This window comes from Emys orbicularis, chromosome 4 (genome assembly GCF_028017835.1).
Source record: "Emys orbicularis isolate rEmyOrb1 chromosome 4, rEmyOrb1.hap1, whole genome shotgun sequence".
NCBI classification, from domain to species: domain Eukaryota; kingdom Metazoa; phylum Chordata; order Testudines; family Emydidae; genus Emys; species Emys orbicularis.
Genome location: NC_088686.1, coordinates 106,999,881 through 107,288,238, shown reverse-complemented (window position 1 = coordinate 107,288,238; position 288,358 = coordinate 106,999,881). Strand labels below are relative to the sequence as shown.

The window sequence follows — 288,358 nt, the reverse complement described above, 5'->3', positions numbered from 1 at the left end:
TTTGTATCGAGATCAATTGTAGCAAATTGCCTGTGAACAGGAGGGTCCCTTTAATTAATCTGTGAAAAGATTCCAGACGTGTGTTCTCAAACTAGCTTACTGAATAACATAACGTGAGGTTCTGACATGAAGATATTCTGTCTTTAGAGTGCACTAAAAGCCACCACATTATCCAACTTTGTAACTAGTAAACTAGAAGTTGACATCGGCACAGCAGTGGGAGAAGAACGAGAGCCAGTTTTGGGATTGGGACATGGACAGTAACACTGTGATTCTAATAAAAATCGCTTAATCATGACATGGAGGACTTGTCTTCACAGGACTTTAGTGTGCGGCAAGCAAGGGCATGAATCTAAAGCACAAGAGCTTCCATGCAGTAACATCCCATGTGGACACTGCTACAGTGCACTAAAGGTTCCATGGTGCGCTTTGACATAGTCCTTTGTTGATAGGCCCTAAGTTAACAGACACGAATTAAAGGGACCCAGCTGTCATTTACCCCAATTTCTTCAGTTTGGATGTTTCAGTCCCCCACACAGCAGCTGCACTTCAGAATATTTCAGCTTTTCCATCAGCAGGTTCAGTTCTGTCAGGGTCTGGCTGGTGCTGAGAGCAAGGAGAGCTCCCTGCAACAAGCAGCCGTGAGATAGCAATAACTCAGTCTGCAGGAGCTAGAGAAAAAGACTAAATAACTGTTTATTGTTGCCCCATTCACGGATGTCAGAGGTGTCTATTAGAAGATTCTTTACCCGGACATGCAAAGTTAAATCACAATGCTCCCATTGGCATGACAGGCCCCTGACGGATTTCCTTTCCATGTGTGCCTGTTGTGTCGGTGTGACCGAAAGAACCCCTTTATCTGCACCCTACACACTACTGTAAAATAATCTTTGTACAAAATTTGCCGTGTGAGGTATCGTTTGAGAATAACTTGCTGGTCAATATCATCATAGTGAAATGTGTGTAGCTACATTACAGGTGAAGTTATGAATTCAAGCTGTATGATGATGTTAGCAAATGTTCAAACCCACACAGACCTGCCTAGGCAAGAGTTGTTAACCACACCTGTTCTAAACAAAGGAATGCACGATTATTTTAGTTTACATATAAGTAGTAAACGGGAGCCTTGAGACAGCAAGGGGGGAAATGGCAGGAGAGAAGGCACATTGGCATTTCAGCATATAAGGGGAGAAGTAAATGCATAAAGTCACCTTCAGCATCCGACTCCACTGTTTGAATAAACTTTGCACTAAGGGGTAATGCTCAGAAGAATCCACTTCAAAGGATGACTGGACTCCAAAAGTAAGGGGCAAAAACATCCCAAGGCATCTCTCTCTCTTTCACCTAAGATGACAAAGGAACAAGCCCTTTGACTTTGCGGGAGAGAACTTGACCTGAGAATTTGGTCAGCCATGTTGCTGGGAACCTATGGTAAGGATTTTACCTTGTGTTAAGTTTAGCTACTGGAAAACATTTTATCTTTATTTCTCTTGTTCATTTCTGACTTTAACACCTTTCGCTTATACTCACTTAAAACCTCTCTATTTGTTGTTAGATGAACTTGGTTTTTTTTAATCTAAACTAATCCAGTGCTGTGTTTAAACTGAACTGTTTGGTAACACTGGTTAAAGTAGCAAACTATTGAATACTGACCCTTTACAGAGGCAACAGACCTCTAAGGCTTGGTCTACACTAACCCCCCAATTCGAACTAAGGTACGCAACTTCAGCTACGTGAATAACGTAGCTGAAGTTCGAAGTACCTTAGTTCGAACTTACCTCGGTCCACACGCAGCAGGCAGGCTCCCCCGTCGACGCCGCGGTTCCCCCGTCGACGCCGCGGTACTCCTCTCGTCTAGCTGGAGTACCGCAGTCTACGGCGATCACTTCCTGGTTCGACTTATCGCGTCCAGACAAGACGCGATAAGTCGAACCCAGAACTTCGATTCCCAGCTGCCGAACTAGCGGCTGGGTGTAGACATACCCTAATATGTGAACTGTCCAGGAGAGACCTGGACAGTGCAGAATACACAATTTTTGAGAAAATCCAGGACTGGAGTTTGTTGGAGTCACCCTGCAAGTAGTAACCAAGGCTGGTGGAAGCTAGAATGGGGCTGAGGTGTTGCTGACAGGCTGCTGGGGTCAGAGTTGCTGGACCAGGGCTGCAGCTATACACAGACACTCAGGGTGTGACTTGTATGCTGTTTGGCGGTTTGTGAGTAACCCAAGTTGGGATCTACAACAGCAAAGCATTGTGAGCAGGGCCGGCTCTAGGCACAACAAGCTGGTGCTTGGGGCGGCACATTTTTAGGGGCGGCATGGCCGGCGCCAGAATGCCGCCCCTAAAAATGTGCCCCGGCTGCCCTAGCTCACCTCCGCTGCTGCTGCTGCTGCTGCCGCTAGCGCGCCATGGCACGCGAAACAGCTGATCCGCGCGCCGCTACTCGCCCTCCCTCCCAGACTCTCAAGCCTGGGAGGGAGGGGGAGCAGCGGTGTGCGAATCAGCTGTTTCGCGCGCCGCGGCCGCTCGGGGTCTCCCCCTCCCTCCCAGGCTCTCAAACCTGGGAGGGAGGGAGGGGGAGATCCCGAGCGGCCGTTTTGCTTGCCGCTGCTCCCCCTCCCTCCCAGGCTTGAGAGCCTGGGAGGGAGGGGGAGAAGCAGCGCCCGCGCCGCGGCCACTCGGAGTCTCCCCCTCCCTCCCAGGCTCTCAAACCTGGGAGGGAGGGAGGGAGGGGGAGATCCCGAGTGGCCGTTTCACGCGCCGCTGCTCCCCCTCCCTCCCAGGCTTGAGAGCCTGGGAGGGAGGGGGAAAAGAGGCACCCGCGCCACGGCCACTCGGAGACTCCCCCTCCCTCCCAGGCTCTCAAACCTGGGAGGGAGGGAGGGAGGGAGGGGGAGATCCCAAGCGGCCATTTCGCGTGCCGCTGCTCCCCCTCACTCCCAGGCTTGAGAGTCTGGGAGGGAGGAGGAGACTCCGAGTGGCCGCGGCGTGGGCGCCGCTTCTCCCCCTCCCTCCCTCCCTCCTAGGCTTGAGAGCCTGGGGGGAGGAGGCAGGGCTGGGGATTTGGGGAAGGGGCGGAGTTGAGGCGGGGCCGGGGGTGGGGTAATTAAAAAATGGTGGGGGGGCGGCCAAAATTGTTTTTGCTTTGGGCGGCAAAAATCCTAGAGCCGGCCCTGATTGTGAGGCACTGAGGTTGCAAGGCAGGGGTAACACAACCTGTCACTTGAATGTGACAGTCAGTTATTGTGTATTGCATAAGACTTGACTTGTCCCCTTTCTTAAAAATGGTCACAATATTGGCATTCTTTAGGTCAGGTGGAATTTCCTCATTAACCCAAATTCTAACAAGAAGTGGATGAAGTTTTTGCACAACTGCTAATCCACCAGCTTTGAACACCTCCACGGGGATGTCATCTGGGCCTGGCGCCTTGTTGTTCCTAGTCTGACTGACAGCACGCCAAACTTCCTCAGATGATGGGGAATCAGCAAGAGGTTCTATTACTGGATGTTAAGAAATGGACGTGATGGTGGCAGATGAAACTTCAGATCCGTGATTCAATAGAGTCTCAGAGGCTCCTTCCAGTGCGTAAGAGAATGGCTGGCTGAGTTGAAGGGAAAGTGAGGTTGAGGCGCCTTTTCTAATGAATGGGGGAGTCCTAACAATAGGATGTAATGGGCTGTCCCATCTAGCAGAGAAAGGTATAACATGATCCGATGGCTAGAAGATGAAGCTAAACAAATTCAGACAGGAAATATGGTGTTATTCTTTAAGCCTAAAAGTAATTAACCATTGGAACAATTTACCAAGGGTCGGGGTGAATGCTCCATCACTGGCAATTTTCAACTCAAGATTGGATGTTTTTTCTAAAAGAGAGGCTCCAGGAATGATTTTTTTTTAATGGAGATATCCTATCTCCTAGAACTGGAAGGGATCTTGAAAGGTCATCAAGTCCAGCCCCCATCTTCACTAGCAGGACCAAGTACTGATTTTGCCCCAGATCCCTAAGTGGCCCCCTCAAGAATTGAACTCATAACCCTGGGTTTAAGCAGGCCAATGCTCAAACCACGGAGCTATCCCTCCCTCAAGGAAGTTCTGTAGCACAGGCCACAGGAGGTCAAGGTACATGGTTACACTGGTCCTTTTTGGCCTTAGAATTGATGAATCTATGAAGGAACTGATTCCCTACTGGGTACCCCACCCACCTAGAACGAGCTGGAGAGTAAGGATTGGGCCCCAGGTAATTGTGGGAGAGGCTGGCACCCAGATCAACATCTAGCCAGTAGAAGGCTCTGTGAAAACCAGAAGAATCAGGGAAGAGATGTGACATCCTGGGGGCAGGGAGTTATCAGGCAGAGATAGAGATGGCCAGCGAGTTTGAAGGTGAGGTACAGGCTGCAGGCAGCAGGAAGGGAAGGCTGGGAAGCACCATCCTGAGAGCCAAGGAAAGGAGGTGGGAAAGTGAGAGATGAACACAGAAGCAGCATGGGGCTGGAGTGGCAGCAGGGCACATAGGGAACAGCCTGCAAACAAGAGGGGAGACGCAATTGCTATGTCGAAGGGCTCCAAGGAAAGCAGAGATGTCAAGCCTGAGCTCTGGCCAGTGGGGCCATAGACCAGCACTTAATTATCTGCCATGAGAAGGATGGACCTGAAAGGGCATGAGGGGCCAGCCCACAGCCGGCTCTCAGTGACACACTTGCTGACTGAGCTGCATTATCAGCAGCTGGGGTGATGTTGCAGATTTGGCCTGAAATGGTGGGCAAGGAGTGTGGGGGGGAGTCCTAGCCCCTTCGTGGAAAACACATTAATGTTGATGTTATTTATTCACATTAATTTTTTGCAGCCTGTTTGGGAGAACACACAAGGATTACCCTGTGTCAGGGGGATCCTTGGCAGCCCCTTTAGGGGAGCTGTCCAGCTAATTTGCCTGCTGAACAGGGCCTAGGGATTGAGCCAGCTATATTGTTCAATTATTTAATTAGTAAAATGCAGCCAGTGAACACCTCAGTGAGTCTGTTCTTTGCCTTTGGAACAGAGTGGGGCTGGTCCTTGGCTGGGTTCTATGCACTGTAGGATATTGTGATCCTGGCAAAAAGAGTGTAACCCACAACACCACACTGTTAACAGGAACAGACTAAAGAGAACCACTCGTTTCTTACCTCAGTTTCTGTAGTTTGCAGTTGGGATGTTTCAGCCTTTCCCACAGCAGCTGCACTCCTGAATCCCCCATCATGTTCCCCTCCAGTCCTAGCTCTTTTAGGGGCTAGCTGGTATTTAGGACAGAGAAGAGATTCCCCACAACACTTTCAGAAAAGGACAACAAAAATGATTAGGGGTATGGAATGGCTTCTGTATGAGGAGAGATTAATAAGACTGGGGCTTTTCAACTTTGAAAAGAGATGGCTAAGGGGCGATATGATTGAGGTCTATAAAATCATGACTGGTGTAGAGAAAGTAGATAAGGAAGTGTTGTTTACTACTTCTCATAACACAGGAACTAGGGGTCACCCAATGAAATTAATAGGCAGCAGGTTTAAAACAAATAAAAGGAAGTATTTCTTCACACAATGCACAGTCAACCTGTGGAACTCCTTGCCAGAGGATGGTGTGAAGGCCAAGACTATAATAGGGTTCAAAAAAGAACTATTTAAATTCATGAAGGATAAGTCCATCAATGGCTATTAGCCAGGATGAGCAGGGATGGTGTCCCTAGCCTCTGTTTGCCAGAAGCTGGGAATGAGCAACAGGGGATGGATCACTTGATGATTACCTGTTCTGTTCATTCCCTCTGGGGCACCTGGCACTGGCCACTGTCGGAAGACGGGATACTGGTCTAGATGGACCTTCGGTCTGACCCAGTATGACCATTCTTATGTCCTTATGTAACACAGAACTGTGGATCACAAATCCACAACCTGAAGGTGACGGATATACACAAACAACCAAATCTGAGGTTTGGTACACAGAGACCTCTACCTGCTTAGCACCAGGGCAAACCACCATTAAACACCCTTTTAACCTTTTATTTTTACAGAAAAGAAGGGAAAACAGTTAAAGCATTTGAAATGTAAAGTACTAAGGAGGGCTCTCATTTTAACATCCCTGGCTCCCTTTCCTGGTAGCTAAAGAGCATTTTAGAAGGGAAAATCCCCTTGTTTGACAGTTTCTTAGATAGTATCAAAAATGGCAATAACTGTTCTCTGGAGAAAAGAGAAGAAGTTAGTCGGGATAGGATGGAACTGTTGGTGCTGTCATTAAAGTCTGATCCCATTTCATCTCAGGTGATGTTTGGGACTGGTAGGTCTGGGAATGTCATCCCTCTCTGGCCTGGTATGATTAGGACATCTCTCAGGATCAGGATAACAAAGGCCCAGGGGCGCAGGAGACAACAGAACTGGCAGTCATGATGGTGAAGCTAGCTCCAGTAGCCTCCAGCTGTTCTTCCTCTCGGTCTGTTCTTCCGTATTTCCCCCTGCAAATGTCTCTTTCTTTGAGGACCCACAAAGGGAATGGTGAGTGGAATAACCCATTCTCTCATTATTTTGCCCAACAATTAGGCGTAATACAGACACACCAATTTAAGTGTATTAATTTCCAGTTCCACATCTTCTGTTTTTACCAAGCGTGATTTTAACACAGGCCGTGAGTTTGTTTAGACTAATTCAATTTTTCTGTCTCTTTTTAATTCCTTTTCCCATGAACATTTGTCGTTGTAGATTACTGTGACATCTTATGAACTTTCACATACTTTTTTTACAGTTGAGCTGACAACTAGGGTAAATTTGTCAGCGCAATTGTCACAACACTCCACAAGATACTTTTTATACAATGCAAAATTATTTCTTTCACCTCTCCACCCAATCTCAAATCTTTTGCATTTCAGTTTAATTGAATGTCTCCTTGTTCTTGCATTATGAGACAAGGTTAATAGAAGTGTCCGACTTACATTAAGAACATAAGAACATAAGAATGGCTGTACTGGGTCAGACCAAAGGTCCATCCAGCCCAGCATCCTGTCTATCGACAGTGGCCAATGCCAGGTGCCCCAGAGAGAGTGAACCTAACAGGTAATGATCTAGTGATCTCTCTCCTGCCATCCATCACCACCCTTGACAAACAGAGGCTAGGGACATCATTCCTTACCCATACTGGCTAATAGCCATTAATGGACTTAACCTCCATGAATTTATCCAGTTTTCTTTTAAACCCTGTTATAGTCCTAGCCTTCACAACCTCCTCAGGCAAGGAGTTCCACAAGTTGACTGTGTGCTGTGTGAAGAAGAACTTCCTTTTATTTATTTTAAACCTGCTGCCCATTAATTTCATTTGGTGGCCCCTAGTTCTTGTATTATGGGAACAAGTAAATAACTTTTCCTTATTCACTTTCTCCACATCACTCATGATTTTATATACCTCTATCATATCACCCCTTAGTCTCCTCTTTTCCAAGCTAAGAAGCCTAGCCTCTTTAATCTCTCCTCATATGGGACCCGTTCCAAACCCCTAATCATTTTAGTTGCCCTTCTCTGAACCTTTTCTAATGCCAGTATATCTTTTTTGAGATGAGGAGACCACATCTGTACGCAGTATTCCAGATGTGGGTGTACCATGGATTTATATAAGGGCAATAAGATATTCTCCATCTTATTCTCTAGCCCCTTTATAATGATTCCTAACATCCTGTTTGTTTTTTTGACCACCGCTGCACACTGCGTGGACGTCTTCAGAGAACTATCCATGATGACTCCAAGATCTTTTTCCTGATTAGTTGTAGATAAATTAGCGCCCAACATATTGTACGTATAGTTGGGGTTATTTTTTCCAGTGTGCATTACTTTACATTTATCCACATTAAATTTCATTTGCCATTTTGTTGCCCAATCACCTTCTCATATCATTCGTTATTTGAATCTCTCTTTTATATTTTCTTTCTTATTTGTGTAAACTCTAAACTAAACAGCCAGTCTCTCTTCATAGAGAAGCTTCTCCAGGTCTCTAGTCATTTTCTTTAATCATCTCTGAGCCTCCTCAATTTCTGCTCTTTTTTTGAAATGAGTGGACCATAACGGTCAGGGTTCCCTCCCCACTCTGAACTCTGGGGTACAGATGTGGGGACCCACATGAAAGACCCCCTAAGCTTATTTCTACCAGCAGGTTAAAAACTTCCCCAAGTCACAAATTCTTTCCTTGTCCTTGGACGGTATCGCTGCCACCACCAAGTGAGTTAGACAAAGATTCAGGAAAAGGACCACCTGGAGTTCCTATTTCCCCAAAATATCCCCCCCAAGTCCCTTCACTTCTTTTCCTGGGGAGGCTTGAGAATAATATAGCAAACAATAGGTTAACCAAGTGAGCACAGACCAGACCCTTGGGTTTTTAGGACCCTAAAAAACAATCAGGTTCTTAAAAGAAGAACTTTATTATAAAGAAAAAAGTAAAAGAAGCACCTTTGTAAAATCAGGATGGAAGGTAATTTTACAGGGTAATTAGATTTTAAAACACAGAGGATTTCCTTCTCTCAACTTCAAAGTTACAAAAAACAGGAATAAACCTTTCTCTTAGCATAGGGAAAATCCACAAGCGAAAACAAAAGATAATCTAACACATTTCTTTGCTATTACTTATCCAATGTTTAAAGGAAATTATAGATTGGACATAAAAGAGATTACCTCCCCCACCTTGTCTCTATTTGTATGTCATAAGAAGGAAAAGGAATATTAAAAGAAAATGCTTAAATGAGGAGGAGGGGAAACTCAAATTAATAGTCTGGGTAATCCAGAAATACAATCCAAGACTCAAACATAAAAAAATCAGACTAAGAGAAGCATTGAAGAAATCTGTTGTGCACCATCACCATCTACTGGATATTAATGGAAGCAGCTGAGAAACTAAGAGTGCAGTCCCACTTAAGCTGATTAAACTCAACATGATTATGGGTGGGCAATACATGGCCCGCTGGTGCACTATATTGTATTTCAGGCTCCTGCTGAGCCTCTTGCACAGGTTTATCTGCTGCTGCCCGTGCAGGCTCGCTGGTACCCTCTGGCGTTGGAGTTGTAGACGGGGTTGCAAGCACTGGATTCAGTGCTGGCAATGGTTCTGGTGCTGGTTGCTCTGCCAGTTCCGGTTCTGGAACTAGCTCTGTCTGGGTCTCTGCAACTGGATCCACTACTGCTGTCGCAGACCTTGGCATGGGGTCCGGTTCCACCACTTCAGTTTGGGTCTCTGGTAACACAGACTGGGCCCTTGTAGAAGGCTCAGAAATGGAGCTAGGTGTGAAAGTTTGCTTAGCCTGGCTGCGGGTGACCATTCCCACCCTCTTGGCTAGCTTCACATGGTTGGCCAAGTCTTCCCCCAGTAGCATGGGGAAGCAATGGGATAATCATCATAGACTGAAGAAGTCCGCATTCCTGACCAGCCCTTGTACTGAACAGGCAACTTGGCTGGCTGTAGGCAAGTTTAGAGAGTTTGACATGAAGGGTTGAATCATCACTTGGGACACTGGGTTGATGAATTTGGGGTCCACTAAGGATTGGTGGATAGCTGACACTTGTGCTCCAGTATCCCTCCACATGATAACCTTCTTCCTGCCCACACTCACGGTTTCCCTTCGCTCTGAGGGTATCTGGGATGCATCTGGGCCTGGGGACCTTTGGTGTGATTCTGGTGTAATGAACTGCAATCTGTTGGGGTTCTTGGGGCAGTTGGCCTTTATATGCCCCAGCTCATTACATTTAAAACATCACCCAGCAGACTGGTAACTGGGGCGAGGTGGGTTGCTCGTAACTGGTGTGGTGGGACGATAAGGGGGTTGGGGTTTTCCTTGGGATGTAGGTGGGGCCTTGGGCTGCCCCCAGTGGTAGGGTTTTGTTTCAGGTTGCCCCTTCTGATATTCTCTCCAACTGCTACTAGTTTTTTTCTTTTATGCCACCTCCACCCATTTGGCTTCAATCTCCCCCGCCTCAGTTACAGTTTTGGGCTTTCCAGCTGGGATGTACCTTTCTATTTCCTCAGGAACACCCTCTAAGAACTGCTCCATTTGCATTAGGAAGGGCAACTCTTCCGGAGATTTAATATTTGCTCCTGATATCCAGGCACCCCAATTTTTCACAATGTGGTGGGCGTGTCAGGTAAATGCCACGCCTGGTTTCCACGTTAGGGCTCTGAACCGCCGATGGGCATGCTCGGGTGTTAGTCCCATTCTTATTCTGGCCTTGTTTTTAAAAAGTTCATAGCTGTTCATCTGTTCCTTAGGCATTTCAGCTGCCACCTCTGCTAAGCGTCCACTGAGCTGCAGTCTCAGCTCCACCATATACTGGTCTCTAGAGATGCTGTACCCAAGGCAGGCCCTTTTGAAATTTTCTAAGAAGGCTTCTGTATCATCGCCTCCCTTGTAGGTGGGGAACTTTCTGGGATGGAAATCGGTACCTGCAGAAGGATTGCTAGGGTTGTCTGGTATATTCTGCTTATCCCTTATCCTCTCTAACTCCAGTTCATGCTTATGGCCTCCCTCTGGGCCTCCATAGCCCTCTTGTGGGCAGCTTCTTCTCTGGCTATCATTTTGTTTCTCTTCAGCCTCAAATTTGGCTAATTCCAGTTTTTTCTGGACGTCACTTTCTGTCATCCTAGTTAACCCCGAGAGTAAGAAACAAACAAACAAACAAAAACCAGCTTGTGAATTTCCTGGCTGTAGCTAACACCTTTGTTAAGAAAACCTAACACCTTTGCCTCCAGGCAAAGAGAGAGCAAAGGAAAAAACCTCCTGCTTTCCCCAAGCAGCTAAAAGAAGAAAAAAAATTCCTGAGGTTTGTGCTTCTGATTCAAAATGATCTCTGGTTCAAAATGATCCCACTGCTCTGCCACTATGTCAGGGTTCCCTCCCCACTCTGAACTCTAGGGTACAGACATGAAAGACCCCCTAAGCTTATTTCTACCATCTTAGGTTAAAAACTCCCCAAGGCACACATTCTCCCTTGTACCTTGGATTAGGTAATTCTGCCACCACCAAGTGATTAGACAAAACTCAGGGAAAGGACCATTTGGAGTTCCTACTTTCCCCTAATATTCCCCCAAGCCCTACACCCCCTTTCCTGGGGAGACTTGAGAATAAACAAGATGAGCACAAACCAACCTTGGGGTTTTTTTAGACCACTAAAAAAAACCAATCAGATTTTTAAAAAAACAACAGAACTTTATTAGAAAGAAAAAAGTTAAAAGAGGCACCTATGTGAAATTAGAATGGAAGATAATCTCACAGAGTTGCAACTAGAACCTCTGTAATCAACCCAGAAACAAAATCATTTGCTGGAAGTTAAGGTGGCTTTCAAACATAACTCAAAGCCCAGACCACACAGGAAACAACAACAGGTGTAATACGACATGATATATGCAACACAGATCACATGCTGTGAAATTTATACCACATTAAAACATTAATACAAGTTACTGAACAGTACACAAGTCACAACATGCAGCCTTCACTCTGACTTAGTCCTGGTTATTTTTATGTTGACTGCACTCTAGCTATAAAATAAATACATTTTTTACATAAATGAAATATTATAGGCACCACAAAATAAGTGATAGAAATAAATAACTATTAAAAGTTTGAAAACTACTAAATTAGTACTGTAAGAAGCATTAAATTTCAGTAAAATCCGTTATTAAAAAGCTAGGAAGACAAATGCATTTTAATATTGTTTCTTTACATCCTAGACAATATTTTAATCTTATTAATGCGTACATGCTCTCACTATAGAAATTACCAGGAGGGATGGGGGTGTCAGGGAACAGAACTTTTCAGGAGCCAGGGAAGGGAAGAGGTCAAGGAGCAGGGAGTGTCAGCTTGTAGCAGGACACTGAAAATGTTATGTTGTCAGTACTAAAAATGTTGGGATACTCTTGTTACCTTTGACTTGAACTTAACATTTTATCAAAAAACAAAAACAGGAGTATTTATTTATAACTTCTGGTAGCAACTGACGCACGTAAGTGAGACACCCTAGCCAATATTTTAAAAAGCAGTAATTTTCAGGGGTTCTAATTCTGTGTGCATGAACTCAGTCTTCATCAGGCCAACATGAAAATTCACCTTTTGAAGACATTTCAAAATAATTGTTTAACCCTCCTGTTAAAATGAAAACTCTGCTGTAATCTTAACTACTGTGTGACTACTGCAGGGTTGACAACTATCATGATTTTATCATGTCTCGTAAAATTTGGTGTTTTCTTACAGCCCTAGCTCCTGGAGTCCTGTGATTACATGAAAATCTCAGCATTTAAACCATGTTTCTAGTCCTCATGACTACAGGGAAAAGCCTGATAATGTGAAGCAAGTGCAGCCTAATGCTCAGAAATAAGAAGGCAAATAAAAAGGACCGGAAAGTATTATCTTTTTAATCTTATGATTTTCTGTCAGTCCGACTCATTTTTGCTTGCTTAAATTGGCAGTACTGCTACTACTACAACATAATAGAAAGCTTGAAAATAAAAAAAAAAATCATAATTAGGATTCAGGGGAGTATTTGGAGGTCAGAGAATTAGAATGTTTCACTGTAGTTCAAGTCACCAGAAATTCTGTAAATACTTGCTTAAAGTTCCAACGCCAACCTTAGCTTTTTTCCCTTGCTCTCACCTCACTTGCCCTTATCATGGGGTGAACCTCACTCACTGCTAAAGAAATAGATTTGTCTTTTCTCTTGCTTACATAATTTACAATATTGTGGTCATATTGTGATGAACAGGGATGTGTTCTCCACATCTGATATGATGGTGTTTCTTTGGCCCATCTTGCAAAGGGGTAATGTATTCAGGGAAAAGAAGATTGTGGCCTGTATGTTCAGGATAGCACACATTGATCCTTTGCCTGTGGCAGGAATGTGGAGTCACAGGCCAACACTGGAAAGATAACTAGGATAGAATGGGGTGTCCAGTCGATACTGAACTGGGGCAAGGTCTTCTGTGACCCCTGCTGATAGAACAGAATTGAACTTCCCCTGGACTGGTAAGTGGTAGGGTTCCATGTCATAAGAGCTCGCACAAGCTCTTAAAGCAAGATAATCAACTGTGAGGTTCTGAATATTGGCTGCAGAATCACATTTGATAGTGGGAAATGATTAATTATTTTGCTGTGCATCCCAAGTCTGCATCTTTATACAAGTATCAGAGGGGTAGCCATGTTAGTCTGAATCTGTAAAAAGCAACAGAGGGTCCTGTGGCACCTTTAAGACTAACAGAAGTATTGGGAGCATAAGCTTTCGTGAAGAAAGTGAGGTTCTTACCCACGAAAGCTTATGCTCCCAATGCTTCTGTTAGTCTTAAAGGTGCCACAGGACCCTCATCTTTATACAGTGCCTGTAGGAACCATTTTTTTGTGTGTGATTGGGGCAACTACCAGTACCCTTCATTTTGCCCTTAGGTGGCACTTTGCAAACATAATTCAGTGTAATCCCCACACCACCCCTTTGAGGTAGGGGTTGTGGTGCAGAGTGAGCGCTCCGGGTATGTCTACACAGTTGCTGGAGAAGTGCTTGCCACTGCAGGTAGACAGACACATGCTCGCTGTCCCTAAGCGAACATGCTAAAATAGCAGTGTGGCTGCAGCGGCACAGGCAGCGGCTTGGATTAGCTGCCTGTGTACAATTCTCAGGGGGTCAGGTAGGGTTGTATTTTGGCATCTAGCCAATGCTGCTGCCTGTTCCACCATGGCCACATTGCTATTTTTAGCATGCTAGCTCAAGGAGAGCTAGCGTCTCTGTCTACCCCTGGAATAGTGGTGACACTGCCTTGTGTGTACCAACTGCTTTTCATTCTTCAAGCCCAAATGGATTCAGGCACTTCCTTTGCTTCCCTGCAGCTACCTCTGATCAGTGATGGTGACCAACAGCCTTCGTAAAGCAAAGTATTTTTCTTTAGCAATAGGAACAAAACATTGGAGTAAAAGAACTTTGAAACAAACAAAAAAACATGTCTATCTTACTTCATGTCCTACCAGGCTGTAATGGTGATCTAGGCAGGCCTAGTTTCTTCACCACTATCAGTGGGTTCCTGTGGTTTCCACCCTCTCTCCTCAAGCAAGAGTGCTTTTAAAAGCTGCCAGGAGTCTTTGTCAGCAGTGTAGATGGGCTTCTGCCCCTCTCGGCCAAGGCAGTTTGGTAGGCTGGCAGGAGACAAGCCAGAGTTCTAGAGCTGACCATCTTGAGCCATTAACTGTTTCCTGCCTGTCAGATCCCTACTGAGAAATACTTAAAGCAAAATACAGAAAACATCATCCAGGCCAACATGCAGTATTAATAAACTATTAAAGGGTTCTCCATATTAGCCAGAGTAGGTCAGTGTTATTACCCCATTTTACAGGTGAGGAAGTTGAGACTCAGATTTTGAGTGTCCCCAAGATGTCACAGTGACACATTCTGTGGTCCACACCCAGGCTTCCTTCCTGTGTAGGAGCTTTATAAACAGAGGCATTTTCTGTTGCGGAGCCTGTACAACAGCAGGCAGTTTATCTGGGGATAACTTGGTCCCTGAGAAGGCTGAGATCACATGTCCCAGGTACAAAACACGTTGCTGTACAAAGGAGCACTAGGTGGGATTCATTGTGAATCCCTTCATTTTACAAGCATTGTAAACCCCACCTTAGACATTGTTAATGGGTCTAATACAGGGAGGGGAGGAGGAAGATCATTTCTTACACATCTAGAAAGTCTCTCTGGGAGTAGGGAACCCAGTTCTGCTGAACAGATGGTGGGCTGTGGGTGTGTTTATTATGTCATTTGCAGACTGTGAGAAACATAATGTAACCTGTCTTCCAGTTTGGAAGGGTTTTAGCTTCCCCAGGCATGGCTGATAGTTCTAAACACTGGGGAATGGTTTGGGGAAGGCAGAGGGGCTTTTACAGAAGCTTTAGATTTCATTTGCATAAGCAGAAAGGAACCAAAGTACCAGCACTGGGAAAGGGTTTGCACTGTTCCTCAGTGCCTGGTGTTAGGATTCTCCAGTTCATTACAAACATCACCCCCTCCCCCCCCCACACACACACACACTCTGCTTCCCTCCCTTCAGCTCATCTGAACATTCCCATGTGGAACACGGGGTGACTGACAGAGTAGGGGCAGGAATCCACACAGGGGCCTTTGGTACCAACAGTCCCACAGGCTCCTGCTAGAGCCCTGTGACTGATCTCTTCTGAATGAACGATCCCCTTCCACACAGATGCTGACATCAGCGAGAGAATTGCCACAAACAGGGAGGAAACAAGTGATCATTTCCCTCTCTCTGTTTCTGTCTCATGTAGGATGTGGGATTGTGGTCTCTCAGCTGCTGGTTGTTGGGATCTCTCTTCTGTTCTCTTTATCAACCAGACGCTGACAGAGCTGGACCTGGGGTATAATGAACTGGGAGATTCCAGAGTGCAGCTGCTGTGTGAGGTACTGAAATATCCAGCCTGCAAACTACAGAAACTAGCGTTAGTAAGAGCTTGTTTCCATCAGTCTGTGCTTGTTAACGTTGTACTATAGTGACTTCAGCGCTTTCTACTAGGATCACAACACTACTATGAATTAGCTGTCATGAGATTAAAAAACTTAATCGCAATTAATCGTGTGATGAATCGCATTGTTAAACAATCGACTACCAATTGAAATTTATTAAATATTTCTGGATGTTTTCTACATTTTCAAATATATTGATTTCAGTAACACAGAACACAAAGTATACAGGGCTCACTTTATATTTATTTCTGATTACAAATATTTGCACTGTAAAAAGCAAAAGAAATAGTATTTTTCAATTCACCTCATACAAATACTGTAGTGCAAACTCTTTATCATGAAAGTTGAACATACAAATGTAGAATTATGTACAAAAAACCTTCATTCAAAAATAAAACAATGTAAAACTTTAGAGCCTACAAGTCCACTTAGTCCTATTTCTTGTTCATCCAATTGCTCAGACAAACAAGTTTGTTTACATTTGCAGGAGATAATGCTGCCCACTTCTTGTTCACAATGTCATCTGAAAGTGAGAACAGGCATTTGCGTGGCACTGTTGTAGCTGGCGTCACAAGATATGTACATGCCAGATGCGCTAAAGATTCATATGTCCCTTCATGCTTCAACCACCATTCCAGAGGACATGCATCTATGTTGATGACGGGTTCTGCTTGATAACAATCCAAAGCAGTGTAGACCGACGCATGTTCATTTTCATCCTCTGAGTCAGATGCCACCAGCAGAAAGTTGATTTTCTTTCTTGGTAGTTCGGGTTCTGTAGTTTCCGTGTCGGAGTGTTGCTCTTTTAAGACTTCTTAAAGCATACTTCACACCTCTTCTCTCTCAGATTTTGGAAGGCACTTCTGATTCTTAAACCTTGGGTCGAGTGCTGTAGCTATCTTTAGAAATCTCACTTTGGTACCTTCTTTGCATTTTGTCAAATCTGCAGTGAAAGTGTTCTTAAAATGAATGACATGCTGAGTTATCATCTGAGACTGCTATAACATGAAATATATGGCAGAATGTGGGTAAAACAGAGCCAGAAACATATAATTCTCCCCTAAGGAGTTCAGTCACAAATTTAATTAATGCATTATTTTTTTTTAACAAGCGTAATCAGTGTGGAAACATGTCCTCTGGAATGGTGGCCAAAGCATGAAGGGGCATATGAATGTTTAGCATATCTGGCATGTAAATATCTCGCAATGGCAGCTACAAAGGTCCCATACGAATGTCTGTTCTCACTTTCTAGTGACATTGTAAATAAGAAGTGAGCAGCATTATCTCCCATAAATGTAAACAAACTTGTTTGTCTTAGCGATTGGCTGAACAAGAAGTAGGACTGAGTGGACTTGGAGGCTCTAAAGTTTTACACTGTTTTTTATTTTTGAGTGTAGTCATGTAACAAAAAATCAACATTTGTAAATTGCATTTTCACAATAGAGATTTTGTTTATCATTTTTACAGTGCAAATATTTGTAATAAAAATAATAATATAAAGTGAGCACTGTATACTTGTATTCTGTGTTGTAATTGAAATCAATATATTAAAAAATGTAGAAAAACATCCCAAAATTTCAATTGGTGGTCTATTGCTTAACAGTGTGATTAAAACTGTGATTGATCACAATTAATTTTTTTAACTACAATTAATTTTTTGAGTTAATCACGTGAGTTATCTGCAATTAATCAACAGCCCTACTATGAATCCACTAATCCTTGAAAAGCACCCACAACTTCCCAAGGTGTAGAAAAGAGATCCTGTGAATGGATGGCACCCCCTGATGACTTTTGGGCATTCCTGCAAGTGGTCCCTTGCCTCAGTTACCCTCTGGGTCCCCAGTAACTCCATACAAGCTTATCTTTGAGTCCACGAACATAGTTTAGTAACCAAAACATAGTGCAAATAGTCCATAACCAGAAGTCCCACAACATAGTCCACATCACTCACACACAAGTAGTCTTTAAAACCCGGCTTCTTTCTCACTATCCCGGTGTCTTCTGCCACACTGGACTCATCAGTCCTGCTCTGTCCCTCTGCCAGGGACAGCCACCCCAGCCATTCCTTCTGGAGCACAACCCTGCTCTTCCCACTGGGAACGGCCACAGCCTCTCTGCTGGGGGCAACCCTCACTCCCCCTGGACCTCTCTCTGTTCCTCTGGGGTCCAGCTCTCCAGCAAGGGAGATGCCAGAAGCTCTCTGCTGCTCCCCCGTCCTTCAGCCTTCTCTGGCCCTTGGCTCTGACTTAGAGCCAGAAGCAATCTCCCTCTTCTGCTCCTCCTACCCTCAGCCCTGGCTGTCTGGCTCAGGGATGCCAGCCAGCAAATCCCTCTTGCTGCTTTCCTGCCATCAGCCTTCTGCCAGGAAACACCTTCTCTCTCTGGCAGCTCTTATCCCCTGCCGTCTCCTGTCTGCTCTCCCACTCTTCCTCTTGCATTGTGTGTGTAGCAGGCTCACATTCTGAGTCTAGAACCACCAGGTGCTGGATTCCAAGATATAGTTCTAGTCTCTCTTTTCCCAGTATTTTTTTAAAAATAGTAATATTGCTTTCTTAAGGTACCCCATTTTCCTGATGCTCTGACTAGCTATTTTAGAGTAAACTTTGTCACATATTGACCTGTCAAATGTATTACATTTAACTCTCCTTTTCCGTTTTAATTTCATTATGTAGTTCCACATTTATATCAGGAAGGGTGTGTGTGTGATTTTCTACCTATAATGCATTTTCCCATGGCTATATATGCTCATTTCTTTTAAGTCTTTTTTTCTTAGTTTCTTTGTCCATACTTTAATCCTATTAACATGAGACATTTTGGGTTTTTCGCTCCATGTTGTCCACTGAGTTTGCAGCTTTCTTCTTATATTTGTTTAGTGGTTCCATTTCCCCTGTTCCCTATGAATTTTGCCCAGAAGGTTAAGTCTAATAATTCATTCTTAATGCTACAGGCATTTTGCCAGCACTATCTGTATTACATGCAAAGGGGTCATGATGAAGGCACCACATGCAGTGTGAAATGCCTGGGCTTGGATCGAGTCTAATTTTCTTAGGTTCATTTATGATGCTAAACTAAATGCTTGAGAGTTGTATGGAATAATTGCCCCTGGATGCTATTTTATGCAATAAGTCCTCTCTCCATAACATATCATATGTTTTTTTCAATATCTAAGAAAGCTACTCATTTTTTCTCATACTTTTTTGTGCTTCCGTCTCTACTCTTACTATATGATCAGCTGTAGTCCCTCCCCTCCTGAACCCCTTTTCTCATTGTCTGTAAGTTCATTTCTCTCCAGATATATTGGCAATCTTTCAGTCACCATTCTTTCCATGGCTTTACCCATGCATGATGTAAGGGCAACTGGCCTGTATGGCTCGGGTTTTGTTTGCAGCTTGCCTGGTTTCCACACTAGAACTACAACCACATTCCACTCTGTTGGTAGCTCACCTTTTCCCCATACACCGTTGTACAAGTTTAGCAATATTTTCAGACTCCCTTCATCCACGTGTGTTAGCATTCCCTTATATACACCATCCTTGCCTGGTACAGAGTTTTTGTTTGTATCTATAGCTTTTTGACGTTCCCTCCTGCAAAAGTTTTCATTTAATATTGTATCCTCATCTGATCTCTTCCATTTCTCATGATTCTCTTCACTGAATTGTTTTCCTCATAGAGATTTCTTCACTCTGATTTTCACTATTACTAACAGTGTGGAATATTTCTGCTGGGGCTTCTGCTTTTTCTTCATTAGAGCTTGTTAATCCTTTGGCTTTCTACAGTGAAGCCTGATATAGAATTGTTCTTACTCCATATTCCATTCATTGTCCTCATCTGCCTATATTTCTCTGATGTTTTAGTATTTTTATTTATTTATTTTCCCCACAATACTTTCTCCAGCTCTCTTATTTTGCCTTTAATACCCCTTTGCTCAATTGCCTCATTTCTTTTATATTTCATTAAGTCCTCACTCCTCATTGTATTTTTCATAGAATACCAGGGTTGGAAGGGACCTCAGGAGATCATCTAGTCCCAGACCATCCCCTGCTCAAAGCAGGATCAATCCCCAGACAGATTTTTGCCTCAGATCCCTAAATGGCCCCCTCAAGGATTGAATTCACGACTCTGGGCTTAGCAGGCCAATGCTCAAACCACTGCACTATCCCTCCCCCTGAAGTTTTCTTCTAGCCTTGTTCCTTTCCTTAAGTGCCTTTTTACTCTCCTCATTCCACCATGGTTCATTGTTTCTACCTTTAGGGTGACTTGGTATCTTAGGTATAGCTAACTTTGCTGTCATCAGGATTTCCTTAGTTATATTGCTACTAAAGTCCTCAATGTCATCCCTTATACATTGTTCATTAACACTTTCATTACATTTGCTTCTAAATAGTTCCCCATTTTTTAATATTCCAAATAGGGAGCCTTCCTCCATACTCAACATTGTCTTTACCTTGATATACTATACGTACCGGGGTGTGATCACTTCCCATTCCCTCTGCATTGACTTCCCAGCTGCATTTGCTTGCTATATACTACTTGACAATTCCCAGGTCTAGATAGGAGAGATTTCCATTATGTGCATTAAACCTAATGGGTGTACCCTCATTCAGTTATTATTAAAGTATTTTCACCAACAAATTTGCCTTTCTTACTATTTCCCCCCACTTTCCTGAAATCTGTTATGGCTGTTTAAGTCTCCACGTATAATATATGGGCCCGTTGCATCTTCAGCTATCTTTGTCAAATTCATAATCTCCAGTTCTCCACAGGAGTTGTATATATTTCAGAAGATTCACATCCCCTGTCTACGCATCCTTAACTAATGATTTCATTACTATAACAGTTTTTTCTCTTTTTCTCTTTCTTTTCTTTCTGCTGGCTGTTTCTTCTTCTAACTCTGGCAGGTCCACCCTGTTCTTTTCCTAACCTACAACCAGTCTTCCCCTCTATCTCCTGCATCATTTTCTAGACTGGTTTCAGGTTGGGTTTGTTTTTTTTTTTCTTTTATACCTGACAAAGCTTAACTCAGCTGCTTACCAGCCCTATTCTGGATCTCACCAGATGTCTTATAGCCCCCAGGTGCTGCCCCGCACTCTTAATTGATCCAACTGAGAGCACCTGAACTGAAACAGGAGCGCTGAGCCCAGAGTCATTTAATGGGTCATTGTAGATTTATCTACTGCCGTGTAGATTTATCATAGTTTACTAGATAAGAGTTGGATATACAGTGACTCTTCATGCACCATAAGTGAAGCGTATTTTACTGTAGGCCCTTGAGTTATTTTATCCACTAAGTGTGAATGAAAACACAATTATAGGAGACTTTCACAATTTGATTGGAATAATTCTCCATGATTGAAATCCTTTACCACCACCACCACAAGAACTAATGCTGGGACAAAGCCTAGCAACTAGATAAAGAAACAGACAAAGAGGAAAGAAGGAAAAAGAAAAAGACAAAGACAAAAAGGAAAAGAACTGAAGCTGGAATTATCATTATCTGGGGACTCCCTGTGGGGGAACCAAGCCTTCACCCTTCTCTTTCTCAGCCTGTCCATCGCTCCAGGCAGCAGTCACAGATGTTGGCAACGCTGGCAAATCTACTTAGCTCTGCAGGTCCAGTTCATTGTTCTGCAAATCTCAGAGTATTAGGTTAAGTGCTATTTCAGGACATAAACATAGAGAAGCCATTGCGACAGTTCCACTAGGAAAGTCCCTGGCTCTGTTTGGCTCTGCTGCCCTCAGTCAGTCCCTCACATCCAGAATTCCTTAGGCTAATTTAGATTCCTTTAGGCCTATTTTCTACCATTCCCCGATTGTGCAAGGGAGCCTGAACTGATCTCTTAAAGTTAGGCTTGGAAGGAATAGATTTTTATTGGTAAATGTCAGTAAGCATCACTTTCATCGTACACACACAAACAGACAAACACATATTTCCATCGATGATGGACAAAGTACAAAAAATTCTGCTTGAGAACTTATTAAAATTTGAGTTAAAGATATTTGCTTTGTATATCTTGACATGTGATGTTGACAATTTGTTTTAATGGTTATAAAGTTTTAACATTTTGAATCTCCACATTGACTGTCATTAAATAATTATTGTCTGACCTCCCTATTGTCTACCCCCGACAAATTTACTACAAATTTTAATAGATAAAAATTAAAGAGAAGCCCTTACAATGCCACCACTCACTACCAAAGCATTATAGGTAGCAGGGGGTTACCCCTTAAACCATTCAGAGAGTGAAGCTGGTGCAAACACAGAGGGTCACTTACTGAGCAGAGCATCTCCCTGGGAGCACATGACTCGAGTGCTCCAGGATCTGCACCATCAGCCCATTGGTCTCCAGATGGAGTTTAAGGTGTTGGTTCTGACCTATAGCAGCCGAAATGGCCAGGGACTGGCCTGTCTGAGGGATAACCTCTCCCTGTACTAGCCTACCACAGCTGCAGTCAGCACGAGCACTGGAGCTTATCCCTCTTGTTATAAAATAAAGAGGGGGCGGCTGGCAGAGCGTTCTCTGGGATGGGGCTGGGACTCTGGAATTTGCTCCACTGCCCATTAGTCTGAACTAACCAGAGTCTGGTGACCTTCCAGGCACGCTGCAAAAGACACCTGATCAGGGTTTTGGAGAGAGCTGAGGGGTGGGAGAGAGATGTTTGCAGTTGGCTGACTTCTTTGAATAATTATTTTAATGCTGCTGGGGTTTTGTTGTAGTGTTAATTATGGGTTAAGGGTCTGAAGATTTGTGTATTTCTTTTAAAAATGTAAATAAATAAAATGGTTTCTCTCTCCTGTCTTGAATCAGGAATCACTTTAGAGATACACACTGAGCTCAAGGGACGGGGGGCAGAGAATGGGCATAAACAGATTCTCATTTTATTGTCTGCATGTTTCTGTCTCCTCTAGGTTGAGGTGTTGTGGTCTCAAAGCTGCTTGTTGTGGTGATCTCTCCTCTGCTCTCAGCACCGGCCAGCTCCACCTGACAGAGCTGGAGCTGGGGGATAACAACCTGGGGGATTCCGGAGTGCAGCTGCTGTGTGAGGGACTGAAACATCCACACTGCAAACTGCAGAAACTGCAGTAAGTAACAGCTGGTTTCCATTAGTTGGTGCCTGTTAACATTGTGGTGTTGTGAGTTACACTTTTCTTTCCAGATTCACAATCCTACAGTGCTTGGAACCCAGCCATGGACCAGCCCCACTGATGGCAAAGAACACAGACCAGTGATGTTTAAAGCAGTTACATTTTACAAGTTAAACAACTGAATAAAGAAGTGGGCTCAACCCCCGGCCCTGTTCAGCAGTGCAGAGCGACTGGGCAACTGCCCTAAAGGGACCCTGACACAGGGTCGTCCTTGGGTGGTGCAAAGCAGGTAAAGTCAACTCAATGCCATCCTCCCCCACCATCCCCCCGTCTCAGCCTAGGGGATGCGGAGGAGCATGAAGGTGTATGTCAGGGGCGGGGCAAAGTGTCTGGTCCTCCACCAGATCAAAGCAGCTGGGGTAACTTACAGGAACCTCAGGGTTGCTCTAAGTTAGACCAGAGGCCATTTTGACCCCCATCTGGCCCTGGATCAGGGGAGCACAAAGGTGGCTTAGAGCCAATTTCTTCACCTCCAAGTCTTCTCAGCAGTGCTGAGTGAATTTGGTACATCTGAGAACACAGTCCAGCGTCTTCTACGGCCTAGACGCAGCATGTGACGATGTTACTAAAATGCTGCACTCTTCTCCCAAACTGGCTGTACACAATAAATATTAATGTGTTTTCCACTAAGGGGCTGGGACACTCCCCCCCCCCCCCCGCTCATTACAAGTAGTTTCAGGCCACATCTGCAGTGTCCTTCCAGCTACTAATAACAAAGCTCATATAGCAAGTGTATAACTGAAGGTGCGTCTACACTTCGAGCTGGGGGTGTAATTCCCAGATGGCGGAGACGTCTGACGAAACTAGCGGGCCAAAAATAGCAGTGTAGCCACGGCAGTGTGAGTGGGGGGAGGGGCTAGCTGCACTGAGTACATGCCGAGTGTCTCAGACCGGTACGTACATGGCGTGGCCAGCCGCTCTCACCACCACCGCTGCACCCTTATTTTCTGTGTGCTAGTTCAATTAGAGCTAGCCTGGGTGTATCTCCTACCGCTGGGAACTGCACCCCCAGCTGAAAGAGCAGATGGAGCCTGAGATCCTGGTGTGGCCGAGCATAACTGAGCAGAGGAGACACTGAGGCCCTATTCGTAGCTGTACGCCCCGGCTTCCAGCACCTTCTGGCCCCTGCTTCTGGCACCTCAGCTTAACTCTTGGTGGAAGCAGAGATGCCAACTCTCCCTCATTTTTAATAATCCTCCCAATTTTTACATTTTTACACCACCCCTGTGGCAGTGCCCAGACTGCGCGGTGAGAGTCTGATCAGACACAAGCCGTGGCAATGTTGAACAAAGTTCAGGGCATTGCTGGAGTCACTGCCCAAACCACCGGCTGCGTGTTGCGCTGTAACCAGGGCCGGCTCCAGGCACCACAAGCAGGTGCTTGGGGTGGCCAAGGGGAAGGGGCAGCACGTCGGGCTCTTCGGCGGCAATTCGGCGGCGGGTCCCTCAGTCCCTCTCGGAGGGAAAGACCTGCCGCCAAATTGCCGCCGAAGAAGAAAGCTGCACGGCTGAGCTACCGCCGATTGCGATCGTGGCTTTTTTTTTCCCCGCCGCGTGGGGCGGCAAAAACCCTGGAGCTGGCCCTGGCTGTAACTACCCCATGGGGACCCTGCTGGACCATGTAAACACGCTCTAGGTACCTAGATCATGTCGGCAGCAGGGTCCACATGGGATGTAAGAACGACATACGCAGCATGTGGCTTCGGTGTTGAATCCAGCACACCACACCCTCTGACAATGGCTGTGGCTTGCCTCCTGTCAGATCCTAAATGCACTGTGTGGGGGGAGAAGCTGGAGGGCAGGAGGAGACAGTGGTGGAGGAGGAGAAAGGGAACAGGACAGAGGAGAGAGAAGAAGAAGAGAATCATCCCAGGAGGGGCCCAGGCTCAGGACTGGCCAAGGCAATTAAGGGCCCTAGATGGCATAGGAGGGCAGCTTTCCTAGCACCAATCTTCCCTTTCTCCCATTTTGGGGGCGGAGGGTTGGGGTGCAATGAGGGGGGGTAGCCCCCCTTGGCTATAGACAGGGATGGGGGTGGGGAGAGGTCCTAGTATCTGCAGGGGAAGAGTGGGGAGAGAAGTCCTAAGTTTCTGGGGGAAGAAGTGCCCGTGGAAAGGAGTACCCTCAGGGGCTGTCATGCCAATGGGAGCATTGTGATGTATCTGTGAATGTCCAGAGTAAAGAAACTCCTTGTAGACAACACTGACATCAGGGAAGGGAGCAAAAATAAGCACTGCTTCCTCGCTGTATCTCTGACTCCCACAGATTGCGGGGTTGCAATTTCACAGCTGCGTGTTGCGGGGAGCTCTCCTCTGCTCTCAGCACCAGCCAGACCCTGACTGAGCTGGACCTGAGGGAGGAAAAGCTGGAAGATTCAGGAGTGCAGCTGCTGTGTGAGGGACTGAAACCCCAGAATGTAAACTGCAGAAATTGTGGTAAGATAGAGCGGGGTCCCTTTAATTTGTGTTTGTTAACATAGTGCCATGATTGAGTTCTTTTGACTAGAATCATAGTGTTACTGTCCATGCCCCCTGTGACCGAGTGCCTGGGATGGACCACACTGTGTGAGAACGCCACACTGAGGGCAGGTTGCAAGGGCAGACAATCCCCCAAACTGGTGGTTTATTCTATAATTAGATTCACCAAGACAATAATAAAAAAGCTTATGCAGTACAACACTGGTTAACCAGAAGCCAAAGACAGTCCCCTTTAGGCAGTCCAGTCCTTGGCTCCCATCCAGACAAACAGGTCTAATATAGTGAGGGGTTATTGAAAACCTAATTCACCATATGTGAGGTTCTTACTGATCCCAAAGGATCCGACACTTACCCCCAGTTCAGTCTGGATCTCAGATATTACCCAAATATCCTGCTGTCAACCAATCCTTAGCAAACTAACTAAAGATTTATTTAAAAAAAAAAAGAGTAGAGTTAAAATGGTTACTAGATCACACACACACAAATGATTGCAAAGTCCTTGTATCAGGTTTGTAGTAACTTCCAAAAGATTGAAAGGTCCTCAGTCCATAGTCCACAGAATTGCAGTAGGAAAGAAGCAACATAAAGATGTCTCAAGTGCCTTTTATAACCTCTGCCATGAGCATGGGAAGTTACTGGTAAAAGATGAAGTCATGGGTCACATGTCTTCATCACGTGTCCTTTCCTGGTTTGCTGAATCACAGGGGCAGGCACTGGCACCTCGCTGTCTGAGGCATCTGCAGGAAGAGCTGTCTGGGCGGGATACATTTCTTCAATGGCCCATTGTGAGAGTGGAGTGTCCTTAGTGGGCCATCAGCACATAGCTGTCCAGCTGTGATGTAAATCTAGCTAGGGGGTGTTACTCAGGAACAAAACACATGTTTGAGAGACAAATCATAGCCAATATTCATAACTTTAGATACAAAGACGATACATGGATTTAACCCGGATAATCAGACTTGATAGATTGTAACTTTTCCATTGACACCTTACATGAAAACACTTCATACAAAATTTGTCGCGATTTTATAACAGTGGTAAGATCAGTGATATAAATGGTCATCTTTAATCATACAGCATCACACCTCAACCCAAGAAATAGCTCTCATTCTTCTCCCACTGCTATATTGATGTAGTTTACTTATTTAAAAGTTGGATAATATGGTGTATTTTAGTGCACTCTAAGCAGGGTATTGTCGTGTTAGAACATGAAGTTATTTTCTTCAGTAAGGAGGACTGAGAACTTTAAGGAACCTTCCTTCACTCAGCTAATTTGCCACTATTACCACAATAAATCCTGGGATAAAGACTAAAAGAGAGACAAACAGAAAGAGAAAAAGAAAGGAAGAGTGAAAGGACACAAAGAAGAGTATTAACTAAAGTATTTTCTTGTTGACCCTGTTTTATTTTTTACATTTGGCCTTCCGGTCCATGAGAGGAGCTCCCTTGCAGGTAGAATTTCCAAGATGTGATAGAGCCATTCACCAATCCTTTGTATTGTGATGTTCTTCAATGGCTCATTTTCTCTTGATAGGACTCCTGCCTGGGGAGGTGAGGAGGTCAATTCCCATGCCTGGGTCCACAAGTTCAGAGCAAACATTTTCAAAGTTGTAACAGGAATTCTGGAAACTCCCTAGAAGTGTGTGTGTGGGGGGGTCACCAGCACCTGAACTGTGGCCCCACCCCCATGCCACCCTTTCCCCTTGAGGCTCCACCCTTGTGCCTCCTCTTCCCCCCCGCCCAAGGCCCTGCCCCCTGCACGCTCCTCTCTGCCCCCTCCTCCTCATCGCTCGCCCTTAGGGCTGGTATAAAGCTGGAGGGCAAAGCTCTCCCACTTCTAAAAGTGATAGGGCCATGGCCCCCTGGCCCTCCCCTCCCGTTCCGGTGATCCTGAGTTATAAAGCAAAGCTACATATATCTTTATAGCGTGGAATACAGACATTGCCAGGGAATCAATGCATGCAGCAACTGACAAGTGTTTCATAGAGTCTAAACACTAAATACATTCTTATAAGACTAGTACCAGTTTCCTTCAAAATAAACATACAGTTGAGCTGGTTTGGTTTCCAGCTATGAGTTTGTCGGTTCTTAGCTAATGCCTACGGCCTTGGCCAGAGCCGGCACTTGGTTTTCTGGAGTTAAACCAAGTCTGCAGCCCCACAACAGCTGCTGAAACCTCACCCCCTTCTAAAGCTGTGTTACCAAAGCCCTGTGGGGAGAGGGTATGAGGAGCCCCTGCAGCAACGAGAGCTGAGATCATGTTGCTTCCATGGAGAGAGTCTGTGAGGGGGATTTTGCAGCCCCTGCTCCCTGTGAGCACTGAGTAGCCCCACAGCGATCAATGGGACTGTCCGTGTCAGTAATCGCTCCCCACCCTGAGCAAGGGCTGCACAATCCAGCCCTTTATGTGCAGAAAGGACATTGCTGTCCCTGCCCAGAGCTCACAGGGTGAGTGGGGTGTGGGGGGAGCAGGCCCGGCTACAGACTGCACCAGCGCTTCTCCTCCCCTCCCCCAAGGGAAAGGCACCTGCAGGCAGTGAGCTCAGCAGGCAGGGCTGCGACAGTGACACGGATCCTGTGGGCTCTGGCAGGCAGCTGGGACTGTGAGCTCTTTGGGGCAGGGACCGTCTTTGTGTTCTGTGGTTGTGCAGCGCCCAGCACATTGAGGTCCTGGCCCATGACGGGGGCTCCTAGATACCACCACAATACAAGGAGTAATAATACTAAACCCAGTGGTGTGCAGTGCCCTGGGCCTCAGAGGGACTGTGGGCTCAGGCATCATGTCTGCAGAGAGAATTAACACCTTGTTTTCTTTCCTCATTTCCCCTTCAAGTTGGACTATCGCAGTGTAAACAACAAAACCCGGCCAGAGCTGGATGCTGTGAAAAACATAAAACCTGATCTGGTCATAGAGATTTGATGCAGTTGGCAGGTGCCAACCCCTGCACCAACATGGCTGTGGCCTGGCTGCCCTGCCACTAGCCGGGACAGCAGTTAGGGGGTGGGCAACACCTGCCCCTTCTAAGAGCAGCCCCGCCATTACCGGGGACTTTGTCAACATATTTGAGCATCTATGGTAGAGGGGCTGGGTAGAGATTGTCTGGGCCAACCCTCCTGCCTCAGGGTGAGAGACTCAGGACTAGGAGCTGGGTTTGCTCCACTACTGGGCTGACCTTGGGGGCGGTAGCTGGTTTGTGGGGGAATGAGCAGGAGGGAAGAAGGGGGTCAGGGCCCAGTGGAGGGAGAGACGTGAGATCATGAGACAGAGGGGTCTGGTAACCTCCCTTCTCAGTCTCTGTCAGTGCAGGGGGAGACTCAAGAACCATCCTTGGAGCCACTGGGGAATTTCCATTCTGCTACAATGGTTCATTCACTATTATATGTATATTTACAAGGGGTTTTATAATTTTACACAGTTCCACCACTATTAAACTGGCATTTTCTGCATTCATCTCCAACATTTTATTTATCCCAGATGTACCATTTGTGTGTCAGTTTTGCTGGAGGCCCATAAAGATCATGAATCAAGAACTAATGTTGCCCTTTAGAGTTTGTATTTCTTGCCATAGTTTGTGCTAATGCACAAGAATTCTCCCATTCCTCGGGGCTAGGGGAGTCCTCAAGGATAGTTCCCAGACATTCTTTTCATTGTTCCCATTTCCTATTCATTATGGTCAACATTGTAATGATAGTAGGAACCCAAGTTACCCACAGTGTTGTACAGGGGTGGAGATAAGGGAATCTTTATGCAATGAGTCTTATCATCAGAAGCACACATAGAATCATAGAAGATTAGGGTTGGAAGAGACCTCAGCAGGTTATCCAGTCCACCCCCCAGCTCAAAGCAGGACCAACCCCAACTAAATCATCCCAGCCAGGGCTTTGTCAAGCCGGGCCTTAAAAACCTCTAAGGATGGAGATTCCACCACACACTAGGGCACTTGGAGACAGGCTAGCAACCCTACAACAAGGTAAGTGTTCTGTGGTTACTTAAGAAGTCCAGCATCTTTTCTTCTTATAATAGCAAGCTGGGAAGAGCTACTACAATGCTTTTGGAAGCCTGTGCAGGGAAAAGGACAGTTTGGGCAGCTGGGAGAAGGTTTGTTTGTTTTATGTTCTCTATGGGCTCCCAGATTTTTCAGCAAGGTGGTGTGGGGGGCAATAAAGGACCCTGAAGCCTCAGGTGGGAATGGAGAACAAAGGCACAGGTCAGGGGGATGGTAAAGAGGTAACAGGACAGATGCTGCTGCTGTGGTTAGGCCTGATGCACAGCTAATCTGGCAGTTACAAGTGAAAACACCCACCTCATAGCCACTGACTTGCTCACTCAGATATAACACATCTGCAGGCTCCATTACACAAAGATTGAAATGTCCCCAAACACACAGACTATGGGCTTGAGTGAGACACAGAGAGCTTGTGTTTGTGGGTTTAGCCTGAGCAGGGAGGCAGGAGACGACGGGGCTTTCCCTAGCTCTGTGCTAACGAGTAGTAGAAGAAAAGATTTTAAAAGCAGGACATTTGTTGCGGGTGGCTGGGCAAAGTGGGGTTCTGTAGTCCGAAAACCCCTTGACCAAACGAGTCCAAGTTTCAACCACAAACTCCACGCTGGGTCCTCGGCAGGGCTAGCAGTTTTCAGGCCAATCTGCCAATGCACATGGATTTTAAAGCACTTGGAAAAATCAGCTGTAAACTGCAACAGAGCCTTGCCTATGGTGCAGCTCTTGTCACCCCATAATTGAAAAGGGGTCTTTGGAGGACTCCTAAACTACTTTTCAAGGGTGACTATTGTGATGTCCCCCAGGGTACAATCTGGATTGTAGGACAGCTGTGCCCACTTAATTCTCCGGTCTGGTGTGCACTATGCCTCGCTTTGCTGTATGAGCTGCCACTCTGCCACTCACCCCAGCCTCCAGCATGCAAGTCACCCCCAGACATACCAGGGTGCAGTGCCCAGCCACTCTTGAATTACATATAGGGTGACACCTGTATATCCCTAGTCCCAGCCTTGCACCCCAGAAATGTACCACGTTGTACTGCTCAGTAACTTACTGAGCAGCACCAGCTCATAAAGTCCGGCATTCCATCAAAGGGAAATGGACATGTACCAGCCTGTGTAATCCGAGTAGATTCCCCAAACACTTCAACCAAAACACTACGGGTTTAGATGAAATATAAAACAGATTTGTTCCTATAGAAAGATAAATTTTAAGTGATTAAGTGGTAGTGGCATGGAAGATCATAATTGGTTACAAAAAGGAAATAAAAGATAAAATCACAACCTAAATCCTAAATTTACCAAGCTAATAATTCTAAAAACAAAAAGATTTCTCTCACCCACAACTTCACAGCAGTTCATGCTAACTGGAATGCCTTCTAGTTATGACCAGCCCGTCCCATTGTCTCACTGAAGATTTCTTTTTCTTCCAGACAATCTTGCTTCCTTGTGTAGAGATGGGGGAGGAGAGGCAGGTGAAGTGATGCTGTCACTGTCTCTTATTTATACTTGTCTCCTCGTACTGGGAAAATCCATCTGTGTCATGGGGCTAGGCAGCCCCCACTGTCTGTGTGAGCTGTCAAGTGTCCTTCATAGGAATCGCAAAATCTTGCTTGCACCTTCTGTATACATGCAGCCCGATGTGTCTCTGGGGATGACGTGCAAGTCTTTTGTTTATATTCTCTGTTATATCTAAGAGGTTAGACCATGGGCTCAGAACAGGCCTCAGCAACACACATGTAGCAAAATCGCATAACTTCATATACATGATGATACACACATTTAAACAGGACAATGAGTTTCAGCAAATCACGACTTTTTAAGTGATGCCTTTAAGCTTAGTACAAAATATCATAACTATATTCAAGTGGTGAATATGGGGGTTACAGAGTGTTATTTTGAGGTACAGTGTGTCACAACTATAGAGGGGTGATACAGTGTGGGTGAGGTAATATCTTTTATTGGACCTAGTTCTGGTGGTGAGAGACAAGCTTTTGGGCTTACAGAGATCTCTTCTTGAGGTCGTAGAAGGGTGAGATGTTTCAGGGAGAGTCCCAGGAATATTGGAGAAGCTATTGGGTATAAAAAATCTGGCCATGGATTTTGGCAGGCTCTGTCTGCTGCCAGGTGCTTCGAGTGATTAGTAATGCCTGGCTGAGGAGTGACTAGTAAGGAGAGTGCAGAGAAGGAGTCACCTGTCTTCTCCCAAATGCTCTTCATCTCTCCTGGGGGATAAGAAGTGCATCTTCCTTCTGAGTTAAAAATGTTTTTACTCTCTGAGGGCGCATACATTTACTCATTTCCATACTGAGGGCAACTTTACTCAGGAGTTATGAATTGGATTTTTCACTGTATGTGTATATAGCGATGGAAGCAGGCCATGCAGTAGTTTGTCCTGCTAAACCTGGATTGGTTTATATGGTAATTCCTCTCTTACAGGCCTAGGATGGAGCCAATAGATTGCTGGGCCACAAGGGCCAAATTCTTCCCTCAGTTACATCCGTGCTGCTCCACTGAACCATGGAAGTTACACGTGAACAAGACCCAGGATCTTCCTGGTAGCACAGGATGGTTCCTGCAGAAGCCAAAGGGGCTGCACAGGGGATAACTCAAGGTGGAATTTGCCCCTAACACACTCTGGTGAGTCTCCCCTGCACAGCCCCATGTCCAGACAACTGCGTCTGAGCAAAGCTGGTATGAAGAGCATATTAAACCTTACTGGGGAATTTCCCCCACTCTGTAGGTCCAATACTGCTGCCATTGGAGTCAACTGCAAAACTCCCATTGACTTTGGTGGGGCAGACATGGGTTTTATGGGCCCGATCCAAAGCCCATGGGAAACCTGCAGAGAAACCTCCACATCCTACCAGCATCATTGTTTTCTGGGGATGGGACTGGGCTGGCTTGGTGCTTAGTCTGAAGATGGCTTTTTCTTCATACTCTGAACAGAAGCCAGAGTGAGTTGGGGGTGTGATAGTTCATTCTCTGGCTGCTAGAACATCCCCAGGGTGCTCTGTGTTCTATGGAATCAGGAGGGGTGAGGTGGGGGCTCCTCTTCCAAACTGCAGCCAAAGAGCATGGGGCACTCCCAGAAGATGAGACCCAAGCTGCATTTTGTAAAGGATAGAGTGTGTGCCCAGCTCCATGGCTGTCCATCTCCAGATACCCCCAGTGAGCTGTGTTTCCTTTTTCATGCTCTTGTCCCTGATGGCCTTTTTTGTAACTAATCCATGGCCATGGGGATCTCTTTGCCATCGTGCAATGTGGAGGGTCACCCCGAGACCATGTTTGATTGGAGGCAGCATGTGACAATCACCGAGGCCTTGTGCAAACAGTAGGTGGGGAGACAGGAGAGTCACAAAGCAGCTGAACAGGTTCTCAGATGGTAAAGTGAGGCCTCTCAAATCCCAGCCAGTGCTTGTAAAAAGCGGGCAAGGTCTTTGCAGGCTAAACTGTGAGTGCTGCAGTGGTGCAGATCCAGAGGATTTCCCCATGGCTGTGGCCAGGGAATGAAAGCTTTTGCTTAGAGACATGTTGATTCATTCAGATTTATTCAGCATTTGTGTAGGGAAATGTTTGGGACAATTTCACATGCAGCCAACAGATCCCTCTCACCCCCTTGTGCTACTCTTCACATTCCCTCGGTTCAGGGATTACAAGTCCCCACTCTACTGCAGAGACTGGGAAGGAACAGAGGGGTGTGGGGGAGGGGAGTGGCTGTAGGGCCCAGAGCTTTGGCTCCTTCTGCTCCCCAAAGGAGCTTCTGTTTGCACTTCTGCATTTCTTGTCTGAAAACTGCTGGAGAATCATGATGGTGCAATTTCAGTGGTCATCTCCATGGGGAAGTTGCACAAGTTTAACTTAAATTAGCTTTCACAAAGGGAGGATGGTGCAGGGTCAGCGCACTGGCCTGGACATTGGGTGGCTGGTTTCAATTCTCTTCTCTGTGAGAGACTCCCTGTATGACCTTGGGCAAGTCACTTAGTTGCCCTGTACCTCAGTTTCCCCATCTGTAAAACAGGATAACAGCACTGCCCTACCTCAAAGGGGGGGTTGAGAGGAGAACTTTGTTAAAAATATTGAGTTGCTCAGATACTCTGTTGACCTGCCAACATTAGCAAACAAAAATGAATATTTACATATATTTGCATACATCTGCATAGATTGACATATTGCCTGTTTGCCCTACTCACACCCACTTGGCGCATTCCTTCCATCCATCCAACTGAGCATTCATTGCACACCCACTTTCATTCCGTCCTGTTCTTCCACCCACACGCTTATTACACACAAACTCTCCAGACACCACTTACTGCACCACCTCCTCCTTCCCCCCCCCCGCACCCTGGACACAGACAGAGCCACTCACTGTGCATACCCACCCCAGCCGTTTTATAGCCATCTTTGCCACCTGCACACACCCATTCACGCTCCATTCAGCACACACATCACCCCACTCATTTCATGCACACGTCACCCGATACACATCACCCCCATTCATCCTGTGCACACGTCCCATCACCTCCTGGTGCAGCTCAGCAGTTGCCTCCACAGCTCCACTAAACCAACCCCCAAACTACACCAGAGCGGTATAGCACAGCCAGAGGCCTGGCCAGTTATAGGCAGATCCATGGAGAAGGAGGGGTTTCCATGTGTTCAGTGCAAGTCTTATCCTTCCCCGTGAGCACCCCAGCCCCTGGCTCCCGCCTCTACCCCCGTGTCCCAATTCCCTGGGCAAGAAACTGCCACAGACCTAGTCCCCCATGCAGGCCACGGGCTCCCCACCAGTATCTGGTCTCCCAAGTTTAATGCCTGGTTCCCTTGTCTCTGGCCAGAAAATTCCTCACTCCAGTGCCCTTCTATATGCCCCAACCAAGGGGTCACTCAGCCTGGTTCCCCCGCCCCCAAACCCCACCACCCACATCCCCACTTTCCCTGAGCTCCTAGCTCCCTGCTCCACCCCCACTGGTGTGGGCTGGACTTTGCCAGTGAGGCCCCCAGAATCCTCCCAGGGACTCCCAACCCCGGACCCCCTCTGTGCGGTGTGCACCTCTTACCTGTCAGTCCTCCCATCTGCCATGCCCATGTGGCTCTGACCCACAGCTCTCATGAACCTGTGATGCTTCATGTACCTCTGCTGCTGCCTTCCCTCCCCACCCCATGTGTCTGTACAGCCCCATGCTGGGGGAGGTCAAGGGCGAGGTCAGGGAGGAATCCTGGGTTTTCAGAAGGAGCACAGCACCTGCTGCCTCCTCTAGGTGTGTTATACACCCCCCGTGTGTGCCAGTCTCTGCAGGCTGGTGTCACGGCCCCACCTTTCCTGCCTTCTCCCCTCCATGGGGTGACCTGGAGGGAGCAATCTCTGCAGGGACTGCAATTGTGCCTGGCCTTACACAGCTGAAGGCAGGCAAATCATGGGCTGCTGCTAAAAGCGGTAGTGCCCTCCAGTTCTCCTCCTTCATAACCCCCCCATACACACACCTAGTGCCAGGTGGTGCGGTGGCTGAATTGAAAGCAAGGCAAGGAGCCAGCAAGCACCAAGAACACATGCAGCTGAGTCAAGCCACCCGAAAGGTGAAAGGGAAAATCAACATGGAAAGGAAGCAGCCTTTCAAGCTTGTTTTTTAGTTGTGTGCGCTCGCGCAGAGAAGAGGATTGCGCAACTCACTGCGGTGTGTGTGGAAAAAAACAACAACCCAAAACACAAAAAAGCAGAAGCCACCCCCTAAAACACACAACAGGTTGTGCAAGTTGCAGGGGAAGTGTCTTGTGTCCCTCCCCCTCTGTGCTCCTTTGTAACTGCCAGGCTCAACTGAACCCCCGGAGGACAGGGCAGCACTGAGGTGAGTGAAGGGTTAACACTGTGAGTGGGTTGCTCTGAGTTTCCCTTTCACAGGTGGTGTTTTCCTCACTTAGTGCAGACTCTGCAGGTGGGGCAAGAGGGAGCCAGCACTGCTCCTTCTGGTCCTGGGCTCTTGTCTCTATGTGTGGGTCTAAATAGTGAGAAAACGGAGGCAGAGAAAGGAAGCTGGCTCCCAAGTTCTGTCTGGCCTCTCCCTGTCTCACCATAAGTGCATCACGCTCTGTGTTCCTGTGACTCAGCTCAGTACAGCTTTGTACGGGTCAGAGGGTTGCCAACTTTCTATTGTCACAAAACCAAATACTCTAGCCCAGGGGTCGGGAGTGAGTGAGGGCTCTAAATGGCGGTGTGGGGTCCAGGGTGGGGCCAGGAATGAGGGGTTCAGAGTGTGGGAGGGGGCTCTGGGCTGGGGCAGGGAGTTGATGTGCGGGAGGAGGTGAGGGCTCCAGCTGGGGGTGCGAACTCTGGGGTGGGGCTGCGGATAAGGGGTTTGGGGAGCACAGGGGGGCTGGAGGTTGGGGTGGGGGCTTACCTGGGGTGCCTCCGGGTCAGTGGCACTCAGGCAGGCTCCCTGCCTGGCTCCTTGCCTGTTGCGCCCAGCCCATCAGAAGTGACCAGCTGCCAGCAGATCCGGCGCCTAGGCAGGGGGAGCAGTAGGCTCTGCTCCATGTGTGCTGCCTGGATTAGTCTGTGGGGCAATACCCAGGGGAAGGGGCGCCATGGTCTGGGAGGGATGCAGGTCCTGGCATGGTGGAGACGGAAAGGTTAGGTAATGGCAGGCGAGACACCACCAGAGGAGGATGCTCCAGCGCTGGAAATGAGCTAATTTACAGACTGACCAGCAGGAGGTGCCATGACAGTGAGTGCGACCTCGTTACACAAAGGAAGAAGGGGAACTATTAATTAGAGGCTCGTAACGCTGTTAGACAGAGTAGCCAAGACTCTGCTTCGTGGGCTCAAGTAGGACCTGAAACCAGAGGGTCTCAAGGCAGCTAAAGACTTGCTATGAGGGAATCTGAGACAAACCAGGTGACTGAGAAGAGAAGAGAAGAGAAGAGAAGCCATCTGTAAAGCTGGTGGCTATCTGTCATGTTTGCCAATCAGGATACTGCGTTAGGCCAGCATAGTTACTGAGGGTGTATGTTTGTGGGAGAGAGGCTCACTGGGGGGGAATGTGTTTTGTATTTCTCAAATAAACTGCTCTGTATTGCAGATAAGGGATTTTGACTTTTCACTGGTACTGGTGAAAACGCCTGCCAAACCATGATCCATTTCAATAGCTCCCAAATAAGCATGTTTATTAACTATATACAGACATACAAGGCCTAGTTTAATACACACTGCTCCTCTGACTAGTTTCTGATGGCTTCTAAAACAGAACAGTGATCACCATTAGACAGCTCACAAACTACTTAAAGGGGTTGTGATGGGTTGGATCACAGAAACCCCCTTGGGAACTGCCAACTGATGTGCCAAGACTACTACTGCCCCTGCTTTCCCTGCCAGCTTGGGACTCCATCACCCTGTCTTGCTGTGCCAGACACGCCAGTCTGCTCCAAACACAGACCCAGGGTCTGAACCATGTGCCCCAAAGCTGCAGACTTAACTGAAAGCACCTTACAGATGTGTTCCTGTCTTTAACACTCAGATGCCCAACTGCCAATGGGTTTCAAACCCCAAATAAATCTGTTTTATCCTGTATAAAGCTTATACAGGGTAAATTCATAAATTGTTCGCCCTCTATAACACTGATAGAGAGATATGCACAGCTGTTTGCTCCCCCCACCCCCGGCATTAATACATATTCTGGGTTAATTAATAAGTAAAAAGTGATTTTATTAAATACAGAAAGTAGGATTTAAGTGGTTCCAAGTAGTAACAGACAGAACAAAGTGAATTACCAAGCAAAATAAAATAGGACATGCAAGTCTATGTCTAAGAAAACTGAATACAGATAAAAACCTGACCTAGTAAACTTCCGTTTACAGACTAGTCTCCTTCTAGATTGGGTCAGAGAATCACTCACACCCCTTGTAGTTACTGTCCTTTGTTCCAGTTTCTTTCAGGTATCCTTGGGGGTGGAGAGGCTCTCTCTTTAGCCAGCTGAAGACAAAATGGAGGGGTCAACCAGGGGTTTAAATAGACTTTCTCTTGTGGGTGGAGACCCTCTCCTCTCTCCTATGCAAAGTCCAGCTCCACGATGGAGTTTTGGAGTCACGTGGGCAGGTCACATGGCCATGTATGACTCCATTTTTACAGGCAGCAGCCATTGCTTACCTGCTACCTTGAAAGTCCTCATGTAGACTTCTTATGTGGATTGGACCCTTCCAAGATTCATGGTCCCTTAAGCGCTTCCTGATTGGGCCCTTAATTTGCACATTCCTTTCTCAAGAAGCTGGTGTGACCGACCCAGACCAGTGGGGTACAGGAGTCTGGTAGAGGGCAAATATACTGGTCACTGGATGAGTAGTTTTCTGTTCCCTGAGTGATCAGAGCAGGGGCTGCACTAGAGTAATCAGGAACCTGCTAGAACCAATTAAGACAGGCAGGATAATTAAGACACCTGAAGCCAATTAAGAAACTGCTAGAATCAATTAGGACAGGCTAGCTAATCAGGGCACCTGAGTTTAAAAAGGACCTCACTTCAGTTTGTGGCATGTGTGAGGAGCTGGGAGCAAGAGGCGCAAGGAACTGAGAGTGAGAAGGTGTGCTGCTGGAGGACTGAGGAGTACAAGCATTATCAGACACCAGGAGAAAGGTCCTGTGGTGAGGATAAAGAAGGTGTTTGGAGGAGGCCATGGGGAAGTAGCCCAGGGAGTTGTGGCTGTCATGCAGCTGTTACAGGAGGCACTATAGACAGCTGCAATCCACAGGGCCCTGGGCTGGAACCCGGAGTAGAGGGCGGGCCCGGGTTCCCCCCAAACCTCCCAACTCCTGATCAGACACAGGAGGAGTTGACCCGGACTGTGGGTTCCACCAGAGGGGAAGATCTCTGAGGCGAGCAAATCCGCCAATAAGCGCAGGATCCACCAAGGTAGAGGAGGAACTTTGTCACAACTGGTATCAGGAGTGGGATCTTGGTGTGCAAAGCGCGGCAGAAGAAGGAGGGTGACTTAAAAAAAAAAAGGAGAGGGTTGTTTTTTTTTCACCACAATGGATGACGTAGTGCGGACACTGACACAAGCTACGGCGGCCCAGCAGGAGGCTACCCGTGTCCAGGCAGCAGCCCAACAAGAGGCAGTGCGGCTGCAGCAAGAGACTAATCGCCTGCTGATGGACCAGGCTGCTCAAGACCAAGCTATGTTGCGGGAACTGATAAACCAGGTAAAGTCCCTTACAGAGCTGAACCGTGGCCATGATGGGATGCGGCTCATAAGGGCCAGCCATTGGCTGCAGAAAATGACGCGGGAGGATGATGTAGAGGCATACCTTCTGGCCTTTGAGAGGACAGCCCTACGAGAGGCCTGGCCTCGAGATCAGTGGTCCGGCATCCTTGCCCCATTCCTGTGTGGGGAGGCCCAGAAGGCCTACCATGCTCGGCCTGAAGAGGCTGCAGCAGACTACCCCCAGCTGAAAGCAGAGATCCTGGCCAGATCTGGGGTAATGACCGCAGTGCGGGCCCAGCGGTATCACGAGTGGAGGTACCAGGAAGACAAAACCCCGCAGTCCCAATTGTATGACCTCATCCATCTCGCATGAAAGTGGTTGCAAACAGAGTCCCGGAGTCCGGAAGAGATACTAGAGGTTCTGGTCATTGACTGATATATGAGGGGACAACCGACAGACCTTCATGCCTGGGTAAGCCAGAACGAACCCTCCAGCTCTGATGAGGTTGTTGCCCTGGTAGAGAAGCGAAGGACAGCGAGGGAGCTGACCTGAGCAGTTAAAGAAGAGGCACCCCGTGTTAAACTAGCAGCATCAAGCCCTAAAGCTTGGGTGACTGGGCTACCAGGAGGGCCCAAGTGGAAAAAGAGAAGGGCTGAAGGCCCACCAGCAGCCACAAAGAGTCGGAGCACTGAGGGGGAAGAAGATTGTGATGTTAGACTGCCCAAATCAAGAGACCAGGAAATGCCTAGGGCCCCATACAGATGTTATGCCTGCGGGGAGCGGGGACACATAGCTGCACAGTGTCCCAATGCTGAGGAGCCTATGCAGTGTAACCTGGGGAACTGGGCAGACCCATGCTCCCTAATCCACCTTGTGGGGGTCTCACTAACTCCACATATGTATACCAGACCAGTGAAACTAAATGGGGTAGAGACCACAGCACTGGTTGATTCGGGGAGTGCTATCACACTTATCTCAGGGAAGCTCATGAAGCGTAGTCATCTGCTGCAGGCTAAACGTATGGGGATAACGTGTCCATGGGACAGTTAGTTACTACCCCACCATCCCAGTAAATATTGAGATCCAAGGGAACATTACTGAGGTAGCAGCAGGTGTAGTCCCTAAACTCCCATACCCGGGGCTCATAGGGAGGGACTTCCCAGGGTTTGGAAACTTACTCCCAGTAGGGGGATTGGAGAAAGATGGGAACCCTGAAATTAGTGAGGCATCCACAGCAGACTGTCAACCCCCAATCTTCTCTGAAATATCCCCAGATTTGTTCTCCACTCCCAGACAGGGTAGAAAGACAAAAAAGGAAAGAAGGGCAGCTAAGGCCTTGGGAACCCGAATACTGACCCAAAGCCAGAGGGTCGCTCTTGTAGGTAGGCGGACCCAAGCAGCTGAAAAGGAGGCTACGCAGGAGGGAGAAGCACCCAAGTCTGACCCCCACCCTAATGCTTCTGAACCAGTAGAGGCAACAGAGACTGGGCCCCTAGATCTCTGGCAGATTAGCCCCGTGAGAGGAAATTTTGGATGGGACCAGTCAGAAGACCCAAGGTATGACAACATTAGGAAGGAGGTGACTGAAATAGATGGAGTCCCTGTGGAAGGGAAAACCCAGGGACCAGGACCCTACTTCATAATGAAGAAGGATCTCTTATACCGGGTTGCACCAGTACAGGGGCAGAAGGTACAGCAGATTCTAGTACCTCAAAAACACCAGAATGCTGTATTAAGTCTTGCTCATAGTCATCTTGGGGGGGGGGGCATTTGGGGGTAGAGAAGACCCTGGCACGAGTCCTACGACGGTTCTTCTGGCTCGGAGTACATGAAGAAGTGCAGAGGTACTGTGCCTCCTGCCCGGAGTGTCAGCTGCACAGTCCCCGTCCCCACTTGAGGGCACCTTTAGTACCCCTTCCCATCATAGAGGTCCCCTTCGAGCGAATAGCCATGGACCTAGTGGGACCCCTGGAGAAGACGGCTCGGGGCCACCAATATATACTTGTTGTTTTGGACTATGCTACTTGCTACCCAGAAGCCGTCCCCCTGCGGAACACGGCCTCTAAAACAATAGCCAAAGAGCTGGTGGGGATCTTTGCCCGAATGGGGCTACCGAAGGAGATATTAACAGACCAAGAAACCCCATTTATGTCGAAGCTAATGAAGGACCTCTGTATGCTGCTCCATATACATACCCTGAGAACTTCAGTCTACCATCCGCAGACTGATGGGTTTGTAGAAAGGTTTAACCGAACCCTCAAGGCTATGATAAGGAAGGTGGTAAGTCGGGAGGGGAAGGATTGGGACACCCTACTACCCTACCTTATGTTTGCTATCCAGGAGGTACCTCAGGCGTCAACTGGGTTTTCCCCCTTCAAGTTATTATACGGGCGTCACCCCCATGACATACTGGATATCGCCAAAGAGATCTGGGAAGAGGAACCCAATGAGGGGAGAAATATAATAGAACATGTAATAGAGATGCGAGACCGGATAGCCCGGGTCACCCCTATTGTACGGGAACATTTGGAAAAGGCACAGGAGGCCCAGCGAACCCATTACAATCACCAGGCAAAAGTCCGACAGTTCCAACCAGGGGATCGGGTGATGGTGTTGGTACCCACGGCAGAAAGCAAGCTTCTGGCCCAATGGCAGGGGCCCTATGAGGTGGTTGAACCCATGGGGGAAGTAACTTACAAGGTGTGGCAGCCAGGACGCTGAAAACAAGAACAGATTTATCACATCAACCTTCTGAAACCCTGGCATGCACAAGAGGCATGCACAACTGTCCGAAAAGACCTAACCCAGGAAAACAAGCCTTCCAAACAGGTGAGAGTGTCTCCCGATTTAACACCAGACCAGAAGAATGAGGTGTCTGAGATGATCTTCTGGAACCAAGCTGTGTTCTCGACAAAACCGGGTCGAACAACCGAGACATATCACCACATCCTCACAAACCCTGGGGCCAGAATAACAATGAGGGCCTATCGGGTGCCAGCAGCCAAAAGTGAGGAAATAAAAGCAGAAGAAAAAAAAATGCTGGAGTTGAGGATCATTGAAGAATCGCACAGTCAGTGGTCCAGCCCAATCGTGCTGGTGCCCAAACCTGATGGCACCACAAGGTTTTGCAATGACTTCCGGCAACTAAACGAAGTATCCCAGTTCGACGCGTACCCCATACCTCGCATAGATGAGCTAGTGGACCGTCTGGGTAATGCCCGGTACTTGACTACCCTAGACTTGACAAAGGGGTACTGGCAGATTCCCCTTGCAGAAGACGCAAAGGAAAAGACTGCGTTCTCTACACCCGAGGGTCTTTTTCAATATACTGTCCTCCCTTTTGGACTACATGGGGCCCCAGCTACCTTCCAGTGCCTCATGGACAAGCTATTACACCCGCATAACAGTTATGCTGCTGCCTACTTGGATGATGTGGTCATTCATACCCCAGACTGGGAAACCCACCTGGAGAAGGTGGAGGCAGTCCTCGATACCTTCAGGTGAGCTGGCCTTACAGCAAACCCTGCCAAGTGCGCTGTAGGGTTTACGGAGGCCAAATATCTTGGCTACATTGTGGGAAAAGGTCTGGTAAAACCCCAAGTGAATAAGTTAGAGGCCATCCAAAATTGGCCCCCACCAAGTTGCAAGAAACAAGTCCGGGCATTCCTAGGTGTAGTGGGGTATTACCGACGATTTATCCCCCACTTTGCCAGAAGGGCAAGCCCCCTGACAGACCTAGTGAAAGCCCATGGACCTGATCTGGTGAGATGGTCTGACGCAGCAGAGGAAGCGTTCACAGACCTACGGACTGCCCTCTGCAGTAACCCTGTAGTGATAGCCCCTGATTTCACCAAGGAATTTATCCTGCAGACGGATGCATCGGAAGTAGGGTTGGGGGCTGTTCTATCACAGATGGTTGGGGAGGAGGAACACCCAATTCTCTACTTCAGTAGGAAACTCCTTCCGAGGGAACAAAAATATGCAGTGGTGGAGAGAGAGTGCCTCATCGTAAAATGGGCCTTGGAAGCATTGCACTACTACTTGCTCGGGCGCAGATTTGTCCTCGTGACCAACCATGCCCCTCTTCAATGGATGCAGCGGAACAAGGAGAAGAACACAAGGGTGACCAGGTGGTTCTTTTCCCTCCAACCTTTCCAGTTCCATGTGCAACAGTGAGCAGGGAGCCGTCACGGCAACGCCGATGGTTTGTCACGTGTGCACTGTCTGGCGTCCCAAGCTGCCCAACCCCTTGGTGTTCAGCAGGGGGGATGGATATGTGACAGACCAGTGGGGTACAGGAGTCTGGTAGAGGGCAAATATACTGGTCACTGGATGAGTAGTTTTCTGTTCCCTGAGTGATCAGAGCAGGGGCTGCACTAAAGTAATCAGGAACCTGCTAGAACCAATTAAGACAGGCAGGATAATTAAGACACCTGGAGCCAATTAAGAACCTGCTAGAATCAATTAGGACAGGCTAGCTAATCAGGGCACCTGAGTTTAAAAAGGACCTCACTTCAGTTTGTGGCACGTGTGAGGAGCTGGGAGCAAGAGGCGCAAGGAGCTGAAAGTGAAAGGGTGTGCTGCTGGAGGACTGAGGAGTACAAGCATTATCAGACACCAGGAGGAAGGTCCTGTGGTGAGGATAAAGAAGGTGTTTGGAGGAGGCCATGGGGAAGTAGCCCAGGGAGTTGTAACTGTCATGCAGCTGTTATAGGAGGTACTATAGACAGCTGCAATCCATAGGGCCCTGGGCTGGAACCCGGAGTAGAGGGCGGGCCTGGGTTCCCCCCAAACCTCCCAACTCCTGATCAGACACAGGAGGAGTTGACCCGGACTGTGGGTTCCACCAGAGGGGAAGATCTCTGAGGCAAGCAAATCCGCCAGTAAGTGCAGGACCCACCAAGGTAGAGGAGGAAATTTGTCACACTGGACAAATGCTTTACAAAGGCTATTTAAAAATCAAGCCACTACACAACCAATATTCATAACTTCGAATACAAAAATGATGCATGCATACAAATAGGATTAATAGATTCACTAGATCATAATCTTTACAGAGATATGTTGCATGGCATGTGTAGCATAAAACATATTCTAGTTATATCATATTTACATTCATAAGCATATTCCTATGAAGCCTTATGGGGTATACCGTCACAGTGTACTCTACTCCTATATACTAAAATTCTTCTCCTTGGGCTGACACCTTGACGTGGTGGAGAAGCTTACGTATACTTAAGACCTTAAGAGCAATGTCGTCTGGAGAACGCAGAACAGCAATTGTTTCCCGAGAACTCTCAAGGTACAACATTGACATTGCCGTTCTCAGTGAAACAAGACATGCAGATGAAGGTCACTTGAGGGAAGAGAGCGGTGGTTACATTTTATTTTGGAAAGGAAAGCCAGCAAGCGTTAGGCAAATACATGGTGATGGCTTTGTAATCAAGAACCTTCTAGTCAACCGCGTGACTGAGCTCCCCATCAGCATCAACGAGCTCCTTACGGCCCTCTGCATCCAATTGGTCAATAAGTTATTTGCCACTATTATCAGTGCATATGTACCAACACTTAATGCTGAAGAAGAACAGAAAGAATCCTTCTACACTGACCTTGATACAATTTTTCATCCATTCCAAAAACAGATAAGATAATCCTCTTAGGAGCCTTTAACACAAGAGTTGGCCGAGATTCTAACGTATGGAGTAGTACCATTGGGAAGGAAGGAGTGGGCAAGACCAATTCCAATGGCATCCTTCTACTCAGCAAATGTGCAGAATACAACCTTGTGACCACAAACAGAATTTTCCGACAAAACAAGAAGTACAAAATGACATGGCAACATCCCTACTCAAAACAGTGGCACCTCCTAGACTATGTCATTGTCAGAATACAGGATCTCAGAGATGTCCAAATCACCCATGTCATGAGAGGAGCCAATGATTGCTGGACTGACCACTGCTTGGCAAGGTCAGTCATGTCCATCAGGATTGCACTGAAACTTTGAAAACAATCCAAATCACACAGATGGCACTACAATATCCAAAGACTTCAATCCTCATTGCACCAAGAGAACTTCCAAATACTCCTCAGTGAAAAATTGGCCATATGCATACCTGGAAATGACAACAGAAATGTTGAAGAAGACTGGGAAACCCTAAAACAGACCATCTACAAGGCTTGTGTGAAATCGGTTGGCCTTGCTACCCGCCACCATCAGGACTGGTTTGACAATAACAACAATGAGATTACAGCCCTTTTGAACCAGAAGAGGAAAGCTTTCTGTGACTGGCAAAAAAACAACCACTATCAAGTCAGAAGCAGAGTCTTTCCACCAGCTCAAAGCTGAAGTTCAAAGGAGGATCCAAGAAATCAATAACAAATGGTGGGAGGACAAAGCAAAAGAAATCCAAATATTTGCTGACAGACATGATATGCGGAGCTTTTTTTGTGAGACAAAGACCTTGTATGGACCACGCTCATGTGGCCTCACACCTCTGAGATCCAAAGATGATAGTACCCTTCTTAAAGATAATGAATCCATCAAAGAGCACTGGAAAGAACACTAGCAAAAGCTTCTAAATCTAACGACACCATGGACTCAATTCCTCAGCACCCAATCTGGGAAACTCTTGCCAACCCACTGACACCTGACGAGATCTGCAAAGAAATTAAACAAATGAAGGACAATAAAGCACCAGGTCCTGATGGCATTTCTTCTGAAGTACTGAATGCAGGGGGAGAAACATTGACTAACAAGCTTAATTTGTTGTTCCTTAAAATCTGGCACACTGAAGAAATCACAGCTGATTTACATAATGCTGACATCATCACCGTTTTCAAAAAGGGAGACAAGGCTGAGTCGACTGGCAATTATTGCCCTCCTCTCCATTGCTGGGAATATTCTTGCTAGAATCTTACTAAATCGCCTACTCTCCCTTGCAGAGGAAGTACTTCCAGAGTCCCAGTGTGGCTTCAGACCATCGCAAGGCACCACCAACATGATTTTTGCAGTCAGGCAGATCCAGGAAAAATGTCAAGAACAACACCAGGAGCTGTACATGGCCTTTATTGATCTGACCAAAGCCTTAGACTCTGTCAGCCTGAGTCTCTGTGGAAAGTCATGTCAAAGTTTGGCTGCCCAAGCAAATTTATCACCATTGTTAGACTCCTCCATGTCAGATGACCAGGGCTGCCCAGAGGATTCAGGGGGCCGAGGGCAAAGCAGGGGAGCTGCGGCACTTGTACTCACCCGGCGGTGGTCCGGGTCTTCGGCAGCGGGGGGCCCTTCAGTCGCTCCGCGTCTTCGGCTGCACTGAAGGGCCCCTGGCTGCCGAAATGCCGCTAAAGACCTGGACCGCTGCCGGGCCAGGGCTCACGGGGACCCTCCGGGGCCTGGGGCCTGGGGCAAATTGCCCCACTTGGCCCCCCCTCTGGGCAGCCCTGCAGATGACTGCCTCTATCCCGTGCAGTGTCTCTACCTCTGAGCCCTTTGTCACCAAACTGGTATAAAACAAGGCTGTGTACTGACACCCACCCTTTACTACGTTTTCTTAGCAGCTATGAAAATACTAATACAAGACTGTCTACCACAGGGCACTGGCATCAAATATCAGACTGACGGCAACCTCTTCAACCTCTCTTGTCTCTGTGCCAGAACTAAAGTAACATCGGCAACACTAACCGAACTCCAGTACGCAGATGACTGTGCTGTAGTTGCTCATTCAAGGAGGATCTAAAAACAGCCCTTAATTGCTTCTCTGAAGCTTACAAAAGCCTAGGACTAACTCTGAACATCAGCAAAACAAAAGTTCTCCACCAGCCAGTCCCCGGTCAATCATCAGACTCAGCAAGGAAGATCTACATTAACAAAGAAGAACTGGAAAGTGTAGAATACTTTGCCTACCTTGGCAGCCATCTCTCCCCCCTTCTTAGCAAGCCCATATATACCTGCAGTACACGCCCCTAGTCAACCCCTTACAATTTATGGTCATGTTCTGTTTCGGAGGATCATGAGTCTCTGTATCCCTTTTGTATCCCATGGGAGGGGTGAGGAGTGAAGTTGTGCTTAGGCCAAGGCAAGGCTTTACTTTGACTTTTAGTGTTTCTTATGCCTCCCCTCCCCTCCTTTGCTCCTCCTAACTGGGTGTTTGGCTTGGCTTGAGAGAGAAGCCAGGCTGCTTTCCAGTTTATGCTCATATATTACACTCCAACCATAACCTGTAACACTTCAGCTCCATCTCTTATCCCTTCCCATTATACTAGCAAACCCATCTGGCCAAGCAGAAGCAACAGACAGTGTCCCTGCTCCCTGCCCACAACTCAGCATGGACATTCTCAGGCCAACAAACAGGCCTATAAGCTATGGTCTGTAAATAACTCTGTCATTTATTTTCTTAGTTATTAAATCTGTAGTTAGTTTACTATCGAATTGGCTGTCAGTGTTGTCTGTGGTGTGAGGTCTAAGGTGTGACTTGCCCTGAGATAAGTGACTGGTCCTTCGGGGATGGAACAACTTGTGTATTTTGTGATTTTTGGAGTAAAGCAACCATTTATGACATACATTTAGCTGACCAGGTTGGCAAGATAGACTGGAAGATAGACCTGTGTCGGACCAGAGAGATCCTCACCCTCGGCGAGGTCGTCTACTCCCCTCACCCCAGCAAGAGACAAACATCATCTGATAGGACTGAGGGTAAGAAGAGACCAGCTCCTTCCTCAGTTTCTGAGGCACAAACAATACGGTGCCATCGCCGACTCAGTCCATGGCTTCAATGGCGTCTGACAAGGGGCACAAATCTGCTCCCAGACTGACTACCTCAGTCCCTCAGAGTCAGTCTATGGAAGGAAATAGGGCAAAACAGCCATTGGCATCACCTTCTGTTGTTGGCGACCAAAGCGGGCCCTCTACCTCATTGCAGCTCCAGGACTGTTTCTGGCACTGAGGAAGCCATCGGCACTGCAATCGGCACCAGCAAAACAGCCAGCTCCAGTGAAGCCCTCGGCCCAGATGCTGCCCAGGGCACTGAAGCCCTAATCACACAAATCCCCAGCACTCGCCAGCTAAATCTATGGCTCCAAAAAGCTTTCTGGCACCAGCTGCTGTCTCTTTTCAATATCACACCTCAGCACCCTCCTCCACACTGGTACTGATGAGAGCTTACCCACAGGAATTCACACATCTGTCAGACCTCACTATATCTGACACTTCAGATTCTCCACTCCTCAAACAGGAGCTATCCCAAGTCTCACCCATTACATGATCAAGACACTCTTCACACTCTCCCACAGGGACGGCACCGCCTTTCCCTAGTGATGTCGACATCAGGGCAATTGGCATCCACTTACAGCCTTGCCCTGATGCAGTTCAGGGCACCCAGCCTTTTCAGGGGCCCCCATGGATGCAACCATATATTCACTTTCCCCGTAATTGGCCATATTGGGACCCCAGGCCACGTATAGGGCACAGTTCAGTTATACTGAACTGCTGCAAACACACCGACCTCCATCCATCCCCTCAACAATCTCTTGACCTCCAGAACCACAGCCTGCGCAAATATCACTGCTGGAGTAGGAACTGGAAGGAGAACAGGATGAGGAGGTACCTCTGGTCCTCTATTTTTCTTCATCTTCACCTGATGAAGCCATCATGCCACTATCTCCCACAGCGGCTGATGATTTATGTCACTTTCAGGAGCTGTTTTGCAGAGTGGCTGACTCCCTAAACATCTCACTCGAAGAGGTCAAGGAACAGCAACATGAACTGATTGACATTCTTCATACCTCCTCAACAACAAAAATTGCCCTACCTATTAGCGGTGCACTACTTGAACCTGCAAACTTTCTTTGGCAGACTCCAACGTCTATCCCCCCTACATGCAAAATGGCTGATAGGAAATATTATGTACCTACCAAAAAATGGGGGTGGGTGGGGTATTTTCACATACTGCCCCAAATTCTCTCATAGTCAATGCTGTGCAGGTGAAGGGCTGTCAATATCAATACTGAAACAGCCATCCTGACCAAGATTGGGAATGTTTATATCTCCTGGACAGAAAATCCTATTATTAGTTTTCTACCCTCCAATTTTGAATTTCCCTATTAGGCCCTTCTGGCCAAATACAGTTATAAACATTATTCTAAGCTGGAGATGCTTTGTCAGGATCTGCCAGAGGCAAAAATGGAACAATTCCTGCCCCTCATTTTGGAAGGTCACTTAATAACCCTCACAGCCTTGCAGGCCTCCCTGAACACAGCTGACACAGCTGCCCAATCCATTCCTACTGTGGTAGTAATGTGACATGCATGATGGTTGCACCTTTCAGGATTCCCTAAGGAGGTGCAAAATACAGTTGAGGATCTCTCATCTGAGGAACAAAAATTCTTTTCTGAGTGCACGGACAACTCCTTACACTCACTGAAAACCTGCTGAGCCACTCTAAAATCCCTTGGTATTTATGCACCAGAGCCAAAATGAGATCGGGAAAATATCAGCTCCCTCCATGATCTCGCCCTCAGCCATACTACCCACAGCGGCAGTTTGACAATCAACACCATCGTCACTGACCTCCCAACAGACGCAGACAATCACCTGCACGAAGGGCACCGTCCCAAACACCGTCTAATAAAGCAGCAAATTTGAAGGTCTGGTCCAGGTGCAGAGAACTTTCTGTCTGCTCCAGTAGCCCCGACCATCTGTAACGCCATCTACACACCAGTAGTTTGGCAATGGCCTCATTCCATTTTTATCATCTTGGATGCTCATTACCTCGGATAGATGGGTCCTGGAAAGAATAGAGGAAGGTTACTCCATCCCCTTCCTAGCTATACCACCCCACCAACCCCCCTCCCTGTCCCTCTACAGGGACCCCTCTCACAAGCTCATCCTGGAGGGGGATCTGAGACATCTTCTACAACTGGGAGCCATAGAACTGGTCCCTCCACAGCACAGAGGACATGGTTTCTACTCCTACCAATTCCTGGTACACAAGAAGTCTGGTGGTTAGCGCCACATCCTAGACTTTCGCAATCTCAACAAGTTTGTCAAACTACAACAGTTCAAGATGGTCACCCTATCCACCACCATCCCAGAACTGGAATGGGTGATTTGTTCTCGACCCCTGACCTACAGGATGTATACTTTCATATTGCAGTACACCCTGCTCACAGACTTTTCTTACCATTCATCATTGGCCATGGTCACTACTAGTACAAGGTACTACCCTTTGGACTATCCAGAGCTCTGAGAGTTTTTTCCAAGGTACTCACAATGGTCGCAGCCTTCCTCTGCAAACAGGCATCACCATTTTCCCATATCTAGACGACTGTTTTCTCAAAGCGTGATCCAAGATTGAAGCACTCTGAGTGGTTCACACTACAATGACCCTCTTTACAAAAATGGGCCTCCTTATCAATTTCAAAAAGTCTGCACTAACCCCAGTGCAAATACTGGAATTCATTAGTGCTCTACTCAATGCCAAGTGGGCAAGAATGTTTTTACCACCTCACAGGTTCATAGTGATAACACCACTAGTCTCAACTGCCCAAGCATGCCCCCAAATCCCAGCACATACATGCCTCCAACATCTGGGACATATGGCTGTGGCTATGTTTGTGAGCAAACATGTGAGGCTGCACATGCAGTATCTTCAGGGCTAGCTCTGTATGGTATATCTTCCTCACAAATACAACATGCAAAAACTCCTGTCCATGCCAAATCAGGTCAAGGACTCACTACTGTGGTGGATGTGCCCTGACAATGTCTGTGCCGGGGTCCCTTTTCTTCAACTTTCACCTGCTGTGATATTTACCACTGATGCTTCCCTCCTCGGCTGGGGAGCGCATCTATGTGAGCACACTATACAGGGCAGAAGGATGCCCACTGAGTCCACCTTACACATCAACCTCCTGGAACTAAGGGTGGTCTGCAATGCCTGCCAACATTTCCTATCAAACTGTACAAGTAATGACGGACAACCGCGCTTGCCTGTATTACATCAGCAAGCAAGGAGGTGTAGGTCCAATTCCCTATGCTAAGAAGCGATCAAGCTATGGAATTGGTGTATCCACAATGACATCTCCATCTCTGCTGCATCTCTCCTTGGACATCAGAACACCATGGTGGATATGCTGAGCAGAACCTTGTCACATGAGCATGAATGGCAGCTCGACATGAGAACAGTCCGACCCATATTCTGTCGATGGGGTCACCCCACCATAGAACTTTTTGCCACTCACAAGAACACACACTGTCCTCAGTGCTGCTCCAGCGCAGGCCTGGAACGGGGATTCACTAGGGGATGAATTCCTTATGAACTGAAACATGACACTTCTCTATGCCCTCCCTCCCTATCCCCTCCTGTTCCGAGTCTTACGCAAGATACAGGAAAATCAAGCTCTAGTTATACTAATAGCACTGACGTGGCCACGACAAGTCTGCTTCGCATGATGCTCTCTCAACCTATAAACCTTCCCCCAGCATTGTGGTTCCTCTCTCAGGACAGGGGATGCATTCATCATCCCAATCCACAGCTGCTCCCCATGAAAACTTGGCTCCTTTGTGGCTCCGGCATTTGAAAATAACCTGATCAGATTCAGTAAAAGACATCATGATAAATAGCAGGTGCAATTCTACCAGATGCACCTATTCCCACAAGTGGAACTGGTTCCAACTTTGGTGTGCCAACAGACAGGTTGATGCAGCCTGTGCTTCATTACCTCTCACATTGGACTACCTCCTTCAACTCAAACAGTACAGATTGGCTTTTAGTTCTCTTAGAGTGCACCTGGCTGCAATTACCACATTCCACTGCCCTGTTGAGGGATATTCAGTATTTGCACACACCCTTGTCAAATGTTTTCTTAAGGATGTTCGAAACCTATACCCTGATATATGTTCCCCCACCCCACTCTGACCCCAGCCTAGTCCTACACGCTCTGACTAGACCTCCATTTGAGCCAATGTCAACCTCTCACACCTTCATCTAGCAATGAAAACAGCCTTCCTCATCGCCATTACATCAGCACGACGCATGGGAGAAATATCAGCCCTAATAACATATCCACCATATACAATGTTTTATAGGGACAAAGCGACCCATCCTTCCATCTAAAAGAGCCTATACACCTCCCCTCCTTCTTTTCCAAACCCACAATAATTAGACGTGGCTGTCCACACCTTAGATCTGAGATGCACATTGTCCTTCTACTTGGATAGAACCAAACCATTCAGAAAATCACCACACCTGTTCATATCCGTCGCTGAATGTTCTAAAGGCTCAGCTATAGCTAAACATTGCCTCTCTAAGTGGATTTCACAGTGCATAGGCCTGTCTTATGACCTTCACAGTAAGCAACCATCTGCATCTATGAGGACACACTCTACACAAGCGCTCTCAACCGCCATTGCATTCCTCAATAATGTTCCCATAACAGATATATGCTGGGTTGTCACGTGGGTGTCCTGTGATACGTTCACCCAACATTATGCCTTCATGCAGGATTCCTCTGCAGACACCATCCTTGGACATAAGGTCCTGTCCTCGGCGATACCAGCTGCTCCGAAGCCCCAAGTTTCCAGCTAAGGGCTCTGCTTTTATAGCCACTTACAGTGGAGCACCCATGTGGACATCACTCAAAAAAGAAGAAAGGTTTACTCACCTTGTGCAGTAACTGAGGTTCTTGGAGATATGTGTCCTCATAGGTGCTCATCTACCTGCCCTCCTCCCCTCTGCTTCAGAGCATAACGTTTGGGGTCTGCAGCAGAGAAGGAACTGAGGGCGGTTGGCCCTCACAGTGTTATATATACGGCCCACGCACAGTACAGTGAAGGGGAGGTGCACCTCTGCGGTCCAACAGGCACTGTTATTGAAGATATCTGATTCCAGATGCAAAGGCCCTGTTGCACTTACAGTGGAGCACCCATGGGGACACACATATCGAGGAGCCTCAGTTACTGCACAAGCTGAGAAACCCTCTTATGAAAGTTTACCCCAATAGAAGGCAGCCAGGTAGAAGACAGTGACTACACCCTCATCAGATGCAGGATGGTGGTGGACTGTGCCTTTGGAAGGCTGAAAGCCAGATGAGATGCTTGCTCCCTCACAATGACTGCTCAGTACCCTCCCCAGTGTTGCTTCTGTCACTGGTACCTGTTGCATTCTCCATTCAACATTTGTGAAAACAAAGGAGAGAGAATTAATCCTGCATGGGCAGCAGGGATAGAACCTTTGCAAGATGCTTTATGCTAGCCTGAAACCAGAGCGTCCCAGGTCTGGAAATGGGCAAGCACTGCAAATTAGAAATGTGCTCTCATATGCTGGATTTGTACGAGCAGTGATTTGTACAGTAATCACTTGCGATGTGGCAGGAGGAGAAGCGTGTGGTGGGGCCAGATACCCCACCCAACCAGATATACCCTGCCAGCTGAGGGAAGTACTGGAGGGTTCCTCTGATGCTGCTTTTGCTTTTCTGAGGGGGAGAGGGGACCCCTGAGCAGCTTCTAAGAGAAAGCAGGGTCCCCTGCTGATACCCCTGCTTGTCATGAGGAGGGAAGCCCCAGCCTTCCAAGGAGGATGGGTGACAGCCCCTTCAGCAGAGTTCTGCCATGGGGAGAGCTCCCTGTGATTAGTTGCTCTGCCCCAGAAGGCCAGCAAGTGGAGCAGTCAGCCAAGCAGAGCTGCTTAGGAAGAGCTCTCTCCACTCCCAGCCCCTCCCTTCAGTAACTGGAAGCCATTCTCATAGGAGCAGGGGGAGCAGAAAGAACGCAGCAGCTTGGGGCTGTGAGCAATGGGGCTGGGATGGATGGCACGTCTACTCCTGCCGCCTCCCTCCCGAGAGCATCTGGCCTAGGAAGGGACGGCGTGGGTGAAGAGTTCTTGGAGCCATTTCCCTCACCCCAGCCTGGGAGAGTGGGCAACACTAATTGTCTCACACACAATGGGGGTGGGCAGGGGAAGTTCAGAAATCCAATGACAGACCAAATAACATAATGTCTTTTAAAAGTCTAATTATTTCAGATCTCTTGAGGTTGGCAATTCTGCTTCTGCTGTCACCACTGGGGACGCTGGCACTAGGCACTCTGAGTGAAAGCCCTCTTCCTTCACAAAGGGAATCACTAGGCTCTGAGTGGTTTCTGCCTCCTGTTGTTGCAGCTGGAAGTGAATGAGAAGGCCAGTGAGTGAGACAGAGAGTGGGCAGAAAAACAGACCAACTCTGGATACAAAGTGTGGTGGGTGGGGACACACTGGTTCAGTCAGCTGTCCCCAAATTCCAACCCACGTGGCTTGGGATGGAAACTCCCATTTGCCTCCCATTATGCCACAACCCCTTGGTTCCCTTCCACAGTCTTCAGGGATGCAGGAATCTACACCAAAATAAATGCTGAACTCAGATATATATCAATTTCTTTTTCTGGCCAGGGACAAAACCATAAGTAGTAAGAAGGACCATTAACAGAGCCCTATGAGAAAAATCTCCCTGTAACCCCAGCAGTAACACAATACACTAAACAATAAAATAACTCTTGTTTAACTGACACATAACCCGAGCTACCCTCCAGCCTCAAACCCAGTGATTGCTGATGCCTGGGTGCAGTGTGAGCTTACGGTGGTGAGTCCATCACAAACTCATGCCACTAAGAACTGTATGTTACACTGCACCACACTGTCATTTCTCACGTGGTCACACAATTGATCACATGGCGATCACTGCCATTCAGGAGAGAGAAATACAGGCTACAGTGTAACTTGTGAAGTTGGACTTTTTTGTTTCTCTATGCAGATAGTATCAGAGGGGTAGCCGTGTTAGTCTGAATCTGTAAAAAGCAACAGAGGGTCCTGTGGCACCTTTAAGACTAACAGAAGTATTGGGAGCATAAGCTTTCGTGGGTAAGAACCTCACTTCTTCAGATGCAAGTAATGGAAATCTCCAGAGGCAGGTATAAATCAGTGTGGAGATAACGAGGTTAGTTCAATCAGGGAGGGTGAGGTGCTCTGCTAGCAGTAGAGGTGTGAACACCAAGGGAGGAGAAACTGCTTCTGTAGTTGGATAGCCATTCACAGTCTTTGTTTAATCCTGATCTGATGGTGTCAAATTTGCAAATGAACTGGAGCTCAGCAGTTTCTCTTTGGAGTCTGGTCCTGAAGTTTTTTTGCTGTAAGATGGCTACCTTAACATCTGCTATTGTGTGGCCAGGGAGGTTAAAGTGTTCTCCTACAGGTTTTTGTATATTGCCATTCCTGATATCTGACTTGTGTCCATTTATCCTCTTGCGTAGTGACTGTCCAGTTTGGCCAATGTACATAGCAGAGGGGCATTGCTGGCACATGATGGCATATATAACATTGGTGGACGTGCAGGTGAATGAGCCGGTGATGTTGTAGCTGATCTGGTTAGGTCCTGTGATAGTGCTGCTGGTGTAGATATGTGGGCAGAGTTGGCATCGAGGTTTGTTGCATGGGTTGGTTCCTGAGTTAGAGTTGTTATGGTGCGGTGCGTGGTTGCTGGTGAGAATATGCTTAAGGTTGGCAGGTTGTCTGTGGGCGAGGACAGGCCTGCCTCCCAAGGTCTGTGAAAGTGAGGGGTCATTGTCCAGGATGGGTTGTAGATCACTGATGATGCGTTGGAGAGGTTTAAGCTGAGGGCTGTAGGTGATGGCCAGTGGAGTTCTGTTGGTTTCTTTTTTGGGCCTGTCTTGTAGCAGGAGGCTTCTGGGTACACGTCTGGCTCTGTTGATTTGTTCCTTTATTTCCTTGTGTGGGTATCGTAGTTTTGAGAATGCTTGGTGAAGATCTTGTAGGTGTTGGTCTCTGTCTGAGGGGTTGGAGCAGATGCGGTTGTACCTCAGTGCTTGGCTGTAAACGATGGATCGTGTGGTGTGTCCGGGGTGGAAGCTGGAGGCATGAAGGTAGGCATAGCGGTCGGTGGGTTTTCGGTATAGGGTGGTGTTAACGTGGCCATTGCTTATTTGTACTGTGGTGTCCAGGAAGTGGACCTCCCGTGTAGATTGGTCCAGGCTGAGGTTGATGGTGGGGTGGAAGCTGTTGAAATCATGGTGGAATTCTTCCAGGGTCTCCTTCCCATGGGTCCAGATGATGAAGATGTCATCAATGTAGCGTAGGTAGAGAAGGGGCGTGAGTGGACGAGAGCTGAGGAAGCGTTGTTCCAGGTCAGCCATAAAGATGTTGGCATATTGTGGGGCCATGCGGGTGCCCATAGCGGTGCCACTGGTCTGGAGGTATATATTGTCACCAAATTTGAAATAATTGTGCGTGAGGATAAAGTCACAGAGCTCGGCAATGAGTTGTGCTGTGTCATCATCAGGGATACTGTTCCTGACAGCTTGTATTCCATCTGTGTGTGGGATGTTTGTGTAGAGAGCCTCTACATCCATGGTGGCTAGGATGGTGTTTTCTGGGAGGTCACCAATGCATTGTAGTTTTCTCAGGAAAGTTTTCTACAGCCCTCAGCTTAAACCTCTCCAACGCATCATCAGTGATCTACAACCCATCCTGGACAATGACCCCTCACTTTCACAGACCTTGGGAGGCAGGCCTGTCCTCGCCCACAGACAACCTGCCAACCTTAAGCATATTCTCACCAGCAACCACGCACCGCACCATAACAACTCTAACTCAGGAACCAACCCATGCAACAAACCTCGATGCCAACTCTGCCCACATATCTACACCAGCAGCACTATCACAGGACCTAACCAGATCAGCTACAACATCACCGGCTCGTTCACCTGCACGTCCACCAATGTTATATATGCCATCATGTGCCAGCAATGCCCCTCTGCTATGTACATTGGCCAAACTGGACAGTCACTACGCAAGAGGATAAATGGACACAAGTCAGATATCAGGAATGGCAATATACAAAAACCTGTAGGAGAACACTTTAACCTCCCTGGCCACACAATAGCAGATGTTAAGGTAGCCATCTTACAGCAAAAAAACTTCAGGACCAGACTCCAAAGAGAAACTGCTGAGCTCCAGTTCATTTGCAAATTTGACACCATCAGATCAGGATTAAACAAAGACTGTGAATGGCTATCCAACTACAGAAGCAGTTTCTCCTCCCTTGGTGTTCACACCTCTACTGCTAGCAGAGCACCTCACCCTCCCTGATTGAACTAACCTCGTTATCTCCACACTGATTTATACCTGCCTCTGGAGATTTCCATTACTTGCATCTGAAGAAGTGAGGTTCTTACCCACGAAAGCTTATGCTCCCAATACTTCTGTTAGTCTTAAAGGTGCCACAGGACCCTCTGTTGCTCTATGCAGATAGAGATTCTTTTTCCAATTAGGACATTACTACACCTAAAGCTGTATGTGTACTGAATCACCACCTCAGCAACACTATGATATTCATAAATAATTGACTTTTAATTCTCCACTTATTTTTCAGATTATTGGTAATATCCTGCGATGACTACAGACAAAAATCTGAAAGAAATCCTTCTAGATATACTGGACAATCTCTCAGGGGAAAAGGAAGGAGATCTTGAAAGATTTAAATTCAGCTTAGAAAATGCTGACTATGAAAAAAAAGCACCAATCCCCAAAGGTCGGCTGCAGGAAGCTGACACTCGGATGAAACTTGTAGACCTCTTGTGTGAATACTACAAGGAACATGATTCAGTGAATGTAGCTATATCGGTCCTTGAAAGGATCAATCTCAGAGATTCTGCTGATAAACTCAAGGAGGCAAGAAAGAAAGGTAAGAAAACCTAATGTTCCTGCAACTTCTGAATCTTTCCCTCTTTTGAATATTCCCTGAAATGGGTGCAGGAGGAACAGCTACAATCTAATTATTAAAACTGGTTGGAAAGTGGATCTATCTCATAAAAAAAATTAGATTTTGAAATTTTGTTTCATCACAAATTGAGACAGAAACTTAAAATTTTGAAGTTGTTCAAGAACTGAAATGTTTCAAAAAAAATGCTTCATTTTAAAAAAATGTGAAATGTTTTCATTTTTATATTTTTATTTTTTTATTAAATATAAATATAAGGTCTGGTCTACACAATAGCAGTAAATTGGTACATCACTATCTCGCTCTGGGCAACGTGGTCATACCAACTTAACTCCCATGTACACAGCACTATGGCAGTGGTAGCCGACATAGCTACTGCCTCTCCAGAAGGTGGATTAACTAAGCTGATGGGAGAGCACTTCATTAAAGTGCTACAGTGGTGCGGCATTTTAAGAGTAGGCATGCTCTGAAATGCAATACATTTGGAAAAGACAAGTAATTTCCCAATTTCCCCCCCGTTCAGTCTTAGTTGTTTCCAGCAGTCATCTTGGGTGGAGTAGCAGGGGAGAACTGACAACTCGGATTACTTCACTCCCCACGCTTAAATAGGATTTGCATAAGGCGGGAATCCTTTGTCTCCCAAACTTGAACCCTCCTCCCCCACTTCCCTTCCAGTGGAAAGTTACAAGAAGTCACAGGTAATGTTCAGTATCAGGTGACAAAACCACCTGACTGTAGTATTCCAGAGTCCATGAGTTAGCAGCAATGTGGAGCACAGGCAGGAAGGGCAAGCCTTTTCACAGTCCATTGTGCTAGCTGATGGGACATTAGCACCGTCTGGCTTTTCCACTGTTGTACCTGAAGTGTTAGCAGTGGAAGTGAACCAAAGCAGGAAATATTAAATAGATAAACAGGCCAATATTCCTAACTTTAGATACAGAAATGAAATATTCACACAAGTAGGACAAGCACATTCAGTAAACCATAACCTTTCCAATGATATCTCACATGAACTATCTCACATAAAGCATATTCCAGTTGTGTCATATTCATATTTATAAGCATATCTCCATAAAGAATATGGAGTGCAACGTCACAATAGGTCATTCAGGGTGTCAACAGGTTACACTCAATAGGGAGTATGAACAGAGAAGAAATAGGGTGTTGCTATGCTGGAAGGCATTAAAGGGTGCCATCAACTGATTGGTGATGCTCCCAATACTTCTGTTAGTCTTAAAGGTGCCACAGGACCCTTTGTTGCTTTTTACAGATTCAGACTAACACGGCTACCCCTCTGATACTTGACACCATGCAAGGCACTGCATTTAGCCGTATGGAATGGAAATCTATCAAACTCATGAAGAAACTTGCACAAATACAGACAGATATCATCTTCCTTTCCAAATGCAAACGGATGGACATCATACCAAATGGACTGAAGGTGAAAAATCCATTGCTATCTACATACTGCACAGACCACAGTGAGAGATTATGCCATACACTATCAAAGAAACTGAGGAACCACCTGATCAGCATCCTATACAGCAAACAGATAAACATCAAGAAAGAGCTCTCCAACCTGGAGACTTTCATAAATAACCAACCCTCCACACAAATGGACTTTACTAAAATAAGACAGGAGATCTACATTACACACTTCACCTCTCTACAAAGGAAAAAGGACCGTAAGCTGTCTAAAATCCTACCTGGCACATGGGGCCACAACAGGGGTACCCCTAACTCACCCAGCAATATCGTCAATTTATCCAGCTACACACTCAACCCAGCAGAGGAGTCTGTCCTATCTCGGGGACTCTCTTTTTGCCCCAGCACCCCCACGAACATGATACAGTTCTGCGGTGATCTGGAAGCCTACTTTCGCCGCCTCCGACTCAGAGAATACTTTCAAGATAACACTGAACAGCGCACTGATACACAGATACCCTCCCACCAACAACACAGGAAGAAGAACTCCACATGGACTCCTCCTGAGGGTCGAAATGACAGTCTGGACCTATACATAGAATGCTTCCGCCGACGTGCACAGGCAGAAATTGTGGAAAAACAACATCGCTTGCCTCATAACCTAAGTCGTGCAGAACGCAATGCCATCCACAGCCTCAGAAACCACCCTGACATTATCATCAAAGAGGCTGATAAAGGAGGTGCTGTTGTCATCATGAACAGGTCTGACTACCAGAAGGAGGCCGCCAGACAACTCTCCAATACCAAATTCTACAGGCCACTTTCCTCAGATCCCACTGAGGAATACACTAAGAAACTGCACCATCTACTCAGGACACTCCCTACACTAACACAGGAACAAATCAACATACCCTTAGAGCCCCGACCGGGGTTATTCTATCTACTACCCAAGATCCACAAACCTGGAAATCCTGGACGCCCCATCATCTCGGGCATTGGCACTCTCACTGAAGGACTGTCTGGATATGTGGACTCCCTACTCAGACCCTACGCCACCAGCACTCCCAGCTATCTCCGTGACACCACAGATTTCCTGAGAAAACTACAATGCATTGGTGACCTCCCAGAAAACACCATCCTAGCCACCATGGATGTAGAGGCTCTCTACACAAACATCCCACACACAGATGGAATACAAGCTGTCAGGAACAGTATCCCTGATGATGACACAGCACAACTCATTGCCGAGCTCTGTGACTTTATCCTCACGCACAATTATTTCAAATTTGGTGACAATATATACCTCCAGACCAGTGGCACCGCTATGGGCACCCGCATGGCCCCACAATATGCCAACATCTTTATGGCTGACCTGGAACAACGCTTCCTCAGCTCTCGTCCACTCACGCCCCTTCTCTACCTACGCTACATTGATGACATCTTCATCATCTGGACCCATGGGAAGGAGACCCTGGAAGAATTCCACCATGATTTCAACAGCTTCCACCCCACCATCAACCTCAGCCTGGACCAATCTACACGGGAGGTCCACTTCCTGGACACCACAGTACAAATAAGCAATGGCCACGTTAACACCACCCTATACCGAAAACCCACCGACCGCTATGCCTACCTTCATGCCTCCAGCTTCCACCCCGGACACACCACACGATCCATCGTTTACAGCCAAGCACTGAGGTACAACCGCATCTGCTCCAACCCCTCAGACAGAGACCAACACCTACAAGATCTTCACCAAGCATTCTCAAAACTACAATACCCACACAAGGAAATAAAGGAACAAATCAATAGAGCCAGACGTGTACCCAGAAGCCTCCTGCTACAAGACAGGCCCAAAAAAGAAACCAACAGAACTCCACTGGCCATCACCTACAGCCCTCAGCTTAAACCTCTCCAACGCATCATCAGTGATCTACAACCCATCCTGGACAATGACCCCTCACTTTCACAGACCTTGGGAGGCAGGCCTGTCCTCGCCCACAGACAACCTGCCAACCTTAAGCATATTCTCACCAGCAACCACGCACCGCACCATAACAACTCTAACTCAGGAACCAACCCATGCAACAAACCTCGATGCCAACTCTGCCCACATATCTACACCAGCAGCACTATCACAGGACCTAACCAGATCAGCTACAACATCACCGGCTCATTCACCTGCACGTCCACCAATGTTATATATGCCATCATGTGCCAGCAATGCCCCTCTGCTATGTACATTGGCCAAACTGGACAGTCACTACGCAAGAGGATAAATGGACACAAGTCAGATATCAGGAATGGCAATATACAAAAACCTGTAGGAGAACACTTTAACCTCCCTGGCCACACAATAGCAGATGTTAAGGTAGCCATCTTACAGCAAAAAAACTTCAGGACCAGACTCCAAAGAGAAACTGCTGAGCTCCAGTTCATTTGCAAATTTGACACCATCAGATCAGGATTAAACAAAGACTGTGAATGGCTATCCAACTACAGAAGCAGTTTCTCCTCCCTTGGTGTTCACACCTCTACTGCTAGCAGAGCACCTCACCCTCCCTGATTGAACTAACCTCGTTATCTCCACACTGATTTATACCTGCCTCTGGAGATTTCCATTACTTGCATCTGAAGAAGTGAGGTTCTTACCCACGAAAGCTTATGCTCCCAATACTTCTGTTAGTCTTAAAGGTGCCACAGGACCCTCTGTTGCTTTTTACAGATTCAGACTAACACGGCTACCCCTCTGATAATCAACTGATTGTTTGCTCTAGAGACAACTTTAGAGATTCTTCAAGCTGTTGCTGTGCTAAATAGATGGCAGAGACTCCATGTGTTTCCCTTGCTTGGGTTTCCAGTTTCCCCAGAAATCAATAGGGTTCCTGCCATTGATGCCAAGAGCATTCTTTGAAATTTTGGGATTGGCTGCCATGTTCAAAAATTATCCCATTGCATACACACAGAAGGACAAACAGAGAAATGCCTTTGATTTGAGTGTAAGGCCTTTGCAATCTCGACCAATAATATTCTATACAAAGAAGTCCACTAAGAACTGCTCTCTTTCAAAATGGCTGCCATCTCCATCAGGACTGAAGTCCAAGCCCACAATCAGGTGACTATTTTGAGAAAGGCATCTGTTTCCCATTGTTCTCAGAGGGACTGAAGTCTCAGGCTGCTTTTAACAAATATGGGTGTTGGTCTCACTCTCATTGGAAAGTGGGGTTTTTGGCAGCGCTGCCACAGCAGAACTTTAATGCCTCAAGTGTAGACAAAGCCATAGAGAAGAACGTTATGCATCAGCCTCTGATGGCAGAAACTTTCAGTTATGAAAAAAGGAAAAAAAATAATCCAGAATATTTATTTTCAAATATTACTTATTGCACTAGATTTACTCAACAGAGGAGAGAGTAAAAGGAAAACAGAGCTGTGTGTGGAAGGATACACGAGGGGGAAAATGAGTGTGTGTGTGTGTGTGTGTGTGTGTGTGTGTGTGTGTGTGTGTGTGTGAGAGAGAGAGAGAGAGAGAGAGAGGGAATGTGGGGTGCAGAAGGGAGGGTGAAACTGGAGCAAGTGTGTGCAAGGGACTATGGAGGACAGAGAGGAAGAGGGATTTGGAATATGCATGCAGGGAATGTAGGGAGGTGAAAGAGGCAGGGAACTTTTGGCATGGTGTTGTGCGAATCTGGTGATGCAAAGCATCTGCTAACCCAGTCTAACTAGACCCCATGCTCTGAGTTTGGGGTAGAGCAGCCAGAGTATGCCATTGAACCTGTCCTTAAAAATTAAATTAAAAAAGAATGCCAGGTTGATACTTCCTATCTTTAGATTGGAGGGAGAGGATGGGAGGGATGAAGACACAAGTGCGCCATGATAGCAGAGAGGGTGACAACAGTGGGAGGGAAGGGGGACTAGTTTTTTAAAAAGAAATTCCATGACATGCCACCCCCAAACTTGGGCTAGTAGCAGGATTTGAACTCTGTCTCTATAAATCCCCTGCTCAGCTGGGACCTCATAATTTGAGCTATACTCGGAAACAGTTGTTAACTTTTGTCAAGGCTGAAGTATCAATACGTTTACTCTCTTGAGCTGCTTACCTGTGGGGAAAAAAAGGTCTGTTTAAAAAAATTCTGTCTTGCTTTATTATATATACAGAAGGCTTGAGAGTTTAAAGTGTTTTTTGTTCAACTCAAGCTTCTGATATACAGTTGCAAGAAAAGATATCTTCAGAACTAATGCCCCTTTAATTATAGGACCGAGAAAGCTTCCACACCACTTATCTGGGCTTGCAGTGAGACCCCGCCAAAATTGGGGATGACTAAATGCAGCAGTACTAAAATTTCTAATTTATTTTTTTAGAAGAAAACCCCCACTTTGTTAACATTTTTTGTTTTGTTCTTTGGTGGTTTGCTTCCAACCCTTTCAGATTGTTTTTTATAATAATACTCAGCTCTAATATAGGGCTTTTCATTAGCAGATCTCAGTGCTCATCTATCATTGAGAAAGACACTATGGCTATGTCTACATAGACATGTAAGCCTAGGGTTAGTGGGATTTGAGTCAGCTGACCCATGTCAGGGAACGGTTTGAGCACCTACATTGCATTTTAACCCTAGGTTAAGGATTTTCTGACCTGTGCTTAAACCTAGGGTTCTAGCCTCCCCAATGCAGTGCACAGACCTGAGTCAAAGTAACCCTATCCCAGAGTGCCTGATGCCCCCCTATCCTAGTGTCGGCACTCTAGCCCTATGAATACGTTGCATTGTGGGGGAAAACTAATGCCCACCCTATTTGTTAACTGTGACAGTGCTGTTGATGGGATTCAGCTGCCCATAAGGAGCACATGAGCACATCAACTGCATAATTAGCACCTTTGGTGGCTGTCTCAGTAGAATGACTGCAGTTTGTTAAGGCTGTATACTGAACTACCGTCTAATCTGAGAGTTGGGTTCTCTACCTCTAGGCTGTCACATTGGCAGGAAAATTCCCATGTGCTCCTGTTCTGTGGATAATTAGGACATCAGTCTCCAGGGCTGCCAAACTATTAAATGAAACTGTGCAATTCTTAATTTTTAAAAATGGGCTATTCAATGAAGCTGTTTTTGTTTGGGCTTTTTAATTTATTTTTGTCTGTTTTGAAGTTTGACATAAAATGACAGTATCAGAGGAAAAATACCACCCCACCCCAGACTGGCTGCTGCCGGCTACGGAGTGCTGCAGTGTTTCCCCAGGGCTTGGGGTGAAGTGTGCTCCACCCCCCATCCCCCAAGAATCCCTCATCCCTGCCCCCACCGCACCCTGGAAGGCAGAGATAAAGGATCCCTGGAGTCTGTGGGGAAGTTTTGGGACTGCTCTCACTCATTGCCCTCACAGTGCACGCTGCCCAGACATCTCTAGACATGCAGCCCCAGGGAGGGCAGTAGGGGCCTGGGAGCAAGGGTCAGAGAGTAGAGTGGGACCAAGTGGCTGCCCTGAAGGGAAGGGGAGCAGCAGAGTTTCTGGCTCAGCACAGCCAGAGGAGGGATGACTATGAACATCCTGGCAGCTGGGAGCTGTCTCCCATCTCTCAGCTTTGTTCCTGGCAAGCTCTGCATAGCAGCAAGAAAGAGCTGGATCCAAAGCTGCCACCACCATATGAGTGTGATGGGATGGGCTAGGCCCAAAGGCCCCCTGCTGGAGGCCTCAGGATCCTGCCATTCTTGTCCCAGGAAAGGAGTAGTAGAGGAGTCTTCCAAGCAGCCTAGAGTGGCTGCAGGGGACACAGCCAATTAGGGCATAGGAAGGCCATATAAAAAGGACCTGCAAAGCCAGAGACAGGCAGTTCCTTGCTGGAGCCAGAGGAGTCCAGATGGTGCCCCTGGCTGGCCAAAGGGAACTGCAGCACCATGAACAGATCAGTGCTAGCGGGGTCTGGGTCAGTGAGAAAGAGCTCCTGGCTGGCTGCTGGCCCTGAACGTAGAAGAGCCCTGAGTTAAGGGTGAAGCACTGGTGAAGGCTGGGGCTGTGGGGAAGTGACCTAGGGAACTGAAAGCAGCTTAGTTAGAGGGACACAGTGGCATGTGGCCGCTATTCTTAGGGTCCCTAGGCTGGGACTTGCAGTAATAGGCGGTCTTGGATGCCCCCCATAGGCCACTGGGAAAGTGACCTATAATTGGACAGCCATAACTCCCAAGAAGGGGACCTGAACTACGTAGTGGCCTGGCTGAAGAGCTGGGGCCAGAAGGGTCCAGATCGGAAGTATCACTGCCAGGGAGAAGCCCTGGGGCTACGGCCTGATACCCGGGCTGGAGCTATTTTAAGACTGAAGATGCACCCGACCAGAAGGGGCACTCTTGAGAGGTGGGTGCCACCTCCATTACAAGGAGACTGTGGGGAAGGTTTGTGACTACTTCCCACTTGCCGCCCTGACAGTGCCACACCTGGGGCACCCCTGCACACGCAGCCCCAGAGGGCCCGAGAGCAAGGGCCAGAGAGCACAGCAGGAACAAGCAACTGCCATGCAGCAAGGAGGAGCTGGAGCTGCCACCACTGAAGGAGGCTGTGGGGGAATTTTGGGGGCTGACTCCCATTCACTCCCCTCACAGTGCATGCAGCCCAGGCACCCCTGCACATGCAGCCCCAGAGGGGCGGGGGGCAAGGGTCAGAGAGTGGAGTAGGGACCAAGCAGCTGCCATGTAGGGAGGGGGAGCAGCAGGGATTCTGGCTCGGCATGGCCAGGAGAGGGATGACTCCCAACATCCCAGTGGCTGGGAGCTGCATCTTGCCTGGCAGCTTTGCTCCTTGGCTTGGGGAAACTCTGTGCAGCAGCGAGGAGGAGTCAGAGCAGGAGCTGCCGCCACTGCAAGAGGAGCAGGAACAGGGATCGTGTTTGGCCAGGCAGGAATGGTGCTTCCGGCTGCTGGACTGGCTGCCTGCAGCACTGCTCCTCTGCCACCCGGATCTCTGGGATACACCCAGAGGACTTCCAGGACCCAAGTCAAGCCAGGGCTGCATGCACACAGGAAAGCAATAGGGCTTGGATCCTAGGTTCCAGCTTAACATGGGCTCAGACCCTCCAGCCCTGCAAGGTCCTGGGACCCTAGATCTGAGCCCTAGGTTAGCACAATTGGTGCATGGACACAAGGGGGGTTAGACTTGAGCCAGGCTTACATTGTTGTGTAGACATACCCTAAGTGGCTACTCCAGTGGTTTAAAACAACAACAAAAAAGAGTATTGCTTCTGGTGGACATTTTGAACCAGTCATTGAACTAGTGTCTCCAAAGAAATTCTCTTTGCCTGCCTCAGCTGTGGGTTTACTAGGGAGCTTATTACTGCAGAGAACCCTGAATGAACGACTTGTCCCAGTGTCCTGAACTGCGTGATACTCTGTGATTGTTGTTACACTGACATTCATGTGAAATTTCTCTTTCAGCTTTGGGTCCTCAGCAAACACCTGAAACATCAGCAAATGGTATGTGACATTCAATAAGGAATTGCATTGCATAATTACCAGTGATTACCAGAAATAGGTTAGGTCAGCAAGACTTTCTGTGTACTAGTGGAAATAATAAGTAACACCTCAGAGCGCAGCCTCATCAGATCACACAGGTTATGCAGGGTTGGATGGGGGATGAGGAAATGAATGGGGAGATCTCCAGGAAAGAATCAGGTGCTGCAGAACATGGTGCTGGTGAGGAGGTGGAGCTCTTGTCTCAGGCAGTACTGACCCAGTGCAGCAGCATGACGCTGGAAGACACTCTCCTGCTAGGGACGCCATCTTTTAAATGAGGTAAAATAACTAGAGGTCAACATTTGTGGTCACTGAAGGTGCTATGGCACTTTTTTAAACCTCTGGGCCCTGGACAAATTGTAGGTTATACTTTAGTTGTATTCTTTGCACCTAAATTCCCATTGCTGTTTCAGTTATACATGTCATTCTCTATCACTTCATGCCCTACTTGTTAGAGTGCCATTGTGCAATGTTAAACACCTGACAGGTTTCACCCTAGAGGTGGCTGCATTTCAGTAACTGATGAAGTGATTCTTATTATATGTTTAGAAGTGTTATCTGTAGTTTTCAGAACCCCCAACAGGGGAACGTAACTATTTCACTCCAGACAGTGTAAGGAATAAATCAACAGGAACCCAGCCCTTCCGTCTGATAGAGCACGCTTACTTGCATGAATCTCATCTAAAACAGCAGTTTATTAGATTTAAGCACACAAACATAAGCAATAGCTTTAGAACATCCCAGATATTTACCTAACATCTGGAACGGTATTGAGTAATTAACAGCAGGTTCGCAGTGCCCAGTTGTTCACCCACCGGGGAGAAAGGGTGTCAGGAAAACATCTTTCAAGATGGTGTCAGAGAATTGCTTCCAAGTACGCTCTATTAACTAACCTTTTATAACAGCAAAAACATAGGTCATCATAACCCCTACTGAATCAACACTTTTCCTAACTTTCAATAAACTTCTAATATGAGAGGTGTCTAGATTCACGTCTTTCCAACCACCAAGGTTTTCAGTCCTAGTTATTTACTTGTCTCTACCCTCCTCCCATTCTGATTAGCAGAAACTGTAGCTAGTTTTAACTTTGCTTGTAAAAGCCTGTCTCCAAATCAACTCTTAACTATGTGGTGATCTATTTCATTAATTCATGGTGACTGAATGCACATAATATAGCTGCAATTGGCTTGATCGTATCTTGGGGTACACACACCCCTCAAATCCAGGGCAACAGAAGGTCTGAGCCTACACTTTTCTCTCACATCACTGATTTCAATGTGACCACTGATGTGAATAAGGACTGGGCCCATAGTTAATTTATGTGGGGGACACTTTATGATGAAAGGTGCACTATAAATTTACCCTACCAGTATTATTGTTTAAATAGCTTTATTGTAACATTACAATAATATATAATGCTTTGTGTCACTAACTCAGCTTACAGGATGAAGTATAGAGAACATATAAAAAACAAATACAGCGCAATAAAAGACATGAACGCTCGTCTTGGTGAGAACGTTAAGCTAAACAGCAGATACACAAAACTGATCATTGTAAATGAACATCGTCACAGAAAGCAGAGAGAACATGAAATAATGGCCTTGGGACGGAGACATGCAGAAATCATGGCTGAGCGCGCTAGTCCTATCACCATAGCCAATTTATTTGACTCTGATAAAGATGGACAGTCACCACAAATTGTCGTGCTGCAGGGAGCTGCAGGGATTGGAAAAACACTGACAGCAAGAAAGATCATGTTGGACTGGGCAAATGAAGAACTGTATCAGAGCAGGTTTGATTATCTTTTCTACATAAATTGCAGGGAAATAAACTTGGTCAGTGAGCAGGGAAGTGTTGAAGATTTGATTTTAAAGAATTGTCCTGATCAAAATGCACCAACTAAAGAGATTCTGATGAATCCAGAAAAACTCCTATTCATAATCGATGGTTTTGATGAACTGAGATTTTCCTTTAATCAACCAACAGGTAATCTGTGCTCTGATCCCTGTAAGAAGCAGCCAGTGGAAATCATACTGAGCAGTTTATTCGGAAAAGAAGTGCTTCACAAATCGTACTTAATAATTACTACAAGACCAACTGCCCTGGAGAAACTTGGCCAGCGTTTGAAAGATGAACATTGTGCATATGCAGAGATCTTGGGATTTTCTGAAAATGAGAGAAAAGAATATTTCTACAAGTTCTTTGGGAATGAAGAACAAGCAAGAAAAGCCTTTAACTTTGTAAAAGACAATGAAATGCTGTTCACCATGTGCTTTGTCCCCATTGTGTGTTGGATCATCTGTACAGTTCTGAAACAGCAGATGGAAGCAGGTGAAGATCTTGCACAAACTTCCGATACAATCACTGGTGTCTACATGCTCTATCTCTTCAGTTTATTAGAGGGTCACAGCAGCAATTCAGAGAAACAACAGGTACAAGGTAACTTGAAGGGACTTTGCTCTTTGGCTGCAGATGGACTCTGGAGGCAGAAAATACTGTTTGAAGAAGAAGATGTCAAGAAACACGGCTTAGATAAACCTGATTCCCTCTTTCTGAATGAGAACATGTTTCAAAAAGGCATTGTCTGTGAACGTGTTTACAGCTTCATTCACTTGAGTTTTCAAGAGTTTTTTGCAGCTTTGTTTTATGTGTTGGAGAAAGAAGAAACAGCAAAAAAATCAGAAACCGCTATACAACCTGTGGAACAATTGTTTGAAAAGTGTGGAAAATCTAGGAATTATTTAATGTTAACAGTGCAATTCCTGTTTGGTCTCTTAAATAAAAAGAGAATGGAGAACATGGAGAAAAATCTTAGCTGCAAATTTTCATCCAAAATTAAAAATAATTTACTAATGTGGGTTAAAGAAAAACCCTTTTTGTCATTGTTCAACTATGATAAATTGCTTTCTGATAAGGAGGAGATGATTTTCTATCTGGATTATTTTTACTGTTTGTATGAAATTCAAGAAACCAAATTTGTGCAGAGTGCAATGAATCATTTCACGGAGCTAAAATTTACTCATCATACCTTTACCAAAATGGATCAAATCGTTCTTCAGTTCTGTATAAAGAATTGCTGTAAACTGGAGTCCGTTCACATAGAGAAGTGTAGGTTTCTAACTGAAGACCCGAATGAAGATTCCCCAGGGCCACTTCGGTGAGTGTTATCTGAGATCTAAAAATATCTAACTTTTTTTTTTTTAAATTGATTTTTTCCCCTTGGATTTTCATAGCTCACAAATGGCCAAATGACCTGCCATAAAAGTGACTCCATTTAGTGACAAACATTTAAGACTGGGAAGGACCATGTCCCATCCACCCCCAGACCTTAAAAGCATGGAAATACAAAGTTAAGGGGGAAGACTCGTGCACTCATTTCTACCTTCATATTGCCTAAACATTGTCAGTAATGCTGCAGTTCTCCATTTGGCTTTCACCTCCATCCCCAATAGCTACCAAAAGCAATATGTACACCAGCTTCATCACACTTACACTCCAGTGCAAAACTCTTTGGAGTGCTAGAGTGTGGAGCTGGAGGGAGTGAGAGATGAAGAGGTTGTGGGTGGCTGAGATCTTTTTAGAGATTGAGTGAGTGTTCTGGAGGCAGCAAGAGAAGAGGAGGTGACAGTGGGAAAGCAGAAGGGTGGGCATGAGGTTAGGCAGGATGGCAGCAGAGGGGCCAACGCGGTGGTGGTGTGTGTGTGTGTGTGTGTGTGGGAGGCAGAGAAGGTGAGGATTGAGGGAGAGCTCAGGTTAGGGCAGATATCATCAGAAGTCAGGAGGCAGCTATGGATATGGGACCTATATCTATTTGGGCTGGTAGGAGGAGAGGGGAGATTGGGATGGAGTCGGTAGAGCAGGTGGGAACTGAAGGGGGGTGAGGGAAAACAAGGAAGGGGAAATGAGGCCAGTGGAGGGAGTGGTTTAGCCAGAGGACTAAAGCACCACTGCACTGGACCTCACAAGAGGCAGTGGCTGGTCATTGGAGGCCTTGAGGCAGGGTGCATAGTGTTCTGGCAGGCGTTGAGGCTGCTGTGGAGCAAACCCTGTCACACAGGGGATTAAGTTAAGCCATGCTCCACATCCTGCAAGGATACAAGGCAGAGCTGGGCAACCTTAACTCTGCATTAACAACATTTTGGGGCCGCTAGTATCAGTTATATGTAGGTACTGTTTTTCTGTGGAGCATTTTATAACATTTTAATCATAACAGTAAATCTGTGCACTAAGCCAAATGTGCCAATATATCTGCCACTGCCCAAATGTCAACACTCAGTCTGAGGGATTTTCTTACCAAATGCCATTATAGTATCGGGCAAATTTCCTAAGTCTGGGAAACAGAATCCCAGGAGTTCAAACTTCACCTCTTCTTAGTGCTGCTTATATTATATTCTCATGCAATTCATTACCCTTTTCATTGACCAACGCTATGAGCCCCAACCTTAGAAGGCAGTTCCCAAAGACCTGCTGAACACACCCCATTGTTTGAAGAAACTGGCAGAGAGATAACGCAGGGTCACTGCCGGGACAGACCCCAGCTCTCTAACATAACAAACCCCAATTTCATCCACTGCCTCTCATGTTTATTACACCAGTTTTGCTTATCCCATTTCTAACCACTATAAACCACATTCATCATCCTGAGCGAGGGATAGAGTCCAGGATTCTTGTTCAACAATATTCAACTGCTGATTAGTAAATACTTGAGTAAACCTCTGTGAAATTGTTTGTCAAGATCTCCTCTGGTGAGCTGCTGGGTGGTGGCCATGGTCTGAACACTGTTTGGGAACCACAGGCTAGGGTTTGGGAACCATGTCCCCTCAGATCACCCACACCCCTAGCATGCCCCACCCCAGGCAGTAGTGGTCTGGGTTTTTCAGGGTGGTTTTTGTGGAAGGTGTTTACAAGGTCAGTGGTGTGAACATCCTGCACCAGTTCCCAGAAGTATATGGAAAACCAGGTGTATTCGGAGGGAACAGGTTAAGTCGTGTAGAAAGATGACTGCGTTTATTTGCCAGGGAACTTAGTGGGGCCAAGGAACTCGTAGTCCAATTATGAATTGGCTGTCCGTGTGTGGGTATCTTGTTGAGAGCCGTATCCTCTGGCCTACCGAAAGGAGGGGCCCCTCCAGTCTTTGACAGTCAGCATAATGTTTGTAGCTCTTCTTGGCATTCTCGAGGGGAGACTTAAGGGGTCATCCTGGGTTTAGCACAGCTGTTGTATCCAGTCAACCCATAGTCCAAAAAAAAAAGTGAGGGGGCTTTGCCTTATAGAGGCATGTTCTGCATAATTATACGTGAACTCTGCCTGAGGTAGCAGTAAGGACCAGTCGTTCTGGTGGAATTTTATGTAGCATTGAAGATACTGTTCCAGGATCTGGTTGGTTCTTTCCATTTGATCAATTGTCTGGGAGTGGTAGGTGAAGGAGAGACAGAAGCAGATGCCCAAAATCCAGTGAGCTCCTCGTTGGAAGTGAAAGATAAGTTATACACTGTGGTCATGGATGATGTGCTCCAGGAGGACATAGAGGTGGACGATTTGATCCACCCAGATTCAGGCATTTTCCTGGGAGGAGGTTGGGCCAGAGCAGGTGATGAAGAGTGCCACCTTTGTGAAATGGTCCACTACTGTCAGAATGGTCATGAACCCGTTGGACGCAGGTAATTCTACTCCAAAATCCAGGACAACAACTGTCCAGAGGCTGGATGGAGGCTTGAGGGATTTCAGGAGTCTGAAGGGTTTATTGTGCAGTACCTTGGAATGGGCTCATACATTTCAAAACACCCACAGGCCTGTGCTCTGGCCCGCATGCAAGGCTACCAGAAGAAACAAGAGATTTGGCACAGAGTTTTAAAGTGGCCAAAATGTCCTGCCAGTGGTGGGCGGCGGGGTGTGTGTGTGTCATGACATACTTGTAGAGTTGTTGTCCTTGGATGCTGGGGGATGGGGGAGACATGTATATGCCCCTTCGTGTAGGTACCCTGTCTTGGACACCATGGAGTCCCTTACTTATGGGTTCTGCTCATCAGGGAGGATCCCATGGGCTGTATGAGAGTGAGCAGGTCTTGGCGGGAGGCTGTGCCCAGAAAGTTATGAGGTTTAAGGATGCAGGAGATTTTAGGATTCAAGTCCTTCAGATAATCATAAAATTCTCCCTTCTGGGACAGAGCATCGAGCATGCTGGTTTTGGTTCCTGGATGATAGGAGATTAGGAAATCAAAGCACAAAAAGAATGAGGCCTACCTAAGTTGTCATTGATGGAGGACTTTGGACCTATGCAGATATTCTAGGTTCTTATGATGGTGTGTGCCTGGATGGGGTAACAGGCCCCTTATAGATAGTGATGCCACTCTTCAAATGCAATCTTAATTGCCATGAATTTTGTCTAAAATATTGTAATTTTGCTCTGTGGATGTGAATTTCCTGGAATAAAAGGCACATGGATGTAGCAATTATTGCTTTTGGGATAACACCACTCCAATTGCCAGTTTGGAAGCATCCACTTCAATTAAATTAAATTAATGGAGATATCTTATCTCCTAGAGCTGGAAGGGACCTTGAAAGGTCATTGAGTCCAGCCCACTGCCTTCACTAGCAGGACCAAGTACTGATTTTGCCCCAGATCCTTAAGTGGCCCTCTTAAGGAGTGAATTCACAACCCTGGGTTTAGCAGGCCAATGCTCAAACCACTGAGCTATCCCTCCCCCCCCCCCTTCAATGATGAAGGCTTGTGTGGTGTCAGGGTGGACCAATATGGGAGTGCCGGTAAACATGAGCTTTATTTGCTCCAAGGCCTGTTGGGCCTCAGGAAACCAGAGGAACCTGTTATTTTTCAAGCACAGGGCAGTAAAAGGGGTGATTTCCTCTGAGAACCTCAGGAGGAACAGCCAATAGAAGGTTGCAAACCCCAGCAAATGTTGTTGTAGTTCACAAATGTTGTATCCTTGGGGGCAACAGGTTTAGGAAGAAATCACTTGAGACCAGAGAGCTGCAAGCCTTAAAAAGCAACCATTTATTTACACACACTGAACTGACCTAACCAGCCAAAACTGGCTGGGCTATCCCCTAGTAATCTAACTCAGTTGCCATAGCAACAAAAACCATGACAACCAAATACACAATAACAAGCATTCCATGGTGCTGTCCACTTGAGACCTCCCTTTACCTTGTGCAGGTCCATTTTGATACCAGGGGGATTTAGGATTAACCTTAAGGATTCTATGAAGGACTGACCAAGGCACATTATTCTAGTTTAGCATAGAGGCCATGTTCGCATAGCCTCTTCAAGATGGAACAGACATACATGGTGTGATGTTCGGTATTATTATTATTTTTTTTTTAAGTATGTTATCCAGGAGTTCTACTACATATTGATCCAGAATCTCCCAAAGTATTTCAATAATAAAATGTTGGAACATTTTGGGTGCGTTTGTCAAACCAAAGGGCACCATGAGATACTTGTTGTGACCCTAATGAGTTTGAAAGGCAGTCTTCCATTCATCCCCAGCTCTAACACATAATAGATTGTATATCCCCTGGAGATCTAGTTTTGTGTATACTCAAGCATTGCTCACATGGTCCATTAGCTCGGGAATTAGTGGTAATGGGTATCAGTTTCTCATGGTGACCTGATTCAGGGCCCAATAGTCGCACACAGGTGTAGCCTTCCTTTTTTTTTTTTTATTTTTTTATTTTTTTAAAACAAAGAGGATGGATCCCCAGCAGGTCAAGTGGATTTACAAATAAAGTTCTTGACTTGGTTCTGTTGAAGGTAGGTGCACAGTTTGGCTCGTTCAGACTCAGGCCTGGTGTTTATATGCCTGAATGGAATGGTTGTCCCTGGTTGTAACTTGAGTGGGCAATCGGTCCCTGTGTGGGGCAAGACATCTGCATTTTTACCCCAGAGACATCATTGTAGTCACTGTATTTGGATGGAAGTTGAGGACCAGTTCAGTGGGTGGCTCTGCCGGGCCAGATGCCCTGGTTTGTGACCACCAGGGAACTACTGTCCACTGCCAACTTCCTGCTGGCTGAATTCTGAGTGAAAGTTGAGTTTAGTACACACCAACAGAGAAGGAGGTTGTGGAGGGCTAGCTACGAGATTCCCAGGATCAGAGGGGAGTGTGGGGAATGGATGACATTGAACTGTAGGGTCTCTCAATGCCCTTGGATAGTAACCTCGAGAGGAACGGTTTCTGCAGCCGGACAAGTGGGACCCATTGATTGTCTACTAGGTCCAGAACGGGCTTGGGCCACAGGGGACTCTGTAGCGTCCATGCTAACTTTGTGGTGATAAAGCTGCCCCAAGTCAATGAACAGGGGGCCATTTCTGACTTTGGTGGAGGAGGGGACAAATTTAACCATGATTCCAGGGGCTACTTAGGCACATGAAAACTCTTTTTTATTTTTTGGGGCAGATAATAACTTAGGAATTAGCTGACAGGAACACGGTATTTAATTCCTATATGAAGAAAGAAAAAATATGCAAACACCAATTAAATCCATATTTTAAATTTATATGTAAATTTAGATAATACAGTAAAATATCCTCAATCCCAAACCTTTAGGTATCAGTTTTGAAGCCTTAACACAGATATCAGAAGTACAAGTTTGATACTTTGTACACTCTGTTTAGTAGAGACAAATAAAATCTGCTTACATTCTCTAACAGACACATTCTGTGTTACTGCCATTATCTCTATTTTAGTCAATTGTTTTTCACTCCACTACGAATGTATTTAATTTTTACATATGTGATTATGTTTTTCCCCTGTTTTATTAAGAATGGGAATTTATTTTTCTAATTATTTTGGCATTCTGTTTACTGATCACAATCATGTGCATGACTCACTAACATTTGGGGGAGGGATAGCTCAGTGGTTTGAGCATTGGCCTGCTAAACCCAGGGTTGTGAGTTCAATCCTTGAGGGGGCCACTTGGGGATCTGGGGCAAAATCAGTACTTGGTCCTGCTAGTGAAGGCAGGGGGCTGGACTCAATGACCTTTCAAGGTCCCTTCCAGTTCTAGGAGATGGGATATCTCCATTAATAAAAAAATAATAATAATTTGACTCCATCATTACTATTAGTATCAGACTTGAAATCGCATTTATTTTCATAGAAATTTTAAGTTGTTCTTTTAAAAATATAACTAAAAAATACAATTATAAAATAAGTGACCTTCATCTGCACAGTGTCTAAAGTTATGTGTTCCACTATTTTTTTTTAAGTGGCACTGCTAAGGTGAGCCATCTGCCAGTGCTTAATTTGTGCCAGGGTTGAGCTCTGGCACCTTTCAAGACAAATTAAACACAGGGGGAGTCTTTCACTATATGCTTATATATTGCACTCCCAGCATGCCCTGTAACACTTAAAGTGTTCTATCCCTTGTCTCTTCCATTTGTATTAAAAGCCCCACCTAGATGTGGAAAATGTAACACACAGTGTCCTTCTTCATTGTTCTTCATATTAGTATAAGATATAAGAGTATCAAAAAGTCAAACACAAAATTTTATCTCAGGCTGACAGACAAGCCTATATTCTAATAGGTGCCTTCATTGTGCACAACGGGATGGCCTCCAGATACCGGGTGGCATGGTCTACAATCACCAGTATATACTGGAACCCAGACCCACTCTTCTTCTTCAGGGGTCCCACCAGGTCCATTCCTACCCACTCAAATAGTACTTGGGCATCCTGTTGGGCCCTGTTAGCTGGTACCCAGGGCTTGAGGAACAGAAATCTCACAAAAATCTTGTTGATGACTGGCCAAAAAAACCTGACAGCTACCCTTTGCAGCATCTTCTCTCTCCCTAAGTGTCTGGCACATGGCACCATGTCATAGCCCCAGCCAGAGTATCTTGGGAACTGACAGCTGCTTGAGCGTCTTCTGTGGTTGGGGGTCTTTTGTTATTGCTACAGTCTCTTGTGGATTTCAAAGTGGGGTCCCTGTGATGTCCGAGATCCCCACTCCACTCCCCATCAGGGGTAACTATCTGGTCCCAGGCATGACTTAGGGTCTGGTCTTCTCTCTGCTCCTGCACAAAGTCCCTATTGTTCATCAAGCATTCTTGGCCTGTCTCATCTAATGCCTCCGCTTCTAAGGGGCACAGCACTGGTGGCTCTCCCTGCCCTGAGGGACTCTCACCGGAGTCCTCCATCTCCTTTCAGTCCATGAACCCCCTCACTTTTGGGCCTGGGTTTGTTTCTGTGGGGTGGTTACTGCTCCATTGCTACAGGATCTCCATTGTTTCAGGAAACCACCTCCAGTCACATCCCAGGATTACGGGATAGGCAAGGGTAGTCACTAGGCTGACACGGCAGGTTTCCTCATGGCCTTTTACTTTGAACTGTACCTTGGTCACCGAGTAGGGCTGTATGTCCCCATAGATGCACTGGAGGTAGATGGGGGCCTGAGCCATCTCAGGGGATCCCACCAGACTGGTCTAGACAATAGACTGGCTGCACCTGGAGTCCACTAGGCCCATTACTTGGGTGCCATTAACCCACACTGGAGCAGTAGATTGGGCAGGCCTCTCATCTGAGCTTGGGGGCCTGTGGCCCATGCCTCGACAGAGCTACAATCCATAAGGGGTCACTCCCACCTGATATGCCCCTCCTGTCCGCACTCGAAGCATTGTCCCTTCCCCTGCCAGCATGCTCCTTTCTAGGATGCTGTGTCTCCTTCTCTTCTGGGTTTTTGGTCTCCCTTGTGTAGTGCCTCAATACTGATGATCTTCCCTCTGGCTGAGGATACCTCTTGCAGGGTTGGTCAGGTCAGTGGTCCCTGTTCTTCTCACCTCATCCAGTCTCTGCTGGAATTTGGGTCCTTACTCCCACGGCTTCCTGGTCTCAGAGCCAAAGGGGCCAGGTCCTTGGCAGTCATGTAATCCTCAATGAGCATCACCACCTCGGGGAGGGTCGACAGCCTATTGTTCTTCATCCAGTCCCTTCCTCCAGCTGGGAGAATTTGAGTGAATTGCTGTATCGCTATCCTCTCCACTATCTGCACCCCAGTCTGTCTCTCTGGGTTTAGTCAGCACTAGCAGCAGTCCCGCAGACATTGGGCCACCACATGGGGTTGGACTCAGGGGAGATTTTCATGATGAAACCTCTGTCAGAACATTTCTGGACTGATTCCCAGGTGGTTGAGTGTGGCCACCTTCACCTTGGCATAGTCCAGCACCTCCGTAGGGTCTAGGTTCTGATATGTGGCTTGTGCAGGGCCGGTTAAGTAGGGGGCCACCAAGGTAGCCCAGTGTTCTGGGGGCCAGCATGGGCCATTTGAAGATGACCAGGAAGGCCTCAGAGCCCATCTTCATGTGCTGGTATGGGCGGCCTGATGGGGGAGTTGTCTCCCACCGGCCTAGGCGTGGCGGCACTGGATTCCCCTTGCGGATGTAGTAGTGCTGACATCTGTTGGATCAGACATTCTTGCTGCCGCCAACTCGTGCATCAGCTGTTGTTGCTTTTCTTGTTGATGGGCCATCTGTTGTTGCTGTTGGGCCACAATGTGTTCTAGCTGCTGCCCCTGATGCTGTTGGGCCACCTGCTGCTGCTGGCTCTCCAACAACCACTTCAACAGCTTTTCTGTGTCCATGGTTTCCTTGCCAGTTAGTCCCCTTAACACTCTCACTTGGCCTTTCTAGCAGGACCCGGTTGATGCCCGCATTCTCCACTGTGACGGGATCCCTGGGGTGCAGCCTGGGATTGTGGGACCACTGTGCCCCCTTAACTCTCCAGCCTGGGCTGTCTCTCACAGTGCTTTGCTAGTGACAAGCAGCTGTTATCACTCAGCACATCCACATGTGGAGCCCCACACCCAGCTAGATTGCATGAATGTTCCCAGAGCCACTCATGAATCACACAGAGAAAGCTACCAGCTGAATCCCCCCTGCTCCCAGCACTGTACCTCTGGAATATACCATCCTGCACTGCTGAAGACGAGCAGTGCAAATTTATTAACTGGTTCACCACTTCATCAATGGAAAGTGGACATACACCAGTCTTTACAAATCTGAGCAGATTTACCAACACTTCAGGCAAACTCACTGGTAAAGATAATGGTTAAAGAAGTTTGACTATAAATGATAGATTTTAAGTGATTATAAGTGATTGACTTTTTGCCTGAGTTAGTTACCAAAATAAAATAAAACATAAGCATGCAATCTAAACTATCAACCCTATTAGGCTGGGCAGCAACTAGATTAAGCAGTTTTTCTCACCCCACTGGATATTGCAGTTCATAGTACACAGGTTTCAAGCTTGAAACCTGACCCAGCCTCCTCTGTTGGAGTCTTCAGTCTTCTGAGTGTCCTTGTTGCTTGCAGCATAGGTAGGGGAAGGAGAAAAGGCCAAGCAGTGGACCTGTGTTCTATTTTATACCCTTAGTCCATGTGCTTAGAGAACACAAGACCAGGCATGTCTGGTGGGTATTGCTGATTGGCAAAGTTGAACAATTCCTCTGGTGTAGCCTTATGCAGGTGAGTCATTGAATTGTAACTCCCTTGCTGGACAATGGCTGTTGATGGTTGTTTGATACCCACCTGGGCGTTGGTTACTTTCCCTGCTGTTGTCTCTGTGGAGCTAATATCTGGCGGATTCCCCAACTTACAGCATGTTTTACTGACAACCATACAACATAATCTAATAACTTCTTATGCTATGGCAGGTCTGGGCCAGGGCTGGGTTGGGGCCGGGGATGGGGTGCCTCTCCCCCAGCCACGGTAGTTCTGGGGTTTGGGTGGAACCAGCAGGGAGAGGATTTCTCCCTGCTTCGGCAGGTCTGGGGCTGAGGGAGAGGCATCTCTCCCCACCGTGGCCCTGAGCACCTACACAGCGCTTAATAGGCTGCTGTGTGGCCAAGCAGCCTTGCAGCTTAGCGGGAACTTAGATCATAACCTTTTCCATGATACCTTACAAGGAATGCTTTATATGCAATATCACAATTATATGTAAATGAGGGCTATGGGGGTTACGGGGTGCTCTCCCAAGGTATAGGATATCCACCATGTGTTGGGGGGTTGGCTGTGTGATCCAGGCCAGCAGTACTGCCTAATGGCAATACTCCGCAGTGTAATGCCTAACTGTGAGAGTCCAAGGGTCAATTTCCTTGGCAGTTACAGTTTGGGGTAGTGTCACCCACTGGCAAGAGTCCATAGGCCACCTTGCCTAGAAGCTATAGCTCAGGGTAGTGTCACCCACTGGTGAGAGTCCAAAGGCTGCTTTGCCTAGCGGCTGTAGTTCAAGGTAGTGTCACTTACTGGCAAGGAGCAGGTGCTAGGGGAACACAGGCCCACCCTACTCCACCAGGTTCTGACCTAGGGCCCTTCAAAACAGTAGCCCTTGTGCAGGGTTCAGGGCCTGATACCCCTACATGCGCTTCCTGGGTCACTTCCAACCCTGGTTCCAGTCCTTTCGATGTCATCATGGGTTGGACTTGGGGTCCTTCCTGTGTTCCCCTCTGATCCGTCTCCAAAGTCACTTCCACTGGCTTCAGCGAGTCATCTCCCAGCTACTGCAGTCAACGGTCTTCCAGCGCCTCGGCTATGAGGCTCAGTCCTGGCGGCTTCCCTGCAGGAGGCTGCTGCACCTGACTGCGCTTCTCCTCAGTCAGCCCAGACTGAGCTGAGTCACTCCCCTTTCAATGCGCCATCCACCAAGAGCATACCCAGCAGAGATGAAGGGCCCTGAGCAGCTCTTTAACGCTCGCCTCACCAGTGCAGTGTTGGTACACCCCATCACAGATGTGATGCTCTGTACCACGGGGGAACACCCTACACTCCCATGTTCATCTTTATAAAATTATTATGTGGTATCCGATGCAAAGTTTGTCATGTTGGGTGTCTTTGGAAGGCTCATAATGCACTGAGCATGGTTGTTATAGTGATGTTATAGTAAGAGTATAGGTTATAATTTCATGTATATTGTTATGAGGCTGAAAATGTGTCCTCATGGCTTAAAGCAAGCCCATGCAAATACTCTCCAAGAATAGAGAGGCAGTTCACACCACGTCAGGGTATGGATGGGACAAACCCAGCCCAGCCTCACAGGAACAATGGACACTGTCTTAGGCCGCAACAAAAGAATCTGTTAGATCCTCGAGAGAGTCACCCCCTTCCTTTGGTCAGTTTGGAACTGATGAGATAATGTTCACCTGATTCTGAAGTGGGGGGGGGGGGCAAAGCCAAGAGGAAAGAAAGGACATGATAAAAGGGAGAGACATTTTGCCACGCTCTCTCTCTTCCACCTACATCTACAGCTACCACCACTACCAAGCGACTGAAACGCTGATCATATTTTCCCTCTCTGCTCCTGCATTCCCCTTCATTTAAATACAAAAATAAAATACCAAAATATCATATAAATCTGTCCCCAAATGACAGTGTTTTCCTAAGACCCTGTATTCTCCCAATAACACTTGGACTGAAGGGGAAACAATCCAAGGGAAATACATTCTCTATATATGGGACCTCCGCCCTCACCCTCAGGGATAAATTACCATCTGATCGTTTGAGTTATGGGGGGGGGTTACACAGAACCCCAGAGGGCCCCTCTGATTCCCTCTCTCTTTTCTCCAGTCTCCTCCATCTCTGAGACCCCCTCTATGCACTTCTCCTTCAAATCCTTTATTTTTTCTATTTTTAATACAGAACACAGCTATCACAGAGTTTTGCCCATTTCTATTAAACCAAATGTCAGACTATTTTATTTACAGTGTTGAGGTAGTTACTGTTCATCTGTTTGTTCTTGACAACTCCCAATTAGTCCTTTCTGGTTAATCTTTAGATTTCTCCTCAGGTGTCTGGGTTCTCATGTTCTGTTTCACTTCTGCCATAGCCAGTATGTTCTCTGTGCCTTTCATCTCTTCTTTTCTTCTTTTCCTTTTCTTGGGTTTCACCATTTGTTGGGACTTTTTTCAGTAGTTTATTATTAGTTTCTATCTCTGTAGTGTCTTCTTTTTTGTCTGAGATTAGGATCATACTATCCCAAGCTATTGGAGTGTCATTTTTCCCTTGCTTAAAGTATCTCATTGTATAATTCTGATTTTAAACATAAATCATAGTTTAGTTTAATTAGGAATTTCCAGTTTGCTCAGAATTTTCACACATTCTATCCAGAAGAAGACCTAGCCATATTGTTTAATCCACTTTTCCTCTCCAGACTGGATTGCTCTATTTCACTGCATCTAAAGTTGAATGTAAAAACAATGTCTACATTCCAGATAGTACAAGAAGAACTGTCCACTTCTTCCATGGTTTATGTCCCAATGGCCACATCAAGTCAATGCTTCAGTCCCTGCAACTGGCTCCCCCTGAGCTCTACTGCTCTTTAATGCCATGATCTTAATCCTCTATGAAATTCCTGGGAGGAGCAAGGCCTGGGCCCAGAGAGACCTCCCAGCCAGTAGGAGCAGACAGAGAAGCAGCCTCAGCATGGACCAATGGACACTGATGTTATCAGACTGCCTGCTGCATAGAGTTGCCAACTTTCTAATTGCACAAACCCAAACACCCTTGCACTGCCCTTGTGATGCCCCTCCTCTGAGGCCCCCACATCTGAGGCTCCGCCCCTGCCCCACCCTGCCCTCCTCTCTCTCTGTCTTACTCTTCCCACTCTCACGTGCTCATTTTCACCAGGCTGGCTCAGGGGGTTGGGGTGCGGGAGGGAGTGAGGGCTCCATCTGGTTGTGCAGACTCCAGGGTTGGGCGAGAAATGAGGATTTCAGGGTGTGGGAGAGGGCTCCAGGCTGAGACATTGGGTTGCGAAACAGGAGGGGTTGACGACTCCAGCTGGGGGTGTGGGCTCTGTGGTTGGGCTGGGGATGAGGAGTTTGGGGTACAGGTGGGTGCTCCGGGCTGGGACTGAGGGGTTTGAAGGGTGGGAGGGGGAGCAGGGATGGGGCAGAGAGTATGGGTGCAGGAGGGGTTTAGGGGTGCAGGCTTCCGGCAGCACTTACCTCAAGCATTTCCCGGAAGCAGCGGCATGTCCCCCCTCTGGCTTCTATGCAGAGGCATGCCCTGATGGCTCTGTGCACTGCCCTGTCCACAGGAACCACCCCCCCAGTTCCCATTGGCCACAGTTCCTGGCCAATGGGAGCTGCGAAGCCAGTGCTTGGTGCGGGAGTTGCGTGCAGAGCCCCCTGGCTGCCCCTACACATGGGAGCTAGAAGGGGGACATGCCGCTGCCTCCGGGAGCCATACAGAGCCATGGTAGGGAAGGAGCCTGCTATAGCCTCTCTGCACCACCGACCGGACTTTTAATGACCCAGAAAGTGGTGCTGGCTGGAGCTGCCAGTGTCCCTTTTCGACCAGGTGCTCTGGTTGTAAACCAGACACCTGGCAACCCTACTGCTGCATGGTGTTACGCTTGACATTCTCTTCCTGTGCTGATTGGCTGTTTCTTGCAATACCCTCCCTCCCTCTGCCTCACAGTCTCTTCACCTCAGTTTCCCTCCACCTGCCCTGCATTCTCCCCTTATATCTTCCCTCCTTCCCTTCCTTGTCCCCTTGTCCTTCATCTTACTTTCTATTAAGCCAATCCCCACCTAACAAACCCCACCCAGAATTTAAAAAAATAAGAAATGCCCCCCCAACCCCACAGGAAAATAATAAACAAAGTGACACTTACAAACAATTGTGCTGTTCATTCTGCTTGTGTGTTCTATCATGCGGAGCTCCCTGACTGCCCCTATATGTAGGAGCCAGAGTGGGAAGATGCCAACTGCTTCCCAGGAGCCATGCGGTGCAGAGGCTACCAGGTAGACTACCAGCCCCGCTGCATGGCGCCGCCAACCGGACAGTCAATGGCCCAGTCAGTGGTGCTGACTGAGTCCACCAGCATCCTTTTCGACCGGGTGTTCCATTGGAAAACCGGACACCTAGTCACCCTATCAATAGCAGGTGGTGAGGAGAGGAGAGGGGACAGGAACTGGGGAGGGGTCAAGCTGGGGTGTGCAGAGCTGTTGCAGGCCTCTCCCCTGGCCCCAGAGCTTTGTGCTGTCAGTGTAACAGCAAAAAGAGCAGCATTGTTACTGAGCTGGCTCAGTTCCTGTGAGCATGCTCAGTACAACCGAGATAGGAAATTCTGCCAGGGAGCTGTTTGCGTCGCCTCCCCCCGAGCTCCATGCTCCTGGCGGGGAGAGAGGGGCCCCTTCCCCCAAATCTCCATGCTGCCCGTGGGGAGTCCTCTAGCCCCAGCCCCAGGGCAGCCTGCCTGACGGACACTGGTTTGTTGTGGCAAGTTGCTCATGATGAAAATTAAGCGGCTGGCAGTGGATTTGTTGATGTAACCCTTCTGCCAGGCAGAGTTGACTGCAACAAGGGCCGGGTTCAGTACCTAGGGATTCCCTTTCAACAACACAATGCAAAACCGGCTCAAGCACCCGCCAAGTGACCTGCAAAAATTACACACACCCCTGGGTGCTTCTAAGAGGCAATACTTCCCCTGTCACAAGCACAGAGTCTCAGGGAAGCAAACAAACCTTTAATAACAGGAGGCAAACAACTCAGCATTAAATTGGGAAAACACCACAACTACAGTTCATAAACACAAACCATGAACCAGAAGACTCATCCCCAAGTAAACTCAGCCATACCTTTTCCCTTTGGGTTCTTGAGTCCAGCAACCTAAAAGTCATCTTATTCACACTTGCTGTCTGTGGTCAGTGCAGCCTCAGAGTTCAGAAATTCATCTAGTAGAGAAAAGATTAAAAAGGTGTTTAAAGACCTCAAACAACCCACACACAATTTCATATCCCTAGACTTTCTCAATTCAATAGGCTTTGGAACCCATGTCCCTTGCCTTGCGAGTGCTGCTTAGGTGAGGGTGAGTCCCTCAGTCAGACAATGCCAAGTACAGTTCACTGTCTTTGAGTCACATAACCAGTTTAACAACACTTTATTACTCCTGCACAAATAACCAAGAGCCTGGGGATCCCACAGCAGCCAAAGTGACCATTTGGGCAAACAGTCCCATCATGCTAGGCAGGATAGGTGTTCCCATGCAAACAAGATCACCCCCTGAAGTTCTTTTCCACAGCTCACCACCAGATGTCTGGGGAGAGCTCATTCTGACTCTGCTTATACATCTAGAGAGTCTCATGAGCTGTGAAAACAGATCTAAAAAGGAAGCTAACACTATGGGCCTCTGAACCAGACTGACTGCTTCCCCTTAGCACTCTTCATTGCCTTCATTTTTACTTTGATATATTGCAATATTTCCAGCCTCTAGGAAATCTTAAGGGTATGAGATCAAGCTCCCAGTGCTATTTATTGTTTCTAAATCACAGAAGGGGAAGCTAAAAAAAGTGAGAAGAGATGGAGCAGAGAAATTGGGTAGTGCAGCTTGCAGTCATGGGGATATATTTCTATCTGCCAGTAAATAAGAATGGCACATCCTAGATTGCTTTTTACCTTAGTTCTGATTTGATTTTAAATACCACTAAGGAGCTTTAACAGTGGCCCTGCATTAATTTGCGAATGGCCTTGTATTAATTTGTCAGTGTCAAAGATGATCCCTGTATCTGGTCAAGAGTGTGGGGTTTTATTTTTTCCCCATCTGCACATGTAAAGAAGTTTCCAACCTTTCCTTTCAGATGCAGATCTAACCACAATTCTGGAGGTCTTTATCACCTTGAGATTGAATTACTGCAGTGTGCTCTGTTTGGGATCATACAAGATAATTCAGAAACTTCAGCTAGGGTAGACTGTAGATGCCTATTTATAAAGTGGTACATTGACACATTTGTGCTATATTGTCCACACTGGTTTCCTACTGATTTTATGCAAAATGTAGAGATCCCCTTTTCATCTATAAAACCTTAAATGGAATGGGTGATGGCTACCTGAGAAACCACATCTCTTCCTATGCAATATGGCAGCAGATGTAATTAGCTGAAGTACTCACCTAACTCTGCCCAGCCCAGTGGTTTGAGCATTGACCTGCTAAATCCACAGTTGTGCGTTCAATCCTTCAAGGGGCCACTTCTGGGGCAAAAATCAGTACTTGGTAGTGAAGGCAGGGGGTTGGACTTGATGACTTTTCAGGGTCCCTTCCAGCTCTATGCGATAGGTATATCTCCAAATATATTAACCCCTCATTTTCAGCCCCACCCCAGAGTCCTCATCCTACCCTGAGGCCCCCCCCCCATATTCCTCAGGCCCACCCCATTAATTTTATGTGCACTAATATGGAGGTGATTTATCACACATCTCCTCTATATTGGTGTACATAACAAGATTAATTCCACATATGGGTGGGGAAAATTATTGGGAACACTGATGGTGACAGTAGTTGTTTGTAGGTTTTCTAAGTCCTCTTACTCTCCTTCATCAGCCTAGAAGATTAAGGATCAGAGTCATAAGTGGAGGCTGAGTTTTCCTCTAGTGTTTCTAGAATTCCTCTTTTGCAAAGGGGCAGAATTCTGAGGAGGAGGGGGTCATGTTATCCCTGATGGCCACAGAGCTGAAGATATAATAACAAAAACATTTTATAAATAGGGGGTAGGTGTCTTCTTGTCTGCCTAGCTTCATAAAAATTGCAGAAAGAAAAACTGTTCTCACATCAGTACTGTCTACAAATGATGACAATTTTTTTTTTTTTGGCATTATATGGTACAGTCTCACATTGTTGTATGATTACAGACTTTTGCTTTAACAAAAGGGAAAAAAAGTATGGGAAAATGCATACAATATATCACCTGGGTCTAAGTATTTCCCAAACTTTCAAAAACAGTACTATTTTGAGTAAATAGCTGCTTTATCAATCATATTTAGAAGATTTATTCCACTTTTGGTGAAAATAAAACATTGTTTTTTATGGGTGTGGGCTGGTAATCTAGTGAAAATAAAGGGTTTTCCGTGCTGTTTCAAATGTAAATCTGCACGTAAACTTAATCATGGAGCTGCTAATGCAGTCACGTGGTTTTGATGTATCCCCGTCTCTTTACAATGCATCACAATATGACATATTAGCAAGCCGTCCTAGTACCAAATTCGAGATGGAAACAATGAATGCTCTTGTAATTTTGATAGAACACAATTTTGCCCTTGAAATGTATGGTACATTTTTAAAATACTGGAAATGGCACCTGACATTTCAAAAACATCTGAGTCAGTCCAACCTTCCCCCTCCCCCAACCACCACACTCACACACACTAGAGTTCCCTCACTTCTAGGAAACCCATTTTGAATTTTTGTTTTCCCTTCCAACTGCTCTTCAAATGTTTGCTTGGGTCTGGTCTGGTCAGTAGTTAGATCTTTTTGAATTCTTCCTACACATTTCAGCAAATCACAATAGGTATCATGGTGAGAAGCCTCATCAGTAGCTCAGGCCCTAATGTTTAATACCCAATTGGTAAGTAGCTCTTCCTTATGAGTCTCAACCATGAGAAAAATAGGGGGGGAAAAGAGGTCATGTTGGTTAAAAAATATGGGTGCCCTTCTGATACTGAGAAACACGAGGGACTAAGCACAGCTCTACGTAAGAGAAAGGATGGTCGTGTAATTAAATTGCTGGAACAAAACTCAGAGTCTCTGTGTGACTTTGGGGAAGTCATTCAATCTCTTATGGGTCTCAATTCTCCATTTGAATAATGACAATAAAATATTTCCTTTCCCTACCTTTTACCTGTCTGGTCTATTTAGATTGTAGGATCCTCAGGGCAGTGACTTTCTGTGTGTAGCGTTGCTCCTTCTTCTAGCACCAGTGTCCTGTTCTGACACCAGCGTTACCCTCAGCCAAGTGGTGGCAGGTGTCCAGCACCTTTCAGATCAGAGGAGAAATCGGTGACAGGGAGTCTGGGTAAACTCTGAAACTTGTCATATTTACATTTATTCATCTGTTTTGGAATGAGAGGGTCAAACAGCAGAGGCTCCTCTTCCAGAGATCTGAGCCCAGCACCAAATTCCCGAAGAGAATCTCTGCCTCCAGAATGGACTCTAATCAGCACCCAGAGCGAAGAATAAACTCCCGTACTGTTGGCACAGCTGCCTCCTTCCCAAAGCTTACCCCTGACACCACTCCTCATTTGGGGAGTGTCTCTCTTTTTTTATCCCAGTTGGGTCCTTCTTTCCCTTCATGTGTCTTCTCCCCAGTTTGGAGCCTTTTTCTCCTCAACTTCTCATTTGTCTTTCCCCTTTTTTACCTTTAAATGTTGTGGAGCTCTTCTCCATTGCTTTATCAAGAACACCTTCTCCCCACCTCCCCAGGCTAGGGCTTATCTCCATAGTTTCCCACATTGCTCTACCATGATGACTGAACCTGGGAGTCCCCCAGGGAGTGGGGGCTTCTCCCCCTAATACAAATTCTCTCTGAAACATTAGGACTTCCCTCCCCATTTGGCGGAGCGACCATATTTTGAAGGTGACTGTAGTGATGGAGGAGGCCGTGCAGGTGACAGTTGTGATGGGTGGGGTGTCTCTACATGTGTGTAAGATTTGGCAGCTGTCAGGGGTGCAGAGGGTTCCCCATGAGCCCTGGAGGTAGGGCGGAGTGGCAGTATGTGACAGCCATGCTGGGGGCTGGTCATTGAGATGCACATGGTCATAGCCAGACTGCTGCCATAGTTTCACACTCTGCTGGCTGGCAGCTCCCCCTGGAGCCCAGACTCTGCAGGGGGGATGCAGAATCCAGTAGAAAATTTCTGTTGTAATAACCCCATCAGAGTTTCTGGAAAAGACCCTGCCAACAGGGTCACATGGTCGCCCTCCTCTCAGGGGCTCTTCTTCCCCAAACTTTGTGGATCCCCTGGTTGTGGGGCTGTTCTCCTCTTTGTCTTCCAATCTCCCCACCCTTTGGTCCCTGGTCTCAGTGGAAGGTGGGTGTGATGCTGCCAGTGCTGGGCCTCACAGCTGCCTCCCCTTCCCAGGCCCGAGGCTCAGAGCTGGGGGTAGAGACAGGAGATGTCTGTGTCCTGCAGGGTAGCAGCAGAGCCAGTGCTGGGGTCATGGAGGGGCAGGAGCTCCCAGCTCCACCTGCTCTGAGCCTGGCCTAGGTGTACAGGGAGGAGCCTGCTCTGATTAGGTTACACCATTCCAGGGCTGATCAGTGCCAAGTCTAATCTGATTGGCTGAGAGCTGGGTAGGTGGGACTTAGGGTGTTCAGATGGCTGCCCCTTAAATTCTGGTTGGTCAGTGGAAAGGGTGAGGGGCGGTGCTTAGTGAGGAAGTCTTACCTAGAACCTTGGCTGGTGGGCGGGGCTGCCTCTCAGAACAGCTGTGATGAGCCCAGTTCACATTGTGATCCCCCTTCTCTGTGTTTTTCTCTCCTGCAGATTGGAGTGGTGTCATCTCTCAGACGCTGGCTGCGGGGGTCTCGCCGCTATTCTCAGAACCACCCAGAGCTTGACAGAGCTGAAACTGCCTGATAATAAACTGGGAGATGCTGGAGTGCGGCTGCTGTGTGAGGGACTGAAACACCCGAACTGCAAACTGCAGACACTGGAGTAAGTAACATTTGTCCTCCTCTGTGTACTTACAGGTGTCCTCTGTGTAAAGTGCTTGACACATTGAGAGATGGTAAAGGGGAGCAGAAGATTTTTTTCCTCTCTTTTACACTCAGATGTTTCTCGGGGATTGTCACCTCGTTACCCCCTGCCTACAGTAAGAGGGGGTCTTACTAGTAGTAGCTGGTTGTCAATTCCCTTGCACCACCAGCCTTTCACTCACTCAAGCACTCTCCTCTGGGCTTATGCCAGACCCAGCTTTGCCTTCCAGGCTGAGAAGAGGGGCACCCTAATCACGAAATCACTGATTCATTCTCCTGTGATATCCAGCCCCTGACTCTGGTTACTCACAGAAGTACCAGAATCTCTACACCCAAAGATGTAGTGTACCCCAATTTATCAGAGTTACCTTCAATCACTGCTCCTGTGAGCCACACAGCACTTGTGAACACTTATAATAAAAGCAGAAGTAGGTTTATTTATAAAAGAATAAAGAATTATCCAAGAAAGAAAGAAGGTGATGGGAACAACTGGTTGTAATGCAAAACAAGATCCTAAAGTGTGAACCTGGGTTTACCCTTGTCAGTTGTTATCTGTCCTATCTAATTGTTGCCGGCACAGAGGGCCCGAGGACAGCAACAGCGGGGTTCGTTGGCCGGTGTGCTTTGCACCAATGAACACACCAGGGTGGAGAAGCAAACAAAGTTTATTTGAGATCTCCAAGTGGTGCAAGGAGACAGGCAAGTCTCAGATCAAGCACACTAGCAAAAACAGTTTTCCTCTCTTTATACATTTTACAACTAAGCCCCCCCTCTCTTCCCCCCCTCTCCTCTACCCCTCCCTTTCCTCCCCCTCCCCTCTCTACCGAAGGCATGTTTATACATTTAAGCCGTTAAATCATTCTGGGGCTATAAGTCTAGTTTGTTAGTAACTTCTCTCTAAACTGTTATCTGGTCCTGTTCCCCTTGATTTATTACCTCTTCTCCAGCTAGAAACATGCAGGCCTCATCATTATCGCTTGGTACCTGGTATGAGGGGGGTTGTAACTGATAACTGGCTGTTTACACATTCCATGCATCTAGCTTTCGAGGTCGATTAGAGTTAAACATGGAAGGAGTTTGGTTCATCTAGGCCTAGTGCAGGAAGGCTTCATTGACACTTGTGGTTTTCCACCCTCATGAGTTACCTAGGGTTATGCCTAATGACACCAACATAATGAACTAGGTTTTTCCCACAAAGTTCAGTCAGTTTCAGAACTAGCTGGTTTTATAAGAACCAGGATCCAAATATTCAGGACAGCCCCCCGAACTCCTCAAGGCTTTCTTTACTAAATACAGCGTGCCTTTTCCTACACTCTGTTTTACTGAAAATCTTCATTTGCTATATTCATAGCAGGGAAATCCCCTGCCTGTTGTCATGTTCCTTTTCACCTTCAAGTGGTTTTGATCATTTGCTATCTTCTTTGATGCTTTTCCATTGAATTTTATGGGATGTGGCAAGGGTAGGCAACACAGCTTTTTGTAGATACATTACATGTTATACTTGATGATTAAATATCCTGTAAGATGTGTTTGGTGTATTGAGCTTTTCCGGTCTGAGGTGAGAGCTGTTTGCAAAGAACAGTGGACCCTTTGCCAAGTTTCAGAGTAGCAGCCGTGTTAGTCTGTATCCGCAAAAAGAACAGGAGTACTTGTGGCACCTTAGAGACTAACAAATTTATTAGAGCATAAGCTTTCGTGGGCTACAACCCACAGGGCTCTCTGTGTCACACCAACCCAGTTTTTTTTCTCTTATTCTTTGTCTTTCCTCTTATTACACCAACTCCACCTCATGCTGATCCTGGTGTTCTTCCTGGCAAAGGCTTTACATAGGTGATCTTGCATTTTGCTTTGACCATGGCCAGGCCAGGGCTCCCACTGATCCCCTCTCAGAAGGCCTTCTACAGCTGAGTTCTGGCTCTTGATAACCACTCTGCTCTAATGCCCAAGAGTCTGAATCTAGGCATCTCCAGTGAGATTGTCCCTGTGGAGCACAGTTGAGACTGTCTGCTACAGGCCGTTGGCCTTGGCATCAACAGCACAACTCTGCACAGCCGCACACAAATGTGCGTACATCACCTTTGCTGTTTATCCTGCTCAGAGGAAATACAATGATATATTTTCCACCACCACATCCCTCTGCACTGTTTTAGCACAAGCACTTACAAAGCAGCTGCAGTTGTGCAATGAGTCTATGGACTGCATGGAGAACCCCCAGGAATATCCTTCCTTTGGGCCCAGAACACTCATATCTCTAGCTCCTATAGGAAAAAAGGATAGAGAGAAACTGAGTTTAGCTACTAATCAAACAAAACAACTGAAAAAATAACAACATTTAAACTAACAAGCAAACTCTGTCTAAAAAACTAACAAACATGATTGAAGAAATGAATTAAAAGAAAAAAATCCACCTCCTCACCGCCAGGAGCACCAACACCTAAAGTTGCTGTTGCTCTTCATGATCCACGAGGACTTTGAATTTAGTCTGGAAGGGAATGGAAAACCAACTGATTTTGTGAAGCATCAGAGAGAGGAGCTCGTATCAGCCACTGTTGCTTAAAAAAGGATCTGCTGCCATCTGAATGTGGTACTTATCTCCCCCACAGGGAGAGTGACTTGTGTCAGTCTAACAATATTCATTGAAGTCTAGCCAATTGCTTGGCAACACTTGTGGTTCAATATTAAAAGTATTTAAGAGACCATATAACCACGTTTAGCTTAGCTTATTAGTAAGGGACAAAACAGTACAATATGAAAAGGAGGCGTACATACACTCCTTGTGGGAAGCAATTAATGTCGCAGCACGTTCATCTCACACAGAAGTTGTGCTTCAAAAATATGCACCCAAGATAGCACAGCATGGTTATTGACAAGTTAGAAAGCACTGAATATGTCACCCAGGACTAGAATTCACCAGACAGCTTTTTAATTTTTCTTCTTGTATCATGATGTATCTTTCTCTTTCTTTAAAATACTACATTACAAGAGCTACGAATGCACTATCCAACCTCTATTAGGATGTACAATGGATGTATCATGCCTTTGATCGGTTTTATATTTTCTAATATCAAAAGCTACGTTTTGTCTTGTAGAGAACATATATTTGAAGTGAAGCTGGAAGTGCTACCTCCTATTATGATAGCCTGACACTTTCATCAGTAGATCCTGTTTTCTGTTGCTTATAACTTTGCTAACCTTAACCATACTGGCTTAAATTTTCCATGCTGGGTGTCTGCTTCAAGCTGGATATTTTTGTGAAATTTCAGCCTTATGGTTCATCCATTTTCATCCATAGGCTAGGGAAACACACTGTTTCCCCCAAGTAATTCTGGTGAACTTTTCAGTGAGAAACTCTATCATCCCCATGCTTTAGAGCAGGAACTTGAAATTGGCAGGGGGGAGCATTTGGGCCAGGGATGTGCCTATTTCTGTTCTAATGAAAATCTGCCCCAATTTTCAAAGTTATAAGCATTTGAAAAATCTCAGTGCTGATGCTCAGTGGAAACTTATTTCAGCTTTGCAGCTACAATCTCCAAAGGTCCCTTCTTCACTGAGAGTGCTCTACCTCTAACTCTTCAGCAAGCATGCTCTACCCTGGGGCTCCAGAGGGCTGAGTCAGCCCTGACTGGGACTGGTGGGAAAATTGGATTGGATTGGGGGATCCTGACTTCCGTCTTGAGAGGTGGGGTATGTGCTGGGACAGATTCCCACCCTAGTCAGGAAGAGGTTAAAGAGCTCCTTTGGGCCTATTCAGCCCCAACCTGGCACACCTGTAAAACCTATTGCACCTGGAGAGGGGTGGCTTCTTGAAAGGGAGGATTGAAGCCCAGTGCAGGGTGGAATTCAGAGGGAAGCAGAACTAGCGCGCCCCTGCTCCACCAAGCACGGGCTGCTCACCAAGGAACCTGCAGAAGAGATTCTGCTGCCTGAACCGTCTGGAGAGGCAGAGGAACCACCTTTACACTGCTTTGCTTTTCATTAGAGCCTAGGCCTTTTTTTATCCTGGGAACACCTGGATGGCCTGCCAATCCTGACATCCTCCCGGGGGAGCAGCATAAGGACCTCGCTATTAATAAACTCTTTCACCGGTTTTGCCGTAAAGGGCCCATCCAACTTACTCATTGAATCCATGGCGAGACATGGTGATCAGGCACGACTCTACCCTGGGATCCTGTTCGTGATGCCAGATGTTAGAGATGGAAAGAAGGAGCAGGAAGAACCCAGAAGTGGATCTGAGTAAACAGACTCATTTATTGCAGTACTTGTTCCCCTTGACCCAGTTGTCGAGTAAGCAACGTGGTTAGCTACATTGCATGCTTTTATCTAATACCCCCCAAACCCTTATTTAGTAATATGAACACCTATATAATGAATATTAATAACTATGTACTGAATATAATTATACCTGCCCCTGTTTCCTGTTTACAGTATTATGCATATTGTGCAGGTGCTGTTACAATACTTATAGTTCCAAATCCCCTTAAGCAGCAGCTTACAGGGGGGGAACCAAGACCACATGGCCCTGAACACGTTTATGTAGCTGGGAAAAAGAAGGGAGAGGAGCGATAACACTACTTCACACAAAGGATATTCTTTAGACAGCAACATTTCTTATGCAGCTGCAACACTTATCTATCCTTAACCAGCAAAAGGGGGGGGGGGACACAGGTAGCAAACTTTATCTGTCAAGCAAGGGATAGTGCTTGCTAGTGCCATACTACCCTATTACCATGGTAATGGTTACCCAGGTCTTTACTTAACCCTTACAAACCCCAACAATATCATCTCTCTGTTCAATGGTTAAGGTTTTTAAGGCAGACCTACTTAATAATCAGAGTATCTCTTGGGCTTTGCTTTGGACTACAGCCGCCAGAAGCCCTCATTCAGGGAAGAAACCAAGACCACAGAGCTGGGTCTCAGCAAATTCAGCCTTAACTTGTCGCAATTGAGTGTTCTACTCAGAATGCTGCTTGAGGGCACTAGAGGGTGGCACTGGGATTACAGACAAGAGAAAAGCTTTAGGAATTTTAAAAAATGTTGTCATGGGGCATTGGTACTGAAGTGCTTTGAGATTAACTGATCCTAAAATTGCAGCTGCTTGGTTATGGGTGGGGGTTCTCCTAATGGACATTTGCTTTGAAAGGACTGAGTAAAACATGACACAACTCTGCCCATGGAGAGACAAATGCTGGCTGTTGTGTCTGGTGGTGTATTCTAGCTCTACTCATTTCTGACCATAACGTGTTCATGAAATTGAAGAGCTGTAAGCCATATTACAGAATCCACTATGCAAAGAACCTCCTAGTGTTGCTAATTCTTGCTATTTTATTGCGAGGTTTATAATACTTAGTGGGGTTTTTATTCCACCTCAGCTCCTGGAGTCATGAATATTTGAGAATTTCAGCTTAAATGTTTATTTATAATTATGTTTCTAGGCCCTCAAGGTTGTGGAGAAAAGATTAAAAATGTGAACCATGTGTAACTTACACGCTCAGGAACTAGAAGGCTAAGAAAAAGAAACACAAAAGCATGAATTTTGATCATGATTTTGGGGGCCTGACTCATGACTTGTGAACGTCTGTAATTGGCAATACTGCCTATATGTCAGAAAATAATTATGACTTTGCAAAAGTACTTATACATGAGGAAGAAAGGCCCAGAAAGGAGCTTCTTGTGCTTTCAAGGGCATCTATTAGTAGTGAAATCAGGGAGATGCAAAGATGAGTTTGGTTCCAATATGACGCATTTCCAAAACAACCTTTGAGAAGGTCAGACGAGAAACAAAAAATGACGAACCTTCCAGCAGCATGACAAGGTAATTGTAGACGGACGGCCAAAGGAAAAATCCCTGGTGTCCCCATTATAGAACCATATTGGTACAACATATAGTGTACATCAGGGGTGTTGGAAAGAATGACGTGAGACCACGTTATCTAAAACCTAAAAAACTAGAATATCATGAGAGCCCCAACACAGCAGTGCCTGATTCCCCTGGAACGGGTGATGGGCAGTACCACCAACCATGAGCACACTTTGTTTCAATTTCCCATTCCCTCAGGCTCAGTCTCTCGCCACAACCCCCTGCAGCCCAGGCACTGGGGGAGAAGAAGCCCATTCCAATTTACTTAATAATAATAATAATTAATAATAATTAATAATAATAGAGATGAAATTGCTGCACATGGTGGGATTCTATACAAAGAACATTGGCCCAATGCCACACATTATGACATTAAAAATGCCAAGCATAACCCACAGCTGTAAGTGTCAATGTGGGGTTATTTGACAAATTTCCCATGGGGCCAATTTGATTTTAGAGCTGAAATCTGACAAATAGATTAGCCAAGTTGATAAGTGTTGTAGCCAATGTTGGCAATGAATTTAAATAGGAGAGCCTCTTTTTTTTTTTTTTTTTTTTTTTTTTGGAGTCCAGGGAGCATTAGCACACTAATTTTAATGCTAGATGCTTTTCAGGTCAGCTTTTACCTTGGACAGTATTTCTCAGATCAGGACACATGGGGCTCTTAACTGACCAACAGTTTATTAATTCTCCCTGAGCCACTTATGTATATATACTTCATCAGTCAGGTATAGATACACAAATACTCTAGGCATGTACTGAACACAAAGAACACATGCAGTCTTGCAGTCTTGCAAGTGGTTAACATAGACCAGCACTGAGGTCCAGCAACTATATCAGGGAGCAAAACAAATCACCGTTTCTTATTACATCTACTTATAATCATTAGTTACCAATTCTTTATTCCCACTAACACATTTATCCCACGAATAAGCTTTCAATTGTCTTAAGGCACGTTTACTAATACGATGCCTGCTAGTGCTATTTAAAGTGTATTTAAAGTGTGAAAGGGACAGGATTAAAATCTCAAAATCTTGAAGCTTTATTTTGAGGTTCTTCTTTGGCCAGTATACTTGGTTTTAAAAAGGAGAAACATGCAGATAACATTATTTAGTAAAAATCCATAATATGGTTAATTGAGGGCTTACTAAAAAGAGTGTACATGCAGCACGATAACATTCAGTTTATCTATATCTATATCTATATCTAATTGTGTATATCATATATATATATATATCACTGTTTTCTTTAAATAAATAAATAAATAAATATAATCTCTGAAATTAAACTTCACTGCTTCTTCTTCTCAGTCCTGGTAGCCCTAGGACGGGGAGAGTTGGTCTGTGGGGCTTCTTAGTCCTGCAGCTTCTTCAATGGATTTAGCAACTCTGGGGTCTCTCACAGTGACCTCAGTCTTATATACCCTGATTGCAGAACTCATTGGCCAGGGCTATTCTCTGATTTTCTGTTGGACAATTGAGCTGTCTGTGTTCAGAGAGAATGGCAAGTGTGGATCTCCAGTAGGTGGTGTCAATGTATAACAAATCTCCCAGAACCTTTTCTTAGTCAAAGGGATCTTATATTTAATTCATTTCAAAGACTGAAGTTCATTATTATCTCAAACTCTCAACTGAAATTACTTTCTCTTTAAGGAATTTCTTTTAATGTTCCAAAGTTATACCCTGATAAGGTGCTTATCTCTTTCAAAATTCCTTTGTCCTTTGTTCATACTACTTCTATAGTGCAGCAATCATTTAGAAAGAAAACAAAAATCCCTTATAGTTCCTAGTCTGTACATTCTTTGGTTACATCTAATACCTTTCATTTCACATCTTTCAGGGCTTATAGTAGAACACAAGGCATGACATGAGAGGAATAACATAGATTTTATATATTTATGTGTATGTATATAAATATTCTTATGGTGTACAAATGTAGAGCTTCTAATTCAGGGTGAAAGACACATTGAAGGAACAAATTATCTATGGTATGTTTGATTTATACGGGAGAGAAATGTGAAACTACAATTTGGGATGAAAATATGTGAATTGGACTTCTTTGGGGAATCAAGAGATTTGACCCATATATATATCTTTCTGTTTTATGGGTTCATAGCTGGTTATGTCTAGTTTGGTGTAATGAGGAGGGCAGGACTGCCCCTGGAAGTTTTTAATGAGAGTTCAGAATCCAGAGAGGGAGGAGTCCAGAATCCAGAGAGGGAGCCAGAGGCAGAGCAGAACTGGGCTGTGAGCTTCAGGAAGGGGTTGTCTCTGATGGACGGAATGGTGAGCATTTCCTTGTTGAGCAGTGGAGCCAGAGCAGGCTGGTGAAAGATAAAGGCAGTTGCGGGGTGGGTCATCTGCAAACTTCCCTAGGCTAGAGAGCCATGGCTGGCAAGGGCTGGAGATGAACAGCAGCAAAGGGAGAGGTCTGCTGGCTCTCTGAGCTGGAAAGCTGCAACCAGAGAGGGCTGATGGCTGAGGAAGGTTGGTGGGGTGAGCCCACCGATGTCTCCAGGCAAGACCTGGAGCCACACCTCGGAAAGAAACAAGGCAAAAAACCAACCCAGCTAAAGGGCCTGGGATGAGGTGTGGGGAGAGACTCTATACCAATACTTGGTGTTCGACAGTTGGGACAAATGGATTGTTTGGACTGTGCTGGGGAGATTTTGGTTTTTATGCTACAGGTTGTACCTCTTTGGGAAGCATCCTCGGGACCTGACCGGTCCCAAACCACGGAATTTGCCAGACCAGTGGAGGTCAATGTCCGCTCCTCTGCTGCCGGCCACAGAGCTCTGCTCCGGCGGCACAGGGATCCAAGGGTGCTAGAAGGAAGAGGCAGGGCGGCTGGAGAGCCTTGCACCAGAACGGCAATGTGTGCTCTGTTTGGGATCATACAAGACAATTCAGAAAGTTCAGCTAGGATAGACTGTACTTGCCTATTTATAAAGTGGAACATCGACACATTTGTGTTGTATTGTTTGCACTGGCTTCCTACTGATTTTATGTAAAATGTAGAGGTCCCCTTTTCATCTATAAAACCTTAACTGGAATGGGTGATGGCTACCTGAGAAACCACATCTCTTCTTATGCAGTATTGCAGCAGATGAGCAGCTGACCTAACCCAAATCTCTGCCAAGCCCTGAGCCCCCTTCCACACTCCAAAGCCCTCATCCCCACCCCACCCCAGAGCCCTCACCCCCAGCCAGAGCCCTGATCCCACCACACCCCAACCCTCTGCCCTACCCTGAGCCTGCTCCTACACTCCAAACCCTTCGGCCCCACCCCTTTAATTTTGTTCTATGCACCAGTATGGAGGTGATTAGTCACACATCACCTCCATATTGGTGCACATAACAAGATTAATTCCGCACATGACTGGGAAAAAATTGTTCTCAAATCAGTCCAGTCTACAAATGATGACAATTATTATTATTATTATTTATTATTTTGTATTTCATGGTACAAGTTCACATTGTTGTATGATTACAGACTTTTGCTTTAACGAAACGAAAAAAGTATGGGAACATGCATAGAATATATCACCTGGGTCTAAGTATTTCCCAAACTTTCAAAAACAGTACTATTTTGAGTAAATAGCTGCATTATCAATCATATTAGAAGATTTCTGCCACTTTTGGTGAAAATCAAAACTTTTTTGAGTTGTTGCCATTTTTGTGATTTTCAATTTTTTCTCAGATTGGATAATCAATAACGTTTAATCATTAGAGAAAAAACACGTCACTTCCGACATCTACGTCCACCCTGGTATTTCTGCCAGTTATGTGCCTAACATGGCAGCAATGAAGTTTTTCTAGCTGATGGGTTACCCCTTAGTGCCCAGTAAGGGCTGGGCTGGTAATCTAGTGAAAATAACAGGTTTTCAGTCCTGCTTCAATTGTAAATCTACATGTAAACTTAATCATGGAGCTGCTAATGCCTTTGCGAACATTCCTGTCTCCCACTGAGTTGATGTTGCTTTTGGACTGTGTATGCATCTGCTGGGAAATAATCAAATCTATTTTGGGGTCATGTGGTTTTGATGTATCCCCATCTCTTTACAGTACATCACAATATGACATATTAGCAAGCCATCCTAGTTCAGAATTCCAAATGAAAACAATGAATGCTCTTGTAATTTTGATAGAACACAATTTTGCCCTTAAATGTATGGCAAATTTCTAAAACACTGCAAATGGCACCTGACATTTCAAAAACATCTGAGTCAGTCCAACCTTCCCTCCATTGTCCCCACACTCACACATACTGGAGTTCCCTCACATCTAGGGAACCCATTTTGAATTTTTGTTTTCCCTTCCAACAGCTCTTCAAATGTTTGCTTGGGTCTGGTCTGGTCAGTAGTTAGATCTTTTCAATTTTTTCCTACACACTTTAGCAAATCACAATAGGTATCACAGTGAGAAGCCTCATTAGTAGCTCAGGCCCTAATGTTCAATACCTGATTGGTAGGTATCTCTTCCTTAAGAGCCTTAATTATTGGGCGCGGGGGAAAAAGGTTATGTTGGTTAAAAAATATGGGGGCCCTTCTGAAACTGAGAAACATCAGGGACTAAGCACAGCTCTATGCAAGAGAAAGGATGGTCGTGTAATTAAATTGCTGGATCAAAACTCAAACTCTCTGTGTGACCTTGGGTAAGTCATTCAATCTCTTATGGGTCTCAATTGTCCATTTGAAAAATGACAATAATAATATTTCCTTTCCCTACCTTTTACCTGTCTGGTCTATTTAGATTGTAGAATCCTCAGGGCAGGGATTCTCTGTGTGTAGCGTTGCTCCTTCTTCTAGCACCAGTGTCCTGTTCTGACACCAGCGTTACCCTCAGCCAAGTGGTGGCAGGTGTCCAGCACCTTTCAGATCAGAGGAGAAATCGGTGACAGGGAGTCTGGGTAAACTCTAAGTGAAACTTGTCATATTTACATTTATTCATCTGTTTTGGAATGAGAGGGTCAAACAGCAGAGGCTCCTCTTCCAGAGATTGAGCCCAGCACCAAATTCCCAAAGAGAAACTCTGCCTCCAGAATGGACCCTAATCAGCGCTGAGGGTGAAGAATAAACTCTGCTACTGTTGGCACAGCTACCTCCTTCCCAAAGCTCACCCCCAAAACCACTACTCATTTGCGGGGTGTCCCTCTTTTTTTATCCCAGTTGGGTCCTTCTTTACCGTCATGTGTCTTCTCCACACTTTGGGTCCTTTTTCTCCTCAACTTCTCATTTCTCTTCCCTCCTTTCTTACCGTTAAATCTTGTGGAGCTCTTCACTGTTGCTTCATAAAGAACACCCTCTCCCTACCTCCCCAGGCTAGGGTTTATCTCCATATTTTCCCACATACACCCATGAATTTATTTCTTCTTCTCTTCAATGAAAACATAGATTCTCTCATCCTATTGGGGGTGCCTCTCTTCCTCTCTCCAAAATATTTCAGGGGCTCTACCAACCATGACAGACCTTGGGGGTCCCCCAGGGAGTGGGGGCTTCTCTCCCTAATACAAATTCAGGACTCTTTTTCTCTCTCAAACATTAGGACTTCCCTCCCCATTTGGCGGAGTGACCATATTTTGAAGTCAACTGTAGTGATGGAGGAGGCCGTGCAGGTGACAGTTGCAATGGAGAGAGGGCGGATGGCTGAGTGGCAGTATGTGACAACCATGCTGAGGGCTGGTCACTGAGATGCACATGGTCATAGCCAGGCTGCTGCCATAGTTCTACACTCTGCTGGCTGGCAGCTCCCCCAGGAGCCTCGACTCTGCAGGGTGGATGCAAAATCCAGTAGAAAATGTCTGTTGTAATAACCCCACCAGAGTTTCTGGAACAGGCCCTGCCAACAGGGTCACATGGTCGCCCTCCTCTCAGGGGCTCTTCTTCCCCAAACTTTGGAAATCCCCCTGGTTGTGGGGCTGTTCTCCTCTTTGTCTTCCAATCCCCCCAACCTTTGATCCCTGGTCTCAGTGGAAGGTGGGTGTGATGCTGCCAGTGCTGGGCCGGGGTCACAGTTGCCTCCCCACCCCAGGCCTGAGGCTCAGAGCTGGGGGCAGAGACAGGAGATGGCTGCGTCCTGCAGGGCAGCAGCAGAGCTAGAGCTGGGGGCACGGAGGGGAAGGATCTCCCAGCTCCACCTGCTCTGAGCCTGGCCCAGCTGCCTGGGGAGAGGGTTCCACCTACAGCCTCCCTGCAGCAATGGTCCTGGTCTGATTGGGTCACACCATTCTGGGGCTGATCAGTGCCAAGTCCAATCTGATTGGCTGAGAGCTGGGTAGGTGGGACTTAGGATAGCCAGATGGCTTCCCCTTAAATTCTGGTTGGTCAGTGGAAAGGGTGAGGGGCAGTGCTTAGTGATGAAGTTTTACCGAGAACCTTCATCCTTATTGGTCAATGGCAGAGGTGTAAGGATTGGGGTGTCTGAGTCATTCACAGTCCTGATTGGTCAAGAGTCAAGTTCAAGAGGTGGGGATTAGGCAGGAAGTCCCACCCAACACTGGTTTCCCCTTGCAATAAGGTGAGGTTTGGGAGAGTCGGTGGAGCATGTGGATTGGTCAGGGAAAGGGGCTGGTGGGCGGGGCCACCTGTCAGAACAACTGTGACGCGCCCCCTTCAAACTGTGATCCCCCTTCTCTGTGTTTCTCTCTCCTGCAGCTTGTGGAAATGTCGTCTCACAGGCGCTTGCTGTGGGGATCTCGGCGCTGTTCTCAGAACCAGTCAGAGCCTGACAGAGCTCAACCTGGGTGGTAATAAACTGGGAGATGCCGGAGTGCGGCGGCTGTGCGAGGGACTGAAACACCCGAACTGCAAACTGCAGAGACTGCTGTAAGTAACTTTGTCCTCCTCTGTGCATTTACAGGTGTCCTCTGTGTAAAGTGCTTGACAAAGTGAGAGATGGTGGAGAGGAGGAGAAGATTTTTTTTTCTCTCTGCTCCACTCTGATGTTTCTTGGGGACTGAGAGTCACCTCGTTACCCCCTGCCTACAGCCAGAGGGAGTCTGACTAGTAGTACCTGGGTGTCAGCTCCCTAGCATCAGCAGCCCTTCACTCACTCAAGCACTCTCCTCTGGGCTTATGCCAGCCCCAGCTTTGCCTTCCAGGCTGAAAAGAGGGGCATCCTAATCACTGAATCCCTGATTCATTCTCCTGTGATACCAAGCCCCTGACTCTGGCTACTCACAGAAGTACCAAAATCTCTGCACCCAAAGATGTAATTTACCCCAGTTTATCAGAGTTACCTTAACCACTGCTCCTGTAAGCCACATAGCACTTGTGAACACTTACCATAAAAACAAAAAGAGGTTTATTTAAGAAAGAATAAAAATTTATTCAGGAAAGAGAGAAGGTGATGGAAACAACTGGTTGTAATGCAAAACAAAATCCTAAAGCGTGAACCTCGGTCTACACTTCTCAATAGTTACCTGTCCTATCTAATGAACTAGGTTTTCCCCACAAAGATCAGTCAGTTGCAGAACTAGCTGGTTCCATAAGAACCAGGATCCAAATGTTCAGAACAGCTCCCTGAACTCCTCAAAGACTTTCCTTAGTAAATACAGAGTGCCTTTGCCTACACTCTGTTATACTGAAAATCATCATTTGTTATATTCATAGCCACGATGATCCCCCGCCTGCTGTGATGTTCCTTTTCACCTCCTAGTGGTTTTGATCATTTGCCATGGTCTGTGATGGTTTTCCATTGATTGTTATGGGATGTGGCAAGGGTAGACAACACACTTTCTGTAGATACGTTACATATTATACTCGACGAATAAATATCCTGTAAGATGTGTTTTTTGTATTGAGTTTGTCTGGTCTGAGGTGAGAGCTGTTTGCAAAGAACAGGGGACCCTTTGCCAAGGGCACTCTGTGTCACACCAACCCAGTTTCCTTATTAAACCATCTCCAATTCATGCTGACCCTGGTGTTGTTTCTGACAAGGGCTTTAGCGAAGAAGTGATCTTGCATTTTGCTCAGACCCTGGCCATGCCAGGGCTCAGTCTGATCCCCTCTCCGAAGCAATTCTACAGCTGAGTTCTAGCTGTTGAGAACACTCTGCTCCAATGCCCTGGAGTCTGAACCTGAGCATCTCCAGTGGGATTGTCCCTGTGGAGCACAGTTGAGACTGTCTGTACAGGCCATTGGCCTTGGCAGCAACAGCACAACTCCGTAACATACCTGTAACTGCACAGCCACACACAAACTTGTGTACAGCAGCGCACAAGGGATCCCATCACCTCTGGTGTTTAACCTGCTCAGAGGAAATACAATCACATATTTTCCACCATCACATCCCTCTGCACTGTTTTAGCACAGGCACTGGCAAAGCAGCTGCAGTCGTGCAATGAGTCTTCTCCCAGTGAAGTTCCACACTGCCCCTGCTCATCCTTCCACGAGCATTTTGATAATTCAGACTCACTGAGCTCAACACAGGGGAATTTAGGGGAAATGTAAAGGCCTGCAATGTGCAGGAAGGCAGACTAGATGAGCTAATGATCTCTTGTGGCCTTAAACTCTGTGAAGCAGATACTGTCACCTGCCAAGCCACTCACTGGAGTTAGTTGCAAAAATTCATAATTTCGGTTCAAAAATGGATGAAGTACTAAGCAAAATATTCCAAAGAGAATTGTTTCCATTTTTCTGCAAGCTGTGCCACTCGTATACCAGCCCAACAGCAGCTGAGGGGAGACTCGTTGGTCTCTGCTTGGCCTGGCCTCAAACACCCACCACTCAGATTTACAAAGACACAATGATTGAGACATACAATGTTATAGCATTAGAATTTCAAACACGTGTCAACTTAAAAATTGTTTGGTGCATTGGGAATTCTTGTGCAAAAATATAAAATGCTACAGCATCGCAGTGCTGACTAACCCCTGATTTATGTGCATGAACACAGACACCCCACAATGCATAATGACTGGCTGTTGACAGCATCCGCAGCAAATTCCAAACTCCTGAAAACACAGAGCAGGGTAATGAATTAACAAATTTACTCTCTGCACTCCCCCACCCCAACTAAATCCTCTTTTCTATGGTTCTCCATCACCCACTGAATGCTCCCATCCTTCCAGCCCCGAGGGACTCCACTATAGCAGGTGGGGTAGAACTTCAGATGAGCATTCTCTGGGCTGCGTGGAGGACCTCAAAGATATTCTTCCTTTGGGCCCAGAGCACTCTTCTCTCTAGCTCCTAAAGGAAAACACTGGATAGAGAGAAACTGAGTTTAGCTACTAGACAAACAAAACATCTGAAAAAATAACAAAATTTAAACACACAAGCAAACTCTGTGTTAAAAACCTGTGATCGAGTTTGAATAGGAATCACCAGTTTGCTCAGAAATTTCACACTTTCCGCCCAGACAAGGACTTAGCCAAATAGTTCCATCTACTTCTCATCTCCAGACTGGATCACTGTAATTCACTGCACCTAACATTCAATCTAACACTGTATATGTTCCAGCTGATAGAAGAGAACTCTCCACCTCTTCTGTGGTTTATGTCACTATGACCACATCAGCTCAGTGCTCCAATCCCTCCATTGGCTGCCAGTCAGCTTCTGTTGCCAATTGAATGACATGGTCTTAATCCTTTATGAAACTCCTGAACCAAGCCCAGGACCAGAGATGACTCCCAGCCTTTAGGAGCAGACAGGGAAGCAGCCTCAGCAGAGACCGATGGACACTGATGTCATCAGACTGCCTGCTACAAGTTGTCACTTTTGACATTCTCTTCCTTGTGCTGATTGGCTGTTCGTTGCAAACCTGTCCTTTGCCCTCCCTTCACGATTGGTGCATCTCAGCCTCTTTCCATGATCCCCTTATTCCTTCCTTCCCCCCTCCCTTCTTTGTCCCCCTCCATTCCTATCTCCTTTAATTTAGCTAATCGCCACCTAGCAACTCCCACCCAAAGAATTAAGGAAAACCCAAATGCAAAGACTCACCCTCCTTCTCCGCAGGGCAAAATAAAACACAAAAGGTCACTATTGCATTGTTCATTCTGCTTGTGTGTTCCATCCCTGTCCCCTCCCTTTAGTCTGTCTTGTCTAATTACATCATAAACTCTTCAGGGGAGGGACTAGCTACTATTCTGTACAGCTCCTAGCACAATGAGGCCCTGTTCTTGGGTGAGCCCCAGGCACTGCTCGAGTTACTACATTATGTTATTACATCATTCCTGTGCCAAAGTTGGAACACATGCCATAAACCAGTCTCGTCCATTCCTCTCTGTCATTTGCTGCTGCTTCCATTTGCTCTAAGGTATGGAGATGGACTATTCTGCCTTCCCTGCTAAAGCTTCTGCTCAATGTTTCCCTTGGGCACCCTTGTTTTCGCACAGAATTTGATTTCCATTTGATGACTTCATGTGGGAGTTTGTGTTGGTATCTGGAATACATGCCCCAAATATGTTCAGTGTGCCCTCAGATTGTGTTGGAAATGAGCTGCTCATTGGTGATTTCTCGGATCTTTTTGTTGACGATGATGTCTTTCCAACCAATGCCAAGAATCTTTTGTAGGCACTTATTTTCGAAGGCATCTAGTTTTCTGAGTAAAGCTTTGTAGCTCTCCAACTCTAGCAGTCTTATGTTAACACCAAGATTATGTTTGAATTGAAGATTCTTGGTTTTGTTCTGGTGCTGAATATCTTTGGTTTCCATACATTGCTGAGTTTAGTAAATGCCTTTCCTATACTATTCCTATACAACTGCATTTGCTCCAAACCCTAAGTCCGTGACAAATACCTACAAGAGCTTTATCAAGCATTTCTAAAAGTACAATACCCACCTGGGGAAGTGAGGAAACAGATTTACAGAGCGAGACGGATACCCAGAAGTCACCTACTACAGGATAGGCCCAACAAGGAAAATAACAGAACACCACTGGCCATCACATACAGCCCCCAGCTAAAACTTCTCCAGCGCATCATCTAAGGTCTACAACCTATCCTGGAAAAGATCCCTCACTCTCACAGACCTTGGGAGGCAGGCCAGTCCTCACTTACAGACAACCTCCCAACCTGAAGCAGATACTCACCAGCAACTACACACCACACCACAGAAACACTAAACCAGGAACCAATCCCTGTAACAAACCTCGTTGCCTACTCTGTCCCCATATCTACTCTAGTGACACCACAGTCACACCATCAGGGGCTCATTCACCTGCACATCTACTAATGTGATATATGCCATCATGTGCCAGCAATGCCCCTCTGCCATGTACATTGCCCAAACTGGACTTTCGCTACATAAAAGAATAACTGGACACAAATCAGACATCAGGAATGGTAACATACAAAAGCCAGTAGGAGAACACTTCAATCTTCCTAGACATTCAATAACAGATTTAAAAGTAGCCATTCTTCCACAAAAAGACTTCAAAAACAGACTTCAAAGAGTAACTGCAGAGCTACAATTCATTTGCAAACTTAACACCATTAATTTGGGCTTGAATATGGACTGGGAGTGGCTGGCTCTCTACAAAAGCAATTTTCCCTCTTTTGGTATTGACACCTCCTCACCATTTATTGGGAGTGGACTTCATCCACCCTGACTGAATTGGCCTTGTCAATGCTGGTTCTCCACTTTTAAGGTAATTCCCTTGTCTTCATGTGCCAGTATATTTATGCCCGTATCTGTAATTTTCACTCCATGCATCTGAAGAAGTGGATTTTTACCCACAAAAACTTATGCCAAAATAAATACGTTAGTCTTTAAAGGGCCACTGGGACTCCTCATTGTTTTTGTGGATAGAGACTAACACGGCTACTTTTATGATACTTTCCTATACTTGATGTCACTTCCTTCTGGAGGTATCTGATGGTCAATATGGTGCTTCTGACATAAGAAAGTAGAACAATTTGTCTGATAATTTTGCATTCTAATGTGCTGTTACTGCTTGACCTCTGAGGTTCAAGGATGTTTACTTTCACATAATTAACTCTGAGCCCTGCTTAGCCTGCTATTTTTCCCAACTTGTCTGACTTTGTAAATTTTCAGGGCTCTTGCTCAGTAATACAATATCATTAGCTAAGTCTGGGTCTTCGTGGCATTTGCTGTCTAACTATGCTAGACTGGTGTTTGTGTTACTAATATACTTCTGCATTGCTGCACCTTGTGCCTGTGTCTTTCAGTCCCAAGCATGGATAAAGTGGGGAGGGTTGAGTGCAAGGCTAAACACGTAGTCTCATAAAAACACCTCACCAGTTATAGAAACAGAACCAGGCTACCATTCCGGTAAGAATGAACAGTGCTGCCCCTTTGTGCTTCAGGAAGGCTCCTGAGAAAAGCCAGTCTCTGGAAGCCAAGTCCCTAAAAAGTTGGATTCTGAAAGCAAGAAAACATTTCAGGTCTGGTTACTGGTATGTGAGAACAATGTTTCACACATCAATGATCTTACAGATCATGAGAGTTATGGACAACTATAGACTTGAAATCCTGGGCATCGGTGAGAGCATACTGAGAGATGTGGATAAGAAGTGCTTCAGGCAAGAGAAGAAACATATGATTCACTCAGGGCATAGTGACAACAAGCACTCAGAGGGAGTAGTTCTCGTTATGACAGATTCTGCAGAAAAATCACTCATCAACTGGGAATCTACTAACCAGCACATCATAGACACCAGACTCCAAACCAGATTCCTAAAGATGTCAGTTATACGGTGCTGTGCTCCAATGGAGGAATACAGTGATGAGAATAAAGATGATTTCTACTGTAGTACAAATAATAATAATACGGTTCTAACCCCAGTAAGATGAAGGACCAAATTTTGATCTGTGAACTGCTGAGATCGCTGGGCTCCTCTGGGACACTGCAGTTCACAAAGCCCAGGACCAAGGATGTGAGAGCTGGGAACGAAGCACTCTCGTCCTCATCAGACCCATCTCTGTTCTATGTCTAGACCTAAACCCAGCTGAATATTGCAGTGGACAGGTGAAGCTGGATGCAGTTATTCAGTAGTTTCCTAATCAGGTTGCTAGAAGGAATGTTACGCCATTATGTACGCTCTGGAGAAGCTACGCCCATACATTTAAGGACAGCATTTCCACCTGCAGACCAACCATGCTGCACTGAAGTGGCTTCATACCATCAAGAAAAATAACAAGAAACTTCTTCGGTGGAGTTTAGCTCTCCAAGATTTTGATTTTGAAATTCAACACATTTCAGGAGCTTCTAACAAGGTGGCTGATGAACTCTCCCGTGAAAGTTGCGCAGAATCAGCTGGGTAAAAATGTCCCTGTATTCTAAGTCATTTTAGCCCTTGAAATGTGGACAATACTGTCTAGTCTTCATGTAATTGGTAGTAAAATTAAAGGTGCGTGTGTCTTATTTACTCTGTTTTCTCCTAGAGCTCAAGGAAGAAATCAGAGCCAGTGTGAAACAGGCTCTCCAGCACCATCTGTGATTTGGGGGGCATGTCATGAATATAGGAGGAAGGGTAGCAACCTTTATGTATGCCAGCCCATTCTGTAGCATAAAATCCCTCCTTGGCAGCTGTACTGGATTGCCTTACCTGCAAGGGGTTAAGCAGTTCAAATGACCTAGTTGGCACCTGACCAGAAGGACCAATGAGGAAAGAAGATACTTTCAAATCTGGGGGGAAGGATTTGTTTTGTTGTTCTGTGGGTTGTTCTCTTTCCGGACAGAGAGAGAAGCCAAGCAGGTACAATATCTCCTGAAAATATACCTGGAATAATCCATCTAAAAATCACAGAAATTGTAAGTAAGGCAAGGAAATGTGTTCGGTTATCTTTTGTTTTAGCTTGTGAATTTTCCTATGCTACAGAGGTAGTTTAATTCCTGTTTTTGTAACTGTGAAGCTGAGCCTAGAGGGGAATCCTCTGTGTTTTAAATCTTTTTGTTACCCTGTAAAAGTTACCTTCCATCCTGATTTTGCAGGTGTGATTCTTTTACTTTTTTCTTTATAAAAAACGTTTTTCTTTTAAGAACCTGATTGATTTCAGTGTCCTGAAGACAAAGGGTCTGGTTGTGCTCACAATGCTGAAACAACTGGTTGGTATTTTATTCTCAGGCCTCCCCAGGAATGGGGGTAAAGGAGCCTTGAGAGATATATTAGGGGGATAGGGATTCCAAGTGACACTTCCTTGAATGTTTGTGTAAATCACTTGGTGTTGGCAGCAATACCAGTCCAAGGAAAAGGGGGGGGGGATTTTGCCTTGGAGAATTTTAACCTAAGCTGGTAGAATATAAGCGTAGGGGGTCTTTCATGTGGGTCCCCACATCTGTACCCTAGAGTTCGGGAGGAGGGGTTACCCTGACAGAAGTCAAGACTAAAAACAAAGATTTAAGTTTGTGCGAAGGGGGATTTTTTAGCTTACATTATAAAATATTTGCATGACGGGATCTTGTTTCACCAACTCTGACTGGAAGCCAAAGACACTGGTCATTGAGCAACCAAATTTGGTGCTTGTACAGAAACTCTTCCACAATTTTAGGTCCGTTTTACCAGTTAATGGGCTCCCTGCATCTCACTGTTCACAACCAGATACAGCATTCATTTGGTCAGCAGAACCTCCATATGCTTCTCCTTTAATCATGGTTTGTGGCCCAGCAGTTCGATGGTCCAAATGATGCTCATCAGTTACTGTCATGTGTGTGGGGGGGGGGAAGGAAGGGGACAGCTGTCTTGTTTGGGTACCAGTGTTTCAACCAAAAATGTCTCCAATGAGCTTCTCTTGTCACCAAGTGAACTATCGCCAATTTATTCTTCCCTGTGCCAACACTGGACCTCAGGTGCTAGCTGAATAAATTCCACATTTTGTTTAGGGTTGTTGTATTTTTTACTACAGTAAAGCGACAGCTCTGCTATAGTTAATGTTCAGATCAGCTGCCTGTTTAAACTCGATGCCTGAGAGGTCTAAAATCTACAGTTACTCAGATTGCATTGAATTTGGTGTGCCTCATGGGTGCAAGGGGTTCTGTTAGTGACCAAAAATTAGGGTCATTTGACCAAGGGGTTCCTGCGATACAGCACCCCCCCAAGCTTTTCTTAAAGTTGACAAATTCTGGCCACCTATTTATGCTCATAGATAAAGATCAATCTAGGGCTCAGCTCATCACAACAAGGTCTCAAATGGTCAAGGGTTTCCCAACAGAGGGCCTGGCACCCACAAGCCCTTTGGGGGAAATCAAATTAAAACATTTTTGGAGAAAGAGTTTGCGTCTCCAGTTACACAGTTCAGAAGTCTTGTGCACCAATTTATGTTCCTAATGGATTAATCTGAGCATGTGCAGAGACAGAGGCTACTATCTGGAAAACCAGCTGTCACAAGACCTGGGTGGCACTATGGGGGTGTTATGATAATTGCATCTGAGTACCACCCCTAGCACTAGGAGTTCAAATCCAATCTGGGTCATAAATCTGAAGTAAAAGAAGCAGGCATATTGCTGCAAGATGCCTCTGTTACAGGGTAATTTTAATTTGGGGGGAAACAGGATCTGAATATTGCAGAAGGAGCTGAAACTATTGTGTGAAAAAAAGCCACACAAGCAAATGCTCAGTGGGAGAGGAAGGTTATTGGGGTGAAAGAGTAGGTGGGAAGAGGGTTAAGGCTCAGGTAATGGGAGTTTAGGGACACAGGGGGAGAATGGTTTGGGTTTGTGCGTGCCACAATCTGGATTTCCCCCAATCCATCTACAGGGGCATGACCGCTCCCCTCATGTGAGCCAGGTTCAGGGGGGGGGCTTGCTTTTCCAGGGGAGTCTGGTGCCCCTCTCCCTATTACTTATGTGACTGGGGGGTCCCTTGTCCCCCTGGTGGTGTCTGAACTCTTCTCCATGCTCCTGGGTAAGTGTGAGGGTCTAGGGGCTCCCCGATCATCTATGGGGTGTAACCCCCATCACTGCCCCCTCATGTGAACCAGATTCTGGATAGGATTTGCCTTTCTGGGGTATCTGACCCCCTCTCTCTAACCCCTCCATGTAATCTGGAAGTCACTGCCCCTTTGGTGGTGTCTGAGCCCTGCTCCCTGTCCCCCGCCTCCCTGTGCTTGCTTGGCTCTGGGAGCCCCTGTCCATCTATGGGACCCTCATCTGTTCCCCCCTCAAATGAGGCAAGTAAATAATTAATAATAATTAATGGAGATATCCCATCTCCTAGAACTGGAAGCGACCTTGAAAGGTCATCGAGTCCAGCCCCCTGCCTTCACTAGCAGGACCAAGTACTGATTTTGCCCCAGATCCCCAAGTGGCCCCCTCAAGGATTGAACTCACAACCCTGGGTTTAGCAGGCCAATGCTCAAACCACTGAGCTATCCCTCCCCCCCAAGGTGCCAGTGGGCTTGCCTGTTGGGGGTATCTGAGCCTGTTTCCTTATCCCGCATGTGAGCCAGGATCTCAGGAAGCTCTGCCCTCTAGCTTAGAACAGGCATGCTCAGAGCATGCACCAAGAACACACGCCTGATACAGGTATTCTTGACACAGCCCAGAAACTCTCCAGCACTGAGGAGGAAGGGAACACCCACAGAAATGAATGGAGCAGTTCACATGTCTCATCGCTATTTTTTCAGGCTGTCTTCATCTCCATGAGGTATTCTCTTTCAGCTGAGAACATCCCATTGAGATTAATGGGCCACTTACCACCCCTCTGAGCTTTCAAATTTGAGGTGTGAAACTCGCCCTGGGTACAGATCTGAGAATGAACTGTAAATATCTGGGAAAAAAATAAATTAAGGTAAATGCCCACAGACCCTTAACTCTGCCCTCTCTGAGTGATGTCGCAGAATGCCCATAACACACACACTTGCACTCTGCTTTTTCATTGTGATGGACAGGTGCTACCTGCCCTTGTCCTACACACAAACACTGTGCCTATTCCCCTGAGAGAATGCCACACTCGTAAAATTTAACAACCACGTCATACCCTTTACAATCCCTTCAGACCAGCACACAGGTTAACACCTAAAACTATACTCTCCCCTACCCATCATTAAATCCACAGACTGCTCTTATATCCCACCTCACTACTGACAATAGCCATAGCACCCAGTGCCCTGCTATTGACACAACCTCCACAATTCTATATTGAAATGTTGCAGACAGGAACCTCATGGTTCACATGCTCCTCTTTCTTTTGAGAATACACACAGGGGGGAGACTCAGACCCAGATCCCCTCACATCACAGTCACAGCTCTATGATAGACAGCTGCAGCGGCACAAGAGCCAGCAAACAGCACTGTAAACAGGGGAGTTTCAGTGGGAGTTTGCAAGGGGAGTTTCTGGGGGAGATTCAGAGAGGCAGGCAGAGGAATAGACAGGCTAGTGAAGGGAGGGGGTGGTGGTGTGCCAGTGTTTTGGTGCCTGCTGTGTGTGTGTGTGGTTTTTTTTTGTTTGTTTGTTTGTTTTTGTTCCCCCCCCCCCTCTTTCTCTGTGGGAGGTGGTGGTTTGGTTTGTGTTTCCTGGACTAACAGGTTTTAGGTGAGAAGGCTATGACCAATACAGAAGCAGCAGTGGAAGACACAATGAGGATGACTGGATGCGGAAGCTGCGGCATGTACATGATCCTGGAGGGGGTATCTGAAAAGAGTTTTGTCTGCATGAAGTGCCGCCTGATAGAGCTGATGGAAGAAAAGATCCGAGAATTGGAGATGCAGGTGGAAACTCTGGTTGAGTTTAGAAGGGGGTTCGAGCAGATGATGGAGCAAAGACATGAGGAGGCTGAAGGAAAAAGCTCAGACTTGCAGATGGAAACAGGACCACAGAATTCTGAGGGGAGACTGCTGGGTGAGGAAAGTGGACAGTGGAAGCATTTGACTTAGAGAACCAGGCAGAGGAAAAGACGGGCTAGTGAAGGAGAAATAGAGCTCAGGAACAGGTTTGCGGAGTTGGAAAATGAAGAAGGGGCACAGCAGGTGGTCGCTGAAGGTCAGAGGGCAAGGAAGAAGAGAAGAGCAGCTAGTCCTATAGGAAGAGGGGAAGAGTCAATGGAGATAACAACACCAAATATGAGCCTCAGGAGGATACGAGATGGGTTGCGGAGGATTACAAGGGACAATAGAAATCAAGAGGACTTGCACCCAGAGGGAGCAGGGGATAGACCGGAGAATCGCACCGTTACCAGGAAAAGGCAGGTCTACGTGACTGGGGACTCCTTACTGAGAAGAATAGACAGGCCTGTAACTAAAGCTGATCCAGAGAACAGAAGGGCGTGCTGTCTGCCGGGTGCTAAGATACGGGATGTGGACCTGAGGTTGAAAAGGATCCTAACGGGAGCGGGAAAGAATCCGCTGATTGTCCTTCATGTGGGAACAAATGATGCAGCTAGATTCTCGCTGCAACGTATCAAGGGAGACTATGCCAGGCTGGGGAAGTCGCTTAAGAAAATCGAGGCTCAGGTGATCTTCAGTGGGATTCTGCCTGTTCCTAGAGAAGGGCAACAAAGGTGTGACAAGATTATGGCGATCAACAGATGGCTCAGGCAGTGGTGCTACAAGGAGGGCTTTGGGATGTATGGCCACTGGGAAGCATTCATGGACAGAGGACTGTTCTCTCGGGATGGACTTCACCTGAGCAAGGAGGGAAATAGACTTCTAGGATGGGGGCTGGCGCAACTGATGAAGAGAGCTTTAAACTAGAAATTTGGGGGAGATGGTTGGGAGATGTCCAGGTAATCTCCACGCCGGAATTTAACATTGAGAAGGAAGAAAACAAAGTAAGAAAGGATACGGACGTGGGTATGAGAATGGACGTGAGGAGGAAGGGTTGTGCAGATACCAGTCTAATAGGTGACACTGGCGGTAGAATGTCTGTGCCTAATCGGGTAAAGAATGTCAGTGAAGCCAAACGGCAAAAATTAAGATGTTTGTACACTAATGCAAGGAGCCTAGGTAACAAAATGGAGGAACTAGAGCTACTGGTGCAGGAAGTGAAACCGGATATTATAGGGATAACAGAAACATGGTGGAATAGCAGTCATGACTGGAGTACAAGTATTGAAGGCTATGTGCTGTTTAGGAAAGACAGAAATAAAGGCAAAGGTGGTGGAGTAGCATTGTATATCAATGATGAGGTAGACTGTAAAGAAATAAGAAGTGATGGAATGGAGAAGACAGAGTCTGTCTGGGCAAAAATCACATTGGGAAAGAAAGCTACTAGAGCCTCCTATGAGATACTGCTTGGGGTGTGCTACAGACCGCCAGGATCCAATTTGGATATGGATGGAGACCTCTTTAATCTTTTTAAGGAAGTAAACATTAATGGGAATTGTGTGATCATGGGAGACTTTAACTTCCCAGTTATAGACTGGAGGACAAGTGCTAGTAATAATAATAGGGCTCAGATTTTCCTGGATACGATAGCTGATGGATTCCTTCACCAAGTAGTTGAAGAACCAACAAGAGGGGATGCCATTTTAGATTTGGTTTTGGTGAGTAGTGAGGACCTCATAGAAGAAATGGTTGTAGGGGACAACCTTGGTTCGAGCGATCAAGAGCTAATTCAGTTCAAACTAGATGGAAGGATAATCAAAAATAGATCTGGGACTAGGGTTTTTGATTTTAAAAGGGCTAACTTTAAAGAATTAAGGAAACTAGTTAGGGAAATGGATTGGACTGAAGAACTTCTGGATCTAAAGGCGGAGGAGGCCTGGAATTACTTCAAGTCAAAGTTGCAGAAACTATCAGAAGCCTGCATCCCAAGAAAGGGGAAAAAATTCATAGGCAAGAGTTGTAGACCAAGCTGGATGAGCAAGCATCTCAGAGAGGTGATTAAGAAAAAGCAGAAAGCCTACAAGGAGTGGAAGATGGGAGGGATTAGCAAGGAAAGCTCCCTTATTGAGGTCAGAACATGCAGGGATAAAGTGAGAAAGGCCAAAAGCAATGTAGAGTTGGACCTTGCAAAGGGATTTAAAACCAATAGTAAAAGTTCTATAGCCATATAAATAAGAAGAAAACAAAGAAAGAAGTGGGGCCACTAAACACTGAGGATGGTGTGGAGGTTAAGGATAATCTAGGCATGGCCCAATATCTAAACAAATACTTTGCCTCAGTCTTTAATGAGGCTAATGAGGAACTTAGGGATAATGGTAGGATGACGAATGAGGAGATGGAGGTAGATATTACCGCATCCGAGGTAGAAGCCAAACTCGAACAACTTAATGGGACTAAATCGGGGGGCCCAGATAATCTTCATCCAAGAATATTAAAGGAACTGGCACATGAAATTGCAAGCCCATTAGCAAGAATTTTTAATGAATCAGTAAACTCAGGAGTTGTACCATACGACTGGAGAATTGCTAACATAGTTCCTATTTTTAAGAAGGGGGAAAAAAGTGATCCGACTAACTATAGGCCTGTTAGTTTGACATCTGTAGTATGCAAGGTCTTGGAAAAAATTTTGAAGGAGAAAGTAGTTAAGGACATTGAGGTCAACGGTAATTGGGACAAAATACAACATGGTTTTACAAAAGGTAGATCGTGCCAAACCAACCTGATCTCCTTCTTTGAGAAGGTAACAGATTTTTTAGACAAAGGAAATGCAGTGGATCTAATTTACCTCGATTTCAGTAAGGCATTTGATACGGTTCCACATGGGGAATTATTAGCTAAATTGGAAAAGATGGGGATCAATATGAAAATTGAAAGGTGGATAAGGAACTGGTTAAAGGGGAGACTACAACGGGTCATACTGAAAGGTGAACTGTCAGGCTGGAAGGAGGTTACTAGTGGAGTTCCTCAGGGATCGGTTTTGGGACCAATCTTATTTAATCTTTTTATTACTGACCTTGGCACAAAAAGTGGGAATGTGCTAATAAAGTTTGCGGATGACACAAAGCTGGGAGGTATTGCTAATACAGAGAAGGACCGGGATATCATACAGGAAGATCTGGATGACCTTGTAAACTGGAGTAATAGTAATAGGATGAAATTTAATAGTGAAAAATGCAAGGTCATGCATTTAGGGATTAATAACAAGAATTTTGGTTATAAATTGGGGACACATCAGTTGGAAGTAACAGAGGAGGAGAAGGACCTCGGAGTATTGGTTGATCACAGGATGACTATGAGCCGCCAATGTGATATGACCGTTAAAAAAGCTAATGCGGTCTTGGGATGCATCAGGCAAGGTATTTCCAGTAAAGATAAGCAGGTGTTAGTACCATTATACAAGGCACTGGTGAGACCTCATCTGGAATATTGTGTGTAGTTCTGGTCTCCCATGTTTAAGAAGGATGAATTCAAACTGGAACAGGTACAGAGAAGGGCTACTAGGATGATCCGAGGAATGGAAAACCTGTCTTATGAAAGGAGACTCAAAGAGCTTGGCTTGTTTAGCCTAACCAAAAGAAGGCTGAGGGGAGATATGATTGCTCTTTATAAATATATCTGAGGGATAAATATCAGGGAGGGAGAGGAATCATTCAAGCTTAGTACCAATGTGGACACAAGAACAAATGGATATAAACTGGACATTAGGAAGTTTAGACTTGAAATTAGATGAAGGTTTCTAACCATTAGAGGAGTGAAGTTCTGGAACAGCCTTCCAAGGGGAGTAGTGGGGGCAAAAGACATATCTGGCTTCAAGAGTAAGCTTGATAAGTTTATGGAGGGGATGGTATGATGGGATAGCCTAATTTTGGCAATTAATTGATCTTTGATTATTAGCAGGTAAATATGCCCAATGGTCTGTGATGGGATGTTAGATGGGGTGGGATTTGAGTTACTACAGAGAATTCTTTCCTGGGTGCTGGCTGGTGAGTCTTGCCCACATGCTCAGGGTTTAACTGATCGCCATATTTGGGGTCGGGAAGGAATTTTCCTCCAGGGCAGATTGGCAGAGGCCCTGGAGGTTTTTCGCCTTCCTCTGCAGCATGGGGCACGGGTCACTTGCTGGAGGATTCTCTGCACCTTGAGGTCTTTAAACCAGTATTTGAGGACTTCAATAACTCAGGCATAGGTTAGGAATTTGTTACAGGAGTGGGTGGGTGAGATTCTGTGGCCTGCGTTGTGCAGGAGGTCAGACTAGATGATCATAATGGTCCCTTCTGACTTTAAAGTCTATGAGTCTATGACGCTCCTCAAGCTAATCCCTAGATCTCCTCATATCGCAATCACAGCTCTTCCAAGCTGATTCAACTTATTCCTCCACCATTCAGTATAGTTACACCTAACACAGTGAATGCATCTGGAGGGCGTGCACTTATACCCAATGTCTATTGCCTTCACTCTGTATTTCCTGGTTTTCTGAAGTGTGAGAAGGGCATAAGCTATCACCGGGCAACCTTAACTCTGAATTAAACAAGATTTTTCATTTAATTAGTGTATTACTGTATTGCTTAAGTGCCCCAGCTAAGATCAGGGCCTCAGTGTGTTACACAATGGACATGTTGTAATGGCAGGTGTCACCAGGTGGTTCTGGTCCTTTCACAGTGCTGATTGGTCAAGAGTCAACTGTAAGGGGTGGGGCTCAGGCAGGAAGTCCAATCTCACACTGATTCCTCATTGCAATAGGGTGGGGGTTGGGACAGGCGGAGGAGCAGGCCTCAAGTTCATTCTGCGCGTGGATTGGTCAGCGAGAGGGGCTGGTGGGCGGGGCCGCCTGTCAGAACAGCTTTGACGAGCCCTGTTCACACTGTGATCCTGCTTCTCTGTGTTTCTCTCTCTTGCAGAATGTGGAGCTGCGATGTCACAGACGCTTGCTGTGGGGATCTCGCCGCTGTTTTCAGAACCAGCCAGAGCCTGACAGAGCTGGACTTGGGTGCTCATTATTCTCTGGGAGATGCTGGAGTGCGGCGGCTGTGCGAGGGACTGAAACACCCGAACTGCAAACTGGAGAGGCTGAAGTAAGTAACATTTGGCTTCCTCTGTGTATTTACAGGTGTCCTCTGTGTAAAGTGCTTGACACAGTGAGAGATGGTGGAGGGGAGGAAAAGATTTTTTCTCTGCTCCACTCTGATGTTTCTCGGGGATGGAGAGTCACCTCGTTACACCCTGCCTACAGTCAATGGGTGTCTTACTAGTAGTACCTGGATGTCAGGTCCCTGGCATCAGCAGCCTTTCACTCACTCAAGCACTCTCCTCTGGGCTTATTCCAGCTCCAGCTTTAACTTGCAGCCTGACAAGAGGGGCACCCTAATCACTGAATCCCTGATTCATTCTCCTGTGATATCCAACCCCTGACTCTGGCTACTCACAGAAGTACCAGAATCTCTGCACTCAAAGGGTATGTCTACACTACAAAATTAGGTCGAATTTACAGAAGTCAATTTTTTAGGAAGCGATTTTATATAGTCGATTGTGTGTGTCCCCACTAAGTGCATTAAGTCATCGGAGTGCATCCACAGTACCAAGGCTAGCGTCGACTTTCGGAGCATTGCGCTGTGGGTAGCTATCCCACAGTTCCCGCACTCTCCACCGCCCATTGGAATTCTGGGTTGAGCTCCCAATGCCTGATGGGGCAAAAACATTGTTGCGGATGGTTTTGGGTACATGTCGTTAGTTGCCCCTCCCTCCGTGAAAGCAATGGCAGACAATTGTTTCGCGCCTTTTTTCTGTGCGGGTGCCATACTGCTTTCAGCAGACGGTGCAGTAGGACTGCTAACCATCATCATCGAACGCCCGCTTCTGCTGCCACTCTGCTCTCCTGCTCTAGCCGCAGATGCTGCAATAGGTTGGAAAAACTAGTCTTCCATCCACCACTTCTGCTTCCACTCTCCTGGTGGTCTCGCAGGTCCTCTATATAACCGTCGTCATCTGCCGCTTCCACTGCAACTCTGCTCTTCTGCTCTTGTCTCTCCATACCACGGCAATCATGCAGCGCACTCAGCTCAGCTAATGGACATAAGCTGTTGTGTCCTGGCAGCAAACGGCACAGTAGGTCTGCAAAACTGGTCTTCCAACCATCGCTTCCACTGCCACTCTGCTCTCCTGCTCTCCTGCAGACACCATACCACGGCAAGCATTGAGCCCGCTCAGATCACCGCGGCTGTTATGAGCATTGTAAACACCTTGCGCATTATTCTGCAGTATATGCAGAACCAGAACCTGCAAAAGCAGGCAAGGAGGCGACGGCACTGCAGTGATGAGAGTGATGAGGACATGGACACAGACTTCTCTCAAAGTATGGGCCCTGACAATTTGGACATCCTGGTGGCAATGGGGCAGGCTCATGCCGTGGAACACCGATTCTGGGCCCGGAAAACAAGCACAGGCTGGTGGGACCGCATAGTGTTGCAGGTCTGGGATGATTCCCAGTGGCTGAAAACTTTTGCATGCATAAGGGCACTTTCATGGAACTTTGTGACTTGCTTTCCCCTGCTCTGAAGTGCAAGAATACCAAGATGAGAGCAGCCCTCACAGTTCACAAGTAAGTGGCGATAGCCCGCTGGAAGCTTGCAATGCCAGACAGCTACCTGTCAGTCGGGAATCAATTTGGAGTGGGCAAATCTATTGTGGGGGCTGCTGTGATCCAAGTAGCCAACGCAATCACTGAGCTGCTGCTATCAAGGGTAGTGACTCTGGGAAATGTGCAAGTCATAGTGGATGGCTTTGCTGCAATGGGATTCCCTAACTGTGGTGGGGCGATAGACGGAACCCATATCCCTATCTTGGGACCGGACCACGTTGGCAGCCAATACATACACCGCAAGGGGTACTTTTCAATGGTGTTGCAAGCACTGGTGGATCAAAAGGGACGTTTCACCGACATCAATGTGGGATGGCCAGGAAAGGTACATGACACTCACATCTTCAGGAACTCTGGTCTGTCTCAAGAGCTGCAGCAAGGGACTTACTTTCCAGGCCAGAAGATAACTGTTGGGGATGTTGAAATGCCTATAGTTATCCTTAGGGACCCAGCCTACCCCTTAATGCCATGGCTCATGAAGCCATACACAGGTACCCTGGACAGTAGTCAGGAGCTGTTCAACTATAGGCTGAGCAAGTGCAGAATGGTGGTAGAATGTGCATTTGGACATTTAAAAGCGCGCTGGTGCAGTTTACTGACTCGGTTAGACCTCAGTGAAACCAATATTCCCATTGTTATTACTGCTTGTTTTGTGCTCCACAATATCTGTAAGAGTAAGGGGGAGAAGTTTATGGCAGGGTGGGAGGTTGAGGTAAAGCCCCTGGCCACTGATTACATGCAGACGGACACCAAGGCGGTTAGAAGAGCACAGCAGGGCAAGCTGCGCATCAGAGAAGCTTTGAAAACCAGTTTAATATGACTGGCCAGGCTATGGTGTGAAAGTTCTGTTTGTTTCTCCTTGATGAAAACCCGCCCCCTTGGTTCACTTTACTTCCCTGTAAGCCAACCGAGACCTCCCCCCTTCGATCACCACTTGCAGAGGCAATAAAGTCATTGTTGTTTTAAATTCATGCATTCTTTATTAATTCGTCACACAAATAGGGGGATAACTGCCAAAGTAGCCCGGGAGGGGTGCGGGAGGAGGGAAGCACCGGGTGGGGTGGTGAAGGAGGGGAGGAGGGAAGGACAAGGCCACACTGCACTTCAAAACTTATTGAATGCCAGCCTTCTGTTGCTTGGCAGTCCTCTGGGGTGGACTGGTTGGGTACCCTGAGGCGCCCCCCCCCCCATGTTCTTGGGCGTCTGGGTAAGGAGGCTATAGAGCTTGGGGAGGAGGGCATTTGGTTACACAGAGACTTTCTGTGCTCCTGCTGCCTTTCCTGCAGCTCCTGCTGCCTTTCCTGCAGCTCAACCATATGCCAGAGCATATCAGTTTGATCCTCCAGTCGCCTCAGCATTGCATCCTGCCTCCTCTCATCACGCTGCCACCACCTATCATCTTGCTCCCACCACCTCTTCTCTTGCGTGTCCCTCCTGTCCTCGTGTTCATTTTGTGCTTTCCTGGACTCTGACATTGTCTGTCTCCACGCATTTTGCTGAGCTCTTTCAGTGCGGGAGGACTGCATGAGCTCAGAGAACATTTCAATGCGAGTGCGTTTTTTCGCCTTCTTATCTGCACTAGCCTCTGGGACAGAGATGATAGGGGGAGCGTTGAAACATTTGCAGCTGCGGGAGGAAAAAAAAGGGAGAGTAGTATTTAAAAAGACACATTTTTTAGAGAAGAATGGGTAGACTCTTTCACAGTGAACCAAGCTGTTAACATTACATAGCACATGTGCTTTCGGTACAAGGTCGCATTTTGCCTCTTATATTGAGGGCCTGCTGGTTTGGTGTGAGAGATCACACATACAGGGCCGGGCAACAGAATTCGACTTGCAGGCAACCATGGTAAGCCAGTCTTTTGGCTTCTTTAGCCTTCATAACATGTGGGAATGGTTCCAAACAGCCGCGCCCACATTTCCCATACCAAGCACCCGTTGGGTTGGCCATTTAAAATGGGTTGGCCATTTAAAAGGAGGGGCTGCGGTTTTCAGGTTAACGTGCAGCACAAACCCAACTAACCCCCCCCCCCCACACACACACACACCCAATTCTCTAGGATGATCACTTCACCCCTCCCCCCACCACATGGCTAACAGCGGGGATGATTTCTTTTAAGCCACAGGAACACAGCCCAGCAGGAATGGCCACCTCTGAATGTCCCCTTAATAAAATTCCCCTATTTCAACCAGGTGACCATCAATGATATCAGTCTCCTGAGGATAAAACAGAGAGATAAAGAACGGATGTTGCTTGACTGCATTCCAGTAGCTGTACTGGCCGTGAATGCATCCCAAGTCTTCAGGGCAAATTAATCATTAAACATGCTTGCTTTTAAACCATGTATTATATTTACAAAGATACACTCAACAGAGATGCCTTCTCCACCTTCAAGGTCTGGGATTCTGCCTTGAGAGGGTTCGGAGGGTATTGGCTCCAGGGTGATAAACAGTTCCTGGCTGTCGGGGAGAATGGTTTCTCCGCTTGCCTGCTGTGCGCTACCCTTCTCCTCCTCCTCCTCCTCCTCATCTTCCTCGTCCCCAAAATCCTCATCCCTGTTATGTGAGACTCCCCCCTTGCAGGAGTCCACGAACAGGGGTGGGGTAGTGGTGGGGGCACCCCCTAGAATTGCATGCAACTCATCATAGAAGCGGCATGTATGGGGGTCTGACCCAGAGCAGCCATTTGCCTCTTTGGTTTTTTAGTAGGCTTGCCTCAGCTCCTTAAGTTTCACACAGCACTGCTGCGGGTCCCTGTTATAGCCTCCGTCCATCATGCCCTTGGAGATTTTTTCAAATATTTTGGCATTTTGTCTTTTGGAACGGAGTTCTGATAGCACGGATTTGTCTCCCCATACAGCGATCAGATCCAGTACCTCCCGTTCGGTCCATGCTGGACCTCTTTTGCGATTCTGGGACTCCATGGTCACCTCTGCTGATGAGCTTGCCACGCTGGCCAAACAGGAAATTAAATTCAAAAGTTTACGGGGCTTTTCCTGTCTACCTGGCCAGTGCATCTGAGTTGAGAGCGCTGTCCAGAGCAGTCACAATGGAGCACTCTGGGATATCTCCCAGCGGCCAATACCATAGAATTGCATCCACACTACCCCAAATTCGACCCGGCGATGTCGATTTCAGCGCTAATCCCCTCGTCGGGGAGGAGTTCAGAAATCGATTTTAAGAACCCTTTAAGTAGACAAAAATGGCTTGGTCGTGTGGACGGGTGCAGGGTTAAATCAATCTAATGCTGCTAAATTCGACCTAAACTCATAGTGTTGACCAGGGCAAAGATGTAGTGTACCCCAGTTTATCAGAGTTACCTTAACCACTGCTCCTCTAAGGCACACAGCAATTGTGAATACTTATAATAAAAACAAAAGTAGGTTTATTTAAAAAAGAATAAATATTTATCCAAGAAAGAGAGAAGGTAATGGAAACAACTGGTTGAAACACAAACCAAAATCCTAAAGCGTGAACCTGGGTCTACAGTCATCAATAGTTACCTTTCCTATCTAATGAACTAGGTTTTCCCCACAAAGCTCAGTCAGTTGCAGAACTAGCTGGTGATCCCCTGCCTGCTGTGATGTTCCTTTTCACCTCTAAGGTGGCTTTCATCATTTGATCATGGTCTTTGATGCTTTTCCATTGAATGTTCTGGGATGTGGCAAGGATGGACAACACAGCGTTCTGTAGATATGTTACATGTTATACTTGATGAATAAATATCCTATAAGACATATTTGGTGTATTGAGTTTGTCAGGCCTGAGGTGAGAACTGTTTGCAAAGAACAAATGACCCTTTGCCAAGGCCGCTCTGTTTCACACCAACGCAATTTTATTTCTCTTATTCTTTATCTTTCCTCTTATTACACCATCTCCATCTCATGCTGACCTGGTGTTGTTCCTGGCAAGGGCTTTAGCGCAGAGGTGATCTTTCATTTTGTTTTGACCATGGCCAGGCCAGGACTCAGTCTGATCCCCTTTCAGAAGGCCTTCTACAGCTGAGTTCTAGCTGTTGAGAACACTCTGCTCCAATGCCCTGGAGTCTGAACCTGGACATCTCCAGTGAGATTGTCCCTGTGGAGCACAGTCGAGACTCTGCTAAAGGCTGTTGGCCTTGGCAGCAACAGCACAATTCCGTAACATACTTGTAACACTGCACAGCCGCACACAAACGTGCGTACAGCAGCGCACAAGGGATCCCATCACCTCTGGTGTTTAACCTGCTCAGAGGAGATTCAATCACATATTTTTTACCAACACATCCCTCTGCACTGTTTTAGCACAGGCACTGGCAAAGCAGTTGCAGTCGTGCAATGAGTCTTCTCCCAGTGACGTTGCACACTGCCCCTTCCCACCCTTCCAGGAGCACTTTGATAACTCAGAATAACAGGGCTCAACACAGGGGGACTTTAGTGGAAATGTAACGGCCTGTGATGTGCAGGAGGGCAGACTAGATGAGCCAATGGTTTCTTGTGGCCTTAAACTCTGTGAAGCAGATACTGTCACCTGCCAAGCCACTCACTGGAGTTATTTGCAAAAATTCATAATTTTGATTAAAAAATGGATGATGTATTAAGCAAAATATTCCAAAGAGAATTGTTTCCATTTTTCAGCAAGCTGTGCCACTCGTATACCAGCCCAACAGCAGCTGAGGGGAGACTTGTTGGTCTCTGCTTAGCCTGGCCTAAAACACCCACCACTCAGATTTACAAAGACAATATGAATGAAAAATACAATGTTATAACATTCAAACTTCAAACACGTCTCAACTTAAATAAAATTGTTTGGTGCATTGGTAATTCTTGTGCAAAAACATAAAATGCTACACCATGGCAGTGCTGACTAACCCCTGATGTATGTGCATAAACACATACACCCTACAATGCATAATGACTGCCTGTTGACAGCATCCACAACAATTTCCACACTCCTGAGATGTGCTAAAGAGAAAACAGAGCAGGGTAATTAGTTAACAAATTAACATCAAGATAAAATGTACCCTCTGTATTCCCCCACCCCAACTAAATCCTCTTTTTCATGGTTGTCCATCACCCACTGATTGCTCCCATCCTTCCAGCCCCAAGGTACTCCACTATAGCAGGTGGGGAAGAACTTTGGTGAGCATTCACTGGGCTGCGTGGAGGACCCCCAAGGATATTTTTCTTTTGGTCCCAGAGCACTCTCCTCCCTAGCTCCTACAGGAAAACAGGGTAGAGAGAAACTGAGTTTAGCTACTAAACAAACAGAACATCTGAAAAAATAACAAAATTTAAAAAAAGAAGCAAACTCTGTCTAAAAAACTAACAAACATGAATGAAGAAATTAATTAAAAAAAAAAATCCAGCTCCTCACTGCCCTGAGCACCCAAAACTGCTGGTGCTCTTCATGATCCACTCTGGGCCTCCAGGCCCAGAAATGGTATGGGGGAGGGAGGAGTGGCAGTAGGAGCTGCTGACCCTCTGTCATGGCATCTGCAAGTGCAGGGTGTTGCTGCTCACAACACGTGCAGATCCTTGTGCGGGACACAACCTTTGAAAGGAGGCAATGAAGCAAACCACAAAGAGTGACTACGTTCAGAAAGACACTATAAGCTGCACACATTATGCACTTGCTCCAGGAAGCAGTGCGAGGAAATGCAGGGTAGGTGCAACAACCCGCAGGCCCCGCAGCATTTACACAGTGCACTTGCAGTGAACGTAGTGCATTGTGTGCACACATGATAGAATGGCTAGTGTGGATGCACTGCATCATTGCAGCTTCCAGTTCAGTCACACTGATGCAAGTTGCAATGTGGAGTTCTCTAGTGTACATATTAGATCAGACCCTATTTAGAGTCTTGACAAGTAGTACAAGGACTATGAATTCAGTCTGGAAGGGAATGGGAAACCAACTGAGTTTGTGGAGCACCAGAGTTGCGTTCGCATCAGTCATTGTTGCTTAAAGAAGGAACTGCTGCCACCTGAATGTGGTAGTTATCTCCCCCCCAGGCATAGTGACTTGCTTTTCATTAGAGCCCAGGTGCTCAGCCTGGGCCTCTGACATTCAGGGTGTTAGGAACCCAGCTCCCTTCTCAGAGACTATTTACCTGTTACCTTGTGAGGAACAGCGGGGTGAGCCCAGACTGTTTTGTGGGTTGCGGGATTATTTTCATTGTTTTTTTCTGTCTTGGACTGTGGCCATGCCTTAAAGGAGGAGAAGACGCCTCCCAAAGACTGACTGCCAGCCAGAAAGGGACCTTAGGGATGAGAGAGACACCCACCCTCACCTCAACGGGTGATCTAGAGGTACGACCTGTCATAGAGTTTGAATAGGAATCACCAGTTTGCTCAGAAATTTCACACTTTCTACCAAGACAAGGACTTAGCCAAATAGTTCAATCTACTTCTCCTCTCCAGACTGGATCACTGTAATTCACTGCACCTAGCACTCAGTCTAACACTGTATATGTTCCAGCTGATAGAAGAGAACTCTCCACCTCTTCTGTGGTTTATGTCACCATGACCACATCAGGTGAGTGCTCCAATCCCTCCATTGGATGCCAGTCACCTTCTCCTGCCAGTTTAATGCCAGGGGCATAATCCTCCAAGAAACTCCAGAACCAAGCCCAGGACCAGAGATGATTCCCATCCCGTAGGAGCAGACAGAGAAGCAGCCTCAGCAGAGACCGATGGACACTGATGTCATCAGGCTGCCTGCTGCAAGTTGTCACTTTCGACATTCTCTTCCTTGTGCTGATTGGCTGTTTGTTGCAACCCTGTCCTTTCCCCTCCCTCACAGTCGGTGCACCTCAGCCTCTTTCCATGCTCCCCTCATTCATTCCTTCCCCCCCCCACCTTCTTTGTCCCCTCTCACTTCCTATTTCCTTCCATTTAGCTAATCCCCACCTACCAACTCCCACCCAAAGAATTAATCAAAACCCAAATGCAAAGACTCACCCACCTTCCCCCCATAGCAAAATAAGAAACAAAAGGTGACTATTGAACTGTTCATTCTGCTTGTGTGTTCTTTCCCTATCCCCTCCCTTTTGTCTGTCTTGTTTAATTACATCATAAACTCTTCAGGGGAGGGACTAGCTACTACACTGTACAGCTCCTAGCACAATGGGGCCCTGTTCTTGGGTGAGCCCCAGGCACTGCTGGAATTACTACATTATGCTATTACATCCTTCCCGTACCAATGTTGGGACACAGGGTATATACAGTCTCTTCCATTCCACTCTGTCATTTGCTGCTGCTTCCATTTTCCCTAAAGGGGTTGAGATGGACTATACTGTCTTCCCTGCTAAGGCTTCTACTCAAGGTTTCTCTTGGGCATCCTTGTTTTCGCACAGAATTTGATTTCCACTTGCTGACTTCATGTGGGAGTCCGTGTTGGCCTCTGGAGTACGTGCCCCAGATATGTTCAGTGTGCCCTCAGATTGTGTTGGAAATGAGCTGCTGGTTGGTGATTTCTCAGATCTTTTTGTTCATGATGTCGTCTTTCTAACCAATGCCAAGAATCTTTCGTGGACACTTATTTTCAAAGCCATCTAGTTTTCGGAGTAAAGCTTCGTATCTCTAGCATCCTTATGTTAATACCGAGATTATGTTTCAACTGAAGATTCTCAGTTTTGTTCTGGTGCTGAATATCTTTGGTTTCCAGACATTGCTCAGTTTAGTTTGTTTTAGCATAATTAACCCTGAGCCCTGCTTGTCTGCTATTTTCCCCAAGTTGTCTGACTTTGTAACTTTTCGGGGCTGTTGCTCAGTAGCGCAATATCATTAGCTAAGTCTCTGTCTTCTTGGCATTTGCTGTCTACCTATGCTAGACTGGTGTTTGTGTTACTAATACACTTCTGCATCGCTGCATCTTGTGCCTGTGTCTGTCAGTCCCAAGCCCGGATAAAGCGGTGAGGTTTGAGTGCAAGGCTAAACACGTAGTCTTGTAAAAATGCCTCACCAGTTATAGAAACAGAACCAAGCTACCATTCCAGTAAAAATGAACACTGCTGCCCCTTTCTGCTTCAGGAAGGCTCCTGATGAAAGTCAGTCTCTGGAAGCCAAGTCCCTGAAAAGTTGGATGCTGAAAGCAAGAAAACACTTCAGGGCTTGTTACTGGAATGTGAGAAAAATATTTCATACATCAAAGATCTTGCAGATCATGAGAGTTATGGACAACTATAGACTTGAAATCCTGGGCATTGGTGAGAGCAGACTGAGAGATGTGGATAAGATGTGCTTCAGGCAAGAGAAGAAACATCTGATTCACTACAAGCACTCAAAGGGAGTAGTTCTAATTATGACAGATTCAGGCTCCTCTGGGACACTGCGGTTCACAAAGCCCAGGACCCAGGATGTGAGAGCTGGGAATGAAGCACTCTCGGCCTCATCAGAGCCATCTCTGTTCTGTGTCCAGGCCTAAAACCTAGCGGATATTGCAATGGACAGGTGAAGCTGGATGCAGTTATTCAGTAGTTTCCTAATCAGGTTGCTCCGAAATGGGAGACCAGATGATGATGTTCTGTGCTTCTATGGGTCTGTGCTGCTCCAAGGCTGTTTGTGGAGCAACAGTGTTAACTGCACCAGCATAGCTTGTAGCTTCCTGATTCAGCAGATCTCAGTGTTAATCATAAAGAAAGACCATGGGCTCGGTTCCCTGGTTAAGGATCAGTCTGGTTCATTATCGACAATGCACGGTATCAGAGCACTCGCTTGCTGGTTAGAGGTACACTGACACATCTACACCCTTGACGAGGTAACAGCTCAATCAACATAATGTTGTCCCCTAGGCCAATACAAAGCTGCCCCTCTTATGACTTCTCCTTTTATACATTAATAAAAACAAGTTACATATTACACCACAGATATTGTTAGTTGCCATCCTGGTACCTGATAGCTCGAACAAAACATTCTCACCCATTATCCTGCCATTCTCTCCTTATCTCACAAGGGGTCTCTGGGTTCCTGTACCATCCTCGCAGGTCAGGAATGGGCTTACCTGGTTATCTCATACCTAGTGTTACTATTTTGATATGGCCTACTTTGGTCCACAGCCTTACTTTGGTCCATAGGCTACACCTTTGGTCCATAGGCTACACCTTTTAGCCATGGCTACACCTCCAGGAAGGCCGCCAGATGATACCGGGTGGTGAGCCAGTTGGAACTGGCTGTTATGTTGTGCAGAGGCTCATGTTAAGCAATGCTGATCAGTTATAATTCAGACAGTGAATGAAGCAGAACTCTGTCAGACTCCCTGTCTCTATCTGATCATTGAGCAGCACAGGAGCTAGCTTATAAGGTGAGTTGTATCAATCAGTGGATTTTTAATTATAGTCAGGGTACTGCTTGCTCAAGTTTGGGGGGATAGATTTCCCTCCTCAGAAGCAGGTGTTGACAGTACAAGCTAGTAGGGGTCGAGATGCTCTTACTGTCTTTCACCAGCCAAGAAGATTAAGGATCAGAGTCCTAAGTGGAGGATCAGATTTTCTTCAGTGATTCCTGTTTTGTGAATAGTCAGAATTCTGAGAAGGAGGCTGTCATTTTATCCCTGATGGCCACAGCAGCCATCCCTGATGTGGAAGAGCTTTTCTATGAAGTGGGTACCCAGTTCCTTTAAGTGAGAGGTGCTGGGCTCTGGAGATGAGATGAGACTAGATTGTCAAAATGATTATCAGTGAAGTGTGACTTAGTGGCTGCTATGGCAGAGAAGAACGAGGATCTCTCGGCTTCTTCATGGCTAAGGAGCGGGCATAAAAAATTCTTTGTACAGACTTTTATTTCTTCTTGGGTTTCCCAAAACTGACACTTGGGTTTTCATTGCTCCTGCGTTATCTGTCACATTTGGGAGAAACCACAGAGCTCTGTGAGGGCCGAAGAGGGGAGGAGGTACTTAGAACCCAGTGTTGAGGGCTGTGGTCAGTCAGTGATTATTATGGCTCACTGGCTCATCTAGTTCTTTTCTGCTGGACTAAGGTACTAGTGTTTTGTAACAGTAACTCACTCCTTGAGCTCTCAGAGGCAGACCATGAAAGTAAGGCGAAGACCAGGTTGAAAGTCGTGTTTCCATTTTGCAACACATTTTGGAAAAAAAATCCATTTTCAGAATGAAAAGTAAAAATGTTGAAATTTTCCCTTGGAATGGAAAAAAAATGAAAGAATCATTTTTTTAAATAATCAAAACATTTTGTTTCAAAATCTGTAAAAGAAATTAAGCCTGGGCAACCAAGCACCGTGTCTCCCAGCTCAGCCAGGGCTCCCAGGTCTTTTAGGCTTCCAGCTCCCCATCAGTCTGCTAGAAGCCCTGGAGGCAACGACTGAGCCAGGAGCCTTGGAACTCAGAAGCCAGAACTTCAAGGCTCCCAGCTCTGTGGCAGGGAGTCAAGAGAGGAAGCCCTGCTCAGATTGCAGTTCTTAGGGCTGGCCGGCTCCCTATGGCATAGCCTGAAGCCAAGCCTCAGCTAGAGCCAGAGTTCCCAGGGCTTCCAGATGCTTAGCCAGTGACTCGTCAGCATCAAATGTACTGCTTGGAGCTTGTTTTTTAATTTAATGTAAATGATGTATGTAGATTATAGTAAATTTAGGCCTTAACATAGGATGTCTTCATTTCAAATTTAGTTTTAAATACATTTTTCTTTTTAAATAGAAACCTATTTAATTTTTTATACTACTGGGATTTAAATGAAAGCTGACTTAAGGAAAACTTTTTTTTTTTATAAACTACTGATTTTTCTCCACCCTACTTACTTGCAATGTCAAGTTTCAGGCAAAAGCAGAACGTGACCAGAGGCTTATTTCTGCAGGGTGGGTTGGCTAGTTTACGTTACCACTTTGGAGTCAAGACTAAAACCAAAGATTTAAGGCCATGCGAAGGGGGATTTTTTAGCTTACATTATAAAATATTTGCTTGAGTGGATCTTGTTTCACCAACTCTGACTGGAAGCCAAACACTCTGGTCACTGAGCTACCAAATTAGGCCCTTTTACAGAAACTCTTCCACAACTTTAGGCCCACTTTACCAGTTATTGGCTCCCTGTTTCTTACTGTTCACCACCAGATACAACATGATTTGGTCAAGAGAACCTCCATATGCTTGTCCTTTAATCATAGCTTGTGGCCCACAGAAGCTGGAGAATGCCAGAGTTTAGGGATGCTCCAGCTACACCCGATCCCCCTGACCACTGTCCCTGTGCTGGCATGTGAGAATTGGGGCATGGTGCAGGAACTACTATTGGGTAGAGCTGCATCTGAGGCTGTACAGAGAGAATCCTTCTGTGGCCATGGAATCATAGAATCATAGAATATCAGGGTCGGAAGGGACCTCAGGAGGTCATCTAGTCCAACCCCCTGCTCAAAACAGGAACAATTCCCAACTAAATCATACGAGCCAGGGCTTTGTCAAGCCTGACCTTAAAAACCTCTAAGGAAGGAGATTCCATCACCTCCCTAGGTAACCCATTCCAGTGCTTCACCACCCTCCTAGTGAAAAAGTTTTTCCTAATATCCAACCTAAACCTCCCCCACTGCAACTTGAGACCATTAGTCCTTGTTCTGTCATCTGCTACCACTGAGAACAGTCTAGATCCATCCTCTTTGGAACCCCCTTTCAGGTAGTTGAAAGCAGCTATCAAATCCCCCCTCATTCTTCTCTTCTGCAGACTAAACAATCCCAGTTCCCTCAGCCTCTCCTCATAAGTCATGTGCTCCAGACCCCTAATAATTTTTGTTGCCCTCTGCTGGACTCTTTCCAATTTTTCCACATCCTTCTTGTAGTGTGGAGCCCAAAACTGGACAAAGTACTTCAGATGAGGCCTCACCAATGTCGAATAGAGGGGAACGATCATGTCCCTCGGTCTGCTGGCAATGCCCCATCTTATACAGCCCAAAATGCCGTTAGCCTTCTTGGCAACAAGGGCACACTCTCGACTCATATCCAGCTTCTCATCCACTGTAACCCCTAGGTCCTTTTCTGCAGAATAATATATGGAGATATACCTATCTCATAGAGCTGGAAGGGACCCTGAAAGGTCATCAAGTCCAGCCCCATGCCTTCACTAGCAGGACCAAGTACTGATTTTGCCCCAGATCCCTAAGTGGCCCCCTTAAGGATGGAACTCACAAGCCTGGATTTAGCAGGTCAATGCTCAAACCACTGAGCTATCCCTAAACTGGAAGAGCAGTTTAGGATTACTGTGCACTGCTGGTCCATCAAATATTTTCTTTCATTTATTCACTTTTGACCTTCTAAGAAAACCTTCCATACGAGGGTAAGTGTAATAACTTCCCTACAAAAAGGCATCATAAGATTTAAAGTCATAATTACCTCTCAGTGAACTTGAAACACTATTAGAACACTGGCAATATGTAGTTATGCCGGAAGGTGTTAATGGTGCCCTCAGTCACAAGACAGGTTAAAGCTGATGGGTCTGCCAACCAGCCTTCATTCAGGCTAAATAGGAGGACCAATTAAATATTCTTTTGTATAGTGATAGCAGAAACAATAGGAACCACCTCTTGAAACAATAGGCCACATGGAAAGGCAGTTGGGAAGCTTAGCCATGCAACCTGAGTAGTTATTCTGAAGTCTGGTTGCAAATGCAGGGGTTGGAGATGTGTTTGGTGGCAGCTGTGTCTGTGTGCGCTATAGCCAGTAGGGGACGTAAACCATGAGGAAGTGATCAGAAGATGAGAGAAGCAGTGGGAATTTGACCCTGAGAAGGAGCCTTGAGAGATAGAACTCCTTGAGCGCTGTAGTGGCTGGAAAGGCAGGCTTGGGGGTTTCTGAGCCCAGACTTTTTTCAAAAATATGTTAAAATGAAAGCCACACCCTGAGTGTCTGTGTATAACTGCAGCCTGCCAGTCACACTTGGGTTATCCTTTTCTTCTCACCAGCCTTGGTTATATTTCAGGGTGACCCCAACACACCACCAGTCCCAGATTTTCTCCAACAAATATATGTTCTGTACTTCCCAGCCCTCTTTTGTAAAGTACAGATTATATAAAGTCCATCATTTATTTCAAAGAAATAATATGCCAGTTTACTATTTCAAGCACTACAATTTAAACACGCTAGATTAGATAAAACAGTAAAACAAGTTTATTAATTACAAAGAGATAGCTATTAAGTGAGTACAAGAATTGAGGCATAAATGTCAAAAATGGTTACAAGAAAAATAAAGATAAACTATTTACTAATGCCAATTTAATAAGCTACATTAGATTGAAAGCAAAGATTCCCACGACATGCTTCAGCAGATTACTGACTAAATTCTTAGGACAGAACCTCAGCCCTCACCCTCAGGGATAAATTACCACCTGATCATTTGAGTTACAGGGGGAGGATTTACACAGAACCCCAGAGGACCCCTCCGATTTCCTCTCTCTTTTCTCCAGTCTCCTCCATCTCTGAGACCCCCTTATATGCTCTCCCTTTATATCCTTTATTTTCTCTATTTTTTTGTTACAAAACACAGCTACCACAGAGTTTTGCCCACTCCAATTAAACCAACTTCAGACAGCTTTACAGTATTGAAACAGTTGCAGTTCATCTGCTTGTTCTGGATGACTTCCAATAATTCTCTTCTGGTTAATATTTAGATTACTCCTCAGGTGTCTGCGCTCTCATGTTCTGTTTCACTTCTGCCTTTGCCAGTGCATTCTCTGTGCCTTTCATCTCTAGTGTCTTTCATCTCTTCTTGTCTTATTCTCCTTTTCATTGTTTCACCATTTGTTAGATTTTTTTCAGTAATTTATTATTAGTTTCTACCTCTGTTGTGTCTTCTTTTGTCTCTGAGATTAGGATCATACTTTCCCAAGCTATTGGAGTGTCACCTGACATGTGGCAACCCTACTGCTGCACGGTGTTACTCTTGACATTCTCCCCCTGTGCCGATTGGCTGTTTGTTACAATCCCCTCCTTCCCCCTGCCTCACAGTCTCTTCACCTCAGTTTCCCTCCACCTGCTCTGCATTCTCCCCTCATTCCTTCCCTCCCTCCCTTCCTTGTCTCCTTTCCCTTCCTCTTACTTTCTATTAAGCCAATCCCCACCTAAGAAACCCCACCCAGAATTTAAAAAAAAGAAATGTCCCCACACACAAAATAATAAACAAAGTGACACTTACAAACAGTTGTGCCATTTGTTCTACTTGTGTGCTCTATCTCTGTCCCCTGCATTTGTCTGTCTTGTCTAATTACATTGTAAACTCTTCAGGAGAGGGACTAGCTACTATTCTGTACAGCTCCTAGCACAATGAGGCCCTGTGCTTGGTTGCTCTGCAGACACCACTGTAATGTAGAGAATAAAAACCTAGTGGCTCTAGCCCCAGTAACATGAGAGATCAAATGTGGATTGATGACATGCTGAAATTTTTGTGCTGGTCTGTGACAAAGCACATCGCAAAGTCTAGGATGAAACATGTGAGAGCTGGAAGCTACATACTCTCAGCCACAGCAGTGCCATTTCTATTCTGTGTCCACGCCTAAAACCCAGGTGGATATTACCAACGGATGGGTGACGTGGATGCAGTTATTCAGTAGCTCCTTGATTAGGTTGCTCAGACATGGGAGACTAGATGATAGCAGGTGTTGAGGCAGTTGGAACTTGTTACGTTGTACAGAGGCTCATGTTAAGCAATGCAGATCAGTGCCACAGTGAATATAGCAGAGCTCTGTCAGACAGCCTGGCTCTGCACGATCACTGGACAGCACAGGAGGTAGCTTGTAAGGCACGCTGCATTCATAAGTACTGGCCAGAGTGCTGCATACTCAAGAGTTTGGCGGGTTACATTTCCCTCCTCAATAGCTAGCGTGGCCAAATTTCTACTCTCACAAAACTGAACACTCTTCCCCCGCCCCCTGCCCTGCTTCTCTGAGGCCACGCCCATTCTCCACCCCTTCTCTGAGGCCATGCCCACACTCACTCCATCCCCCCACGTCGCTTGCTCTCCCCACCCTCACCCACTTACTCATTTTCACCGGCCTGGCTCAGGGGGCTGTGGTGCAGGTGGGGTTGAGGCCTCTGGCTGGGGTGTGGGCTCTGGGGTGGGGCTAGGGGTGAGGGGTTCAGAGTGCAGGAGGGGGCTCCAGGCTGAGTCAGTGGGTTGGGATGCGAGAGGCAGTGAGGGCTCAGGCTGTGGGTGTGGGCTCTCAGGTACAGGAGGAGGCTCCGGGCTGGGGAAAGGGGTTGTGGTGCGGGGGGGGAGGGCTCTGACTGTGGGTGGAGACTCTGGGATGAGTCTGGGCATGAGGGTTTTAGGGTGCAGGAGGGTGCTCCAGGGTGGGACTGAGGGGTTTGGAATGTGGGAGGGGGAACAGGGCTGTTTCAGGGGATTGGGGTATGGGGCAGCGAGGGCTCTGCTGAGGGTGCGGGCCTTGGGGTGGGGCTGTGGATAAAGTTTGGGGTACAGGAGGGTGCGCTGGACTGAGATGGAGGGTTTTGGAGGGTGGAAGGGGGATCAGGGCTGGGGCAGGAGGTTGGGGCCCAGGAGGGGGTCAGGGGTTCAGGCTCTGGGTGGCGCTTACCTCAAGCAGCTCCCAGAAGCAGTGGCACATGCCCTTTCCGTCTCTTACACAGAGACGTGGCCAGATGGCTTTCCACACTGCCCATCCGCAGGTGCCACCCCCGCAGCTCCTATTGGCTGCAATTCCCAGCCAATTGGAGTGGCAGGGCGGCGCTTGGGGCAAGGGGTAGCAAGTGGAGCTCCATTGCAGCCCCTACATGTAGGATCCAGAGTGGGAACATGCTAGCTGCTTCCTGGGAGCTGCGTGGCATTGAGATTATTAGTGAGCCTATTGCCAACAGATAGGTGACATTGGATGTAGTTATTCAGTTGCAAATTAAGTTGCTCACAAGTGGGAGCCTAGATGATACCACGTGGTGAGCCAGTTGGAACTGGTTGTTAAGTTGTGCGAGGATCATGTTAAACAATGCAGATCAGTTAGACAGTGAATATCGCAGAGTTCTGTGAGACCGCCTGGCTCTGCATGATCACTGAACAGCACAGGAAGTAGCTTGTAAGAGAAGCTGCATCAAGCAATGGATTCGTAAGTACTGGCCACAGTGCTGCATTCTCAAGAGTTTGGCGGGTTACAATTCCCTCCTCAATAGCTAGGGTGGCCAAATTCTGAGAAGAAGGGGGTCTTGTTATCACTGAGGGCCACAGAGCTAAAGAGGTAATAACAAAAACATTTTTAAATAGGGGGTAGGAGTCTCCTTGTCTTCATATCTTCATAAAAATTGCAGACAGAAAAACTGTTCTCAAATTAGTCCACTCTACAAATGATGACCTTTTTTTTTTCTTTTTTTTTTTTTTTTTGCATTTCATGGTACAAATTCATATTGTTGTATGATTACAGACTTTTGCTTTAACGAAAGGAAAAAAGAGTATGGGAAAATGCATACAATATATCACCTGAGTCTAAGGCTTGGTCTACACTTACCCCCCAATTCGAACTAAGGTACGCAACTTCAGCTACGTGAATAACGTAGCTGAAGTTCGAAGTACCTTAGTTCGAACTTACCTCGGTCCACACGCGGTAGGCAGGCTCCCCTGTCGACGCCGCGGTACTCCTCTCGTCTAACTGGAGTACCGCAGTCGACGGCGATCACTTCCTGGTTCGACTTATCGCGTCCAGACAAGACGCGATAAGTCGAACCCAGAACTTCGATTCCCAGCCGCCGAACTAGCGGCTGGGTGTAGACATACCCTTAGTATTTCCCAATCTTTCAAAAACAGTGCTATTTTCAGTACATAGTTGCATTATCAATCATATTTAGAAGATCTCTGCCACTTTTGGTGAAAATTAAACATTGGGGTTTTTTTAGTTGTCTCCATTTTTGTAAGCCATCCTAGTACATAACGAAAATAATGAAAGTTCTTGTAATTTTGATAGAACACAATTTTGCCCTTGAAATGTATTGCAAATTTCTAAAATACTGGAAATGGCACGAGACATTTCAAAAACATCTGAGTCAGTTCGACCCCCCCCCTCCATTGTCCCCACATTCACACAAACTCTGGAGTTCCCTCACTTCTAGGGAACCCATTTTGAATTTTTCTATTCCCTTCCAACAGATCTTCAAATGTTTGCTTGGGTCTGGTCTAGTCAGAAGTTAGATCTTTTCAAATTTTTCCAGCACACTTTAGCAAATCACAATAGGTTTCACAGTGAGAAGCCTCAAAATTTGCTCAGGCCCTAATGTTCAATACCCGATTAGTTAAAAAATATGGGGGCCCTTTTGAAACTGAGAAACACAAGGGACTAAGCACAGCTCTATGCAAGAGAAAGGATGGTCGTGTAATTAAATTGCTGGAACAAAACTCAGGCTCTCTGTGTGACCTTGGGCAAGTCATTCAATCTCTTATGGGTCTCAATTGTCCATTTGAAAAATGACAATATTAATATTTCCTTTCCCTACCTTTTACCTGTCTGGTCTATTTAGATTGTAGGATCATCAGGGCAGAGACTTTCTGTGTGTAGTGTTGCTCCTTCTTCTAGCACCAGTGTCCTGTTCTGATACCAGCGTTACCCTCTGCCAGGTGGTGGCAGGTGTCCAGCACATTGCAGATCAGAGGAGAAATTGGTGACAGGGAGTCTGGGTAAACTCTAAGTGAAACTTGTCATATTTACATTTATTCACCTGTTTTGGACTGAGATGGTCACACAGCAGAGGCTCCTCTTCCAGAGATCTGAGCCCAGCACCAAATTCCCAAAGAGAATCTCTGCCTCCAGAATGGACTCTAATCAGCACCCAAGGCAAAGAATAAACTCTACTACTGTTGACACAGTTACCACCTTCCAACCCAAAACACCACTCCTCATTTGCGGGGTGTCTCTCCTTTTTTATCCCAGTTGCATCCTTTTTTCCCTTCATGTGTCTTCTCCCCACTCTGGGTCCTTTTTCTCCTCAACTTCTCATTTGTCTTCCCTCATTTCTTACCTCTAAATCCGCATGTGGATTGGTCAGGGAGAGGGGCTGGTGGGCGGGGCCTAGGGTGACCAGATGTCCCGATTTTATAGGGACAGTCCCGATTTTTGGGTCTTTTTCTTATATAGGCTCCTATTACCCCCCACCCCCGTCCCGATTTTTCACATTTGCTGTCTGGTCACCCTAGCGGGGCCGCCTGTCAGATCAGATGTGACGAGCCCCCTTCACACTGTAATTCCTCTTCTCTGTGTTTCTCTCTCCTGCAGATTGTGGAGTTGTCATCTCACAGATGCTAGCTACGGGGATCTCGCCACTGTTCTCAGCACCAGCCAGAGCCTGACAGAGCTGAACTTGAGTCATAATAAACTGGTTTCAGTCTCTAAGGTGCCACAAGTTCTTTTTGATAACAAACTGGGCGATGCCAGAGTGCAGCTGCTATGTGAGGGACTGAAACACCCAAACTGCAAACTACAGAAATTGGAGTAAGTAACATTTGGCCTCCTCTGTGTATTTACAGGTGTCCCCTGTGTAAAGTGCTTGACACAGTGAGAGATGGTGGAGGGGAGAAGAAGATATTTTTTTCTCTCTGCTCCACTCTGATATTTCTCGGGTATGGAGAGTCACCTCATTACCCCCTTCCGCCCCCCCCCCACCTACAGCAAGAGGGAGTCTTACTAGTAGTAGCTGGGTGTCAGCTCCCTGGCATCAGCAGCCCTTCACTCACTCAAGCACTCTCCTCTGGGCTTATGCCATCCCAATCACTGAATCCTGATTCATTCTCCTGTGATATCCAGCCCCTGAGTGTGGCTACTCACAGAAATACCAGAATTTCTGCACCCAAAGATGTAGTGCACCCCAGTTATCAGAGTTACCTTAACCACTGCTCATGTAAGCCACACAGCACTTGTGAACACTTATCATAAAAACAACAAGAGGTTTATTTAAGAAAGAATAAAAGATTTATCCAGGAAAGAGAGAAGGTGATGGAAACAACTGGTTGAAACACAAAACAAAATCCTAAAGCGTGAACCTGGGTTCCTTTCGTTTGTAATGAACTAGGCTTTCCCCACAAAGTTCAGTCAGTTGCAGAACTAGCTGGGGATGCCCTGCCTGCTGTGATGTTCCTTTTCACATCCAAGTGGTTTTTATCATTTGCCATGGTCTTTGATGTTTTTCTATTGAATGTTCTGGGATCTGACAAGGGTTGACAACAGAGCGTTCTGTAGATACATTACATGTTATACTTGATGCATAAATATCCTATAAGATGTCTTTGGTGTATTGAGTTTCCCAGGCCTGTGGTGAGAGCTTTTTGCAAAGAACAGGGAACCCTTTGCCATGGGCGCTCTGTGTCACATCCACCCAATTTCCTTTTTTCTTATCTTTCCTCTTATTACACCATCTCCATCTCATGCTGACCCTGGTGTTGTTCCTGGCAAGGGCTTTAGCAAAGCGGTGATCTTGCATTTTGCTCTATGGCCAGGCTAGGGCTCAGTCTGATCCCCTCTCAGAAGGCCTTCTACAGCTGAGTTCTAGCTGTTGAGAACACTCTGCTCCAATGCCCAAGAGTCTGAACCTGAGCCTCTCCAGTGAGATTGTCCCTGTGGAGCACAGTTGAGACTCTCTGCTACAGGTTGTTGACCTTGGCAGCAACAGCACAACTTCATACCATACCTGTAACACTGCACAGCCACACACAAACGTGCGTACAGCAGTGCACAAGGGATCCCATCACCTCTGGTGTTTAACCTGCTCAGAGGAAATACAATCATATATTTTCCACCACTGCAGCCCTATGCGCTGTTTTAGCACAAGCACTGGCAAAGCAGCTGCAGTTGTGCAATGAGTCTTGTCCTACTGAAGTTCCAGACTGCCCCTGCCCATCCTTCCATGGGCATTTTGATAACGCCAGGCCCAGAATCTGTAGGGAGTGGGGGGAGTGGAATTAGGAGCTGCTGACCCTCTGTCATGGCATCTGCAAGTGCAAGGTATTGCTTTTCACAACACATGTGCAGATCCTTGTGTAGGACCCAACCATTTAAAGCAGGCAATGCAGCAAAGCAAAAAGAGTGACTAAGTGCACACAAACACTCTAAGCCATAGACATTATACACCTGCTCCAGGAAGCATCACGAGGAAATGCTGGGTAGGTGCAACAACCCGCAGGCCCTGCAGCATTTGCAGAGTGCACTTGCACTGAATGTAGTGCATTGTATACAGCCAAGATAGAATGGCTAGTGTGGATGCACTGCATCATGGCAGCTTCCAATTCAGTCACACTGATGCAGGTTGCAATGTGGAGTTCTTTAGTGTACACTTTAGATCATAACCTATTTAGGGCCTTGACAATTAGTATGATGACTTTGAATTCAGTCTGGAAGGGAAGGGGAAACCAATTGAGTTTGTGGAGCATCAGAGAGAGGGGCTCCCATAAGTCATTGTTGCTTAAAATGGAGCTGCTGCCATCTGAATGTGTTACTTATCTCCCCCCCCCCCCCCGCAGGGAGAGTGATTTGTGTCAGTCTAACAATATTTACAGAGGTCTAGCCATTGCTTGGCAACACTTGTGGTTTAATATTAAAGGTATTTAAGAGACCAAATAACCAAGCTTAGCTTAGTTTATTAATAAGGGACAAAGCAATACAATATGAAAAGGAGGCGTACATACACTCCTTCTCGGAAGCAATTAATGTCACAGCACGTTCACCTCACACAGATGTTGTGCTTCAAAAATATGCACCCAAGATAGCACAGCATGGTTATTGACAAGTTAGAAAGCACTGAATGTGTCAGCCAGGACTAGAATTCACCAGACAGGTTTTAAATTTTTCTTCTTGTATCATGGTGTATCTTTCTCTTTCTTTTGAATACTACATTACAAGAGCTACGAAAGCACTACCCAACCTGTACTCAAATGTACAATGGATGTATGATGCCTTCAATCGATTTTATATTTGCTAATGTCAAAAGCTACGTTTTGCTTTGTAGAGTACATAGATTTGAAGTGAAGCTGGAAGTGCTACCTGCTGTTATGAGATCCTGACACTTCCATCAGTAGACCCTGTTTTCTGTTGCTTATAACTTTGCTAACCTTAACCATACTGGCTTAAATTTTCCATGCTGGGTGTCTGCTTCAAGCTGGATATTTTTGAGAAATTTCAGCCTTATGGTTCATCCATTTTCATCCATAGGCTAGGGAAACACACTGTTTCCCCCATGTAATTCTGGTGAACTTTTCAGTGAGACGCACTATCCCCCCCAGCCCCCCGGCCCCAGCTTTTGAGCAGGAACTTGAAATTTGGCAGGGGGAAGCATTTGTGCCAGGGATATGCCTATTTCTGCCCCAATTTTCAAAGTTAAAAGCGTTTGAAAAATCTCATTGTCAATGCTCAGTGGAGACTTATTTCAGCTTTGCAGCTAGAATCTCCAAAGCTCCCTTCTTCATCGAGCATGCTCCACCCTGGGGCTCCAGAGGACTGAGCCAGCCCTGACAGGGTCTGTTGGGGAAATCAGGATTGGATTAGGAAATCATGACTGCTATCTTGAGGGGTGGGGTATGTGGTGGGAGAGATTCCCACCCCAGTCTGAAAGGGGTTAATGATCTCCACTGGGCACACTAAGCCCCAAACTGGTACACCTGTGACAACTATTGCACCTGGAGAGGGGTGGCTCCTTAAAAGGAAGGATCAAAGCCCAGGGCAGGCTGAACTTAAGAGGGAAGTAGAACTAGCGCGCCCCTGCTCCACGAGCAGGGGCTGCTCACCAGGGAAGCTGCAGAAGAGATTCTGCTGCCTGAACCCTCCGGAGAGGCAGAAGAACCATCTTCACTTTGCTTTGCTTTTAATTAGAGTCCAGGTGCTCAGCTTGGTCCTCTGACACTGAGGGTGTTAGGAACCCAGCCCCCTTCTCAAAGACTATATACCTGTTAACTTGTGAAGAACAGCGGGGTGAGCCCAGACTGTTTTGTGGGTTGCACTCCAAACCAGCGCTATAGTGACACCTCCAGCCAGAAAGAGACCTTAGGGATGAGAGAGGGGCCCACCCTCTCCCCAAGGGGTGATCTATAGGTACGACCTGTCACAGAGTTTGAATCGGAATCACCAGTTTGCTCAGAAACTTCACACATTCTGCCGAGACAAGGACTTAGCCAAATAGTTCAATCTACTTCTCCTCTCCAGACTGGATCACTGTAATTCACTGCTCCTAACACAAAGTCTAACACTGCATATGTTCCAGCCAATAGAAGAGAACTCTCCACATCTTCTGTGATTTATTCCACTATGACCACATCAGATCAGTGCTCCAATTCCTCCATTGGCTGCCAGTCAGCTTCTGCTGCCAGTTTAATGGCATGGTCTTAAACCTCCATGAAACTCCAGAACCAAGCCCAAGACCAGAGATGACTCCCAGCCAGTTGGAACAGACAGAGAAGCAGCCTCAGCAGGGCTGTTGGACGCTGATGTCATCAGACTGCCTGCTACAAGTTGTCACTCTCGACATTCTCGTCCTTGTGCTGTTTGTTGCAACCCTGTCCTTTCCCATGACAGTCAGTGTACCTTAGCCTCTTTCCATGTTCCCCTCTTTCCTTCCTTCCCCCCTGCCTTCTTCGTCCCCCTCCCTTCCTATTTCCTTCCATTTAGCTAATCCCCACCTAGCAACTCCCACCCAAAGAATTAAGGAAAACCCAAATGCAAAGACTCACCCACCTTCCCCCCACAGCAAAATAATATTCAAAAGGTCACTTGTGCACTATTTATTCTGCTTGTGTGTTCTATGCCTGTCCACTCCCTTTAGTCTGTCCCACTTTACCAGTTAATGGGCTCCCTGCATCTTACTGTTCACCACCAGATACAGCATTAATTTGGTCAGCAGAACCTCCATGTGCTTATTCCTTAATCATGGTTTGTGGCCAGACACTTTGATGGCTCAAATGGTGCTCATCAGCCAATGTTGTGTGTGGGGGAGAGCTGTCTTGTTTGGGTTCCAGTGTTTCAACCAAAAGTGTCTCCAGTGAGCTTCTCTTCTCAACAAGTGAACTATCGCCAATTTATTCTTTTCTTTGCAGATACTGGACCTCAGATGCTAGCTGAATAAATTCCACATTTTATTTAGGGTAGTTGTATTTTTTTATTACAGTAAAGAGACAGCGTTGCTATAGTTAAGGTTCAGACCAGCCTCCTTTTTCAAGTTAGCTAGATACCTGAGAGGTCTAAAATCTACATGGTTAATCAGTGTGCCTTGAATTTGGCATGTCTCATGTGTGCAAGGGCTTCTGTTAGTGACCCAACATTCGGGTAATTTGACCAAGGGGTTCCTGCAATACAGCCGCCTCCCCCTCAGCTCTTCTTAAAGTTGACAAATTCCTTGTCATGCTGTCAAAGGTTTGTTGAGTGTTCTCAAAGGAGGGATTGTTGGTGTCACTAGGCATAGCTACCAGGTAACTCAGGGGAGTGGAAGGCCATAAGTGCTGATGAAACTCCCCTGCTCTGGGTCTAAGTGAACCACAGAACTCCATCTTGTGAACTTTAACCTACCTCCATGCTAACAGCTTAAAAAGCAGAAATGTAATGGTCAACTTTTCTAGCAGACAGCTGCTGTTTCGCTCACACTAGCAAATGTAGTAGAGATAAGACGGCGAAAAAGGGGGAGGAAGAAGCCTGCTACGTCTTAGCTTGCAAGGCCGAAGATAAGCAGGCGAACGGGAACCTTTCTAACTGTAACTGCTCGAGGAGGGAGGGGTAAAGAGGGAGTAACAGAACAAAGGTTTACACACACACAGCTTGAAATATAAAAGGGAAGACTTGCTTGTATGTGCTGTGCTTGATTTGAGACGTGCCTGTCTCCCTGCACCACTTTGAGATCTCAAATAAACTTTGCTTCTCCACCCTGGTGTGTCTATTGGTGCGGCGCACACCGGGCAACGAACCCTGTTGCCCCCTCTGGGCCCTCTGGGCCGGCAACAGTTTCCGGCAACCTATTTATGCTCATATAAAGTCATCACAACAGGGTCTCAAATGCTCAAGGGTTCCCCAACAGAGGGCCTGGCACCCACAAGCCCTTTGGGATAAATCAAATTAAAACGTTATTTCAGAGAGAGTTTTCGTCTCCCATTAGGCACTTCAGAAATCTTGTGCACCTATTTATGTGCCTAATGTATTAAACTGAGCATGTGCAGAGACAGAAACTACTATCCGGAAAACTACCCATCACAGGACCTGAGTGACTCCAGGGATGTGTTATGGAAATTGCATCTGAGTAACACCCCAGGCACTGTGAGTCCAAATCCATTCCAGGACAGAAATCTGAAGTAAAAGAAGCAGGTGTATTGCTCCAATCTGCCTCTATTATGGGGCGGGGTGGAGGTTCATTTGGGGGAAAATAGAATCTGAGTATAGCAGACTATGCAGAAGCTGCTGAAATTATTGTTTGAAAAAAACACACAAGCCAATGCTCGCTGGGAGGGGAGGTCGATTGGGGTGAAAGAGTAGGTGGGAAGAGGGGTTGAGACTCAGGTAATGGGGGTCTACAGTCACAGGGGGAGAATTGTTTGCATGTGCCACAATCTGAGTTCCCCCCAGTCCATCTAAGGAAGCGTGACCTCCCCCTTCCCTGCTCCTCTCATGTGAGCCAGGTTCGGGGGGAACTTGCTTTTCAAGGGGGGTCTGAACCCCTCTCCCTATTCCTTGTGTGACTGGGGGTCCCTTGTCCCCCTGGTAGTGTCTGAACTCTTCTCCATGCTCCTGTGTGAGTGCGAGGCACTGGGGTGGGGCCCTGATCATCTATATGGGGGTGTGACACCGATCAGTGCCTCCTCATGTGAACCAGGTTCTGGAGGGGGATTGCCTTTCTGGGGTGTATGAGCCCCTCTCTCTAACCCTTCCATGTAATCTGGAAGTCACTGTCCCTTTGTGGGTGTTTAAGCCCCGCTTCCTGTCCTCCGCCTCCCCGTGTGTGCTTGGCTCTGGGAGCCCCTGTCCATTTATGGGAGTCTGACCCTTATCCTCCCCCCCCCCTCAAGTCAGCCAGGTGCCAGGGGGCTTGCCTGTTGGGGGTGTCTGAGCCCGTTTCCCTATCCTGCATGTGATCCAGGATCTCAGGAAGCTCTGCCCTCTAGCTTAGAACAGGCATGCTCAGAGCATGCACCAAGAACACACGCCTGAGACAGGTATGTTTGACACACATCAGAAACTCTTCAGCACTGAGGGGGAAGGGAACATCCACAGAAATTAATGGAACAGTTCACATGTTTCAGAGCTATTTTTTTCAGTCTGTCTTCATCTCCATGGGGTATTCTCTTTCAGCTGAGAATATCTCATTGAGACCACTGGGCCACTTACCACCCCTCTGACTCTTCAACTTCGAGGTTTGAAACCTGCCCAGGGTAGAAATCTGAGAATGAACTGTTAATATCGGGGGGGAATTAAATTAAGGTAAACATCCACACAACCTTAACTCTGCCCTCTCTGAGTGATGTGTCAGAATGCCCATAACACGCACACACTTGCACTCTGTCTTTTCATTGTGATGGACAGGTGCTACCTTCCCTTGTCCTACACTCAAACACTGAGCCTACTCCCCTGAGAGAATACCGCATCTGTAAAATGTACCAGCCACTTCATACCCTTTATAATCCCTTGAGACTTGCACACAGGTTACCACCTAAACCTATGCTCTCCCCTACCCATCATTAAATCCACAGACTGCTCTTATATCCCACGTCACTACTGACAATAGCCATAGCACCCAGTACCCTGCTACTGACACAACCTGCACAATTCTATACTGGAATGATGCTGGCTGGAACCTCATGGCTCACATGCTCCTCTTTCTTTTGAGATTACATACAGCGGGGAGACTCAGACCCAGATCCCCTCACATCACAGTCACAGCTCTATGATGAGACTCCTCAAGCTAGTCCCTAGATCTCCTGGTGTCACAATCACAGCTCTTCCGAGCTGCTTCCACTTATTCCTCCACCATTCAGTACAGTTATACCTAACACAGTGAATGCATCTGGAGGGCGTGCACTTATTCCCAATGGCTATTGCCCCTCCCGGGGGCAGTGTGGGTGTTTACCTTTGCTTGGAATTTCCTGGTTTTCTGCAGTGTGAGAAGGGCATAAGCTGTCACCAACAACTCTGAATTAAACAAGATTTTTGTTATTTAATGATTAGTGTATTATGGTATTGCTTAAGTGCCCCAGCTGCAATCAGGGCCTCAGTGTGTTCAGCGCTGTACACGTTATAATGGCAGGTGTCACCAGGCAGTTCTGTTATAGTCTTCCCAGTTCTTTTTTAGCAGTAAGCAAGGTTTAGTCTTGGGGCAACATGTGGTGTGTTAGTTTTATTGGGTTTTGCAAGATTTGGTGCAGATGCAGTTTTGGGGAGGAGGGAGCTGTGCAAGCAGCCAGAGAGTTTGCTGTCTGCATTGCGCTCTGAATACAGTCTAGCCTGGAGGCAGGTTTCTGCTTGGGAGTTTGGTGTTGGGCTGAGATCCCTGAAAGAGGATCCCTTTATGCTGTGTGACCATCTCATTCCAGGACAGACAATGGGAAGGGGAAGGAAATATTACAATTCCCATTTTTCAGATGAAAAATGGAGACCCAGAAAAATGGAACGACGGGCCTGAGGTCGCACAGGTAGCATATCATAAAGCCAGTAACTTGAACACAGACCTCCTGAGTTCTGATCCAGAGTTTTAACTGTGTTCATTCTTGTGATTCTTGGTTCCAGGAATGTGCTTTTTTAAAATGGATATTGTCTCTCTTTCATATAATTAAGGTTTTAAGGCAGAGCTACTTAATAATCAGATTTCAAGTGGCTAGCCGTGTTAGTCTGTATCAGCAAAAACAACGTGGAGTCCTTGTGGCACCTTAGAGACTAACAAATTTATTTGCGCATAAGCTTTCGTGGGCTCAAACCCACTTCATCAGATGCATGGAGTGGAACATACAGTAGGGAGGTATAAATATACAGCATATGAAAAGATGGGAGTTGCCTTACCAAGTGGGGGTCAATGCTAACTAGCCAATTCAATTAAGGTGGAAGTAGGCTATTTTCAACAGTTGACAAGAAGGGGTGGAAAACACTTTTGTAGTGCCAATGAAAACAAGGATTCCTCATTGTTTTTAATAATCAGAGTGTCTCTTGGGCTTTGCTTTGGACTACAGCCGCCAGAAGCCCTCATTGAGGGAAGAAACCAAGACCACAGAGCTGGGCCTGGCTGGCAGCTCCTCTGAAGGGACAGTGCCCCCTGTGACAGCATGTTAACGTGTCTCAGCAAATTCAGCCTTAACTTGTCACAATTGAGTGTTCTACTCAGAATGCTGCTAGAGGGCATTAGAGGATGGCCCTGGGATGACAAAAAAGAGAAAAGCTTTAGCGAATTTTATGGGTGGGGATTCTCTTCATGGACATTTGCTTCAAAAGGACTTAGTGAAACACGACACAACTCTGCCCATTGAGAGACAAATGCTGGTGGTTGTGTCTGGTGGTGTGTTCTAGCTCTTCTGATTTCTGACCATAACAGATTCATGAAATTTAAGAGCTGTAAGCCATATTAAAGAATCCACTGCGCAAAGAACCACCTAGTGTTGCAAATTTTACCATTTTATTGTGAGGTTTACAATTCTTGGTGGGGGTTTTATTCAGCCTCAGCTCCTGGAGTAATGTGAATATTTGAGAATTTTACCTTAATTTTTTTATTTAATCATATTTTTTGGGCCCTCGTGATTGTGGACAGAGGATTAAAAATGTGACCCATGTGTAACCTACACACTCAGGAACTAGAAGGCTAAGAAAAAAACATACAAAAGCATTAATTTTAATCATGATTTTAAGGGCCTGACTCATGACTTTTGAAAATCTGGAATTGGCAATACTGCCTCTATGTGAGAAAATGATTATGTTTTTGGAAAAGTACTTATTAATGTGAAACAAAGGCCTAGAATGGAGCTTCTTAAAGCAGCTGTGCTTTCAAGGGCATCTATAAATAATGAAATCTAAGTGCTTTTACTGTCCTTCATCAGCCTACAAGTTTAAGGATCAGAGTCATAAGTGGAGACATAGATTTCCTGTAGTGTTTCTAGCATTCCTATTTTGTGGAAGGGCAGAATTCTAAGAAGGAGGGGGTCATGTTATCCCTGATGGCCATAGAGCTGAAGAGGTAATAACAAAAACATTTTATATGTGGGGGTAGGAGTCTTCTTGTCTTCATAAAAATTGGAGACAGAAAAACTGTTCTCAAATCAGTCCAATCTACAAATGATGACCATTTATTTATTTATTTATTGCATTTCATGGTTTAATCTCATATTGTTGTATGATCACAGACTTTTGCTTTAATGAAAGGGAAAAAAAGTATGTGAAAATGCATACAATATATGACCTGAGTCTAAGTATTTCCCAAACTTTCAAAAACAGTTTTCAGTACATAGTTGCATTATCAATCATATTTAGAAGATTTTTGCCACTTTTGGTGAAAATTAAACACTGTTTTTTTTAGTTGTGGCCATTTTTGTAAGCCATCCTAGTACATAATGAAAACAATGAAAGTTCTTGTAATTTTGATAGAACACAATGTTGCCCTTGAAATGTATGGCGAATTTCTAAAATACTGGAAATGGCACGTGACATTTCAAAAACATCTGAGTCAGTCCGACCTCCCCCCCCTCCATTGTCCCCACACTCACACACACTAGAGTTACCTCACTTCTAGGGAACCCATTTTGAATTTTTCTATTCCCTTCCAACAGCTGTTCAAATTTGTTTAGGTCTGGTCTAGGCAGTAGTTAGATCTTTTTGAACCTTCCAACACACTTTAGCAAATCACAATAGGTATCAATAGGAAGCCTCATCATTTGCTCAGGCCCTAATGTTCAATACCTGATTGGTAAGTAGCTCTTCCTTAAGAGCCTCAACCATGAGAAAAAAAAGGGGGGGGGGAAGATGTCATGTTGATTAAAAAATATGGGGGCACTTCTGAACCTGAGAAACACAAGGGACTAAGCACAGCTCTGTGCAAGAGAAAGGCTGGCCGTGTAATTAAATTGCTGGATTGAACTCAGGACACTCGACCTTGGACAAGTCATTCAATCTCTTATGGGTCTCAATTCTCCATCTGAAAAATGACAATAATAATATTTCCTTTCCTTACCTTTTACCTGTCTGGTCTATTTAGATTGTAGGATCCTCAGGGCAGGACTGTTTGTGTGTGTAGTGTTGCTCCTTCTTCTAGCACCGGTGTCTTGTTCTGACACCAGCGTTACCCTCAGCCAAGTGGTGGTAGGTGTCCAGCACATTGCAGATCAGAGGAGAAATCGGTGACAGGGAGTCTGGGTAAACTCTCAGTGAAACTTGTCATATTTACATTTATTCACCTGTTTTGGACTGAGATGGTCACACAGCAGAAGCTCCTCTTCCAGAGATCTGAGCCCAGCATCAAATTCCCAAAGAGAATCTCTGCCTCCAGAATGGACTCTAATCAGCACCCAGGGCAACGAATAAACTCCCATACCGTTGACTCAGCTACCACCTTCCAAAAGCTTACCCACAACACCACTCCTCATTTGCAGGGTGTCTCTCCTTTTTTATCCCAGTTGCGTCCTTTTTTTCCTTCATGTGTCCCCTCCCGACTTTGGGGTCTTTTGCTCCTCAATTTCTTATTTGTCTTTCCTCCTTCCTTACCTTTAAATCTTGTTGATGTTAGGGGGGTTATTCCTTCACCCTCTCACTTCCCTGGTCTTTCTCGCATGAACAGAGAGCAACAATACCCGAAGTCCAAAGGCGCAAACAATTTGATGTTTATTGGGGTGAACTTCCAGCAAGCATGATTCCAGTTTCCTTCCTCAGTGTCCCCCTTCCCAGCTCTGACACCACAGAGCCTTACCTATGTCCCTGTTCCTGTTCCCATTCCCTGTTCCCATTCCCCCCCTTAACAAAATATGATCCCAATTCTCCCAGCCCCTGTTCCCATTTCCCCCCACTTACTTCCTGATTGACTGCAGACTATATAGTAAAACTTGAGTTCTGCTTAGCTATACCTTAACCAATCATTTTACTGAAATTTAACTAACCAATCCTAACATACTGTAACATGGTTATTTAACCAATTATATTCCACCACCTTAATTGGTTTACACCCAACAAAATTAATTATACAGCAGACAGAAACAATCACAGAACCAGACAGAGACCATGCAAATAAACATACAAAAGAATACAGAAGTGAGGATTTTACAACTACATCTATACAGACATAAGGGTTTTTTAGCTGTGTCTATTAATAAGATTCCTAACAGCCCAATAGCACCTTATTTCCATGTAACTAGTTTGGAATGTGAGAATGTAACCATACATTTCCCAGTTTATGGCTGCCTCTGCTGCTTAGCCAAAGGCCTTACTTAGCCTAAAAACAGAGCCTCAAACTGTCACAGTACAACAAGGCCCTTACACAGACAAACAGTAATTTTAATTCTTTCTTTTATATCTCTATAACTAGCTAAGTGATAAGAATACACCTAAATTCTTAAAGTATAGGCCTTTACAGACTGGCCTAAATATCTATATCCTAACAGTTGAGCTCTTCTCTGTTGCTTAATCAAGATCACCCTCTCCCCACCTCCCCCTGCTAGCGCTTTTCTCCGTAGTTTCCCACATACACCCATGAGTTTTTTTTTCTTTTGTTGTTCAGCACAAACTTAGAGTCTCTCATCGCATTGGGGTGCCTCTCTTCCTGCCTCCAAAATATCTCTGGGGCTCTACCAATCCTGACTGAACCTGGGGGCCTCCCAGGGAGTGAGGGATTCCCTCCCTCATACAAATTCAGGGCTCTTTTTCGCTCTCAAACATTGGGACTCCCCTCACCATTCCGCAGAGCGACAATATTTTCAAGGCAACTGTAGTAGTGATGGAGGAGGTTGTGCAGGTGACAGTTCTGGTGGGAGGGGTGTCTCTACATTTGTTCAAGATTTGGCAGCTGTCAGGGGTGCAGAGGGTTCCCCATGAGCCCTGGAGGGAGGGCAGAGTGGCAGTATGTGACAGCCATGCTGGGGGCTGGTCATTGAGATGCACATGGTCATAGACAGACTGCTGCCATAGTTTCACACTCCACTGGCTGGCAGCTCCCCCAGGAGCCCAGTCTTTGCGGGGAGGAACACAGAATCCAGTATAAAATTTCTGTTGCAATAACTCCACCAGAGTTTCTGGAACAGGCCCTGCCAACAGGGTCACATGGTTGCCCTCCTCTCAGGGGCTCTTTTCCCCCAAACTTTGGAGATCCCCCTGGTTGTGGGGCTGTTTTCCTCTTTGTCTTCTAATCCCCTCACCCTTTGGTTCCTGCTCTCAGTGGAAGGTGAGTGTAGTTCTGCCTATGCTGGGCCTCACAGCTGCCTCCCCTCCCCAAGCCTGAGTTTCAGAGCTGGGGGCAGAGACAGGAGACATCTGTGTCCTGCAGGGCAGCAGCAGAGCTAGTGCCGGGGGCGCGGAGGGGCAGGATCTCCCAGGTCCTGCTCTGAGCCTGGCCCAGCTGCCTGGGGAGGGGGATACCCCTACAGCTTCCCTGTAGTGATGGGCCTGCTCTGATTGGGTCGCACCATTCCGGGGCTTATCAGTGGCAAGTCCAATCCTATTGGCTGAAAGCTGGGTATGTGGGACTTAGGGTGGCCAGACACCTGCCCCTTAAATTCTGGTTGGTCAGTGGAAAGGCTGAGGGGCAGTGCTTAGTGAGGAAGTCTGACCTAGAACCCTAATATTTATTGGTCAATGGCAGAGGTTTAAGGATTGGGGTGTCTGGGCCCTTCACAGTGCTGATAGGTGAAGACTCAAGTTCAAGGGGGTGGGGCTTAGGCAGTAAGTCCCACCCCCCACTGGTTCCTAATTGGAATAGGATGGGAGTTGGGACAGGCAGTGGAGGAGGGCTTCTATTTTATTACTCAGGGTGGATTGGTCAGGGAGAGGGGCTGGTGGGCTGGGCTGACTGTCAGAACAGCTGTGATGAGCCCCGTTCACACTGTGATTCCCCTTCTGTGTGTTTCTCTCTCCTGCAGGTTGTGGGACTGTGGTCTCACAGACACTGGCTTCGGGGATCTCGCTGCTGTTCTCAGAACCAACCAGAGCCTGACAGTGCTCAACCTGGGTGGTAATAAGCTGGGCGATGCCGGAGTGCGGCGTCTGTGCGAGGGACTGAAACACCCAAACGGCAAACTGCAGAAATTGGAGTAAGTAACATTTAGCCTCCTCTGTGTATTCACAGGTGTCCTCTGTGTAAAGTGCTTGACACAGTGAGAGATGGTGGAGGGGAGGAGAAGATTTTTGTTCTCTCTGCTCCACTCTGATGTTTCTTGGGGATGGAGCGTCACCTCATTACCCCACCCCCTCCGCCTACAGAGTCTTACTAGTAGTATTTGGGTGTCAGCTCCCTGGCACCACCAGCCCTTCACTCACTCAAGGACTCTCCTCTGGGTTTATGACAGCCCCAGCTTTGCTTTGCAATCTGACAAGATGGGCATCCTAATCACTGAACCCCTGATTCATTCTCCTGTGATACCAAGCCCCTGACTCTGGATACTCAAAGATGTACCAGCATCTCTGCACCCAAAGATGTAGCGTACCCCAGTTTATCAGAGTTACCTTAACTACTGCTCCTGTAAACCACATAGCACTTGTGAACACTTATCATAAAACTAAAGTAGGTTTATTTAAGAAAGAATAAAGATTTATCCAGGAAAGAAAGAAGGTGATGGAGAAGGTGATGGAAACAACTGGTTATAAGCAAAACAAACTCCTAACGTGTGAACCTGGATCTACACTCATCAATAGTTACCTTTCCTATCGAATGAACCAGGTTTTCCCCACAAAACTCAGTCAGCTGAAGAACTAGCTGGTGATCCCCTGCCTGCTGTGATGTTCCTTTTCACCTCCAAGTGGCTTTGATCATTTGCATGGTATTTGATGCTTTTCCATTGAATGTTCTGGAATGCGGCAAGGGTAGACAACACAGCATTCTGTAGATACGTTACATGTTATACTTGATGAATAAATATCCTATAAGAAGTGTTTGGTGTATTGAGCTTGTCAGGCCTGAGGTGAGAGCTGTTTGCAAAGAACGGACCCTTTGCCAAGGCCGCTTTGTGTCACACCAACCCAATTTTCTTTTCTCTTATTCTTTATCTGTCCTCTTATTAAACCATCTCCATCTCATGCTGACCCTGGTGTTGTTCCTGGTCAGGGCTTTAGCAAAGAGGTGATGTTGCATTTTGCTCTGACTATAGCCAAGCCAGGGCTCATTCTGATCCCCTCTCAGAAGGCCTTCTACAGCTGAGTTCTAGCTGTTGAGAACACTTTGCTCCAATGCCCAAGAGTCTGAACCTGGGCCTCTCCAGTGAGATTGTCCCTGTGGAGCACAGTTGAGACTGTCTGCTACAGGCCATTGGCCTTGGCAGCAACAGTATGTACCATACCTGTAACACTGCACAGCCACACACAAACATGCGTACAGCAGTGCACAAGGGATCCCATCACCTCTAGTGTTTAACCTGCTCAGAGGAAATACAATCACATATTTTTACCAACACATCCCATCTGCACTTTTTTAGCACAAACACTGGCAAAGCAGCTGTAGTTGTGCAATGAGTCTCTGCGCATTGCAGTTCCACGCTACCCTTACTCAAATCTTCCACAAGCACTTTCATGACTCAGAATCACTGGGCTCAACACAGGGGACTTTAGAGGAAATGTAACGGCCTGTGATGTGCAGGAGGGAAGACTAGATGAGCTAATGGTCTCTTGTGGCCTTAAACTCAATGAAGCTCATTCTGTCACCTGCCAAGCCGCTCACTGGAGTTAGTTGTAAAAATTCATAATTTTGATTCAAAAATGTATGACGTATTAAGCAAAATATTCCAAAGGGAATTGTTTCCATTTTTCAGCAAGCTGTGCCACTTGTATTCCTGCTGCATGCCAGCCCCAGAGCAGCTGAGGGGAGACTCAGTGGTCTCTGCTCAGCGTGCCCTCAAACACCCACCCCTCAGATTGACAAAGACTCAGTGAATGAGAAATACAATGTTATAGCATTACAACTTCAAACGTGTCAGCTTAAAAAAATTGATTGGTGCATTGGTAATTCTTGTGCAAAAACATAAAATGCTACACCATGGCAGTGCTGACTAACCCCTGATTTATGTCATAAACACAGACACCCCAAAATGCATAATGACCACCTGTTGACAGCATCCACAGCAATTTCCACACTCCTGAGATGTGCTAAAGAGAACTCAGAGCTAGGTAATTTGTTAAAAAATTAACACCCGGATGAATCCTATCCTCTGCACTCCCCCACCCCAACTAAATCCTCTTTTCTATGGTTGTCCATCACCAACTGAATGCTCCCATCCTTCCAGCCCCAAAGGACTCCACTATAGCAGGTGGGGAAGAACTTTGGTGAGCATTCTCTGGGCTGTGTGGAGGACCTCCAAGGATATTCTTCCTTTGGACCCAGAGCACTCTCCTCTCTAGCTCCTATAGGAAAAAAGGATAGAGAGAAACTGAGTTTAGCTACTAAACAAAGAAAACAACTGACAAAATAACAAAATTTAAACAAAGAAGCAAACTCTGTCTAAAAAACTAACAAACATGAATGAAGAAATGAATTAAAAGGAAAAAAAATCCAGCTCCTCACAACCGGGAACACCAACACCCAAACCAGCTGGTGGTCTTCATGATCCACTCTGGGCCTCCAGGCCCAGAAACTGAAAGGTGGTTGGGGGAGTGGCAGTAGGAGCTGCTGACCCTCTGTCATGGCATCTGCAAGTGCAGGGTGTTGCTGCTCACAACACATGTGCAGATCTTTGTGTAGGACCCAACCATTTAAAGCAGGCAATATAGCAAACCAAAAAGAGTGACTAAGTGCACACAAACACTATAAGCTGTAGACATTATGCACCTGCTCCAGAAAGCTGCGCGAGGAAATGGAGGGTAGGTGCAACAACCCACAGGCCCTGCAACATGTAGAGTGCACTCGTAGTGAATGTAGTGCATTGTGTGCACTGAAGATAGAACGCCTGGTGAGGATGCACTGCATTATTGCAGCTTCTAGGTCAGTCACACTGATGCAAGTTACAATGTGGAGTTCTCTAGTGCACACGTTAGATCATAACCTATCCAGGGCCTTGACAATTAATACGAGGACTTTGAATTCTGGAAGGAAATGGGAAACCAGTTGAGTTTGTGGAGGATCAGAGAGAGGCACTCGCATCAGCCATTCTTGCTTGAAAAAGGAGCTGCTGCCATTTGAATTTGTACTTATCTGTCCCCCAGGCAGTGTGACTTTTGTCAGTCTAACAATATTCACTGAGGTCTAGCCAATCGCTTGGCAACACTTGCGGTTCAATATTAAAAGTATTTAAGAGACCAAATAACCAAGCTTAGCTTAATTTATTAATAATGGACAAAGCAGTACAATATGAAAAGGAGACGTATATACGCTCCTTCTGGGAAGCAATGAATGTCTCAGCACGTTCACCTTACAGAGAAGTTGTGCTTCAAAAATATGCACCCAAGCATAGCAGAGCATGGTTATTGACAAGTTAGAAAGCACTGAATATGCCCCCCGGGGCTAGAATTCACCAATCAGCTTTTTACCTTTTGTATCATGATGTATCTTTCTCTTTCTTTTGAATACTACATTACAAGAGCTACGAAGGCACTACCCAACCTGTACTCAAATGTACAATGGATGTATGATGCCTTCGATCGGTTTTATATTTGCTAATGTCAAAAGCTACGTTTTGCTTTGTAGAGTACATAGATTTGAAGTGAAGCTGAAAGTGCCACCTGTTGTTATTGTAGCCTGACCCTTCCAGTAGACACTGTTTTCTGTTGCTGATAAGTTTGCTAACCTTATCCATTTTGACTTAAATTTTCCATGTTGGGTGTCTGCTTCAAGCTGGATATTTCTGTGAAATTTCAGCCTAAATGGTTCATCTATTTTCATCCATAGGCTAGGGAAACATGTAAAGTAATTCTGGTGAACTTTTCAGTGAGAAGCTCTACCCCCCCATCTTTAGGAGAAGCTTGAAATTTAGCAGGGAGAAGCATTTGTACCAGGGAGATGCCTATTTCTGTTCCTATGAAAATCTGCCCCAATTTTCAAAGCTATAAGTGTATGAAAAATCTCAGTCTTGATACTCAGTGGAGACTTATTTCAGATTTTCAGCTAGAATAGCCAAAGGTCCCTTCTTCACCGAGCATGCTTCACCCTGAGGGCTCCAGAGAGCTGAGCGAGCCCTGACTGGGACTGGTGGGGAAATCAGGATTGGATCAGGGAATCCTGACTTCCATCTTGAGGGGTAGGGTATGTGGTGGGAGAGATTCCCACCCCAGTCAGGAAGGGGTTAAAGAGCTCCTCCAGGCACAGTCAGCCCCAACCTGGCACACCTCTGACACCTATTGCACCTGGAGATGGGGGGCCTCTTAAAAGGGAGGATCCAAGTCCAGTGCAGGGTGGAATTCGGAGGGAAGCAGAACTAGAGCTCCCTAAACCTGTAGAGCAGGGAATGCTCATCAGGGAAGCTGCAGAAGAGATTCTGCTGCCTGAACACTCTGGAGAGGCAGAGAACCATCTTTACTCTGCTTTGCTTTTCATTAGAGCTCAGGCATTCAGCCTGGGCCTCTGACACTCAGGGTGTTAGGAACCAGCCCCCTTCTCAAAGGCTATTTACCTGTTAACTTGTGAGGAACAGCGGGGTGAGCCCAGACTGTTTAGCGGGCTGCAGGATTATTTTCTTTGCTTTTTTCCTGCCTTGGACTGTGGCCATGCCTTAAAGGAGGAGAAGACGCCTCTCAAAGACTAACTGCGAGGAGACCACACCCTGCACTCCAAACCAGCGCTATAGTGACACCTCCCGCCAGAAAGGGACCTTCAGGATGAGAGAGGTGCCCACCCTCACCCCAACGGGTGATCGAGAGGTACGAACTGTGGCAGAGTTTGAATGGAAATCACCAGTTTGCTCAGAAACTTCACACTTTCCGCCAAGACAAGGACTTAGCCAAATAGTTCAATCTACTTCTCCTCTCCAGACTAGATCACTGTAATTCACTGCACCTAACACTCACTCAGTCTAACACTGCATATGTTCCAGCCAATAGAAGAGAACTCGCCACCTCTTCTGTGATTTATGCCACTGTGACCACATCAGGTCAGTGCTCCAATCCCTCCATTGGATGCCAGTCAGCTTCTGCTGCCAGTTTAATGCCAGGGGCATAATCCTCCATGAAACTCCAGAACCAAGCCCAGGACCAGAGATGACTCCCAGCCAGTTGGAGCAGACAGAGAAGCAGCCTCAGCAGGGCTGATGGACACTGATGTCATCAGGCTGCCTGCTACAAGTTGTCACTCTCGACATTCTCTTCCTTGTGCTGATTGGCTGTTTGTTGCAGCCCTGTCCTTTCTTCTCCCCTCACATTTGGTGCATCTCAGCCTCTTTCCATGATCCCCTCTTTCTTTCCTTCCACCCTCGCTTCTTTGTCCCCCTCCATTCCTATCTCCTTCCATGTAGCTAATCCCCACCTAGCAACTCCTACCCAAAAAATTAATCAAAACCCAAATACAAAGACTCACCCACCTTTTCCCCACAGCAAAATAACAAATGAAAGGTCACTATTGCACTGTTTATTCTGTTTGTGTGTTCTGTCCTTGTCCCCTCCCTTTTGTCTGTCTTGTCTAATTATATCATAAACTCTTCAGGGGAGGGACTAGCTACTACTCCGTACAGCTCCTAGCACAATGGGGCCCTGTTCTTGGGTGAGTCCCAGGCACTGCTGGCATTACTACATTATGTTATTACATCCTTCCCCTGCCACTGTTGGCACACAGGGTGTAAACCAGTCTCTTCCATTCCCCTCTATCATTTGCTGCTGCTTCCATTTTCTCTAATGTATTGAGATGGACTATTCTCTCCTCTCTGCTAAGGCTTCTGCTCAAGGTTTCCCTTGGGCACCCTTGTTTTCTCACAGAATTCGATTTCCACTTGATGACTTCATGTGGGAGTCTGTGTTGGCCTCTGGAGTACATGCCCCAAATATGTTCAGTGTGCCCTCAGATTGTGTTGGAAATGAGCTACTCGTTGGTGATTTCTCAGAACTTTTTGTTGATAATGATGTCTTTCCTTCCAATGCCAAGAATCTTTTGTAGGCAGTCATTTTTGAAGGTATCTAGTTTTCTGAGTAAAGCTTCATAGCTCTCCATCTCTAGATGCCGTATGTTAACACCGAGATTGTGTTTGAATGGAAGATTCTCAATTTTGTGCTGGTGCTGAATATCTTCGGTTTCCAGACATTGCTGAGTTTAGTAAATGCCTTTCCTAAACTTGATGTCACTTCCTTCTTGCGGTATCTGTTGGGCAATATGGTGCTTCCAAGATTAGAAAAGAGAACAATTTGTCTGATATTTTTGCATTCTAATGTGCTGTTACTGCTTGACCTCTGGGTTTCAAAGATGTTTGTTTTAGCATAATTAACTGAGCCCTGCTTGGCCTGCTATTTTTCCCAAGTTGTCTGACTTTGTAACTTTTCAGGGCTGTTGCTTAGTAGCACAATATCATTAGCTAAGTCTCGATCTTCTTGGAATTTGCTGTCTACCTATGCTCTACTGGTGTTTGTGTTACTAATACATTGCTGCATCTTGTGCCTGTGTCTGTCAGCCCCAAGCCTGGATAAAGTGGGGAGGGTTGAGTGCAAGGCTAAACACGTAGTCTCATAAAAACATCTCACCAGTTACAGAAACAGAACCAGGTTACCATTCCAGTAAAAATGAACACTGCTGCCCCTTTCTGCTTCATGAAGGCTCCTCATGAAAGCCAGTCAGCAAGAAAACTCTTCAGGGCTAGTTACTGGAATGTGAGAACAATGTTTCACACAGCAAAGATCTTGCAGATCATGAGTGTTATGGACAACTATAGACTTGAAATCCTGGGCATTGGTGAGAGCAAATTGAGAGATATGGATAAGAAGTACTTCAGGCAAGAGAAGAAACATCTGACTTATTCAGGGCATAGTGACAACAAGCATTCAGGGGGAGTAGTTCTCATTATGACAGATTCTGCAGAAAAATCACTCATCAACTGGGAATCTACTAACCAGCACATCATAGACGCCAGACTCCAAACCAGATTCCTAAAGATGTCAGTTATACGGTGCTGTGCTCCAATGGAGGAATACAGTGATGAGAATAAAGATGATTTCTACTGTAATACAAATAATAATAAAAATATGGATCTAACCCCAGTAACACGAAGGACCAAATATTGATCTGAGAACTGCTGACATTGCTGGGCTCCTCTGGGACACTGCCGGTCACAAAGCCCAGCTGGGAACGAAGCACTCTCGGCCTCATCAGAGCCATCTCTGTTCTGTGTCCAGGCCTAAACCCCAGCTGGATAATGCAATGGACAGGTGAAGCTGGATGCAGTTATTCAATAGTTTCCTAATCAGGTTGCTAGAAATGGGAGAGCAGGTGATGATGTTCTGTGCTGCTGTGGGTCTGTGCTGTTCCTGGGCTGTTTGTGGAGCTCGGGTGTTAACTGCACCAGGGTAGCTCGTAACTTGCTGATTCAGCAGATCTCAGTGTTAATCATATACACCCGGGCTCGGTTCGCTGGCGAAGGCTCGGTCAGCTTCATTGTCTACAAGGCGTGGTATCAGAGTCCCCGCTCAGTGGTTACAGGTGCACTGACACATGTATGTCCATGACAAGATAACAGCTCAATTAATATATTGTTGTCCCCTAGGCCAATACAAACTGCCCCTCTTATGACTTCTCCTTCTACATATTGATACAAACAAGTTACATATTACACCCCAGATGTTGTTAGTTACCATCCTTGTACCTGATAGCTCGAATAAAACATTCTCATCCATTATCCTGTCATTCTCTCCTTATCTCACAAGGGGTCTCTGCATTCCTGTTCCAGCCTCACAGGTCAGGAATGGGCTTACCCTGGTTATCTCATTCCTAGTGTTACTATTTTGACATGGCCTACTTTGGTCCACAGTCATACTTTGGTTCATACTTTTAGCCATGCCTAGGCCTCCAGCAAGGCCTCCAGATAATACTGGGAGGTGAGCCACTTGAAAATGGCTGTTATGTTGTGCAGAGGCTCATGTTAAGCAATGGTGATCAGTTAGAATGAAGCAGACCTCTGTCAGATTCCCTGGCTCTATCTGATCATTGAGCAGCACAGGAGATTGCTTGTAAGTTGAGCTGCATCAATCAGTGGATTCTTAAGTATAGCCAGAGTGCTGCATGCTTAAAATTGGGTGATAGATTTCCCTCCTCAAAAGCAGATGTTGCGAATACTAGCTAGTAGCGGTCCTAGATGCTCTTACTGTCTTTTACCAGCCAAGATCAAGAATCAGAATAATTGGTCAAGGATCAGATATTTTCTAGTGATTCCTATTTTGTGAATAGTTAGAATTCTGAGAAGGAGGCTGTCATTTTATCCCTGATTTCCACAGCGGCCATCCTCGTTTTGGAAGAGCTTCTCTATGAAGTGGGTACCCAGTTCCTTTCAGTCATAGGTGCTGGGCTCTGGAGATGAGAGAAGACAGCTAGATCGATAAAGTTATTAACAGTGATGTGTAACTTAATTGCTGCTATGGTAGAGAAAAATGAGGATCTCTTGGCCTCTTCCTGGCCAAAGAATAGGCATGCAAAATTTCTTTGTATAGACATTTGGGTTTCCCAACTTTGGCACTTGGGTTTTATCCCTTCTGCTTCATCTGTCACATGTAGGAGAAACCACAGAGCTCTGTGAGGGCCAAAGAGGGGAGGATGTACTTATAACCCAGTTTCGATGTCAAATGATCAATGATTGTCATGTCTCACTGGGTCTTCCTAGTCCTTTTCTGCTGTGTTAGGGTACCAGTGTTTTGTAAAAGTAGCTCGCTCCTTGAGCTCTCTGAGGCAGACCACAAAAGTAAGAGTAGACCAGATTGAAAGTTAGATTTTCCATTCTGCAGCATATTCTGAAAAAAATTACCCCAGCAGAAGGCCTGGCACCTATGAGCCCTTTGGAGGAAATTTAATTCAAATGTTATTTCAGAAAGAGTTTGCGTCTCCAGTTAGGCACTTGAGAAGTCTTGTGCACTTATTTATATGCCTAATGGCTTAAACTGAGGATGTTCAGAGAGAGAGGCTACTATCTGGAAAACCACCCATCACAGGACCTGGGTATCTCCGGGGATGTGTTACGATAGCTGCATCTGAGTACTAACCCTGGCCCTGTGAGTCCAAATCCAAGCCAGGGCAGAAATCTGAAGTAAAAGAAGCAAGCATATTGCTCCAATCTGCCTCTGTTACAGGGAGATTTTAATTTGAGGGAAATAGAATCTGGGTGTGGCAGAATATGCAGAAGGTGCTGAAACTATTGTTTGAAAATAAAATAACTACACAAGCAACTGTTCATTAGGAGGGGAGGATGACTCGGGTGAAAAAGTAGGCAGGAAGAGGGGTTGAGTCTCAGGAAATGGGGGGTTAGCAGGAGTGGGAAGGAGAGGGATGGGAGCTGGCGAGGTGGACATGAGAGTGTGCGATGGGCACAGGGGGAAAATAGTTTGTGTGAGCCACAACCTGGGTTTCCCCAGTCCCTCTAAAGCGATGTGTCCTCCCCCATCCCTGCTGCCCTCATGTGAGCCATATGACAGGGGGATTGCTTGTTGTGAGTGTCTGAGCCCATGAGCCCATTTCCCTACCACACATGTGAGTCAAGATCTGGGGAATCCCTGACCACTAGCTTACAATTGGCATACCCAGAGTATGCACCAAGAACACAGTGCTGAGACTGGGGTGAGGAGCTAAGAACTGATACGCTTGGCACATATCAGAAACTCTGCAGCACTGAGCAGGGGGAAGGGAACAAACACAGAAATGAATGGAGCAGTTCACATATCTGAGCCATTTTTTCTGGCTATACTTATCCCCGTGGGATATTCTCTTTCAGCTGAGAACATCTCATTGAGATGAATGGACCATTTAATACCCGTCTGAGACTGCAACTTTGAGGTGTGAAACGCACTGAGGGTGGAAATCTGAGAATGAACTGTAAATGTCTGGAAAAAATAAAAGAAGGTAAATACCCACACAACCTTAACTCTGCCCTCTCTGAGTGATGTCTCAGAATGCCTATATCATACACCTTTGCAATCCGGCATTTCATTGTGATGGACAGGTGCTATCTGCCCTTGCCCTACACTCAAACGCTGAGCCTACTTCCCTGAGAGAATACCACACTTGTAAAATTTAACAACCCCTTCATGCCCTTTACAATCCCATCGGACTTGCACACAGGTTACCCCCTCAACCTATACTTTCCCCTACCCATCATTAAATCCACAGACTGCTCTCATCTCCCACCTCACCACTGACAAGAGCCATAGCACCCGAGTGCCCTGCTACTGACACAACCTACACAATTCTATACTGGAATGATGCAGCCTGGAACTTCATGGCTCACATGTACCTCTTTCTTTTGAGAATATATAGTGGGAAGACTCAGACACAGAGCTCCTTGTATCACAACCACAGCTTTTCCCAGCTGCTTCAACTTATTCCTCCACTATTCAGTACAGTTACACCTAACGCAGTGAATTCATCTGGAGTGCATGCACTTATTCCCAGTGGTTATTGCCATCTCTGGGGGCAGAGTTAAGGTTGTGTGGATGTTTACCTTCACTCTGTATTTCCCGGTTTTCTGAAGTGTGAGAAGGGCATAAACTATCACTGGGCAACCTTAACTCTGAATTAAACAAGATTTGTCATTTAATTAGTGTATTACAGTATTGCTTAAGTGCCCCAGCTGCGATCAGGGCTTCAGTGTGTTAGGCACTAGACATATTGTATCGGCAGGTGTCACTTTATAGTCTTCCAAATTCTTTTTCAGCAGTAAGCAAGGTTTTAGTCCAGGGGTGACATGTGTTTATTGGGTTGTGCAAGATTTGGTAGAGATGCAGTTTTGGGAAGAAGGGAGCTGTGCAAGCAACCAGAGACTTTGCTGTCTGCTTTGCGCTCTGATTACAGTCTATTCTGGAGGCAGGTTTCTGCTTGGGAGTTTGGTGTTGGAATGAGATACCTGAAAGAGGAGACAGCCCTTTATGCTGTGTGATCATCTCATTCCAGGACAAAGGGAAGGTGAAGGAAATATTATTCCCATTTTTAGATGAAAAAATGAGACCCAGAAAGATGGAATGACTTTCCCAAGGTCACACAGGTAGTGTATGATAGAGCCAGGAACTGAACACAGATCTGCCGAGTTTTGATCCAGGGCTTTAACTGCACAACCAGGCTTTCTCGTGCAGGGAACTATGTTCATTCTTTTGTTTCTTGATTTCAGAAATGTGCCTTTTTTAATTAACATTGTCTCTTTTGTATGCTTAAGGTTATTAAGGCAGAGCTATTTAACCAGAGTACCACTTGGGCATCCCTCTGGATTACAGCCACCAGAAACCCCCATTCAGGGTAGAAACCAAGACCACAGAGCTGAACCTGGCAGCTCCCTTAATGGGACAGTGCATCCTATGACAGCATGTTCAAATGTCTCAGGAAATTTAGCCTTAACTTCTCACAATTGAGTGTTCTACTCAGAATGTCTCCTGAGGGCACTAGAGGATGGCCCTGGGATGACATAGATGAGAGAAAAGCTTTAGGGAATTTTTTTTTAAAATGTTGTCACTGGGCACTAATACTGAACTAACTTGAGATTAATGTAGAGCCCAAAATTGCAATTGATTGGTCATGGGTGGGGGTTGTCCTCATGGGTGATGACTATATTGTGGCATATGCTTCCAAAGCACTGGTTAAGCACAACACTTCCCATTGAGAGACACATGCTGGCTCTTGTGTCTGGGATGTATTGTAGCTCTACTGATTTCTGACCATATATGTTCATGAAACTTAAGTGCTGGAAGCCATATTACACAATCCATTTTGCAAAGCATCACCTGCCATTTTATTGTGATGATTACAATACTTGGATTTTTTGGGCCTCAGCTCCTGGAGTCATGTGAATAATTTAGAATTTCAGCTTAAAATTTATTTATAATTATGTTTCTAGGCCCTCATGATTGTGGAGAAAAGATTAAAAATGTGAACCATGTGTAACCTACACACTCAGGAACTAGAAGGCTAAGAAAAAGAAACAAAAAAGCATTAATTTTAATCATGATTTTGGGATCATGAAGTCTGACTTTTGAACTCCTGCAATTGGCAATACTGCCTATTGTTGTCAGATGTCACTGTCAAATATTGATAACCCTTCGGCTGCATGCGTGTCCTCCCTCTATGTGCTACCCTGGCTCTGCATCGATAGCTGGCACAGCAGACCCCAAGAGAACCCCCAGTGACCACAGACTCAGATAAGGTACGAAGGCACCCGGCCAGGTTTATTGGCAAACTAAGCACAGTAATAGTTTACAGTAGACTACAGGATTTACTACTAATATGTGCCCCCGACAATGGACTAAGCTCAGTCAGTGGCAGGATTTTCAAATGCCCCCTAAGTTGGACAAAGACAGCCCCTCTGTGATACATTTTTACACACAATTACAAAAAAGTTACACCTCACTCCTGACGTATGAGGGTGCCACCCTTTGACGTATCAACATGCCGCCCGTTACCTTGTACATGTTGCTTCATAACATCCCTATCTGTAATGCTGTCATCCTGACCTTATCCTCAGGATAGGTCAGTAGGTTCTTGTTACCTATGGGGAGTTTGCTGGTATCGAGGTGTTCTGGTACCACCTTTCTGGAATGTGCTTGTGTGAGTGCTCTCTGCCTAGCAATATCAGCCCTATGCTTGCCAAATTCTGTGAGCAGGGCTTGCCTGTTGCTCACAACCTGACTTTGCTTTATATTAGCAAGTTTTGATCATTACTTTAGCACAGGCCTTAGGACTCACACCAGGTCTCTGATACAAGGCCCTATATTTCAGGATGCCTTCCTACTACACCTATATGTCAGAAAATAATTATGACTTTACAAAAGTACTTATTAATGTGAAAGAAAGGCCCAGAAAGGAGCTCCTTAAAGCAGCTGTGCTTTTAAGGCCATCTATAAATGGTGAAATCAGGGAGATACAAGAAGAGGCTCCAAAACTACCTATTTCCAAAACAACCTTTCACAGGCTCAGACAAGAAACAAAAAATGACCAACCTCACAACAGCATGACAAAGTAATTGTAGATGGCCGGCCAGGGGAATAATCCCTGGTAACCCCACCATAGAACCATACTGGTACAATATATATTGTAAAATCAGGGGTATTGGAAGGAATGAGGTTAAACCACATAACCTAAAATCCAAAAATCTCTTAACACAGCAGTGCCTGTTTCCCCTGGAGCAGAGATGGGCAGCACCAACAACCATAAGAACACTTTGTTTCAGTTTCCCATTCTCTCGGACTCTCTCTCTCTCGCTACAACCCCGTGCAGCCCAGCAACTGGGGGAGAAGAGGCCCATTACAATTTAATTAATAATAATAGAGATGAAATTGCTGCACATGGTGGAATTCTATGCAAAGGACATTGGCCCAATACCATACAATGTCAAGCATAACCCACAGCTGTGTCAATGTGGGGGTATTTTATGAATTTGCCAGGGGACCGATTAGATTTTAAAGCTGAAATGTAACAAACTAGATTATCCAATTTGAAATGCGTTGTAGCCAATGAGCATTAGCAGACTAATTTTAATGCTAGGTTCTTTTCAGGTCAGCTTTTGCCTTGGACAGTATGTCTCAGATCAGGACACGTGGGGCTCTTAACTGACCAACAGTTTATTAATTCCCCCAGAACCACATGTATGTATACACAACAGTTTATCAGTCAGGTATAGATACACAAATATTCTAGGCATGTACTGAACATAAAGAAAACATGCAGTCTTGGAATTGGTTAACATAGACCAGCACTGGGGTCCAGCAACTATACCACGGAACAACACAAATCACCAAAATTTCTTATTACATCTACTTATAATCCTTAGTTATCAGTTCATTATTCCCACTAACACATTTATCCCACTTTGAGTAATTCTAGCATTCATTTGTCTTAAGGCATATATATAAAATAAAATAAAAAGAATACAGAGAAATACAATTGGTGGTGATCTCCGATTGGTGGTGATCTCCAATTGGTGATGTCGATGTACAACAAAACTCTCAGAAGCTTTTCTTAGTCAAGGGATTTTATACTTCATTTATTTAAAAAAATGCTTGTGAAATGCTAATTTCAAAGCAACTGGCCATTGTATATAATGACCGGAAGTCAGAGACTCTAAAGGCATTCTTCACTTTCTGTCATCAGAGGAAAAGTCCATGTGGGTAGAAGCTGTCAGCCTGTTTTCTGACAGAAGAATCTATATATATGGATTCAGGGAATGATCCTTTATCTCTGACTGTTTGTACTCTTACAAGGAAATCAGATGCAAAGCTGAGATCCCCAGAGACAATCTGGGTACCCTGAAAAGACTTAGTTTATTACCTCACAGCCACAATCTGGAATTACAACTCTGACTCACCTGTTAATATATGTTACCTGCTTTAACTTCTCAGTTGCTCTCATTTCCTTTTCTTAGCCAATAAACTAACACCTAATGCAGGTTCCCCTTTTCTCTCCCAAGAACATCAGATCCACGGCTTGGAGAACTGAGGTGCTTCTGTTGCCATCTACCCCACCAGGCCTCTATCAAGGTCTCAGAGCTCTCCCTATCAGTTGGTAGGTGGATAGGACTCATCTCAGCACTGCTTGTTTTATCCTTTTATTCCCACCATCAGTGTTGTTTAGCCTCTTCCTTCTCTTCCCTCTTGATGATCAGGAGGTGCCACTCTCCGTTACATGGCCTGCAGCAGACGGGAACCATCAGGTGCTATCAAAGACCCTCCCCCACGCACCCACACACCAGTAGTGAAAAAAAGCTATCTGTCAGTGATTTCCCATCTCAGAGTATTTACCACCACATCCATTTTCCTTCCCTCCCCCTGGCTGTTGGAGTCACTACTCAGCTACAAATCCCCCCTGCTCAGTGCACCTGCAGCGTTCTGTTCCTTCCTGTAGCAGTAACTAAGTTTGTTACTTGATCATGTACATTTTACGCTCCAATACTTCAACTAGAAGAATTTGCTCTGGCAGCTAATGGCATATGCAGAGACTATTGTCAAGAGCTGGTCAAGAACTTACCACTGGAATGATTTCCTGAAGGAAAATGCAGCTTCCAGAAACTAGAAACTTTGTGTGAGAATATTTTGATTTTGCATAAATATTTTGATTTTTCATCAGAAAAATCAAAATGATTTTGTTGTTGTTTTCGGTGGGTTCAACCCAAATCAGAACTTTTTTGTTGAACTGACCCAAAACATTTCATTAAACTGTATGTCCCTATTAGCACATTGCCTTATGGGAGTTATACCTCAGGTCATCTTTCTTCTATGAGCTAGACTCCCTGGAGGTCTACATCTCCCAGAGTGCAGTGTGAAGTCTCCTCTGACCAACATGTGTGATGCATCATGGGTGGATTGATGCTGCATCATGGGAGACCTAGTCCACGCAGGAACCCTGGGCACAGGGGAGAATGACTGCATCAGGTTCCAATACTACCCTTGCAGGAGGCAATGCACAACAATAGGAGAATGCAGCTTAATGTAAAATATTTCATTTGGGTTGAGAGGGCTGAAACATAAAGTTTCTTCATTGCTAAATTGTATTTTTTTGAAAATTTTGTTCCATAAAAATTTATACCTCCTCTTTTTGTCATGCTTTGGGATGAAAACAGAAGTTGAAATAACGGAATTACTTTGCTGGATGGAAAATCTGATTTTTGCTCAACTCTCCTGTTGAATGAGTTTGATCATTGAATTCTTTACGTTCAAAATACTTAGGACCTAATTCTTAAATGAGGACTCAGGCCCTGTGAGTCACTTTAAAAAAACATAGAAACCAGCATTAAAAGCCTTTTCTACTTTTACTTCAGGCTGTGACTAAAGTTATTGTTATTTTAAATGCTCACCGAAGACTCCACTTGGATCCATGACAAATTAACAAAACAACTTTTAGCTACATTATTTTTCTTTTAACTTTTCTTCAGGTTTTCTTTTAAACAGGTCTTTTGGTTTTAAAACTTGTTTTTATTATAATAGTATATAGCTCCTCCTCCCTTTTCTCTCCCAGACACTTGCTATCACCAATATTTGTGGTATTTTCTCTCCACTCCTTGCACGGATCAGGTTCTGGTTTTTTTTCTTTTTTGGCTCCTGGTATCTCCACTCAAGGAGACTCTGCACTGTGCCCAGTGCACAGGGTGGCTATCCTTTGATAAAGCCATGATAATACTTCAAACTGGAAAGAAGTGTAAAGCCCAGTATACAGGGGACAATAGAGTAAATAAAATAAGCTTCAGCAAATGAATGACAAACCAAAAATAACACTGTAACAGAAAGGTGATCTGTATTGGCACGAGAAAATAGGATCTGGGGAAGGAAGGGTTTAAGATTATCTAATAATTAAGAAACATTATTAACCCAAATTCCTGCATCCTAATGCTCACAAACTCCTCTAACCCCATCTCCCAACCAGCACCTTCCCAAGTTGGATGGTGCTGCTGAGGTCGCGTGTCCTGAGATGGAGTGTTGCAGCACTATGGTGGTGGCTGATAAAACAAAAGTCACCTTTTAATTCATGCCTCGGTAGGGCAGGCTCCTCTCTTGACTCTGTCCAGGTTCACTAGAATCCCTTGGGATCTCGGCTGGCTCTTGTAACCTGTGCTTGATAACATCTCTCTCTCTCTGGATGCTGGTCACTGCAGTGCTGGAGCTGCCATATTCCTGAAGCCACAGTCTCAGGGTATGTCTATACTACAAGAGTAGTTCGATTTTACTTAAATCGAATATGTGGAATCGATATTACAAAGTCGAACGTGTGTGTCTACACTAAGGACAGTAATTCGACTTTGTGAGTCCACACTAACGGGGCAAGCGTCGACATTGGAAGCGGTGCACTGTGGGCAGCTATCCCACAGTTCCCGCAGTCCCCGCTGCCCATTGGAATTCTGGGTCGAGCCCCCAATGCCTTCTGGGGAAAAAAATGTGTCGAGGGTGCTTTTGGGTAACTGTCGTCATCCAACCGTCACTCCCGCCCTCCCGCCCTCCCTGCCTGAAAGCGCCGGCGGGAAATCAGTTCGCGCACTTTTCTGGTCAGTGACAGCGCGGACGCCACAGCACTGCAAGCATGGAGCCCGCTGCGACCATCGCTGCAGTTATGGCCGTTGTCAACACCTCGCACCTTATCATCCACCTTTCCCAGAGGCAGATGCTGAGAAATCGGGCGAGGAGGCTACGGCAGCGCGGTGAGGACCTGAAGTCTGAGAGTGGCACAGACCTGTCACAAAGCACGGGACCCCGCGCCGAGGACATCATGGTGGCAATGGGTCATGTTGATGTTGTGGAACGGCGATTCTGGGCCCGGGAAACAAGCACGGACTGGTGGGACCGCATAGTGCTGCAGGTCTGGGATGAATCACAGTGGCTGCGAAACTTTCGCATGTGGAAGGGGACTTTCATGGAACTTTGTGAGTTGCTGTCCCCTGCCCTGAAGCGCAATGACACCCGGATGCGAGCAGCCCTGAGTGTCCAGAAGCGAGTGGCCATAGCCCTCTGGAAGCTTGCAACGCCGGACAGCTACCGGTCAGTCGCGAACCACTTTGGCGTGGGCAAATCTACTGTGGGGGTTGTTGTCATGCAAGTAGCCAACGCAATCGTTGAGCTACTGCTCTCAAAGGTAGTGACCCTGGGAAACGTGCAGGTCATCATAGATGGCTTCGCCGCGATGGGATTCCCAAACTGCGGTGGGGCTATAGATGGAACTCACATCCCTATCCTGGGACCGGACCACCAGGCCAGCCAGTACATTAACCGAAAGGGCTACTTTTCAATGGTGCTGCAAGCACTGGTGGATCATAGGGGACGTTTTACAAACATCAACGTCGGATGGCCGGGCAAGTTTCATGACGCTCGTGTTTTCAGGAACTCTGGTCTATTTAGACGGCTGCAGGAAGGTATTTACTTCCCGGACCACAAAATAACTCTTGGGGATGTGGAGATGCCTATAGTCATCCTCGGGGACCCAGCCTACCCGCTAATGCCCTGGCTCATGAAGCCCTATACTGGCGCCCTGGACACTGAAAAAGAACTCTTCAACTACCGGCTGAGCAAGTGCAGAATGGTGGTGGAGTGTGCTTTTGGATGTCTCAAGGGGAGATGGAGAACCTTACGGACTCGCTGTGATCTCAGCGAAACCAATATCCCCATTGTTATTGCAGCTTGCTGTGTGCTCCACAATCTGTGTGAGAGCAAGGGGGAGACCTTTATTGCGGGGTGGGAGGTTGAGGCAAATAGCCTGGCTGCTGATTACGCCCAGCCAGACAGCCGGGCAATTAGAAGAGCCCAGCGGGACGCGCTGTGCATCAGGGAGGCTTTGAAAGCTAGGTTCCTGAGTGAGCAGGGTAACCTGTGATTATTAAGTTTGTTTACAGAGAAGCTGAACCTGCCCCCATTTCTTTACCCAGTAAATGTTCACTATCCTCTCCAGTTACATACCCCGTTCACCCCCTTCCAACACATGTTTAAAAATAAAATCACTTGAATTTTGTTAATGAACACCATTTTCTTTATTACTGTTTTCTCGGTAAAGTGTTGAACCTGGGACGCAGACTGTGGTGGGGAGCGGGTGTAGTGTAGTGATGCAAAGGACGCTTCTAAACTCGAGGAATGACAGGCTCCGCACTGGTGGACTGGTTGTTTCAACGGAGCCTGCCACCCCTCCTGTTCGGGACTCTGTGTGTGGGGGCTATGTGACTTTGTGGCAGGGGGAGGACGGTTACAGATCCCCTGCTGCGTGGCTCTGTGATCCAGGATAAGGACCGCTGCATAAGATCTCTAACCGCTCCCCCCCCCCTCCACACACAGAACATGAAAACCACCTCCCAGACTGACCAGGGTAACTAGTGACTGCAATGTGTGTGTGCCCTGCTGCTGAACCTGCCCCCGCCTCTGTACCCTGGTAAAGGTGACTGTCCTGTCCAATTACCAACCCCCTTCCCCCCCTTCAGACAGACTCTCCTCTAAAAGAACATGATGGAAACAGTAATTAACAGAAACGTATTTTTTATTAGCAACTACACATGAAACTGGGGGATGAAACTGGGACGGGGGCTTGGGTGAGGCGGGAAGGAAAGGACTTATCAAATTTTGGGGAATGAGAGCCTTCTGGTACTTGAGCAGTCTGCAGGGGTGGAGTGAGAGTTTTCACGGACTCTGCCGCCCCTCCTTCTTGGGACTTTGGGTGAGGGGGGTATGGGACTTTGTGGCGGGGGAGGGCGGTTAGAGATAGACTGCAGCGGGGCTCTGTCCTCCTGCCTCCGGTCCTGCAGAACATCCACAAGGCGCCGGAGCGTGTCCGTTTGCTCCCTCATTAGTCCAAGCAGCGTTTGAGTCGCCTGCTGGTCTTCCTGCCGCCACCTCTCCTCCCGTTCCATGTGTGATCGGTGCATTTGAGACAAGTTCTCCCTCCACTGGGTCTGCTGGGCTGCCTGGTCTCGGGAGCAGCCCATAAGTTCCGAGAACATGTCCTCCCGTGTCCTCTTCTTCCTACGCCTAATCTGCGCTAGCCTCTGGGAGTGTGATGCCAGGCTAGGTCGGGAGACAGTCGCAGCTGTGGGATGGGAAAAAGGGAGTGAATTCCTCAGAAAGATAAATTTAGTTGTGAACAAAGAACATAGTCTTTCTCTGTGAACAAGACCATGCACAGCACCTATCACATGCGCACTCAGGACAAGGTCGAATTTTCGGCCTTCGCATTCAGTGCCTGGGGTCTTGCAGTGCAGATCAGAGAAGCGGAGCAGGACAGCGGAATTTGTGTAGCAGGCCGACATGGTAAGCCGTAGACTTGTGGCTGCTTAAAACTTTAATAATAGCACTGGCCTCCTTTCACGTTCAAAGCAATGCCAGTCCCTACTGCCAGCAATCCGGCAAGCATGAACTCTGCCCCTGTCCCACCCCCTCGCGGCTGTCCCAGGGAAAGATCCCTGTATGCTGCCCCTCTCCCGCCTCCACCGCGTGACTGTAAACCGCCGGTTACAGTTCTGTAAAGGAACAGGCAAGCAGTCCCAATACTAACATTCCCCTACCTAATTCAAAGCAGGTCACCATGAGCGACATCACTCTGATGAGGATTTCAGAGACGGAGAAAGAAAGGATGCTTCGGGAAAGCATGCAAAGACCAGGGCCATATGCCGCCATGCTCTGCAAGGCAATGATCCCAGAGTACTTGCTTGTCTCCTGGCGCGGAAACGTTTCGTACCACGGAGGACCCAATAAGGCCGCTCTCCCCAGGAACCTGATGCAAAGGCTTTCCAATTACCTCCAGGAGAGCTTCGTGGAGATGTCCCAGGAGGATTTCTGCTCTATCCCCGGACATATAGACCGGATTTTACTATAGCTGCACTGGCAGGGACTAAACAGTAGAGCGCCTAGGGCAAACCAATCATGCTAAACCGGACATTGTTAGATTTTTTTTCAGTAGTTGCACTGCCAAGGACTGAAACGTGAAGCGTCTAGGGCAAACTAATCATGAAAAACCCATTGTTAATATTGTTAATATTCCTGTTCTGTTAAAAATAAATGTTTACATGTTTAAAACACTTACTGACTGATCCTTCCCCTGATTCTGTGACCGGGTTAACGCCTGGGGACGGTTGGTAGGGGATCTCTGTAAGGGTGATGAAGAGATCCTGGCTGTCGGGGAAATCAGCGTTGTAAGCGCTGTCGACTGCCTCGTCCTCCTCATCTCCTTCCTCATCTTCCCCGTCCGCTAACATGTCCGAGGAAGCGGCCGTCGACAATATCCCATCCTCAGAGTCCACGGTCAGTGGTGGGGTAGTGGTGGCAGCCGCACCTAGGATGGAATGCAGTGCCTCGTAGAAACGGGATGTCTGGGGCTGGGATCCGGAGCGTCCGTTTGCCTGTTTGGTCTTCTGGTAGCCTTGTCTCAGCTCCTTGATTTTCACGTGGCACTGCGTTGCATCCCGGCTGTATCCTCTCTCTGCCATGGCTTTAGAGATCTTCTCGTAGATCTTTGCATTCCGTCTTTTCGATCGCAGCTCGGAAAGCACGGACTCATCGCCCCACACAGCGATCAGATCCAAGACTTCCTGATCAGTCCATTCTGGGGCCCTCTTTCTATTCTGAGATTGCACGGCCATCTCTGCTGGAGAGCTCTGCATCGTTGCCAGTGCTGCTGAGCTCTCCACGCTGTCCAAACAGGAAATGAGATTCAAACTGCCCAGACAGGAAAAGGAATTCAAATTTTCCCGGGGCTTTTCCTGTGTGGCTGGTCAGAGCATCCGAGCTCGGACTGCTGTCCAGAGCGTCAACAGAGTGGTGCACTGTGGGATAGCTCCCGGAGCTATTACCGTCGATTTCCATCCACACCAAGCCTAATTCGACATGGCCATGTCGAATTTAGCGCTACTCCCCTCGTTGGGGAGGAGTACAGAAGTCGAATTTAAGAGACCTCTATGTCGAACTAAATAGGTTCGTGGTGTGGACGGGTGCAGGGTTAATTCGATGTAACGGTGCTAAATTCGACATAAACTCCTAGTGTAGACCAGGCCTCAGAGTAATACAAACTCCTTTTGGGGGCAGTGGGAATTTAGCAGGGACTCCCTGATCTGTGCTGTCTCTCTCCCAGCTTCCAATTGTAAACCCTCTCTCTTTGTCAGGCTGCCCTTTTCCCTGTAAACTTGCTGTTGGGGGATGTGCAGCTCTGGCTTGTCACTGGACTGGTGGACGGACTGCCCAGATCACCCCATGCAGAAGCCTCTCAAACTAGGCCCAACCAGGGCTCCTTGTTTCTTCTGTTCTTAGTCCTGACTCCAAGCATGCTGAGCATGGGGTCCAAGAGCACTGGTAGCTATTTTAGCTGTAGGCCTTTTTGGTAGGGCCCCCTAGAGGCTCAGACTGGAGCTTCAGGAGCTGGAAAACCCCATATGAGGCTTATGAGCACAGTGACCAATAGTTTCAAATTAATTTAAGGGAGGAGATTTGTGGTCATGACGGGAAGCAGCCAGGCTAAACCTGAGCAGTGCGGCAGGGATCACACATGCATGGAGATCTCTCTCTCTCTCTCTCTCTCTCTCTCACACACACACACACACACACACGGCAGGGGGAAGTGCATCAGGATCTCTCTCTCTCTCTCTCTCTCTCTCTCTCTCTCACACACACACATAGAATGGGCAGTACAGGGGGATCACTCTCCCTGAGGACTGTGGGATTGTTTGGGGTGGAGGTTGAGAGTGAGTGTGCTTTGCTGTTCTCTGTGTTTTGGGGATTTTTATGTGTGTGTGTTTCATTATTTTTTGGTAGTTGTGGGTTTATTTCAGGATTTCTTTTGTCTTAGAAGGCTTTTGTGTGCCCTCTGGACTGGGATGGCCGGTAGAGGGCACAGGGGACAAAGACTGCAGTTTGTTGCAGAGTCTGAGGGTTTAACGTGTGGCTATGGGGTTTGGATTTTGCCTCCAGACTCTGCCTCTGTGGAGGAGCTTGTTCTAGCTGTGTGGAAGGTCACTCGGTTTAAGAACGTGAGGTATTGCCTCCCGCACGAGCAAGGCTGTTGTGTTTGTTCTCACACGTAGCCTCCTTGAGCAGATGGTTGCGGAGGGGATTGTTGTGTGGGGTGTTTTTGTCCCTGTTATGCCCCTCTCAACACCTGCTGTTAAAGTTGTTGTTTCTAATGGAATGCATTTTTTTAGGAAATGAGCAGCTGGCCAGAGGCCTGGCGAGTTATGGTAAGATCACTAGACCTATTAGTAGGATTCCTTTGGGCTGTAAAGCGCAGAGGTTCAGCCTGTCTTGTCTTTTCGTAGGCAGGTCTATATGATATTAAACAGAGGTTCAAAAATGTTTAAAGTGTACCTGAAGTATCGGATTAGGGAGTGTGACAACATCATGTTTGTTGTCACTGAGGAGGTGGTCTGTTTTCGTTGTGGGAGTCTGACACATTTGGTTTATCAGTGCACTAAGAAGAGGCAGGCTGCCCCTGGTGACCCTGTGCCTGGGAATGGCGGGGGGGGGGGGGGTTCTGAGAGTAAAGCACAGGGTGGGAGGGGGCTGTGGCAGAGACTGAGTGCCAGCAGGCTCCAGATATCTCTGGGGATGCTGGTGCGGCGGTGGGCGGGGGGAGAGGGGGTGTCAGGAGATGGTATTACTGGTTCTGTGGCTCCTGATTCAGTGGACTCAGCCTGAGCCTGTCTGAGAAAAGAAGGCTGAGCCTGTCTCTGTGGTTTCCACGTCTTTGGCTGTGGATTCTGGCTTGCTGGCAAAACTCCAAAATAAAAAACAGCCATTGAAGGCCCAAGTGGATTAGTTTGGTCAGTGCAGTCGGGGAGCACATGTCTGCGGGTGCCGCTGAGTGTCATTCTTTGGTTGGAGGCATGGGGAATTAGTTGTGTCTCCTCAGTCCCGGCAGCCACCTCCCTCCGGTCTCTCTGTGGTCTGAGAGTGTGGGATGAAAAACTCATGGATTCTTTCGGACCTGAACTCCCTGAAGGGGGATATACCTCGGACACTACTGGCAGGTTTCTGGATGGGACTAAGGGGAAACGTAGTGTAGACGTGGCAGATTGGTTTCCTGAACTTAATCTGTTTTTGTTTTCTCACTGCTCAGTATACTATGAGATGTGTCTCTGTGTCTGAATTTGACATACAGAAGCTATATAGACTGAATAAAGGGAGAACCAAAGCATGTCTCTCTTTTACCAGTGGAAATATTGGGGATTAGTGGATATAGGATATATGGTGGTTTTGTTTGAGGTTTGGTTGGTCTTTTTTTTTCCTGTTTCTGTCTTTTTCTTATTTTTCTGATGAGTACTGGTCTGAGGGATAATTTTGTATGTGGCTCTCTGAATGTCAGTGGGCACAGGGACTATAAAAAACGTAGGGCTTTTTTTGCATTCCTGTCCCAGAAAAAGGTAGATATTTTGGTTTTGCAAGAAACACACACATGCAGGCAACCAGACTGATCAGCTTGCTGGTTGCAGAGGGAGGTTTTCTGAGTTGTGTTTCCATTGAAAGTGCAGGGATTGCCATTGTGGGAGAAAAACGAGTCCTCACTCTGAGTTTGAAGCAACAAGCCAGAGGCAGCTTTATTTCGAGCAATTGCAAATGCATGGGAGAATACTCACGGGCAGGGGTTTCCCTCCAAAGGCATGTCTCCGTTAGATAAACAATTAAGGCAAGCATTTATACCTTTTGTCACATACAGTAATGATCAACAGCTGCATTTTGTTTATACATATTCCTTCCTGATATCTCACTTTTCTTATTAATTTCCACCACAGTCTACATTCCATTCTTATCTAACACAAGGTCAAAACAGTATCTCTTACAGTCAGTTCCCACTCGCCTAGGCCTTCAAGACTTGCGTTATTAGAGTCAGTGTCAGCGTGATTTTATTAGCCTGACTCTTGCTCTATTCCTAGAGACTAAGATATCTATGTTCAAATTCCCTTTATCCCTTTCTCCACTGCCGTGACCCTTTTGTGCTTTCAGCACAACTATCAATCTTAAACCTCCATTTTCATCAAACCTTGTATTTCTGACTCTAGCTCACAAGGTACAACCTTCTGGGGTTTAATTGAATACAATGACAAAGCATAGTTAGTATGAACATGGAAGGTGCTATTATTAGTACATCCTTTACAACAACAATAACCTAACCCTAAACTAAATAACAACAGTAAAAGCATTAACATTCCCATTGTAATAATATGATGGAGTTGCTGTACAACCTTAGTCACAGAACACAATACATCATACTTAGTACATAAAGTAGACAGTCTCTAGGTTGTATGAAAAGCATACTTTTTCAATTTGATATATATTTTGGAGCATATGAATTTGCCCTTGTAATTCAGAGATTTTTCTGGACCTCTGGTAGGAGTAAAAGCAAATTTTGGAATTGATCAGGTGCTAAGGCAGTCCAATTAAAGGGTATCGGGAACCTAAGGGCTGATTGTAGAATTCTATCTGCAGGCCAATAAATGATATCATTGCTTGTAGCAGTGGTGAGATTAAAATGTATGTCTTGCAAAGTGGTGGCCTTAACATACACACAGCTATCATTAGCTTGGAAAAGCAGGTGTCCTGTCAGGGTAGTTCCTTGTCCCATACTCTCCCAACAAACATTGTCATGAACAGTGACAACTTCTCCAGGCTTCAGTTTATGTACACACTGAAGTTGTGGGGATTCTAATGGCCAGTGTCCATTGATGCCCTATCCCTATCCAAATATCGGGTGTTATTCCAGGAGCACTGACTATAAATCAATTAGGTATACCAGGTAGTTTAATTTCCCAAATGTCTCAGTGAATTATCCAGTCCCACATGCATCCTCCCCACGGACCTGGCAGGATTCAGTATGTGGGAGCCCACACCCCTTCAACCGGCCCGTATGCTTGGAAGGAGCACTGTGAGCGTCTGCACTTCCATCCTAAAAATCTCCAAGTATGTCTCCATGGCCACAGATCAAATGGCATTCCTGAGGTATCTGTAAGGGCAGTGGTCCAAGCCTGATGCTCAAGATCACTCCAAATGGCCATGAGCTGATTATTCAGAAAATGCTGAATTTCTGAACATTCCAGATCCCACTGCAATTCCTTTTCAGCCTCAGTGATATTCAATACCATCTCTGTCAACACCTTCTGGGTCATTGAACTAAGGGCAGAAGTAACATGTAATTCACCAACCCCAGCCTGTACCTGGGTTAGTTGTGCTACAATAATAAGATCCGTGGCCTTTTCCAGTTGCTCTAATTTCTCATCATATTGTTGGCCTTTGTAAATGTTCCAAATTGCTGCTGCACTATTGGCACCATCCCATAGGGATCACTAAGATGTAAAGGTCTTGGCCATTGGAGTATATGATATTGTCTGTATTAGGATGTGTTACAGGGGTGGTAGTGGTAGTGGTAGTGAGGATAATGGCGGGGGTATTGGTCGTGGCAGCAAGGCGCCTTTGGTATTTGTCATCTGAAAGTCAGTTAGGGAGGGCTATACATGCTGAAGGTACTTGTCCAAAAGCACAGAGCCCAGTCCCTGGAATAAACCCAAACCACCACTCAATACCACAGTCCCAAGCACGGTTCCCAAAAGTTCCACCCTGCCAGGTTACGATACTCCGTCTCTTCCACCAGGGCCAATTCTTAATGTCTTTTGTATTCAAGAATCCCTGGACTTTGGCGGTTTCAGCGGAACGAACATACCTTCTTCTTCTTCTTTCCTGGAACAGTCGTGGTTCAGCATCGTAAAGGGGAGAGGTTACCAGCACGTCACCCTGTAATAATTGGGTTCCTCCAGCAGATGGTGAATGTATGGTGGTTCTGTTAGTGGACAAGGGAGAGGTTACCAGCACTTGTCCTTTTCTCCTGCTGTCCAGAAGGAGGAAAAAGTACCAGAAGGAGGGACAGGCTGATCAGCAGTCGGAGGGTCATCTTGAGGTGGACGGGCCTTTTTGCAGTGAGAAGCATGGGTCCAGGCAGTTAGTACTTGGCACTTCACAGCGATGTTGGTAGTTATCAGGACTTGGTAAGGGCCTTTCCAGCACGGAGTCAGAGCGGTCTTTCGTTGATGGACCTTTATGTAGACCCAGTCTCCTGGTTCCAGCGAATGGCAGGGTTATTCAGGATCCTTGGGTAGTGCTTCTTTCACCTGTGTATAAAAAGACCTGACACATTTCATTAATGCCTGGCAGTAATTAAGTATTGTATCATCCATCAAATGAATGTCCATCTGGGCAAGGGCCAGTGGGGGTGCAGCCAGTAGTCACATCGGGCGCCCTGTCAGGATCTCATGTGGCCTAAGTCCAGTCTTTCGGTTGGGAGTGACCCTCATGCTCATCAATGCTAATGGCAGGGCATTTGGCCATTTTAAGTTTGTTTCTGCACAAATCTTGGCCAGTTTGTTTTTCAGAATCCCATTCTGACGTTTCACTGTCCCAGCAGACTGTGGTGGTGGGGACAGTGGAGGTTGTGTTGGATCTGCAAGGCTGCATATAACTCCTTTACAATCTGTCCAGTAAAATGAGTACCATGATCACTGTTGATACTCACAGGTATGCCAAACCTTGGAATAAAACCCTTAAACAAATTTTCACAACAGTCTTAGCATCTGCCTTTCTGCAAGGGAAGGTCTCAAACCAATTTGAAAATACATCAACTACAACTAACACATAATCATAATTACAACATTTAGACATTTGGATAAAATCAATCTGAATATTTACAAAAAGTCCCCAAGGAGGTGTGCTGTTTTTCTAGCTTTAACTGCTTTTCCAATATTATATTGCTGACCCTGTTCCCTCAGTGAGTCTCCAGGAAAGGCAGATCAGCACTGTATGTGGCCAACACTATTGCAAGTAGGTAGGAGAGGCCGAGGGGGAAGAAAAACAAAAGAAAGGAGCAGAGAACAAATAAACTCAACACTACAACTAACAAACTCAGTGCAAAGATAAGAGAACTCCAGCCCAAGGCCAGCTGCTACCCGCCAAGACAGAAGTGGGGGGGAGGTCCAACCCCCCACCCCCGACCAGCTGTGAGGAAAAAAGAACTAAGTGACACACAGAGCTGCAAAGATGACAGCGAGAACAGTGAAGGCTAAGGCAGAAAAGAAAACAGTTTCCAGAGCCGGGATGTTTTGGAAAAGGAAAACAACAGATCTAAGACTACAAAGATGGAAAACACCAACCACCAAGCAAATTAAAATTAGGTGCATACCAATCTCGTTAACTGCAGCAATCATCTCCCCCTTTGCTCGAAATAGGGCAAGAGCACCTGAGGCACAACCAGGCGGCCATCTGGGGAGTGCCAAAGGTGATCAGGGTGTAAAGTGCACCCAGTAGCACTCCAAGAATATTTCTCAGCTTGGCGCAGCCTCTGCCACATATATTAAAACCTTAGTATTTCCTGATAGTATCCAAACCACTTTGTATTCCAAGTAGGATAAACAAGTATCTGCATTTAGCTCTAACCCTTCCATTTGGTTTTAAACTAGGCTGTCCTGTAGAAAATTAAACACAACAATTCTAGCCACAAGACAAAACACCACAAGGACATAGGACACTGAACACAATTTCTATTGTGCCAGTAAATGCATGGTATGTTAGATTGCTCTTTAGCTGGCATTAGCTTTCTCTAATTTCACTGCTCTACAGCCAAAATGCTTCTGAAATAAATGTAGTCAAACTTTACTAATTCTGGGTCACTGAGAATGAAAATGATGCTTAAAATTGTTGATTGGCTCTAGTTTTCAAGATATGCTATTGGGTCAGTATATACGACCCTTGACTTGGGAATGGCGGAGGATAAGTGAGTTATAAAGGGAAGGGATCTCAATTTAAACCAGAAATGACTAAAATACATCTTTGACTGGATCTATGAATAAATCTATGACTGGGTTTGGACAGTACTTGCTTTTTAGGCAAAACAATGAATGATGCAATCTGAAGCTGGTATTGCGTCATACATGATATGAATTGCATCATGTTATTCCTAGAAGTCATGGATGATGCAATCATAACGAAGCTTACATCACTCTGCTGAACAAATTGCCCTATATCAGCTCTAGAAATCATACAGTGTCGTGCTCTCTTATTTGTCACTGTTTGATTTTGCAAAGGGACACATTTCTGTTTAGCCAAAGTGAGCAGAGATGCCTCGTACTTGTGTGAACAGTGCAAATAACTTCTGCTATGTTTGTGGTGAAGTGACTTTTGCATCACAAAAGCGCAGTATAACCACTATGGTTAAGAAAGCCTATCACCTTTATTTTGGCTGCAGAATTGGAGATCAGGACAAGAGGTGGGCCCCACACATATGCTGCAACACTTGTGCAACAAATCTTCGCCAGTGGTTGAACAGGAAAAGGAAATCTATGCCTTTTGCAGTGCCAATGATTTGGAGAGAGCCAACAGATCATACCAGCAATTGTTACTTCTGCATGGTGCCTCCAGTTGGGAAAGGTGTGTCAAAGAAGAAAAAGTGGACTGTGCATTATCCAAACATTCCATCAGCTATACGCCCAGTACCCCATGGAGAAGGACTGCCGGTTCCTGATGCACCAGAATCATTCTCACTTGAGTCAGACGAGGAAGAGGATGAAACTTCTGGTCCTGAACCATCAATGTCACAGGACCCACATTTTCTCCCATCCTCCTCCTCTGAACCACACTTCATAACACAAGGTGAACTGAATGACCTTGTCAGGGATTTGGAACTACCCAAGAGTAAGGCAGAGCTGTTGGGCTCCAGACTACAGCAGTGGAATCTCCTGGCAGGTGATGTTAGGGTTTCCATGTTCCGTGACCGTCAAAAGGATCTTGTCCCATTCTTCTTCATGGAAGGTGATCTTGTAGCCTGCAACAACATCGATGGTGTGATGGCAGCCCTCAACATCGTTCACGATCCAGATGAGTGGAGACTGTTCATTGATTCATCGAAGACGAGTCTTAAAGCTGTTTTACTGCATAATGGCAATGTTTTGCCATCAATTCCAGTTGGTCATGCAGTCCATATGAAGGAAAGCTCTGACAACATGAAACAACTTTTGAGGTGCATAAACTATGACCAACATCAGTGACAGCTTTGTGGCGATTTGAAGGTTGTTGCTCTCTTGCTTGGTCTGCAGACTGGATACACAAAGTACTGCTGTTTTCTCTGCGAATGGGATAGTCGTGCAAGAGATTCCCACTACATCAAGAAAGATTGGCCACTCCGACAGTCATTGGAGCCTGGGAGGAAAAGTGTTCAGCATCCACCACTTGTTGAATCAAGGAAGATTTTGTTACCACCCTTACACATCAAGCTGGGTCTGATGAAGAACTTTGTCAAGGCCATTGACAAAACACAAGCAGCTTTCAAGTACCTCCCTGGAAAATTTCCTAGGTTAAGTGAAGCTAAGATAAAGGAAGGTGTCTTTGTTGGTCCTCAGATTCGTGAACTTCTTCGAGATGATGCATTTGACCATGCACTGCATGGCAAGGAAAAGCCTTCCAGTTAGTGGCAATAAATTTTCTCGGAAACAACAAGGCAGACAACTACAGGTTGTTGGTGGAAAACCTCCTCAAGGCATACAAAAGCCTTGGTTGCAACATGTCACTAAAGATACATTTTTTGCACTCTCATCTAGATTTTTTTCCACCGAACTGCGGAGCAGTGAGCGACGAGCACGGCGAGCGATTTCACCAGGACATTGCAACAATGGAGAAACGCTATCAGGGCAAATGGAGCCCATAAATGCTTGCAGACTATTGCTGGACAGTGACAAGAGATGCTCCATTTAATGAATACAAGAGACAAGCCAAGAAGCGCCGAGTAGACACTGAATAGGACTAAACTATGTACATAATAGTTTTTTGCCTTTTGTTTCATAAAAATTTTATTTATATAACCCTTTTGCTGATTTTTAAAGTGTTACATAAACAGGACAGGTGAAATATTATCCTGTAAAGCAACCATAAACACATGAAAAGACCTAGGTTTACAATTTATGATTAAAACTCTACTATCTACACAATATACATAGACATAAAATGTAAAAACTTAAATATCTTAGAAACAGTAGCCAATCAGTTGTTTTAATTGTCATATTTGAATTCAGCACATCAAAATACATAATAAATAGCACATTTTATCTCTGAAGAAGACGACTTCTCAAAAATTGTAGACCAGTGTTTTCTAAAAGACAAAAACATATTCCTACCCCTTCTGGGGCAATCAGTCATTATTTAAAATATTTCTTTCTTATACAAATACCCTTGCTGATTGCAAGCAAGACAGAGGAATTAACCCCAATATTTTTCTGTGTTTGTTTCATAGGCAGGTCAGGTTTCAGTGGCTTCTACCTTATCAGTTAGTCAATTTGCATTAGCATACAGATGTTTCCTGGCTCGCTTTTAGATCCAGAGCCATTTGAGCAATTGCAAATGCATGGGAGAGTACTCATGGGCAGGGGTTTCCGTCCCGAGGCAGTTAGATAAACAATTACAGCAAGCATTTATACCTTTTGTCACCTACAGTAATGATCAACAGCTGCATTTTGTTTATACATATTCCTTCCTGATATCTCACTTTTTCTTAATTTCCGCCACAGTCTACATTCCATTCTTATCTAACACAAGGTCAAAACAGTATCTCTTACAGTCGGTTCCCACTCACGCCAGCAGCAGAGCTAGGAATGGTCCCAATCCAATGGTCTTTCCACTACGATGCATGGTTGCTTTGTGGTCCCTCAGTGCTCCTCTGCCTCCTATACATTTTGCTATAGCGGAAAGGGGATAGTGCTCGTACTTTGAAATGTTTACAATGAGCATCTGGGCAGGGCTGGTCGCCACAGGGCCGGCGAGCACAGCCGGGGAGGGCGAGCTTGTGGGGGTCGTGTCCCAGGTGTCTGCCCCACTCCCCAGTGCGGCTCTGGCTCCCAACAATGCTGCCTGGGACATGTGGGGCCCCACCCACCACCCTTGGCCCGAGCCACCTGGGACCGGTGCAGAGGATGGGTCTGTCTCGGCCAGTGGGGGGGGGAGCAGCATGGGGGGCTCGTCTGGACCCCACCAGGGAAGTGGGTCATGAGGGAACCTGGCCTGGGCAGGCCCTGATGCAACATGGATGATCACACCATCCCTGAGGGGTTGGAGCAATGCCCGCCCCGGGATCAGACACAGCCGTGCTGCGAGGTCAGTCCGGTGGACACAGTCACCTCCCAACGGGGTCGGTGAGTGCAGCCGGGGGGAAGGGCATGAGGGAGTGGCTTTGTGAGGAGTCTCTGTGTGGGGTTGCTGGGCAGTGAGGGGTGGGGGAGGTTTGTGTGTTTTAGGGCACTGGGTATAGGGGGTGTGGTGGGGAGGCAGTGAAGGGGCGCTGGGCAGTGGGGGGGCTGTGGGCAGGGGTGGTGCTGTGCAGGGCATTATGCAGTTGTGAGATGTCTGTTGGGGAGTCTCTGGGCAGGGGGATGCTAGGCATAGGGTCTGTGTGGGAGTCTCAGCAGGACGGCGCTGGGCATAGGGATCTGTGGGGGGGGCTCTGAGTGAGGAGGGTGCTCAGCGGGGTGTGAGTGACTTAGCTCAGATCTGCCTCCAGGGGACAGGGTGCACGGACAGTGCAGGGCCAGGTGGGCCAGTGTACATCTGGTGGTTGCCGGTTTGTGCTGGGGGGAATGGGGCCACCCTCTCCGTGCCCTGCCCCATTGCCCCCATCGGGGCTCACAAATATGTTTGGTGCCAGGCCCAGAAAAGCTTAATCTGGCCTACTTAAGTGTACCCGTGTCCAGCTTCTCATCCCAGTCTCAGCAGTGTGCTTGGTGCTTGCTCGGAGCATGCTTGTTCTACGCTGCCCACCCAGAGGGGCAGGGCTTCCCCAGATCCTGGCACACACACGGAGGGAGCAGGTCTCAGACACCCTTAGAAATGCAACCCCTCCAAAACCTGACTTACATGCGGGGGGTAGGATGGGGGCTCAGACACCCCAGATCTTGGCACACACAGAAGGGAAGAATGTGGGGCTGACAGGCACCTGTCCCCTTATTCTCCCCAAACACTCTTCCACTCACCCCTATGTGTCCTTCCCCCTTACCTGAAACTTCCAACCCCCTCACCTCTTCTGCTACCCATCCCTATTTATCCCCCTCCCCTCAGTGCAGCCCCACATCCCTCTCAACCTTATTCCCAAACCTCTGCACCCCTAAAATGCCCCTCCCTGCCAGGAAGCATTCATGTAATTATTTTTTTACAAACGTACTTTGATTACATTTCTCAAAAATAACACATTCCCCAGACACACATTTTAACAATCTGTTACCCTGCCTTTTCCAAATGTCTCCCCAAGTGGGAGGTCAAACTGACTTGGGGTTAGGATCAAAAGATGACTGCTTATTTCTTTGAGCTATCCTATTGCTATAGAATACCAAAGGTTAACAATCCTGTTAACTCCTCTGTTCACACATGATCAGTTTGATCCATTTCAAATGTCATTTGGAAGGGGAGGCTTCTGATACTGTAATGTAAAGAAGCAAAATATGTTTCACATAAGGTTTAATTTGATTTTCTCCATAGGGCAGGTGGGTGCCAGACTCTCTGTTGGAGGAACCCTCGAGCACTGGGCACCCTGGTTTGCTTGCTCTGTGTGTGTGTGTCCACACTGGAATTAAAAACTCATGGCTGTCCTGCGCCAGCTGACTTGGGCTTGTGAGGGCTGTTTAATTGCAGTGTAGGTTTCGAGGTGCTGGCTGGCGCCTGGGCTCTAGGACTTTTGAGGTCAGAGGATACCAGAGCGTAAGTTGGCAGCCAGAGCCTGGAAATCTACACTGCAATTAAACAGTCTCATATCCTGATTCCTGGAGCCCAAATCAGCTGGCACAGGCCAACTGAAATCTGTTGAACAGAAAGGCTGCTGAAATCTGTCACCTTTAAGAAAAGCAGTTTTTTCCCTGAGACTGTATCATGGGAACAACTTGGTCAAACATCTAAAAGTTTGGAATACGTACAGAAACCCAGGCAGTCATGAGGCTCACCAACTTTCAAGGCAATCTGAGTAACCGTGTGGATTTTAGAACGGTTAAAAGAGTTGAATTTTAAACAGAAACCTGGTCTAAACCTTAACTATAGCATCACCCTGCTATAAGAGCCCAGAAAGACAGAGGATGGGGGAAGGAAATATAATTATTCCCATTTTCCAGATGGAAAATTGAGGCCCATAAAGATAGAGTGACTTGCCCAAAGTCACATGAGGGAGTGGGTGGTAGAGCCAGAAGCCGAACCACAGATCTCTGAGTTCTAATCCAGGAATTTAACTACAAGAGAATCCATTCTCTTGCAGAGAGCTGTGCTCATTCTCTTGTGGTTTTTGTTCTCAGAAATGTGCTTTTTGGATTGGGCACAGCCTCTCTTTTATATGGTTATGCTTTTTTAAGTAGCGCTCCTTAACAATCAGCATTTCAAAATTAGGGCCAGTACTACTGATGAATTTTCTGACCACGATACACGTGATTTGTTGAAGTGTGTCAGAAAAATTCAAAAAGCTCTCACCAGACCAGATTTAAATATCTGAAAGCTATAAAGAGGTAAAACAAAATCCAGGTAGAATTACCTGGAGGTGGAGGGTGGCCATCTCCCAAATATTTTTGAAATGTCAGGTGCCATTTCCAGTATATGTGAAGGTCTTCAGACATTTCAAAGGCAAAATTCTATGCAATTAGAATAATAAGAGCATTCATGGTGTTCATGGTGTTCATCTGGAGTTCTGCACTGTCTCAAATTACATATTGTTAATATAGAAGTGCATCAAAACCACAAGACCCTAAATAGAGATGATTATTTGCCAACAGATGCATACACAACTATATTCTAAAACCCAGCATCAACTTGAGTCAATGAGAGAATGTATGGAGGGGCATGAGCAGCGCCAGGAATAAGTTTGCATTCAGTTTTATAGTTAAATCAGGACTGGAAACCCGTTATTTTACACTTAAAATTTTGTGAGAAAGAAAAATCAGGTTATTCTTGCCTCTGAGCTCAGTAACGATAGACTCTCTCCTCACCTTCTCAGGTGTTCTCTCTCTCTCTCTCTCTCTCTCTCTCTTTTACCTTTAAATCTTGTGGGGTTCTCTTCTGCTTCAACTTGGATGCCCTCTTCTTTTCACCCCTCCCCAAAGTAGGCTTCATCCCCTCAGATTCCCATATAAGCCTTTGGGTTTTTTCTCCCCCTCTTCAACCCAATCTTAGAATCTCTCCCCTCCCTCCATTGCAGGCTCCTCTTTTTCTGCCTCCAAAATACATTGGAGTCTCTACAAACCCTTACAGACTCTGTGTGCTCCCCAAGGCATGGGGGCTTCTCTCCCCTGTACAAATTCAGGGGCTTTTTTCTCTCCCAAATGTTGAGTTTTCTGTCCTGTGATACTCTACACTCTGCAGGAGCACCCTGTAACCCCCATATTCATCATTTGTATGTAATCGTGATATTGCATATAAAGCAGGCCATGTAAGGTATCATGGGAAAGGTTATGATCTTCTGAAACCCACTGTCCTATCTAAATTTGTATATTGCTAATGAATATAAAGTTATGAGAATTGTGTTGTTTGGTTTTCACTAAAATATTCTGTGGGAAGCACGAAGATACTAGCTCCCTGTGTATTATGAACCATAACATCCAGTGGGGTGAAAAAACTGCTTGCTCTAAATACTACCTTACCTTAAATCTTACAGGTTTAAGATTTAGATTGTGCACTTATTTTGTTTTCTTTGGTAACTAGCACTGGCTTTTTGCCTAACACGTATAATCACTTAAAATCTACCTTTTGTAATCAATAAACTTAGTTTATGTTTATCCTTACCAGTGAGTTTGACTGAAGTGCTTGGGAGCTGGGGAGATTTGGCTGAGGCCTTTCTCTGTGATTCATGAGTGGCTCTGGGAGCATTCACGGAATCTAGCTGGATATGGGGCTCCACATGCGGTAGTACTGAGTGGTAAGAGCACCTGGAGGGGTTTGCTGCTTGCCACCAGTATGGCATTGTGAGAGACAACCCTGAATAGAGAGTAAAGGGGACACCGTGGTCCCACAGTCACAAGTTGCACACCGGGGGTCCCGTCACACCTCCCCATTGGGTAGAGTAACAATATTTTAAGGCAAATGAGGTGATGAAGGAGGCCGTGCAGGTGACAGCTCTGGTGGAAGGGATTTCTCGACATGTGTGCAAGATGTAGCAGGTGAGGGTGGGATCATGCTTGGGAGTACAGGGGGCTCATTGTGAGGCCTCGAAGGAGGATAAAGACAGCTATACTTGCAGATGTTCCTTGAAGTGCACATGGTCATAACCAGCCTGCTGCCATGGTTACCCACTCAGCTGGCTGGCAGCTCCATCAGGAGCCTAGACTCTGCAGGGGGGTTACAGAAACCAGCAGAACTTGTGCTTTTATAACCCGTCCAGAGACTCTGGAACAGGCCCTGCCAACAGGGTCACACAGTCGCCCTCCTACAGGGGCTTTTTCCTCCCCATACCCTGGGGGACCCCCTGCCATGGGGATCTTCTTCTCTTTGTCTCTTTGTCTCTCCCCGCTTTGATCCCTGCTCTCAGTGGAAGGTGGGTGTAGTTCTGCCTATGCTGGGCCTCGCAGCTGCCTCCCCTCCCCAAGCCTGAGTTTCAGAGCTGGGGGCAGAGACAGGAGACGTCTGTGTCCTGCAGGGCAGCAGCAGAGCTAGTGCCAGGGGCGTGGAGTGGCAGGATCTCCCAGCTCCTCCTGCTCTGAGTCTGGCCTGGCTGCCTGGGGAGGGGGCTCCCCCTATGGCCTCCCTGTAGCGATGGGCCTGCTCTGATTGGGTCACACCATCCCGGAGCTGATCAGTGTCAAGACCAACCTGATTGGTCAGGAGCTGAGTGGGCAGGACTTAAAGGGCAACTTTTTACCCTTTGTGAATTGTGGTTGGCCAATGGAAATGGTGAGGGGGCGGTGCTTAGGAAGGAAGTCATACCCCAAACTTTATTCCTCATTGGTCAGTGGCAGAAGTTTGAGGGGTCTAGGCCATTCTCACTGTTGCTTGGTGAAAGGCAAGGGGTAGAATTTAGACAGGCAGTCCCACCCACTGTTTGTTTCTCACTGGACAAGTGGTGGGGCTTGGGACAGAGTCTGTAGCAGGATTTCTGGCTCATTCCCGATGCTGATTGGTCAGACAGAGGGGCTGGTGGGTGGGGCCACCTGTTAGAGCAGCCGTGACGAACCCCATTCATATCATGATCCTCCTTCTCTGCCTTTCTCTCTCCTGCAGCTTGAAGGGGTGCAGTGTCACAGCCACAGGCTGCGGGGATCTCGCCCCTGTTCTCAGAACCAGCCAGAGCCTGACAGAGCTGAAGCTGCGTGGTAATAATCTGGGAGATGCTGGAGTGCGGCTGCTGTGTAAGGGGCTGAAATACCCAAACTGCAAACTGCAGATACTGGAGTAAGTAACAGCTGGCAGAGAGCGAGGCCACTATCTGGAAAACCACCCATCACAGCACCTGGTATCTCCCGGGATGTGTTACGATAACTGCATCTATGTACCACCCCTGGCACTGAGAGTCCAAATCCAACCCCGGGCAGAAATCTGAAGGAAAAGAAGCAGTCATATCCCCCCAATCTGCCTCTGTTACAGGGGGATTTTAATTTGAGGGAAATAGAATCTGAGTGTGGCAGAATATGCAGAAGGTGCTGAAACTATTGTTTGAAAATAAAATAACTACACAAGCAAATGCTCATTAGGAGGGGAGGACTGGGGTGAAAGAGCAGGTGGGAAGAGCGGTTGAGGCTCAGGATATGGGGGTCTAGCAGGAGTGGGAAGGAGAGGGATGGGAGCTGGAGAGGTGGACATGAGAGTGTGCGATGGGCACAGGGGGAAAATAGTTTGTGTGAACCACAACCTGGGTTTCCCCAGCCCCTCTACAGCGATGTGTCCTCCCCCATCCCTACTGCCCTCGTGTGAGCCATGTGATGGGGGATTGCTTGTTGTGGGGGTTCCGAGCCCATTTCCCTACCCCACATGTGAGCCAAGATCTGGGGAATCCCTGCCCACTAGCTTAGAACTCGCATTCAGTACAGTTACACCTAACACGGTGAATACATCTGGAGGACATGCACTTATTCCCAGTGGCTATTACCTTCAGTCTGTATTTCCTGGTTTTGTGAAGTGTGAGAAGGGCATAAGATTTTTCATTTAATTAGTGTATTGCTTACGTGCCCCAGCCACAATCAGGGCTTCAGTGTGCTAGGCACTAGACATGTTGTATTGGCAGGTGTCACCAGGCAATTCTCTTAGGTCTGGTCTACACTGGGGGCGGGGATCGATCTAAGATATGCAACTTCAGCTACGAGAATAGCGTAGCTGAAGTCAACATATCTTAGATCGACTTTCCTTGCGTCCTCACGGCGCAGGATCGACGGCCACGGCTCCCCCGTCGACTCCGCTTCTGCCTCTCGCTCTGGTGGAGTTCCGGAGTCGATGGGGAGCGCATTCGGGGATCGATTTATCGCGTCTAGATGAGACGCGATAAATCGATCCCCGATAGATCGATTACCACCTGCCGATCTGGCGGGTAGTGAAGACGTACCCTTATAGTCTTCCAAGTTCTTTTTTAGCACGTAAGCAAGGTTTAGTCTTGGGGTGACATGTGTTGTGTTAGTTTTATTGGGTTTTTCAAGATTTGGTGGAGATGCACTTTTGGGAAGGAGAGAGCTGTGCAAGCAGCCAGAGAGTTTGCTGTCTGCATTGTGCTTTGATTAGAGTCTATTCCGGAGGCAGGTTTCTGCTTGGGAGTTTGGTATTGGGCTGAGATCCCTGAAAGAGGAGACAGCCCTTTATGCTGTGTGACCGTCTCATTCCAGGACAAAGGGAAGTGGAAAGAAATATTATTCCCATTTTTAGATGAAAAAATGAGACCCAGAAAGATGGAATGACTTTCCCAAGGTCACACAGGGAGTGTATGATAGAGCTAGGAACTGAATGCACATCTCCCGAGTTCTGATCCAGGGCTTTAACTGCACAACCGGGCTTTCTCGTCCAGGGAGCTGTGTTCATTCCTGTGTTTCTTTATTTCAGAAATGTGCCTTTCTAATGGACATTGTCTCTTTATATGCTTCAGGTTATTAAGGCAGAGCTATTTAACCAGAGTACCACTTGGGCATCCCTCTGGATTACAGCCACCAGAAACCCCCATTTAGGGTAGAAACCAAGACCACAGAGCTGAACCTGGCAGCTCCCTTAAAGGGACAGTGCATCCTATGACAGCATGTTCAAATGTCTCAGGAAATTCAGCCTTAACTTCTCACAATTGAGTGTTCTACTCAGATTGCTTCCTGGGGGCACTAGAGGGTGGCAGCCGGTTTCGAGCAGAGTGCCCCAGGGGTCAGTCCTGGGGCCGGTTTTGTTTAATGTCTTTATTAATGATCTGGAGGATGGTGTGGACTGCACTCTCAACAAGTTTTCAGATGACACTAAACTGGGAGGCGTGGTAGATACACTAGAGGGTAGGGATCGGATACAGAGGGACCTAGACAAATTAGAGGATTGGGCCAAAAAAAACCTGATGAGGTTCAACAAGGACAAGTGCAGAGTCCTGCACTTAGAATGGAAGAATCCCATGCACAGCTACAGACTAGGGACCGAATGGCTAGGTAGCAGTTCTGCAGAAAAGGACCTAGGGGTCACAGTGGACGAGAAGCTGGATATGAGTCAACAGTGTGCTCTTGTTGCCAAGAAGGCTAATGGCATTTTGGGCTGTATAAGTAGGGGCATTGCCAGCAGATCGAGGGACGTGATCGTTCCCCTTTATTCGACATTGGTGAGGCCTCATCTGGAGTACTGTGTCCAGTTTTGGGCCCCACACTACAAGAAGGATGTGGAAAAATTGGAAAGAGTCCAGCGGAGGGCAACAAAAATGATTAGGGGTCTGGAACACATGACTTATGACGAGAGGCTGAGGGAACTGGGATTGTTTAGTCTCCAGAAGAGAAGAATGAGGGGGGATTTGATAGCTGCTTTCAACTACCTTAGGGGGGGGTTCCAAAGAGGATGGAGCTCGGCTGTTCTCAGTGGTGGCAGATGACAGAACAAGGAGCAATGGTCTCAAGTTGCAGTGGGGGAGGTCTAGGTTGGATATTAGGAAACACTATTTCACTAGGAGGGTGGTGAAGCACTGGAATGTGTTACCTAGGGTGGTGGAATCTCCTTCCTTAGAGGTTTTTAAGGCCCGGCTTGACAAAGCCCTGGCTGGGATGATTTAGTTGGGAATTGGTCCTGCTTTGAGCAGGCGGTTGGACTAGATGACCTCCTGAGGTCCCTTCCAACCCTGATATTCTATGATTCTATGACATATATGAGAGAAAAGCTTTAGGGAATTTTTTTAAAAATGTTGTCACCGGGCACTAGTACTGAACTAACTTGAGATTAACATAGAGCCCAAAATTGCAATTGATTGGTCATGGGTGGGGGTTGTCCTCATGGATGATGACTATATTGTGGCATATGCTTCCAAAGCACTGGTTAAACACAACACTTCCCATTGAGAAACACATGCTGGCTCTTGTGTCTGGGGTGTATTGTAGCTCTACTGATTTCTGACCATATATGTTCATGAAACTTAAGTGCTGGAAGCCATATTACACAATCCACTTTGCAAAGCATCACCTGCCATTTTATTGTGATGATTACAATACTTGCATTTTTGGGGCCTGTGATACAGGAGGGCCAGGGAGCAGTGGGAAGTGGTAGAAGGGAAGTATATAAACCCTAGGTTAATTAAGGCGTGGTTCCCTGTAGACTAGGGAGGGTTGCTACAGGTTAATTGGAGCACCTGTAATCAATTAAGGCCCTGTTAGAAACCTAATAAACCCCCCTGCTTCAGGCAGTCAGGGGGAAGGAGAAAGGAGAGAGGACTGGAGCTTGGAGGTGTGCTGTGAGACTTGGAGGAACAGAAAACCGGAGTAAGGGAGACCCTGCCCCAGCAGGGAAGGGACATTCCCTCCCCCAGCGTTTAAGGACTGAAGGTACCCCACCCAAGGGGGAAGAGGGTAAGAATCTGCAGGGGTTGAGAGGGGCTGGGACTCAGAGTGAGGAGCAAACCCAGACCCCTCCCCCGCTTCCCTCCTTGACCACCTTCCTGGGCCACTAGTGGGGCCCTCGGTGCCCCAAGAGCAGGGGTAAGGTGTGGTATTTTAGACCCCCCCCCAAGAAAAGCGCAGGACCCACCATACTATATCGACCATCTTGTCACACATGGTGTCAGGAGTGGGATCTCTGCACCGTGAACATAATCCAGAGTGGGTCACAACCACCCTGCCTGAAGATGGAGGATCTGGTCAAAACACTGGTGCAAGCCACTGCCGCCCAGCAGGAGGCTACCCGGGTCCAGGCACCTGCCCAACAGGAGGCCATGCAGCTGCAGCAAGAGACCAATCACCTGCTGATGACCCAGGCCACCCAAGATCGGGCCATGCTGCAGGAACTAGTGAACCAAGTGAAGGTCCTTACAGAGCTGAGCCGCGGGTATGATGGGACACGGACCATACGGGCCAGCTACTGTCTGCAGAAAATGACCCGGGAGGATGATGTGGAGGCGTACCTCCTGGCTTTTGAGAGGACAGCTCTGAGGGAGGCCTGGCCCCGAGACCAGTGGTCAGGGATCCTTGCCCCATTTTTGTGCGGGGAGGCCTAGAAGGCCTACTATGATATGACCACAGAGGAGGCAGCAGATTACCCCCAACTGAAGGCGGAGATCCTAGCCAGGGCAGGGGTAACAACGGCCTTGAGAGCCCAGAGGTTCCATGAATGGCAGTACTGTGAAGACAAGACACCGCGATCACAACTATTTGACCTAATCCACCTAGCCCGGAAGTGGTTACGCCCGGAGGCTCTCAGCTCAGAGAAAATGATGGAGCTCCTGGTACTGGACCACTATACGAGGGGACTACTCTCGGGCCTCTGAGCCTGGGTAGGCCAGAATGACCCCTCCACTTATGACAAACTAGTCACCCTTGTAGAGAGACAACTAGCAGCCCGTGAACTGTTCGAAACCCCGGGAGGTGAAACACGGCATTTTAGGAAACCAGTCCCAACCCCGAGGCCCCGGATCATCGAGAACTCCAGGAAAGCCATAGCTGGAAGAACAGGCACCAGGGAGCGGCCTGAGGCCCCAAAGGGACCTGGGGGTCCGGGGGGAGAGGATGGGGAAGCGAGTCAGAGGGCCCAAGACAGAGGGCAACCTCCGGAATGAGATATCGCTGTTATGAGTTTGGGGAGTTGGGGCATATAGCAGCCCAGTGCCCCAACAGGGAGGAGCCCATGCAATGTAATCTGGGGGATCCCGGGGACCAATGTGGCCTAATCAGCCTGGTGGGGGTTGCGATGGCCCAACATGAGTACACCAGGCCAGTAAAGATGAATGGCATCCAGACCATAGCTTTGGTGGACTCTGGGAGTGCTGTCACATTGGTCTCAGGGAAATTAGTGGGGCAAGACCAACTGATCCGGGCCAAGAGCACTGGAGTGACATGTGTCCATGGCACAGTAAATTTCTACCCCACAATTCCAATACGGATTGAGATCCAGGGAAGTACTACCAAGATGACTGCAGGGGTGGTCCCCAAGCTCCCCTACCCAGTCTTAATTGGCAGGGACTTTCCTGGGTTCGAGAGCCTACTCCCCCCCATTGAGTTAGGGAAGGGAAGTAAACCGCGAGCAGAATGTGAGGTGCCCATGGATGATCCTACCACAATTTTTGCTGGGTTTTCCCCAGAGTTATTTTCACCCCCTGGGAAGTCCCGGAAATCCAGACGGGAAAGGAGAGCAGACAAAAGATTAGGAACCAGGATCTTGGCAGCAAACCAGAAAGCTGCCCTGGTTGGGAGTAAGGCTTGTGGAGACCCAGAGACGGCCCCCAGCACGAGCAGAAGCACCCCAAAAGAAGGAGGGGAACCCAAGTCAATAGAATCAGGCCAGATTGGTCCCGCACGTGAATGTTTTGGGCAGGACCAAGCCGATGACCCACTATATGCAAATGTGAGGGAGGAGGTAGTAGAGGTAAATGGCGTGCCAGTAGAAGGGAAAACCAAAGGCACAGGGCCATACTATATTATCAAGCAGGATCTGTTGTACCAGGTAGTGCCAATACGGGGGGAAGTAGTAGAACAGCTCTTGGTGCCACGGAAGCACACAAGGGCTGTATTAGAATTAGCTCACAGTCATCTGTCTGGGGGACATTTAGGAGCAGACAAGACCCTGGATAGAGTCCTAAGAAGGTTCTACTGGCCGGGGGTACGGGCAGAAGTCCAACACTAGTGCACCTCCTGCCCAGAGTGCCAGCTGCATAGTCCCCAACCTCAGTTAAGGGCCCCGTTGGTACCCTTGCCCATAATTGAAGTTCCTTTTGAAAGAATAGCAATGGATCTAGTGGGCCCACTAGAAAGAACAGCCCGGGGCCACCGAAGCATACTTGTCATCCTGGACAACGCTACACAGTACCCCGAAGCCATTCCTCTAAGGAACCCCACGTCCAAGGCAATCGCAAAAGAACTGGTGCAGGTTTTTGCTAGGGTAGGCATCCCTAAGGAGATCCTGACAGATCAAGGGACTCCCTTCATGTCGAGAGTAATGAAAGACTTATGTACCCTGCTCCGCATCCAAGCCTTGCGGACCTCGGTCTATCATCCCCAAACAGATGGTCTGGTTGAGCGATTTAACCGCACTCTCAAGAGTATGATCCGAAAGGTGGTGGCCCAAGATGGAAAAGATTGGGATACCCTCCTACCATATCTGATGTTTGCAATACGAGAAGTTCCCCAAGCCTCTACTGGTTTCTCCCCCTTCGAGCTACTGTATGGACGCCACCCACGTGGCATATTAGACATCGCGAAGGAGGAATGGGAGGAACAACCCAACCCAGGGAAGAATGTCATTGCACACATAGCCCAGATGAGAGAACGAATAGCCCAAGTGACCCCCATAGTACAAGAGCATTTGGAGAAAGCACAAGAGGCCCAATGAACCTACTACAATCGTCGGGCAAAAACACGGAAATTTCAACCAGGAGAACGGGTGCTGGTGCTGGTACCAACAGCAGAAAGTAAGCTCCTGGCCAGTTGGCATGGACCCTATGAGATCGTTGAAGCTGTTGGGGAGGTGAATTATAAGGTAAAGCAGCCAGACCGCCGAAGGCCAGAGCAGATCTATCATGTCAACTTACTGAAACGCTGGCACGATCGGGAGACGTGCCTGGCCATCCTGTCGGCCACACCCCAGGCAGATGGCCCACAAGGGCAGGTAAGGATATCCCCCGAATTAGCCCCAGAACAACGAACAGAGGTCATTGAAATCTTCCAGCGGAACAAAGATGTGTTCTCCACATAACCAGGCCGTACAATGCTGATCCAACACCACATTGTCACCTGTCCCAGAGCAAGGGTGACCAAAAAACCATATCGCATACCGGAGGCAAAAAGAGAAGAAATTAGGGCAGAAGTAAGGAAGATGCTGGAACTTGGGGTGATTGAGGAATCCCACAGCCAGTGGTCCAGCCCTATTGTCTTGGTCCCCAAGCCTGATGGCACCCTGAGGTTTTGTAATGACTTTCAGAAGTTAAATGAGGTATCCCAATTCAATGCCTACCCGATACCACGTGTTGATGAGCTGGTGGCTCAGTTAGGCAAGGCCCGATACTTGACCACCTTGGACTTGACAAAAGGCTACTGGCAGATCCCCCTGGCTGAGGATGCCAAGGAAAAAAACGCTTTCTCTACACCTGACGGCCTCTTCCAATATACTGTCCTCCCTTTTGGGCTCCATGGGGCCCCCGCAACTTTCCAACGATTGATGGACAGATTACTTCGACCCCATGCCAAGTATGCTTCTGCCTATTTAGATGACGTGGTAATCCATAGTCCTGACTGGGAGACACACCTGGGGAAAGTGGAAGCGGTACTAGATACTCTTAGACAGGCTGGCCTCACCGCTAACCCATCCAAATGTGCAATAGGGCTGGCCGAGGCCAGATATCTCGGGTATGTAGTCGGAAGGGGCCTGGTGAAGCCCCAGTGGAACAAAGTGGAGGCAATACAGAAATGGCCCCGCCCAATCCGCAAAAAAACAAGTCAGAGCGTTCTTAGGGATAGTAGGGTACTATCGCCGGTTCATCCCTCACTTCGCCACAAGGGCAGCGCCTCTGACGAACCTGATAAGAGCTCGGGGCCCGGAGATAGTTAAGTGGACCGAGGAAGCAGAGGAAGCTTTCACAAACCTAAGGACAGCCCTTTGCAGCCATCCAGTGCTCATAGCCCCAGATTTCACAAAGGAATTCATCCTACAGATGCCTCGGAGGTAGGACTTGGGGCCGTCCTTTCACAGATGGTGGGAGATGAGGAGCACCCAATCCTTTACCTCAGCCGAAAGCTCCTTCCCAGGGAGCAACGGTACGCCGTAGTAGAAAAGGAATGCCTAGCAATTAAATGGGCCATGGAGATTCTACGGTACTACCTACTTGGGCGGAAGTTCACCCTTGTGATGGACCACGCCCCACTCCAATGGATGCACATAAATAAGGAGAGGAATGCACGAGTGACTAGATGGTTCCTGTCCCTACAACCTTTTCACTTCCAGATCCAGCATAGAGCCGGCAGCCAACACAGCAACGCGGACGGCCTATCACGACAACACTGTCTTTCGTCCCAAGTAGCCCAACCCCATGGCGTTGAGCAGGGGAGGGGGATATGTGATACAGGAGGGCAAGGGAGCAGTGGGAAGTGGTAGAAGGGAAGTATATAAACCCTAGGTTAATTAAGGCGTGGTTCCCAGTAGACTAGGGAGGGTTGCTACAGGTTAATTGGAGCACCTGTAATCAATTAAGGCCCTGTTAGAAACCTAATAAACCCCCCTGCTTCAGGCAGTCAGGGGGAAGGAGAGAGAACTGGAGCTTGGAGGTGTGCTGTGAGACTTGGAGGAACAGAAAACCGGAGTAAGGGAGACCCTGCCCCAGCAGGGGAGGGACATTCCCTCCCCCAGCGTTTAAGGACTGAAAGTACCCCACCCAAGGGGGAAGATAGTAAGAACCTGCAGGGGTTGAGAGGGGCTGGGACTCAGAGTGAGGAGCAAACCCAGACCCCTCCCCCGCTTCCCTCCTTGACCACCTTCCTGGGCCACTAGTGGGGCCCTCGGTGCCACAAGAGCAGGGGTAAGGGGTGGTATTTTAGCCCCCCCCCCCCCAAGAAAAGCGCAGGACCCACCATACTATATCGACCATCTTGTCACAGGCCTTAAAATTTATTTATAATTATGTTTCTAGGCCCTCATGATTGTGGAGAAAAGATTAAAAATGTGAACCATGTGTAAACTACACACTCAGGAACTAGAAGGCTAAGAAAAAGAAACAAAAAGGCATTAATTTTAATCATGATTTTGGGATCATGAAGTCTGACTTTTGAACTTCTGCAATTGGCAATACTGCCTATTGTCAGATATCACCGATGTTGACAACCGTTCGGCTGCATGCGTGTGCTCCCTCTGTGTGCTGCCCTAGCTCTGCATAGATAGCTGGCACAGCAGACCCCAAGAGAACCTCCAATGACCACAGACTCAGATAAGGTACGAAGGCACCCGGCCAGGTTTATTGGCAAACGAAGCACAGTAATAGTTTACAGCAGACTACAGGATTTACTACAAATATGTGCCCCCTGACAATGGACTAAGCTCAGTCAGTGGCGGGATTTTCCAATGCCCCCTAAGCTGGACAAAGACAGCCCCTCTGAGATACATTTTTGTACACAATTACAAACAAGTTACACCTCACTCCTGACGTATCAGGGTGCCACCCTTTGACGTATCAACGTGCCGCCCGTTACCTTGTACATGCTGCTTCGATCATAACATCCCTATCTGTCATGCTAGGTTTCAGAGTAGCAGCCGTGTTAGTCTGTATCCGCAAAAAGAACAGGAGTACTTGTGGCACCTTAGAGACTAACAAATTTATTAGAGCATAAGCTTTCGTGGGCTACAACCCACTTCTTCGGATGCATATGCATATCTGTCATGCTGTCATCCTGACCTTAGCCTTAGGATGGGTCAGTATGTTCTTGTTATCTATGGGGAGTTTGCTGGTATCGAGTTGTTCTGATACCACCTTTCTGGAATGTGCTTGCGCGAGTGCTCTGTGCCTAGCAATATCAGCCCTATGCTTGCCAAATTCTGTGAGCAGGGCTTGTCTGTTGCTCACAACCTGACTTTGCTTTATATTAACAAGTTTTGATCATTACTTTAGCCCAGGCCTTAGGACTCATACCAGGCCTCTGATACACAGCCCTGTATTTCAGGCTGTCGTCCTACTACACCTATACGTCAGAAAATAATTATGACTTTACAAAAGTACTTATTAATGTGAAAGAAAGGAGCTCCTTAAAGCAGCTGTGCTTTTAAGGCCATCTATAAATGGTGAAATCAGGGAGATACAAGAAGAGGAGTTTGGCTCCAATACTACCCATTTCCAAAACAAGCTTTCACAGGCTCAGACGAGAAACAAAAAATGACCAACCTCACAACAGCATGACAAAGTAATTGTAGACGGCCGGCCAGGGGAATAATCCCTGGTACCCCCACCATAGAACTATACTCGTACAATATATATTGTAATATCAGGGGTATTGGAAGGAATGAGGCTAAACCACATTACCTAAAATCCAAAAATCTCTTAACACAGCAGTGCCTGTTTCCCCTGGAGCAGAGACGGTCAGCACCACCAACCATAAGAACACTTTGTTTCAATTTCCCATTCCCCCGGCCTCTCTCTTTCGCCATAACCCCCTGCAGCCGAGCCACTGGGGGAGAAGAAGCCCATTACAATTTAATTAATAATAATAGAGATGAAATTGCTGCACATGGTGGAATTCTATGCAAAGGACATTGGCCCAATACCATACAATGCCAAGCATAACCCACAGCTGTAAGTGTAAATGTGGAGCCATTTTGTGAATTTGCCAGGGGCCAATTAGATTTTAAAGCTGAAATGTAACAAACTAGATTAGCCAATTTGAAATTTGTTTAGCCAATGAGCGTTAGCAGACTAATTTTAATGCTAGGTTCTTTTTAGGTCAGCTTTTACCTTGGACAGTATTTCTCAGATCAGGACACGTGGGGCTCTTAACTGACCAACAGTTTATTAATTCCCCCAGAACCACATATGCAAATACACAACAGTTTAGCAGTCAGGTATAGATACACAAATATTCTAGGCATGTACTGAACACAAAGAACACATGCAGTCTTGCAAGTGGTTAACATAGACCAGCACTGGGGTCCAGCAACTATACCACGGAACAACACAAATCACCAACATTTCTTAGTACATCTACTTATAATCCTTAGTTATCAGTTCATTATTCCCACTAACACGCATATCCCACTGCATGTTGAGAGTGAGTGTGCTTTGCTGTTGTCTGTGTTTTGGGGAATTTTGTGTGTGTGTGTGTGTGTGTGTGTGTGTGTGTGTTTCATTATTTTTTGGTAGTTGTGGGTTTGGTGAGGTTGTAGTCTATATGGTTTTATAAAAATATGCTAATGAGTGAATATAATGTAACTGGAATATGCTTCATGCAAAAGGTCTCTTGTAAGGTATCATTACAAAGCTTATAAACTACTGAGTGTGATCGTCCTATTTGTATAAATGTACCATTCTTGTATCTGAAACTAAATATATGAAATATAACTCTGAGGGCCTATTGTAATTATGCAAAGTGTGGGCCATTAATGGTTGTTTGGAATCTTGATGACTTCTGTTAGCTGCTTTCAGGTAAACCTGCAGCTTTGGGGCAAATAATTCAGACCCTGGGTCTTTGTTGGAGCAGAGTGTCTGGCTCAGCAAGACAGGGTGCTGGGGCCCCAAGCCTGCAGGGAAGGCATGGGTCAAAGTAGGCTTGGCACATCAGGTGGCAGCTCTCAAGGGAGGTTCTGTGATCCAACCCGTCACAGGTTTATTTCAGGATTTCTTTTGTCTTAGCAGGCTTTTGTGCACCCTGTGGACTGGGATGGCCGGTCGAGGACCTAGGGGGACAAAGACTGCAGTTTGTTGCAGAGTCTGAGGGTTTAACGTGTGGCTATGGGGTTTTGAATTTTGCCTCCAGACTTTGCCTTGGTGGAGCAGCATGTTCTAGATGTGTGGAAGATCACTGGGTTTAAGAACGTGAGGTATTGCCTCCCGCATGAGCAAGGCTGTGTTGTTTTTTGTTACACGTAGCCTCCTTGAGCAGGTGGTTGTGGAGGGGTTTAGGGTGTTTTTGTCCCTGTTGTGCCTCTCTCAACACCTGCTGTTAAAGTTGCTGTTTCTAATGTCCCTCCATTTTTAGGAAATGAGCAACTGGCCAGAGGCCTGGCGAGTTATGGTGAGATCACTAGCCCTATTAGGAGGATTCCTTTGGGCTATAAAGCCCAGAGGTTCAGCATGTCTTGTCCTTTCATCGGCAGCTCTATATGATATTAAACTGTGCTTCTAAAGTATTTACAGTGTCCCTGAAGTATCGGATTGGGGAGTGTGACATCATGTTTGTTGCCACTGAGGAAGTGGCCTGTTTTCGTTGTGGGAGTCTGACACATTGAGTCAATCAGTGCCCAAAGAAGAGGCAGGCTGCCCCTGGTGACCCTGTGCCTAGCAATGTGGGGGGTTCTGAGAGTAAAGCGCAGGGTGTGGTGGCTGTGGCAGGGACTGAGTGACAGCAGGCCCCAAATATCTCTGGGGATGTTGGTTCTGGAGGGGAGGGGGTTAGTGGCTCCTTTACACCTGGGGGGAGATGGTATTACTGGTTCTGTGGCTCCTGATTCAGTGGACTCTCAGCCTGAGCCTGGCTGAGAAATGGAGGCTCAGCCTGTCGCTGTGGTTTCCATGGCTTTGGATTTGGCTTCTGACTTGTGGGCCAAAGCCCGGAATAAAAAACATTGAAGGCCCCAGTGGATTAGTTTGGTCAGTGCAGTTGGGAAGCACATGGCTGCAGGTGCTGCTGAAGGTCATTCTTTGGTTGGAGGCATGGGGAATTCTTAGGTATTAGTATTGTCCCCTCAGTCTGGATGAGACTAAGGGGAAACGTGATGTAGAAGTGGCAGATTGGTTTCCTGAACTTAATCTGTTTTTGTTGCCTGACTCTGCTCAGTATACTATGAGATGTGTCTCTGTGTCTGAATTTGACATACAGAAGCGGTATAGACTGAATAAAGGGATAACCAAAGCATGTCTCTCTTTGCCCAATGGAAATATTGGGGATTAGCGGATATAAGAACACTTGGTGGTTTTGTTTGAGGTTTGGTTGTTTTCCCCCCCTCTTTCTGTCATTTTCTTTTTTTTTCTGATGAGTACTGGTCTGAGGGATAATTTTGTATGTGGCTCTCTGAATGTCAGTGGGCACAGGGACTATAAAAAATGTACACCGCCTCCTATAGTACTGATTATCAGTTACTCTCTAAACAGTTGTCTCTGAAGACTTAATTTTGCTCTCTCCTTAAAACAGTGAAAGTTTTACCACTGGTTTGGCCCAACTGCCTTTCTCTCATGACAGGGAGCTCACTCAAATTTGAGTGAGTGGCACTGTGACCTCATGCCCCAGGTTGCCACACCCAAATCCAGGAGCTAGCCAGCCCCGCAGGACTGAAGCTGCAGGAGCCGCTGCTGCGGGGTGAGTGTATGGTGGGCTCTACACCCCCCCAGCGCCTCTGACCCCCTCCCCTCCAGGGCCAGGACATGATTCCCCTCCCCCCCAGGTCAGGGCCTCCCATGTGACCCATTGACACATTCTGACAGGTTGCAGTGCTCAGAATGTAGGATTTATACAACAAATACTTAAGTGCTGTATTTTAATATTTGCTGCATTTAGTACGTATTGCGTTAATGTGTATAGTCTATATCATGGGTTAGAAATATTTCATAAGCCAGACATTTTTGAACTAAAGCTATTTACTGGGTCATGACAAGCCATCCAAGTTTACAAATGGGTCCTGAGACCAAAAAGATTGAAAACCACTCTTTTAGCTCAGCCATGGCTCCCATAGCTTCTAGGCTCTTGCCTCCCCATCAGCCCTAGTGGTTTCATGGTGAGCCAGGAATCGAGAAGCCTTGGGAACCTAGAACCCTGAGAATAGTGACTGAGTCAGGAGCCTTAGAGGTAGGGAGCCGGGGCGTCCAGAGTTTCCAGCTCTGCAGTGGAGAGCCAGAAGCCAATACCTATCTCGAGCCGGTGTTCTCAGGGCTTCCCGGTGCTCAGCTGGTGACTTCCACCAGTTTATCAGCAAACACAGACTTCTTGAATATCATTTTTATTTAATTTAAATAATTTATGTACAGATTATAGTAGTTTATGCATTAACACAGGATGTTACAATTTCTTATTTAATTTTAAATATTTTAAAAGCAAAACAGAATTAAATAAAAAGTCCAATTTAAATTAATCTGATTTAAGGGAAAAAATCAGACATTGTCAGTGATTCTTTTATTAAAAGAAACATCCGTTTTTCTCCACCCTGCTTACACTCAATATCAGGTGTGAGGCATGAGCCAAAGCAGAACATGACTGTAGGCATATTTCTGCAGAAATTGCTTGTTTATGTGACCACTTTCAAGTAAAGACTAAACACATAGATTTAAGTTTGTGTGACAGGGATTTTTTTAGTTTACAATAGAAACAACTTTCCATAAGAAGGTCTTTCACCATATCTTTGATTGGCGCTCGGGGGAAGACGAGGCAAGGTGGCTGTGGAGCCTCCTGGCTGTGGGTCGGGAGCACAGCACCACAGCTGGCAGTGGGGCCAGGAGTGCAGCCCCATGGCCGTGCTCCTGGCACCCCACTGCTGGCAACGGGGCTACGCTCCTGTCTCCGCAGCTGCCCCACCTCTTGCCCCGAGTGCTCTCCCACCAGTCCCCGCTAGATCAATGCTGGGCTGGCCCCTGCCGCCAGCGCAGAGCCCTGCAGCCGGCAGCAGCAGAGGGGCCAGCATAGACCTTCCCTGGTCTGGAAAATTCCCTGGTTCAGGGTGCCAGAACAGGGAGGAACAACCTGTAGTTGTAGCTCCGGCTTCAGCACTCCCACCAGCATCCCCAGAGCCACAAAGGGCATCCCAACCACCTACCGAGGAAAGGACAACCCCCATCCCCGGAACCGACAAACAGGTCGCCGTGGCTAGAAGGGGCAGCCCTATCTCCAGAATCCCCATGCTGGACCCCACTGTGAAGAGGATCAATGCCCTTTTGCAAGGCAGCGACCTCACTAGATGGCTAAGCGACCTCATACAGACCATCCAGCTCAAAACCGACACAAGACAGGTCAGCACTCCCCCGAATGTAACCTCGCACCACTCTGCCACCGGAGCAGCCAGCACCGCCTCGCAGACTGCCCGGTGAGACGCAGCCGACGGAGGAGCTGCCCACAGCCCCCAGACCACACAGCAGGACCTCGTCCCTGGGAGATCCAGAACTACCTCCAGGGCTGCCCAGCGAGACCCCATCCACAGAAGGTCCCGTGTTCCACCAAGGACTCCCCAGGTAAAAACCACCCGCAGAAGAACCAGCACCAGTCCCAGCGCTTCTAAGCAAGACTGCGTCCCTCTGAGATACAACACCGGCACTTCCAGAACCCCCCTCCCTCCTGAAAGAGCCAGCGCTGCCCCAGAAACACTGGGAGAAGTCCCCCCCAACCACACCAGTGACTCTGCCTCAAGATCTGCCCGAGCACCGCTCTTAACTTCAGGAGGTAACGAGGCAGCAGGTTGTACCTGCAGCAGCTTCCCAGCCCGAGCCTGTGGAGACAGGGCAGCTGGAGAAGCGGCAGCCATGGGCAAGGGCTGCCACACCATGGCAAAAAGCCTGGATGGAGGAGCTGGAGAAGACGGACTCCTTCGAAGACTTCAACGCCCTTATGGACAGACTGACTGTGGAACTGTCTGCGGAAATGGCATCCGGGAGGAGGGAACCCCAGGAAGGCATGCAGACTGCTCGCAGGTTTCCCGCACCAAACCGTAACAACACCACCAGAGAAGGCAGGAGAAGGAATGCCAGCTGCTGCTACGACCCAGCAGCTGCATCCCGTATCCAGAAACTCTACAGGACAAACCGCCCGAAAGCCAGGAGAGAGATCCTTGATGGGCTCTCATCCTACTGCGCTATACCATCCGAGAGACTCTTCTCCTACTTCAAGGATGCAGTCTGTCAATTGCAAGGCCCAAAACAACATACCCGAGAACACTTATTCCCTACCACTTTTAAAAACTCACACACATTAATCTGGAACAATGCTTGTTATGTACCCTATGTATCTCGTCAGCTTTATAACCAAGACTTTTAATTTTTCATAACCCAAGCTTCATCCCAGATGTACAGTGCCTTTCCTTTAAATCTGTGTAATGTGAACTTTAATAAAATTATTTATTAGTGAATTGCAGTAGTGGTAAAATTCCTTGGTTGAGATCAAGGCCTCACTGTGCTAGGCACTGGACATGTTTTATGGAAGGTGCCCCCAGGTGGTGCAGTTACAGGTGCCCAAGCTCACTCGGCACCAGCGGCAGAGCTAGGAATAGTCCCAGTCCAATGGTCTTTCCACTAGGATGCATGGTTGCTTTGTGATCCCTCAGTGCTCCTCTGCCTCCCATACATTTCGTTATAGCAGAGAGGGGATAGTGGTCGTACTTTGAAATGTTTACAATGAGCAGCTGCTAACAGGGCCAGTGAGAGAAATTCTTCCATGCTTTATGTCCCAAAACCATGACAGTTTTATTACATGGTTTTTACATAACTTTTAGCACGTGAGAGAAGACTGGTGTGTCTCTCTCCTTCTCCACCCTCTGTACAAACATTCCCTGCAACATGTAGCCCCTGAACCAATATTTCCATCTCCCAGTCTCCTTCCCATCCCATTACGCCAGTGGTTCTAAACTTTAACAACTGGCGAACCCTTTCACTAAAATGTCAAGTCTCGCAAACTTCCTCCTAAAAATGAATGTTTGTAGGGATTTTCTCCCTTACCTGAGCATAAATTATAAAAGCAGTGATTTAGGAGATATAAAATTTGTTTTATGACATGCTTATTACACACTATTTATTATTAATTATTAGTTATCATTACAGTATTTTATTACATTATGAAAATGGCAACACTCTTCCAAGATCTCACTTTTGTAGCTTGTATCACTTTGATTAAGCCAGTTATAAGACAAGGCTCCTATGTTTCATCAGGGAGTATCAAATGTGAAACAGCATGAAGGTATCATCTTCTTCTGCTGCCACTCACATTGTAGCTTGATCTATCAATTATGAATATGAATTTCCAGTTATTACTTTGAGGGTAGACAGGTTCTTGTTCCAAGATCAGGCCCGGTATTATTAAAATTATTAGATAGTTGGAAACAAGCAGGGAGAACTGGAAGTCCTGGCACAGTCAAGGAACTATGATGTCATTGGAATAACAGAGACTTGGTGGGATAACTCGCATGACTGGAGTACTGTCATGGATGGATATAAACTGTTCAGGAAGGACAGGCAGGGCAGAAAAGGTGGGGGAGTTGCATTGTATGTAAGAGAGGAGTATGACTGCTCAGAGCTCCGGTATGAAACTGCAGAAAAACCTGAGTCTCTGGATTAAGTTTAGAAGTGTGAGCAACAAGGGTGATGTCGTGGTGGGAGTCTGCTATAGACCACCAGACCAGGGGGATGAGGTGGACGAGGCTTTCTTCCGGCAACTAGAACAAGTTACTAGATCACAGGCCCTGGTTCCCAGGGGAGACTTTAATCACCCTGATATCTGCTGGGAGAGCAATACAGCGGTGCACAGACAATCCAGGAAGTTTTTGGAAAGTGTAGGGGACAATTTCCTGGTGCAAGTGCTGGAGGAACCAACTAGGGGCAGAGCTCTTCTAGACCTGCTGCTCACAAACCGGGAAGAATTAGTAGGGGAAGCAAAAGTGGATGGGAACCTGGGAGGCAGTGACCATAAGATGGTCGAGTTCAGGATCCTGACACAAGGAAGAAAGGAAAGCAGCAGAATATGGACCTTGGACTTCAGAAAAGCAGACTTTGACTCCCTCAGGGAACTGATGGGCAGGATCCCCTGGGAGAATAACATGAGGGGGAAAGGAGTCCAGGAGAGCTGGCTGTATTTTAAAGAATCCTTATTGAGGTTGCAGGAAAAAAACATCCCGATGTGTAGAAAGAATAGTAAATATGGCAGGCGACCAGCTTGGCTAAACAGTGAAATCCTTGATGATCTTAAACACAAAAAAGAAGCTTACAAGAAGTGGAAGATTGGACAAATGACCAGGGAGGAGTATAAAAATATTGCTCAGGCATGCAGGAGTGAAATCAGGAAGGCCAAATCACACTTGGAGTTGCAGCTAGCAAGAGATGTTAAGAGTAACAAGAAGGGTTTCTTCAGGTATGTTAGCAACAAGCAGAAAGTCAAGGAAAGTGTGGGCCCCTTACTGAATGAGGGAGGCAACCTAGTGACAGAGGATGTGGAAAAAGCTAATGTACTCAATGATTTTTTTGCCTCTGTCTTCACGAACAAGGTCAGCTCCCAGACTGCTGCACTCGGCAGCACAGTATGGGGAGAAGGTGACCAGCCCTCTGTGGAGAAAGAAGTGGTTCGGGACTATTTAGAAAAGCTGGACGAGCACAAGTCCATGGGGCCGGATGCGCTGCATCCGAGGGTGCTAAAGGAGTTGGCAGATGTGATTGCAGAGCCATTGGCCATTATCTTTGAAAACTCATGGTGATCGGGGGAGGTTCCGGATGACTGGAAAAAGGCTAATGTAGTGCCCATCTTTAAAAAAGGGAAGAAGGAAGATCCAAGGAACTACAGGCCAGTCAGCCTCACCTCAGTCCCTGGAAAAATCATGGAGCAGGTCCTCAAGGAATCAATTCTGAAGCACTTAGAGGAGAGGAAAGTGATCAGGAACAGTCAGCATGGATTCACCAAGGGCAAGTCATGCCTGACTAACCTAATTGCCTTCTATGAGGAGATAACTGGGTCTGTGGATGAGGGGAAAGCAGTGGGTGTGTTATTCCTTGACTTTAGCAAAGCTTTTGATACGGTCTCCCATAGTATTCTTGCCAGCAGTTAAAGAAGTATGGGTTGGATGAATGGACTGTAAGGTGGATAGAAAGCTGGCTAGATCGTCAGGCTCAACGGGTAGTGATCAACGGCTCCATGTCTAGTTGGCAGCCGGTTTCAAGCGGAGTGCCCCAAGGGTCGGTCCTGGGGCCAGTTTTGTTCAATATCTTCATTAATGATCTGGAAGATAGCGTGGACTGCACCCTCAGCAAGTTTGCAGATGACACTAAACTGGGAGGAGTGGTAGATACGCTGGAGGGTAGGGATAGGATACAGAGGGACCTAGACAAATTGGAGGATTGGGCCAAAAGAAACCTGATGAGGTTCAACAAGGACAAGTGCAGAGTCCTGCACTTAGGACGGAAGAATCCCATTCACTGTTACAGACTAGGGACCGAGTAGCTAGGCAGCATTTCTGCAGAGAAGGACCTAGGGGTTACAGTGGATGAGAAGCTGGATATGAGTCGACAGTGTGCCCTTGTTGCCAAGAAGGCTAACGGCATTTTGGGCTGTATAAGTAGCGGCATTGCCAGCAGATCGAGGGACGTGATCATTCCCCTCTATTTGACATGTGTGTGTCCAGTTTTGGGCCCCACACTACAAGAAGGATGTGGAAAAATTGGAAAGAGTCCAGCAGAGGGCAACAAAAATGATTAGGGGGCTGGAGCACATGATTTATGAGGAGAGGCTGAGGGAACTGGGATTGTTTAGTCTGCAGAAGAGAAGAATGAGGGGGGATTTGATAGCTGCTTTCAACTACCTGAAAGGGGGTTCCAAAGAGAATGGATCTAGGCTGTTCTCAGTGGAACCAGATGACAGAACAAGGAGTAATGGTCTCAAGTTGCAGTGGGGAAGGTTTAGGTTGGATATTAGGAAAAACTTTTTCACTAGGTGGGTGGTGAAGCACTGGAATGGGTTACCTAGGGAGGTGGTGGAATCTCCTTCCTTAGAGGTTTTCAAGGTCAGACTTGACAAAGCCCTGGCTGGGATGATTTAGTTGGGATTAGGTCCTGCTTTGAGCGGGGGGTTGGACTAGATGACCTCCTGAGGTCCCTTCCAGCCCTGATATTCTATGATTCTATGAACCCCGATGTGCACATGTGCAGCACTCACATTATAGGAACTCTTTTATATTTACAAATATATAATTTATTAATCCATTTAGCAAAGTCACACACACTCTAACTCAGTAATGTAGACAGAGATAACACAGAAGGTACGTCTGAACATCTCTACTCACACCGTCTTTGCAGGACAACCTGAAATGTTAGCCATTATCTTCTTCATCACTGTCACCTTCCTCATCACCAGAGGCCATCATTCTAGCCCCTCCTAAGGGCTACATCTCTCTCACTCTTCCACTGCCCACAGGCTGGGATGCCACTTTTATAATATGTAACACTGACATTTACCATGTGTAATGCCTATTCAGTAGGGGTTTATCCCCTTTTCCTTATTTGTATTTCCACCTCCCCTTACCAATGTTCAGGTGTCCTTCTTCTACAGGTTAGTATATTCATGATTTCTCCCAATTATCATATACGTCAATTCATTGCCATGGCATTCCTGCAGTTGGATGTCCCATCCAAAACCTCCAGAAGCTGGTGTTAGTTCATGTTCTGTGGTTGGCTAATCTCATTATGGACACAATTTCCCCCTACACTCTTCTTCTAGTTCCCCAAAATGTATGAATTATCTGAGTTTATTTGTGCCAGAGGTTGTAGGCCTCAACCCCATGCTAACTGCTGAAGCCAGTGTCTTACAGGATACGAGCCTGTAGGTTCCTTGCATTACTGGTGAATATGATCAAGCAGAATATAAAGCAAAGCAGTGAATATAATAGAGGTAAGCTGGTGGCCAACTGGGCTACAACATTCTCAAACCCCTCCTACTTCTCCACTCCCCCTAATCCCTACCCCTCTCTCTTATCTGAGCTCACCAAAATATCTCCCCCCAACCACTCGTTCCCAGGTGTCCTCTCCCCCGTGAGCAGTCACGTGTGTCAGTTGTTTTCTTTTCAACAACAGTGTCAGCCCCTTCTGAATATTCTGCTGTGCTCAGGTGACATTTCTCCAAAATAAACAATAAAACCTCAACAGAGGCAGATTTTTCCTAAATCTTTAAAGTTCATTCTGAGATTTCTGCCTAGGGTGGGTTTCAAACTTCAGACTTAGAGAAGTGTTAAGCGCCCCATTAATCTCAATGAGATGTTCTCCCCATGGAGATGAACACGGCCTAAAACAATGGTTCTGAGATGTATGAATTGTGCCATTCATGTCAATGAGTCTCCATGCCTTCCCAGTGCTAGACAATTTCTGATATGGGTCAAGCGCAGTACTGGGTTTACAATGGCGCCAGGCCCACACTGGGAAGGGGCCCAATATGGACCTGTCTAACCCATCCACATGACCGGGTCTGGTCCCTCGCCCTGGAGAAGTCCAGCACCCAGGCCTTGCTCTATGAGCAGCTCCCAGCCAGCAGGTCCCACTTGCCAGCCAGAAGTCAGACTCCGCCATGTGGGCTGGGCAGGGCTGGTGGGCACAGGGCCGGTGGGTGTACCCTGGCAGGGCGAGCTTGTGGGGGTCATGTCCCAGGGGTCTGCCCCACTCCCCAGTGTGGCTCTGGCTCCGAATACTGAATACTGCTGCCTGGGACATGTGGGGCCCCACCCACCACCCTTGGCCCGAGCCACCTGGGACCAGTGCAGAGGCTGAGTCGGTCTCAGCCAGTGGGCGGGAGAGCAGCATGAGGGGCTCGGCTGGACCCCACCAGGCACGTGGGTCCTGAGGGAACCTGGCCTGGGCAGGCCCCGATCCGACATGGCTGATCACACCATCCCTGTGGGGTTGGAGCGATCCCCGCCCATGCTGCCACATCAGTTCGGTAGACACAGTCACCTCCCAATGGGGTCGGTGAGTGCAGACGGTGTGCAGGACGCAAGGGAGTGGGTTTCTGACGGGTCTGTGTGTGGGGTTGCTGGGCGGTTGGGGGAGGGTGGTGTATTTTGGTGCACTGGATATAGGGGGTGTGGTGGGACGCTGTGCAGTGTGGTGGGGAGGCAGTGAAGGGGCGCTGGGCAGTGGGGGGGCTGTCGGCAGGGGTGGTGGTGTGCAGGGCGCTGGGCAGTTGTGACAGGGTCTGTTGGGGAGTCTCTGGGCAGGGGGGTACTAGGATAGGATCTGTGAGGGAGTCTCAGCAGGGTGGCGCTGGGCATAAGGGTCTGCTTATGCCCAGCGCATAAGGAGGGGTCTCTGAGTGAGGAGGGTGCTCAGCGGGGTGTGTGTGACTTAGCTCAGGTCTGCCTCCAGGGGACAGGGTGCACGGACAGTGCAGGGCCAGGTGGGCCAGTGTACATCTGGTGGTTGTCGGTTTGTGCTGGGGGGAATGGGGCCACCCTCTCCGTGCCCTGCCCCATTGCCCCCATCGGGGCTCACAAATATGTTTGGTGCCAGGCCCAGAAAAGCTTAATCTGGCCTGGTCAAGTGTACCCGTGCCCAGCTTCTCATCCCAGTCTCAGCAGTGTGTGCTTGGTGCTTGCTCGGAGACACCCTTAGAAATGCAACCCCTCCAAAACCTGGCTCACATGCGGGGGGTAGGATGGGGGCTCAGACACCCCAGATCCTGGCACACACAGAAGGGAAGAATGTGGGGCTGACAGGCACCTGTCCCCTTATTCTCCCCAAACACCCTTCCACTCACCCCTATGTGTCCTTCCCCCTCACCTGAAACTTCCAACCCCCTCACCTCTTCTGCCACTCATCCCTATTTATCCCCCTCCCCTCAGTGCAGCCCCAAATCCCTCTCAACCTTATTCCCACATTTCTGCACCCCTAAAATGTCCCTCTCTGCCAGGAAGCATTCATGTAATTATTTTTTTACAAATGTACTTTGATTACATTTCCCAAAAATAACACATTCCCCAGACAAACATTTTAACAATCTGTTACCCTGCCTTTTCCAAATGTCTCCCCAAGTGGGAGGTCAAACTGACTTGGGGTTAGGATCAAAAGATGAAAGCTTATTCCTTTGAACTCTCCTATTGCTATAGAATACCAAAGGTTAACAATCCTGTTAACTCCTCTGTTCACACATGATCAGTTTAATCCATTTCAAATGTCATTTGGAAGGGGAGGCTTCTGATACTGTAATGTAAAGAAGCAAAATATGTTTCACATAAGGTTTAATTTGATTTTCTCCATAGGGCAAGTGGGTGCCAAACTCTCTGTTGGAGGAACCCTCGAGCACTGGGCACCCTGGTTTGCTTGCTCTGTGTGTCCCCACACTGGAATTAAAAATTCATGGCTGGCCTGTGCCAGCTGACTTGGGCTTGTGAGGGCTGTTTACTTGCAGTTTAGGTTCCCAGGTGATGGCTGGAGCCTGGGCTCTAGGACTTTTGAGGTCAGAGGATACCAGAGCGTAAATTGGCAGCCAGAGCCTGGAAATCTACACTGGAATTAAACAGTCTCATATCCTGATTCCTGGAGCCCAAATCAGCTGGCACAGGCCAATAGTGGGTATCTAACTGCAGTGTAGAAACACCCTGTGAACACAGAAAGGCGGCTGAAATCTGTCACTCTTAAGAAAAACTGAAAAACTGTATCTTGGGAACAACTTGGTCAAACATCTAAAAGTTTGGAATACATACAGAAACCCAGGCAGTCATGAGGCTCACCAACTTTCAAGGCAATCTGAGTAACCGTGTGGATTTTAGAACGGTTAAAAGAGTTGAATTTTAAACAGAAACCTGGTCTAAACCTTAAATATAGCATCACCCTCCTGTAAGAGCCCAGAAAGACAAAGGATGGGGGAAGGAAATATAATTATTCCCATTTTCCAGATGGAAAACTGAGGCCCATAAAGATAGAGTGACTTGCCCAAAGTCACATGAGGGAGTGGGTGGTAGAGCCAGAAGCCGAACCACAGATCTCTGAGTTCTAATCCAGGAATTTAACTACAAGAGAATCCATTCTCTTGCAGAGGGCTGTTCTCAATCTCTTGTGTTTTTTGTTCTCAGAAATGTGCTTTTTGGATTGGGCACAGCCTCTCTTTTATATGGTTATGCTTTTTTAAGTAGCGCTCCTTAACAATCAGCATTTCAAAATTAGGGCCAGTACTACTGATGAATTTTCTGACCACGATACACGTGATTTGTTGAAGTGTGTCAGAAAATTCAAAAAGCTCTCACCAGAGCAGACTTAAATATCTGAAAGCTATAAAAAGGTGAAACAAAATCCAGGTAGAATTACCTGGAGGTGGAGGGTGGCCATCTCCCAAATATTTTTGAATGTCAGGTGCCATTTCCAGTATATGTGAAGGTCTTCAGACATTTCAAAGGCAAAATTCTATGCAATTAGAATAATAAGAGCATTCATGGTGTTCATCTGGAGTTCTGCACTAGAATAACTTTCTACTGTCTCAAATTACAAATTGTTAATATAGAAGTGCATCAAAACCACAAGACCCTAAATAGAGATGATTATTTGCCAAGAGATGCATACACAACTATATTCTAAAACCCAGCATCAACGTGAGTCAATGGGAGAATGTATGGAGGGGCATGAGCAGCGCCAGGAATAAATTTGCATTCAGATTTATAGTTAAATCAGGACTGGAAACCCGTTATTTTACACTTAAAATTTTGTTAGAAAGAAAAATTAGGTTATTCTTGCCTCTGAGCTCAGTAACGACGAACTCTCTCCTCACCTTCTCAGGTGTTCTCTCTCTCTCTCTCTCTCTCTCTCTCTCTTTTACCTTTAAATCTTGTGGGGTTCTTCTCTTCTGCTTCAATTTGGATGCCCTCTTCTTTTCACCCCTCCCCAAATTTGGCTTCATCCCCTCAGATTCCCACATAAGCCTTTGGGTTTTTTCTCCCCCTCTTCAACCCAATCTTAGAATCTCTCCCCTCCCTCCATTGCAGGCTCCTCTTTTTCTGCCTCCAAAATGCGTTGGGGTCTCTACAAACCCTTACAGACTCTGGATGCTCCCCAAGGCATGGGGCTTCTCTCCCTTGTACAAATTCAGGGGTTTTTTTCTCTCCCAAATATTGAGGTTTCTGTCCTGTGACACTCTACACTCTGAAGGAGTGCCCTGTAACCCTTATATTCATCATTTGTATGTAATTGTGATATTGCGTCTAAAGCAGGCCTTGTAAGGTATCATGGTAAAGTTAATGATCCGCTGAAACCCACTGTTCCATCTAAATTTGTATATCACTAATGAATATAAAGTTATGAGAATTGTGTTGTATGGTTGTCACTAAAATATGCTGTGGGTTTGGGAAGTGCCCAGATACTAGTTCCCGGTATCTTATGAACTGTAACATCCAGTGGGGTGAGAAAACTGCTTGCTCTAAATACTACCTAGTGTCTTACAGGTTTAAGATTTAGATTGTGCACTTATTTTGTTTTCTTTGGGAACTAACTCTGACTTTTTGCCTATCACTTATAATCACTTAAAATCGACCTTTTGTAATCAATAAACTCAGTTTAATGTTTATCCTTATCAGTGAGTTTGACTGAAGTGCTTGGGAGCTGGGGAGATTTGGTTGAGGCCTTTCTCTGTGATTCATGAGTGGCTCTGGGAGCATTCACGGAATCTAGCTGGATATGAGACTCCACATGCGGTTGTATTGAGTGGTAACAGCACCTGGAGGGGTTTGCTGCTTGCCACCAGTATGGCATTGTGAGAGACAACCCTGAATAGAGAGTAAAGGGGACACAGCGGTGTCACAGGTTGCACCCCTGGGGTCCCGTCACACCTCCCCTTTGGGCAGAGTAACAATATTTTAAGGCAAATGAGGTGATGAAGGAGGCCGTGCAGGTGACAGCTCTGGTGGAAGCGGTTTCTCGACGTGTGTGCAAGATTTAGCAGGTGGGGGTGGGATCATGTTTGGGTGTGCAGGGGGCTCATTGTGAGGCCTCGAAGGAGGACAAAGACAGCTATATTTGCGGTGGGGTCCTTGAAGTGCACATGGTCATAGCCAGCCTGCTGCTATGGTTACCCACTCAGCTAGCTGGCAGCTCCATCAGGAGCCCAGACTCTGCAGGGGGGTTACAGAAACCAGCAGAACTTCTGCTTTTATAACCCGTCCAGAAATTCTGGAACAGGCCCTGCCAACAGGGTCACACAGTTGCCCTCCTTTCAGGGGCTCTTCCCTCCCCAATCCCTGGGGAACCCCCTGCCATGGGGATCTTCTTCTCTTTGTCTCTCCCCACTTTGATCCCTGGTCTCAGAGGAAGGTTGGTGTGATGCTGCCTGTGCTGGGCCTCGCAGCTGCCTCCCCTCCCCAGGCCTGAGGGTCAGAGCTGGGGGCAGAGACAGGAGATGACTGCATTCTGCAGGGCAGCAGCAGAGCCAGTACCGGGGGCGCGGAGGGGCAGGATCTCCCAGCTCCTCCTGCTCTGAGCTTGGCCCAGCTGCCTAGGGAGGGGGCTCCCCCTACAGCCTCCCTGTAGCGATGGGCCTGCTCTGATTGGGTCGCACCATTCCAGGGCTGATCAGTGGCAAGACCAACCTGATTGGTCAGGAGCTGAGTGGGCAGGACTTAAAGGGCAACTTTTTACTCATTCTGAATTCTGGTTGGCCAATGGAAAGGGTGAGTGGGCAGTGCTTAGGAAGGAAGTCTTACCCTAAACCCTATTCCTCATTGGTCAGTGGCAGAGATTTGAGGTTTCTAATCACTGTTGATTGGTGAAGGGCAAAGGGCAAGAGAGGGGTAGAATTTAGACAGGCAGTCCCACCTACTGTTTGTTTCTCACTGGACAAGTGGTGGGGCTTGGGGCAGAGCCTGGAGCAGGATTTCTGGCTCATTCTCGATGCTGATTGGTGAGGCAGAGGGGCTAGTTGGTGGAGCCACCTGACAGAGCAGCGGTGACAAGCCCCGTTCAGAACATGATCCTCCTTCTCTGACTTTCTCTCTCCTGCAGCTTGCGGTACTGCGGTGTCACAGCCACTGGCTGTGGGGATCTCGCCCCTGTTCTCAGAACCAGCCAGAGCCTGACAGAGCTGAAGCTGCGTGGTAATAATCTGGGAGATGCTGGAGTGCGGCTGCTGTGTAAGGGGCTGAAATACCCGAACTGCAAACTGCAGAGACTGTAGTAAGTAACAGCCAGCAGAGAGAGAGAGAGGCTACTATCTGGAAAACCACCCATCACAGGACCTGGTATCTCCGGGGATGTGTTATGATAACTGCATCTGTGTACCACCCCTGACCCTGTGAGTCCAAATCCAACGCAGGGCAGAAATATAAAGTAAAAGAAGCAGGCATATTGCTCCAATCTGTCTCTGTTACAGGGAGATTTTAATTTGAGGGAAATAGAATCTGAGTGTGGCAGAATATGCAGAAGGTGCTGAAACTATTGTTTGAAAATAAAATAACTACACAAGCAACTGCTCATTAGGAGGGGAGGACGACTGGGGTGAAAGAGTAGGTGGGAAAAGCGGTTGAGGCTCAGGAAATGGGGGTCTAGCAAGAATGGGAAGGAGAGGGATGGGAGCTGCAGAGGGGGACATGAGAGTGTGCAATTGGCACAGGGGGAAAATAGTTTGTGTGAGCCACAACCTGGGTTTCCCCAGCCTCTTTACAGCGATGTGTCCTCCCCCATCCCTACTGCCCTCATGTGAGCCATGTGATAGGGGGATTGCTTTTTGTGGGTGTCTGAGCCCATTTCCCTACCCCACACGTGAGCCAAGATCTGGGGAATCCCTGCCCACTAGCTTAGAACTGGGATGCTCAGAGCATGCAACAAGAACACAGTGCTGAGACTGGGGTGAGGAGCTAAGAAATAATACGCTTGGCACATATGAGAAACTCTGCGGCACTGAGGAGGGGGAAGGGACCAACCACTGAAATGAATGGAGCAGTTCACATATCTGAGCTATTTTTTCAGGCTATCCTCATCCCTATGGGGTATTCTCTTTCAGTTGCGAACATCTGATTAAATGAATGGGCCATTTAACACCAGTCCGAGCCTTCAACTTTGAGGTGTGAAACACGCCCAGGGTGGAAAACTGAGAATGAACTGTAAATATGTGGGAAAAAATAAATTAAGGTAAACGCCCACACAACCTTAACTCTGCCCTCTCTGAGCGATGTCTCAGAATGCCGATAACGTACACACCTGCAATCTGGCATTTCATTTGATGGACAGATGCTACCTGCCCTTGACCGACACTCAAACACTGAGCCTACTACCCTGAGAGAATGCCATACTTGTTAAATTTAACAACCCCTTCATGCCCTTTACAATCCCTTCAGACTTGCACACAGGTTACCCCCTCAACCTATACTTTCCCCTCACTCACTCACTCACTCATGCCCGTCACCCCAATTGGGGTATGGGCCGCCAACCACAGATCTCCAGAGTCCTTTATCCTGGGCCATTTGCTCTAGCTGGTTCCAGGTATAACCCATTTTTATGCTATCAGCCTGAAGGTCACGTCGCCAGGTGTTTCTTGGACGGCCTCTTTTCCGCTTGCCTTGGGGGTTCCACCGCAATGCCTGTCTAGTGATGTTGGTTGGCTGCTTGCGTAGTGTGTGTCCTATCCAGCCCCACCTTCTCCTTCTAATTTCTTCCTCTGCTGGAAGTTGACGGGTCTTCTCCAAGAGGTAGATGTTGCTGATGGTGTCTGGCCAGCGGATCTGGAGAATCCTTCTAAGGCAACTATTTATGAAGGTCTGGATCTTCCTGATGGTTGTTTTAGTTATCCTCCAGGTTTCAGCTCCATACAATAAGACTGATTTCACGTTGGAGTTGAACAGTCTAATCTTTGTTACCAAAGACAGCTCTCTGGAGCTCCAGATGTTCTTGAGCTGTAAGAAAGCTGCTCTTGCCTTACTGATCCTTGCTTTGATGTCTGCGTCCGTGCCACCCTGTTGGTCGATGATGCTGCCTAGGTAGGTGAAGGACTGCACTTCTTCCAGAGGGCTTCCATTCAGTGTGACTGGGTCATTACTGATGGAGTTAATCTTGAGGATCTTGGTCTTGTCCTTGTGGATGTTGAGGCCAACCTGTGATGACGTGGCTGCCACTACGTTGGTCTTCTCTTGCATCTGCTGTTTGCTATGCGAAAGAAGTGCAAGGTCATCGGCAAAGTCCAGGTCATCAAGCTGGGTCCACAACGTCCACTGGATTCCGTTCCTACGCTCATAAGTGGATGTCTTCATAATCCAATCAATGACAAGGAGAAAGAGAAACGGTGACAAGCATCCTTGTCTGACTCCGGTTCGCACCTGGAAGCTGTTTGTAAGCTGCCCTCCATGGATCACTCTACAGTGTATGCCGTCATATAAGTTCTTAATCAGGTTGACCACCTTTACTGGGATGCCATAGTGACAAAGGAGTTTCCAAAGAGTCTCTCGATCCACGCTATCGAATGCTTTCTCATAGTCAACAAAGTTGATGTACAACGAGGAGTTCCACTCCATAGACTGCTCGACTATGATGCGGAGCGTTGCTATCTGGTCCGTGCATGATCTATTTTGCCGGAAACCTGCCTGCTGATCTCGTAGCTGTGGATCGACGGCATCCTTCATTCTCTCTAAGAGGACTCAGTTGAAGTGTCACACCGACAGAAGTGTGATTCCTCTGTAGTTGGCACAATTGCTGAGGTCTCCTTTCTTGGGGATTTTAATAAGATATCCCTCTTTCCAGTCTGCCAGAATCACTTCTTCTTCCCATATCTTCTCAAAGAGGGGGGTACAGCATTTCCACTGAAGCATCCAGATCTACTTTCAGGGCCTCTGCTGGAATATTGTCAGGTCCAGCCGCCTTCCTGTTCTTCATAATAGTGATGGCTTTTCTGATCTCATCTCTGGTTGGTCTGTCACAATTGATTGGAAGGTCTTCGTTGGCTGGGTCAATGTCTGGTGGATTTAGTGGTGCTGGTCTATTCAGGAGTTCCTCAAAGTGCTCCGCCCATCTATTCATCTGTTGTTCTATTTCTGTTATAGACTTTCCCTGCTTGTCTTTAACGGGACCCTCTAGCTTGCTGAACTTTCCAGACAGTCGGTTGGTAATGTCATTCAGCTGTTTCATATTACCGTTGTATGCTGCCTGCTCCGCTTCTGCTGCCAGTCCATCCACATAATCTCTTTTATCCTTCCTAATATTCCTCTTCACTACTCTATGGGCTTCAGCATACTCTTTTTGCGCTTTAGCCTTTGCTGCTCTAGTCCTGCTGTTATTAACTACTGCCTTCTTCGTCTTTCTATCTTCTATCTTAGTCAAGGTCTCTGCTGTGATCCACTCTTTCTGCTGGTATTTCTTGATTCCAAGCACTTCCTGGCATGCTGACCTAAGTGTCTCTCTCACTTTCTGCCATCTGTTGGGTACACTGTCTTCCTCTTCCTCAGACCGATCCTGTAGTACTGAAAACTTATTCTTCAGCGTCAGTCCAAAATCTTCCTTGATCTTATGATCCTTCAAAAGGCTAACGTTGTACTTCACTCTTCTATCTGACGCGTCTATGCAGTTCTTCTTCAGCTTCAGCTTCAATCTGGCCACCACTAAGTGATGGTCGGACGCTACGTCTGCTCCTCTTCTAACTCTAACGTCCTGCAAAGATCTTCTGAACTGCTTGCTAATACAGACATGATCGATCTGGTTTTCTATCGTGCCTGCTGGCGATACCCAGGTACTCTTGTGGATCCGCTTGTGAGGAAAGATGCTACCTCCTATGACCAAGTTGTTAAGTGCACACAGATCCACAAATCTCTCTCCATTCTCACTCATCTCTCCCAGAGCGTGGGTCCCCATGACTTGTTCATATCCTGTGTTGTCAGGTCCAATTTTGGCATTAAAGTCTCCCATAAGGATGGTGATGTCTTTGTCTGGGAGAATCTCTAATATTTTCTGAAGTCTGTTATAAAAATAGTCTTTGTCCCCCTCTTCACTGTCATTGGTTGGAGCATAGCACTGTACAACATTCATCTTAATTCTCTTCATTTTAGTTCTGAAGGATGCTGTGATGATCCTGGAACCATGTGCCTCCCAACCAATCAGTGCTCTCTGTGCCTGCCTGGACAACATGAAGCCTACTCCCTGTGTGTGGGGTGCGTCGCTCTCTTCATGTCCGGAATACAGCAACAGCTCTCCTGTCAATAGTCGTCTCTGGCCAGCTTGCGTCCATCTTGTCTCGCTAATGCCTAGTAGGGTCAGGTTGTTGCTCCTCATCTCTGCTGCGACCTGCGCCGTCTTTCTTGACTCATACATGGTCCTCACGTTCCATGTACCGATGGTAATCCTCCTGGTTGCAAGAAGGGTAATCGGTTTAGTGGCTTCCTCACGACTTTCACCACCCAGCGTCATGCGTGTTCGAGTTGAAGACCCTTCTTTTTCCAGGCTAAAAGTCTCTGTTATCTCTATTGTTGGCGTTTCTGTAGCAGGTTGATTTTTTACGGGGTGGAGTTGCTAGCCCCACGCCCAACCCTCCTCCTTTATCCTGACTTGGGACAGGCAGATGGCCCCAAAGGACCTCTCTGGTGGAGTTTACTTTCCCCTACCCATCATTAAATCCACAGACTGCTCTCATATCTCACCTCACTACTGACAACAGCCATAGCACCCAGTGCCCTGCTACTGACACAACCTACACAATTCTATACTGGAATGATGCAGCCTGGAACTTCATGGCTCACGTGCTCCTCTTTCTTTTGAGAATATACAGGGGGAAGACACACACACAGAGCTCCTTGTATCACAATCACAGCTCTTCCCAGCTGCTTCAACTTATTCCTCCACTATTCATTACAGTTACACCTAACGCAGTGAATGCATCTGGAGGACATGCATTTATTCCCAATGGCTATTGCCAGCTCCAAGGGGGCACAGTTAAGGTTGTGTGGATGTTCACCTTCACTCTGCATTTCCCGGTTTTCTGAAGTGTGAGAAGGGCATAAGCTATCACCGGGCAACCTTAACTCTGAATTAAACAAAATTTGTCATTTAATTAGTGTATTACAGTAAATAAAATAAAATAAATTAATGGAGATATCCCATCTCCTAGAACTGGAAGGGACCTTGAAAGGTCATCGAGTCCAGCCCCCTGCCTTCACTAGCAGGACCAAGTACTGATTTTGCCCCAGATCCCTAAGTGGCCCCCTCAAGGATTGAACTCACAACCCTGGGTTTAGTAGGCCAATGCTCAAACCACTGAGCTATCCCTCCCCCCAAGTATTGCTTAAGTGCCCCAGCCGTGATCAGGGCCTCAGTGTGTTAGGCACTAGACATGTTGTATCGGCAGATGTCACTTTATAGTCTTCCAAATTCTTTTTTAGCACGCAAGCAAGGTTTAGTCTTGGGGTGACGTGTTGTGTTAGTTTTATTGGGTTTTGCAAGATTTGGTAGAGATGCAGTTTTGGGAAGAAGGGAGCTGTGCAAGCAGCCAGAGAGTTTGCTGTCTGCATTGCGCTTTGATTACAGTCTATTCTGGAGGCAGGTTTCTGCTTGGGAGTTTGGTGTTGGGCTGAGATCCCTGTAAGAGAAGACAGCCCTTTATGCTGTGTGACCGTCTCACTCCAGGACAAAGGGAAGTGGAAGGAAATATTATTCCCATTTTTAGATGAAAAAATGAGACCCAGAAAGATGGAATGACTTTCCCAAGGTCACACAGGTAGTTTATGGTAGAACAAGGAACTAAACACAGATCTCCCGAGTTCTGATCCAGGGCTTTAACTGCACAACCGGGCTTTCTCGTGCAGGGAACTATGTTCATTTTTTGTTTCTTGATTTCAGAAATGTGCCTTTTTTAATGGACTTTTATATGGTTAAGGTTATTAAGGCACAGCTATTTAACCAGAGTACCACTTGGGCGTCCCTCTGGATTACAGCCACCAGAAACCCCCATTTAGGGTAGAAACCAAAACCACAGAGCTGAACCTGGCAGCTCCCTAAAGGGACAGTGCATCCTATGACAGCATGTTAAAATGTCTCAGCAAATTCAGCCTTAACGTCTCACAATTGAGTGTTCTACTCAGAATGCCTCCTGAGGGCACTAGAGGATGGCCCTGGGATGACATAGATGAGAGAAAAGCTTGAAGGAATTTTTTTTTAAATGTTGTCACTGGGCACTAGTACTGAACTAACTTGAGATTAAGGTGTAGTCCAAAATTGCAATTGATTGGTCATGGGTGGGGGTTGTCCTCATGGATGATGACTATATTGTGGCCTATGCTTCCAAAGCACTGGTTAAACACAACACTTCCCATTGAGAGACACATGCTGGTTCTTGTGTCTAGGGTGTATTGTAGCTCTACTGATTTCTGACCATATATGTTCATGAAACTTAAGGGTTGGAAGCCATATTACACAATCCACTTTGCAAAGCATCACGTGCCTTTTTATTGTGATGATTACAATACTTGGATTTTTTGGGCCTCAGCTCCTGGAGTCATGTGAATAATTTCGAATTTCAGCTTAACATTTATTTATAATTATGTTTCTAGGTCCTCATGATTGTGGAGAAAACATTAAAAATGTGAACCACGTGTAACCTACACACTCAGGAACTAGCAGGCTAAGAAAAAGAAACACAAAAGCATTACATTTAATCATGATTTTGGGATTGTGAAGTCTCACTTTTGAACTTCTGCAATTGGCAATACTGCCTATTTTTTTCAGATGTCACCGATGTGATGCTCTGCTCTGTTGAATGTTGATAACCGTTCGGCTGCATGCGTGTGCCCCCTCTATGTGCTGCCCTGGCTCTGCATAGATAGCTGGCACAGCAGACCCCAAGAGAACCCCCAATGACCACAGAATCAGATAAGGTACGAAGGCACCCGGCCAGGTTTATTGGCAAACGAAGCACAGTAATAGTTTACAGCAGACTACAGGATTTACTACAAATATGTGCCCCCTGAAAATGGACTAAGCTCAGTCAGTGGCGGGATTTTCCAATGCCCCCTAAGCTGGACAAAGACAGCCCCTCTGAGATACATTTTTGTACACAATTACAAACAAGTTACACCTCACTCCTGACGTATCAGGGTGCCACCCTTTGACGTATCAACGTGCCGCCCGTTACCTTGTACATGCTGCTTCGATCATAACATCCCTATCTGTCATGCTAGGTTTCAGAGTAGCAGCCGTGTTAGTCTGTATCCGCAAAAAGAACAGGAGTACTTGTGGCACCTTAGAGACTAACAAATTTATTAGAGCATAAGCTTTCATGGGCTACAACCCACTTCTTCGGATGCATATGCATATCTGTCATGCTGTCATCCTGACCTTAGCCTTAGGATGGGTCAGTATGTTCTTGTTATCTATGGGGAGTTTGCTGGTATCGAGTTGTTCTGATACCACCTTTCTGGAATGTGCTTGCGCGAGTGCTCTGTGCCTAGCAATATCAGCCCTACGCTTGCCAAATTCTGTGAGCAGGGCTTGTCTGTTGCTCACAACCTGACTTTGCTTTATATTAACAAGTTTTGATCATTACTTTAGCCCAGGCCTTAGGACTCATACCAGGCCTCTGATACACAGCCCTGTATTTCAGGCTGTCGTCCTACTACACCTATACGTTAGAAAATAATTATGACTTTACAAAAGTACTTATTAATGTGAAAGAAAGGCCCAGAAAGGAGCTCCTTAAAGCAGCTGTGCTTTTAAGGCCATCTATAAATGGTGAAATCAGGGAGATACAAGAAGAGGAGTTTGGCTCCAATACTACCCATTTCCAAAACAAGCTTTCACAGGCTCAGACGAGAAACAAAAAATGACCAACCTCACAACAGCATGACAAAGTAATTGTAGACAGCCAGCCAGGGAAATAATCCCTGGTACCCCCACCATAGAACTATACTCGTACAATATATATTGTAATATCAGGGGTATTGGAAGGAATGAGGCTAAACCACATTACCTAAAATCCAAAAATCTCTTAACACAGCAGTGCCTGTTTCCCCTGGAGCAGAGACGGTCAGCACCACCAACCATAAGAACACTTTGTTTCAATTTCCCATTCCCCCGGCCTCTCTCTTTCGCCATAACCCCCTGCAGCCCAGCCACTGGGGGAGAAGAAGCCCATTACAATTTAATTAATAATAGAGATGAAATTGCTGCACATGGTGGAATTCTATGCAAAGGACATTGGCCCAATACCATACAATGCCAAGCATAACCCACAGCTGTAAGTGTAAATGTGGAGCCATTTTGTGAATTTGCCAGGGGCCAATTAGATTTTAAAGCTGAAATGTAACAAACTAGATTAGCCAATTTGAAATTTGTTTAGCCAATGAGCGTTAGCAGACTAATTTTAATGCTAGGTTCTTTTTAGGTCAGCTTTTACCTTGGACAGTATTTCTCAGATCAGGACACGTGGGGCTCTTAACTGACCAACAGTTTATTAATTCCCCCAGAACCACATATGCAAATACACAACAGTTTAGCAGTCAGGTATAGATACACAAATATTCTAGGCATGTACTGAACACAAAGAACACATGCAGTCTTGCAAGTGGTTAACATAGACCAGCACTGGGGTCCAGCAACTATACCACGGAACAACACAAATCACCAACATTTCTTAGTACATCTACTTATAATCCTTAGTTATCAGTTCATTATTCCCACTAACACGCATATCCCACTTCATGTAATTCTAGCATTCAATTGTCTTAAGGCATTTATATAAATAAAATAAAAAGAACACAGAGAAATACAATTGGTAGTGATCTCCAATTGGTGGTGTTGAGGTACAACAGTGCCGGGGGGAAGTGCATCAGGATCTCTCTCTCACACACACAGTGGGCAGTACAGGGGGATCTCTCTCACTGAGGACTGTGGGATTGTTTAGGAAGGAGGTTGAGAGTGAGTGTGCTTTGCTGTTGTCTGTGTTTTGGGGAATTTTGTGTGTGTGTGTGTGTGTGTTTCATTATTTTTTGGTAGTTGTGGGTTTGGTGAGGTTGTAGTCTATATGGTTTTATAAAAATATGCTAATGAGTGAATATAATGTAACTGGAATATGCTTCATGCAAAAGGTCTCTTGTAAGGTATCATTACAAAGCTTATAATCTACTGAGTGTGATCGTCCTATCTGTATAAATGTACCATTCTTGTATCTGAAACTAAATATATGAAATATAACTCTGAGGGCCTATTGTAATTATGCAAAGTGTGGGCCATTAATGGTTGTTTGGAATCTTGATGACTCCCATTAACACTTCTGTTAGCTGCTTTCAGGTAAACCTGCAGCTTTGGGGCAAGTAATTCAGACCCTGGGTCTTTGTTGGAGCAGAGTGTCTGGCTCAGCAAGACAGGGTGCTGGGGCCCCAAGCCTGCAGGGAAGGCAGGGGTCAAAGTAGGCTTGGCACATCAGGTGGCAGCTCCAAGGGAGGTTCTGTGATCCAACCCATCACAGGTTTATTTCAGGATTTCTTTTGTCTTAGCAGGCTTTTGTGCACCCTGTGGACTGGGATGGCCGGTCGAGGACCTAGGGGGACAAAGACTGCAGTTTGTTGCAGAGTCTGAGGGTTTAACGTGTGGCTATGGGGTTTTGAATTTTGCCTCCAGACTTTGCCTTGGTGGAGCAGCATGTTCTAGATGTGTGGAAGATCACTGGGTTTAAGAACGTGAGGTATTGCCTCCCGCATGAGCAAGGCTGTGTTGTTTTTTGTTACACGTAGCCTCCTTGAGCAGGTGGTTGTGGAGGGGTTTAGGGTGTTTTTGTCCCTGTTGTGCCTCTCTCAACACCTGCTGTTAAAGTTGCTGTTTCTAATGTCCCTCCATTTTTAGGAAATGAGCAACTGGCCAGAGGCCTGGCGAGTTATGGTGAGATCACTAGCCCTATTAGGAGGATTCCTTTGGGCTATAAAGCCCAGAGGTTCAGCATGTCTTGTCCTTTCATCGGCAGCTCTATATGATATTAAACTGTGCTTCTAAAGTATTTACAGTGTCCCTGAAGTATCGGATTGGGGAGTGTGACATCATGATTGTTGCCACTGAGGAAGTGGCCTGTTTTCGTTGTGGGAGTCTGACACATTGAGTCAATCAGTGCCCAAAGAGGAGGCAGGCTGCCCCTGGTGACCCTGTGCCTAGCAATGTGGGGGGTTCTGAGAGTAAAGTGCAGGGTGTGGTGGCTGTGGCAGGGACTGAGTGACAGCAGGCCCCAAATATCTCTGGGGATGTTGGTTCTGGAGGGGAGGGGGTTAGTGGCCCCTTTACACCTGGGGGGAGATGGTATTACTGGTTCTGTGGCTCCTGATTCAGTGGACTCTCAGCCTGAGCCTGGCTGAGAAATGGAGGCTCAGCCTGTCGCTGTGGTTTCCATGGCTTTGGCTTCTGACTTGTTGGCAAAACCCCGGAATAAAAAACATTGAAGGCCCCAGTGGATTAGTTTGGTCAGTGCAGTCGGGGAGCACATGTCTGCAGGTGCTGCTGAGGGTCATTCTTTGGTTGGAGGCATGGGGAATTCTTAGGTATTAGTATTGTCCCCTCGGTCCCGGCAGCCCCCTCCCTCCAGTCTCTCTGAGGTTCCCCCTCCTCGAGGTCAGTAGTGACTCTGAGTCTGAGAGTCTGCGATGAAAAATTCCTGGATTCTTTCAGACCTGAACTCCCTGAATGGTGATATACCCCGGACGCTACTGGCAGGTTTCTGGATGAGACTAAGGAGAAACGTGGTGTAGAAGTGGCAGATTGGTTTCGTGAACTTAATCTGTTTTTGTTGCCTGACTCTGCTCAGTATACTATGAGATGTGTATCTGTGTCTGAATTTGACATACAGAAGCGGTATAGACTGATTAAAGGGATAACCAAATCATGTCTCTCTTTGCCCAATGGAAATATTGGGGATTAGCAGATATAAGAACACTTGGTGGTTTGGTTTGAGGTTTGATTGGTTTTTTTTTCTTGTTTCTGTCTTTTTCTGATGAGTACTGGTTTGAGGCACCCCACTGACGGCCACGGGTTGGCTCCACAGCTGCCCCACCTCTTCCCCCGAGCGCCCCCCCGCTAGTCACCGATCTGTCAATGCTGGGCTGGCCCCTGCCGCCGGCGCAGAGCCCTGCAGCCAGCAGCAGCAGAGGGGCCAGCATAGACTTCCCCTGGTCTGGAAAATTCCCTGGTTCAGGGTGCCAGACCAGGGAGGAACAACCTGTAGTTGTAGCTCCGGCTTCAGCACCCCAGCCAGCATTCCCAGGGCCACGAAGGGCATCCCAATCACCTACCAAAGGAAGGACAACCCCCATCCTCGGGACCGACAAACAGGTCACCATGCCTAGAATGGTCAGCCCTATCTCCAGAATCCCCATGCTGGATCCCACTGTGAGGAGGAGGCAGCGACCTCACTAGATAGCTAAGCGACCTCTCACAGAGCATCCAGCTCAGAACCAATACAAGACAGGTCAGCGCTCCCCCACATGTAACCTCGCACCACTCTGCCATCGGAGCAGCCAGCACTGCCTCGCAGACTGCCCGGCGAGACGCAGCCGACGGAGGAGCTGCCCACAGCCCCCAGACCACACTGCAAGACCTCGCCCCTTGGAGATCCAGCACTACCTCCATGGCCGCCCAGTGAGACTCAGTCCGCAGAAGGTCCCGTGTTCCACCAAGGACCCCCCAGCTAAAAATCACCCGCAGGAGAACCAGCACTGGTCCCAGCGCTTCCAAACAAGACTCCGTCCCTCTGAGATACAACACCGGCACTTCCAGAACCCCCCTCCCTCCTGAAAGAGCCAGCGCTGCCCCAGAAACACTGGGAGAAGTCCCCCCCCCACACCACACCAGTGACCCTGCCTCAAGATCCACCCGAGCACCGCTCTTAACTTCGGGAGGTAACGAGGCAGCAGGTTGTACCCGCAGCAGCTTCCCAGCCTGAGCCTGCGGAGATGGGGCAGCCGGAGGAGCGGCAGCCATGGGCAAGGGCTGCCACACCATGGCAAAAAGCCTGGATGGAGGAGCTGGAGAAGACGGACTCCTTCGATGACCTTATGGACAGACTGACTGTGGAACTGTCTGCGGAAATGGCATCTGGGAGGAGGGAACCCCAGGAAGGCATGCAGACTGCTCGCAGGTTTCCCACACCAAACCGTAACAACACCACCAGAGAAGGCAGGAGAAGGAATGCCAGCTGCTGCTATGACCCAGTGGCTGCATCCCGTATCCAGAAACTCTACAGGACGAACCACCCGAAAGCCATGAGAGAGATCGTTGACGGGCTCTCATCCTACTGCGCTATATCATCCGTGAGACTCTTTTCCTACTTCAAGGACATGTTCAATTGCGAGGCCCAAAACAACATACCCGAGAACACTTATTCCCTACCACTTTTAAATACTCACACACATTGATCTGGAACAATTCTTGTTATGTACCCTATATATCTCGTCAGCTTTATAACCAAGACTTTTAATTTTTCATAACCCAAGCTTCACCCCAGATGTACAGTGCCTTTCCTTCAAACCTGTGTAATGTGAACTTTAATAAAATTATTTACTAGTGAATTGCAGTAGTGGTAAAATGCCTTGGCTGAGATCAGGGCCTCACTGTGCTAGGCACTGGACATGTTGTTATGGAAGGTGCCCCCAGGTGGTGCTGTGACAGGTGCCCAAGCTCACTCAGCACCAGCGGCAGAGCTAGGAATAGTCCCAGTCCAATGGTCTTTCCACTAGGATGCATGGTTGCTTTGTGATCCCTCAGTGCTCCTCTGCCTCCCATACATTTCGTTATAGCAGAGAGGGGATAGTGGTCGTACTTTGAAATGTTTACAATGAGCAGCTGCTAACAGGGCCAGTGAGAGAAATCTCTTCCATGCTTTATGTCCCAAAACCATGACAGTTTCATTACATGGTTGTTACATAACTTTTAGCAAGTGAGAGACAACCTAAAATGTTAGCCATTATCTTCCTCATCACTGTCACCTTCCTCATCTTCATCAGGACCCATCATTCTGGCCCCTCTTAAGGGCTACATCTCTTTCTTCCACTGACCACAGGCTGGGATGCCACTTTTATAATATGTTACACTGACGTTAACATGTCTAATGCCTATTCAGTAGGGGTTTCTCCCCTCTTCCTTATTTGTATTTCCACCTCCCCTTACCAATGTTCAGATGTCCTTCTTCTACAGGTTAGTATATTCATAATTTCACCCCATTATCATAACCGTCAATTCATTGCCATGGCACTCCTGCAGTCGCATGTCCCATTCAAAACCTCCAGAAGCTGGTGTTAGTTCATGTTCTGTGGTTGGCTAATCTCATTATGGACAAAAGTCCCGCCTACACTCTACTTCTAGTTCCCCAAAATTTATGAGTTACCTGAGTTTATCTGTGCCAGAGGTCGTAGGCCTCAAGCCCCATGCTAACTGCTGAAGCCAGTGTCTTACAGGATATGAGCCTGTAGGTTCCTTGCATTAGAGCTGAATATGATCAAGCAGAATATAAAGCAAAGCAGTGAATATAATAGAGGTAATCTGGACAACTTGTCTACAACGTTCTCAAACCCCTCCTACTTCTCCACTCCCCCTAATCCCAACCTCTCTTTCTTATCTGAGCTCACCAAAGCATCTCCCCCCAGCCACTCGTTCCCATATGTGTTTTGGGGCACCGGGTATAGGGGGTCTGGTGGGGCACTGTGCAGTGTGGTGGGAAGGCAGTGAAGGGGCGCTGGGTAGTGCGCGGGGGGGGTTCTGTGGGCAGGGGTGGTGGTATGCAGGGTGTTGTGCAGTTGTGGGGTGTCTGTTGGGGAGTCCCTGGTCAGGGGAGTGCTAGGATAGGGTCTGTGTGGGAGTCTCAGCAGGGCGGTTCTGGGCATTTGGGTTTGTGGAGGGGTCTCTGAGTGAGGAGGGTGCTCAGCGGGGATGTGTGTGTGTGTGACTCAGTTCAGGTCTGCCTCCAGGGGACAGGGTGCGCGGACAGTGCAGGGCCAGGGGGGCCAGTGTATGTGTGGTGGCTGCCGGTTTGTGAACCTTGCCCTCAGGCTGTGCTGGGGGGAATGGGGCCACCCCTCCCTGTTCTGTCCCATTGCCCCCATAGGGGCTCACAAATATGTTTGGTGCCAGGCCCAGAAAAGTTTACTCTTGCCTGGTCAAGTGTACCCGTGCCCAGCTTCTCACCCCAGTCTCAGCAGTGTGCTTGGTGCTTGCTCGGAGCATGCTTGTTCTACGCTGCCCACCCAGAGGGGCAGGGCTTCCCCAGATCCTGGCACACACACGGAGGGAGCGGGACTCAGACACCCTTAGAAATGCAACCCCTCCAAAACCTGGCTCACATGCGGGGGGTAGGAAGGGGGCTCAGACACTCCAGATCCGGCACACACAGAAAGGAAGAATGTGGGGCTGACAGGCACCTGTCCCCTTATTCTCCCCAAGCACCCTGCCATTCATCCCTGTGTGTCCTTCCTTCTCACCTGAGTCTTCCAGCCCCCTCACCTCCTCTGCCACCCATCCCCATTTATCCCCCTCCCCTCAGTACAGCCCCACATCCCTCTCAACCTTATTCCCTAAATTTCTGCACCCCTAAAATGTCCCTCCCTGCCAGCAAGCATTCATGTAATTATTTTTTTTACAAAAATACTTTCATTACATTTCCCAAAAATAACACATTCCCCAGACACACAATCTGCTATCCTGCGTTTTCCAAATGTCTACCCAAATGGGAGATCAAACTGACTTGGGGTTAGGATCAAAGGATGACTGACTATTCCTTTGAGATATCCAGTTGCTGTAGAATAGCAAAGGCTAGCATTCCTGTTAACTCCTCTGTCCATACATGATCGGTTTAATCCATTTAAAATGTCATTTGGAAGGGGAGGCTTCTGGTACTGTAATGTAGAGAAGCAAAATATGTTTCACATAAGGTTTAACTTGTTTTTCTCCAGAGGAAGCCAGACTCTCTGTTGGAGGAACCCTCGAGCGCTGGGCACCCTGGCGCAATGATCTGAGCCCTGGTTTGGTCGCTCTCTGTGGGCGTGTCCACACTGCAATTAAAAATTCATGGCTGGCCTGTGTCAGATGACTTGGGCTGCCGGGCTGTTTAATTTCAGTGTAGATTTCCGGGCGCTGGCTGGTGCCTGAGCTCTAGGACTTTTTTGGTCAGAGGATCCCTGAGCCTAAGTTGGCAGCCAGAGCCTGGAAGTCCACACTGAAATTAAACAGCCTCATATCCTGATCCCCAGAGCCAAAACCAGCTGGCACAGGCCAATAATGTGTATCTAACTGCAGTGTAGACACACCCTGTGAGCACAAAAAGGCTGCTGAAATCTGTCACCTTTAAGAAAAGCTGTTTTTTTCCCTTGAGGCTGTATCTTGGGAACAACTTGGTCAAACATCTAAAAGTTTGGAACACTTACAGAATCCCAGGCACTCATGAGGCTCACCAACTTTCAAGGCAATCTGGGTAACAGTGTAGATTTTAGAACAGTTAGTAGAGTTGAATTTTTAACAGAAACCTGGTCTAAACCTTAACTATAGCATCACCCTGCTATACGAGACCAGAAAGACAAAGGATGGGGGAAGGAAATATAATTATTCCCATTTTCGAGATGGAAAATTGAGGCCCATAAAGATAGAGTGACTTGCCCAAAGTCACATGAGGCACTGGGTGGTAGAGCCAGGAGCTGAACCACAGATCTTTGAGCTTTAACTACAAGAGCCTCCTTTCTCCTGCAGAGAGCTGTGCTCATTCTCTTGTGTTTTTTTGTCTCAGAAATGTGCTTTTTGGATTGGACACAGCCTCTCCTTTTATATGGTTATGCTTTTTAAAGTAGCGCTCCTTAACAATCAGCATTTCAAAATTAGGGCCAGTACTACTGAGGGATTTTCTGACTATGATACAAGTGATTTGTTGAAATGTGTCAGAAAATTTCCAAAAGCTCTGACCAGACCAGACTCAAACATACATCTGAAAGCTATAAATTGGCAAAACAAAATCCAGGTAGGGTTGCCTGGAGGAGGAGGGTGGCCATCTCCCAAATATTTTTGAAATGTCAGGTGCCATTTCCAGTATATTTGAAGGTCTTCAGACATTTCAAAGGCAAAATTCTATGCAATTAGAATAATAGGAGCATTCATCGTGTTCATCTGGAGTTCTGCACTAGAATAACTTTCTACTGTCTCAAATTACATATTGTTAATATAGAAGTGCATCAAAACCACAAGACCCTAAATAGAGATGATTATTTGCCAAGAGATGCATACACAACTATATTCTAAAACCCAGCCTCAACTTGAGTTGATGGGAGAATATATGGAGGGGCATGAGCAGTGCCAGGATTAAGTTTGCATTCAGATTTATAGTTAAATCAAGACTGAAAACCCTTTATTTTACACTTAACATTTTGTTAGAAAGAAAAATCCGGTTATTCTTGCCTCTGAGCTCAGTAACGATGGACTCTCTCCTCACCTTCTCAGGTGTCGCCCCCCTTTCTTTTAGCCTTTAAATCTTGTGGGGTTCTTCTTTTCTGCTTCAATTTGGATGCTCTCTTCTTTTCACCCCTCCCCAAATTTGGCTTCATCCCCTCAGATTCCCATATAAGCCTTTGGGTTTTTTCTCCCCCTCTTCAACCGAATCTTAGAATCTTTCCCCTCCCTCCATTGCAGGCTCCTCTTTTTCTGCCTCCAAAATACATTGGGGTCTCTACAAATCCTTACAGACTCTGGGTACTCCCCAAGGCATGTGGGCTTCTCTCCCTTGTACAAATACAGGGGCTTTTTTCTCTCCCAAATGTTGAGGTTTCTGTCCTGTGACACTCTACACTCTGGGGGAGCACCCTGTAACCCCCATATTCATCATTTGTATGTAATCGTGATATTGCATATAAAGCAGGCCATGTAAGGTATCATGGGAAAGGTTATGATCTGCTGAAACCCACTGTTCCATCTAAATTTGTATATCACTAATGAATATAAAGTTATGAGAATTTTTTTGTATGGTTGTCACTAAAATATGTTGTGGGTTTGGAAAGCGCCCAGATATTAGCTCCCTGTGTCTTATGAACCGTAACATCCAGTGGGGTGAGAGAACTGCTTGCTCTAAATACTACCTAGTGTCTTACAGGTTTAAGATTTAGATTGTGCACTTATTTTGTTTTCTTTGGTAACTAACTCTGACTTTTTGCCTATCACTTCTAATCACTTAAAATCAACCTTTTGTAATCAATAAACTCAGTTTAATGTTTATCCTTATCAGTGAGTTTGACTGAAGTGCTTGGCAAATCTGCTCAGGTTACAAAGGCTGGTGTATGTCCACTTTCCATTTAATTTCCAGTCAATAAACTTGCATTTCTCAAGAAAGGGTCTTGAGCAGTGCAAGATGGTATATTCCTAAGGTACAACTCATGGAGCTGGGGGGATTTGGTTGAGGCCTTTCTCTGTGATTCATGAGTGGCTCTGGGAGCATTCAGGCAATCTAGCTGGATATGAGACTCCACATGCAGTTGTATTGAGTGGTAACAGCACCTGGAGGGGTTTGCTGATTGCCAACAGTATGGCATTGTGAGAGACACCCCGGAATAGAGAGTAAAGGGGACACAGCGGTGTCACAGGTTGCACCCCTGGGGTCCCGTCACACCTCCCCATTGGGCAGAGTAACAATATTTTAAGGCAAATGAGGTGATGAAGGAGGCCGTGCAGGTGACAGCTCTGGTGGAAGCGGTTTCTCGAGGTGTGTGCAAGATTTAGCAGGTGGGGGTGGGATCATGTTTGGGTGTGCAGGGGGCTCATTGTGAGGCCTCGAAGGAGGACAAAGACAGCTATATTTGCGGTGGGGTCCTTGAAGTGCACATGGTCATAGCCAGCCTGCTGCCATGGTTACCCACTCAGCTGGCTGGCAGCTCCATCAGGAGCCCAGGCTCTGCAGGGGGGTTACAGAAACCAGCAGAACTTCTGCTTTTATAACCCGTCCAGAGACTCTGGAACAGGCCCTGCCAACAGGGTCACACAGTTGCCCTCCTTTCAGGGGCTCTTTCCTCCCCACACCCTGGGGAACCCCCTGCCATGGGGATCTTCTTCTCTTTGTCTCTCCCCACTTTGATCCCTGGTCACAGTGGAAGGTGGGTGTGATGCTACCAGAGCTGGGCCTCGCAGCTGCCTCCCCTCCTCAGGCCTGAGGGTCAGAGCTGGGGGCAGAGACAGGCAACATCTGTGTCCTGCAGGGGAGCAGCAGAGCGAGTACTGGGGGCGCAGGATCTCCCAGCTCCTCCTGCTCTGAGCCTGGCCCAGCTGCCTGGGGAGGGGGCTCCCCCTACAGCCTCCCTGTAGCGATGGGCCTGCTCTGATTGGGTCGCACCATCCCGGGGCTGATCAGTGGCAAGACCAATCTGATTGGTCAGGAGATGAGTGGGCAGGACTTAAAGGGCAACTTTTTACTCTTTCTGAATTCTGGGTGGCCAATGAAAAGGGTGAGTGGGCAGTGCTTAGGAAGGAAGTCTTACCCTAAACCCTATTCCTCATTGGTCAGTGGCAGAGGTTTGAAGTGTCTAGGCCATTCTCACTGTTGATTGATGAAGGGCAAAGGGCAAGGGAGGGGTAGAGTTTAGACAGTAAGTCCCACCCACTGTTTGTTTCTCACTAGACAAGGGGTGGGGCTTGGGACAGAGTCTGTTGCAGGATTTCTGGCTCATTCTCGATGCTGATTGGTCATGCAGACCAGCTGTGATGAACCCATTCATATCATGATCCCCCTTCTCTGCCTTTCTCTCTCATGCAGCTTGGGGTACTGCGGTGTCACAGCCGCTGGCTGTGGGGATCTTGCTCCTGTTCTCAGAACCAGACAGAGCCTGACAGAGCTGAACCTGTGGGGTAAACTGGGAGATGCCGGAGTGCGGCTGCTGTGTAAGGGGCTAAAACATCCAAACTGCAAACTACAGAAACTACAGTAAGTAACAGCCGGCTCCCTTTATTCTGTGCCTAGTAACTCTGATGTTGTGAGTTAAACTCAGGGTACCAGGGAGGATCACAACATCCTACAATGCACGTAGTGCGCTCAGGCTTCAGCCCCTGTTGAGCAGCTGGAAAGCAGCTGAACAGCTGCTCTAAAGGAAAAACCAAGGATCCCCCTGACTCAGGGTAATCCTCTGGTGGCAGAAAGCAGGTATAGCCAACTCTGTACCACCCATCGCCGGATCGCCCTGCCCCCATGTAGTGGGTGTGGAGGAGCATGGAGGTGTATGTCTGGGGCAGAATGCATGGTGCTCCACCTCTCCTAGGCTGGCACAGCATCTGGAGTAACTTAGGGCAGCCCTGAGGTTCCTCTGTGTTAGACCAGAGGCCATTTTGTCCCCCACCTGGCCCAGGATCAGGGCAGTGCAGAGGTGGCTTATAACAGTTTCTTCAGTCTCGTCATCAGCACTGAGTGTGAAGTTGGCTCAGCTGACGACAGAGTCTGGTGGCTTTTAGCAAATCCCAGATGCAGCATGTTTTGATGTTACAGACATAATTATTTTAAGACCAACAACAACAACAATCCAGTATTGCCAACATGAAGACATCAAAAATCATGAATTAAACCCCTGAAATCATGAGATTTAAAAAAAAAAATCTAATTGTGGTTTTTTAGTGTCTTTTGACTTTCTAACTCCCTTCTACTTCTTTGCTGATGTGTGTGAGATGATATCAGGTTTAAAAATCAATCTTCAGTGTACACAGAAATTCATGACTCTCCCTGGTTGCTCAGATGGAGACTGCATACTGTAGAGGAGCTTCTATCCCTTTCCGATCACTGTCTCGACTGTGTCCCCCCTCCCCACACATTTATTTCCTTGGAGAAATCAAGGGCTGGATTGCGAATAGTCTGAGAACCACTGAGCTAGTTAATGCCTCATGAGTCACACTGACATATAGAACCTAGGTTAGGGATGATGACTGACAGATATATATATTAAAGAACTTGAAACATATTCATTTAAGGGTATAAGTCAGGAGTGGGGAACCTACAGCCCGTGGGCCCCTTGCTCATTTTCATCTGGCCCATGGACCACACATCTTCAACTCGCCCGCTGCTGGGGGAGGACACCAATATTCGGGGCTTCCCCCGCAGCAGGGCAAGCCAGCACTCGTGGCTTGAGCCCCACGGGGGGCACCAAGGCTCAGGGCTTCCTGCCCACAGGACTGTCGCTGTGAGCACCAGCTTATCCCACCGCAGGTAGGAAGCCCTGAGCCTTGGCATCCTCCTGTGGGCCTGGAGCTACGAGCACCAGCTCGCACCCCTGTAGGGTGGGGAAGCCCTGAATCTCAGCGCCTCCACCCCCAGGGCTGGAGCTGCAAACATGGGTTCATCCCACTGCAGGGGGAAGCCCCAAGCCTTCGTGCACCCATGGGCAGGTGAGTTGAATGTGTGTGGCCCACCATTTATTTTTTCAGTGGGTAAATGGCTTCTGTTACAAAAAAGATTCCCCACCCCTGGTATAAGCAATAAAGTCACACTAAGCTCCTCACAGTCCCTATGTCCTGTCTAGCCCCCAAACCAGAATGGAAGCCATTTTGCCTGTGGGCATGGCTTCCATCTCATTGTAAGCAGCGGGAGGTGACAGCCAACTTTATCAAGGACAGCCTCACTTCCATGAGCAGATGGATTATAGCAAAATGGCAGCCATATTGCTGGCTTCAGCCTTATTGGCCGTAATGGGAGATGGTGGCCATTTTGAATAAGGGAAAATGTGCAAGTTTTTGCCTTTCATCATGTTTTCAGGTCAGGGTGGGGAACTGTCAGTATTGCAAACTCTAGTGATTTTAGCACAACTCTTTTATGTGGTCCAGTCGCTAGAGGGGGACAGAGCCACACTGGGTAAAATGGGTTACACGAGCATATCCCTTTCCTTAGAACAGGACTGTCAAGCTGTCTGGGGTGGGACTTAGGAGTGTGGGCACCTCCCAAGAGACAAGTCACTCACCAAGGGCGATTTGCATCCTAGATCTCACACCAAAGACACTGGCATCCAATCCTATAGTAAGCTATTGAGAGATTCATTACTAAGGGTATATCTACACAGGCTTGAGCCTGGGCTTACATTCCTAACTGCCCTTGTGGCCATACATCAGTTGTGTTAATCTAGGACTCAAACCTAGGGTCCAGAACCCTGCAGGACTGGAGCGTCTGAGCCTGTGTTAAACTGCAACCTAGGGTCCGAGCCCTATTTCTTTCCTCTGTGCATTGGGCCCTGACTTGACTCGGGTCCCTCCAGCTGTATCCCAGAGTTCCTTGGGGCAACTTCCTTAGTCCTCTCTATGCGGACAATTGGTGGTGCAGTCTGTTTCACTCTATTGCAGGGGTAGGCAACCTTTCAGAAGTGGTGTGCCGAGTCTTCATTTATTCACTTAAATTTACGGTTTCGCGTGCCGGTAATACATTTTAACATTTTTTAGAAGGTCTCTCTCTCTCTATAAGTCTATATTATATAACTAAACTATTGTTGTGTGTAAAGTAAACAAGGTTTTCAAAAAGTTTAAGAAGCTTCATTTAAAATTAAATTAAAATGCTGATCTTACGCCGCCGGCCTGCTCAGCCCGCTTCCAGCCTGGGGTTCTGTTCACCTAGGCTGGCAGCGGGCTGAGCGGGGCCTGCGGCCGGGACGCCGGCTGGCAAGGGGCCAGCAGCCAGGACCCCAGACCTGAGGGGGGTGTTCAGGGGTCAGGGCAGAGGGCTGGGGGTGCGTGGGGAGTGCAGGACAGAGGGCAGTGGGGGGGGGTTCAGGGGTCAGGGCAGAGGGCAGTGGGGGGGTTCAGGGCAGAAGGCTGGGGGTGTTGGGGTTCAGGGGTCAGGGCAGAGGGCAGTGGCGGTGTGGGGGGTGTAGGGCAGAAGGCTGGGTGTGGGGGGGTCAGGGCAGAGGGCTGGGTGTGTGTGGGGGTGCAGGGCAGAAGGCTGGGTGTGTGGGGGGAGTTCAGGGGTCAGGGCAGAGGGCTGGGGGTGCAGGGCAGAAGGCAGGGGGGAGTTCAGGGGTCAGGGCAGAAGGCTAGAGTATGAGGGGGTGTAGGGCAGAAGGCTGGGTGTGTGGGGGGGTTCAGGGATCAGGGCAGAGGGCAGAAGGCTGGGTGTGGGGGGGAGTTCAGGGGTCAGGGCAGAGGGCTGGAGGTGTGTGGGGGTGCAGGGCAGAAGGCTGGGTGTGGGGGGGTTTAGGGGTCAGGGCAGAGGGCTGGGGGGTGCAGGGCAGAAGGCTGGGTGTGTGGGGGGGTTCAGGGGTCAAGGCAGAGGGCTGGGGGTGTGTGGGAGTGCAGGGCAGAGGGCTGGGTGTGTGGGGGGGTTCAGGGCAGAGGGCTGGGGTGCTCGGCTCGTGGAGGTGCTCCCAGCCCCCTACCCTGAGCGGCTCAAGGCAGGGGGCTGGGAGGGATATGCCCTGTTCCACCCCCTTCCCCAAGGCCCCGTCCCTACCTTTTCTCTGCTTCCTCTATGGAGCAGGGAGCACGCTGCTGCTCGGCTCGGCTCGGCTCCCCCTCCCCTTCGCAAGGGCGATCAGCTGATTATCGGCAGGGAGAGGGAGGGGCCGGAATGCACCACACTGTGGGAAGAAGTGGGGGAGGGGGGAAGCTTGGCTGCCGCAGGACCAAGCTTCTGCCTCCTGCCCCCACAGGGGAGAGCGGTGGGCGGGGGGGCTGAGTGGGGCTGGGGGCCAGAACCGCCCCCCCCCCCCCGCTCTCCCCTGCGGGGGCAGGAGGCAGAAGCTTGGTCCTGTGGCAGCCAAGCTTCCCCCCTCCCCCGCTTCTTCCCCCAGCGTGGTGTGTTCCTGCCCCTCCTCCTCTCACAGGGCAGGCAGCAGCCTGCCACTCAAAATCGGCTCGCGTGCCATGTTTGGCAGGTGTGCTGTAGGTTGCTGACCCCTGCTCTATTGCAAAGAGAGGCCACAGCGCCCTTTGCAAACTGCAGCAGCTCAGATCAGCATTAATCCATTGTCTGCTGAACAGCGGTCTGTCAGAGAGCCTGCCGGGTTTTCAATGAAGACTGATCAGAAGAAGCTTTTTTCAAAGAGAGCTGCTTCCTGATCCCAAGAGCACAGCCAGATTTTGGTGCACGCTGCCCAGGTGCCCTTGCACAAACATCCCAAGGGAGGGCAGCGCTCCCGGCTCAGCACGGCTGTGGGAGGATGACCCCTAACACCCTGGCTGTTCCCCCTCCCTACAGGGCAGCTGCTTGGACCCCACTCCGCTTTCTGGCCCCCCTGCACTCCCTGGGCTATGTGCAGGGCGCCTGGGCATCGTTCACTGTCAGGGCAGTAAGTGGGAGCCAGCCCCAAAGCCTCCCCATAGCCTCCTGGGGTGGTAGCTCTGTCTATGGCTCCTTCTCGCTGCTCTGCAGAGCTTGCCTGAAACACAGAGCAATGCTGACAGGTGGGAGGCAGCTCCCAGCTGCCATCATAGGCATTGGCTCCATGGGTGCTCCACGACTCAAGCATCCACAGAAAAAAAAAAGGTGGTGCTCAGCACCCACTAGCCATAGTGGTTCCTGGACCTGGGGCTGGCCACCAATCACTTGCCAGGGTGGGCCCCATTGGACTGGGTGCGGGGAGGAGCATCTACCGGGAGAAATAAAGTCAGTGCCTGTGGCTGCCAGGATATTGGGGGTCATCCCTCCCCCAGCCAGGCTGAGCTGAGAGCCCTGCTGCTCCTTCCCCCTTGCAAGCCAGCCTCACGTTCAGCTCTCTGTCCCTTTCTCATGGGCTCCCCCTGCCCTCCCTAGGCTGCGTGTGCAGAGGTGTCCAGGCACCGTGCACTGTGAGGGCGGTGAGTGGGAGCCAGACTCAAAACTTCCCCACAGACTCCCGGGGATCCCTTATCCCTGCCTCCTGGGCTGTGGTGAGATGGTGGAGCGCACTGCACCCCAAGCCCTGGGGATACACTTCACCGCTCCATAGCCAGCAGCAGCCAGCCTGGAGTGGGGGTATGTTTTTCCTCTGAAACCTACATTTTATGTCAAACTTCAAAACAAACATAAATAAAAAACCAACCATACAAAACCACCGTCATTGAACGGCCCACTTTAAAAATTAAGAATTGCAAAGTTTCATTTGAATAGTTTGACGGCCCTGGAGACTGACATCCTAATTATCCTCAGAACAGGAGCACATGGGCATTTTCCTGCCAGTGTGACTCAGCCTAGAGGTGGAGAGCCCAGTTCTCAGATTAGATAGCAGTTCAATATCTTCATAAACTGCAGTCGTTCTACTGAGACAGCCACCAAAGGAGCTAATTATGCAGTTTCTGTACTTGTGTGTCCTTATGAGCAACTGAATCCCATCAACAGCACCATCATCGTTAGGAAGTAGGGTGGGCAGTAAGTAGAGTGCAACACATTCGTAGGGCTGGAGTGTTAAAATGCAGTGTAGAGGCTCAAACTCAGGATTTCCAGACACAGGTCAGGTGACTCCAGTCCCACTAACCCTAGGCTTACATTCCTGTGTAGACATACCCCCAGAAAAAGAAATGAGAGCTATTGAGAGGTTAAAGCAGGTAAAGATATATGTACAGGTGAGTTACAGTGTATAATTTCAAAAGGCAGCAGAGATGGAGGTGAACAAATCACAGAACAGGAAACCAGTTGGATCACATTACATTTCAGCACAAATGGAGCAGAACTTTAGAAGATGTACATAGCAGGAATGAGGCACGTGTGGGAGTGGACCACTTATTAGTGGTAACTAAAATGAGAATAAAAATAAGAATTCAAACAGTCAAAAGATGAAGAATTTTTCCTTGTGTCCATATTTATAGCTTCTTCTCACAGAAACCAAGTGGTCATGATGGCCCATACATGGGTTCTTTCTTCATGGCGGGAAAAGAGGAATGCACTTAGAGACTGATCTTTGATCTCATACACAGTGACCATTTGATTTCAATGCGCAGGAATTAACACCTTTGTGTTAGCCAGGCCAGATTTCCAATTAGGCACAGTAGGCACATGCCTCGTGGCGCTGTCATTCTAGGGGCACCTAAAAATTCAACGTTTGCCACTCCTGGGCCCCGGCAGGGGGCAGGAGAGGCTGATGGGGAGATGACCTCACACAGTCCTGCTGAAGCACTTCTGCCAGCAGGGAAGGCAAAGCAGCCCCCTATGGCAGGGGAGGAGCTCAGCAGACCAACACAGGGGGCCATGCCAGGCAAGTGGGTACTGATGGAGCCCGGCCTGGGTAGGCCCCGCTCCTGTTTCTGCTCCAACCTGGCTGATCACTGTTCCCGAGGGGCCAGAGCGATCCCCGACCAGCCCTGACCGTGCTGCCAGCTCAGCCCGGCAGATACAGCCACCTCCCAGCAGGGCTGGTGAATGTGGCTGGGGGGAAGGCCACAGGAGAGTGGGTCTCTGAGGGGACTTGTGGGGGGGTGGGCAATGAGGGAGCTGTGGGGGGTGCTGAGCAGTGGGAGGCTTGTGGGGGGTGCTGGGCCGGGGGGGGGGGTTGTGGGAGGTGGGGGAGGTCTGTGTGTGTTGAGTTGCTGGACAGTTGGGAATCTGTAGGAGGCACTGGACAATTGTGGTGGTGGGGCTGTGCGGGGGGGGCAGGCGCTGGGCAGTGGGTGGTGGTGGTGTGCAGGGTGCTGTGCAGTTGTGGTGGGGGGTCTGTGGAGGCATCTCTGGGTTGGGAGGGGGGCGCTGAAGATGCTGTGCCTAGGGGCGTGTAAGGTGTAAATCCGTCCCTGTTTATTAGAGTTCTTAATTTGCATTACAGACAGCTTCTTTCTTGTTTGATGAGTTACTTCCTTATAGTGGCATATACACTGCAGATGTTTGCTATTACATTAGAACAGGGTACAGATAAGTGAAAAAAATGCATGCTGCATCCCACCAGATTTTCATGAAGTTTAAATACTAAACACATTCTTATACATTTACATCTATTTTGAAGGATACTAAAATACCAGTCAGCTGGTCTGGCTTCCAGCTATGAGTTTGTCATAGGCCTACGGCCTTGGCCAGAGCTGGCCCTTGGTTTATCAGCATCACAAGCACCATACTCTGAACTGGAGCAATGGCTCCTGCTCTCCCAAACTGGCTGCAGACAAACAAACCCCATTCTCCTGAACTGGCTGTAACAGTAAATACAGGAGTAAGTGAAATGTTCATGTCTTCCTGCAGCTGGGGTGTAGTTGGAGCTCCCACCTGATTTCAGCAGTGTCAGGCCAAGTGTGAAGCCCCACAACAGCTGATAAAAACTCTCCTCCTTCAAGGGCTGTGTTACTGAAGCCTGTGGGGAGGGGGTGTGAGGAGCACATGAGAGCTGAGATCAGGCTTCTTCCATGGGGAGATTCTGCGAGCTGGATTTTGCAGCCCCTGCTCCCTGTGAGCACTGAGTAGCCCCACAGCGACCAATGGGCCTGTCCGTGTCAGTAAATGCTCCCTGCCCTGAGCAAGGGCTGCACAATCCAGTCCTTTATATGCAGAAGGAAATTGCTGTCCCTGCTCAGAGCTCACAGTGTCAGTGGGGTGTGTGTTGGGGGGTGGCGAGCAGGCCAGACTACAGACTGCACCAGCGCTTCTCTTACCCCCCCGCAAGGGAAAGGCACCTGCTGGCAGAGAGATCAGCAGGCAGGGCAGTGACAGTGACACCGATCCTGTGGGTGCAGTGCTGGGCTTCCTAGGGGCTGTGGGCTCAGATGTTGTCTGCAGAGAGTTAACACGTCCTTTTCCTTCCCTGTTTTCCCCACAGCTTGACGAAAGGGTATTTAAGTGAAGAAATCCAGGCAGAGCTGGATGCTGTGAAAGACACAAAACCTGACCTGGTCATAGAGTTACTGGACTGGTGAGCAGGAGCCACTGCACGAATGCAGCTGTGACCTGGCTGCCCTGCCACTAGGTGAGGGAGCAGCTGGGCAGTGGGAGAACACCTGCCCCTATTAAAATTAAACCCTGCCAGCCCCAGGGACTCCAGCAGCACATGTCCATATCTGTGGCACGGGCTGGGTAGAGATTGTCCGGGCCAACCCTCCTGCATGAAGGCAGGAGGCTTAGGAGTAGGAGCTGGGTTTGCTCTATTGTCACTGTGCAGTGGGGTAGTTGTTTTCAGGGAAGAGTGGGGGGGGCAGGAGGGAGAAAGGGGATCAGGGCCTAGGGGAGGGAGAGATGCGGGATTATGAGATGGAGGGGTCTGGTAACCTCCCCTTTTCAGTCTGTCAGTGCAGGGGGGAGACTCAAGAACCATCCTTGGGTCCAAAGGGGAACTGTCCTTCTGCTACAATGGTTCATTCTATTACGTGTATATTTACAAGGGGATTGTAATTTTACACAACTCCACAGCTATTAAGTCATCATATTTCTGTATCCATCTCCAACGGCCGTTTATCCTGGATGTATATTTGTGTTAGTTTTGCTGGCGTTCAATAAAGATCATGTAGCAAGAAATAATTGTGCACTTTTAGAATTTATGCTAAATGCAAAAGAATTTTCCCATTCTCCAGAGCTGGGGGGGGGGGGGGGGGGGAAGTCCTCAGGGATGTTTCACAGAGATTTTGTCATGGTCACAGTTGCTTATCCATTCCAGTCAACACTTTCAGAGGCGTGTGCTGGCAAAATGACAGTTTGGCTGGAAAAAGAGGGAGGGGGTTGTTTCCCCCCCATTCTCTGGGTGCTCCTGGCTTTTTCTGAAAAGTGGTGAGGGTGACAACAAAGGACCCGGAATATCCAGTTGGGAGGGGAGAACAAAGGAGCAGGACAGGGAGAAGGACATGGCTGATCACCTGGTATTTTCAAAAGCCCGAACAGGTGCCCCATGTGCCCAGACAGATGCTGCTTCTCTAGTTAAGCCTGGTGCATGACTGAGACGGGACAAGTGAACACACTCACCTCACACCCACTCCCTGGCTCATATGGATACAACACACATGCAGGCCCCATTACACAACAATTAAGATACCCCCAAACACACAGAGTGTGTATTTGTTTGTGGGCTTGACCAGGCAGGAGGAGGACTGAACTTTCTTTAGCTCAGTGCTAAGAAGTGTTAGAAGACTATTGTGTTTTGAAAGACGGTTGTTCATGTGGTGGACAGGGAATGATGTAATGTGGGAACCTCTTGACCAAATGAGTCCAAATTTGAACCACAAACTCTACCCTGGACCTTCTACTAGCCTAGCAATTTCCAGTCTTAGCTAATTACACAAGTGGATTTTAAAGCACTTTCAAAACTCAGCTGTTCATGACAACTGCAATAGAACCCTCCCCCTCCCCCCACCGTAATTGAAAAGTGGCCTCAGGGAGAGTCCTAAGCTAGTTCACACACTGTGAGTGTGGATGAAGATCCATTACATGCTCAGTGGCACCTCTGCAGCTTTCTCCCACAGTACAGTCTTATAAAAAGAGATGAAAACAATGCAGAAGGGTGAGATGTTTTAGGGAGAGTCCCAGGACTACTGGTGAAGTTATTGGACACAAAATCTGAGCCTCCAGTGCACGTGGAGGTGGATTTTTGTAGGCTCTGTCTGCCTCCAGGTGCTTGGAGGGCAGGGCCGGCTCTAGGGTTTTTGCCGCCCGAAGCAAAAAAAAATGTTGGCGGCCCCCTCCCCCCCCTTTTTTTTGGCTTTTACACATGTTTGCATATTGGGGAAATAATCGCAGAATATAATCACACATCAGCATGTTTCGTTGACTCTGTTGCTGCAAATTTCAGAGCAGAAAGTCCAAGGAAAATCTTTAGTTGAGCTGAAATAAAACAGTGCAATTAGTCAAACTGATCTTGGGAGATGCATGCAGGCTGATACGAACATCTGGTAAATCAAAACTGTTAAAACTCAGTGATCTTTCACTTGTTAAAGAACATGTGTCGCTTACTCTGAAGAAAAAAAAAGGAAAAAGGCTCATAGAAAATTAAATTGCTCCAGGAAAAAAAAAATCCAACTCCCCCAAGGAACAGGAAGTGAGATACTTTATTACTATACATTGATCTGTCAATGCCACTCACGGAAAGTCTGAGCAATCAAGCTGCAGCAAACATACGATGGTTACAGATATCTAACCAATGTTGAAATTAGTGGAGTTGAAAAGTTCAGCAGCGAGTGGCTGCAGGGACGGCTGCCCCACACCTCTTTCTCCTCTCAGCATGTGAGAGGAGGTCAGGCTGGGAAACAAGGCTGAAATTGACCGTGTGCCAAGAAGGAGAGTTGAGCAAGGAAAACCCACAGTAACGTTCAACCTTAAACCGCAAAGGAAAAAAAGGAAAAAGGCAAAGGGGGGCGGGAGAAGAGGAAGGCGAAGGGGTAGCTGACTGTGCTGCTGAGCTGGGGGGGGGGGGGGGTGCATGCGCGCGCATTAGCCAGGTCCAGCCTCTGCTAGAGCCTGTCCAAAAAGGCTCTGCGGAGAAGCAGAGCAGCAGCTAGTGCCACCGGGGAAAGCTCTGGGGGAAGCGGAGAGAAGCAAGGGCAGCCAGCAGCAGCCCGGCTCCATGGAAGGGAGTGGATCAGCTGGGGAAGAGGAGAGCGGGGGTGGGGAAAGCGCCGTGCTCCCTTTGCAAGCTCCCAGTGGTTTCAGCCCCTCCTTGTGCTTCAGTTCGCCCGGGACGGAGGACAAAGCCCCACAGCAGGATCCCGGAGCAGCCTCCTCCTGCAGCCGGGTGGGGAAGAGCCAGCGGGAGATTAACAACGCGCGTCCGAGTCCGAGGCAGGAGGAGGCGACATCGCCCGGTCGCCGCCTGGCACTTACTGTCCACAGGCTGGAGCGCAGCCCTGGAGCCCGCAGCAACTGGTCTCGGAGGAGCCGGACCTGGTGATCCAAGTGTCCCGCCGGCGGATCCGAGCCCACAAGTCGGTGCTGGCGGCCAAGTCCCCGGACATCCTGCGGGTGAAGGAGGTGAGCTACTGGGGACTGCGCCTGCTCATGACATGGCCGGCATGGGCGACGTGCGCCACGACAACCTGGCCGAGGTGGTGAGCAGCGCCCGCGTGCTCTGCACTGCACGGCTGAGGCCATGCGGGCCCAGCTGCCTCCACAACTGCTACCATCTGCTGTGCCGCCCCTGGGAATGTGCCGCCCCAAGCAGGTGCTTGTTTTGCTGGTGCCTAGAGCCGGTCCTGTTGAAGGGACAGTAATGCCTGGCTGAGGTGTGACTAGCAATGAGAGTGCAGAGAAGGTGTCACTCACCTGTTTTCAAATGCTCCTCATCTCTCATCGTTCTCTGGGGAATGTGTAGAGCATCTTATGTCTGCTTTGAACATGTTTCTGCTCTCTGAAGAAGTGTATATTTGTTTCCTTCCATACCAAAGGCAACTTAGCTCAGCAGCCATCAATTGGATTTTTCAGTATGTGACTTTGTAGCAATTTGAGCAGGACATGCAGAAGCTTATCCTGTTAAACCTGGATTATTTGATATGGTAATTCCTCTCTTACAGGACTGGGATGGAGCCAATATGTTGCTGGGTCACAAGGCCCAAATTCTGCCCTCAGTTACATCTGTACAGCTCCACTGACCATAGAGATTACACATGGACAAGACCCAGGATCTTCCTGCCAGCGCAGGGTTGTTCCTGCACAAGCCAAAGGGGCTGCGCAGGGGGTAATTCAAAGTGGAATTTAGCCCTAATACACTCTGGGTGATTCTCCCCTGCACGGCCCCACGTCCACACAGCTGCATCTGAGCAAGGCTGGTGTGAAGATGGGCGTCCAGATCCCACACCAGACATGAAGGGGTTAGGGAGCTGCCATGGATTTGAGTAGCCCTGCGCTGCCGCACCTGCCAGGCATGTCAGTACTGGAGGAACGCTCAAAGGGGGGAAGCCCGGCTCTGCAGGAGGTGGCTCTGGGAGAAGCACAAACCTCTAGTCCCCAGCTCCCAGGGTGAGGCCTGGCCAAGGACAGAGCCTGCTCCCATGACTGCGGATGGTCCAGGCACCCTGAGAGGAAGGTGAGTTGGGCTAGAGACAGTCATCTCAGGAAAATTTCAGGGGGCGCCCAGAGGACATTGAGTTGGGCTGCTGCTGGCCAGAGGCTCCCTAAAGGAGTCACAGACATGTTGTTGTTGTCGTCATCGTCGATCCCTCGAGGACGAGGATGACTCTTCCACAGGTTTTATAAAAGTTGTTCCTGTGAAAGAAGCCCATGCGTGAGTAGTTTAATATGGAGGAGGCGTTGCACACCGGCAACCACACAAATCTTGGCGGAAGAGGCACCTGTGTCCGGTGGCAAGGAAGTCCAAGACAACCAGGGGTTTCTCCTCCATTGCAGCCTTCATCTGCCTACCTTGCTGTTGAGGGATGATCCAGCTTCATCTGCCTGTTCTGCTGTTAAGGTCTTTGTAGGGCTGAAGGGACCTCAAGAGGTCATCTAGTCCTCTCCCCCACTGGGGCAGGGTTAAGGGGGGGAAGGCCTATGACACATTTGGGACCAGCTGTTTGCTTTTCTTGGGGTTTTATCCTTCTCCGGGCCTAGAAGGGGTTAGCTTCCGTGGAACCAGTCAGAGAGGTGAGTTTCTGTCTCAGCCTGTACTGCTGACAGCCTGGTGCTGGCTGACAAGGGGCTGGGTGAGTACAAAACACCCTTGAATCCCAAAGGGGGCGCTGTGGAGGGACCATGCTCTGTACAGACAGATTCATTTCCTGGTTTTTGGTGCTGTCACACTTTGCTCCGAGCAGACAGTGAGTCCCCTTCGTCCAGCTGGGGTGACTTTCTGGGAGTAGGAAATTGAAATGGTCACACTGCCTGGCAAGTTATGGGTGTTTGACCCCATCTCCCATAACTGCCTATGGCTCCCAGAATGCCTTGCCTGATTTCTCACAATCCATTGCTGTGCCAAGAATTGTGGTATAAGTACCCAGAGGGCATCGAAACTGCAAAGATAGACCCAGTGCTGTGTGTGGATACAGGGTAAAACTGCACTGTAGTCAGATAGCTAGTGTGGAAGCACCGCACCATGGCACCCTGCCCTAGCACTGTCACATCAGCACTTCTGGATACTGCAAACCCTCTGGAGTTACAAAGCAGCAGCTCTTCCCTCTCTGCCTGCCCCTATCATCCAGTGCTCTGTGTGGCCAACTGGGTGCCCCCGAACCAACTAACAGCTGCTGAACATCCTCCTGGGCTCCAGAAAGGACTCCCCATTGGGCTTGCCTGCCCCATGCCTGATCACACCTGCTCAATTCCCTCTTGTATCTCCCTACCACTCCCTTGCTGGTCTGGCCTCTTCAGCTCCTCCTCATTCTCATCCTGCTCCATTAGCTCCTCTTCCTGCCTCTGCTCCCCTGCCTCCTGGAGCCCACACCCTGCTCCCTGCCCCATGTGCACTGGCTCCCTGGCATCATCTCCCTCTTGGTCAGTATCTATATCCACACACCTGCATGTTTCAGAGTAGCAGCCGTGTTAGTCTGTATCCTCAAAAATAACAGGAGTACTTGTGGCACCTTAGAGACTAACAAATTTATTAGAGCATAAGCTTTCGTGGGCTACAACCCACTTCTTCGGATGCATGTGCTGCTTAAAACATTTCCCTTTCCCTTCTCAGTATTGACTCCATCCCCCTCACTCACTTCCACTCCCAGCTGCCACTGATTTCCCTTCTCTGTGACATTGTTCAGGAAGGAGTAAATTCAGGTCCCTGTGGGGCAAGGCTGTGAGCAGTGGCTGATTCCTACTGCCAGCCCTTAACACACAGCAGGTGGGGACTCCAGCACTGAAGTTTAATCACATGCTGTTTGGGATGTAATTGGCTCTGCATGAGAACCCTGTGCACAGGAAAGGCTTCTTCCTTATCAGGCAGGGTAAGAACTTGCTCCTGGTACTGAGCAGTGCTGATCTTGCCAGGAAACCCCACCCCTTCTCTTCACTCCTTGGGTTTATTATAAACAACTCAGGATGTGGAATTTGATCCTTGTTTGCAAGAGGTGGAACAGAGAGACCCAGTCCTTTCTCCTGGTCTCCATGGGACCTAGCTCTTGTTCCCCAGCCTATTTACAGAGCAGGGAGCCCTCCCAGCCTTTATTTTCTAAACACATCACACCCCTCCACTGCTAGAGACCTCAGGCCCAGACCCTCTGCTCTGGCCAAGCTGCACTTGGTGCAGGGGCAGAGTTTAGGGGAGAGGGTGGAAGGCTCACACATGGCTGTCAGCTACCTGTGTGTTCCCCTCACCTTGGGGCCTGGCGTGACTTAGAGAACCTGCAGCGCTGCTCTAAGTTGTGCCCGGCTGCCTGTGACTCCAGTGGGATGTTCCAGCAGCCAGGGATTGCCAGAGTCAGCTGAACTCCAGCCTCCCCTCCTTTCCCCTGCTCTCATCCCCTGCACTGGGGACAGCAGTGGGGTGAGTAGGAGCCACGGTGCCAGCTCTCAGGCACCTGGGGATTCTCCAGTGCAGGGGAATCCTCAAGAAGTCAGCTGAGCAGCTCTATAGCCTCTATGTAGGACCGGCTCCAGCTTTTTTACTGCCCTAAGCGGCAAAGCAAAAAAAAAAAGCTGTGATCGGTGGCAGTTGTACCACGCTGCTTCATTCTTCTGCGGTGGGTCCTTCCCTCCGAGAGGGAGTGAGGGACCCGCCACCAAATTGCCACCGAAGACCCAGATGTGCCACCCCTTTCCATTGGCCTTTCTGGCCCATCCTTCTCATGGCAGACAATTTAGGGCTTGTCCGCAACCCCACTGGCCAGAGCTCAGCCCTGTCATCTCTGGTCTCCTCGGGGTCCCTGTGTATTGTCCTCCTGTCACCCAGCCTTAGCAATTGCCTCTCACCTCCTGCTTGCAGGCTGCTCCACCCCCACATGTCCTGATGCTGCTGCTCCCAGCCCGCCAGCCACAGCCTGCTTCCCTGATCAGCTCTCACCTTCCCACCTGCCTCCTTGCCCTGGATCTCAGGATACCACTGCCCGGCTTTTTGTCCTCGCTGCCTGCAGCCTGCTGCTCACTCTCACCCACACTGGCCATCTCTCTCTCCCGGCCTGATCCCTTCTGTCCACAGGATGTCACGTCTCTTTCCTTGTCATTCTGGTTAACACAGCGCCCCCTACTGGTGAGAGGCTAATCTAGGTCCGTCCTCTACCAGAATAGCCTAGGATTTAGTCCTTTCTCTTCATACCATTCTAGAGGGGGCAGTATCCAGTAGGGAACCAGCAGGTCATTACAGGATATTGTTAGGATTACCCCACCTACTAGAAATAGACCCTCAATCTACCTTTCCCTTCAACTCATCTGAACAATCACATATAGAACACATAGTAACTGACACAACACCTGCACATGGTAAAGTATTCCCTCCAGGGCTTGTAGTGTTTAAGTCATGAGGGTGTGTTTCTATTGGGGTCCCACAGTTCTTGGCCCTATGCTTTGTAACATTTTTATCAATGACCTGGCAGACAACATAGTATCACTGATAAAGTTTACAGATGACACAAAAATTGCAAAATGGGAAATAATGCAGAGATTTAGAGCACAAGTCACTGCTACAGAGGGATCTGTATTGCTTGGGAAATTGGGCGCAAGTGAACAATATGTGCATTTTAGTACAGACCAATAGAAACGTGTACCTCTAGGAACAAAGAATGTAGGCCACACTTACAGGGTGGGGAACCCTATCCTGGGAAGCAGTGACTGAAAAAGACTTGAGGGGGTACGGTGGGTAATCAGCTAAGCATGAGCTCCCAGGGCGATGCTGTGGCCAAAAGCGCTAATGGATGTATAAACAGAAGAATCTCGAGGAGGAGTCGAGGTTATTTTACCTCTGTATTTGGCACTGGTGTGACGGCTGCTGGAATATTGTGTCTAGTTCTGGTGCCCACAGTCCAAGAAGGATGTTGATAAATTGGAGAGGGTCCTGAGAAGAGCCATGAGAATAATGCAAGGATTGGAAAACCTGCCTGATAGTGACAGAGTTCAATCCACTTAGCTTGGGAAAGAGAAGGATAAGGGGAGACATGATCACAGTGTCCAAGTACCTCATGGAGAACAAATATTTGATAATGAGCTCTTCAGTCTAGCAGAGGAAAGTATAACAGGTTCCAATGCTGGAAGTTGAAGCTAGACAAATTCAGCCTGGAAATAAGCTTCAGTGAGGGTAGCTAACCACTGGAACAATTTATCAAGGGTTGTGGTGGATTCTCTGTCACTGCCAATTTTAAAATCAAGATTGAATATTTTTGTCTAAAAGCTGTGCTCTAGTTCAAACAGGAATTGTTTGGGGGAAGTCCTATACTGCAGGTCAGACCAGATGATCACAGTGGCCCCTTCTGGCCTTGGAATTTATGAATAATCCCAAAGGCTCCTCTCAGAGCACAGTGGTTTATCCCTGGCTGCTGGAACATCCCACTGGGGTCACAGGCAGCCAGGCACAACATTCATGCCTAGAATGAAGACTGCTGATGCCAGCGAATGGGGCAAAAATAAGCAGTCACAAATCTTTGTATATCTCTGGCTCCTGCAGACTGAGTGGTTGCCATTTCACAGCTGCTTGTTGTGGGGATCTTGCCTCTGCTCTCAGCACCAACCAGACGCTGACAGAGCTGATCCTGGGAGAAAAAACAGTGGACAATTCAGGTGTGAAACAGTTGTGTGAAGGACTGAAACACCCAAACTGCAAACTGCAGAAACTGGGGTAAGTTACAAGTGGGCTCCTTTCACGGGTGTTCCTTTCACATGGGGCCAGGCTTTCTAAAGTGCTCAGCATGCAGTAGCTTGTGACTTCTATGGTCGGATTTTCAGAAGAGCTCAGCACCCTGGGTAAATGGGACGTCAGTCCCCTTGAACATCCAGCCCCAGTTGTGGGTGCTGAGTTCCTTGGAAAATCTGGCACATAGTGGTATGATTTAAGCTCTTTCTCCTGGGGTCACAGTGTTGTTTTCAAAGTAGCAGCTGTGTTAGTCTGTATCCGCAAAAAGAACAGGAGTACTTGTGGCACCTTAGAGACTAACAAATTTATTTCAGCATAAGCTTTTGTGGGCTACAGCCCACTTCTTCGGATGCATAGAATGGAACACACAGACAGAAGATATTTATACATACAGAGAACATGAAAAGGTGGAAGTACGCATACCAACTGTAAGAGGCCAATCAATTGAGATGAGCTATCAGCAGCAGAAGAAAAAAAAAAAAAAAAACCTTTGAAGTGATAATCGAGATGACCCATGGAAGGTGTGAGGAGAACTTAACATGGGAGGGGGGGGGAATTCAATTAGTGTAATGACCCAACCATTCCCGGTCTCTGTTTAAGCCTAAATTAATTGTATCTAATTTGCATATTAATTCGAGTTCAGCAGTCTCTCTTTGGAGTCTGTTTTTGAAGTTTTTTTGTTGCAAAATTGTCACGTTCAAGTCTGTCACTGAGTGGTTAGAGAGGTTGAAGTGTTCTCCCACTGGTTTTTGAATGTTATGATTCCTGATGTCAGATTTGTGTCCATTTATTCTTTTGCGTAGAGACTGTCCGGTTTGGCCAATGTACATGGCAGAGGGGCATTGCTGGCACATGATGGCCTATATCACTTTGGTAGATGTGCAGGTGAACGAGCCCCTGATGGTGTGGCTGATGTGGTTAGGTCCTATGATGGTGTCACTTGAATAGATATGTGGACAGAGCTGGCATCGGGCTTTGTTGCCAGGATAGGTTCCAGGGTTAGTGTTTATGTTGTATGGTGTGCGGTTGCTGGTGAGTATTTGCTTCAGGTTGGGAGGCTGTCTGTAAGCGAGGACTGGGTCTGTCTCCCAAGATCTGTGAGAGTGAGGGATCATCTTTCAGGATAGGTTGTAGATCTTTGATGATGCACTGGAGATGTTTTAGTTGGGGGCTGAAGGTGACGGCTAGTGGCGTTCTGTTATTTTCTTTGTTGGGCCTGTCCTTTAGTAGGTGGCTTCTGGGTACTCTTCTGGCTCTGTCAATCTGTTTTTTCACTTCAGCAGGTGGGTACTGTAGTTTTAAGAATGCTTGATAGAGATCTTGTAGGTGTTTATCTCTGTCTGAGGGATTGGAGCAAATGCGGTTGTATCTTAGAGCTTGGCTGTAGACAATGGATCGTGTGGTGTGTCCTGGATGGAAGCTGGAGGCATGTAGGTAAGTATAGCGGTCAGTGGGTTTCCGGTATAGAGTGGTGTTTATGTGACCATCGCTTATTAGCACAGTAGTGTATAGGAAATGGACTGCTTGTGTGGATTGGTCTAGGCTGAGGTTGATGATGGGATGGAAATTGTTAAAATCATGGTGGAATTCCTCAAGGGCTTCTTTTCCATGGGTCCAGATGATGAAGATGTCATCAATGTAGTGCAAGTAGAGTAGGGGCGTTAGGGGATGAGAGCTAAGGAAGCGTTGTTCTAAGTCAGCCATAAAGATGCTGGCATACTGTGGGGCCATGAGGGCACCCATAGCAGTGCCGCTGACTTGAAGGTATATATTGTCCCCAAATGTGAAATAGTTGTGGGTGAGGACAAAGTCACAAAGTTCAGCCACCAGGTTAGCCGTGATATTATCGGGGATACTATTCATGATGGCTTGTAGTCCATCTTTGTGTGGAATGTTGGTGTAGAGGGATTCTACATCCATAGTGGCCAGGATGGTGTTTTCTGGAAGATCACCGATGGATTGTAGTTTCCTCAAGAAGTCAGTGGTGTCTCGAAGATAGCTGGGAGTGCTGGTAGTGTAGGGCCTGAGGAGAGAGTCCACATAGCCAGACAATCCTGATAGATTGACAGAGCCAGAAGAGTACCCAGAAGCCACCTACTACAGGACAGGCCCAACAAAGAAAATAACAGAACGCCACTAGCTGTCACCTTCAGCCCCCAACTAAAACCTCTCCAGTGAATCATCAAAGATCTACAACCTATCCTGAAAGATGATCCCTCACTCTCACAGATCTTGGGAGACAGACCCAGTCCTCGCTTACAGACAGCCTCCCAACCTGAAGCAAATACTCACCAGCAACCGCACACCATACAACATAAACACTAACCCAGGAACCTATCCTTGCAACAAAGCCTGATGCCAGCTCTGTCCACATATCTATTCAAGTGACACCATCATAGGACCTAACCACATCAGCCACGCCATCAGGGGCTCGTTCACCTGCACATCTACCAAAGTGATATAGGCCATCATGTGCCAGCAATGCCCCTCTGCCATGTACATTGGCCAAACCGGACAGTCTCTACGCAAAAGAATAAATGGACACAAATCTGACATCAGGAATCATAACATTCAAAAACCAGTGGGAGAACACTTCAACCTCTCTAACCACTCAGTGACAGACTTGAACGTGACAATTTTGCAACAAAAAAACTTCAAAAACAGACTCCAAAAAGGGACTGCTGAACTCGAATTAATATGCAAATTAGATACAATTAATTTAGGCTTAAACAGAGACTGGGAATGGTTGGGTCATTACACTAATTGAATTCCCCCCCCCATGTTAAGTTCTCCTCACACCTTCTATGGGTCATCTCGATTATCACTTCAAAGGTTTTTTTTGTGTTTTTTTTTCTGCTGCTGCTGATAGCTCATCTCAATTGATTGGCCTCTTACAGTTGGTATGCGTACTTCCACCTTTTCATGTTCTCTGTATGTATAAATATCTTCTGTCTGAGTGTTGTTTTCCATGCACCCAAGAGCTGGGACCTAGTCTCCTCCCCCAGAGAAAGGAAGAGAGACCCACTGCTGTGATAATAGTAGAGCTGGCTGACATTTTGTGCTCAAATAGTAAATTTGCAGAAAAATGCAGTTTTAGGATGAAAATATTTGCAAATGGAGGTCGCATTTGGTGAATGGTTTTGGAAGAATAAAATGCTGACTTCTTTTAAACAAAAGATTTGACTTGTCACTTTGAAACAATGTTTTGTTTAGAAATGTAGCTAATTTGATTGGGTTTTTTTAGGGTAAAAAAAATTAAAAGGAAACTAAACAAAAACACAAAAAGACCCGACATTTTTTTCAGATCAAATAAATTTTCATTTGGCACCAACAAAAATTGTTTGTTTGATTTCTTTCATCAGGAAAAAACTGAAAAATTGCAGTTTTGGTTCAAAATGAACCTTTTTTTTTTTCAATTCACCCGCCAACCCGAAAAATTTATTATTCATGCAGCTCTACTGGCTTAAACATTGGATAATAAAGTGGCTATTTGAGCACTCCAAAGGCAGCGTAGTTTTATGTTAGAATCTCAGTTATTTTACTCAGGAAGCAGGACTGAGAATACAAGACTGGGGTGCTTCACAATTTAATTAAAATAACCCTCCATTCAAATGATAATTTACCACCATTTCAAGAAATAATTCTGGGAGAAAGCCAAACAGACAAACAGAAAAAGAAAAAGGGAAAAAAGAGGGAAAGGATACAAAGTGAATACCTAATTGTTTCTGTTTAATTTCTTTTTCTGTCTATGGTGGCAACCCAGTTCCTTCACTCTTCTCCTCCTCATCTTGGTTGTCGCTCCGGTCAGCAGCTCATACTGATATTGGTAGGATTGGAAGGTCCAGCTGGCTCCTTAGGCAACTGACATCTGCCTTTTCCTCCAGAACAATACAGGCAGTTTTAAACGATTTTTAAGATCTTCTTAGTTCATAAAAGCTACCAGGGTTTCAGCTTAAGCAGCATTTAAATCCAGCACAGCCAGCCAGCTAGGAGTTTTAAATCCACAGCTACAAGAGAATGTTTTGAAATTTCTAGACCACTGGCCTGAAGGGGAAAAGGCAAATCTATAAAAGAGAGAGAATTAAAAGGACCAGAAATAAAGGAAGATAAAAGACCGACGGAAATTAAAAAAAAATGGAAGTAAGTTCTGTGGAGCGTTGGGATAGCAAATACATTTAAACAACGTCCAGTTTTCTACACAGTCCTAGACATCCCCACACAGCCTTTGGTTCTGGGATGTTACAACCAAAACACAGGATGGCAGCTTTCAAAATGATTTAGATTTAGAACAATAATTTTATAGATTAATAACAATTCAGAAACAAATAAGTTCCCTGAAGTCTGTTTTCTTGCTTGCTATAAATGTCACATGCTGGCATCTCCCTCCCTCTAAGTGGGCTGAGAGTTCCGCACGTCACTCAACAGCAGCCTCTTCAGCAGGCAAGTAGGGGCCTGGTCAGACTCCAAAGGGAATCCAGTGCAGATGGTGACTACCGGGGTGGACCCAAAATGTGTGGGATGGGGAAAGAAGATGGGCCCAGATAGTTATGTCTGAACATTCATTGCAATAGTCGCTTGTGTCCATTCCAGAGATGATTTCACTAAAAACAATGGTGTGCGGCTAACTCTGCTCAGGCATTATGTCTAACACTTTACCCCCCACAGCTTGAGCAGTGTCAATGTAAATGAAGACACACAGAGAGCGCTAGATGCTGTGAAAAAGAGGAAACCTGATATGATCATACGTATATGGAAGAATTGGTGAGCAGGAGCCATTGCACTGACACCATTCTGGCCTGGCTGTCATCCTGCTAGCTGGGACAGCAGACAGGGACAGGACCTGCCTCTTTTAAGGCATCTCTGCCATCACCAAGGACTCCGGATGTATATTCTCCTGCTGGTGTTAAGAGTGAGAACCTCACACTATAGGGAAAATATGCTCCGGTTTTGTGAGCTTATTGAATTTACACATTCAGCCTCCACAGGCGCAGGGCTGGAAGAGACTGTCAGGGTTGTGAGAACCAAAGGCTTATTATATGGAGCTGGTTGGGCTTTTAGGTTCACCCAATGATATCTGCCCACATCCTCAAGGTGGTAGACCAGGGTGAACAAACTTTTTGGCCTGAGGACCACATCTGGGAATAGAAATTGTATGGCAGGCCACAAATGCTCTGAACATTGGGGTTGGGGTTTGGGAGGGGGTGAGGGCTCCCGGCCAATGGGAGCTGCGGGGGCGGCCTTTGGGGCGGGGGCAGCATGCAGAGAGGGGCCCCCTGGCTTCCCCTATGTGTAAGAGCCAGAGGGGGGCTATGCCATTGCTTCCGGAAGCCACACAGATCGACCCCTAACCCTCTTCCCTGGCTGGAGCGGGGCAAGCCCCAGACCCCACTCCCCAGCTGTGGGGGCGGCACTTGGGTCAGGGCCAGTGTGCAGAGTGGAGCTCCCTGGCTTCCACTACAAGTAGGAGCCAGAGTGGGGCCATGCCGCTGCTTCCAGGAGCATGGAGCAGCACGTGACCCTGCTCCCCAGAGGGAGCTCAAGGGCCGGATTAAAATGGCTGGCGCTCCAGATCCAGCCCACGGGTTGTAGTTTGCCCAAACCTGCTCTATGCAGTCCTTCACACCAACCCCAGGGTTAGTGAGCTTCAGGGTGTGAATCATGTCTAATGCTGGGCCCCTGAGGCTCTCTACTGGACATCTTCGCTCTTCTGTGTCTGGTACGGCCCACTTCTGCAGCATTTCAGTGGTATGTTCCAACCAGGGTTCACACTCCTCTTCCCCAGGTATTGGGATGGGAGCAGGGGTGAAAGTGGGTTGGTACGGGCCGGCACGGTGTACCAGTAAGAACCCGTACCGGCCCGTATTCACCCCACATTAAAGCGCTTTAATGTCCCTGCCCCTTTTGCCTCCCCTGTCGGGGGCCCTGCTGGTGCAGACACTACCAGCAGGGCTGCCGACTGGGTGGGGGAAAGGCAGCAACATTAAAGTGCTTTAACATCCCTTCCCCTTTTGCCCCCCCTGCCTCGCCCCCCCCCCCCCCCCCCGCCGGGAGAGGGGGACAAAGGGAACAGCTACAGGGACTTACCGGTATGGGGCAGGCCGGGGCTGGCTCTGACCCCCCCAGCCCTGCCCCTCCCACCTGAGGCCCTGCCCTTTCCAGGGGCCAGAGCCGGCCCCAGCCCAGCCCCATACCGGTAAGTCCCTCTAGCTACTTTCACCCCTGGATGGGACCCCCCGGCAAATAAGCTTAACTTACAATAGGAGCTTGACATAGCATGGGACTGCACAACCTTTTCCAATGCTTGCCTCAGTGCTTTTGCCCAATCATCGGCCGAGGCTGCAGCCCCTGAGCTAGGGGCTGCTGAGCCAGGGCCCAATAAACCTGACATATTAGCCATTATTCAGAGTGATTTCCTCAAAATATAAACACAATTGTTTTCCCAACTTAGTGAATCACTTAACATGTGCTTGCGAGGGGTACTGACCCAGGATCCCGGACGAGCCCCCCAAAATGTAACCCTTCTGCCAGGTGGAGCCAGCAGCAGCTAGGGCTGGGTTCAATATCTAGGGGTTCCTTTCCATCGATCCAACACAGAACTGGCTCAAGCCCCCACCCAGTAACCTGGGAAATTTACACATCCCCCCGGGGCACCTCTGAGAGGTAATACTTCCCCACTTGCAAGCAGAGTCTGAGTGTAAAGAAGAAACTTTTAATAAAAGGAAGGAAGTAACTTGGCACTAATTTGGGAAAACACCAGAAACAGGGTTCATAAACATAAACCATGAGTAAAAGACCCACCCCAAGTAGGTTGGGCAGTGTCCTATTCCCCTCAGGTTCTTAAGTCCAGCAACCCAAAAGTCCCCTTCACATGCCCAACCCTTCTCTGCACCCACTCACAGTTGCTGCCCTTGGTCAGTGCAGACCCAGAGTTCAGAGGTGCATCTGCAGAGTTCACCTCCCACGCTGGGTGGGGGTTAAAGCAGGGGGTAAGAGACATCATACTCATCACACCTCTCTGCCACCGCCCTGCTGGCTGCTCATTGCGTCTCTCCACCGCCACCTGCTCGTGCTTGCCGGCCAGTCTCTTAGTAATTTCAGCTCTGTGCAGGAAACACAGTCCTGCCACAAGTGATTTACCAGCTCTTATTCAACAATTAAAATAACAAAAGAGGCTCCTAACAAAACTTATTTAGCAATATTTTTTGAACAGAAGAGAAGAGAATAAATTAAACCAGCCTAGGAAGGACGTGTGAGAGCATGTAGCCTCCTGGGGTGCTCCAGGCTGGGGTGGGGGAGTGGGGTGCAGGGTGGAGGGTGAGGGTTCCAGCTGGGGGGGTGCGGGCTCTGGGGTGGGGCTGAGGAGTTTGGGGTTTAGGAGGGTGCTCTGGGCTGGGACCAATGGGTTCAGAGGGCAGGAGGGGGATCAGGACTGGGGCTGGGGAGCGGGAAGGGGTGCAGGCTCCAGCTGGGGGTGCAGGCTCTGGGGTGGGGCTGGGGATGAGGGTTTTGGGGTGCAGGAGGGTTGGGGCGTGAAGAGGGGCTCAGGGGTGCAGTCTCCAAGTGGCGCTTGCCTCAAGTGGCTTCTGGAAGCAGCGGCATGTCCCTTCTCCGGCACCTGTGCGGAGGTACAACCAGGTGGCTCTGTGCGCTACACCGTGTGCAGGCACGGGCCCTGCAACTCCCATTGGAGCGCTGGAGGGGGCCATTGGAGTGCGTAGGAGCTGGAAGGGGTCCACGCTGCTGCTTCCAGGAGTCGCATGGCGTGGCCCCCAACCCTACACCCCGGCTGGAGTGGGGACATGCGGCTGCTTCTGAGAGCTGTGTGAAGCGGCTCCTGACCCTGATCCCTTGGCTGGAGTGCCGGAGTGGGGCAAGCTACAGACCCCGCTCCCCAGTGGGAGCTCAAGGGCTGGCTTAAAATGGCTCATGGGCTGGATCTGGCCCACAGGCCATAGTTTGCCCAACCCTGTTGTAGACCCATGTTGCTTATTGAAAGAAATGTTGTTTGGTATCAGTTTTATAAATTGTATTAAAACTATTACACCAACAAACTTTATCACCAAAGCAAAGCTACTAATCGTACTATGAAACTAAATGAAGCATAGAGCAATGCAACTACCCAATCCAAATCAAACCCTCATTAAATTAGTCTCAATGTTGGATCAAAATTATGTCACCAAATTAGTTACTTCATCAGATTAATAAGAACTGATTATTTGTTGTATTAATCCTAAAAAGGGATCTAAGAAAGTGACTGTTTTGGTTATGAATCCCAACTAAAGAATTTTACCCAATCAATCAAATCTATTACTTGGTGCTGGTTAACTATCTTAATACTGTAAGCAGTTTATTATTTAATGTCTGAACCACAAACTCAGAGCCAATTACAAAGCTTCTGCCTGACATTTCAGTGTGTGGTGGTGAACACTTTCCTCCCCTCAACCAGAGCTATTACAGTGCAGGCTTTAAAAAAATACACTCTTCTAAGCAGAAGTTTGACATTTCTTATTTAGCAATTTACAGCTGACAGCTTCTCAGGCCTCAAACACACACAGTACAGAACATACTTCAGTGAATATCTTTGAGACTGTTTTAGGGCTTTGTAGCGGGGTGGCTACCCCGCTCCTGCCCTGAAGGGTTAAAAGCAGACCTGCAGAGGGCTGCAGCTCTAAAAGCTGGGCTGATTGGGGAAGAAACCACAGCTGGGCCATGCCCCAATCAGGCCACAGCTGGCCTGTATAAAGAGGCTGTGAGCCTGGAGCCCAAACAATCTCTCTCTGCCTTCAGAGAGAGAAGGGCCTGGCTGCAGGGATCTAGAGACAGGGTACCTGAGTGGAGCAGGGCTGGGGACAGGCTGGGGCGCTCTAGCCTGGAAATCCCCAGGCTGCGGCCTAGCATTGGGCCAAAGGTACTGGGGGTTGCAGAGGGCAGCCCAGGGCTAGGCCAAGGCATCAGGTCCAAACCCAACCTTGCCGATGATGAGTGGCCTATACTGCAGTCTGCCCCAGGGAGCGGGGGCTAGTTGGAGACTGGCAGTGGCTTTATTCTGAGGCGAGGTTGGGCTAGTGTGTGGGGGTTCCCTGGGGAGGGGAGACCCAAGGACTGAGGGGTTACTGTCAGGGGGCAGCACCTCAGGTAAAAGGGCACCGGGGTCCAGGAAGGGACACAGGGCCAGCGGTAAGGCGGATCACCGGCCTGCAGAGGGCGGGCTGGAAAGCGAGCTAATTCTGGGAGACAACCAGCAGGAGGCACCACAGGAGTGAGTCCGCCCCTCTACAGGCTTCTTCTATCTAGGGAATTTTAAGGCACCTTCCCGGTGTGGATTCTACTGGCGCTCATACGCACATGCTGCACGCATGTACAAAACCAGGCTCTCACACCATTGGATTAGAGAATAAAAAGGACTGGGACATCTCCAAATTAACAAAACCAAGACAAAAAGGGAAAAATAACATGATGGGGGGGCAGGGCGATTGTGAACACTTCAGTGCTTGCAATTGTCTGGTTTCTCATCACTTAAAAGCTGAAACTGCTGTCAAGGAGCCTGATGGTGGCACAGCATTTCTCCTAGAGTGATGTTACTGGGTGCAGAGAGACTGGTGAAAGGCTAGCATAGCCGGTTTGTTGATGTTTTAACTTCCTATCCCCAAGGTGAGGGATCCCAGGTGTTTTGCAAGGCCCATCTTCCCTCAAGTAGTTTGACCAGAATAGGAGAAAACAGGTTAAATCAATCTAGGAAGGACCCTAGAGAGCATATAAGCTCTTAGCTGGTATTCCTATCCCCCTCTCTTAGGGTATGTCTACACTACGAGGGTAGTTCGATTTCTCTTAAATCGAAAATGTAGAATTGATATTGCAAAGTCGAACGTGTGTGTCCACACTAAGGACAGTAATTCGACTTTGTGAGTCCACACTAACGGGGAAAGCGTCGACATTGGAAGCGGTGCACTGTGGGCAGCTATCCCACAGTTCCCGCAGTCCCCGCTGCCCATTGGAATTCTGGGTCGAGCCGCCAATGCCTTCTGGGTAAAAAAAAAAAAGGGTCGAGGGTGCATTTGGGTAATTGTCGTCATCCGTCCGTCACTACCGCCCTCCCTCCCTCCCTGAAAGCGCCGGCGGGAAATCAGTTCGCGCAATTTTCCGGTCAGTGCCAGCGCGGACGCCACAGCACTGCGAGCATGGATCCCGCTGCGACCATCGCTGCAGTTGTGGCCGTTGTCAACGCCTCGCAGGTTATCATCCACCTTTACCAGAGGCAGATGCAGATAAACCAGGCGAGGAGGCTACGGCACCGCGGTGAGGGCCTGAAGTCTGAGAGTAGCACAGACCTGTCAGAAAGCACAGGACCCAGCGCCGAGGACATCACGGTGACAATGGGTCATGTGGATGTTGTGGAACGGCGATTCTGGGCACGGGAAACAAGCACGGACTGGTGGGACCGCATAGTGCTGCAGGTCTGGGACGAATCCCAGTGGCTGCGAAACTTTCGCATGCGGAAGGGGACTTTCATGGAACTTTGTGAGTTGCTGTCCCCTGCCCTGAAGCGCAATGACACCCGGATGCGAGCAGCCCTGACTGTCCAGAAGCGAGTGGCCATAGCCCTCTGGAAGCTTGCAACACCGGACAGCTACCGGTCTGTCGCGAACCACTTTGGCGTGGGCAAATGTACCGTGGGGGTGGTTGTGATGCAAGTAGCCAACGCAATCGTTAAGGTACTGCTCTCAAAGGTAGTGACCCTGGGAAACGTGGAGGTCATCATAGATGGCTTCGCCGCGATGGGATTCCCAAACTGCGGTGGGGCTATAGATGGAACTCACATCCCTATCCTGGGACCGGAGCACCAGGCCAGCCAGTACATTAACAGAAAGGGCTACTTTTCAATGGTGCTGCAAGCACTGGTGGACCATCGGGGACGTTTTACAAACATCAACGTCGGATGGCCGGGCAAGGTTCATGACGCTCGCGTCTTCAGGAACTCTGGTCTGTTTAGATGGCTGCAGGAAGGTATTTACTTCCCGGACCACAAAATAACTCTTGGGGATGTGGAGATGCCTACAGTGATCCTTGGGGACCCAGCCTACCTGCTAATGCCCTGGCTCATGAAGCCCTATACTGGCGCCCTGGACACTGAAAAAGAACTGTTCAACTACCGGCTGAGCAAGTGCAGAATGGTGGTGGAGTGTGCTTTTGGCCGTCTCAAGGGGAGATGGAGAAGCTTACTGACTCGCTGTGATCTCAGAGAAACCAATATCCCCATTGTTATAGCAGCTTGCTGTGTGCTCCACAATCTCTGTGAGAGCAAGGGGGAGACCTTTATGGTGGGGTGGGAGGTTGAGGCAAATAGCCTGGCATCTGATTACGCCCAGACAGCCGGGCGATTAGAAGAGCCCAGCGGGACGCGCTGTGCATCCAGGAGGCTTTGAAAGCAAGGTTCCACAGTGAGCAGGGTAACTAGTGACTTTTAAGTTTCTGTACAGAGAAGCTGAACCTGCCCCCGTTTCTTTACCCAGTTAATGTTGACTATCTTCCCCAGTTACAGACCCCCTCCACCCCCTTCCAATAAAATAAAATCAGTTTTATTTTGTTAATGAACACCGTTGTCTTGATTACAGTTTTCGCGGGAATGTTTTAAACCTGGGACGCAGACTGTGGTGGGGAGCGGGTGTAGTGTACTGATGCAAATGATCCTTCTAAACTCCAGGAATGACAGGATTCGCAGTGGCGGACTGGTTGTTTCAACGGAGCCTGCCAGCCCTCCTGAGCAGGACTGCGTGTATGTGGGGGCTATGTGACTTTATGGCAGGGGGAGGAGGGTTACAGATCCCCTGCTGCGTGGCTCTGTGATCCAGGACAAGGACCGCTGCATAAGATCTGTAACTGCCCTCCCCCGCCACAAAGTCACAGAGCAACCCCTCCCCACCCCCCGCACAGAACATGAAAACCACCTCCCAGACTGACCAGGGTAACTAGTCACTGCACTGTGTATGTGCCCTGCTTCTGGACCTGCCCCCGCCTCTGTACCCTGCTAAAGGTGACTGTCCTGTCCAATTACCAAGCCCCTTCCCCCCCCTTGAGACAGACTCTCCCACAAAAGAACATGATTGAAACAGAAATGAACAGAAACGTATTTTTTATTAACAACCACACATGAAACTGGGGGGTGAAACTTGGACGGGGGCTTGGGTGAGGCGGGCAGGAAAGGACTTTTCAAATTTTGGGGAATGACAGCCTTCTGGTGCTTGAGCAGTCTGCAGGGGTCGAGTGAGAGTTTTCACGGACTCTGCCGCCCCTCCTTCTTTGGACTTTGGGCGAGGGGGGTATGGGACTTGGTGGCGGGGGAGTGCATTTACTGATAGACTGCAGCGGGGCTCTGTCCTCCTGCCTCCGTTCCTGCAGAACATCAACAAGGCGCCGGAGCGTGTCTGTTTCTTCCCTCAGAAGTCCAAGCAGCGTTTGAGTCGCTTGCTGGTCTTCCTACCGCCACCTCTCCTCACGTTCCATGTGTGTCCGGTGCATTTGGGACAAATTCTCCCTCCAATGGTTTTGCTGTGCTGCCTGGGCTCGGGAGCAGCCCATTAGTTCTGAGAACATGTCCTCTCGCGTCTTCTTCTTCCTCCGCCTAATGTGCGGTAGCCTCTGGGAGTGTGATGCCAGGCTGGGTTGGGAGACAGTCGCAGATGTGGCTGTGGGAATGAGAAAAAGGTAGTGAATTCCTACGAAACATAAATGTAGTTGTGAACAAAGAACATAGTCTTTCTCTGTGAACAAGCCCATGCACCGCACCTATCACATGCGCACTCAGGACAAGGTCGAATTTTCGGACCTCGCCTTCAGTGCCTGGGGTCTTGCACTGCCGATCTTGGAAGCGGGGCAGGACACCAGAATTTCTGTAGCAGGCAGACATGGTAAGCCGTAGACTTGTGGCTGCTTAAAACTTTAGTAGTACCACTGGCCTCCTTTCACATTGAAAGCAATGCCAGTCTCTGCTGCCAGCAATCGGCCAAGCATGAACTCTGGCCCTGTCCCACCCCCTCGCGGATGTCCCAGGGAAAGATCCCTGTATGCTGCCCCTCTCCCGCCTCCACCGCGTGGCTGTAAACCAGCGGTTACAGTTCTGTAAAGGAACTTGCAAGCAATCCCAATACTAACAGTCCCCTACCTAATTCAAAGCAGGTCATCATGAGCGACATAACAATAATGAGGATCTCGGACAGCGATAAGGAAAGGATGCTTCGGGAAAGCCTGCAAAGACCAGGGCCCTATGCCACCATGCTGTGCAAGGCAATGATCCCGGAGTACTTGAGGATCTCCTGGCGCGGGAACGTCTCCTACTTCGGAGGACCCACTAAGGCCGCTCTCCCCAGGAACCTGATGAACAGGCTTTCCCATTACCTCCAGGAGAGCTTCCTCAAGATGTCCGTGGAGGATTTCAGCTCTATCCCCGGACATATAGACCGCATTTTAATATAGCTGCAGTGGCAGGGACTAAAGAGTGGAGCAGCTTGGGCAGCAGAATCATGCACAACCGGACACTGTTAGATTTTTTTTAAATAGTTGGAACTGAATACTTAAGCGCCCAGGGTAAAGAAATCATGAAGAACACATTGTTCTTATTCTTAATATTCCAGTTTTGTTAAAAATAAATGTTTAGATGTTTAAAACACTTACTGCTTGATCCTTCCCCTGAATCTGTGTCCGGGTTAAATGCTGGGGAGGGTTGGTAGGGGATCTCTGTAAGGGTGATGAAGAGCTCCTGGCTGTCGGGGAAATCAGCTTGGTAAGCGCTGTCGACTGCCTCGTCCTCCTCATCTCCTTCCTCATCTTCCCCGTCCGCTAACATGTCCGAGGAACCGGCCGTGGACAATATCCCATCCTCAGAGTCCACGGTCAGTGGTGGGGTAGTGGTGGCGGCCGCACCTAGGATGGAATGCAGTGCCTCGTAGAAACGGGATGTGTGGGGCTGGGATCCGGATCGTCCATTTGCCTCTTTGGTCTTCTGGTAGCCTTGTCTCAGTTCCTTGATTTTCACGCGGCACTGCGTTGCATCCCGGCTGTATCCTCTCTCTGCCATGGCTTTAGAGATCTTCTCATAGATCTTGGCGTTCCGTCTTTTGGAGCGCAGCTCGGAAAGCACAGACTCATCGCCCCACACAGAGATCAGATCCAAGACTTCCCGATCAGTCCATGCTGGGGCCCTCTTTCTATTCTGGGATTGCACGGCCATCTCTGGTGGAGAGCTCTGCATCGTTGCCAGTGCTGCTGAGCTCGCCACGATGTCCAAACAGGAAATGAGATTCAAACTGCCCAGACAGGAAAAGGAATTCAAATTTTCCCGGGGCTTTTCCTGTGTGGCTGGTCAGAGCATCCGAGCTCGGACTGCTGTCCAGAGCGTCAACAGAGTGGTGCACTGTGGGATAGCTCCCGGAGCTATTAGCGTCGATTTCCATCCACACCAAGCCTAATTCGATATGGCCATGTCGAATTTAGCGCTACTCCCCTCGTTGGGGAGGAGTACAGAAGTCGAATTTAAGAGACCTCTATGTCGAACTAAATAGCCTCGTGGTGGGGACGGGTGCAGGGTTAATTCGATGTAACGGCGCTAAATTCGACATAAACGCCTAGTGTAGACCAGGCCTAAGTGACTCATGAGATTGTGGATATTGCTGGGGAAGTCGCTGCACGCAGCCAGAAGCGTCGGATTTCCCCACGGCACTTGCAGCTGGCCATTCACAGCGACTCAGAGCTCAAGAAACTGCTGGGAGGTGTCACCATCTCTCAGGGCGGAGTCCTGCACTTAAATCAGCCTGTGGTTTTACCTTCCAAGAAGAGGAATGGCAGGAGAGCCATCAAGAGAAGGATTGCCCCTGCTCCTGTCCCTGTTAAGTGAGAACAGAGCAAAGGGGAGACTGCCACCCCAGATTTGGGAGAAATGACATTCACTTGATTGCAAGGCTCTTTTCAAATGCATCAGTCTGGTCTAATAAAAGCAGTTAAAATGCCTGGTCTTCTTTTGTGAATTCATTTCCTCTTTTACTATCCTACAATTTTAAGGGATCATTCAGTTGGTCAGGTAGCTGCATTGATAATATGGTCTAAAAGCCTAGAAAGATAGAACTCAATCATTTCATTAAGAAATTTACATCAGAAATTGTCTAAATGGTGTCAAGTATCAGAGGGGTAGCCGTGTTAGTCTGGATCTGTAAAAAGCGACAAAGAGTCCTGTGGCACCTTATAGACCAACAGACGTATTGGAGCATAAATGTCTAAATCGTCTAGATTCTGGGAGGTGATTTCTGTGTTTTTTTCAGGCATTTCCCCAATAGATTGAAGATTAGGAACATTTTTCCCATAGTGAAGTTGATGTGTATTGCATGTTTTGTGAAAACAGAAAAAAGAACAAACTCATGACAGAAAAATTTAATCCATTACACATGAAGGATAAAGCCTATGGGCCTGGTTTTTCTTTTTGTTTTGTTTTGTTATTTTTTAGTTACCCCATTATAAAACCATTGACTCGTTTAGAGTAATATCAGATGTATACAGTATAAGTGATACTAGAATCAGGCTTTCTGAAATGATTAAATACCTGGAGGGGTTCACATAAACTTTGATCACCTTTTTAAAGGGAAAACATTACCCACTTGCCAGCACACAGGTATACAGGGAGACTTACAAGTAAAAGAGAGCCATCTGCAGATGATTGTCCTGGTTAATGGGAGTCATCAAGATTCCAAACCACCATTAATGGCCCACACTTTGCGTAATTACAATAGGCCCTCAGAGTTATATTTCATATTTCTAGTTTCAGATACATGAGTGGTACATTTATACAACTAGGATGACCACACTCAGTAGATTATAAGCTTTGTAATGATACCTTACAAGAGACCTTTTGCATGAAGCATATTCCAGTTACATTATATTTAACTCATTAGCATATTTTCATAAAATCATAGAGAGTGCAACATCACACAATGGATTTGGCCTGAGGTGAGGGGTTCTCTCCAGATGCTGTTTTTAAACCGGTCTCAGAAAATAGCTCACGAACAAGAGAAGCGGCTAATCAAACCTGAGAGGGACAAATGGTGAACACTTGGGTTTCTGGAATGGCAAAGAACCCTTACCATGGGCTTGGGTGCCATGAGGGTTCTCTAAGAGACGGGAAGCATCACCAAGTTAAGGGCTCCAGAGAAACTGGCCAATATTTTCAAACTTTAGGATGCCTGAATTTCAGCCCCTAAACCCACTTTTAAGCAACTAACTAAAAGTGACCTGATTTCCATAGGTGCTGAGCACTCAAAACTCCTAGTGAAATCAACAGGAGCTGTGGGTGCTCAGCTCCTCTTCAAATCAGGCCACTTATAAGTTATTTAGGTGCCTAATTTCAGGCATCTAATTTTCAAAATGTAACCAAAGCCTATTTCATGCCGTTACAGGATGAGTTTTGCTAATAGCAGATATCACTGACTAAAAATCCAACACAAACGGTGAATCAATGGGAATGATGTCATAAAAGGATGACATATCCCCTCTGGCTTGGGTAACAAAGGAAGTAGCTGCCCATTGGTTCTCAGACAACCAATCAGAAAGTATGGTTTCTCTGTCTGCACTGAGGTTATAAAAGGCTGCAGGCTCAGACAGGGTCAGCATACTACTGTGGTGATTTCAAGAGGTGGCTTAGCCAAGCCACACTTTGTCAGGCCAGTCATAATCAGGCCAGACCAGGAAGAAATCAAAGAAGGCAAAATAAGAGAGAGAAAACCAAGTGAACAGAGCCAGGAACAGAAGGAAAGAGAGTCAGGCAAGCCAAGCAAAGAAAGACACAGGCAAGTGGAGCCAAGCAAGGAAACATCCACTGAAGCCAAGCAAGTCAAGAAAAAAGCTAGGCAGGCCAATTCCTGAGTAAAGACTCAGGTAAACCAAGCAGAGAAAACAAAAGAAAGCCAAGAGAGTCAAGCCAAGTGTTGCTGGAACACTAGAAGTCTGCAACATGTCTGAGACTGAGTCTGAGTCTGAGTCTGAGCACTCTGGTGAGACCTCAACCGCAAAAGACCCTAAGGCCAAAATCACCCGTTCTTCCCGGGCTGGGCTGCAGTTCTCTGTCAGTCGCATAGACAGATTGCTCCGCAAAGGACAATTTGCAGACCGTATTGGAGCTGGAGCCCCAGTATATATGGCCGCGGTGCTTCAATAAGTGACTCATGAGATTGTGGATATTGCTGGGGAAGTCGCTGCACGCAGCCAGAAGCGTCGGATTTCCCCACGGCACTTGCAGCTGGCCATTCACAGCGACTCAGAGCTCAAGAAACTGCTGGGAGGTGTCACCATCTCTCAGGGCGGAGTCCTGCACTTAAATCAGCCTGTGGTTTTACCTTCCAAGAAGAGGAATGGCAGGAGAGCCATCAAGAGAAGGATTGCCCCTGCTCCTGTCCCTGTTAAGTGAGAACAGAGCAAAGGGGAGACTGCCACCCCAGATTTGGGAGAAATGACATTCACTTGATTGCAAGGCTCTTTTCAAATGCATCAGTCTGGTCTAATAAAAGCAGTTAAAATGCCTGGTCTTCTTTTGTGAATTCATTTCCTCTTTTACTATCCTACAATTTTAAGGGATCATTCAGTTGGTCAGGTAGCTGCATTGATAATATGGTCTAAAAGCCTAGAAAGATAGAACTCAATCATTTCATTAAGAAATTTACATCAGAAATTGTCTAAATGGTGTCAAGTATCAGAGGGGTAGCCGTGTTAGTCTGGATCTGTAAAAAGCGACAAAGAGTCCTGTGGCACCTTATAGACCAACAGACGTATTGGAGCATAAATGTCTAAATCGTCTAGATTCTGGGAGGTGATTTCTGTGTTTTTTTCAGGCATTTCCCCAATAGATTGAAGATTAGGAACATTTTTCCCATAGTGAAGTTGATGTGTATTGCATGTTTTGTGAAAACAGAAAAAAGAACAAACTCATGACAGAAAAATTTAATCCATTACACATGAAGGATAAAGCCTATGGGCCTGGTTTTTCTTTTTGTTTTGTTTTGTTATTTTTTAGTTACCCCATTATAAAACCATTGACTCGTTTAGAGTAATATCAGATGTATACAGTATAAGTGATACTAGAATCAGGCTTTCTGAAATGATTAAATACCTGGAGGGGTTCACATAAACTTTGATCACCTTTTTAAAGGGAAAACATTACCCACTTGCCAGCACACAGGTATACAGGGAGACTTACAAGTAAAAGAGAGCCATCTGCAGATGATTGTCCTGGTTAATGGGAGTCATCAAGATTCCAAACCACCATTAATGGCCCACACTTTGCGTAATTACAATAGGCCCTCAGAGTTATATTTCATATTTCTAGTTTCAGATACATGAGTGGTACATTTATACAACTAGGATGACCACACTCAGTAGATTATAAGCTTTGTAATGATACCTTACAAGAGACCTTTTGCATGAAGCATATTCCAGTTACATTATATTTAACTCATTAGCATATTTTCATAAAATCATAGAGAGTGCAACATCACACAATGGATTTGGCCTGAGGTGAGGGGTTCTCTCCAGATGCTGTTTTTAAACCGGTCTCAGAAAATAGCTCACGAACAAGAGAAGCGGCTAATCAAACCTGAGAGGGACAAATGGTGAACACTTGGGTTTCTGGAATGGCAAAGAACCCTTACCATGGGCTTGGGTGCCATGAGGGTTCTCTAAGAGACGGGAAGCATCACCAAGTTAAGGGCTCCAGAGAAACTGGCCAATATTTTCAAACTTTAGGATGCCTGAATTTCAGCCCCTAAACCCACTTTTAAGCAACTAACTAAAAGTGACCTGATTTCCATAGGTGCTGAGCACTCAAAACTCCTAGTGAAATCAACAGGAGCTGTGGGTGCTCAGCTCCTCTTCAAATCAGGCCACTTATAAGTTATTTAGGTGCCTAATTTCAGGCATCTAATTTTCAAAATGTAACCAAAGCCTATTTCATGCCGTTACAGGATGAGTTTTGCTAATAGCAGATATCACTGACTAAAAATCCAACACAAACGGTGAATCAATGGGAATGATGTCATAAAAGGATGACATATCCCCTCTGGCTTGGGTAACAAAGGAAGTAGCTGCCCATTGGTTCTCAGACAACCAATCAGAAAGTATGGTTTCTCTGTCTGCACTGAGGTTATAAAAGGCTGCAGGCTCAGACAGGGTCAGCATACTACTGTGGTGATTTCAAGAGGTGGCTTAGCCAAGCCACACTTTGTCAGGCCAGTCATAATCAGGCCAGACCAGGAAGAAATCAAAGAAGGCAAAATAAGAGAGAGAAAACCAAGTGAACAGAGCCAGGAACAGAAGGAAAGAGAGTCAGGCAAGCCAAGCAAAGAAAGACACAGGCAAGTGGAGCCAAGCAAGGAAACATCCACTGAAGCCAAGCAAGTCAAGAAAAAAGCTAGGCAGGCCAATTCCTGAGTAAAGACTCAGGTAAACCAAGCAGAGAAAACAAAAGAAAGCCAAGAGAGTCAAGCCAAGTGTTGCTGGAACACTAGAAGTCTGCAACATGTCTGAGACTGAGTCTGAGTCTGAGTCTGAGCACTCTGGTGAGACCTCAACCGCAAAAGACCCTAAGGCCAAAATCACCCGTTCTTCCCGGGCTGGGCTGCAGTTCTCTGTCAGTCGCATAGACAGATTGCTCCGCAAAGGACAATTTGCAGACCGTATTGGAGCTGGAGCCCCAGTATATATGGCCGCGGTGCTTCAATAAGTGACTCATGAGATTGTGGATATTGCTGGGGAAGTCGCTGCACGCAGCCAGAAGCGTCGGATTTCCCCACGGCACTTGCAGCTGGCCATTCACAGCGACTCAGAGCTCAAGAAACTGCTGGGAGGTGTCACCATCTCTCAGGGCGGAGTCCTGCACTTAAATCAGCCTGTGGTTTTACCTTCCAAGAAGAGGAATGGCAGGAGAGCCATCAAGAGAAGGATTGCCCCTGCTCCTGTCCCTGTTAAGTGAGAACAGAGCAAAGGGGAGACTGCCACCCCAGATTTGGGAGAAATGACATTCACTTGATTGCAAGGCTCTTTTCAAATGCATCAGTCTGGTCTAATAAAAGCAGTTAAAATGCCTGGTCTTCTTTTGTGAATTCATTTCCTCTTTTACTATCCTACAATTTTAAGGGATCATTCAGTTGGTCAGGTAGCTGCATTGATAATATGGTCTAAAAGCCTAGAAAGATAGAACTCAATCATTTCATTAAGAAATTTACATCAGAAATTGTCTAAATGGTGTCAAGTATCAGAGGGGTAGCCGTGTTAGTCTGGATCTGTAAAAAGCGACAAAGAGTCCTGTGGCACCTTATAGACCAACAGACGTATTGGAGCATAAATGTCTAAATCGTCTAGATTCTGGGAGGTGATTTCTGTGTTTTTTTCAGGCATTTCCCCAATAGATTGAAGATTAGGAACATTTTTCCCATAGTGAAGTTGATGTGTATTGCATGTTTTGTGAAAACAGAAAAAAGAACAAACTCATGACAGAAAAATATAATCCATTACACATGAAGGATAAAGCCTATGGGCCTGGTTTTTCTTTTTGTTTTGTTCTTTTTGTTTTGTTTTGTTATTTTTTAGTTACCCCATTATAAAACCATTGACTCGTTTAGAGTAATATCAGATGTATACAGTATAAGTGATACTAGAATCAGGCTTTCTGAAATGATTAAATACCTGGAGGGGTTCACATAAACTTTGATCACCTTTTTAAAGGGAAAACATTACCCACTTGCCAGCACACAGGTATACAGGGAGACTTACAAGTAAAAGAGAGCCATCTGCAGACGATTGTCCTGGTTAATGGGAGTCATCAAGATTCCAAACCACCATTAATGGCCCACACTTTGCATAATTACAATAGGCCCTCAGAGTTATATTTCATATTTCTAGTTTCAGATACATGAGTGGTACATTTATACAACTAGGATGACCACACTCAGTAGATTATAAGCTTTGTAATGATACCTTACAAGAGACCTTTTGCATGAAGCATATTCCAGTTACATTATATTTAACTCATTAGCATATTTTCATAAAATCATAGAGAGTGCAACATCACACAATGGATTTGGCCTGAGGTGAGGGGTTCTCTCCAGATGCTGTTTTTAAACCGGTCTCAGAAAATAGCTCACGAACAAGAGAAGCGGCTAATCAAACCTGAGAGGGACAAATGGTGAACACTTGGGTTTCTGGAATGGCAAAGAACCCTTACCATGGGCTTGGGTGCCATGAGGGTTCTCTAAGAGACGGGAAGCATCACCAAGTTAAGGGCTCCAGAGAAACTGGCCAATATTTTCAAACTTTAGGATGCCTGAATTTCAGCCCCTAAACCCACTTTTAAGCAACTAACTAAAAGTGACCTGATTTCCATAGGTGCTGAGCACTCAAAACTCCTAGTGAAATCAACAGGAGCTGTGGGTGCTCAGCTCCTCTTCAAATCAGGCCACTTATAAGTTATTTAGGTGCCTAATTTCAGGCATCTAATTTTCAAAATGTAACCAAAACCTATTTCATGCCGTTACAGGATGAGTTTTGCTAATAGCAGATATCACTGACTAAAAATCCAACACAAACGGTGAATCAATGGGAATGATGTCATAAAAGGATGACATATCCCCTCTGGCTTGGGTAACAAAGGAAGTAGCTGCCCATTGGTTCTCAGACAACCAATCAGAAAGTATGGTTTCTCTGTCTGCACTGAGGTTATAAAAGGCTGCAGGCTCAGACAGGGTCAGCATACTACTGTGGTGATTTCAAGAGGTGGCTTAGCCAAGCCACACTTTGTCAGGCCAGTCATAATCAGGCCAGACCAGGAAGAAATCAAAGAAGGCAAAAAAAGAGAGAGAAAACCAAGTGAACAGAGCCAGGAACAGAAGGAAAGAGAGTCAGGCAAGCCAAGCAAAGAAAGACACAGGCAAGTGGAGCCAAGCAAGGAAACATCCACTGAAGCCAAGCAAGTCAAGAAAAAAGCTAGGCAGGCCAATTCCTGAGTAAAGACTCAGGTAAACCAAGCAGAGAAAACAAAAGAAAGCCAAGAGAGTCAAGCCAAGTGTTGCTGGAACACTAGAAGTCTGCAACATGTCTGAGACTGAGTCTGAGTCTGAGTCTGAGCACTCTGGTGAGACCTCAACCGCAAAAGACCCTAAGGCCAAAATCACCCGTTCTTCCCGGGCTGGGCTGCAGTTCTCTGTCAGTCGCATAGACAGATTGCTCCGCAAAGGACAATTTGCAGACCGTATTGGAGCTGGAGCCCCAGTATATATGGCCGCGGTGCTTCAATAAGTGACTCATGAGATTGTGGATATTGCTGGGGAAGTCGCTGCACGCAGCCAGAAGCGTCGGATTTCCCCACGGCACTTGCAGCTGGCCATTCACAGCGACTCAGAGCTCAAGAAACTGCTGGGAGGTGTCACCATCTCTCAGGGCGGAGTCCTGCACTTAAATCAGCCTGTGGTTTTACCTTCCAAGAAGAGGAATGGCAGGAGAGCCATCAAGAGAAGGATTGCCCCTGCTCCTGTCCCTGTTAAGTGAGAACAGAGCAAAGGGGAGACTGCCACCCCAGATTTGGGAGAAATGACATTCACTTGATTGCAAGGCTCTTTTCAAATGCATCAGTCTGGTCTAATAAAAGCAGTTAAAATGCCTGGTCTTCTTTTGTGAATTCATTTCCTCTTTTACTATCCTACAATTTTAAGGGATCATTCAGTTGGTCAGGTAGCTGCATTGATAATATGGTCTAAAAGCCTAGAAAGATAGAACTCAATCATTTCATTAAGAAATTTACATCAGAAATTGTCTAAATGGTGTCAAGTATCAGAGGGGTAGCCGTGTTAGTCTGGATCTGTAAAAAGCGACAAAGAGTCCTGTGGCACCTTATAGACCAACAGACGTATTGGAGCATAAATGTCTAAATCGTCTAGATTCTGGGAGGTGATTTCGGTGTTTTTTTCAGGCATTTCCCCAATAGATTGAAGATTAGGAACATTTTTCCCATAGTGAAGTTGATGTGTATTGCATGTTTTGTGAAAACAGAAAAAAGAACAAACTCATGACAGAAAAATATAATCCATTACACATGAAGGATAAAGCCTATGGGCCTGGTTTTTCTTTTTGTTTTGTTCTTTTTGTTTTGTTTTGTTATTTTTTAGTTACCCCATTATAAAACCATTGACTCGTTTAGAGTAATATCAGATGTATACAGTATAAGTGATACTAGAATCAGGCTTTCTGAAATGATTAAATACCTGGAGGGGTTCACATAAATTTTGATCACCTTTTTAAAGGGAAAACATTACCCACTTGCCAGCACACAGGTATACAGGGAGACTTACAAGTAAAAGAGAGCCATCTGCAGACGATTGTCCTGGTTAATGGGAGTCATCAAGATTCCAAACCACCATTAATGGCCCACACTTTGCATAATTACAATAGGCCCTCAGAGTTATATTTCATATTTCTAGTTTCAGATACATGAGTGGTACATTTATACAACTAGGATGACCACACTCAGTAGATTATAAGCTTTGTAATGATACCTTACAAGAGACCTTTTGCATGAAGCATATTCCAGTTACATTATATTTAACTCATTAGCATATTTTCATAAAATCATAGAGAGTGCAACATCACACAATGGATTTGGCCTGAGGTGAGGGGTTCTCTCCAGATGCTGTTTTTAAACCGGTCTCAGAAAATAGCTCACGAACAAGAGAAGCGGCTAATCAAACCTGAGAGGGACAAATGGTGAACACTTGGGTTTCTGGAATGGCAAAGAACCCTTACCATGGGCTTGGGTGCCATGAGGGTTCTCTAAGAGACGGGAAGCATCACCAAGTTAAGGGCTCCAGAGAAACTGGCCAATATTTTCAAACTTTAGGATGCCTGAATTTCAGCCCCTAAACCCACTTTTAAGCAACTAACTAAAAGTGACCTGATTTCCATAGGTGCTGAGCACTCAAAACTCCTAGTGAAATCAACAGGAGCTGTGGGTGCTCAGCTCCTCTTCAAATCAGGCCACTTATAAGTTATTTAGGTGCCTAATTTCAGGCATCTAATTTTCAAAATGTAACCAAAGCCTATTTCATGCCATTACAGGATGAGTTTTGCTAATAGCAGATATCACTGACTAAAAATCCAACACAAACGGTGAATCAATGGGAATGATGTCATAAAAGGATGACATATCCCCTCTGGCTTGGGTAACAAAGGAAGTAGCTGCCCATTGGTTCTCAGACAACCAATCAGAAAGTATGGTTTCTCTGTCTGCACTGAGGTTATAAAAGGCTGCAGGCTCAGACAGGGTCAGCATACTACTGTGGTGATTTCAAGAGGTGGCTTAGCCAAGCCACACTTTGTCAGGCCAGTCATAATCAGGCCAGACCAGGAAGAAATCAAAGAAGGCAAAATAAGAGAGAGAAAACCAAGTGAACAGAGCCAGGAACAGAAGGAAAGAGAGTCAGGCAAGCCAAGCAAAGAAAGACACAGGCCAGTGGAGCCAAGCAAGGAAACATCCACTGAAGCCAAGCAAGTCAAGAAAAAAGCTAGGCAGGCCAATTCCTGAGTAAAGACTCAGGTAAACCAAGCAGAGAAAACAAAAGAAAGCCAAGAGAGTCAAGCCAAGTGTTGCTGGAACACTAGAAGTCTGCAACATGTCTGAGACTGAGTCTGAGTCTGAGTCTGAGCACTCTGGTGAGACCTCAACCGCAAAAGACCCTAAGGCCAAAATCACCCGTTCTTCCCGGGCTGGGCTGCAGTTCTCTGTCAGTCGCATAGACAGATTGCTCCGCAAAGGACAATTTGCAGACCGTATTGGAGCTGGAGCCCCAGTATATATGGCCGCGGTGCTTCAATAAGTGACTCATGAGATTGTGGATATTGCTGGGGAAGTCGCTGCACGCAGCCAGAAGCGTCGGATTTCCCCACGGCACTTGCAGCTGGCCATTCACAGCGACTCAGAGCTCAAGAAACTGCTGGGAGGTGTCACCATCTCTCAGGGCGGAGTCCTGCACTTAAATCAGCCTGTGGTTTTACCTTCCAAGAAGAGGAATGGCAGGAGAGCCATCAAGAGAAGGATTGCCCCTGCTCCTGTCCCTGTTAAGTGAGAACAGAGCAAAGGGGAGACTGCCACCCCAGATTTGGGAGAAATGACATTCACTTGATTGCAAGGCTCTTTTCAAATGCATCAGTCTGGTCTAATAAAAGCAGTTAAAATGCCTGGTCTTCTTTTGTGAATTCATTTCCTCTTTTACTATCCTACAATTTTAAGGGATCATTCAGTTGGTCAGGTAGCTGCATTGATAATATGGTCTAAAAGCCTAGAAAGATAGAACTCAATCATTTCATTAAGAAATTTACATCAGAAATTGTCTAAATGGTGTCAAGTATCAGAGGGGTAGCCGTGTTAGTCTGGATCTGTAAAAAGCGACAAAGAGTCCTGTGGCACCTTATAGACCAACAGACGTATTGGAGCATAAATGTCTAAATCGTCTAGATTCTGGGAGGTGATTTCGGTGTTTTTTTCAGGCATTTCCCCAATAGATTGAAGATTAGGAACATTTTTCCCATAGTGAAGTTGATGTGTATTGAATGTTTTGTGAAAACAGAAAAAAGAACAAACTCATGACAGAAAAATATAATCCATTACACATGAAGGATAAAGCCTATGGGCCTGGTTTTTCTTTTTGTTTTGTTCTTTTTGTTTTGTTTTGTTATTTTTTAGTTACCCCATTATAAAACCATTGACTCGTTTAGAGTAATATCAGATGTATACAGTATAAGTGATACTAGAATCAGGCTTTCTGAAATGATTAAATACCTGGAGGGGTTCACATAAACTTTGATCACCTTTTTAAAGGGAAAACATTACCCACTTGCCAGCACACAGGTATACAGGGAGACTTACAAGTAAAAGAGAGCCATCTGCAGACGATTGTCCTGGTTAATGGGAGTCATCAAGATTCCAAACCACCATTAATGGCCCACACTTTGCATAATTACAATAGGCCCTCAGAGTTATATTTCATATTTCTAGTTTCAGATACATGAGTGGTACATTTATACAACTAGGATGACCACACTCAGTAGATTATAAGCTTTGTAATGATACCTTACAAGAGACCTTTTGCATGAAGCATATTCCAGTTACATTATATTTAACTCATTAGCATATTTTCATAAAATCATAGAGAGTGCAACATCACACAATGGATTTGGCCTGAGGTGAGGGGTTCTCTCCAGATGCTCTTTTTAAACCGGTCTCAGAAAATAGCTCACGAACAAGAGAAGCGGCTAATCAAACCTGAGAGTGACAAATGGTGAACACTTGGGTTTCTGGAATGGCAAAGAACCCTTACCATGGGCTTGGGTGCCATGAGGGTTCTCTAAGAGACGGGAAGCATCACCAAGTTAAGGGCTCCAGAGAAACTGGCCAATATTTTCAAACTTTAGGATGCCTGAATTTCAGCCCCTAAACCCACTTTTAAGCAACTAACTAAAAGTGACCTGATTTCCATAGGTGCTGAGCACTCAAAACTCCTAGTGAAATCAACAGGAGCTGTGGGTGCTCAGCTCCTCTTCAAATCAGGCCACTTATAAGTTATTTAGGTGCCTAATTTCAGGCATCTAATTTTCAAAATGTAACCAAAGCCTATTTCATGCCGTTACAGGATGAGTTTTGCTAATAGCAGATATCACTGACTAAAAATCCAACACAAACGGTGAATCAATGGGAATGATGTCATAAAAGGATGACATATCCCCTCTGGCTTGGGTAACAAAGGAAGTAGCTGCCCATTGGTTCTCAGACAACCAATCAGAAAGTATGGTTTCTCTGTCTGCACTGAGGTTATAAAAGGCTGCAGGCTCAGACAGGGTCAGCATACTACTGTGGTGATTTCAAGAGGTGGCTTAGCCAAGCCACACTTTGTCAGGCCAGTCATAATCAGGCCAGACCAGGAAGAAATCAAAGAAGGCAAAATAAGAGAGAGAAAACCAAGTGAACAGAGCCAGGAACAGAAGGAAAGAGAGTCAGGCAAGCCAAGCAAAGAAAGACACAGGCCAGTGGAGCCAAGCAAGGAAACATCCACTGAAGCCAAGCAAGTCAAGAAAAAAGCTAGGCAGGCCAATTCCTGAGTAAAGACTCAGGTAAACCAAGCAGAGAAAACAAAAGAAAGCCAAGAGAGTCAAGCCAAGTGTTGCTGGAACACTAGAAGTCTGCAACATGTCTGAGACTGAGTCTGAGTCTGAGTCTGAGCACTCTGGTGAGACCTCAACCGCAAAAGACCCTAAGGCCAAAATCACCCGTTCTTCCCGGGCTGGGCTGCAGTTCTCTGTCAGTCGCATAGACAGATTGCTCCGCAAAGGACAATTTGCAGACCGTATTGGAGCTGGAGCCCCAGTATATATGGCCGCGGTGCTTCAATAAGTGACTCATGAGATTGTGGATATTGCTGGGGAAGTCGCTGCACGCAGCCAGAAGCGTCGGATTTCCCCACGGCACTTGCAGCTGGCCATTCACAGCGACTCAGAGCTCAAGAAACTGCTGGGAGGTGTCACCATCTCTCAGGGCGGAGTCCTGCACTTAAATCAGCCTGTGGTTTTACCTTCCAAGAAGAGGAATGGCAGGAGAGCCATCAAGAGAAGGATTGCCCCTGCTCCTGTCCCTGTTAAGTGAGAACAGAGCAAAGGGGAGACTGCCACCCCAGATTTGGGAGAAATGACATTCACTTGATTGCAAGGCTCTTTTCAAATGCATCAGTCTGGTCTAATAAAAGCAGTTAAAATGCCTGGTCTTCTTTTGTGAATTCATTTCCTCTTTTACTATCCTACAATTTTAAGGGATCATTCAGTTGGTCAGGTAGCTGCATTGATAATATGGTCTAAAAGCCTAGAAAGATAGAACTCAATCATTTCATTAAGAAATTTACATCAGAAATTGTCTAAATGGTGTCAAGTATCAGAGGGGTAGCCGTGTTAGTCTGGATCTGTAAAAAGCGACAAAGAGTCCTGTGGCACCTTATAGACCAACAGACGTATTGGAGCATAAATGTCTAAATCGTCTAGATTCTGGGAGGTGATTTCGGTGTTTTTTTCAGGCATTTCCCCAATAGATTGAAGATTAGGAACATTTTTCCCATAGTGAAGTTGATGTGTATTGAATGTTTTGTGAAAACAGAAAAAAGAACAAACTCATGACAGAAAAATTTAATCCATTACACATGAAGGATAAAGCCTATGGGCCTGGTTTTTCTTTTTGTTTTGTTCTTTTTGTTTTGTTTTGTTATTTTTTAGTTACCCCATTATAAAACCATTGACTCGTTTAGAGTAATATCAGATGTATACAGTATAAGTGATACTAGAATCAGGCTTTCTGAAATGATTAAATACCTGGAGGGGTTCACATAAACTTTGATCACCTTTTTAAAGGGAAAACATTACCCACTTGCCAGCACACAGGTATACAGGGAGACTTACAAGTAAAAGAGAGCCATCTGCAGACGATTGTCCTGGTTAATGGGAGTCATCAAGATTCCAAACCACCATTAATGGCCCACACTTTGCATAATTACAATAGGCCCTCAGAGTTATATTTCATATTTCTAGTTTCAGATACATGAGTGGTACATTTATACAACTAGGATGACCACACTCAGTAGATTATAAGCTTTGTAATGATACCTTACAAGAGACCTTTTGCATGAAGCATATTCCAGTTACATTATATTTAACTCATTAGCATATTTTCATAAAATCATAGAGAGTGCAACATCACACAATGGATTTGGCCTGAGGTGAGGGGTTCTCTCCAGATGCTGTTTTTAAACCGGTCTCAGAAAATAGCTCACGAACAAGAGAAGCGGCTAATCAAACCTGAGAGTGACAAATGGTGAACACTTGGGTTTCTGGAATGGCAAAGAACCCTTACCATGGGCTTGGGTGCCATGAGGGTTCTCTAAGAGACGGGAAGCATCACCAAGTTAAGGGCTCCAGAGAAACTGGCCAATATTTTCAAACTTTAGGATGCCTGAATTTCAGCCCCTAAACCCACTTTTAAGCAACTAACTAAAAGTGACCTGATTTCCATAGGTGCTGAGCACTCAAAACTCCTAGTGAAATCAACAGGAGCTGTGGGTGCTCAGCTCCTCTTCAAATCAGGCCACTTATAAGTTATTTAGGTGCCTAATTTCAGGCATCTAATTTTCAAAATGTAACCAAAGCCTATTTCATGCCGTTACAGGATGAGTTTTGCTAATAGCAGATATCACTGACTAAAAATCCAACACAAACGGTGAATCAATGGGAATGATGTCATAAAAGGATGACATATCCCCTCTGGCTTGGGTAACAAAGGAAGTAGCTGCCCATTGGTTCTCAGACAACCAATCAGAAAGTATGGTTTCTCTGTCTGCACTGAGGTTATAAAAGGCTGCAGGCTCAGACAGGGTCAGCATACTACTGTGGTGATTTCAAGAGGTGGCTTAGCCAAGCCACACTTTGTCAGGCCAGTCATAATCAGGCCAGACCAGGAAGAAATCAAAGAAGGCAAAATAAGAGAGAGAAAACCAAGTGAACAGAGCCAGGAACAGAAGGAAAGAGAGTCAGGCAAGCCAAGCAAAGAAAGACACAGGCAAGTGGAGCCAAGCAAGGAAACATCCACTGAAGCCAAGCAAGTCAAGAAAAAAGCTAGGCAGGACAATTCCTGAGTAAAGACTCAGGTAAACCAAGCAGAGAAAACAAAAGAAAGCCAAGAGAGTCAAGCCAAGTGTTGCTGGAACACTAGAAGTCTGCAACATGTCTGAGACTGAGTCTGAGTCTGAGTCTGAGCACTCTGGTGAGACCTCAACCGCAAAAGACCCTAAGGCCAAAATCACCCGTTCTTCCCGGGCTGGGCTGCAGTTCTCTGTCAGTCGCATAGACAGATTGCTCCGCAAAGGACAATTTGCAGACCGTATTGGAGCTGGAGCCCCAGTATATATGGCCGCGGTGCTTCAATAAGTGACTCATGAGATTGTGGATATTGCTGGGGAAGTCGCTGCACGCAGCCAGAAGCGTCGGATTTCCCCACGGCACTTGCAGCTGGCCATTCACAGCGACTCAGAGCTCAAGAAACTGCTGGGAGGTGTCACCATCTCTCAGGGCGGAGTCCTGCACTTAAATCAGCCTGTGGTTTTACCTTCCAAGAAGAGGAATGGCAGGAGAGCCATCAAGAGAAGGATTGCCCCTGCTCCTGTCCCTGTTAAGTGAGAACAGAGCAAAGGGGAGACTGCCACCCCAGATTTGGGAGAAATGACATTCACTTGATTGCAAGGCTCTTTTCAAATGCATCAGTCTGGTCTAATAAAAGCAGTTAAAATGCCTGGTCTTCTTTTGTGAATTCATTTCCTCTTTTACTATCCTACAATTTTAAGGGATCATTCAGTTGGTCAGGTAGCTGCATTGATAATATGGTCTAAAAGCCTAGAAAGATAGAACTCAATCATTTCATTAAGAAATTTACATCAGAAATTGTCTAAATGGTGTCAAGTATCAGAGGGGTAGCCGTGTTAGTCTGGATCTGTAAAAAGCGACAAAGAGTCCTGTGGCACCTTATAGACCAACAGACGTATTGGAGCATAAATGTCTAAATCGTCTAGATTCTGGGAGGTGATTTCTGTGTTTTTTTCAGGCATTTCCCCAATAGATTGAAGATTAGGAACATTTTTCCCATAGTGAAGTTGATGTGTATTGAATGTTTTGTGAAAACAGAAAAAAGAACAAACTCATGACAGAAAAATATAATCCATTACACATGAAGGATAAAGCCTATGGGCCTGGTTTTTCTTTTTGTTTTGTTCTTTTTGTTTTGTTTTGTTATTTTTTAGTTACCCCATTATAAAACCATTGACTCGTTTAGAGTAATATCAGATGTATACAGTATAAGTGATACTAGAATCAGGCTTTCTGAAATGATTAAATACCTGGAGGGGTTCACATAAACTTTGATCACCTTTTTAAAGGGAAAACATTACCCACTTGCCAGCACACAGGTATACAGGGAGACTTACAAGTAAAAGAGAGCCATCTGCAGACGATTGTCCTGGTTAATGGGAGTCATCAAGATTCCAAACCACCATTAATGGCCCACACTTTGCATAATTACAATAGGCCCTCAGAGTTATATTTCATATTTCTAGTTTCAGATACATGAGTGGTACATTTATACAACTAGGATGACCACACTCAGTAGATTATAAGCTTTGTAATGATACCTTACAAGAGACCTTTTGCATGAAGCATATTCCAGTTACATTATATTTAACTCATTAGCATATTTTCATAAAATCATAGAGAGTGCAACATCACACAATGGATTTGGCCTGAGGTGAGGGGTTCTCTCCAGATGCTGTTTTTAAACCGGTCTCAGAAAATAGCTCACGAACAAGAGAAGCGGCTAATCAAACCTGAGAGGGACAAATGGTGAACACTTGGGTTTCTGGAATGGCAAAGAACCCTTACCATGGGCTTGGGTGCCATGAGGGTTCTCTAAGAGACGGGAAGCATCACCAAGTTAAGGGCTCCAGAGAAACTGGCCAATATTTTCAAACTTTAGGATGCCTGAATTTCAGCCCCTAAACCCACTTTTAAGCAACTAACTAAAAGTGACCTGATTTCCATAGGTGCTGAGCACTCAAAACTCCTAGTGAAATCAACAGGAGCTGTGGGTGCTCAGCTCCTCTTCAAATCAGGCCACTTATAAGTTATTTAGGTGCCTAATTTCAGGCATCTAATTTTCAAAATGTAACCAAAGCCTATTTCATGCCGTTACAGGATGAGTTTTGCTAATAGCAGATATCACTGACTAAAAATCCAACACAAACGGTGAATCAATGGGAATGATGTCATAAAAGGATGACATATCCCCTCTGGCTTGGGTAACAAAGGAAGTAGCTGCCCATTGGTTCTCAGACAACCAATCAGAAAGTATGGTTTCTCTGTCTGCACTGAGGTTATAAAAGGCTGCAGGCTCAGACAGGGTCAGCATACTACTGTGGTGATTTCAAGAGGTGGCTTAGCCAAGCCACACTTTGTCAGGCCAGTCATAATCAGGCCAGACCAGGAAGAAATCAAAGAAGGCAAAAAAAGAGAGAGAAAACCAAGTGAACAGAGCCAGGAACAGAAGGAAAGAGAGTCAGGCAAGCCAAGCAAAGAAAGACACAGGCAAGTGGAGCCAAGCAAGGAAACATCCACTGAAGCCAAGCAAGTCAAGAAAAAAGCTAGGCAGGCCAATTCCTGAGTAAAGACTCAGGTAAACCAAGCAGAGAAAACAAAAGAAAGCCAAGAGAGTCAAGCCAAGTGTTGCTGGAACACTAGAAGTCTGCAACATGTCTGAGACTGAGTCTGAGTCTGAGTCTGAGCACTCTGGTGAGACCTCAACCGCAAAAGACCCTAAGGCCAAAATCACCCGTTCTTCCCGGGCTGGGCTGCAGTTCTCTGTCAGTCGCATAGACAGATTGCTCCGCAAAGGACAATTTGCAGACCGTATTGGAGCTGGAGCCCCAGTATATATGGCCGCGGTGCTTCAATAAGTGACTCATGAGATTGTGGATATTGCTGGGGAAGTCGCTGCACGCAGCCAGAAGCGTCGGATTTCCCCACGGCACTTGCAGCTGGCCATTCACAGCGACTCAGAGCTCAAGAAACTGCTGGGAGGTGTCACCATCTCTCAGGGCGGAGTCCTGCACTTAAATCAGCCTGTGGTTTTACCTTCCAAGAAGAGGAATGGCAGGAGAGCCATCAAGAGAAGGATTGCCCCTGCTCCTGTCCCTGTTAAGTGAGAACAGAGCAAAGGGGAGACTGCCACCCCAGATTTGGGAGAAATGACATTCACTTGATTGCAAGGCTCTTTTCAAATGCATCAGTCTGGTCTAATAAAAGCAGTTAAAATGCCTGGTCTTCTTTTGTGAATTCATTTCCTCTTTTACTATCCTACAATTTTAAGGGATCATTCAGTTGGTCAGGTAGCTGCATTGATAATATGGTCTAAAAGCCTAGAAAGATAGAACTCAATCATTTCATTAAGAAATTTACATCAGAAATTGTCTAAATGGTGTCAAGTATCAGAGGGGTAGCCGTGTTAGTCTGGATCTGTAAAAAGCGACAAAGAGTCCTGTGGCACCTTATAGACCAACAGACGTATTGGAGCATAAATGTCTAAATCGTCTAGATTCTGGGAGGTGATTTCGGTGTTTTTTTCAGGCATTTCCCCAATAGATTGAAGATTAGGAACATTTTTCCCATAGTGAAGTTGATGTGTATTGCATGTTTTGTGAAAACAGAAAAAAGAACAAACTCATGACAGAAAAATATAATCCATTACACATGAAGGATAAAGCCTATGGGCCTGGTTTTTCTTTTTGTTTTGTTCTTTTTGTTTTGTTTTGTTATTTTTTAGTTACCCCATTATAAAACCATTGACTCGTTTAGAGTAATATCAGATGTATACAGTATAAGTGATACTAGAATCAGGCTTTCTGAAATGATTAAATACCTGGAGGGGTTCACATAAACTTTGATCACCTTTTTAAAGGGAAAACATTACCCACTTGCCAGCACACAGGTATACAGGGAGACTTACAAGTAAAAGAGAGCCATCTGCAGACGATTGTCCTGGTTAATGGGAGTCATCAAGATTCCAAACCACCATTAATGGCCCACACTTTGCATAATTACAATAGGCCCTCAGAGTTATATTTCATATTTCTAGTTTCAGATACATGAGTGGTACATTTATACAACTAGGATGACCACACTCAGTAGATTATAAGCTTTGTAATGATACCTTACAAGAGACCTTTTGCATGAAGCATATTCCAGTTACATTATATTTAACTCATTAGCATATTTTCATAAAATCATAGAGAGTGCAACATCACACAATGGATTTGGCCTGAGGTGAGGGGTTCTCTCCAGATGCTGTTTTTAAACCAGTCTCAGAAAATAGCTCACGAACAAGAGAAGCGGCTAATCAAACCTGAGAGTGACAAATGGTGAACACTTGGGTTTCTGGAATGGCAAAGAACCCTTACCATGGGCTTGGGTGCCATGAGGGTTCTCTAAGAGACGGGAAGCATCACCAAGTTAAGGGCTCCAGAGAAACTGGCCAATATTTTCAAACTTTAGGATGCCTGAATTTCAGCCCCTAAACCCACTTTTAAGCAACTAACTAAAAGTGACCTGATTTCCATAGGTGCTGAGCACTCAAAACTCCTAGTGAAATCAACAGGAGCTGTGGGTGCTCAGCTCCTCTTCAAATCAGGCCACTTATAAGTTATTTAGGTGCCTAATTTCAGGCATCTAATTTTCCAAATGTAACCAAAGCCTATTTCATGCCGTTACAGGATGAGTTTTGCTAATAGCAGATATCACTGACTAAAAATCCAACACAAACGGTGAATCAATGGGAATGATGTCATAAAAGGATGACATATCCCCTCTGGCTTGGGTAACAAAGGAAGTAGCTGCCCATTGGTTCTCAGACAACCAATCAGAAAGTATGGTTTCTCTGTCTGCACTGAGGTTATAAAAGGCTGCAGGCTCAGACAGGGTCAGCATACTACTGTGGTGATTTCAAGAGGTGGCTTAGCCAAGCCACACTTTGTCAGGCCAGTCATAATCAGGCCAGACCAGGAAGAAATCAAAGAAGGCAAAAAAAGAGAGAGAAAACCAAGTGAACAGAGCCAGGAACAGAAGGAAAGAGAGTCAGGCAAGCCAAGCAAAGAAAGACACAGGCCAGTGGAGCCAAGCAAGGAAACATCCACTGAAGCCAAGCAAGTCAAGAAAAAAGCTAGGCAGGCCAATTCCTGAGTAAAGACTCAGGTAAACCAAGCAGAGAAAACAAAAGAAAGCCAAGAGAGTCAAGCCAAGTGTTGCTGGAACACTAGAAGTCTGCAACATGTCTGAGACTGAGTCTGAGTCTGAGTCTGAGCACTCTGGTGAGACCTCAACCGCAAAAGACCCTAAGGCCAAAATCACCCGTTCTTCCCGGGCTGGGCTGCAGTTCTCTGTCAGTCGCATAGACAGATTGCTCCGCAAAGGACAATTTGCAGACCGTATTGGAGCTGGAGCCCCAGTATATATGGCCGCGGTGCTTCAATAAGTGACTCATGAGATTGTGGATATTGCTGGGGAAGTCGCTGCACGCAGCCAGAAGCGTCGGATTTCCCCACGGCACTTGCAGCTGGCCATTCACAGCGACTCAGAGCTCAAGAAACTGCTGGGAGGTGTCACCATCTCTCAGGGCGGAGTCCTGCACTTAAATCAGCCTGTGGTTTTACCTTCCAAGAAGAGGAATGGCAGGAGAGCCATCAAGAGAAGGATTGCCCCTGCTCCTGTCCCTGTTAAGTGAGAACAGAGCAAAGGGGAGACTGCCACCCCAGATTTGGGAGAAATGACATTCACTTGATTGCAAGGCTCTTTTCAAATGCATCAGTCTGGTCTAATAAAAGCAGTTAAAATGCCTGGTCTTCTTTTGTGAATTCATTTCCTCTTTTACTATCCTACAATTTTAAGGGATCATTCAGTTGGTCAGGTAGCTGCATTGATAATATGGTCTAAAAGCCTAGAAAGATAGAACTCAATCATTTCATTAAGAAATTTACATCAGAAATTGTCTAAATGGTGTCAAGTATCAGAGGGGTAGCCGTGTTAGTCTGGATCTGTAAAAAGCGACAAAGAGTCCTGTGGCACCTTATAGACCAACAGACGTATTGGAGCATAAATGTCTAAATCGTCTAGATTCTGGGAGGTGATTTCTGTGTTTTTTTCAGGCATTTCCCCAATAGATTGAAGATTAGGAACATTTTTCCCATAGTGAAGTTGATGTGTATTGCATGTTTTGTGAAAACAGAAAAAAGAACAAACTCATGACAGAAAAATTTAATCCATTACACATGAAGGATAAAGCCTATGGGCCTGGTTTTTCTTTTTGTTTTGTTCTTTTTGTTTTGTTTTGTTATTTTTTAGTTACCCCATTATAAAACCATTGACTCGTTTAGAGTAATATCAGATGTATACAGTATAAGTGATACTAGAATCAGGCTTTCTGAAATGATTAAATACCTGGAGGGGTTCACATAAACTTTGATCACCTTTTTAAAGGGAAAACATTACCCACTTGCCAGCACACAGGTATACAGGGAGACTTACAAGTAAAAGAGAGCCATCTGCAGACGATTGTCCTGGTTAATGGGAGTCATCAAGATTCCAAACCACCATTAATGGCCCACACTTTGCATAATTACAATAGGCCCTCAGAGTTATATTTCATATTTCTAGTTTCAGATACATGAGTGGTACATTTATACAACTAGGATGACCACACCCAGTAGATTATAAGCTTTGTAATGATACCTTACAAGAGACCTTTTGCATGAAGCATATTCCAGTTACATTATATTTAACTCATTAGCATATTTTCATAAAATCATAGAGAGTGCAACATCACACAATGGATTTGGCCTGAGGTGAGGGGTTCTCTCCAGATGCTGTTTTTAAACCGGTCTCAGAAAATAGCTCACGAACAAGAGAAGCGGCTAATCAAACCTGAGAGGGACAAATGGTGAACACTTGGGTTTCTGGAATGGCAAAGAACCCTTACCATGGGCTTGGGTGCCATGAGGGTTCTCTAAGAGACGGGAAGCATCACCAAGTTAAGGGCTCCAGAGAAACTGGCCAATATTTTCAAACTTTAGGATGCCTGAATTTCAGCCCCTAAACCCACTTTTAAGCAACTAACTAAAAGTGACCTGATTTCCATAGGTGCTGAGCACTCAAAACTCCTAGTGAAATCAACAGGAGCTGTGGGTGCTCAGCTCCTCTTCAAATCAGGCCACTTATAAGTTATTTAGGTGCCTAATTTCAGGCATCTAATTTTCCAAATGTAACCAAAGCCTATTTCATGCCGTTACAGGATGAGTTTTGCTAATAGCAGATATCACTGACTAAAAATCCAACACAAACGGTGAATCAATGGGAATGATGTCATAAAAGGATGACATATCCCCTCTGGCTTGGGTAACAAAGGAAGTAGCTGCCCATTGGTTCTCAGACAACCAATCAGAAAGTATGGTTTCTCTGTCTGCACTGAGGTTATAAAAGGCTGCAGGCTCAGACAGGGTCAGCATACTACTGTGGTGATTTCAGGAGGTGGCTTAGCCAAGCCACACTTTGTCAGGCCAGTCATAATCAGGCCAGACCAGGAAGAAATCAAAGAAGGCAAAAAAAGAGAGAGAAAACCAAGTGAACAGAGCCAGGAACAGAAGGAAAGAGAGTCAGGCAAGCCAAGCAAAGAAAGACACAGGCAAGTGGAGCCAAGCAAGGAAACATCCACTGAAGCCAAGCAAGTCAAGAAAAAAGCTAGGCAGGCCAATTCCTGAGTAAAGACTCAGGTAAACCAAGCAGAGAAAACAAAAGAAAGCCAAGAGAGTCAAGCCAAGTGTTGCTGGAACACTAGAAGTCTGCAACATGTCTGAGACTGAGTCTGAGTCTGAGTCTGAGCACTCTGGTGAGACCTCAACCGCAAAAGACCCTAAGGCCAAAATCACCCGTTCTTCCCGGGCTGGGCTGCAGTTCTCTGTCAGTCGCATAGACAGATTGCTCCGCAAAGGACAATTTGCAGACCGTATTGGAGCTGGAGCCCCAGTATATATGGCCGCGGTGCTTCAATAAGGGACTCATGAGATTGTGGATATTGCTGGGGAAGTCGCTGCACGCAGCCAGAAGCGTCGGATTTCCCCACGGCACTTGCAGCTGGCCATTCACAGCGACTCAGAGCTCAAGAAACTGCTGGGAGGTGTCACCATCTCTCAGGGCGGAGTCCTGCACTTAAATCAGCCTGTGGTTTTACCTTCCAAGAAGAGGAATGGCAGGAGAGCCATCAAGAGAAGGATTGCCCCTGCTCCTGTCCCTGTTAAGTGAGAACAGAGCAAAGGGGAGACTGCCACCCCAGATTTGGGAGAAATGACATTCACTTGATTGCAAGGCTCTTTTCAAATGCATCAGTCTGGTCTAATAAAAGCAGTTAAAATGCCTGGTCTTCTTTTGTGAATTCATTTCCTCTTTTACTATCCTACAATTTTAAGGGATCATTCAGTTGGTCAGGTAGCTGCACTGATAATATGGTCTAAAAGCCTAGAAAGATAGAACTCAATCATTTCATTAAGAAATTTACATCAGAAATTGTCTAAATGGTGTCAAGTATCAGAGGGGTAGCCGTGTTAGTCTGGATCTGTAAAAAGCGACAAAGAGTCCTGTGGCACCTTATAGACCAACAGACGTATTGGAGCATAAATGTCTAAATCGTCTAGATTCTGGGAGGTGATTTCTGTGTTTTTTTCAGGCATTTCCCCAATAGATTGAAGATTAGGAACATTTTTCCCATAGTGAAGTTGATGTGTATTGCATGTTTTGTGAAAACAGAAAAAAGAACAAACTCATGACAGAAAAATTTAATCCATTACACATGAAGGATAAAGCCTATGGGCCTGGTTTTTCTTTTTGTTTTGTTCTTTTTGTTTTGTTTTGTTATTTTTAGTTACCCCATTATAAAACCATTGACTCGTTTAGCGTAATATCAGATGT

At 46.9% G+C, this 288,358-nt stretch overlaps 1 protein-coding gene across 1 annotated transcript; it reads left to right on the top strand.

Moving 5' to 3' along the window:
• Positions 1-56,724: 56,724 nt before the first annotated feature.
• LOC135877391 (NACHT, LRR and PYD domains-containing protein 3-like) lies at positions 56,725-240,938 on the top strand. Its single transcript, XM_065402819.1, has 13 exons — positions 56,725-57,016; positions 65,890-65,928; positions 67,405-69,124; positions 88,052-88,063; positions 88,241-88,411; positions 100,961-101,131; positions 116,927-117,100; positions 136,832-137,047; positions 150,610-150,780; positions 187,469-187,639; positions 214,212-214,382; positions 232,924-233,091; positions 240,842-240,938. The coding sequence occupies exons 1-13, from the start codon at positions 56,725-56,727 to the stop codon at positions 240,936-240,938; spliced, it is 3,573 nt and encodes a 1,190-aa protein (XP_065258891.1).
• The last annotated feature ends 47,420 nt before the right edge of the window (positions 240,939-288,358 follow it).

Coding starts and splice junctions, on each gene's coding strand:
- LOC135877391 (XM_065402819.1), top strand. CDS start 56,725: ATGACTACAGACAAAAATCTGAAAGAAATCCTTCTAGATATACTGGAC. Junction 57,017..65,889: donor CAAGGAGGCAAGAAAGAAAG/GTAAGAAAACCT, acceptor TTTCTCTTTCAG/CTTTGGGTCCTCAGCAAACA. Junction 101,132..116,926: donor TGCAAACTGCAGAGACTGCT/GTAAGTAACTTT, acceptor TCTCTCTTGCAG/AATGTGGAGCTGCGATGTCA.